Source organism: Caretta caretta, chromosome 2 (assembly GCF_965140235.1).
Source record: "Caretta caretta isolate rCarCar2 chromosome 2, rCarCar1.hap1, whole genome shotgun sequence".
NCBI lineage: Eukaryota > Metazoa > Chordata > Testudines > Cheloniidae > Caretta > Caretta caretta.
Window position 1 is genome coordinate 83,897,226 of NC_134207.1, and position 288,358 is coordinate 84,185,583.

Below are 288,358 nucleotides of genomic sequence, written 5' to 3' on the forward strand. Positions count from 1 at the left end.
TTTATTAAAACTTGTATCCATTGTGGTACTTCATGTTTTTTAAGTGTATATCCTTCCTTGATCATCTGAATTGTATACTCTTTTAAATTATATATATATATATATAATCCCTGCTGATCTTTTGCTAATATTTAAATAGCAATGGCTTTTAAAATCTCTATTAGTGATGAGTAAAGAAGTTCAGAAAAGATAAGAACTGCCCCACGTCTCAACTCTTTCCTCTGACATAAATCCTTTTATGGTTCAGACTGCTTGAACTAAGTACTTCCTTTTTCTTCCCCACAGAACACTCTCCCAACTCCTAATCAGACCCCTGGATTGTGGAAAGTTATAACCACAGACCTTGTTAACGCTAACATTTATGAATCCCATTGAAAGACAACTGTTTGGACTTGTGGATGTTCCATGGAGACTCGGGGACCCTAGTCAGTGGACATAGTGTATTTTTAAATTTGTTTCAGGGAGGCTTAACTCTGGCTTCCTTGGCTGAAAGGATTATTGATATAGAAGTGTGTATATTCTAATAAAAAGATCCTTTTAATCAAAAACAGTTTGATTAGAAAGACAGGCATCAGGAGCAGACTAAAACACTGTGATAATATACTGTAGAAATGCTGGCTTTTGGTGGGGTGACAATATCCCCCACAAAAGTGACGCTGGTGTGCCCCAGCATCTTGCATTTCTCCCATCTTCATCTGACAATAATGAGAAATGGGGGTATGGCACAACCATCTAGAGCAGCATCTCAGACCTCAGGTTGTATTTCCCTTTCCTGTTGTCCAGGGATTATGGAACTCTGTACCATCCAGCTGTTGAACCAGGAGCTAACACAGTATGCAGTAATAAGGGTACATTACCATTCCCAGAATGTTCTAGGCAGTTACTGAGCTGTCTGTCTTTGTAGCTTCTGAGTCTTGTTTAAGGGTATTGTGCAATTTGCTAAACATGACTACAGCTGTTTCCTTATAAAACTTCCTTTTAAATCTCCTTATAAAACTGTTCATGTTTTCAGAAAATATTTTCTCAAACATGCTTTTATTTTATTTTAGGAAAGTGCAGGTACCTAGGTTGCCTATCGTAGAGTCATATCTGATTTAACAGAAATATTTCATTTTAGAGATTTTGTTTTTGTTCTAGTTCAATAGATGATTTAGAGACCCACTTTTTCATCAGATAGAGTCATAGAGAACCACAAAATACTGGTAGACGGACAACCTGCTATTACACTGCACGGTCATAAAATGTCATGAACCAACATCACGCTATGGCCAAATGTACAGGGGATGGCCAAATGTAGAGGTGGTGTAAATTACACTCCCTTAGACTTATACCCATTTACTGTTGCTTGAGCATTAGGGTATCTAAATTTGTGCAGTTTACACATCAAGTTGAGGAAGTTGCTGGACTCAATTCAAAATGTTCATTGAAAACAAAAGTTGAGTATTATAATGCATTTTGGAGATACATCTTCTTTCTCCAACAATTTCCTATTGTAGTTAATGACCTTCTTGGAGCTGTGCCCAAAGCAAAGATATTATCCTTGGATCTGGGTAATGAGTTTGTAAATGATCCTGAGCAAATGATGAAGTTATTTACTAATCATTTTGTAAAGTCTACAGATGATCTTTTCCTTAATCTGGATCATGTAGTCTCTTCTGTTTATCATCAGAATTTGGAAGTATTTAATTATTTGGACTTGTCCTGTACAGGTGAATTTGTTTTTAGCCACCCTGCACCACTCTTTTTCATTCTCTGAACATTTGAAGTACAGACAGGCAAGTTCAGAAAGCAGTGAGCCAGCAGGTTAGCTCTGAGTAGCTCAAGTTAGTCATGGATGTAGATTTCCATTTCATATGTTATTCCCTCTAAATTTGAATGGTGACGCTGCTAAGACCCACATCCCAGTGGCAGCTTGTCAGGCTTTCCTTGCTGTGAGCTCCTCCTTTTGGAGACTGTACTTTGTGGAATTTCAACATTTCAAATCCTCAAAGCCTAAGATACAGAGATAGATTGGATGCTCCTATTACACTGGATTTAAATAAAAACAAAATGCTTGAATGGAATTAAAACTACAATCATTATAATTAGCTGCAGATGACATTTGGAAACCACTAATTCATATTTTTAGTATTTGATGAAGCACTTCATTATATTTTTCATATTTGGAAGCAGGAATGAATTTTTCCTGTTCATAAAGTTTGGGGAATTTTTTCCTGGCAATTTATAAACCAATTTCCTTGCTTAATATGCCATCAAAATAATTGGAAATGATTGTATGTCTAGTTTATTGAATATCTTAACCAACAAAACATTTTGCATTCTCTGAAATCAGATTTCGTAGCAAGTAATTCCATAACTACTACATTGTTTACACTTATACCCAGGTCAAATAATTAGTACCATATTTTCAATTTTTCATAAAACATTCACCAAAATGGCTCTTTATCCATTAGTAATAAATTGGTTTTGATCATAAGCTCAGTTTGTTTCAACATACAACATGAAATAAAATAATTCAGACTTCCACCATGATGTATATTACATTTTGTCCAAGATGTAATAGATTATGCTCTTTAGTTGGATGGCAATCGATAATAATATCCAAAAATTGCCACCAGCTGTGACTTGATATGTGTTGGTGAAAAGAAACAAACAATAGAAGACAGATCCTATAATGTTGTGAGCATCTCAAAGTGTTGAGCACCTTCAAGACCCTTTTACATTCAATAGGCGCTGGGGATGCTGAGCCTCACTCAGAAGATGCTCAGCTCCTTGCAGGAGTGGCCTTTATATGTATATAGAAGTATGGCTACATCCAAAGATAGCAGATTGTGTTCTCTGCAACAGGAAGAGAATTTGAAATGTTCTGCCTACTCCAATCCTGTTTTGTAACTTCTTTTAGAGACTAGGCAAATTCAGATGGATGTCTATGTAAGCCTAACTAACATTAGAGAGCTGGTGTAATGTATAGCTTCTTCTGGCATCCTAGGGTGACCAGACATCCCATTTTTAAAGGGACAGTCCCGTATTTAAGCCCTCCTGCAGGTGTCCCAACTTTCTCTTAAGAACGGACAAATTGTCCCGTATTTTCTGTCTCACCCTCCCATCAGTACTGGTGGGTCCTGCTGCTGGCTGGATCCCTGCTCATCAGCCACCCTCCCACCAGCAATGATTGGGGGGTGGGGTGGATCCAGTGGCTAACGATGGGGGTGGGTGTGCAAGGCTTGTGGCAGGGCAAAGCTGCGACATGCAGGGCTGGCCACTCCCCCTGCTGGTTCATCAGCTCAGCCCCTCCTGTGTGCTGGCTCTCAGCCAACAGGGCCCCCGCCTCCCGCTTCCAGACGGCACTGGCTGTGAGGTGCGGTGGCTGGTGAGTACGGGCAGGTGCCAGGTGGTGGCCGGTTATATGTCATCTCTGCTTCCCACCCATCAGCCCTTTATGTGCTCCCCCTTTTGCTGTCCTCTCCCTGCTCTGCCCCTTCACCCCACCCCAACCCTGCTGCTCCTCCATGTCCCTCCCGTCAGGGCACATCCCGCTCCCAGTGCTGTGCAGAGAACCAGCCCCTGGTCGGAGCGCTCAGCTCACCAACAGAGTGCCCGGCAGGCTCCCTCGTTCCCCCACTGCTTCTGGCTTGTCCAGCACCCCAGGAAAGCCTAAGACCCTCCATCCCAGGACACTGGCCAGGAGGAGTTGAGCCCTGCATGTGCACAGCACTGGCACGGGGCAGCCTCTTCACCCCTCAGCTAAGCTCTGGAGTGGCAGGGGCAGGGGACTGATTTCCAGCTTGTTTGCGCTTCGACCCTGCAGGTTCCACAGCAGCCCCCAGGGTGGGGTCTGAGCACCCTCTTTACCCCCAGCCCCCTGCCCTATATCCTGCCCCCCCAAGGAGCGCAGGGCTGCTCTGTCCCCTGGGCACCCTTGCCCACTGGGCCACCTCTCTGGTGGGGTTCGCTGAAGCCCCTGCAGTTAAGTTCCCTGGGCCCTGGTGCATCCTTAGGTCTTAACCCCTTCCTGCCTGTGCTGTAGCTAGGGGACAGGAGGTGGTTGGGTTATGTTGGTGGCCAGCAGCAGCCTGGAGGTATTAGCTGCCTTTCGACACTGTGCGGGCAGGAAAGGTCAAGCTGCTTCCAGCCACAGGGGAGTGGGGGAGGGGGGGAGAGATGAGCTCTGCAAAGACACAGGCCAAGTCATCCCTTCTCCCCATCACCTGCAGCTGGAAGCAGCTCCTGTCCCTTCCCTGTCGCACTGTGCCAAACGGCTGCTGCTGGTGATATTCTGGTGTGAACCCTGGCAGGAATCTGGGGGGTGGGGGAGCATGTGATCCTGTGCCCCCCCACCCCCTTCCCTCCACACACACCCACATGTTGCCTCGGGAAGATGCGGCACCAGGTAACAGGAGAGGTTGGTCTGTCCTGGGTGCCCATCCAGGCATGGAGGGTGGAGAGTGCAGGGCAGGGAGGGTTGGGCTGGTCGGTCACCCCTGTTGTGTGAGAGGTGTACGGGCATATGTGTGTGTCACCTCTCCCTATATGAACCCTTCAGCCTTAAAGATAAGAAGGTAAATAAAAAGAATCCAGCTACGCAGTGTTTCTTTTTAACAGGGGCTCAGTCAACTTGATGTTAATTTGAATGTTTGTACTGCATAGTTCTGATTGAATGCTGTTGAACTCGCTTGAATATGAGTAATTTTACCAGGTGTTTCGTATTCAGCATAGGGAAATATGGTCACCCTAATCCTCAACATGTTGCTTACTTCTACTAGAATGTAGCTTAGTCCCTCTAGAATTCCATAGTTTTATTACCTTCCCTAGTTTTATTAATGCAGATGCACTTACAAATGTATACCTTTCACTCCCCCCTTACTCATCACCTCTGAATTTGGACCACAGAGCCTAACAGTCTAAGCTGGTATAACTCACATGCTGATTGGCCAGAAGAGAGAAGATTAGCAAGAAAAGTAACTAAACAGTGTACCCTCCCTACTCTCACTTAACCTTGTTATAACCTCAGTATGTAAGTTACACCTGTGTAGACTTACTGACACCCATTTACTGGTGTGTAAGTAGGTCTCAGATAGTGTTAAGTTACAACACTTCACCTCTGAATTTGGCCAGAAAGTATAAAAATAACTTTGAAAGTAATGAAACAACATGATTCTGACCATAAATTATTTTGCTTAGTATGCAGAACACATCTGTGATCTATGTAAATTACAGTTTATAGAAAACATTGAACCTTTGAAGTTTTGCTAGTTGAGGTGAAATGATAATAACCAATAGCTGCTTTAATAAGAATTTTAGTCTTATGTACTAGGTTTACATTGGTCTGGCTTTTCAGACTAAACAGATTTCAAAAGGAACAGACAGACTAAAAGATAAGTGGAGATAAATTGCCCCTTGTATATTGCTTTTGAGATCATATTATCAATAGTTGCCTCTGAAACAATATTTCTGTGTTCTTTCAGCTTGATTGCAAACTGCTAGTTATTCACTGGAAAAAATAATTAAAACTTTCAGAGGAGCATGTATCTTGTTTCCAGCATCAAACTTTATATGTATTACACACACAAAAAGATGAACTTTTACAAATGAGACCACAGGTTCTCAAGTCAAGCACCACAAAATGAGGAAGACATAGTTAGTGACCTTTTGTGAAAAGTTTGGTTTAAATGACTTGCCTAGCATCATATAGAAACAATGTGGCAGCATTCAACTGTCTTAACCATGAGACCATCCTTTCTCTTTCTGCAATCTCCTAACTCACTCACTACACACCTTCCAAATTCATAGAATTATAGAATCATAGAATAACAGAGTTGGAAGGGACCTCTGGAGGCCATCTAGTCCAACCCCCTGCCCAGAGCAGGACCAATCCCAACTAAATCATCCCAGTCAGGGCTTTGTCAAGCCTGACCTTAAAAACTTCTAAGGAAGGGGATTCCACCACCTCCCTAGGTAACGCATTCCAGTGTTTCACCACCCTCCTAGTGAAAAAGTTTTTCCTAATATCCAACCTAAACCTCCCCCACTGCAACTTGAGACCATTACTCCTTGTCCTGTCATCTGCTATCACTGAGAATAGTCTAGATCCATCCTCTTTGGATCCACCTTTCAGGTAGTTAAAAGCAGCTATCAAATCCCCCCTCATTCTTCTCTTCCGTAGACTGAACAATCCCGGTTCCCTCAGCCTCTCCTCATAACTCATGTGTTCCAGTCCTCTAATCATTTTTGTTGCCCTTCGCTGGACTCTCTCCAATTTATCCACATCCTTCTTGTAGTGTGGGGCCCAAAACTGGACACAGTACTCCACTTGAGGCCTCACCAATGTCGAATAGAGGAGAACGATCACGTCCCTCGATCTGCTGGCAATGCCCCTACTTATACACCCCAAAATGCCATTGGACTTCTTGGCAACAAGGGCACACTGTTGACTCATATCCAGCTTCTCGTCCACTGTCACCCCTATGTCCTTCTCTGCAGAACTGCTACCTAGCCATTCGGTCCTTAGTCTGTAGCGGTGCATTGGATTCTTCCGTCCTAAGTGCAGGACTCTGCACTTGTCCTTGTTGAACCTCATCAGATTTCTTTTGGCCCAATCCTCCAATTTGTCTAGGTCCCTCTGTATCCTACCTCTACCCTCCAGCGTATCTACCACTCCTCCCAGTTTAGTGTCATCCACAAACTTGCTGAGGGTGTAATCCACACCATCCTCCAGATCATTTATGAAGATATTGAACAAAACCGGCCCCAGGACCGACCCTTGGGGCACTCCGCTAGATACCGGCTGCCAACTAGACATGGAGCCATTGGTCACTACCCGTTGAGCCCGACAATCTAGCCAACTTTCTACCCACCTTGTAGTGCATCTATCCAGCCCATACTTCTTTAACTTGCTGACAAGAATACTGTGGGAGACCGTGTCAAAAGCTTTGCTAAAGTCGAGGAATAACATGTCCACTGCTTTCCCTTCATCCACAGAACCAGTTATCTCATCATAGAAGGCAATTAGATTAGTCAGGCATGACTTTCCCTTGGTGAATCCATGCTGACTGTTCCTGATCACTTTCCTCTCGTCAAAGTGCTTCAGAATTGATTCCTTGAGGACATGCTCCATGATTTTTCCGGGGGCTGAGGTGAGGCTGACCGGCCTGTAGTTCCCAGGATCATCCTTCTTCCCTTTTTTAAAGATGGGCACTACATTAGCCTTTTTCCAATCTTCGGGGACTTCCCCCGATCGCCATGAGTTTTCAAAGATAATGGCCAATGGCTCTGCAATCACATCCGCCAATTCCTTTAGCACTCTCGGATGCAATGCATCCGGCCCCATGGACTTGTGCATGTCCAGTTTTTCTAAATAGTCCCAAACCACTTCTTTCTCCACAGAGGGCTGGTCACCTCCTCCCTATGCTGTGCTGCCCAGTGCAGTAGTCTGGGAGCTGACCTTGTTCGTGAAGACAGAGGCAAAAAAAGCATTGAGTACATTAGCTTTTTCCACATCCTCTGTCACTAGGTTGCCTCCCTCATTCAGTAAGGGGCCAACACTTTCCTTGGCTTTCTTCTTATTGCCAACATAACCCTTCTTGTTACTCTTAACATCCCTCGCTAGCTGCAACTCCAGGTGTGATTTAGCCTTCCTGATTCCATTCCTACATGCCCGAGCAATATTTATATACTCATCCCTGATCATTTGTCCAATCTTCCACTTCTTGTAAGCCTCTTTTTCTGTGTTTAAGATCAGCAAGGATTTCACTGTTAAGCCAAGCTGGTCGCCTGCCATATTTACTATTCTTTCTACACATCGGGATGGTTTGTCCCTGTAACCTCAATAAGGATTCTTTAAAATACAGCCAGCTCTCCTGGACTCCTTTCCCCTCATGTTATTCTCCCAGGGGATCTTGCCCATCAGTTCCCTGAGGGAGTCAAAGTCTGCTTTTCTGAAGTCCAGGGTCCGTATTCTGCTGCTCTCCTTTCTTCCTTGTGTCAGGATCCTGAACTCGACCATCTCATGGTCACTGCGTCCCAGGTTCCCATCCACTTTTGCTTCCCTTACTAATTCTTCCCGGTTTGTGAGCAGCAGGTCAAGAAGAGCTCTGCCCCTAGTTGGTTCCTCCAGCACTTGCACCAGGAAATTGTCCCCTACACTTTCCAAAAACTTCCTGGATTCCACAATAAATGAAGCGGGGTCTTAGTCTCCTTTATTACAAAACACTGATTTCATCCCCAGATCGTGTGCGCTGAATGAGGCAGGAGTCCTGTGGAAAGATAGTATGTGATCATGTAATTAAATACAGTATTATAATGCATATGCACAAGGAGGGGCAAACTAACCACTTTGTCTGTTCTCCAGCCACCACACTTAAAACTCACTTAAAATCACTACCAGTATCTCAAAGCAATCAGCTGTGCACAGATCCTGCCGACTACGCCACTGTGACGGGTTGGATCACAGAAACCCCCTTGGGACTGCCACCTGATGTGCCAAGACTACTTCTGCTTCTGCTTTCCTGCCCTGTCAGCTTAGGATGTCAGTGCCCTGCCTGGTTTTCAGCCAGACCCACTAGCCTGTTTGCTTATTTTCTGTCTGCTTATTTCGAGTAAGGGAAGTAGGGACAGAAAAAGAAGCAAAATAAGTAAGAGTGAAGATCAGAACAAGCTAAAGTTGCACAGGTTGCAAATTACCCAGAAAGGCTGAACACTGGGCCCTGGGAAAGTCTCTGTTAACTAAGAATCCCCTGAGCTGAGTGCATCCCAGTTTCAGTGAACTACAGAGGGGGCATGGCCCAGCACAAGAAAGCAGGAAAATGACTACTAGTGAAGCAGCTAACAAACTAGAGCTGGCTAGACTGGAAGCAAAAGAGAAAGACAGAATTAAGACAATTAGAAATTAATGCAGAGGAGGCTGCCCACAAGAGAGAGCTGCGGAGGCAGAAACAGCCAGGGAGGAAGCAGCCCACAAGAGAGCTGTGGAGGCAGAAACAGTTAGGGTGGAGGTAGAAGAGGCTGCCCACAAGAGAGCTAGGGAGGCCCAGAAGCATGAACTGGCTGTTATGGAGTTGAAGAGACAAAACCCTTCAGCTGCTGGGTCCACTTCCCCAAAAATCCACAAATGGGAGCGACTATGTCCCCAGTATGATGAATCCAGCAATATTGCTGAATATTTCATCACCTTTGAGAGACTGTGCACCCTCTATGCGATCTCTGAAGACCAAAAGATGACCACATTGATAACAAAATTGACTGGCAGAGCTCTGAACATATTCAATAAGATGCCTATTAATGATGATTCAAACTATGGTAAATTTAAGGAAGTGGTTCTGAAATAGTTTCAGGTTACACCTGAAACCTACAGGATTAAATTCAGAAGTCTTAAGAGGGGATCTGGATTGAATAATGTGGCTTATGTAAATGAAATGAAAGATTTGGTAGATAGGTGAGTGAGGGGGAAAGGCATTACAAGCTTTAAAGGAATGTGAGATTTGGTTACTCAGGAACAATTCCTGAATATGTGCAGTGATAATGTAAAACAGTATTTGTGGGACAAAAAGGTGGATGCAGTGGGTAAATTAGCTGAGTTTGCAGACTCTTATGAGCAAGCACAGGCTGCAATTAAACATAAACCACTGGCAGAGGGGTACAGGGTTGGGGGAAAGCAGAACCACCATTTTACCCCAGGGAAGAAGGAGGCTGGGCGTTCACCTCCCCATTCCCCTGTTATTCGTCCCAAATTTCCTGTACAAGCAGAGGAGCCCAAGAGGTGCTATCATTGTAAGTCCACTGAGCACCTGAGGAATAAGTGTCCCTTGCAGAGTGGAAGCAGGCAGCAAGCAACACATGAAGCTGCTACTTCTCAGAGCCAGGCTGCGGCCTCTTTCCACACAGGATTTGTAAAGCTTGCTTCCACACAACCAAGCAATGAGCATATGCATGCTGTTAAAATCAATGGTGAATTGCTTCTGGGATTGAGGGACACAGGTGCTGAGATTTCTGTGGTCAGAAGGGACCTGATCCAGGAGAAGGATTTGTTGCCAGGTAAAATGACGGAAACCTACTGACCGCTATTCCTACCTGCATGCCTCCAGCTTTCACCCTGACCACACCACACGATCCATCGTCTACAGCCAAGCTCTGCGATACAACCGCATTTGCTCCAACCCCTCAGACAGAGACAAACACCTACAAGATCTCTGTCAAGCTTTCTTACAACTACAATACCCACCTGCGGAAGTAAAGAAACAGATTGATAGAGCCAGAAGAGTTCCCAGAAGTTACCTACTACAGGACAGGCCTAACAAAGAAAATAACAGAACGCCACTAGCCGTCACCTTCAGCCCCCAACTAAAACCCCTCCAACACATTATTAAGGATCTACAACCTATCCTAAAGGATGACCCAACACTCTCACAAATCTTGGGAGACAGGCCAGTCCTTGCCTTCAGACAGCCCCGCAACCTGAAGCAAATACTCACCAACAACCACATACCACACAACAGAACCACTAACCCAGGAACTTATCCTTGCAACAAAGCCCGTTGCCAACTGTGCCCACATATCTATTCAGGGGACACCATCACAGGGCCTAATAACATCAGCCACACTATCAGAGGCTCGTTCACCTGCACATCCACCAATGTGATATATGCCATCATGTGCCAGCAATGCCCCTCTGCCATTTACATTGGTCAAACTGGACAGTCTCTACGTAAAAGAATAAATGGACACAAATCAGATGTCAAGAATTATAACATTCATAAACCAGTCGGAGAACACTTCAATCTCTCTGGTCACGCAATCACAGACATGAAGGTCGCTATCTTAAAACAAAAAAACTTCAAATCCAGACTCCAGCGAGAAACTGCTGAATTGGAATTCATTTGCAAATTGGATACTATTAATTTAGGCTTAAATAGAGACTGGGAGTGGCTAAGTCATTATGCAAGGTAGCCTATTTCCCCTTGTCTTTTCCTACCCCCCCCCCCCCCCGGATGTTCTGGTTTAACTTGGATTTAAACTTTGAGAGTGGTCAGTTTGGATGAGCTATTGCCAGCAGGAAAGTGAGTTTGTGTGTGTATGGAGGTGGGGGGGGGGGTTGAGAAGGCCTGGATTTGTGCTGGGGGTGGCCCACCTTGATTATCATGCGCATTGTGGGGAGAGTGGTCACTTTGGATGAGCTATTGCCAGCGGGATAGTGAGTTTGTGTGTGTGGTTTTTGGGAGGGGAGTGGGGGGGTGAGAGAACCTGGATTTGTGCAGGAAATGGCCCAACTTGATTGTCATCCACATTGTGTGGAGAGTTGTCACTTTGGATGGGCTATCACCAGCAGGAAAGTGAATTTGTGTGGGGGGGTGGAGGGCGAGAAAACCTGGATTTGTGCTGGAAATGGCCCAACTTGATGATCACTTTAGATAAGCTATTACCAGCAGGACAGTGGGGTGGGAGGAGGTATTGTTTCATATTTTCTGTGTGTATATAAAGTCTGCTGCAGTTTCCACGGTATGCATCCGATGAAGTGAGCTGTAGCTCACGAAAGCTCATGCTCAAATAAATTGGTTAGTCTCTAAGGTGCCACAAGTACTCCTTTTCTTTTTGCGAATACAGACTAACATGGCTGTTACTCTGAAACCTAGAATTAGAACTGGTGGAGGGTTACAAAGTCCTTGCACCTTTAGCAAAAATGCACATGCAAACTAAGGATTTACAGGCTGAACTGACTGTTGCCACGATGGCACACAATTTTGCACCATTTCTACTGGGGAATGATTTATTTAATGTGGCAGAATCTGTTCCAGGGTTGCGTAGCAGTGAGAAGGAATCTTGTGCTAAAAACACTGGTGTGGGGGTAAAGTCACATGGACTACTGTGGGAATAGGAGGGTGTCTCTTAAATTCCTCTGTAGCAGTAAAGAATGCAGCTTTGGGGGCAGGGATAGTTGTAGCCAGTTCCTGTAGCCCCAGGGCTCCAGGCAAGTTCCAGTGGGAGGGACTGGACGAAGCTAGCTCCTGTCACGCAATCATTTCCCCGGGAGAGGGGAATGTATCACCTTTTTACAGGGGGGCCACCCCAGCCACTGACTGCCAGGAAGTTGCAGGTCTGCAGGGGGCAGGGCCTGTCCTGGGGTGCACAGAGACATGTGTCCTGAAGGTGGAATTTGGGGGACACAGGGGTGTCTCACCCAGAGGGGAGCCCGGGGGGAGGAAGCCCAGATGGAAGGTGAGGTGGGGGCCGGAGAGTCCACCCACCTTTTGTAGGGAGGATCTTTCCCAGGAGGAGGGTGAAAAGTCTGCATTTAAAATTCCAGACCCCTCTCCTGTGGATCAGGTTTTAAGGGTAAACTGGGGGTCAGATCTCTGGGCGGGGGGAGTCCGTCCAGCTAACCTTTTGGAACAGAAAGTGGGGTGTCCAAAGGGGTTTTACCAATCCAAGGCACTCCACTGAAAGATGTTCTTGCTATGCTTGTAAGGGATAAACCTGTCTCTCCAAGACAGGAAGGGAAAAATCTCTGCATGGGTGAAACTTTACAAGGAAGTGGGGTCCAGCCCAGAGAAATTCCAGAGGGAGGGGCCGAGGGCAGGCATGGTTGCAGTACACCTTTTCCTTGCCAAAGCCTGAAACACATGCCTGAATTGAAAGTCTTCTCCAAAGAGGCGGAAGAATCTGCATCAGAGTGCCTATCAGGGTGCACAAAGAAATGGGAAAATGCAGTAGACACTAAACAAGCTAAATCATGTGAATGAAGCCTGTCCACCATAGATTTGCTGTTAATCTTTTGTCTTTTGCTAATTCATCTATGGGTTAAAACAAAGGAATTAATACTAGTGGTAAACCCTTTAAAGATGTGGGACATACCTGATTTGTGGAAGAAACTGTTGTACATGCTAGGGATGGTGACAAGACAGCTCCACAAGCATGTTACTTTTCAGCTTATACCTGTAAACAGACTGGAAGCTTGGCACAGCAGCAAAAGCATAATAGGTCCATGCTGCTGTGCAGAAGGGGAAACTGAGGCACACTGCCTCATGGCATTGGTGGCTAAATGCCAAGATGCCTACACTTTAACAGATATTGCTGTCTGCATTCTGTTAGCAATACTACACCCCAACCTGTTTTCAGGCATCCGGGGACCAAGAACCCCAAAACTGGCTAGAACACTTATTAATGACATCATATGATTTAATGGTACTAAAAAGAGTGTGACCAAAGACAAATAGGGATTTTACATGTACTGCCTCCACCATGGACAATGTCCAAGTCTCTGGCAGTAAGTTCAGGAGGAGGGTGTGACGGTGCCTCCCATAAGTCTTTATTGAAATATACTTATGAATGTGTGTATATATATATATATATGACATAACTGGAATATGTTTTATGCTACATATGCCATGTAACATATCTCTGTAGAGGTTATGATCCACTGAATCTACTAATCCTATTCGTATGCATGTATCATTTTTGTATTCGAAGTTATGAATATTGGCTGTATATTTGTCTGATTCTAAGTAGGTTTTAGTGAAGCAGTTGGTCTGTTTTCTGAGAAAAAACTATTCTCAGTAAGTGCCCAATCAAGAAGCCCTTAAGCCAGCAATGAACTTGGAGACGCCAATCCATATCTGAGTTTCCCCAGGAATGTGGCTTGGCTGGTAAGGAACTCAGTCATGCATGGACATGTGACTTGCCCAGGTGACTCCAAAACTCCATTTTGTAGCTGGATTTTACATAGAAGAGAGGAGGGGGTCTCCACCCACAAGAAAAAGTCTATTTAAACCACTGGGAGACCCCTCAATTTGTCTTCAGCTGGCTAAAGAAAGAGCCTATCCACCTCCAAGGATACCTGAAAGAAACTGAAACAAAGGACAGTAACTACAGGGGGTGTGAGTTATTTCTGGACCCAGACTAGAAGGAGACTAGTCTGTAAAAGAAAGTTTACTGGAACTGATTCAGTTTGATTAGACATAGACTTGTGTGTTTTATTTTATTTTGCTTGGTAATTCACTTTGTTCTGTCTGTTACTACTTGGAACCACTTAAATCCTACTTTCTGTATTTAATAAAATCACTTTTTACTTATGAATTAACCCAGAGTATGTATTAATACTTGAGGGGCAAAACAACTGTGCATATCTCTCTATCAGTGTTATACAGGCCGAACAATTTATGAGTATAAACTTTATACAGGGTAAAATGGATTTATTTAGGATTTGGACCCCATTGGAAGTTGGGCATCTGAGTGTTAAAGGCAGGAACACTTCTTAAGTTGCTTTCAATTAAGCCTACAGCTGTTAGGGGATGTGGTTCAGACCTGGGTCTGGGTTTGCAGCAGGCTAGCGGGTCTGGCTCAAACGAGGCAGGGCACTGAAGTCCTAAGCTGACAGGGCAGGAAAGCAGAAGCAGTCTTGGCACATCAGGTGGCAGTCCCAAGGGGGTTTCTGTGATCCAATCCGTCACAGTACATTCTGTCTCCAGCAGTCATGAGCCTCCACCTACTGTTTGGCAATTGCATTGCTCTAGTAGAATGTAGCTATTGTGGGAGTTTATGATTATGGTGGAAGAGGTATTCTCTGAGGTAGCTGTGTAAGTCTTTGACTATCAGAACAGAGACCTTGAATAGGTCTGAGAGTGTAGAACTGGGATGATGTGTTTCATAGATTCATAAACTCTAAGGCCAGAAGGGACTGTTGTGATCATCTAAGGTGATCTCCTGTATAGCACAAGCCAATAAAACTTCCCCAAAATAATTTCTAGAACATATTTTTTAGAAAAACATCCAATCTTGATTTATAAATTGTCAGCGATGGAGAATCCACCACAACCCTTGGTAAATTGCTCCAGTGATTAAGTACTCTCACCATTAAAAGTTTACACCTTGTTTCCAGTCTGAATTTGTCTAGCTTCAAGTTCCAACCATTGGCTTGTGTTATACCTGTGTCTGCTAGATTGCAGAGCCCATTATTAAATATTTGTTTCTCCTTTTGGTACTTATGCACTGTTATAAAGTCACCCCTTAGGTAACAGAATATACCCCAGTTTTCACACCCTACACACTTTTGTAATAACCTATGTACAAAGTATGCCTTGTAAAGTATCATTTGAAAACTTATAATTTGCTGATCAGCATCCTCCTGAAAAAAATATATGTGGCAACATTGTATGTGAAGTTATAAGATTCCACTGTTTGGTGCTATTAACACATGTTCCAGGCTGAGGTTGGCAAACAGGTCTGTCTCAAACAAAGGAATGTGCTCTCTGCTTAATGTGCATTTAAGCAGTAAGCAGAATCATCAAGCAGTAAAGAAAATGTAGCTGAACTAGGTGAGAAAAAAGCAGAAGGGAACATCTTTCCCCATAGAACTTTTGTCTCCTGGTATCCAGCTGGAAATGTTTTTCAAGAAGGGGACTGAAACTACAAAAATGAGGGACAAGCACCCTAAGGCTACTCCCCCACCCATAGATTCACTGCACCTGAAGGGATAAAGGACGCAGCTGTTGGACTGGAGAAGGAATCTTTACATAAAAAGTTTAGTCATGAAAGCATGTGGTGAATTTAACATAGTAAGTTAGGCACCAGTAGCATTTTATCTTTATTTTTCTTGTAACCATTTCTGGCTTTTATGTCTCATTACTTGTACTCACTTAAAATCTATCTCTTTGTAATTAAAATTTTGTTTTATTGTTTTGTCTAATCCAGTGTGAAGTTTCTGGGAAACTCTATTTGGGGTGGCGAGTTGTGTGCATATTATTTCCATTAGAGAAATAATGGACGTTATATAACTTGTATTGTCCAGGAGAATGTTGGGCAGGCTGTACAAGTCATACATTTCTATGGGAAAATCAAAGACTAGGGGTGTGTTGAGGTCATTTTGCAGTATAACCAAGGGTGTTGAGAGCCAGAGTGTAATGCAAGCATGGCTGGCAGGCTGCAGATACACACTCTCAGAGTGAGGCTTGCATGCTGGAGGACTGTTTGTGAGCAGCCCAAGTGGGAGCTACTTCAGCAAAACATTGTAAGGCACCCCAGATTTCAGGGCAGGGGTTACATAGTTGCTCATTAGTTTGGATTGTACCCAGGTGTGTTGTCTTTTTGTTAAGCTAAATAGATTGAGTTCCTTGAGTCTACCACTATGTGTCATGTTTTTTAATCCTTTAGTCATTCTTGTGGCTCTTCTCTGAACCCTCTCCAATTTATCAACATTCTTTTTGAATTGTGGGGACCAAAAGTGGACACAGCATTCCAGAAGCAGTTGCACCAATGCCAAATATAGAGGTAAAATAACCTCTCTATTCCTACTTGAGATTCCCCTGTTTATGTATCCCAGGTTTGCATTAGTTCTTGAGGCCACAGCATCATACTAGGAGTTCATGTTCAATCGATTTTCCATCATGACCCCCAAATCTTTTTCAGAGCCATTGTTTCCCAGGATAGAGTCCCTCATCCTGTAAGTACAGCCTACATTCAGTGTTCTAGGTCATGTGTTGCTAAGCAAACGGGCTGCTGCATTTTGTACCAATGGAAGTTTTTCAGGATGTATAGCTTCATTCCTAAATATGATGAGTTACCATTATCAAGTGTAGAGGTCACAAATGCATCTTCTGTGTCTTGTTCAGCACTATATTGGCAATTAATTTGTAATCATAAAATAGTAAGTGTGATGTATCATTTTGTGACAGATTAAAATGCATTCTAAAGTCTCTGGCACAGATCCTTGGCTGTGCTGGGGCTGCTTTGTGCTGGCAGTGCAAATTGGCCTTAAAGCCAGCTTAAACAGCTGTGTGAGAATCATCACCCCAGTGTATGTCCTGGTGGCACAGAATCAGCAAAACCACTCCTATGCCACTCTCTCTTCCTGATTTTGTGATAAAAGATGTGGCCAGGGCTTCTCTATGAGTTGGTTATCACTGGCTGCTGTAATAGGCTTTTGGCAATCAGTGTCTGATGTAAGTTACACCAGAGGACCAGACCAACATGGAGCCAGCCCAGACTGGACAGCACAAAGGTGGCTTCAAGCCATCTTTTCACCCCCTTTCCTGAGCTGCACTATGCATTACTCTAGCACAACTGAAGATTGTGGCCTGTAGTCTTATGTGGCAAACTTTCACTTAAGAATTAGTTGGTCATGCAGCCAGTATTGTGTTAAGATTTTCCTTGGCAAGAGTGAATTGAAATAGCTTTGTATAATTACACAATTTTACTTTGACTCGTATTTCCTGATTATATTGATGGGCAGGAGTCTTGGCTATTAAGAAACATATGTAAATTTACACTGCGTACAGCAATACTGCATGAATTGATATTGGAACAATGTCTAGAATTCTTTCCCAGCCTATTAACAGCATTCTGAGTGCAAACAGTTTTGATTGAACACCTGCTCATGTACACACCATTGTACAGTCTAGTAGTGCTTCTTGGAAAGATGCATTTTCTTCTTACATTAGCTGCACGTGTAAATACTACTCTGAGACAGGATGACAGTGTATTAAAACTCAAATTGCAAGGACTAATAGAAATGATCCAGGCCTCTAGCTAAAACGCTACATGCTATTGTTCCTCGGGGCAGATCTAACACCCATTAAAGCCAATGGAAAAATTCTCACTGACTTTAAATGGGATCTGGATCAGTCCCTTATACCATTAGGACTTCTTTAGTCTTCTCTTTCTTTTATGGTTCATTAGCATTAGAACCCCTAAGTGAAATATTGGCCCCATTGAAGTCAATGGGAGTATTGCCATGGATTTCACTGCATCAGGATTTCACCCCACATTGAGAGGTTTACCATTTTTGGTTTTTACTAGCAGAAAGGAAAGCTGTGCAGCTCCTATAGAGTTAAATTAACATGCAAGCCATTTGGATGAATAGCTCCACATTGGAGGCAAATTGTGCTGAAATGTATCCTACATTCACTAGAAATATGAACTAATTACTAATTCATAACAAAATCCCAAACTGTTCAAAATCCAGAGTTTTCTATACTTTGATGAAAAAATCAATACTGGGCTGATTTGGTGTGAAATTCCTTAAAAGCATGTAGATTTTCAAGCGAGTTCTGTGAAAGTGGACAATTTTTTGAGCAAATGTGGGCCCATTTTAACTCATTTTTACTTTGAAATGGCCTCATTTTTAATGAAAATATTAATTTTGCAGTGAAAATAATCTATTCAACTAGCCATTTTGTCAAAATTGCAAAATTTCATGGAACAATTATTATTATTACTTATGTTAAAATAGCACATAGAGGCCCCAATATTAAACATTTCCATGAATTTCCATTAAACAACAATTATGAATGGCACTCAGTTTAACTGTTCACCCACATTACAATTATTTGCATTGCAGCGGTAGTGCCTGGAGACCTGAAACAGATCAGGGCCTCCACATGGTAAGCACTGTATAGACTGCAGTGAGGCAGCATGGCCTCCCTGCAAGACTAAGGGGGAGAAACCACTCTCCACACCTGGTGGGTGGAGCCAGGCAACCCCAGGAGACAGAGGTACACTCGGATGGGGTAATAGGAAGTACCCCAGAGGAACCAGACCAGACATTAGTCCAGTTGTGTTGCCAGAGTCTAGGTCAGCGTCTTTTGATGGGATCCCTGTTGACCCAGTGGGGAACCCTCTGCCACTGTCAGGCTCTGGCCTGGGACCTGGTGGAGTAGGGTGGGCGCAGTTCCCCCAGCCCCTGCTGCCAGCCTCGCCTCTGGGGGCAGCCTACCCTTCTTAGGCCAGATGACCTGCATTGGCTTATTGCTCTGCCGTGCCCATTGCTAATTGCTAATTCCCCTGTGGAGCATTGTACATCTAGGCACAGTAGTGTGGGGGCATGGCCTCCCTCTGACACTGATGAGGAGAGACAGCCACAGATCACTACACAGACATAGTGCAAAAGACAGTCCTGCCCCAAAGATTGTGAAAGAATCGTGTGCTTTTTAAAACATGATGGTACCAGAAGTCAGGGGTATGTTTTAAATTTACTGCAAGAAATGTAACAGAGATTTTGCTTTTTGTGAAATATTGCTTGTGGTGGACTGTGTAACTAGACCAAATTAGAAACATAAAGTGCAAAGCCTTCTTTTGCAGGAATGAGGGTAGGCATTAAAATCAAAATCTCCCTATCACGCCATAAGTAAGACCTTGCTTTAGCTGATTCTAAACACATTTTTGTAATTAGGATCGGTAAGCTTTTCAGCATTTTTTGAAAGTTTTGTCATACTGTTATTCATATTAAGTCACTGATTCCCACTTGGTGGTGAACTAATAGCAAGAAAGACTTCTGTCACCACACTTGAGGAAAAGAGAAATTTTGAGCCACAGGCATAGAGGATTTCAAACCTCAAGTGGGTCCTTTACCCTATTTAGCCATTTAACTATACACGTTTTTTGTGCCCCCTCCCGAGACACCTGCTCTCCCCAGTCATGAGCGCAGAAGAGAGGACAGAATTTCAGGAAACCACAGTAGTGGGGAAAGGAGAAGGAAAGCTCAACTGAGATAATTTATTTACTTTTTTTAGATAGTTGGGCTGATTTAGATAGACCGTTTTGCAATAAATGAGTCAAAACTGCAGATGGTCTTTAAGAAAGAAGAAGCAAAGTTGTTGATAGTAAAGTCAAAGCTGTCTCCTGTAGAGGATATGAGCGGGTGTTTGTGATTGAGTGACATCAGAGGTGTTAAGTATAAAAACTTGGGCCCCGATCCAAAGCCCATGGAAAGCTTTGGGAGTCTGATCATGGGTGTTTGTTCAGCTGTTTGGAGATCAGAATTCTTGCATTTTTTTCTCTCTTCTTTTTATAAATAATGAGACCAAAATGTGATATCTTTTTTTTCAATTTACATACCAAGCTTTTCATATACAGTAGCTCAAATTATGCTTTTCAGGCGGTGTTTCATTAAGAAGGTGCCTTATATCATTTGGAAGATTGGTCCATGTACCCTGTGGATTAACCCTGATTGTATGCATGGGTAGCACGTAATGGAAGCTGGAGGAGGCTAAACCTCCCCAGACTTCGTGCCGCTGGGGCGGGGGGGCTGGGGAAGTAGTGGTGGATTACCGCATGCTGTGCCCAGGGTCATAGCCAATTTGGGGTTCTGGGAAAAATCTCCCCCTATCACGGCCCCAGGGCTCCCACAGCCTGGTCTCGGGGCCGCAGTGAGGGGTGGGGGCCAGAAAGGAGTGAGCGTGAGGCAGGGCCTCAGGGGAAGAGGCAGAGTGGGGGCGGAACAGGAGTGGGGCTGTGGGCAGAATGGGGGAGGGGCTTTAGGGGAAGGGGAGGAATGGGGTGGGGTCATGGGTGGGGCTGAGGGCGGAAGGGGAGAATCAGGGGAGGGTTCTGGGCTTGGGGCTCTGGCCAGGGCCAAGAGCTCTGTGGCTGTCCCTGCCAGGGCCGAACTCTCAGTCCTCGTCCATGGCCCCAGCTGAGCTCTCAGCCCCGGGGGGGGGGGGGGGGAGGTCTGAGAGAAGTGAGCAGGGGCCTGGCCTCAACCGGAAGAGGCGGGGTAGGAGACTAGCCTTCCCAAGGGAAAGCTTCACCTGCCATTTATGATTGTACATGTTCTATTTCTTTATTTATTTCTAAACTGCAGTAACTGGAAGACCAAGACTCACTTAAATAACAAGAGTTGAAAACTGACCTCTTTTCAGTCATCTTTTTCACAAGTAAAATCTAACTGCTAATGAATAGATGCTTTTTTACGATGGAACACCTTTGTCTTGCATGGTTTGCTTTGTCTGTGTGCTTGCAGGGGCACACACCCCTTACTACACCACAGAAATGGAACAAGATCACCAAAACACATGCAACAAATCATATAGTGCCTTGGAAAAAGCTATATACTTTATTTAAAAAATATGTATATGTGTTCTGCATATGAGTGTGCTCTGGAAATATTTTTTCATATTTCTCTTCTAGATGTGGGCCATTTGTTAATAGTGTTATAAGAGCAGAAAACCAGATGGCTTAATTTTGAATTGTTATAAGGCATTCTTTTTCCACAGTGACTAATAAAAACTCATTTATGAAGCAAAAGAAAAAACAGATTACATTATGTAGCTATTAGTTCATCACTGAACAAAAGCTATTTGCAATTCCATGGAAATATTATTGGACCAATGAAGAAAATATCTGGCTTAAAACAAACATTGGATTAACTGACGGCTATTATAGTGGCACCTTGTTGGCCAGGACACATATTCATGGGAAGAGTGACTTACGTTGAGTGCACAGCATCTGTGCTTTCTGAGGGGAAAAACTTCACAGCTTTTCAAAGGCAACTGGAGCATCTAGAAAATTCATAATGCAGCCACTACATAAGAACTCTGGATGTTAGGAACATGAGGGCATTTTTTACTGGGTTTCCTTAACTTCTACTGCATATAGACAGGTTTCAAGAGTAGCAGCCATGTTAGTCTGTATCCGCAAAAAGAACAGGAGTACTTGTGGCACCTTAGATACTAACAAATTTATTAGAGCATAAGCTTTTGTGGGCTACAGCCCATTTCATCGGATGCATAGAATGGAACATACAGTAAGCAGATATATATATATATATACATACAGAGAAGGTGGAAGTTGCCGTACAAGCTGTAAGAGGCTCCTGTATCAGCAGGAGAAAAAAACCTTTTGTCGTGATAATCAAGATGGCCCATTTAGATAGTTGACAAGAAGGTGTGGGGATACTTAACTTAGGGAAATAGATTCAATATGTGTAATGACCCAGCCACTCCCAGTCTCTATTCAAACCCAAGTTAATAGTATCTAGTTTCCATATTAATTCAAGCTCAGCAGTTTCTCACTGGAGTCTGTTTTTGAAGCTTTTCTGTTGCAAAATTGCCACCCTTAAGTCTTTTACTGAGTGGCCAGAGAGGTTGAAGTCTTCTCCTACCGGTTTTTGACTGTTATGATTCCTGATGTCAGATTTGTATCCATTTATTCTTTTGCATAGAGAGTGTCCGGTTTGGCCAATGTACATGGCAGAGGCTTATATTCTAATAAATTTGTTAGTCTCTAAGGTGCAACAAGTACTCCTGTTCTTTTACTGCATATAGGATTCACTACAGCCCAGAATCCTCATGTCACTGAACTCTATATGCCTGTTTCCTCCTGGCCCCAGACCTGTCTAGGCTCATGGCTGCTACTCTGAAACCTGTCATTCCCTAGACTGTGATTGGAGACACGCAGCATAAGAACATTTACATAGGCTCCACACTGCTCCTACACTGCAGAAATTCTACCTCAGCCAGCTGCAGCTTCTTTAATGCCCCTAATATGCCAGTGGAACAGCACAGAGTGGAGGCCAGAACTTGGCTTCATTATGGCTAGGGATGGAGGGTGGTACCAACCTTCCCAGATTTTCTAAGCAGCAACAAACTCTTCCAAGCTATACTTGGAAGTGTTTAATACTAAGGAGGTTTCTGAAGGTGGTCTTTTTTTCTGGTCTTTTCAGGTCTGAGCACCATAATCCAGAGCAAAGTAATAGAACTATTGCAACTTGTGTTTCACAAAAAGCTTCTCCAAAGTAACTATCAGGGCACTTGGGTTCTAATAGCCATTTAAGTCAGTGAGAATTTTTCCATTGACTTCAATGTATCAGACCCTTGAAAAGTACACTTTTTATGCTGTTACATAGATGTGGAAACTGAGGCATGAGAGGGTTAAATGACATGACCAAGGGAACAGTAAACAAGTAACAGAGCCAGAACTAGATTGCAGGTTTCCTGGCTGCATGCTTGAACAAGTAATGATTTTTCTATTTTAATCAAGGAACTTTATCTAAAGGGCTATCTCCACTACAAATCATGACACTTTCTCTTCAGACACTTCTATATAACCTTTCATCTGGGATTTTGCAAACATTAATTAGTTAGACTGTAAGCCAGTGGTTCTCAACTAGGGGTATGTGTACCCCTAGGGTTACAGAGAGGTCTTGCAGGGGGTACATCAGCTCATCTGGATATTTGCTTAGTTTTACAACAGGCTACATAAAAAGCACTAGTGAAGTCAGTACAAACTAAAATTTCATACAGACAGTGACTTGCTTATACTGCTCTATATACTATACACTGAAATGCAAGTACAATATTTATATTATTTTTAATTATATGGTAAAAATTAGAAAGTAAGCACATTATCAGTAATAGTGTGATTCTGTAAGCAAGTAGTTTTTAAGTGAGGTGAAACCTGGGAGTATGCAAGACAGGTCAAACTCCTGAAAGGGGTACAGTAGTCTGGAAAGGTTGAAAGCCACTGCTCTAAGCTGTCCAGAATTGGAACGGCCTTTTCCTGTGTGTTTGTATAGCACAGAGCAAAATGGGGTCATGATGGGGCTCAGCCTTCGGGCACTATGCAATAATACTGTAATAATAATAATAAATTATAATTATTCTGGTAACACCCTTATGAGGTATGTAAGTAGCATTATTCTCATTTTATAAATGGAGAAAATGAGGCACAGAGGAGTTAAGTGTCACATAGCGTGACACAGGCAGAGCCAAGAATAGAAACCAGACCTCCCGACTCCCAGTCCCATGATCTCACCACTAGACTGCTCTCTCCTTTCCTTTGAAAATGTTGATTGTTTACTGGAGAGGAAAATCTACAAACCTTACACATTCCACTGTCAAAAAAAAAGTCTTTGTTACTTGATATAGGAGGTCTTTTAATTACTGTGGTAACTTCTCAGCATGAGGTCACAAAGGGCAAATTTGTTAGCAGCATTTATTAGCAATCTCTCCATGGGTTGCTCACATGTACAAGATAAATCCAAAGAATTGGTTTGACACATTAGAGTTTATAATCATGAGACACTCTAGCTCAAGAAAAATAAAACTCCAATAACAGGTAAAGTAATATACTGGGGATAGGCGAACTGATGCCAATACAATGAGAACTGACCTGATCCTTCATCTTCTACAGTTTAAAGAACACCCAAATCCTTTCCCATCTCTTCTTTCTTTAGTTTCTGACTTCAGATGGAATGAGAAACAGAGGAACCTAAAGAGAGACCCTGATCTTGCAAAATTTTCAGAATCAAGAGTTTCAGATATGCATTGTGCATTTACATCACACTGACTGTACTTCAGTAGTTTGTTTGAACTCTGTACTAAATGCATGGTTATTTGCATAAATGTTTACCTTGCATTTATAGAACTGAATAGGATATTTGGGTAGTTGCTTTAATTTCTTGTGATCATTTTAATTAGTGGTGTTTTCATTTTTCATGAATGTTTCTATTCACTTTTATACCTTGTATGGATTAAACAACTTTTACTACTTTTATATAGAAAAAATAAGAAAAATCAAATCTAGAACATTTCACTTGCAAATCAATAGTGTATATTAAAATGGTCTAGAAGAAAAGAAAAAAGGACCTCGTTACAGAAAAAGATGTAATATTTACAAAAATCTGAGTCCTGATGTGTCTCCATCTGAAGTCATTGGAAAAGTTCCATTGCTTTTAGTGAAGTTCTGCCCACTTACAATAGCAGTGAATTTGGTTCAATGGGAGCAGGATTTGGACCAAAAGTTGGGAGAACCTGGGGATCCACTGAGTGGTAAAAACTGATAAAATACAGAAGCCCAGAACTAGCAGTGTCCTTAGAGCCACATGACACTCATATCTCCGAAGTTTTGAGCTCTGCTTATAAGGCCCAATCCCGCCAACCCTGATATGTCTATCTTCAATTCATGTGAGTGGGCCCACTGGTTTCAAATGAACTACTTACTTGAGTAATTCTGCTCACTTATATCACTGTTTGCATCACCGGGGCCTACATGAAGTGCCTACTACATTAATATGGGTCATAAATTTAGCAAATGCAGGTCTTTTTTTTTTAAAAAAAAAAAGGTTTATGTTAGAAAAGGGTTTGTCATCTAAATAGTCATGTCAAACAAGATCTATAATAATTATTGGTAATGTCCATAATAATATTTCCTATCTATATATCTCAAAGTGCTTTACAAAGATGGGTAAGGATAATTGTTATCATTTGACTGAAGAGAAAACCGGGAAACAAAACTGACAAGTTGAAAAGTCAAAAATTTGTCTCTGTTTTGATTTTGATCGCTTCCCCCATTTAATTTTTTAAAAAATAAAAGGTAATTTTGAAATGAAAAAACTTATAAAAAGTTGAAAAATCTCATTTCGAAAATGTCAAAACAAAATGTTTTGACTTTTTCTGAAAAAAATATTTTTTGTTAGTTTTTTTTTTCCAGCTGAAACAATTCACTGAAATCAACATGAATTTCTGAAACGTTTCAGTCAAACCAAGTCTGCATTTTTTGCTGAAAAAGTTTGGTGGAAAAATTTCACCCAGCTCTATACTCCCATGCTTCAACTTAGGCACATGCTTAAACGATCTCACTCATTTGAGGACCTACTGTCCTTTTCCTGCAACGTGATACACATGATTGGGACCCCCATGATCATATGGATTCCCACTGATGTTAATGGGGCTCCACAGCAGATTGTGGGGAGTGCGTGTGTATGTGTCAGTCTAAAATAGCTAACCTTTCTAGTTGTTTGTATAAATATCATACTGCATGTATCTTCATGTAAAAGGTGTTTTTATCTACCTTTACCATACTGAACATGTGAAATGTTTTGGGTCACAAGGTCAAGTATTTTAATTTATGGAGGGTCACAGTTGCTACTTCCCCTAAACACCAGTGGAATTTTTCAATATCCTTGGAGTAAATCCCCTTTCCAAAGCAGTAAACATTAGTATGACAAGATGTCAAGCATGGATTTGATTGAAGATTATTTACTTACAATTAGACAACTGTGCTGGTCTCAGAGAGAGAAGTCAGCAAAATCAACATTATTTGAAATAGCAGGGGGACTAGCTAGAGTTTTAGAATCCATGGAATGTGGTTTTCCTAAATTCCTCAGGCTTATGAGATGCTACCAGACAACTAACTTGTTCTATAAAGAGTTGTTCTGGACTATTTTATGTGTGTTTCCATTTTAAAAGGTTTCTATTTTAAGAGGGAATTGTGAATAATTATGTCTCAATTTTCACACTTATAAGATAACCGTTTTTCCATTATGACCAAACTAATCTTTCCCTTCTTTTTCCTCTTCTTTAAAAATTGGAGGGAGGGAGAAAAACAAACACCACCACCACACACACATACAAACCCATATCAGTATTGTAGAGCCTGCTGGGGAAGAATTAAATTCTCAAATGTAAAAGACAGCCAGTTTGACATACTGATTCCCTTTAGTGCCACTATTAGTGATTTTCAGTATTGTCATTTTGATTGTGCTTTGAGAATGCAATAAGCTGCTACTCTTTAATAAGCATTCCTTGTAAATCCTTGCAATATGATTAGATCTTTTGAAGGCTTTAAAGGCAGAGGAAAGTGTTCCCATGCCTATATTTGTGCAAGTAAATAGTGTGACAAAGTTCCTCCTCTACCTTGGTAGGTCTTGTGCTTATTGGCAGATTTTCTCACCTTGGAGCTTCACGGCAGCCCTTAGTTTGGCCGTTTTTCTGAACCCACAGTCCAGGTCGACTCCTCCTGTGTCTGACCAGGAGTTGGGAGGTTTGGGGGAACCCAGGGCCACCCTCTACTCCGGGTTCCAGCCCAGGGCCCTGTGGAATGCAGCTGTCTAGAGTGCCTCCTGGAACAGCTGTGTGACAGCTACAACTCCCTGGGCTACTTCCCCATGGCCTCCTCCCAACACCTTCTTTATTCTCACCATAGGACCTTCCTCCTGGTGTCTGATAATGCTTGTGCTCCTCAGTCCTCCAACAGTCCGCGTTCTCACTCTCAGCTCCTAGCGCCTCTTGCTCCCAGCTCCTTACACGCACACCACAAACTGAAGTGAGCTCCTTTTTAAACCCAAGTGCCCTGATTAACCTGTCTTAATTGATTCTAGCAGCTTCTTGATTGGCTGCAGGTGTTCTAATCCGCCTGTCTGTCTTAATTGTCTCCAGAAGGTTCCTGATTGTTCTGGAACCTTCCCTGTTACCTTACCCAGGGAAAAGGGACCTACTTAACCTGGGGCTAATATATCTGCCTTCTATTACTCTTCTGTAGCCATTTGGCCCGACCCTGTCACAATAGCTTAATATTTTCCTTCTTGTCAAATCTTATTTTTTTAAATAAGATCTTAATTATTTCTTTCTATTGAGGATAATAGATGAATTTCTTTTGCAAATACACTGTAATAATACAACAGATTTTTTTAAGGCCTGGCAGACCTGAAAAATAAACTGTAAAGCTTGTGTTGTGTTAAAAATGTGCAATCATATAATTATACACACAATAGACCAGGTCCTCAGTTGAGGTAAACTGGCATAGGTCCATTGACTTCAATGCAACTATGTCCATCTATACTGACTCATCACCTGGCATAATATCTCTACATTGTAAAACAAAATGTTAACTAGGCTGTAAAAGCAATTGAGTTCAGACTGAAGATGGCAGAACCATTGAGCTCAATAAGGGATGTGGAGGATCCTTCAGGGAAGAAAGTTACTATAAAGCTGGACCTCCATCAAAGAATGATTTCCTTTCTTAATGTCTTATGTGACATATGGCACGACTAATAGTACAAAAATCACTTGTACTGCACTGCACTGTCAGAACTCTGGATTAGCCCAGATTCTGTGTGGGATATGAACATATTCATTTCTACTGCATAAAAGTCTGCAAAGTAATCATTATTTTGGAGTTTTTAATTATGTCTCAATTAAGCCAAAAAGCTTACCTGTTATTTCTGAAGTCTGTTCACAATATGCTAATGGGTACTCTTAACTTTCTCTTTTCAGAATTTGCCTGTGGTGCAGCATTACACTTTAACCATGTTCTACTGCTAAGTGGAATCAAATCCTACAATAGCATTGATTAAGCATTGTGCATAAAAGCTTGTTGCGGGCAGAGAGTCAGATTCATCAGTCTAATTTTGATTTTTCTAAAATGATCAGAAAATAATCTGGCATTCTTTCAGTATTTCTGCTTGACTGTTTAGGCCTCAGATCTGTGAGGTGCTGCATGCCCTCAATGTCCATCCACTTAATGGGTGTTGCAATGCCTCTGCACCTACTAGGATTGGGCTCTATGTGACCCAGAGCGGATGAAGTTTGAATAAAATGTCAGCTACAGATTACAGAAGAGAGTGTAAGAAAAGGCATAGAATGGACAGAAAATATCATACAAATGCTATAAGAAATTGTTGAAACCCACAAAAGAAAACAGGAGTCAGATGTAGACCGCAATACATTTACTTGATAAGCTAGATAAAATATTAAAGAAATATTTTTACTCAACATTTGCATAATGATGGAGAAACGGATGCCAGAAACAGTCTCAAGGGAGGAAAAAGAAACACTGAACCAGGAAACGAGGCTTATGTTAGAGCAGATAATTAGAACATCTCAGGAGTGACAAAATCCCAGTGCCAAACAGCTTCCTAAGGATGTAACCAGAAACAAATGTAACAAATACCGCAGGAAGCATACTTTAAAATTCAAGTTGCCTTTGTCTAGCTCACTGCTCTGCTGAATTCTGGTTACAAAGAACCAGAGGTCACAACTATTCTGTGTTTCCTCTTTTTTCAACACCTCGATATTCACCTTCATAATTGTAGTGTCTTTACCCTCAGACTCTTGCATGAAGGCTTTATCTATCACAGGAATTTACCTCAATTCCAGTACAGTATATGATGGCCAGTCACTATTGTAGCTGCACAAGTGCAAACCCCATTTGTAGATGAGGAAAGACACAATTAGAACCGTTCTTGAAACCAATCCACTGCTGCAAATTTGTTATTTTTGCATCAAGGAACCTGAAACTGTTTGCAAGTAATGCACAGAAAATTCCCCTGTGGGAACTTCCTACTGGTGCAGATATGGTGGCTCCAGTCCTGGTTCCTGGCATCAGGGAAGAGACAGGGTGGGGGCAGAAGCAGGCAAGTTTGGGTGCAGTCCTGCACTGTCCATTAGTTGTGCAATTTAAAACTACCTGTCAGCAACTTTATTTGTGGCAAGGCTGGGGCTGGTCCTGATAATCAGGACGCTGAATCTGACTCCCTCATCCTTTTCCCACCCACCCCGTTATGTTTTCCATTTTATGAATCCTAGGCCTGCCCTCAGATATACTTGCAGAACTCCAGCTGAACATAGTGGGACACAGTGCACAAGTGTATCTGATGGCAGAACTGGGCACACTGCATGAAATTCTGTATACTGCTTTGTTCGCAGGATATCAGAGATGGACAAGTGACAGGAGAGGGAAACCAGATGATGCAGGAACTGAAACTTCTTAGTTAGTCAAAAAGATTAAAGGAATTGGGCCTGTGAACTTTCAAAAAGAAAAGATTCAAAGGAATCTAAATGATGTATACAAAAATAAGAAGGGACAAGACAGATAGTAACAGCAGCTATGAGTTTGTGCCAAATACAAGAATAAGGGCATAGATTTAATCTATGGAATGACCAGACACAAAAGGAATTCAGATGGAATTTTTTCTGCCTGGAGAGTGGTCGATAGAGTATGTAGAAAAAACTATTAGGCGCTAAGAGCACAAGTAGTTTGAAAAAAGCATGGTATGCAAGTGTTGGATAAAAACAAATTATTGTGGAGTTTAACTATAAACATCAAGGGGGGCATAATAGACTTAACTATAAGGGATTTCTAATTTTCTTGTATCTAAAATGTCTCGTTTGCTATTTAGCAGCTCAATAGGGTGTATGAGATACAATTACTACTTTGAAGAAGAAATTTCAAACCTTCACCCTAAGAGATTAAACTTGTCACTCAGAGCCTAGGACTGCAACCCTTACTCAGCAGTCCTACGTTTCTTTGGATGACTTAGTTGTGAGTGTTCAGAGTTTAAAGTCAATAAGTTGTTACTTATACAAGAGAATGCTGTAACATAACCCTCATTTACAAGCAATTCTCCGGAAGTGGTGTGCAACATAAGGCTGAGCAGAGCTTATATTTTTCCCCACGAGTTCATTTACTTCACAAAATACTTGGATGAGGAAAATGATATTTCTTATGAATTTCCCACCTTTCCTAATACAACCATCATTTCTGATTTAATTCCCTATTCACAGCTCTGAACAGAGGAAACAACGCAAATGATCCTATTCTGTAGCTATGTCAACATTTCTGATACTTCTCTGCAGACTAAATACTGCCCTGACTTACACCCTATGCAACATGACTGCAGTGTGTGAAATGGAACTAAATAGTTATGCTCTTCAATAAGTAATAAACAGAGATGCCAAGGTAATGTACATCAAAGGTATTTACAATGAGATCTTTAAATTAAAAGAGACCATCACTTTCCTTTATTTAAATAAAGAAAATGGAAAAACTAACAAAGTTTAATGTTTCAGCCACTTTGCCTTTCTTAGGAAACTCTGCTGAGTAAGATATTGAAATGTTAAAATTTGTTTCTCTTTCTATGGGGCTGCTCAAGGAATTACTTACATTACAATCAAATGTCAGTTGGGAAAGAAATACCATTTAAAACCTTTTCTAAAAGTCACTTTGATTCTTTTTAGATATGCAGGAGATTCAATATCTCTTTCTACAGATTGTGGCTACCATAGGGGGGAACTAAACCTATATTACAATAGGAAAAGGAGAGTTACCTATTGCTGTGGATATGAATAAGACTTAAAGCTAATAGATACAACTACTCTGATATGGCTTCTGTGGCTAACGAGGTACTAACACATCTCACAGACTTCTCCAAAATAGACTGAAAAAGGAAGCAAAGCTGCCCAGAAATAACATGCTTTAATTTGTGATGCAAACCAAAGAGCTAAATGTCAGAAGCAGATCTGTATTTCCAACCTTAATGATGAGGCCATTTCTGGGGGGGTCAAAATAGCCTAAAATGTAAATCCTGCAAGTCAAATTCCGCCTTGAGATCTGAAGGTGGGACTTCCTTTGTTTCCTCCAACTAGGAACCTGAGATCCTCCCAAAGGTGGAATTTGGCTCTCTGTGGCACAGAATTAATCATTTATGATTTTAAACGATGCTTGGGTCTAATAATTCTTCCCCCATATGGGAAGTTGTGGTTTTTCTGCTAACCAGTGAGTCATTCTTCTGTAAACCATGATCTCTCTCTCTTTTTTTTTTTTGGGGGGGGGGGGGGGCTGAATGCAAGTGGCTCTACATGGTTTCCACAGACACCTCCCAGTTGTGGATTCCCAGGCAACAGGAGGATAATACTGTTTTCTTACCTTATCAAAACATAGACTAGAGTTTGAAAAGCATGATTTTTCTCCCGGCAGATACTTGCCTCTATACTGCCAGAGAATTTAGGCCTGGTGTCCCCTGCAAACAACATGAAAGCAAGTGGCCTCCTCCTGAGTTCACTGTAGTTTAAGAAGACTAACGGCTATAGAAGGCAAAGCAGGTTTTACTCTTTGGAGAAGAGTTTTAAAACATATATGGACAAAATACTTAGTCCTGCCTTGAGTGCTTCTCAAGGTCCCTTCCAGTCCTATGATTCTATGAAAATGTATTACTTGGAGGACAAAATGGATGCTATGGAGGCACATTTAGGAGAGTATGATGAAGACAACAGTTAAACGGGTAGTCACAACAGACTATAAATTAGGGGCATTGGAAAATGTGACAAGGGACAGAAGTATCCTCATTCTGGGGGTATCAGATGATGTAAATACCTCTGTCCTGACTGACCTGGTGGAAAATGAAAAGTTAAACTTGGCTACATTGTCAAAGAGAAAGCGGCTTTCTACCTTTAAGGATATCTTAATTAATTATTATTCATGGACTACGTTGTTTTGGTTTTCGCTCAGTTTTTACTTCAACGAGAGCTCTGCTTGCATAAGGGTAGAATAAAAACTGAGTAAGGACTTCATGATTTAGTTCATTGTGTCTCTCAGAAGCCCCAAAATGCTTTATAGAATTACAAACTAAATACCATAAAGGAATTACATCTCTTCATTCACCACCAAAATACAGTCACTACCATGGTGCTAGCATTACGACACAAAAATATAGGAACAGGAAGTGGAGAAAAATACCTTGTCCAATTAAATAAATGACTACTTAGGCAGGTGCAATTTGTTTACCCATTTAATGGAATTTGTCCAGGACACTAGAACAAACACCCATACTCTTGTGAAAATAACATGCTTCTGAATTATTGGGAATGCATTATTATACCTTGTCCTAAAGATGCTGCCCCTGGCAGCTTGGTGCCCTTTAGTATCATGCAGAGTCTTTGACTTAATTTGCACTCAGAAAAGGGTGTTACCTACTAATTAACCAAAACCATTTCCCACAACACTGGGATTTTTCCATGGAAGTCTCCCATGCTATGCAAGTACTAAACAGGCTCAGTCTTGCTTCCTTTAGCTTGTGAGATTTCACCACAGACTCACTGATGAGTGAATAACCCTGACAATTCTCCACCAGTGAAACTGAAAGTGATTTATAAAGACAACTTTCCGGGATAATGTTTAAAGGGCCCAGGCTTCAACTATAGCTTGCAAATCTGCATTTGCAAATAACTGATTGCTTAACTACCCAGATTTTCATCTGCCATGTGGCTTTCATAGACCCACAAAATAGAGACTCTTTGTAAATTTAGACCTTTCATTTTAACATCAATTTCTTGACTAATCGAAAAAAAAAATGAATAAATGGAAGACCAAGACCCTAGAGGACTCAGCTGTTGAGTGATAAATTGACAGATTATGTGCTAAAGACATACACTTGATATTTCTGGCAAAAGTCCACACCGAAGACGACATGGGGCGGTACATATGATATGCATAAGTGCTGGATATTGTTGGCAACATTTAATTTTATAGTTTCTTCAGTGGTTTGTAAAATCCCTTTCTCTATTTTTGGAAGAAGATTAAGCCCTAAGCTTAACAGCAGATGCTGTTTAAAAGTAAGCAAACATTAGAAACAAAACCCGGATAACGTTTTATGGAAAAAAATTGTTTTAAGTATAGTGCTGCTTCCCTAAGCATAAATTCGACTGAAGAATGTTGATATAAATTTCGTCTTGATATTAAACACTGTTAAAATAAGTAGTTTTAAGATTACGGATGCTTACTCTCTGAACTGTTTCCTGCTATGATAGAGGTGATTATAAGCACTTGAGATCTGCCAAGAATCTGATAATGAAACTGCTAATTTGGTCACAGATGATGTGTAAAGAAGCAGGACACCCGGTCAATGAATCCATAGGAGGTTCAAAATGCCAATCCGAAACTGGGCCCTCATGTCTTTGGACAGGAAGTAAAGGAGCTTTTTCCTCTTTGGAAGAGAGGTTCATGGTCACAGTATTCACATCAGATTCTTTTAGTAAAAGGAATCAGTGTCTGCTGAGGAAGAAGGAAGCTAAGACTTAGGGTATATCTACACTACAATACTCTCATAGCTTTGTTGGCAAAGCTATGCTGGCATGTAGCCCCGTACTATAGATGCAGCCTACACCAACAGAAGAGATTTTTCTTTTGGTGTAGGAAAACCACCTACCCAAATAACATCAGCTATGTCTACAGAAGACCCCTTCTATTGACATAGCTGCATCGACACTGGGGGGTTATGTTGGCGTACCTATGTGGGTCAGGGGCATAGGTGCTGGAACTAGGGTGCAGGGGGTGCTGCAGCACCCCTACCTTGAAGCGGTTTCCATAATATACAGAGTTTACAGTTTGGTTCAATGGCTCTCAGCACCCCCACTATACCAATTGTTCCAGCACCTCTGGTCAGGGGTGTGTTTTTTTCACACTCCTGGCTGATGTGGCTGTGCTGATATAACTTTTCAGTGTAGACCAGGTCTTAGTGAACTATCTTGCTTAGCTCAAGGGAGTGGAGGGCAGACACATCCACATGCTTTTTAATGAAGCAGCATATAAACAGAGCAGTCTATAGAGGGGAGCCTACCCTTCAGTTCCTAGAGCGGGGGAGGGGGATGTGACTAAGCTAACCCTTCACATTTTTGTGTATACACTGTTATGAGCTGGGAGAAATCTTATTATGAGTTGAGTTAAAGCCTCGTTCAAAGTGATGTGAATGCACTTGTCATGTAAGATAGTCGTAAGAGAGTTAAGGGACCACATTTAACACAAGGTCTAATAGAGTCTGCCCAGAAACTAGCACCATATAGATGTGGGGGTTCCACTGGATGTTGTAATCAGGTGGATGTGTGAGCAAACACACAGGAACTGAGAAAAGACAAGAACAGAGAGGGAGGCAGAGGCCAGAAAGCTAGATAGCTAGAAAGCCAAGCAGTAGCCTGTGAGTGCAGTGTACCCTAGAAAAAGCTAGAGAGAGTTTTTGGGTCTGAGGGCTAAGGAGGTTTTGGGCTGAAAGCTAAGAAACTGCTCCTTTTGTTCTTGGTTCCTCTTACGTTCAGAGAAGCAGGACTTTATACGTTCCTTGTAAATAAGCAAGATTCCATCAAAGAAAATATCAGATTCCATCAATTTCTATTTCCAGCTGGAACCTCCACAGGCCCCAAAATGTGACCAGTTGTTTGGGTCGAAAATGGGCGATAATACTTTTGAAGCCTCTTATTTGTGTTTTCATTGTGATTGTTTTGAATAAGCATCTCAGAGGCACTGAGAATTCTGGATTGCGCTGGCCCTGTAAACAAAAAAGGTCCCTTCAAAAAAAAAAGGGTTCTTTTCTTTCACTTCAAAACTACCTCTGTTCTATGAGAAGGAATCTGGACCTGGGCCTTGAACACGCACACTGTTATTAAAATAATTAATAATTTCTGATGTCGTATCTGCTGCGGGGTACTAGTTTAGAATTTCTTCAGCTATCATGCAATTACTTTCTGGATTTCCTGTGAATGTATATTTTTCTTCTGTGATCAAAAGCTCCTGAATCTGCTCCCTTGGTGTCTGTGTATGTTCTGAAAACAGTTTAGAACAACAGCCTGCACTGGGTAATGTCATATTGAGGAGCAGGGAGCATACAGAAGCACATGATGGTTCAACAAGGGTAAGTGCTTTGTTATCACTTCCAGTTTGTCACTCATACAGAGAGTTGGCCCTACTTCTGGCTGCACTGAGACTTCGTGGGGCCATGGACAGGGTGTGCATAAAACAAGAGGTGTGGGAAACGGTGCAGCCAGGACCTTAGGAGAAGATTCTGGAGGAGCCAGAAAAGGGGCTGTAACCTGGTGCACTCAAGATAAATGTGCACCAGAGCCTCCCTCATGACACAGAAAAGGCAATTGTTGGGAATAGGGGTGAACCACACCAAGTGCATGCCTGTGCTCACAGCTCCATGAAAGAGCCGCCAGCTGATATCCCCGGCGGGCCTTGGAACCAAGGTGGAATACAGGCTGGCCCACAGGGGTTCCTCACCCTCTGCGGATGGCAGAAGGTCCCACCTCTGGTTGACAGTATTCAAGTGCAACTGATCTGTTTATGTTGGAGCTCTGATAACAGAAATGTATCTCTGAATTGTGATCTTTGCTACTAATCCCGCTGCAGATAATTACAGGAACTATGCACACTTTGTAACTAAAAATAAGGTTTAGCTCTCTGTTGGGGCCATAAACATTCTGAAGGGTTAGAGTTGCAGCAGAATCTGTCTCCCAAAGAAAGCTAAGTACAAATGGATATCAGGAGGTATGAACAGTGACTTTATTCTTTACTAAGCTCTATTGTGTCATGCATTATTAGATTAAGGAACTCATGTTACTAATAAAGGAAATGGTGAACAGTGAAAACTACAAATGAATGCGGTGATTAAGGTATGTACAGATGTGATTTTTAAAATGCCCACAAGTTTTATTTTGTTCCTTCAAAAGATTGACTGAAAGCCAGAGCATGTATTTCCATTATTATCTCGACTTCATCAGATTACATCCATGCCCCTTATATGAAATGGAAACACATTTATATTACCTCCAAAAGAACTATGGCTCGCTTCAATTTAATTATTGTGGAACAAAAAGACAATTTTCCTGTACAAAGCAGAACATGGAAACTTTTTGAAAATGTCTCCATCTGGTGGTGTTCAATTGTTTCTACTTGACGGTAATCCCAAAGTTACCTTTCAAAGCAAGCCCAATGGCTGTGTATCAGAAGTGATCAACCATGTTCTGCTTTGTTCAGCCAGCCACAATAAAGTAGTAACACATACAGACACCCCTTTAACATAAGAAATATAAAAAATTGCAGATACTGTATTTGCATTTTAGAAATGTTCATCTGGATTAATCTTTTTCTGTATGGAAAGATACAGTATTTACTCCAAATATTTCAGCTAAAGACTAATGCAATAATGATGCTGCCTTCACTATTATTAGAAGTAGTTCAGGCTGATTAGTCAAGCTTAACCTACTTGTTTTGACAAGATCTTCAAGTTTACTTCTGTTTAAACAAAAGTGTAAAGCTCTCCACTGATGTTTATGTAGTTTGAAAACACATTTTCCTTTAGGTGCAGTAAAAGAAATGACTGGTTCAAAGGTTCCAAGCAAACACTTTAAGAATAAAGTTCAGAATAAGCGACATTTATCTAGTTTCCCAAAAATCAACAAATATATCCAGTCAATGACAATGCAATGTCAGGAAGAGAGTCAAGATCCGATGAATTGGTTTGTGCATTTCTTGGTAAAAGATTAGATACTGTTATCTAATAAAGAATGGGATAAAGACAACACAATGAAAGGATAGAGGAAAGAAAGTGATAGGAAAGTATAAGTTGGAATGCTGTATAATAAACATTTCTTAAACTTTGCTTGACCTTGAAGAATTTGAAAGGAAATCTAAATTCTGAATGTTATTCTGGGCTTCACAAATGCAGACTGAAGCTTCAGTGATTTTCAAATCTTTGTATCAAACAAACTGAATTTACTGTCAAAGACATTTTCTTTGCCTTCTAACTTCCTGGGCCTTGAACAGATTTTCTGGGACCCCCTCTCCACAACTCATGCCCCTTTAGGCAGTACTAGTTAATGAGACAATTAAATCCAGGGAGGCATCTGACTTATGCAAGTCAGGACAGGAGGTCTTGTATTTGATAATGCAGAACAGTGGCTAGCAGGGGGCTAGATCACCCTGGAGTTATGGTCCTGACACTAAAAAGGTGGATGAGGCATTGAGTTCCTGTGCTGTTTTCGACAGATGTTTTCCATCTTCCTTGGGCTCCCCTTTTAATTAGAGTTAGTTTTGCTGCAGATGTCACCACCTGAAAAATCATGCCATATCTCTCTGTGTGCTTTAGTTTCCTCATCTGGAAATGGGGACAGTAGTATTTACTAACCTTCACAGAGACATAACTCCAGGGTGATTTAACCAGTCGCTAGCCACTGTCAATCAAAAGGCCTCCTGTCCAGACTTGAATAAGCAAGACGCCTTCCTGAGATAATTGTCTTCAGTGGGAGATGTGGGGGCTCAGGACCTCTGAAAATGAGGCCATAAGTGATTTGCCCAAAATCTCACTGGAAGGATGAGGCTTTGCTATGTACAGGACCCAGATCTCCCTTCTCCTTGTCAGCGCCTTAAGCATCCTTTCTGGGTGCCTTGTTTTTCTGGGATGGTTTATAATGGACTATGTTAGTAAAGCAGCCTCATGTAGTCCACATGTGGAAGTTATTAGCATCTGACTAATTCTGTTTCCGTAGTCACAGATTCATAGTTGTCCATCTCTCTGCCAATACTGGATTATTCCCTACAAAACATTTTCCAGGGTTTTGTCAAGTCTAATTTTAAGTGTCCCAAGGAATAGGAATTACAAGAATTCCCTGGGAAGATTATTCCACATCTTAATAAATCTCTGTGTCAAGATGTTTTCTCTGATCGGCTAATTTTTCTCTTTAATCCCTTTGGTTCTTGCAATACTTTATATAATTCCTCTTTCTATTTGGCCATTACCCTACACCTTGTTAATGCATTCCCTCACAGACAAACTATACATATTTAACTTTTTAAATTTCTTTTTGCAAGTCTGAACTTCCAGTCCTGTCATATATATATTTTTTTACTGAATGGTCTCCAGTGTGTCTGTTTTTCCAGTAAAGCGAGAAATGCAATCATATTTTTTAATGGGTGGGGAAGCAAGGAAGGTGGAACAGAGTTAAAGGGAGGGTTCTGGGGGTACTCCCTTATAACAGTTTGAAATAATCAGGGCAATTTCCTGCATTTTGAAAGATGTTAAGACATATTTTATGTACCAAAAGTAAGCCTTCTTCTCTAGAATTCTCTCCCCGGATAACTTGCCAATGGTAACTTATATTTTATTAAAGCCAAACAAGCATCACTTCTAATGGTCTCCAAACACACTCGCTTATTTCCCACCAGACCCACATGAAAACCGATTTTAAAGCTTGCACATTAAGGGTTTTTTAAGGCCAATGTAACCACTGGAGGGGAAAACCCTGAAAGCCAACCAAACAAAAACCAAACACAAACAAACCTCTCTCCCCTTCACCAAGTGAAGTCGATTTTCCTCTTCTCCATAGGTAAGAACATTAGCCTTTTAAAATCATCCCACATCTCTTATAGACTCATGCCCCTGATAGCTGATAAACTTCAATATTTATATGTTCATATGTACATGTTCACTGTTTTCTGTCTGACACAGTTCAGCTTATAAGGTAGATCAAAGTGCCACTTATGTAACATTCTCTAGTGGCTGGAGCAGGAGGCTGAGGCAGGACCCCTGGGTTCTATATTCTACTGTGTGATCAACTCCCCTAGCAACATTAGGGAAGTCATTTAGGTAAGTTGCGCCCATCATTTGTTTGCATCAGTATCAAGGGTAACCAGCTGAGAGCCAAGGAGACCTGGATAGTAGGGAAGTCAATAGGAGACGTGGGTGCTCAATACTTCTGAAAATCAGGACAGTCATTCATGCATTTAGATATGGATTCAGGTGCCTAACTTTAGTCACCCAAACTGAAAAAAGTTGGCCCTCATTCTTTTTAATGTGTTGTAGGTTTTCTGGCTGGCAAAGGAAGAGAAGATGTTGGTCTATCTAAGCCTTTACGTCTTATAAAGTCATAAGAATTTATGTACTCACTATGAGAAGAGCAGGAGACAAATAGGTTTTGTGCTCAAAAAGACACAAAACAGTTGTATGTAAATATCATTGCCTCAGACTATACCTAAAGATGATCATGCCAACAAAAAGCAAGTAGACTGAACTGTTGTATATAGCTGCTGTAACAAACTGGTTTATTCCTCATTCCTCAACATTTTTCAGCATCTAACCATCCTCCATTTAATTATTTAAACAGTTCGGAAATAGCAGAAATGCTACATAAACTCCTACCTAATCATGATAATGGCGTACATGTATAAAGTGCTTGTCTTCCGGTAGACTCTGACAGCACTTTATAAAGTGGATATGATAAACCTCAGTTACCCACATGGAATGGGGACCTGAAACTAGTTCAGACACACTCAAGCATAGGTTTCTAGATAATCTAGATCAGATAAGTGAAGTTTCACAGTGCTGCTGTCACCTGCTGGCATGCAGGCACCTCAAGGATGAAGTATGGTGACAACTATTTAATGGCATGCTGCAACTCTACCTAGGAAATAAAGAAAACTGTCCCCAACTGAAACTATAATGAGAATTATTTTTAGGTAGAAACAACTAAGTAGGATATGGTTTATTCATTTCCTGATCATGTGTTTAACATTTGATCTCTTTTGTACAGCTTAAATATTAATTCATAAAGAAGTTATATTTTGCAAACTGGATTGATATTTAAACCTGGATCAGCTCAGCAGTATTAAAAACAGGTGTTTCTGCAACTGTGATACACTGAGAAAATCTGCACTATTAATTGCTCTCAAAGTAATTTATATGTAGGGTCTAATGCTGACAATGGGCTGTGATAAGGAAGCATGTAGCACACTAGCTTATTATACTGCTGAAAAATGTTAACACTGTGGATGGGATCCTCACATTTCTACCAGCTAAGGATCTGGCTCTTTTCATGGTTCTTTCCCCCCTTTTCCTCATTTAAAATCTTGCTGACATGTATGTAACCCTGTCACAGAGTCATGCTGATCTGAATTTTGTTCTGGGTAATGAACACGCAATTTGCTGAAGTAGGAAGGAAGACAACTACCATGTAGGCAGTATAGCATGTTTAAAAGCACAGTTTCTGAATTTTGGGGCATCTAGCCACTGATAATCTTTCTGTTTAGTCTTGAAGACGTTCACGAGCCAAGGGGGGAAGTGTGAGTGTAACTGATTCATTTTAAGAATATTGCAACATTATTGCACCACTGAAAGTACTACAATGGAAGTAAGAGAGAATGAGGCCTGGGCTACCCTATGAAGTTAGGTAAACATGAGCCGCCTTGCATTGACCTAGTTGTGCATGTGTCTACACTTAAATTTGTCTCCCACTGATGTAAGCTCTCCATGATGCTGTCATAGTAACACCACCTCCCCAAGTGGCATTGAGCCATGGTTGGTGTATGAGGTTAATGCAGTGCAAGTTTAGACACTGTGTTACCTATGTCAACCCTAAGAATCCTCCAGCAGCTGTCCCACAATGCCTGACACTGACCACTCTGGTCACAGTTGTGAACTCCACTGCCCAGGGGTCACAGAGAGCATGTAAAGCCGACCCCCACTTTGAAGCCCTGTGAATTTTTGAAATGCCTTTTCCTGGTTATCCAGCTTGGCAAGCACACCTAGCAGGTCTCCATTGTTATGTGCAACTGCCCAGCTGTCCACTTCCCACACACTCTCCGGCTTGGAGTAGACAGGAGATATTGGATCTCTAGGATCTGTGGGGAGAAAAGGCTGTGCAGGCACAACTACGGACCTGCCAAAGAAACGTAGACATCTGTGAGCAGATTTCACAGGGATGCAGGAGAAGGGATATGACAAGGACCCGCAGCAGTGCTGTGTGAAAGCAAAGGAACTGTGGCAGGCATAGCAGAAGGCCTGGGAGACCCAACAGTCGATCCGGTGCTAAGCCGCAGACCTGCTGCTTTTACAAAGAGCTGCATGCCATACTTGGTGAAGACCCCACCGCCACCCCATTCATCATTGTGGTTACCTCTGAGAAGCCCTAGTCACAGGGAGGATGAGGATGAGGTAGAAGAGGAAAGGAGGGGACTGGGGCATATGCAACCATAGAGTGTTGGGGGTGGGGGTGGGGAAGGATCCAGCTATGCCACAAGCCAAGACCTATTTGAGACTCCATTGCTGTCCAGTCAGGCCTGCCAGTTGAGCATAGGTGAGTCTGATGAAGGGGAAGGAAACTTGGGTATGTGAGTCAATTTATTTCCCTATTACAGGGATGGTGCTCCCAATGTAGCAGGACACAGCTACTGACTTTTCATTAATTTACTCATACTAGAAGAGGTATTGTTACAATGAAGAGAGGTAGAGTGATCTGTTTTTCATTTCCCTGTACAGTTAGGCAGGGGCATGCGGTGCAGTTTGCTTATGTACAAAGGGATGTCCCTTGAATCCTCCTGAGTGATCTCAATAAAGCTTTCAGGGAGGTGCTCTGCAATCCTCTGCCGAAGGCTTTTATGGATGGCAGCCATATTTCTTCCTTCCCTATAGGACACTTTCCCATGTCAGTTGGCAATAGCTTTGGTAGGAACCATTGCAGTACACAGGCTAGCAGCATACGGGCCTAGGTGATTTCAGGATGCCAGCAGCAGCTGTGCTCTCTGTGCTTTTGTTACCCTCAGGAGTGAGATATCTGCTGAAATCACCACTGCCTGTGGAAAATGGTGCCAATTTTCAGTGCCATTGCCCATCACTCATAGTTTCATGCAACTGAGCAATCCCTTCTTCATTTCCCTCACCCTTGGCAGGCCGTACACACCATGGCTGGAGCTGAGAGTGGTATTGTGCACAAGCTCTCTGAAGCAAAAGTGTCAGTAAGCATGTATTGCTTAAAACTTTCGGGGAGCAAGGGAAGGGAGTTCTGAATTTTAACTTTGCTTTCCATTGTGAGTATACTGACAATGGTACCTCTGTTTAGTCTGTAGCTGCTGCCATTGCAGCCTTGAGGCTGCTGCCATTGTGGCCCCTGCACACCCGTGGAATACCCAAGCCAGATAAGTAGGAGTAAGAAGAAGATTCGGGATGACAGGAGATGACGGCCCAGAAGTCAGAGAGGGAGCTGCACCAGGACGTAATGGAGCTTCTCTGGCAACAAACACAGATGCAGCAGGCACTCTTGTGGATCTAAAGGTTCAACAATCCTGGGTTTGCCTCCCTTTGCAGTCCATGGAGAACTGCAGTTTAGCACCTCTCTATGCCACATGGAATGTTGAGGGGTGGGAATCAAGGGCCCCATGCTTATGCCTACCACTCCCCACTGGGGGCCATTAAGGACAACCACAGCTTCAGATGCACTGACCTGTGACAGGCACGGTTGATGTCTATATTGCTAAAATGGACATGAATGTTCCTTCCCTTTTATTAAGCTCTGTTCCATAAATTTATTACGGTTTTAATGTATTTGCTTTTAACGTGCACAGAATTTTTTGGAAGTGTTTTTGTTACTTGTTCAGAAAATAACTCATGTTCATTAGTTCCCAGCAAATGCTGCAGAATGGCCGGTGATGCTGACAGCACCCACCTTCTCGTGATTGTATGCTTTGACACAGCTCATAAGATCAGTGACAAACCGTGCAATAATCATAAATGTACAGCAAGCCCCACGAAATGAGTAGGTGCGTTGTCAGTGTCACATTCATAGATGTGCACCAAGCACCACGGAATTCCTAGCAGCCCCCAGACTGCAGGGTCAGGTAGAGCACAGCACACCACAGTGCATTACTGTGGCTCACTATTCAAGTGCTCTTTCAAAGCCTCCCTGCACCGGATAGCTCCACATTAAGCTCTTTTGATAGCCCTTGTGTCTGACTGTTCAAACACATCAGACAGTCGTTCTAGCTTTGTCCTCCATCTGGGTAGCAAATTTCCCACCCTTTGCTTCACAGATATTTTGCAGGGAAAAGCAGGTGGCTATAATCATTGGGATATTTTTCTCACTGAAATCCAATCCTGTGAATAAACAATGCCAGCGCCCCTTCAATCTACCAAAAGCACATTCAACTGTCATTCTGCATCTGCTGAGCCAGAAGTTGAATCTTTCCTTGGTGCTGTCGAGGTGGCCAGTGTACGTCTTCATGAGCCAGGGAAACAAAAGTTAGGCTGGGTCCCCCCAGGATCACTACTTGCATTTCAACATCACCAAGGTTAATCTGCCAGTCAGGAAAGAAAGTCGCTGCTTTCTTAAAGATACACACGTCATGCAAGTTCCCCGACCACCACACATTGATGTCAGTGAAGCATCCCCAGGGATGCACCAGAACTTGCATAGCCATAGAAAAGTAGTCCTTTCAGTTGATGTAGTCTGTGGCAAGGTAGTGCAGTGCCAAAATAGGAATACATGTGCCATCTATCACTCACCACAGTTTGGGAATACCATTGCTGAAAATCCATCCATTATTTCCTGTCCATTGCCTAGCATGACAGTTCTGTGTAGCAGGAGATGACTAATGGCACTGTACACTTGCATGACAATGGCCCCCACTGTGGATTTTCAAACTCCAAAATGATTTACCATTGACCAGTAGCAATCCAAGGCAGCAAGTTTTCACAGTGCGATCACTACTTGCTTCTTCACTGTCAGTGCAGCTCTCACTCTAGTGTCCTTGCCCTGGAGGGCTGGGGCGAGCTCAGCATGCAAATCCAGGAACATGGCCTTGCACATCCAAAAGTTCTTCAGCCGCTGCTCATCATCCCAGTCCTGAATTGTCATCCCACCCATCAGTGCTCTTTTCTCAGTCCCAGAAGCAGCGCTCCACTGTTTGCAGCAGCTCCACGAACACCACCAACAATCTTGAATTAGTTCTTGCTATGTCCCACAGCAACCTGACCACCAGGAAGTTGTCATGTTCCCCGCGGCTCTTTTTGCGGCTCTGCAAATACTGGAAGATAGTGAGTCCAGTGCTTGCAATGCTCATGATGATAGTGAAGAGCTGTGCAGGCTCTGTACTTCTGTCAGAGATGGCAGACAGCAACAAGTCCCGCACAGGTTTGTGGGATTTTTGAAATAGGCATAAAATTATGAGCTAGAGATGGCATTGTGGGCTGGAGAAAGCTGCATGCTGGGAACTTGATCCCACAGTCCCAGTCACCCCCGCACAACTCATTTCTGCCTCACCATGCACTGCCAAAACTTCCCAAAAGACAATGTGAGGGATGGTGGCGAGTTGCACCCAGGGACATTTACTCCTGGTAAACAAGCATTCCTGGTGAATATGTGCAGTGCTGGTGCAAGGAGCCAGGGATGCATGTGCACAAGCAATATACTAACTGTACCGGCTTCATGACGATGTAACTTGTGTCAGCAGAAGTTTGTAATGTAGACGTGCCCTAAGGGAAGAAGCACCAGATTACTTCAGTATTCACTACAGAAAGATAAGGTGGATCAGAGGCAAAATGGAAAAAGTAATATTTCACCAACTATAAGCCACATCCTTCTCACGTGTAACTAACTTTAGTTTTCCCCATTAACTTTAATGGGACTATAAAGATGAAAGGTTATGCCCTATGGATATGTTTATCTACTCAAGTGTTTGCAGATTTAAATTTCATGAAGAAGCTATTACTAGTCTTTTGTGAGTAGCTTTGTTTGTTGTCATAAATATATGGGTCTATTTACTCCAACTCACCGACACTGTCATCATACTCTCACTGATTCTGACAGAAGTTTTATATAACTTACAGTCTGATCCAATCCCCATTACAATCAAAGGGAATCTTTCTGTTTACTTCAATGGGCTTTGTAACAGGCTCATAGATAGGAAAACAGACTCTCTCTTCCTCCCTGCTTTTGTACTGTATTCAGCACAGTTAATAGCCATATATGTTCATTTTTAAGCCCTGATCCAGCAAAGCATCTAAGACCATTGATTTCAATGAAATTACTCTCCTGCTTATTATTAATTACTTTGCTTAAATAGGGTCTATTATTTTTAATGTTCTCATTTACTTTTTCCCCTTGTTGATAATACTTGGTCTCTACAAAGTGTTAGAAGCACACTATTCAAATTAAACAGTCCAGCGTGGGGGTCATGTGGTTTGCAGCCGTGATTTTCATGACAACTGTGTTCAAAGCAAAAGGAATTCTGACTGATGGATACCACTGGCTTTTTGGATGATATTTCCTTTGAGGAAGTACTGTTTTTCATTATTGTTAATTCCATTTACTGCCCAGTTATTTGTTTAGCAGTGCCCCAAACTGCTTGGCACTGTGTCTGATTTCCTAAATCTAGACATGGAGAAATGTGTATGTGTATGCACATTGGTCTTTAGTTGGTCTAGATCAATATCGCTTCACTGAAATCAATAACTTATGCTAGTTTACACTGGCTAAGGATCTGGCTCATTGTCTATCCCAGTGTTTCTCAAATGCGGCCACCATGGCTGCATGCAGCCACCATGGGGTTTTCCTGCAGTCATGGCAGCCTCTTGGGTCGTGGTGATACCCCAAAATTTGGACCCAAGGCTTCCAATACTGGCTTGCCTATAATCATAAATTGATAACCCCCCTGGTAAAACCCTTATTACCCATTTGGCCAGAATAAATTGATTATCTCCAACTCACAGAGGACTTCCAGAGCTGGCTAATCCTACCAACCCTTGGGAGGACACAGATCCAGCCCTCCACTCAAAGGATTGACATTCAAGCAGTAATTCTTCAAAAATAAAGTATCATTTATTAAAGGAAGTGAGCACTTACAACGCATTAAATAAAGCAAGAGGGAATACATTATAATACATAAGATAGTAAAACACTATGAATTCTTATTTAGAGATTATACATTAAAGCAGCGCAATAAAATAAAGACACAAACTAAACAGAACACATAGCACACACAAATCATATAATGGTTACAATGTGATACTTAAGGCACACAGAGACCCTGCATATATATGTATACAAGCCCTACTACAATGCTGATACATAATACTGCACTTATTAGAATGTAGCAGATGGAGACTCACCCCACACACACACACTATACATATATGTGAAAACATTACAAGTTTGTATATGGAAAAGACGACACAATTTAACATTACAATTCTGTGAGCGGTGATCAACCGGTCACAGAATGGGGTGGGGTGGATCTCACTCAGAAGCAGGCATCCAGCTTTATTTATAAGCACCCCAGTCAGTCTTTTTAAATAGACAGAAAATCAGACTTACACTCCCTCTGAACCATCTAGGGTCCTTCTGCCCTATCCAAATAAACTGTGGTTGCTGTCTCAGATCTCAGAATAACAGCCGTGTCAGGCTGTATTCGCAAAAAGAAAAGGAGTACTTGTGGCACCTTAGAGACTAATCAATTTATTTGAGCATAAGCTTTCGTGAGTTACAGCTCACTTCTCAGATCTGCTGCTGTTTCTTCAACTGCTGTTGCTTTCTTCTCGAATCTTCTGCTTCTTCCTTCTCCTCCACTCACACCCAAACATCAGCCTGCTGGTTGTCAGCCTTATATTCAGTCCCTAGCCTTCTCTGATTGGTTGTTCTCCAAGCTCAGAAATCAGCATAGATCCTCCCTGCCTAATTATACCAGCTCAGCCAATCAACTTGAATTCATTAGCATAGACTCTAATCCTCTCTTGATCCTCCTTCTAGCTATGGGAATAAATCCTCCTCCTAGCTCCACTCTTCAGGCATTTTGGAGAGGAAGCTGAGTCATGCCTGTTGAACTCTATTTCACCCCTATCTCTTATCTGCTAGTAGTCAATTTAGTCTGTGTCCTTCATTTTGATGTTTTCTAATAGAGAATCATTGCAGTGACCATTTTGGATTTTTCACTATAAATCATCATTAATTATTACTTATCTAAAGCCATAATTCTAAAATTAACCAGTGTTTTATGCAAGCTAAAGCATTATGATACTGTCACCACCATTGTTATGCAAATTTCGAGAGATGATTTTCACAATGTTTTTAAATCCCTCACTAGTTTCCCCCCACCCCCACATATCTCTGTCCTAGGTCCTGCAAGGTTTTTCAGAACAGCTAAAAGCAAAATCTCTTGTATCAGTGGTGGGGGAGTGGGTGCTCAGCAAAGCATTGGTCTCTCCAGCTCCCTCCCTGTTGCTCTTGGAGGTGCAGCCCTGCACCACCCCTGGAGACAGATGGGGCACAATGCTGCAGGAGCAAGGTGAATTCTCTTCTCTACCTATGGAGATGGGGAAGTGGGGCTTCAGCCCTGGAGTGGTTGAGAGGAGGGCTCCAGCAGCAGAACTTAGGGAGCCTGGCTGTGCAGACCAGGCTCCAGCCATGGGGCTTTGGGTGCCAACACCCGTCTCCGGCTGCAGCATTTCAGGCACTGACCTGCAGCTCTGGCCATGTGGCTTCATTCACTGGGCTTCTATTCAGGTTCCAACCCCTGGCTGCACAGCAGCAGGCTCCAATCCCTGACTCTGGCCACATGGTGCCAACCCCGGCCCTGGGCTCTGACCCCCAACCCTGGCACTTGGCCCAGGCACCAATCCTTGGATGTGTGATCCAACACCCAGCCCTGGCCACTGATCCTAGCTAGATGGAAGGCTGTGAAAAGTGATACTTGTATGTTTGTTAATATAACTTATCACCAGCTACTAAGTGTCCCCTGAACAGTGTTTGATATTAAAAACATACAAATATCGCTTTTCACAGTAATATTTTTATTAATGAATATGCAAAAAACCCTACATAAATTACAATAATGTAGATCTGTATATGCGCATATTTATCTGTTTTTCCTAAAGTTAATCAAGTATTTTAGGGAAAAGTGTCAATGCAGTCACTAGCAAGAGTTGGTGGCTGCACCCTGAGGCAACCAAAAAATTTGATGTGAGAACCCCTGTCTGTATACATAAATGTGTACCTGAATATACTCTGTTGAAGTGTCCCTAGGCTCTGTTTGCCAGATGCTAGGAATGAGCAAGGGGGTGGATCACTTGATTACCTGTTCTGTTCATTCCCTCTGGGGCACCTGGCATTGGCCACTGTCAGAAGACAGGATACTGGGCTAGATGGACCGTTGGTCTGACCCAGTATGGCCGTTCTTATGTTCTTAAAATAAATGCCTTGATTCCACAACAAGCACAGTTCAAATTAGCTACATCAATGTTTCCTAAAGTGTGGGGTGAATGCAACAGGAAGGGGTCGGTGACAGAGTCTGAAGGACTAAATAGGAGACAGGTGCAGACAGAACTCTCAATTGTTCTTCAGAGTCTCAGCTTTCATATTTCAAAGTTAGCCTCTAGTGTAATGGTTGTGAAGAAAACCTTCAAAATGTGGCCTACAGTGAAACCAGTGGGGTGGTGTCTGCCTGACTTTGCAGAGAGCCTGAAACAATAGCTCTGAAGCGTGCACTGTACCATTTATTTCAAAGAGTGCTGTCGATGTTAACTATGCCAACAGAATTCCTCTTCTATAGGTATAGCTATGTCTACACTGGGGGTTTTGTTGGCTTAGCTATGTCACTGGGGGGGGGGGGAGAGTTTTCACACCCCTGACTGACATAGCTATGCCAGTATAAGTTTTAAGTGTAGACCAAGTCCAGTGTTCAATTATAATGATACACTCAGAGGAAGGAAGAGGTGATGGGGCCACCAGTACTAAGGCTTTGTCTACACTAGGCTTTTTGTCAGTAAAACTTTTGTCGGTCAGGGATGTGAAAAAAACACTCCCCTGATCTATATAAGTTTCACCAACAAAAAGCACCAGTGTGGACAGCGCTATATCAGCAGGAGAGCATCTCCCGCCAACATAGCTACCATTGCTTGTTGGCAGTGGTTTAATTATGCCGATGGGAAAGCTCTCTCCCATTGGCACAGAGCGGGTACACGGGAGACCTTACAGGGGTGCAGCTGCAGCGGTACAGCTGTGCCCCTGTAAGGTCTGTAGTGTAGACATAGCCTTTGCAATCCAACAGCCGTCTTTCCAGTCGCAGCTGAATCAGACAAACGAGAGACACTGGCAGAGTTACAACAATATTCTCATTGCTGGCAAAACATTGCAGAAGCTCGCTTTTGAGCATTTGTGAGAAATCAAGTTATTTTGCAGCCATACGCCGTTTTCACTGTGATGCTGGCAAACTTCTTTCTATGGAAAATTTAGAAAAGTCTGAGTAGGATTTTACAATTTCCCAGCCTTATGGGGGAAGGGAGGAAGCTGTGGTCCATAGCAAAGATGGGCTACTGACTGGGGTAGAACTTGAAAATACTCATGAATAGATGTGAATTGTATTATTATTTGTATTACAGCAGCACCCAGAAATTCCAAGAGCCTCATCATACCAGTTGCTGTACAAATACATACTAAGGCTATGTCTACACCAGCACTTTTGTCCGTAAAACTTTTGTTGATCAGGGTGTGAAACCCCCCTCCCCCGATCAACAAAAGGTTCACTGACATAGCCATTGTCACTTGCTGGGGGTAGTTTTGAGTGGCTACACGGGAGACCTGACAGCAGTACAGCTGTGCCACTGTACGGTCCGTAGTGCAGACATAACCTAAGTCACATGGGGGAAACTTATCTCTGCAGTCTGGCCCTTTTGAACACGTTTACCAGTAGAACAAAGCTGCTGCAGGACAATCTAATCTGTATGCAAGTGGCCATCTACAGGAGGCAGAGAGGTAGCTCTTCTGGCTCTGCATTACTGCTCCTACAAGAGGCCCCTGCAAGGGCATGAGTGGCCAGGGCAATCTCACATGGTGATGATTCTGCATTCATGCAAAGACTAGGGACACAAGCTAGAGCAGCCCTGAAGAATGCCCTAACATCCGCCAGGCAGGACCAGAATATGGGAGATACAACCTTCCTCCTCTCTGCCCCTGCAGTTGCCTTTGTGTCAGTCCAGGGGTGAATCTAGCTCATAGTTCTTGCCCTGAAGAGTTTGACCTAGTTTATGATTCAATACTACAAGTGGGTGCAACAAACAAAGGGGAATAGGGGGAGGGGAGGAACTAGAGCGACAATATATGAACATACAGTTATGCAGACTAGCTGTGTTCACCGATGGCTGGATGTGAATCATTCAGCAGGGTTTTTTTCTTTGTCATAAGTTATGTGAATAAAACAAAAGAAAAAATAATATTGATATCTGTAATCCCTACTGGCCATTGGCTACCTGCCTAGAACTAAAAATGTCTAATGTTGCACTAGACACCAGTTTATGTAGCTGTCCCAAAATTCTGACTGTAACTTAATACCAAAGAACAACTAAACCAGATTTTAAAAAAAGTGTTCAAGTCTAATTTTAAAATTACAATATTCTATTAATTTCTGCTTCACACAAGAGTTTTCTTTTACATTTTATGAATGCAACACATTGATCCAAGTTTTCATCAGGCTTCTGATTTACATGTGACAGTTGCTATCTTAGTTGACTCTGGAAATTGAACAAGGGATCTCTAGAGCAATAAGCATTCATTTCTACAGCTTGAGCTAAACAGCCAGACTATAGCTAGGGGCTGTAACTGTCTCACATCCTATATGGATCAGAGACAGCAAGGGACATGTAAAACACACTGATTTGTGACCTAACTTGTGCTTCAGTTTGTATATTCAGAACCTTCCTGTACCGTAAACTAGAATTTTTGCATGCACAGATCTGGTAGTTGGCTTGGCAGATTAGTGCAGGCCAAAACAGGGTTGTGCAGCCTCTGTGGCTGAGATTTATAATTATTATTTTTTATTTTACAGTGTCCAAAAGTGAGCTGGACATTTTAGAACACAAACAAACGCCAAAGTCTTTGTCCTAAAAAATTTACTATCTGACTAAAGATGTGACCCAAGAAATGAAGATAGATGGGGAAGATGGATGAGGAACTGCAAGGTTTTTATGCACATATTGATCAATAATTTTCAATTTTTTGTTGTTTGGATGAATTATTTATTTGTAGGTGACGTGGCAATGCACTGTACATTGTATAACTGCATAGCCTGTTCTTCCTTAAGAATGTTTTCCTTTAAATTCTGGTGCTTTGTGGACTCCACCTCCCTCCCCCTCATTTCCCTTTGTTGCTTCTTTTGTCTCTTTCTATCTATCTTCCTTTGTGTTTCTTTTTCTCCCTCTTGCTTAGGGGATTCATCTCCCCCACCCCCTCCTGATCACTCAAACCAATATTTCTATCATAGAACCTCTTAAAGTATTTAAAAAAAAAAAAAAAAAGAACAGGAGTACTTGTGGTACCTGAGAGACTAACAAATTTATTAGAGCATAAGCTTTCATGGGCTACAGCCCACTTCATCGGATGCATAGAATGGAACATATAGTAAGAGGATATATATATATATATATATATATATATATATACATACATATATATATACATACATACACACACACACATACAGAGAAGGTGGAAGTTGCCATACAAACAGTAAAAGGCTAATTAATTAAGAAAGTATTTTAGTATTATGAAGCAGATGTTATGGGTAGCATAGCATGTACATAAGAGACAGCTGTAAAAACACACAAGATGGTAATTGGACAAGAACTTCTAGAAGCATAAAATCATTAATTCCAATTTTCAGTTAAACTCTTTTTAGAAACTTTAGCTAACATTTTAATGAATAGGGGGAAAGTTCAGCTTCGGGCTGCATTCCAGCTCTGCTTCCTGAAACAACTCCATTTCCTTTTCACAACAAAGTATGGAGCTGTGATTGTCTTCTTATTGGACATATTGAGGAAGCTTTCTCTTTACACATCCCTCTTTGTGCAGCCTCTCCCTCAGGCCCTAGAACAGGTTCCACTCTGAGTTCAACAGAAGCAAGTGCCCAAGATTCCAGCCAAAGAAATTTCCAGTGGTCTTCACTGATTGTTATTAAGGCCTGATCCTACAAAGTACTGAGTGCTCTCAACTACATCTAAAGCAGCTGAGTGCAAGTAGCAGCACCTCTCAGGAAGTGCTCAGTACCTCACAGGATCAGGCACTAATTCACTCATCTTCAGCTCATTAAACACCAGGGTTGTTTCCAATAAGCAGCAATTCCAGGAGTAGCTGATACTGAGCTGAATGCAGAATAGATGTGTAAGTGAAGCAGATGAGCATGCAATATGGTATCATTCTAACCTGCCCCTTTCAGTATCAGCCCCAAAGCTGATATATTACATGACTGCATGTAATAAAACGTGTTTGTTTTAACTATCCTAAGGAAGCTTGAAACTAAACCCTCACAAAACATCTGGTTGAAAACTTTAGCATTTTCATATTAAATACTTCCTGAAATCTATTTGTATAACTGCTCCATGCAGACTTGCCTCAAGATTTGGAATAAATAGTTCCTAACTCATTTTGTTATCCTTGCACTGGCTTTGATCTCTCCTGCTGATAACATAACATTAGTAATGGTATTTTTCCAAGTTCAACAGTTAGCTGATATTCCAGACACAATTTCTGAAGACACCATAGTATACTTTTAGATTTCACCTTCATATTGTATCACTTTTCAGGTGTTTATAATAACCCTTTAATATTTTAAAACTCTTTTACCTAATACATTTGTCTTTCTCCATTCAATAAACATAATGCAGCATTTTGCTAATGCTTTAGGAGACAATGGCTCCCTTTTTCTATGTAACAGCTTTGTGGAAGATGCTAAAAGGAGATTTACATACCTCTGTGAATAGCATTTATTGCTGGGACTGGTATTTAGAGTATTACACCAAAACCCTGGGTGGCTTAAAAAAAAAAAGAATTCATCAGGGGAGTGATAGATTCCTGCCCCCGCCACCTTAGATATTTGGAATCTAGAGGATGTCTCCTAACAGACTGTTAGTTCCAAGGTAAGAAACTTTTATCTTAAATTTGAATTATATTTATACTCCTATTTATATATCAATTTCCAGTCTGAATGGCTACAAAGCACTTTACCTAATATAAATCTGTCACAATGAAATACAGCAACCAACTTGTATACATCACTGTACATGTTAGTGTGTGAAGGAGAAATTTTAGCCAGAGACCCTGGCAAAACCTGTTGTGTCCTTTGCTCTTTACACATTATACCTAGTGTGAGGGAACCCTCTGGGCACAGTGGGGTCCAAATAACCATGTTTACTAAACATATATAACATTCAGAGCCTAGCAAAACATATATGCTGCTCCTCTTGCAGGTGGCTTCTGAAACACAGAAGACAGAGAGGGCCACTAGAGGGCTCACAAACTATTTGAAAGGTTCCTACTCAATTCTTATACACAAACAACCCATTAAGGCTCCAACCCTACAAAAACATCCACATGTTCTTAACCTTAATTACGTGAGTATGCCCCTTGACATCCCATTGGATTTTGCTTCAATTCAAGTCACATGCTTAAGGTTACACTTGTATATGTAAGTTTTTGCAGGATCAGGATCTATTTCTTAAAAGAACCTTGGGATCTTTGATGTCATTATAAAGCACTTAATTTATTGATCCTGAAAGACGAGGTTGACACTGCCTAGTTAAGAGAGTATAGGTATTCCAAACTTGATGTTTAGACCATTAGGCTATCCCAAGTAGGAGTCTGAAGATGCCTGGTATGAAAGCAACTCTTCTATATTATGAACAAATTATGTTCATACAATATAAATGAAAGAAACTTACAATGACTCCAATGACTCCATACTGCAGGAAATTCCTATATTTCAACATCTGTTTTTGTCCTGAGTCAAGGCAAAAAGTTGAAATAATCTTAATGGATTTAGATTATTAAATCTAATGGATCAATAACGGGGATAAACTGTGGTGCACAATGGGAGTTGTTATCTGGCTGGGGAGCAGGGCCCATAATGCAGAATGAGGGCACAAGGAACTCAGAACTAAACTTCCAAGAAGCACTATGGTAGCTCAGGCTTACGGAGATTAATGCCTACCAAACCCGAAGTGAAACATTTCATTTGAACTTTCTGAACATAAAATTCCCCCCAAATCAATCCTCTCTTGTGGAAAACTTCAATTTAGCTGAAACCCCAATTTCCAAAAGGAAAATGGTTCATTTGAAATTTTTTGACCAGCCCTAATTATAACGTATGTATTTTGATAAAACCTAGCATTCGTGGTATTTCAGATTAAGAAAAACAGCCCAACCCTGCAACCCTTTACTCATACAAATAGTCCCAATGGGACTAGAGCATGAATAAGTGTTACAGATTCATTCAATAATTAATAGTAGCAGAAATGTGGGCTGAATTTTAGGATGTTACAGGAATTTTCTTGTTGCAGATGTAGTGCATTCAATGCAATGTAAAAACTGAACAGGGTAGTATAATAGCGTGGTAAAAAATGACATCTTGTGGATGAATATATTGTCCAAAGTCAAGACAACAGTATTACAAAAAAGACCACTGCAAACTGTTGGCAATACATAGAAGATTTGTCAGCGCAAATTTGGAAAAGTTTTAAATTTCCAAAATAGGTCAGGGCAGATAGAACCTGAAGAGTTAAAAAAGTAAAGTTAAGTTGTTCCGAATATGAAACTTGCTGATAAAATTTGTGTAAAGTTTGTTAAAGTTAAAACTCAAGAGTGCTGCTTTGAGGTTAGTAGGACTGCACATTAATAACAGGACTTTCTCAAGTGTGAAATGATGAGTCCTTTGGAGTCTCCTCAATCCAAAAGTTAGTTCTTTAAATCAGTGGTTCTCAATCAGAGGTCCGTGGCCCCCTGGGGGCTGAGAGCTTGTTCCAGGGGACTACGGGGCCCCACGGTAGAAGGCTGGTGCCCCCATGGAGCTGAAACTGGGAATGGACTCTCCGGGAGCCCCAAGCCCCAGAACTCCCCCAGGGGCTAAAGTCCCGAACTGGCACCCCCCATGGGGCTGAAGCCAGAGCTGCAGGGCTGAAGCCCAGAGCCCTGACACCCCAGCAGGGCTGAACTTGGGACCGGAGCCATGGGGCTGAAGCCCAGAGCCCTGGCACCTCCATGGTCTAAAGCGCAGGACCCCAATGCCGCCACGGGGCTGAAGCCCTGAGTTTCCCCCCCAAACCCCAGCACCCCACAGGGCTGAAACCCTGAGTTCCCCCCCCCCCAGCCCTGGCACCCCATGGGGCAAAAGCCCTGAGGGCCTCCTCTGCCAAGTGGCTGAAGTCCGGAGCCTCGAGTCCCCCATGTTGTGGCTGAAGCCCCAAGGACTCCTCCACCCAGCGGGGCTCTGTGGGGGGGGGGGGCCTCCAAAAGAAAAAGGGACCCCTGCTTTAGATTAACTCTGATAAAATATTTGATTTTTCCAAATGATCTATATTGACCCTTGTCCTCATCCATGCCAATATTTCTTTATTTCCTGTTTCATCTTAACTTGGCATCCTATACTTTGCTAAATTAACTGATTTTTTTCTTTTCCCAGTCAGTTGAATTTCTCTATAGAGATCCCTTGGCTGCTTAGACCATCAATTTGTCATTATATATTTGTAAATAATAAAAAGCCAAAGGCCAGGTTTTATTTTCCTCATAGAAAATGAAAAACATGAAACTAATTCCCATTTCTGTTTAGACCACATAATGGGTTAGGAAAACATAAACATTTCTCCGTAAAATCAGTGTAATTTCTAAGGAGATGTAACATCCAGGGTACTATAATGTATGATGTTGACTCTTTGAAGGAAGGCATGCACAAGGAATGCTGCGCCAGGCAAGGGTCTCAGCACCATAAGAGTCCTGTGACAGATATCCTTGTGGGTCCATAACTCTGAATGGCTCAGAGGAGTGTTTGGCACCAGCCCTAAATAGGGCATTTGCCAAGAAGTTCTATTGTGAATGAGCAATTGGTGGACCCAGTGTCCCCCGAGGTCTATGTGTAGGCTCAGAAGAAGGTGGCACTGCAGCTTTTTACTCACCCTGCAATGTGGGGGTGGATTCCTTCCTCCCCACTTGCCATGGTTTCCCCACACAAAGCTTGTAACTACTGACCGTTTTTGACTGAATGGGATATGTTTCTCTGTAGATAGACTCCATTGGCTTTTGACTGGCCAGCACTAGACTCGCCATATGAACAAACTGAAAATAAAATAGTGAAAAAGAGAGGGGATATAGTTATTTTTAAAATGAAAAAAATGTAAAAGGAGAGAAAAATCTTCCCTGATTAGGATCCTGTTCGGAGTGTCGGCCCAATAATGTACAATTCAACATCTTCACTAAAGAGTCCAGACTCTCTGCCTATGTGAGCATAGCTTCTACAGACACTGAAGGGAAGAGATACAGTGAGTGCCAAATCCTGACACCAGCACTTGATCCAAGCAGACAGGGTGGCTGTGGGCTCTTACCCAGCACTCTCACAAGAGGCAGGGTTACAGGATATGTGTAGTAGCGAATCCTGTGGCATTTGGTTCATTCCCTCAAGTTCTCTGTGATATGCCAGGCACCACGCCACCAAGAACACAGAAGTCCTGGACCTCTGGAAAAGCATGTTTCCTGACTGATAGCAGAATACCAGATGATCAACAATTCACCAGGGATGCTGCTGTCAGTGAGTCAACATTTAACGTATACGAAGGCCAGAATTTTCAGACTAGACCAGCGATTCAGGGAGTTTTAATATTTGGTTGTCCAACTTAAAACACTTGCTTTTCAGAGTAGTTGAACACCTGCAGTTCCCACAGACTTTGATAGCAGTCACAGGTGCTCAATACTTCTGAAAATCAGGCTAATGTGTCTCAAGTGGGGCATCCAAAAAATAGAAAAAGGAGGACTTGTGGCACGTTAGAGACTAACACATTTATTTGAGCATAAGCTTTCGTGAGTTACAGCTCACTTCATCAAATAGAGGCACCTAAAATCTCTAGAAACTTTTGAAACTTTTGGCCCAGATGGCTAAGGTTTGCAATGTAGATCTGGAGGCAGATTCCAATATGTGTTTAAAAACAAAAAAACAAACAAACAAACAAAAAAACACCTCCCTAAATAGTGTGGATTATGTTTGATCTTGACCTTCATTCACAACATTTAGTTATTATGGCCTCTGAGGTAAAAACATATTCAGGACATTTTAAAATGTGATTACAATACTGAACTTTTTACATTTTGTGTACTTTAATGGATTCCCACTTCTCTCCTCCACTTTGACTTCAGTGGGGAATGGCACTTCCACATCACAATGTGGAATATAGATTGACAGTAACACATCATATAGATGCTATTAACTTAAATATTTGATTTCAATATTTAGCAACATATGTACGTAAGATTCTGCAAATTTTTCACACGTTAATTTGTATAGTAATTAAAAATCATGCAAGTATAAACATGGAGATGTAACAATGTACAAAATGATAAGATTGCTTATGTCCTATCAGACCGTTCTCATATATACACCTGTATTTGGATTAGGAGTTCTTTTGATTCCTGAATCTTATTTGCCTTTTTTTGTTGTTGTCTTACTGGACATTTTTCTAGCATATGAAAATGAAGTTATTTTAAAATAATTAAAGGTAGAAATCATTTTTAGCTAAAGTAATTTTAATAAATTCACTAAGATACCCTCTACCACAAACTGTAAGTTTTAATATTTAATATTTAATATTTTAAGTCAGATCTTTCTGACTTAAAAAGGAAATAATTTAAGAAGCCACTGGTCAAAAATACTAGGGTCACTAGATAAGGGGAAATAGCAAATCCATATTATGTCCAACACTCCCCCTAGTGTTGTTTTTGCTTGTAAGCATGGGCAAGTCTTAAATCTGAAACAGAGGGAAATCCTATAGCCTAATCACAAAATGTCTCATTAATAGGATTAAGTACCTTGTCATCAGATAAGTAGAACATGGCAAAATCCCTGACACACATGAAAATTAGATCAGAACACAGTCTGATTCCTTCTTGATGCTGGGAACAATTTTTACAAAGGAGATATTTCAGTATTAGTGGTAAATATATGCTATTTTCTAGATTAATTTGGTTAACTAGTTTGTACTTCTTTGCAAAGTTATTGTTCATCTGCTATTGATGGAAATATAAAAGTGAATCCTTGCTATAAATTTATATATAAACTTGTAACTGATACCATTACTCTTGCTTTAGAAAGGGTGTATTGTCTAAAAAAAGGAGAGTAAGTATTGTCTTTCATTTGATGAAATGAGAACTTGTAACTACAAAATAAACCCCTTTATGCTATGGCTGTGTATGAAGGGGAACTAAAGTAAATGGCATTCGTATTCCTTAACTTACTGTACAGAAATATGTTTCAGTTCATTGTTGTATTTTTAATTCATATAATTAATTCATTTCCCTATTTCTTACCACATCTATTTTTTACTTTTAACACATTTAGCATTATTCTGCATGACAGTGGCAAATACAATTAAGATGCAAAAGAACCACCTTTTTGGAGTTGAAGAAGGAAATAATATCATAGAAGATTTTCTTTCCTAATATGGCATGTGTATATAGTAGAGATACGTTTATATTCCTGAACTAGTAACTAAAATGAGTAAAATTGCTACATTGTGGTGTCAGTATTTATGATTTTTTGTGACTTGGAAGAAAGTAAGAGTGAGCGAGTAAAATTTACAATACTCTATAATAAACTAATATAAAAAACAAGGGACCTGAGTCTGATTTCAGTTACACCACTTGACACAATGGATTTACACTACTGCAAATGCAACGAGAGTCCAACCTGCTGTAGAAAGAGACCCTTACTAATGTGTTTTAATTAATCATAACATTCAGATGTGTATTATATAAAAGAGGAAAAAATATTCAAGGCTTTGGACTTTTATTACATTTTTAACATTTTTTATTAGTTTGGAAATAGTGTTAGAATTTTCATAGACATTGCTGTTGCTTTTATTTTGGCATAATTCTGAGTACTCACTTGAAGTCTAGTATTGGTGCTGTACAAGATCTACAGCTATTTGTATTGAGTGAAAACAGGCCAGTCTTTGAGATGTCCCAGCAAGGAGCTTCAGAATGTTCATTCAGGTAAGTTCATGGAGCAAAAGGAGCAAAAAAGACATTTCACAGAAAGAAGGTTGCCTGAATTGGGCTCATTGACTTCAATTGAAAAATTCTCAGATTCCATGGGAGCAGGATCAGCCTCTTGTATTATAGTACTATTTATATTCTTATTTGATGATAAATGAGATCTGGAGTGGGAATCTTAGGAAGCACACTGACTAATATGAGTAGCCCCCCTGAAGCCAATGGAACTACTCATCATGGTAACAAGCACTACACTTGATAGTAAGCGTTTGCATGATGGGTCTCTAATGTTTTAGATTTAACTTCTACTAATTATTCTACTCCTTATGCAGAGAGAACATGAAGTCATGTTGGCTATTTCTGATATACCTGTTATGGCTGAGGGGCCATCAGTGTTCACCTATAAAGGAGGAGGAAATCAATCCATGGGAACACCTGAAAAGTATGTATGCTTTTATGATTAAGTATGGATTGAAAGCTCCTGGGCCCACTTCTGCAGTCAGATCTGCATGGGAGGACCTTTGCTCCCACACAGAGCCCCACTGAAGTCTATAGGGTTCGTTCTGCACAAAAGTCTGCCCATGCAGATCCAATTGCAAGTGTGGGGCCTTAAGATGTGTGACATTGATGGTTTCTAGTGATGCTGAAGTAAAGCACCCACAAAGCCTATTCATTATAAATTCCTATTTTAAGGGGGTCCATAAAAATTGAAACTAGTTATACAAGGGATCACTGAAGGGAGCTCATTTTTCCTTTTTATTTCTTATTTTCCAGGTATATTTTTTTTAAATAGTGTCCTTCTTAAATTACTGGAGTAAAATCTGAAAACTAAATTGAATTCAACAGGGTTTGGATTATTTTATTTTATTTGTTTAAACAACATTTTTCAAGTTTTCCAGAACAATATGCTCGACCCCTTTGCTGTTAAAAGTTACTAAAATGGTAAAAATACCTTGTTTTAAAAACATCTATAGTGTTTTGAAAGTGTTTTTATTTTGCCGTTTACTACGAAAAGGACCAGTTATGAACATATAAACCAGACTGAGGCAAAGAAACATACAAATATCAAACAAAAAGTGAGGGGGAGAAAAGAATGATGTATGAAAGTGCATTTTATAATTTCATATGCGACATATACTTCACTTGTTTTCTGTAGTTCCCATTGATGTTGATGGGATTTCTGTACAGGGAACAAATGCATATTATGTCTCAAGCATGATAGCATGATTTTTGTTTTCAAAACATGGGCCAAACTGAGTTGCCATTGAAGTCAATGGTCATTTTGCCATTGATGTTCAGCAGAAGCATGACAAAGCCCTATATTCTTATGGGAATTGAATTAAGATTCTTCTAAACTATATGTTTAAAAAAAAGTTAAGAGAAGTAGCTAGGATTAAAAATAAATATGTCAGCTAAGTAGAAACAGGTGGCTGAGGATTAACCTGAACTAGATCAAATTAAGCTACAATAGGAGCATATATCTGATCAACAGAAGGCTTTGGGCCAAATCCTTAGCTGGTGTAAGTCATCTTAGCTCCACTGACTTCAGCTTGCACCAGCTAAGGATATAGTCTTGTCTGCTTAGAAACGTAGAGCTGTTTAATTATCCCTTGCTATCAGAGTGCATTATAGCAATATAGCAATTAGGCCCCATTTTAAAATCAGGTTCGTTTTAAAATTTGGTCTGTTTTTTTTAGTTTTATCTGAAGTTGGTGAGAAATATGTAGACGAAGAGGTAAAGAAAGCTCTGATAGGCATTAAGCAGATGAAAGTTATGATGGAAAGAAATGAAGATAAACATGTACATCTGATGAAAACCTTGAAGAAGAGCAGTGGAGAAAAGCAGGTAACTGTAAATGGTAATTAAAATCTGAGGAATTGTATATGATCATTTTTACATTGTTACTTGTCCCAATCAGAGACATTATGGACTAGGTCTTCACTTTGTGATATAGCCCTGTAGCAAAGCGAGTCTCCTCAGTGAGGCGCCTCCTGCTGGTCTTCTGGGAATTAGCTCTTTTCCAGCGTACAGAGCACCCTCTGCAGGCCAGTGTTTCTCCTGCTGCTGGCCCCGTGTCCCTCCCGGACCCCAGTGCCTCTTTACCTCAAGGTTCTTCCCCCAGCAGTATCCCCTTACTCTGGGTTTCCCTGCCCAGGGGAACCCCCAACCCTCTAAACCCACCTTGCCTCAGTGGTTACTGCCAGTCATCATCTAGCCCCCAGTCGCTGGGGCAGACTGCAGTGTAATGGCCACTCGTCACTGGCAAGGGGTTAGGACCTGCTGCCTTTGCCTATCTCCAGGCTGCCCCTCTGAAGCCCCAGTACCTTTTTCCCTTAAACAAGGCCTGCAGCCTGGGGTTTTACCAGGCTGGAGTTCCCCAGCTCCGTTTGCCCTTCCCCAAGGTACCTTACCCCCAGGCAGCTAGCCCTTCCCACTCCAGGGCTAGAGTGAGAATCCTCCAGCTCCTGGCCCCCAGCCCTCTCATCAGCTGACTGAGCTAACCACAGCTGTGGCTGCTTCCCCAATCAGCCTAGCTTGGCTGCTTTTAACCCCTGTTCTCCAGGAGTGGGGCAGCCTCCCCACTACCAGCCTATAGTAAGAGGGCCACACTTTTATGCTCCCCATTGAGCAGCCCAGAAAAATCTGTGATTCAGGGAGTCAATCTCCCTCCTGGTTTCTCCACGCTTCCAGGAAGGATGTAAACTGTATGCCTGGTGCAGTGTATGCCTTCCGACATGGCAGCACAGCTACGCCACTGAGCACCTTCGGGAGATGGAGTCAAGGCTCTGCTCATTTCTGCCCCCTTCCACCGCTTCCCACCCACTTGCATGGGGGGATTGGGTCATAGCAGCTCTGCATAGCCTACTACTCCCAGAGCACTAGAAGGAGCAGTATGGCACACACTGCAAAGGGTGCCTTATGTCCCTTTACTCCCAGGTACTGGAACACAAGATGAGCCACACTCTGGCCCTATACAATTACATTTCAGTATTATTTAGAATACTAACTCTCATATTTGCCAATTTCTTTGGGAAGAAGACTAGGTGTTCCCATATGTATGTTTGCAAAATAGGGATCCAATTGTAATGGGGCCCTCTGGGTGCTAGAAAAATATAAATAGTAAATGATAATATTGTGCACATATCTGTTGGACAATTATAACATCTTTCAAGTTTTGTTGTATTATTAATTATTGGCATAAACTATCTGTGAACTTTCCCTTTGACTCATAGTATGGGATTTGTCATCCGCATCACATAATACTACATTTTGCTCACTGATTTGGGGACTGAAACATTTTAAAAAGTAGACCAACAAATGACATAAGTATTCTTGTTCATGTACCAATACCCTGATTTATGTGCATTCATAAGAACAATTATTCCAAAAAAATCTGTGCAATACAAAACCATTCACATGAATGGTTGTGAAGGGTAAATGAAATGTGGCACAACACTCCTGAGCCAAAGCTGGCACTGGGTTTGCAGTATTTGATCAGCTTTAGTTGTGGCCCTAATTTGTCTACAGATACCGTCCGCCAGCAGTGACTGGCTTGCTCAGATACTCAAGATGAGAAAGTCCAAACCATTATATAGTTTAGGATTCCTTAGTTCAAACCTGACAATTCAAAGCCCTGTTCCCAAACTGGATGAGCATCGTTTGCACTCAAAGTCCAGAAGCATTACTTCATTCAAGTCACATTCAAGAGTAATGAAAATATATAAGGATTAATAGAGCTTTCATGAAACAAAACATTTCATGAAGTTAGAAAAAGGGCAGGTCAGCAACAATAAAAAAGGTTAAATAGGCAAGTCATTATACAAGGCATAATTACACTGAAGTGGACTCCCTCCATGGGTTTATAAACCCACAGATAAGGAGCTCTGAATTGGAAGTGGGGTGTCATGAATTTACAATCTAAAAGGATGTAGTCTCTAAAGGGAGCCATTGCTTTACAATGTTATCTCCTCTCAGAGCTGATTGTGCATATCCAGGCTGTCCCTCAAGTAGCCTTGGGAAATGAGAGTCCTGCAGTAAATGCAGCCATTAGACTCTGCTGGTGGAACTGAAAGATACTATTGCAGAGAGAATGATCTGACTGTGTAACTGTGTGCTGTGCTGCATAAAGTATTCAACATACTGTTTATTCTGATGATCATGATTTTATTTACAAAGCAATCCTTCCCCACCAACCAAGGCTACGTTAAAATACAGCACGAACAAGGACACATAAAACAAATAATATAAATACAAGAGCTGTTAACCCCCCTTCCTCCCCCAGAATGTTTTACAGTGTATACAAGTTCTTTTTCAAGGACCTTGTCCCCATTGTAATGAGCCAACTGTCTCCTGCTGCCAGAATCCAGAAAGGAACAAGCCTGGCTAATAAATAAGTTAAAGGGAGCATGTGTACTTCTGAAGGACCTGGAGTTTTGTTTGGAAATATTAAGAAGTGCACTGCACTGGCAGAGAGAGGCCACCCACCTCTAACCCCTTTCTGGTGCTGAGAGCTTTCCCTTCTGTTCCAGTGTCAGCTTCATTTTGAAGTGCTTATCCTAATCAGTGCTTGGCTTTGTGCTCTAACACATGTAGAATGAAGCATAAATTAGAACAAACCCTATAGAAAGTACCATGCATCTGTGCAGTGCAGAAAGAGCTCCTAACATCTGGCAAATGGTAGGGGAAGAAATGCTGTCACTCCAGGCTTTTAATCAATAAAAGCCAATAGAGGGGAAATTCAATACTTCTCCATATTTCTTTATTAAAAAAGGAGTTTACAGACAGCAGGAGCTTAGATCACTGAAATATTTGGGCTAAAGGAATGCAGGATTAACAAATGGAACAAAAGGGAATATTAGCTAAATGGGAAAGTGCTCTGGAATACTATATGGGAAAATAAAGATTTGAGGTTATAGGCATGAGGGGCTGAACTGGGGCCCCTCCATAGCCTTGGCCTCAGCATACCCTCTGAGATAGAAATGGATCTCAGAGATCTACCGGGTTTCTTAGGCTCTGTCCGCTAAGGGAAAGACATCAGGGAAACTATGTAAGGGGAACTTTACAGAGTTTTCAGCCTCCTCCACATGCAATTCAGGCAGAGGGACTATCTGGCCCTTTGTTAGGGACAAAGGTTAAACCACAAATAACTACAGGGAACTTAATTACTGGTGGGCTGGGATGAGTGTTTCACTAATGTGAAAACTGGAATTAATTAAATGTAGTGAACAAATTGTGACCCTTTTTCTCAATTAGGAGGCTCTGCAGCTTATGGACGAAGTGAAAGAACAATTAGAGGAAGAAGAAAGACAATGTCAGGTGTCTCTGAGAAATCTCTGGGATGAATGTAAAACTTGCTTAGAAAGTAACTGCATGAGATTTTATACAACCTGCCAGCACAGTTTGTCAACATTTACAAGTAAGGTAAGAAGAAAGTCAGCCTCCGGCAAGCAATCTTCCTTTAGTTGCCTCTTAACCTAACCCTTTTAAGTGAGCATATCTTGTTTTCTCAAATGGGAAGATATGCCATTAGTATTGGATTATCAAAAACAATTTGATATTGGGATCTGGAACCATGGATTTGGGCGGAACAGATCTCATTTGGCTTCAGATCACTGCACATTGAGCCTGTTCTGTGACACTGGTGTAACTCTGAAGTGACTCCACTGAAATCAATGGAGTAGAATCATAGAATAACAGAGTTGGAAGGGACCTCTGGAGGCCATCTAGTCCAACCCCCTGCCCAGAGCAGGACCAATCCCAACTAAATCATCCCAGCCAGGGCTTTGTCAAGCCTGACCTTAAAAACTTCTAAGGAAGGGGATTCCACCACCTCCCTAGGTAACACATTCCAGTGTTTCACCACCCTCCTAGTGAAAAAGATTTTCCTAATATCCAACCTAAACCTCCCCCACTGCAACTTGAGACCATTACTCCTTGTCCTGTCATCTGCTATCACTGAGAATAGTCTAGATCCATCCTCTTGGATCCACCTTTCAGGTAGTTAAAAGCAGCTATCAAATCCCCCGTCATTCTTCTCTTCTGTAGACTAAACAATCCCAGTTCCCTCAGCCTCTCCTCATAACTCATGTGTTCCAGTCCCCTAATCATTTTTGTTGCCCTTCGCTGGACTCTCTCCAATTTCTCCACATCCTTCTTGTAGTGTGGGGCCCAAAACTGGACACTACTCCAGTTGAGGCCTCACCAATGTCGAATAGAGGGGAACAATCACGTCCCTCGATCTGCTGACAATGCCCCTACTTATACACCCCAAAATGCCATTGGCCTTGGCAACAAGGGCACACTGTTGACTCATATCCAGCTTCTTGTCCACTGTCACCCCTAGGTCCTTCTCCACTGAGTAATTTGCTTCAGTGGAGTTACTCCAGAATTATAATGATGCAACCCACAGTACAATTTGAGTTAAGATGTTCAGTAATTATTGGTACTATGTGTGAAAAATGCCACAATTTTTGTTTTTCTTCTGAGATACAGTACATCTTAAAACTGTGGTTATGATCAGTAAAGTGACCATTTAAAAAATTGACTCTTCCTACACAGCAGCTGTCCTTCATGTGTTTATTCCATGTCATATCTACTACTTTTGAAGCAAAGATACATTTTTTACTACTCTTAACTCCTGTTAGCAGTTCAGAGCCAACACACTTCTGAGAGAAAGGACAGATTCTTTCTTGGCGTGTTCATCATCAACAGAATTGTGATCTAAATTCTAATTGCAAAATCTTTATCTCAAAGCATACATTTTAATTACACCTTAACTTCACCGGAATACACCTCAATTGAGTCAAAGTTATTAATGATAATGCATGTCAAGGTTCCTTCCGCACTCTGAACTCTAGGGTACAGATGTGGGGACCTGCATGAAAGACCCCCTAAGCTTATTCTTACCAGCTTAGGTTAAAAACTTCCCCAAGGTACAAACTTTGCCTTGTCCTTGAGCCCTATGCTGCCACCACCAAGCGTGTTAAACAGGGAAAGAGCCCACTTGGAAATGTCTTCCCCCCCAAGCCCTACACCCCCTTTCCTGGGGAAGGCTTGATAAAAATCCTCACCAATTTGTACAGGTGAACACAGACCCAAACCCTTGGATGTTAAGAACAATGAAAAATCAATCAGGTTCTTAAAAGAAGAATATTGATTAAAGAAAAGGTAAGAGAATCACCTCTGTAAAATCAGGATGGTAAATACCTTACAGGGTAATCAGATTCAAAACATAGAGAATCCCTCTAGGCAAAACCTTAAGTTACAAAAAGACACAAAAACAGGAATATACATTCCATTCAGCACAGTGTATTTTATCAGCCATTAAACAAAAGGAAATCTAAGGCATTTCTAGCTAGGTTACTTACTAACTTTACAGAAGTTCTGAGTCTGCATTTCTGATCTGTTCCCAGCAAAAGCATCACACAGACAGACAGGCCCTTTGTCCCCCCCCCCCTCCCAATTTGAAAGTACCTTGTCTCCTCATTGGTCATTTTGGTCAGGTGCCAGCGAGGTTATCTTAGCTTCTTAACCCTTTACAGGTGAAAGGGTTTTGCCTCTGGCCAGGAGGGATTTTATAGCACTGTATACAGAAAGGTGGTTACCCTTCCCTTTATTTTTATGACAATGCACAACTCAGAAAGAATACAGTTTGCCTTTCAACTCTGAGGGCAAGTTTGCTATTTATTTTTTACTGGTTAAAAGATCACAGTTGCTCTGAAAGGCACTGAGAGACAATAAACTTGAAACCCCATCATGCCATTTTTACAAAGTAATTTTTTTAGAGTCATATCATACTTTAAATACACACATGCTGTAGCATCATGCTGTCTTTGGCATTATTTTGGTAATCTCCACAGTGAACTCCATGGGTTCTATGAAGCCCTCACATTGATAGTTGTAATGACAAACTTATATTTAAACTTATAAATTTAAAAACAAGGAAGAAGTGTATTTGAGGCCAAATTCCGAAGACTTTACTTAGTTCTTTCTTGGACCAACCATCCACTGATTTCAAAGGTTGTAGCTTGAGTAAGAACTTGAGGGTTTGGGCCTTGGTGAGAGAATTGTTGATGTCTGAATAGCAGAGAAAGAACAATTGCCTTCTGTTCAACATGTATTTACTACATTACTATAATGCAGCTCACAAAGGTGTTTCCCAGATGAAGACCAAAGTATTTGTTAGGTGATGCCCAAATTTAATTTTGCGGCCGTGTCGCAACTATTAACAAGAACCTAATGGCTCAGTAGATTAGAGGCCAACTGGTTCAAAGACTGGCATCCTCTTTAGTGGGGATTTAGTGTAAATATTAACACCATGTAGACTAATTTCGCAATAGTCTTTAGAATATAGGCTATAATTTGGAAAATGGACCAGATATCAGGGATGCATCCCCTTCATCTCTATGAGCATTTGAAGAAATTCTTTATAGCTGCTGCCCTGAGACGATGAAGGTCTGATAACTTGTCTGACAGCCAATATATTTCTGCATATACAGGTTGAAGATTTTTTCAGGAAAATGTCTCCTTTGACTTTTACTTTTCATGAGGATCAAGGAAAAGACCTTCAGTTAAATGAAAAGCCCGAGAAGGAAGATGCCCAGTTAGTACAAATGGAAGATTTATTTAGCCAGCTGTTATCGGATGTGAGCACAATATTTGATAAAAGCTTTGCTTTTTTCAAACAGATACAAAAAGAATTTGATCAATCTTTTCAAATATATTTCATGTCTGATCTGGACTTAACTGAGCCCTACTATACGCCTGCTTTCCCTGAGGAGCCTATGAGAAATAGTGGTTTTCAGAAAGACTGGGGTATGCCAGGCTTCCTTCAGATATTTTTTGACTTCAGCAAGACTCTGTTTGAAGGTGTCAGTGAGGTGATTACTGAAGCATTTGATGAATACACAGACAGTACAAGAGATTTGCCAGAACAAGCCAAAGGCAAGTGTGAGAAGAAGTTAAAACAGACCTTGGTACCAATAACATCAAACTTTCACAAGTGTTAGCAATAGTTATTAAATGGTTAGCAATTCAGTTTGAGGATATAAATAGCATAACACATGTTGTGTGAAGGTCTGAAAGCCCTCTTGGATAGGGTGACCAGATGTCCTGTTTTTAAAGGGACAGTCCTGTATTTAAGCCCTCCTGCAGCTGTCCCAACTTTTTCTTTAAAATGGGCAAATTGTCCCATATTTTCTGTATCCCCCTCTCATCAGTACTGGTGGGTCCTGCTGCTGGCCAGATCCCTGCTCACCAGCCATCCGCCCACCAGTGATGAGTGGGGGTGTCCAGTGGCCAACAATGGGGGTGTGTGTGCAAGGCTGGTGGCAGGGCAAAGCTGCAGCGTGCAGGGCCGGCCACTCCCCCTGCTGGTCCATCAGCTCAGCCTCCGCTGTGTGCTGGCTCTCAGCCAGCAGGGCCCCCCACCGTCCTGTTTCTGGACGGCACTGGCTGCGAGCTGCGGTGGCTGGTGAGTATGGGCAGGCGCCAGGCGGCAGCTGGTTACATGTCACCTCTGCTGCCCACCCATTAGCCCTTTGGGTGCTCCCCCTCTTGCTGTCCTCTCCCTGCTTTGCCCCTTCACCTCCCCCGCCCCCCCAACCCCACTGCTCCTCCATTTTCTCCGGTGGGGTGCATCCCACTCCCAGTGCTGTGCGGAGAACCAGCCCCTGGTCAGATCACTCAACTCACCAAGAGCCTGGCCGGCAGGCTCCTTCCTTCCCCCTCTGCCTCTGGCTGGGCCAGGAACCTGGAAAAGCCCAAGACCCTCCATCCCAGGACGCTGGCCATAAGGAGCCAAGCCCTGCATGTGCCAAAGCCCCACACAGCGCTGGCACGGGGAAGCCTCTTCACCCCTCAGCTAAGCTCTGGAGTGGCGAGGGGGAAAGGGGTTTCGGGGCGGGAAGCGATTTCCAGCCTGTTTGCGCCCCGACCCTGCAGGCTCCACAGCAGCCCACCAGGCAGGGGCTTAGCACCCTCTTCACCCCCCCAACCCCCTGCCCCAGGTCCTGCACCCCAGGGAGTGTAGGGCTGCTTCGTCGCCTAGGCACCCTCGCCTGCTGAGCCACCTCTCTGGTGGGGTTCGCTGAATCCCCTGCAGTCAGTTTCCCTGGGCCCTGGTGCACAATGCATCCTTAGGGCTTAACCCCTTCCTGCCCATGCTATAGCCAGGCGACAGGAGGCAGCTGGGTTATGTCGGTGGCCAGCAGCAGCCTGGAGGTATTAGCTGCCTTTTGACACTGTGCGGGCAGGGAAGGACAAGCTGCTTCCAGCCACAGGGGAGTGGGGGAGGGGGAGAGAGATGAGCTCTGCAAAGACACAGGCCAAGTCATCCCTTCCCCACTTTCCCTGTCGTTGGAAGGAGCTCCCATCCCTTCCCTCCCGCAAAGTGCCAAAAGGCTGCTGCTGGCCACATTCTGGTGTGAACCCTGGCAGAAATTGGCGGTGGGGGTGGAGGGTATGTGACCCTGTGTTCCCCCCACTTGTTGCCTTGGGAAGATGTGGTGCCAGGTACCAGGAGAGGAGGGTCTGTCCCGGGGGCCCAGCCAGGCGTGGAGGGCGGAGAGCACCAGGCAGGGAGGGTCAGGTAGGTCGGTCACCCCCACTTTGTGTGAGAGAGGTGTATGGGCGTGTGTGTGTGTCACCTCTCCCTGTGTGAACCCTACAGCCTTAAAGATAAGAAAGCAAATAAAAAGAATCCAGCTACGCAGTATTTCTTTTTAACAGGGGCTCAGTCAACTTGATGTTAAATTGAATGTTTGTACTGCATAGTTCTGACTGATTGCCGTTGAACTCACTTGAATATGAGTAATTTTACCAAGTGTCCCATATTCAGAATAGGGAAATATGGTCACCCTACTCTTGGATAAGCAGATATGGGTCAAACATAACTTTATTGGCCAAATTAAAATTTGGAATAATAAAATAAAAAGACAGAATTCCACATCTCCATGTCCATAGAATGCTAGTTTAGAGCTTATGCTACTGTCTCCACAGAGCCTGATTCCTATAATAATTCTCAAAGCATTTGCAGGACTTCCTGGGTGTTCAGTGCAGATATGGATTTTCATGTGGCTGACTGACAAATCTGATCTTAACATTAGTCAGCAAGAACCGCATATTGTGCTGATGTGCTTCATTTGCTCCTAAAAGGTTAAGACATGTCACCAGCCACAAAAAGTCAGGAAACAGATGCGTCAGTCAGCTGTGAGACCAGCTTGTAGCTGTAATAGGCACCTAATGTGCCAACAAGACACAAAGACATGAAGTGCTCCAGCAAATGGGAAGAATTCCATTTAGGACAGCTAAGGTTGTTTTTGAGGGGATGACAATGGTTTTCAAGGGTGGGGGGTGGAGGAGAGCATCATAAGACAGGCTGTTGACACCACCTGCACTCCATTTATAACCATGCAGAGGAGATAATCCAACTTTCAGCAGCAGGTTTCAGAGTAGCAGCCATGTTAGTCTGTATCTGCAAAAAGAACAGGAGTACTTGTGGCACCTTAGAGACTAACGAATTTATTAGAGCATAAGCTTTTGTGGGCTACAGCCCATTTCATCGGATGCATAGAATGGAACATATAGTAAGAAGATATATATATAGAGAGAGAGAGAGAGAGAGAGAGAGAGAAGGTGGAAGTTGCCATACAAACTGCAAGAAGCTAATTAGTTAAGATGAGCTATTATCAGCAGGAGAAAAAAAACTTTTGTAATGATAATCAAGATGGCCCATTTAGACAGTAGACAAGAAGGTGTGAGGATACTTAACTTAGGGAAATAGATTCAACATGTGTAATGAGTCTGGGAGTGGCTGAGTCATTACACATATTGAATCCCTTATTTTGAATAACACATATTGAATATCCTTTATTCAGAGCAAACAACTATGGAAGATATTAGTTTTTGAAAGGAAATTTCAAATGAAAGTACATAACTCAGAAAAGTATCAGTGCATGGACTCTCTTTTGCAGCCTATGAATATGAATAGGTTGAACTCCCTGACAGCTTTTTTCTTTAAATAGACAAGAAAGGGAAAAATATTCCAGATATACTTCTACAAGGAAAACTAAGCTCTCTAAAAAGAAAAAGGAGCTTTAATTTTAATTGACACTATCTTGAGTCCAAAATATGAAAGAATTTCAAGAGTACATATAAAAATATTCTTTATATTTTAATAATGTTAAGGGAGAAACAATCATTATTTAAACTAAATATATGCTAGTACTTGTCTAAAAAGAAAATCCCTTATTTTAAAAAAAAAGCTAGATTATGCTACAGCAGTGGTTCTCAATCTTTCCATATCATGACCGCATATTATCACAGAAATCAGTTTTGTGAACCCACTCTCATCTAGCAGTATATAAAGGCACAGTGGTTGCAACCCCTCTTGACCAGTTAATTACATCCTTGGAAGTCGCAACCTGCAGATTGAGAACCATGTTCTACAGTAATAGTCCAAAACACTATAGGTAGTGTTTTGGACTCTTCATGCAGAATAATTTGGTATATTTTTATAAGGGATCATATGATAGTGACACATACTGTTTCAAGGGGAGCATGCTTTGGTTACTATTGTTCTGTTCTTATGCTCACTCATTTTGAATTCAGGCCTGGAAGTTTTATTTTTTTTTAAAAAATGGAGTAGGAAACAGCAATAAGAAGATATCAACAGGCCCCTAACTTCAGTTGGCTCACTTTATACTGTATATTCACTCTAGATTCTGACAAAAGTGGCATGTTTTCAAAGATCATACCAGGACACAAGAGAGCTCTGTGTAAAGAGCTCCGTCAGAATTCATCAGGATGCCCACAGTTTCATGAGAGATGCCAGAAATGTCAGGATAACCTGATGAGAGGTAAATAGTTATTTTCTAGTTTGTTTCTATAATACCTTGTCCATGATAAAGCAGTGACCTTTCCTTTTGTTTTTTTTTTTTTTTTTTTCAGATATTGGTGCTATAATTTTCTATTGTCCTATTTACATATTTTTGGAATTAAGTTTCAGCTTCTGCAGATTTACTATTAATGTGAATTCAAAAGCAACAGAGTTGATGCAAATGATTTAATTTACCCTTCCCCAATGTCTCCACACAGTGTCAGTATAACTCAGTTGTTAACACTCTTGCCTCATTTCCAAAGTGATGTTCCACAGCAAGATAGTATGTATTTTATTGGTAAAGATACCAGCCTCCAGAGAAAACAAGGGGCCAGATTGTGATTGGCCCTGCCTGGGTGCAAAATTGCAGAGGGGGTACAAGGTGATTCTAAACCGCCCCATGCTCCATGTACTCTGGCACAGAGCCAGATGTAATTTTACTTGGGATTCATTTCACCAAAGGGAAAGTGAGGGCTGAATGAGCCATGACTACACCTTGTTTTCTTCACCAGCCAGCAGAGCTGAGCTGGTGAGTGGAAATGAGGAGGGCACATTGTACCAAGTAAAAGGGTGGCAGAGCTCTGGCACACTCTTCAAGAAACTTTAGAGGAATTCTGGCTGAATCAGCCAGAATTGCTATGCAGACTCCTGCTGCTGGGTGGTAAGTCTGTAGCCACCCCACCCCATCTTCTCCCAAACTAGTGATGCCTTAAAAACCACAGTGATGCCTTATAAGCACCCCCCTCTGTAATTAAAAATACAGCAATCCAAAATACTGAATGAGAAACAAGAAATACAAATGTGACTGATCAGTTTGAGAGACTTCACTGGGATGTTTTAATGATGCTAGAATTGGGCCAATTTTATTTACTAGCACAGAAGTTAAAATGATAGTCACAAAGAGTTCTCTGAAGGGGTTTTTAATGGTACATTGTGGGCCAAATTCTAATTTCATGTGCAATGAGCATAGCTGTTTACAGAACCTAAAAAGCTACCATTATGCTTACATCTACAAGTTCAGTAACAGATTAATCTAGTTACATACTAATGTTTGGTTTCAGAGTAACAGCCGTGTTAGTCTGTATTTGCAAAAAGAAAAGGAGTACTTGTGGCACCTTGGAGGCTAACCAATTTATTTGAGCATAAGCTTTCATGAGCTACAGCTCACTTCATCGGATGCATACTGTGGAAAATACAGAAGATGTTTTTATACACACAAACCATGAAAAAATGGGTGTTTATCACTACAAAAGGTTTTCTCTCCCCCACCCCACTCTCCTGCTGGTAATAGCTTATCTAAAGTGATCACTCTCCTTACAATGTGTATGATAATCAAGGTGGGCCATTTCCAGCACAAATCCAGGGTTTAACAAGAAGGTCTGAGGAATGGAGGGGTGGGGGGGTTGGTAGGAAAAAACAAGGGGAAATAGATTACCTTGCATAATGACTTAGCCACTCCCAGTCTCTATTCAAGCCTAACTTAATTGTATCCAATTTGCAAATGAATTCCAATTCAGCAGTCTCTCGCTGGAGTCTGGTTTTGAAGTTTTTCTGTTGTAATATCTCAACTTTCATGTCTGTAATTGCGTGACCAGAGAGATTAAAGTGTTCTCCGACTGGTTTATGAATGTTATAATTCTTGACATCTGATTGGTGTCCATTTATTCTTTTACGTAGAGACTGTCCAGTTTGACCAATGTACATGGCAGAGGGGCATTGCTGGCACATGATGGCATATATCATATTGGTAGATGTGCAGGTGAACGAGCCTCTGATAGTGTGGCTGATGTTATTAGGGCCTGTGATGGTGTCCCTGAATAGATATGTGGGCACAGTTGGCAACAGGCTTTGTTGCAAGGATAGGTTCCTGGGTTAGTGGTTCTGTTGTGTGGTATGTGGTTGCTGGTGAGTATTTGCTTCAGGTTGGGGGGCTGTCTGTAGGCAAGGACTGGCCTGTCTCCCAAGATTTGTGAGAGTGTTGGGTCATCCTTCAGGATAGGTTGTAGATCCCTGATAATGCGTTGGAGGGGTTTTAGTTGGGGGCTGAAGGTGACGGCTAGTGGCGTTCTGTTATTTTCTTTGTTAGGCCTGTCCTGTAGTAGGTGACTTCTGGGAAATCTTGGGAGACTGGCCCGTCCTTGCCTACAGAGCTTATGCTCAAATAAATTGGTTAGTCTCTAAGGTGCCACAAGTACTCCTTTTCTTTATACTAATGTTTATTGCTCCTCTGAAATAAAATTAGGCCTTAAAATTCAACAGTAATAAAAGCTAACAGCATGTATTATAGGCTCACTGGCAATGAACAGATAAAGAGCTACAGGCAATTAAAGGAAATGATAGCCAATTTATACACTAACATAAATCTCTGTATGTAGTAATGGTAAGGTTTTTATTTAGCATACTACTGTGTCCACTTACCATAAAGGATAAGTGACTCTAGGTGTCATGTATCTAACCCAAACTCATTGAAATATTTCAGCAAAAATTACCTTGGATTTTTTTTTTTAAAACCCACACTAGAAATAAAACCTATATATGTACTTTTATACACATACATAAGTGTAAAAAATGAATGCTTTCCAATAAAGTTTGATGTCTGTTTTTTAACCAGACTGTCCAAACGTTCCTGAACTACACATAAAGTTTGATGAAGCCTTTAAGCTCGTTAATGTCTCGGGTGAACAGTATGAGCAGATCCTCCAGGTGATTCAGCGTCACACAGAAGACACTTCCTACTTGTTGGGCAAAATGAAAGAAAGGTTCGGGTGGGTGTCAGAACTATCCAACTTGACCATCGGATCAGAAAACATTTTCAATATAGTAAAGGTAAAGAAAGGCTAGTTATTAAAAGGGAAGTAACTATTGGACCGTGATGTCTGTGCTCTATATTTCACTCACACTTAGCTTCAGGACAAGTTGGGAGGATAGTGTGTGTTTTGTGTGTTATTTTTGGTCTTTAAAACATCAAGCTCTTACTAAGGTTGATTTTAAGTATACTTGATAATCCCTTGATGATCTGAAACTCCAGAGATTAGAAACTATTCTACTCTAAATCCTTTTAGTATGATGGATAACTGACAGGGCCAACCTATATCACTGCCTGACAAAAGTAAATTGGCACTAACAGGTTTGGTTGCCCCCAGATTACCTTTCCAGAAGAAGAGAGGCTCTTCCAAGGGGTAGCACAGAACACATACATCTTTATTAGATCGGTATAACAAAATTAGAGCTCCAAGTATCGAAAATGTAAAGAATTTTATTACAACATAGGTTGTATGGCACACAAAAATAATCCAGTAAATACCTTATAAATAACCAGAGATCTTTACACAGTGATAAAACAAGAATAAATAATGCTAACTTGTACTGGTATAGGGACAAATCCTTCTCTCTTTTTGCAAAGCACTGCTGTCAGCCTGCTGTTATCTCAACATTGATTCTATGTAGAATCATTGGCTATGCCACTACCACTGCACAGAGAGAACATACTCTTTCCTCCATAGCATCTCTCAGGACTAGGCTCATATTTTTCCCAGTATTATATGGTTTCATCATGTAAAAAAAATGTGACTGTATTCCAGTTTCTGAAGGCTTTAGTCCTGAGATAACCCCTCACACTGGTAGACTCAATATAGTACAGTTGCCTTTTGTTTAAGAAAAATGGAAAAACAGGAACACAGAGGACAAACAATACTTCTGAATACTTACAATTTTTTCAGCCTGACTTCAAATTGTCTGCTTTGGGAAATACAGAGGCAAAACTCGAATGTGATTCTGTAAACATGCCAGCACGAGTAACTAATCACATGAATCATAGAATCATAGAATATCAGGGTTGGAAGGGACCTCAGGAGGTCATCTAGTCCAACCCCTGCTCAAAGCAGGACCAATCCCCAACTAAATCATCCCAGCCAGGGCTTTGTCAAGCCTGACCTTAAAAACTTCTAAGGAAGGAGATTCTATCACCTCCCTAGGTAACGCATTCCAGTGTTTCACCACCCTCCTAGTGAAAAAGTTTTTCCTAATATCCAACCTAAACCTCCCCCACTGCAACTTGAGACCATTACTCCTTGTCCTGTCCTCTTCTACCACTGAGAATAGTCTAGAACCATCCTCTTTGGAACCCCCTTTCAGATAGTTGAAAGCAGCTATCAAATCCCCCCTCATTCTTCTCTTCCGCAAACTAAACAATCCCAGTTCCCTCAGCCTCTCCTCATAAGTCATGTGTTCCAGACCCCTAATCATTTTTGTTGCCCATCCATTGAATCATCCATTGAAATTAATGAGATGACTCCTGTACACCTATATGTTTGCAATTTGGGGCCCTCATTGTCATGAGTCTAAGAAATAACAGGACAATACTTAGCATCAATAAAGCACTGTACAAACACTAATGTGCACATCTCCACCATGGTGGTGCAGTGCATTACTGCCACACCTGCTTCCCCCCACCCCCCACCCGGCCAAAATATATATTGACATGAACCTAAAAAGCTACTGCTCACTTCAGAAGAAAGCCAATGGATGGAAACACCCATGTTTTAAAAGGCCCTCACTTTTCATTTTTCATTCTAAAAGTGAGAGGATGCAAAACAGGTATTAACAAATTGACAAAGTGTACTGGGTTACAGTAACTAAACTAGGTTGTTCTATTTCAGGTGTCACCAAGTATCCAAGGAGCAGATTCTTCCAGTCTGAATGAAACAGTGGTAGATGTGAATATTCTGACTTCACCTACTTTCACAATTAAGGTTCCTCATGATTTAGTTATAGGGAGCTCTGAGTTCATTGAATATGTAGCTGCGAAAGCTTTGCAACTTTACAAGCAGACTTTTTAAGGACGGTATGTTGTTTCTCTTTGTATGGTGAACTTAAAAAGTAGTAGCATCCATCTATTCTTTTCTGCATTGCAACGGCTTTAAACTGGAATAGGATTAGGTCCATGATACAGTCTATGCCTGTCTCTCCATTTGATAGATGGAAGATAAAAGTGGTATGAAAAATAAAACCAAATGCTCAGTGTTTTGGTCTTTAAAATTCAGACCTGTCATGCTAATATCCATAGACCACACTTATTTATAAATTAGATCCTCAAGCTCTAAGTAATATCTAGGACAAGATAATACTGAGGCAAGTGTTCTGTCCAAAGATAACTGTGTCACAACTACAGAACAGCATGCTAGGGCTCTGGCATTAGATACCATGCCTTCACGTCCATTAATCAAAGATAAAAGACTGCTAATTAGTCTGATCATAGTTTAGGTCATCTTGCTGTGCTTGACACTTGTTAAACATAGAGAGGACAAATTCAGAACAGATGTAGTGACTTGTAACAGCTCATTATAATATTGTGCCATACAATCTTGGGATAAATACTGCTCTCTAACTAATGGGCATATTTTAGATTCACATGCAAAGGGGAAGCTTCACATGTTTCCTCCCACCATCTGTGTGGAAGGAAGCTTGGCCGTCCTCCCTCCTCTGGGTCTCACAGAGGCTACACTGCAGGTTTAGGGATGTCCAGGAGGGAAGGGCAGGCTGGAAAGATGCATAATGTTCTCTAACCCCAAGGAGAACATCCGGAAAAGATACCTATTACTTCTTCCGTGGAGCCCAACCATCCTCTGCATCCACGGATGTTCCTGCACAGTTCCAATGAAGTCACACTGAGAGACGGACCTGCTCAGGGCCAGATCCTCTGTGAAGGCACAGGCCTCTATGCAAATGAACCTGGCATCCCATGGATCCACTAAGAAAGCATTAGCCTGGGGCAGGTTCTGTGACCTTTGGCTAGGAATGAGGTGGGAGCGGAGGGCAAACCCTATCCTTGACAAGGCAATGTGGGGGGAAATCTTTGTGAGGGGATTCTCTCAGAGATTGCCAGTGTTGCCAGCTCATAATTTTAATCACCAGTGCAATATTGGGTGTTTTTCTTAAAGCCCCAGCTCTTGGAGTTTATGATTATTTGAGAATCTCACCTTGTTATTTAAAAAAAATGTGTGTTTCAGATCCGTAGAGGAAAAGTTGGAAAACAGGGCCTGAGCTCATTAGAAAGGCTCAAAAGCCAGCAAGAAAATAAAAAGAACACAGCATCTAGTATACTTTAAAAATCACATGATGTTAAATGCAATCTCATGATTTTCTGGGGCCTGACTCATGATTTTTGAACACTTGGGATTGGCAATACTGGATTTCATCCCCAGAGTCCCTTGCTGCAGAAGAGGAGGCACTGGGTCTTTGAATTTATGCATAACATAATAAAAACAAGACTACCATCCACGTTGGTTTGGCTATGTTGGTGCACCTAAATGCACATTACATCAGAAATTGACCTAGAAGTGAGTCTTTTGACAGGAAAATAAGACAACTCATTTCACCATGATTGTTTCTTCATAGCTATTATCCCTATTAGATCTAGCTATTAGCAATATTCACTCTTTTTTCACCTCACCCAAACCTAAATTTGGGAACACTAAGGGCTAGAAGTCTAATAATAATAATCTTAACTCCCATAAGGAAGGTCTGAGTTCTTGTTCCATTACCGAATCCTCCTGTGCAATGAACATTTGTGGTCATTCTTATACCTGAGTGAAATGAGTGAAAAGATGGTATAAACGGCTACCAAATCATAATGGTAGCATTTTACACCTACTTTGCACAGGTGAACATGACTACAACAGGCCTTTTTATGGCATGAGAGAAAATAACAAGTGGGGAATCCCAGAAGATCCTTTGTATAAAAGGAAAAAAAGAACGACTACACACTTCAGTATGTAACCAACTGACTTTTTTTGTATGTTCACTAGTAGGAAGATGTATCCACTATCATCTGTTATTCATATATGTAACACCCTTCTTTAGTCCAAAAATAGAAAAAAAGACAGTTTTTTTCAAAAACACACCATGGTCACTGATGCACTGCACAATGCAAACCTTATTTTTTTCCCCTCTAGACAAGAAGATCTGTGGAATATCATCTACTTCAAATCCAGCATCCTCTCCTTACAGTGAAGTACTCCAAAGTTCAGTGTACAGAGAACTGTTCTATGAATAGGGTTTTAAAATGTTTGCTTACAAACAATATATTGTTTAATAAATATTGTGACATCAGGTATTCAATATTTACAGTAATTTTTTTGCATGGCAAATTAAAATCCATGTCAATTTGTATTCCTTTTAAATGAAAACTTATATGCATGTTTGGAACTTTATGTGATTGTTGGTTATCACTTATGATCCCAGTTTTACAGAGACTTAAGCACATGCTCAGCTTCAACCATGTAAGTTGTCCCCGTTGCCCTAAATGCTATTACTTGCATGCTTAAAATTAAGCACATGCTTTAGACTTTGCAGGACTAGGGCCTAAATCCTTTGTACACCCAGCTAAGAATTAATCAACCGAGGCTGAATGTATATGTAATACATTAATGCATGTATTCTATTTCTTCTTCCAGTTGCTTTTACATTATAATGTACATTAAATGGCTTTTTTCATAATTTGTGATGAACAAATTCTTCAGCTTTTTGCATAGTTTACTTGTAGTTTGCAACTAAAGTAATTTTTTAACAGGGCAATAAATATTTTCATTGGAAAAAAGTTTGTTTTGTCCATTTTACATGTTTGCTTGAACTTCATGTGTAAAATAAAATAAAAACTAAGATCCTTATGCTATAATACCCTCAGTCCTAGGCAGAGCTCCAAGTGATTTCAGTTTAATTTGCTGTGCACACCAAGAGTGGTACACATCCCAAAGAACATTTCCCCATTCTCAGCTGTATTTTTTCCTAACTCACTTTTCTTTATTTCTAAGTGCACAAAGTATTAGTTTCCAATATAATAAACTGCAGCTTTTTGTTTATACCATATTCTGCTTGTTCACTCCTACTTACCTAAAAATACTTAACGATTTTAACCAACAGAAAGGCCAGGCGTTTCAAGAGTCCTCTTTATTTCCTTTATTTGGCAAAATACATTGTTGGGGCAGGTGAAGTTCTCTCCAGTGCAAGGCCCTATGCACCACTGAAAGGAGGTTAAGTCTTAAACATTGCTAGTACCAATGGGGGCCTAACCCTGAGAAGTGAAGAGCAGCCACAACTCCCATGTGAATTGGCATATCTCAGGACTGGGCTCTAAATAACTAATAATGAAGTTTCTAAATATTTACCCTCAAATGACTTTGTAAGGCATCACATATTAAAGTAGAAGTATTTGGGGAATATTCAACTGATCATGGCTTCCTATTAACTCCTCCACACCTCCGCAATCCAGACCATATCAGCCAACCTAGTATCAACTTGGAACAATGTGTTAGTTGCTGTAATTCTGTTCCCCCATTCCTTTTTAGACATCTGTCCAGTACAGCCAGGAATTGAAAAGCTTATAATAAAGTGCTGAAAACAAAGGATATAAAGTTATTAAAATTCAAGGTACATTATTCCTTTAACAAATTATACAAGGGTTGCCAAAGTGTGTAGTAAAGGGTTATACAAAGTAAATTGTTAACCAATGGCTTTTTCAACCCTGAGGCTGACTGAAAAGACCAGCTCCCTGTTCTGAATTTGCTATCCATCAATTCATCTCCAAAAAAAGAGTAAAAAAAGCACATACTGACAAGAAAGTGAACACTTTTAATACCAACTAACAGTACTTAAGATATATCAAACCAATTATTTTTATAAGTATTTTTGTAAGAAAGCATGATGTGCAATGAGTGCAACAAGCTTAGCTTCCAAGAAAGGTGAAGAATAGAGGGAACAGCATTGGATTGTGGATGAGAATATTCTCACAGAGATTTGTTTAACGTAATAAACAAAAGAACAGAAGAATGGCTATACTGGGTTAGACCAATGGTCCATCTAGGCCAGTACCCTGTCTTCCAACAGTGCCTGGTGCCAGATGTTTCAGAGGGAATGAACACAACAGGGCAATTTATCGAGTGATCCATCCTCTGTTGTCCAGTTCCAGTTTCTGGCAATCAGAGGATTAGGGACACCCAGAGCATAGAGAACAGAGTTATACTTTTGGCCCTCACAACATCCTCTGGCAAAGAGTTCCACAGGCTGCCTATACACTGTATGAAGAAGTACGCCCTTAGTTTGTTTTAAACTTGCTGTCTATTAATTTCATTGGGTGACCCCTGGTTCTTGTGTTATCTGAGGGGGTAAATAACACTTCCTTAGTCATTTTCTCCACACCATTCATGATTTTACAGACCTCTATCATATTCCCCCTTATTTGTCTCTTTTCTAAGATGAACAGGCCCAGTCTTTTAAATCTCTCCTCATATGGAACCTGTTCCATACCCCTAATCATTTTTATTGCCCTTCTCTGTACTTTTCACAATTCTAATATATATTTTTTGACATGGGGTGACCAGAAGTCACGCAGCATTCAAGGTGTGGGTGTACCATGAATTTAAATAGTGGCGTTATATTTGCTGTCTTATTATCTATCCCTTTTCTAATGGCTCCTAATTTTCTGCTAGCTTCTTTGACTGCCGCTGCATATTGAGCAGATGTTTTCAGAGATCTATCTATGACTCCAAGAGCTTTTTCATTGGAGGCACATAATGGAGGCCGGAGGAGGCTAAGCCTCCCCAAACCTCCACTAATGCTCTCCGCCATGGTCCTGGGGCGGAGCCGTGTAGGGGCTTAGAGCTCCTCCAGGAGGCCAGGGCTCGGATCGGCTCAGGCAGACGGGCCAGAAGCAGCTCGGGCGGGTGGACTGGCGCTCAGGGCAGCTCCGGCCAGCCAGCTGGGGCTCCTCTGGCCATGATGGGGGGCTTGGGGCTTCTCTAGCCATGGTGGGTGACAGTGAGGGGGCAGGGCAGGGACAGAAGGGGCAGGGCCGGAGGCTAGCCTCCTAGAATAGGGGGTTCACACGCTGCCCATGATCTCTTTCTTGAGTGGTAACAGCTAATTTATACCCCATCATTTTGTATGTATAGTTGGGATTATGCTTTCCGACATGCATTACTTTGCAATACAGAGGGAGGCATCTATTTTCCTCTTTTCTTCATCTGTTTTCAATGCCCCTGTAAGACTTTCTACTTCCCTGGCTGTCTTGTATGCTAGCATTGTCTTCCTGTGAGTTTTAAGAGAAGGGAACCTTATGTCCCGTCTCTGCACTTATTTCTAGGCTTGACAGAAATTCTCCCTTTTCACGCCTCTAGATAAACCCAGTCTACTGATTACTGTACATAAGAAAGTGTCAGATGCTACATACATATAGAAAGGTTTCAGAGTAGCAGCCGTGTTAGTCTGTATTCGCAAAAAGAAAAGGAGTACTTGTGGCACCTTAGAGACTAACCAATTTACTTGGTTAGTCTCTAAGGTGCCACAAGTACTCCTTTTCTTTATACATATAGAAAGGGGACTTCAAGTGCATGACAACACTGAAATTTCCAGAGACCTGAAAAGATTCTTGTAACAAAAGATATGTTTGTAAGGGAACAACAACAATGTATAACGATTGCCTCTCTAAACAGGGAGGATGTAGTTGTCCTAAACACTGTAAACAAAAGCTTACGCTCAATAAATTTGTTAGTCTCCAAGGTGCCTAAAGTACTCCTCCTAACACACAGTCGATCAGGAAGGCACTTTGGCAGTCACTTCCTAACCAGTAGAGAGGAACCACCCCTATGAAAATGTTTTATGCTGAAGATTTTAGCAAAAGTGGTAAAAACATAAATCTAATAATTTTATTGAAATAAATAATGGTCATGGGCTACTGTAGATATACCTTGTTGAGCATCAATCTGAATTAATGGAAAATCCCAGGGGGAATAATCAGCACCATCAAACTACGAAAAAAGGCATACTAGTGGATGCATCCGATGAAGTGAGCAGTAGCTCACAAAAGCTTATGCTCAAATAAATTGGTTAGTCCCTAAGGTGCCACTAGTCCTCCTTTTCTTTTTGCGAATACAGACTAACAGGGCTGTTACTCTGAAACCTATCAAACTACCTAGGCCATTATCAGCTCCAGAGCTACAGGAAGAATTGAATCTAAATAGGCTTCTTTTTGTTTCACAAAGTAGTTACAGAGAAAGAGAGGGGGGACACCCCACCCCAGCGCTGAGTCCAAGAAGAAACCCACTCCTGGAGTCTCCCCTTTTCCTGGGCTGTTTGGTTGCCCTGGGCCCGGCACAATCACAGATTTTGAAGTGGGGAAGGCCCATGGTGATGGTCGGCTCTGACCCCCCGAGCAGAGCAGAGGCCAAAGAGAGCCTCCCTGCCTGAATTCCCCGGCCCGCCGCCAGGGAGCGGGGCGCCTCGTGAGACACGCGGCGGCTGCAGCCTGGGGTCTGCGCCAGCAGGGGGCCCTGGGTACCGGGCTATTCAGCTCGGTGCTGCGGCCCGGCAGCCAAGCCCCTTTCCTCACGGCCTGGTGGGGGGATGGGGTGTCCCGGCCCTGCCCACGCTGGGTCACGGGGAAGGAAGCGGCGCCGCCCAAGGCGCCTCCCGCGCGCGCGCCCGGCCCTACGATTGGCTGGCGCCTGGCGGGCCGGGGGTGGCGCCAGTTCGAAGCGCGGGCCCGCCGCGCCAGCTCGCCCCGGCCAGCCCCGCCATGTCCGCCGCGCGCGAGCCGCAGAGCCCGGCGCCCCCGCCGCACGGGGAGCTGCAGTACCTGGGGCAGGTCCAGCACATCCTGCAGCGCGGCCACCGGAAGGAGGATCGGACCGGGACCGGCACCATCTCCGCGTTCGGGCTGCAGGCGCGGTACAGCCTGAGAGGTGACTGCCAGAGTCACTGGCGTGGCGGGGACCTCTCGGCCCGCTCCCCGCAGCCTCCCCCTCCCCATGGGCTCACTCTCCCCACAGACCTCTCCATCCCACGGGCTCCCCCTCCCCAGACCCCCTCCACCCCATGTGCCCCTCCAGTCCCTCACCGCATCCCACCAGCTGCCCCCCGGTCTGGTGCCTGGCAGACCTGTCAAGCGCTTCACATCGCCCCCCCCGCCCCCCCCGAGCTGGCTGCCAGCATCCATCTCCTCTTGCCCCAGACCCACACCCCCATTGCTGTTTGCCCCACTCTTGGCTGCACCTGCCCCTCCAACTTGTCATGGGCGTCTGAGGAAGTGCTGCTCAACCCCCTCCTGTTGTCTTCTGGGTGACAGCCTCTATCACCTTTCTTGCAGGGGAGGGGAGGCCATTGTGCCACATCTTAGAGGGCAGCGCTGTCTATGGGCACTGGCCCTTGCTGCTGCTGCTGCTGAACTCTGCTCTAGTCCAGACCCCATCTTTTATAGGCAGGGATTGGGTGGGGGTAATCCAGATATGGGCAGGTGTAACTCCCACCTACAGGGAAGAGCCTCCGGTTGCCCTACCTCCTTACACATAAGGTCCCTAAACCCATCTGCTCCTCTCCTTTTTTTTTTTTTTTATTGCCCTAGGTGCGGGGTGGCTGAGTCCCCTTGCATCTGTCCCCCATCGTTGCCTTATGGAGAAAAAACAAGAGACTGGTCCAGGTTAACCTCCTGAGACAGTTTTACCACCACCCTGTCTAGCAGGTATCCTAGGTCTGATTCACCTCCATGTTAGTAAAGTAGACTTGACCAGAACTTTATCATGAGCCTCTGAATTCAACTGCATGTATGCATATTTTACCTTGCCATAGGCTCTTAACTGCACCCCATGGTTGAGTTTTATGAATGATACATTTCTAATTAAAATCTCTGTCTTTATCTGGCAATGTACTTGGCTCCAAAGACCATTTTTTAGGAATAAGGTTAGATGCCTGTTTTCCTTGCCCCAGCAAAGCAGTAGTAGAATTTACACTCATCATTGCATGCTTTCCTGACTGTTACAGTGCTAAGTTCTAAATGAGTGCTCCAATAAACTAGGCTCTTATTGTGATAGTATATAATGCACATGCACCACAGATCAGTGTCTAAGCTTTAACACTTTTAGTATTTATAAGTGAAAAGCAATCCATGGTATTTGATGAGTGAGAATTGACTTTGCTGCTTTGACCTTTTTCAGATCAGTTTCCTTTGCTGACGACAAAACGAGTGTTCTGGAAGGGAGTGCTGGAAGAGCTGCTATGGTTTATCAAGGTATGATGCATGGTTGTTATGTGCATTGTCTATAGAGTATATCCCACTATGGACTAGTGTATTTGAAACACTTACAGATGTTTCCATTCATACAGGGAACAAACAAGTTATGACATTCTAGTATTTTTCCAACTTAATAATAAGTCTAATAGCTTCAAAACATTTTGTTAATTTTGGTTAAGGTGCTAGTACAATCTGGAGGGAATGCTGGTTAAATCTTACCTTGCTTCTTTTTAGTGAAATATTCTGAAGTGTTGAAGGACTTGTGTACACTAGAAAGTTTTGCTCCTTAAACTATACTGCTGTAGTTAAAACAGGAAAACTCTATGTGAATGCTTTTATACTGGTATAGCTTATTCCTGTTCTGTCACCAAAATGAGATACTCCAGGATAAGGCACTCTTATACTGGTATAACTGCATCGATCCTAGGCTTTTTACCAATACAACTCTTTGCAAAATAAATAAATAAATAAATAAATTACACTTCTAATAGACGATCACACCTCTAAGGGTATGTCTGCACTACGAAATTAAGTCGATTTTATAGAAGTCAATTTTTAGAAACCGATTTTATACAGTCGATTGCGTATATCCGCATTAAGTTGGTGGAGTGCGTTCTCACTACTGTGGCTATCATCTACTTACAGAGCGGTGCACTGTGGGTAGCTATCCCACAGTTCCCACAGTCTCCGCTGCCCACTGGAATTCTGGGTTAAGCTCCCAAGGCCGGATAGGGCAAAAACATTGTCGTGGGTGGTTTTGGGTACATATCGTCAGGCCCCCCTCCGTTGCTCCCTCCATGAAAGCAACGGCAGACAATCGTTTTGTGCCTTTTTTCCTGGGTTACCTGTGTAGACGCCATACCTCGGCAAGCATGGAGCCCTCTCAGCTCACCGTCACCGTACGTCTCCTGGGTGCTACACAGCAGCAGCTACCGTACATCTCCGGGGTGCTACACAGCAGCAGCTCCTTGCCTTTGCGGCAGAGAGTGCAGTAGGACTGATCACTGTCGTACATCTCCTGGGAGCTCCTGGCAGACCTCGGTGAGGTCGATCGGGGTGCCTGGACAGACATGGCTAGTCTCCTCTTAAAGCACCGAATGGGAGACAGAGACTCCAGGTCATTCTCTTCTTTAAGTTTTTCGTCTCATGGAGATTCAGTCCTGCCTAGAATATCATGTGAGCTGGAGGCTTCTGCCTCAGGCTGCTCTGCCCCCGGCAGCACCATGCGGTCGCACCTACCCCAGCCTACTATAGGCTGAGCAAGTGCAGAATGGTGGTAGAATGTGTCTTTGGACGTTTAAAAGCTCGCTGGCGCTGTTTGCTGACTAGGTCAGACCTCAGAGCAACCAACATTCCCATTGTTATTGCTGCTTGCTGTGTGCTCCATAATATCTGTGAGAGTAAGGGAGAGACATTTATGGCAGGTGGGAGGTTGAGGCGAATCGCTTGGCATCTGATTTTCAGCAGCCAGACACCAGGGCGATTAGAAGAGCACAACAAGGCATGCTGCACATCAGAGAGGCTTTGAAAACCAGTTACACTGAAGCCTGGCCAGTCAGGAAACAGTTGTGTGTGTTTCTTCTTGATGCAAACCCACCCTCTTTGTTGATTTTAATTCCCTGTAAGCCAGCCACCCTTCCCCCCCCTTCGAAATAAAGTAACTATTGTTTTGAAACCATACATTTTCTTTATTAATTTTAAAAAAAAGAGAGATAACGGACGAGGTAGCCTGGGTGGGGTGGGGTGGGGGAGGAGGGAGGGACAAGGTCACAGGGCTTATTGTAGCCACACTAAAAATCAAACTGTTTGAGTGACAGCCTTCTGTTTCTTGGGCCATCCTCTGGAGTGAAGTGGCTGGGTGCCCAGAGCGCCGCCCCCCCCCCCCCCCCCCCCCGTGTTCTTGGGTGTCTGGGTGAGGAGGCTATGGAACATGGGGAGGAGGGTATCATAGAATATCAGAAAGAAAAGGAGTACTTGTGGCACCTTAGAGACTAACCGATTTATTTGAGCATAAGCTTTCGTGAGCTACAGCTCACTTCATCGGATGCATACTGTGGAAACTGCAGAAGACATTATATACACAGAGACCATGAAACAATACCTCCTCCCATCCCACTCTCCTGCTGGTAATAGCTTATCTAAAGTGATCACTCTCCTTACAATGTGTATGAAAATCAAGGTGGGCCATTTCCAGCACAAATCCAGGTTTTCTCACCCCACCCCCCCCAAAAAACAAAACAAAACAAAAAACACACGCACACACAAACTCACTCTCCTGCTGGTAATAGCTTATCCACAGTGACCACTCTCCCTACAATGTGCATGATAATCAAGGTGGGCCATCACACCATCACAGGGCCTAATAACATCAGCCACACTATCAGAGGCTCGTTCACCTGCACATCCACCAATGTGATATATGCCATCATGTGCCAGCAATGCCCCTCTGCCATGTACATTGGTCAAACTGGACAGTCTCTACGTAAAAGAATAAATGGACACAAATCAGATGTCAAGAATTATAACATTCATAAACCAGTCGGAGAACACTTCAATCTCTCTGGTCACGCAATTACAGACATGAAGGTCGCTATCTTAAAACAAAAAAACTTCAAATCCAGACTCCAGCGAGAAACTGCTGAATTGGAATTCATTTGCAAATTGGATACTATTAATTTAGGCTTAAATAGAGACTGGGAGTGGCTAAATCATTATGCAAGGTAGCCTATTTCCCCTTGTTTTTTCCTACCCCTACCCCCCCTCCCCCCCAACGTTCTGGTTAAACTTGGATTTATGCTAGAAATGGCCCACCTTGATTATCATACACATTGTAAGGAGAGTGATCAGTTTGGATGAGCTGTTACCAGCAGGAGAGCGAGTTTGTGTGTGTATGGGGGTAGGGGGTGAGAAAACCTGGATTTGTGCTGGAAATGGCCCACCTTGATTTTCATGCACATTGTAGGGAGAGTGGTCACTTTGGATGGGCTATTACCAGCAGGAGAGTGAGTTTGTGTGGGGGGGGGAAGGCGGAGGGTGAGAAAACCTGGATTTGTACTGGAAATGGCCCAACTTGATTATCATACACATTGTAAGGAGAGTGATCACTTTAGATAAGCTATTACCAGCAGGAGAGTGGGGTGGGAGGAGGTATTGTTTCATGGTCTCTGTGTATATAATGTCTTCTGCAGTTTCCACAGTATACATCCGATGAAGTGAGCTGTAGCTCATGAAAGCTTATGCTCAAATAAATTGGTTAGTCTCTAAGGTGCCACAAGTACTCCTTTTCTTTTTGCGAATACAGACTAACACGGCTGTTACTCTGAAACCTATAGAATATCAGGGTTGGAAGGGACCTCAGGAGATCATCTAGTCCAACCCCCTGCTCAAAGCAGGACCAATCCCCAATTTTTGCCCCAGATCCCTAAATTGCCCCCTCAGGGATTGAACTCACAACCCTGGGTTTAAGCTGGCCAATGTCAAACCACTGAGCTGTCCCTCCCACGGTTATACAGTGGATGCAGCAGGGGTCTGTGCTCTTGTTGGCTATCCTGCAGCTCCAACAGACACTTCATCATGTCCATTTGCTCCCCCATTAGCCTCAGCATCGCGTCCTGCCTCTGCTATTCGCACTCACTCAATTCTTTCCTGGCCTCTGCCACTGAATGCCTCCATGCATTAAACTGTGCCCTATCAGTGCAGGAGGACTGCATGAGCTCGGAAAACATGTCATCGTGAGCGGTTTTTTTCGCCTTCTAATCTGCGATAACTTCAGGGACAAAGATGATAAGGGGAGTGTAGAAACATTCTACGATTCTGGGGAGACTGCATGGTCACCTGTGCTGCTGAGTTCGCCACACTGACCAAACAGGAAACGAAATTCAAAAGTTCCCGGGGTTTTTCCTGTGTACCTGGCTAGTGCATTGGAGTTCAAAGTGCTGTTCAGAGCAGTCATAATGGAGCACTCTGGGATAGCTCCTGGAGGCCAATACCATCAATTTGCATCCGCACTATCCCAAATTCGACCCAGCAAGGTCGATTTTAGCACTACTCCCCTCGTCGGGGAGGAGTACAGAAGTCAATTTTAAGAGCCCTTTAGGTTGACGGAATGGGGTTGGTTGTGTGGATGCAGTCATTTTTAAATCGACCTAACGCGGCTAAATTCGACCTAATCCAATAGTGGAGACCAGGGCTACCAAGCATAGTTTATGCTGGTAAAACTTGTGTAGACAAGTGCTAAGATGTTGTGTTGCCCTATCGATGTTCCCTGATGCGATTCTGAGTAGCATTTGATTAAATGCTGGTACATCGGGACTTGAAAAATCAACTTATCCAGATATCAGTTTTTTGAAGAACTTAATGCTTTTTTAAAAAGGAAGCCTTATCCTTTCAATTGTAAGGGCTAGAACCTTTCAGATGTCAACCAGCACAGTGCTGTACTCTGAGACTGTAGACGTGTTTTGATAGCAGATAATATTTAAGTCTCTATTCGCTTTCAGTGCTATTTTAAACTCAGAGGATTTGTTTTCTTATTCTCATCTCTAGGTTTTATACAAAGTGGCAGAGTAGAATATGGGAGCCTACCATCTGCTCAGTGACTAAACAGAACTTCCAACTATTTCTAGTTGGCATCTCTCAAGAGCATGTAATTTAAGCTTCAAGAAAACAGAAAAAACATGCAAAAGAGAAGGGACTGCATAAACTTTTCCCCCCACAATGACTTGTAAGACAGTTCACGAAGGCTGACAGCAGGTGCATCATGAGTAACAGAATTATACAGACATGGAACAAGTTTTTTCTTGTTTCATCAAGCAAAAAGTAAAACCTTGTTTGCTGAAGGGCCTGTGTACAAGCAACTGTAGGCAATCGCATTTATCCTTGAACCTCCATTGGCCTACAGTATACAAAGCAAGAGATGAATTAAAGATGACTAGAGCAGTATAATTCAATTCTCAGTAACATATTGTTTATAACAGTTTTATTGTGTGTAGGGTTCAACAAATGCTAAAGAGCTCTCTGCAAAAGGAGTGAAGATTTGGGATGCCAATGGATCACGTGAATTCTTGGATAAACAAGGTTTCCCTAGCAGAACAGAAGGGGATTTGGGACCAGTGTATGGTTTCCAGTGGAGACACTTTGGAGCTGAATATAAAGATATGAATACAGGTGAGGAAAGTAGATAACTTCAACAGGGGGAAACTAGAGATTTTATCTTCAGTGCTTAGTGAGACTGACAGGATTACTGTGGTACCTCACTTTCAGGAGGTTATGGAGGCATGAAAAGATAACGAGGACATTTATAATGGTAACTGAGAACCAGAATAAGTAGGTCTTTTTGGGAGGTTATATTGAGCTTCTAGGAAAGCCTACCATTATGAAATATGCAGTATTGCAGGCAGTAGCCTATTTATAGAATGGGTGAATCATAGGCAGTACACTGTTCTGCTAATGTGCTGGTATATCACCTGTAGGTGGGAGGATATTTTGGTTTCCATGCCCATTTAGTTCTTTGCCTCTCTGCTGAGGCTGCCAGCAGAGGTGCCAATTGTAACAGGACACTTTTTTTTTAAACTACACTAAAATCACTCATTTCAGAGAGCTGCTATTATTAATTTGTATAATTAGCACATTAATTTGTGCTGTTTACAGGAAAGTATCATTGGAAAATCATGACTCTCCCACGCTTAGCTTTCATAATGATGTTGGGGGTGGTGAACTAATGTCTTATTCAACCATCAAAAAGTATTTTCTCCATCTAAAAAGGCAAGTAAAAATGTAAAGAAGAATTCCAGTACTTCACACTATATCAACCTGGGCATAATTTCTTTTTTAAAGAGAGCACTTTTATACCAGAACAATCTCCACATATTCATATGTTGGTATAGGACAAAGAAAAGGCAGGTAGTCAGTCTATTGGATAGCAGGCCAGTAAAAATGATCAGCACCAAGTAACCAAAATTGTTTTATGGCCCCCTGGCCTCGTATTTCACTTGTTCTTCAAATTTCTCTTGGATTAAGGTACCTTTGATTTCCCATGTAAAGGATAAGCCTTTGTTTAAAATGATGATATAGAAATTTATTATTTTAATTGAGGCGGTTTAACAGTTGTCATGATATGAACTAATAGTTTGTAGCATCTTGTTACCCATTGAAATCTGGCTTTTGTGCATTCTCAAACACAGGACTTAAGGGTGATAAAAATAGCATGTTAGTTCCACTCTATTTAAACTCTGTAGGCTCTAAGACCCACTGTCAGACATACAGACAGACCTCTCAATTATTCTCCAAGGTCTCAGGTTTCATTTAAAGTTTTTAGCTGTTGTGCTAGAGAAGAAAATGTTCAATCATGGGCTGTGTCTACACTATGGACACTATAGCAACAGTGCTGTAGCTATGCCACTGTAACCGCAAAGTGTGGCTGCAGACTACAGCAATGGAAGGGGTTTTTTCCATTGCTGTAGGGACTCCATCTCCCCAAGCAATGGTAGCTAGGTCAACAGAAGCATTCTTTCATCAATCTAACTGTGCCTACTCTGGGGGTTAGGTTTGCATAGCTACAGCACTCAGGAGTGTGGATTTTTCACACCTCTAAGTGCCGTAGCTATCTTCATGTACGTTTTAAATGTAGACCTGGCCTTGGGGTGTAAGGATGCAGACACTTATGTGAGTTTGCAGAGAGAGTGAAAGAATAGCTCTGGGGTGTGTATGACCCCATTTCAGGAGGTACTAACCCCAGTGCTAGTGATGATGCTTTAAGTGTCAACAATAACTATTTCACTTCTCAAAGCATGCAAGAAAAGAGGGGAAGGGGACACCACCTTTTCCCAAAGCTTGGAGCACTCATCTGGGGCTCCCAAAGGACTACCCAGAAGAGAGAGAGGGAAGGCTCAGAAGATGTATTAAGGTGTAAACCTTTAACAATCCCAGGTGGGATCAGAAGAGGGCACAATTAATGTAATTTTTCTGAAGGGTGTGGGCTTGGCTTCCAAAAGGATTTTTTGGGGCAGCTCTAAGCTATTGTTAAAACAACCTTAGGCTGTCTGACTTATTTAAACCTTGTCTGGTAACTTTCTTCAGATTACTCTGACCAAGGAGTGGACCAGCTGCAGAATGTAATTGACACAATCAAAAACAATCCAGATGACAGAAGAATCATCATGTGTGCTTGGAATCCCAAAGGTACAGAAGTGTGTGTGTGTGAAGTGAATGTAGTTGCACCTTACCAAGTTGCATGCTAAGCTATATCATTGGTGCTCAGTTAGTCCTGAAAGTTTGTATAATTACCAGATCCTGTGTCTACAGCCGGCTCTGGTGGTGGTGGTGGTTACATTTTTCTGCAAGAAAAGGTGAGCTTACACAACTGATATGTGATTTCATGTTCTATAAATGGTTGGGTGAATTATAACCTGAATTCTCCTGTTTCTCATGATTCTCACTGATGTGAGAGGATATTCAGGCCCCAAAACATCCTATATGATTTCAAACCTTTTCTGTCTTAGTACAAATGGAAATACATGATTATCACTGCCCTCTACATAGTCACTATTCAAAGACGCTTTGCATATAATAAAAAAACATTTAACTTGTTTTTTAAGGAAACTCATAATTGAAAAATATAATCAAGCAGCTGTTTGTTTTTTACTGTGTATTAAATTATAGGATTATACTCAAAATTTGGGGAGAAGAGAACAAAGCTTAAAAAAAAAAAATTACAATGCTCTTTTTCGTAGTTGTTAGAATCTTTTCTGAAGAAAGGAGCCTGTTTAAGAACTTTAGGAATTAAAGGTACTCAACAGCTAGAAGAGCGGGAGATGCCAACAAGCAGCAGCCAGTTACAAAATTGTCGTTTTAGCTGTTTTCCCTGCTATAGTTAGAGCCAGTTTCCAAAAAGGCATGCTGGGGAAAGGTTCCCATTAAATGGCAACTGTACAGTAGGTGGAGGGTTAATAGGGATCAGGCAGGTCAAAGGAGTGTGATACCTTGGATGTCCAGCTGTCAGTTTAAAATCAACAAAGCCAAAACTGGGTTCTTAATCTTCCCCACCAAGTCTTCCCCCTTTTCTCAGTCACAGTGGACACCATTATCTTCTCTGTCACTTGGCATCTTTAACTTGACCATTTCTCTAGATTCTAACATTTGGGCTGTGTCTAAATCATGGTTTCCCTAACTGTGGTGTATCATATATTCCATCAGTTCACTTCACAGCCATTTCTTTTTTTCTTTTTCTTTTTTTTTTTAAGAACGTGGTACATGAACCAGTAAGTTTAGGGTCTGCTGGTCTAAATCTCGTTGATCCTTCCTGCCTAACATCTCTATACTTCTTCCTTCTCTGTCCACACAGTTCACTCATCTAGTCTCCCATCATTTCGACTCCTGCAACATTCTGTTGTTTGACCTTGACAAATACAGTCTCACCCAGCTTATATCCATTCAAAATGCTTCCGCAAAGATCATTGTCCTAGTTTGTTTGATCATGTCACCCGCTTTTGCATCCATTCTTTCTCCATCGCCTCAAATGTAATCTACTTGCCTTTACCGTCAGGGCCCTTCACAGCCTATCCTCATGCTACCTATCGTCTCTCATATCCTGCCAAGATGTTGACTCCCACTTCCACCTTGCCAGTGACATCAACCTTTATCACCCACTTGTTCAGTTTCCAAAAAAATACCTTCATGCTTTCTTCCATTCTGTCTCTCATGCATAGGAAGAGCTGCACATAAACATCTACTAAACCACTTAACTGTCATTTAAATTCCTCCTTAAAACTCCCCTTTGCCATGATATCTACAAAAATGTGACTGAAGTAGGCATATTATACTAATTTAGATGGAATAAATGGACCCCAAGAGCAAGTGGTGTTAACATGACCCTGAAACTGTCCAACCTTAAACTTAAAGAGGTTTGGTATACAGAGACTGCAGCTTGCTTGTATCAAGGCAAACACACCATTAAAAATCTTTTAAACCTGTTTTATTAAAGATACAGAAAAGAAGGAAAAATAGTTAAAGCACTTGAAATGTAAAGTAGTAAATAAGGCTTCCATTTTAACAACATCCCTTGTTCCCTGTCCATTTAGCAGGAGAGAGCTGTTAGAAGGAAAACCCTTGTGCTTGACAGCCTTTTTGATGGTGATAACTGTCCTTTTTTGGGGAAAAGAGAAGAAGTTAGTTGAGATGGGCTGGAGCTGGTATCACTGTTGTTGGTAAAGTCCGATCCTGTTTCCTAGAAAGCAAAACAAGACAAACTCTCAAGAGGGAAGAGAAAAGAACAACAAGGATAGAAAATGCAGCTTCTGTCTCTGGTGTTGACTTTTACTTGCTACTTCGCTGCTGGAGAAACAGGCACTGCACATGGTTTTATCAGCCATTCCAAGACCTGGCAAACTTATTCCAGCATCAAGCTGTTTAGGTGATTGCTTTTAGCTGCCTCTCTGGTCACAAGCTTACAGCAGTGTTGCAAAATATGCAGTTTTGGCCATTGAAACCAAACTCCTTATTAGACATAAGAAAAAAAGGAAGGGGCTAAGGAAAGGAAAGAAATACATTGGAGAAGGAAAGTGTGTGTGTCTGTCTGTCTCTCTCGCACGCACGCACGCATGTATGTCTGAGTCTGTGGAGGTGGTGATGTCCTCTGGCCCCCACTCTCCTGTGTGGTCTGGTCAGGACACTTCTGAGGATCAGAATAACGAAGGCCCAATGGTGTTACAGTAAATACCAGGTCCCAAAGCGACAACGGGGGTGGTGGACATGATCATTAAATTTGCTCCTTTCTTCTTCCATCTTTCAGTCAGCCATCATTTTGGATTTTTCCTAAGTCATAGTCATCCCCTTGTTCTTTTATTATTATTATTTTCATTTTATTATTTTCCTAAGGACCCCAAAAGGGGAGTGATGGGTGGAATAGCCCATCCCCTCATTATTTTGTCCAACAGTTGGGATTGATTTCCAACACAAAAATTTTGACCCATTGATTTCCAGTCCCACACTCTTCTTGTTTACCAGGCATGATGTAAACACAGTCCTTGAGTTATATCAGTAGGCCTTTTTATTTGGACTAATTGTCTTTCTGTCTTCCTTTTGCATCTTTTCCCATCAACATTTGTTGTAATAGGTTATTATAACATTTTTATGAACTTGCTCTTTTCACATGCAAGCTCACAATTAGGGTAATTGGGCCGATAAATTTACAGCAGGTGGCAGGAGTGCTCTGACTGCTGCTTATCATCCTGACCAGTATTCTCATTGTTCCCATGTGCTCCCTCATTTGTCTCTGTCCACCTGTTACTTTTTGTCTTGTACTCCCTGAGGCGGAGTATGTCCTCCTCCCCCCCACCCCCGGTGTCTGTAGTGCAATACAAATAATAAAAATTAGAGGCAGGAGCTTGTTTAAGGAGGAAAACATAGGCTGAATGACTAAAGCCCTTGACACATGCTTAATTTTACTCATGAGACTAATCTCATAAAATCAATAGGACTAATTATGTGAGTAAAATTAAGCATGTGCATAAGCGTTTGCATTATCAGGGCCTAAAACCTTTCTTCAGGGGAATTTGTACTCTGTCCATCCAGTTACTGTTAACAATAGCAGTTACATAATTAAGCAAGCAATATCTGGTAGTGGTAATAGCAGGATTTAAAAAGTCTTAATAGTAAAAGCAATAGAACTATAATATGTGGTTCAATATTGCTATTTGATGTATTTATGCATATTTATTTCTATATACATATGTATATTTTTTTTGCTCTTTCATGCTGTCTTAATACTGTTTTTTTCCCCCTCCCCCTCTTCCTGTTTTGCATCTCCTTAGATATTTCACTAATGGCTTTGCCTCCATGCCACGCTCTGTGCCAGTTTTATGTTCTAAATGGTGAACTGTCATGCCAGTTGTATCAGAGATCTGGAGACATGGGACTCGGGGTGCCTTTCAATATTGCCAGTTACTCACTTCTCACGTATATGATTGCCCATGTCACAGGCCTGAAGGTATAGTATCCTTTTGCTTAGATATTTATAGTTTGAACAGAGGACTAAAACATTAAATAGACTAACATTTATGTAGGAAGAATTGGAATGAACACAGCATTCAAAAGTTTAGATATGTACAGGAACAGGCTCTGTAGATTAATTATGTTTAATGTATGTGTTAGTGGGGTGGCCTGCACTATAAGTACTCTATAAATCTCGTTGTGGTCACTTATATCAAAGAATCTCCAAATCTTGTGGAAAAAAACTTGTCAAAATGAAGATGTATCCTGGCTTATTCCACCAGTTTATCTCCCAAAAATCTGAGTTGAGTACTTTTCCTTCTGGTGACAATGAAAAATGCCATGGGGTGTCTCTTTGTGCTACTGAAACAGCTGTCTTCAAGGTACTACCAACTTCAAGCCATTAGAAATGTCAGTGTTGTTCTGGTGGTTTTTTTGGACTAGACAGAGCATTAATTCTGTGGTTGCTGTCAGATTCCAATTTGCATATTGTGATCTGCCTACCTAAATTCCTACCATGGTTTCAATTGGATATTTTTCTCTTCTGACTGTAAATGGGTTGTATAGTACTGCTCTTTTCTGTTAGCCACCTGTTATCTTTCACCAAAGATAGCTGCGTTCTTGTGACTTGGTAGAGCAGAGATTTGTTTAATTTAAATACATTACAGTCTTTCTACTAAAATCTGACTTCCTCACTTCTTAAACATTTAATAGGGATAGTGTGATTTTTGATTCCTGGTGCTATCATCAGGAGTTGCTGCTTCCATTTTTAGCACTGAGGAGATAAAATGGGTGAGTGGAGAAAATCATGCTTTATAATAAGTAAGGACTTAGTGTAAGTTTTATATCAAAGGCAATTAAAGTAAATGAAGTTTGATGTCTCCTCCACAATGTCATTTAACTATTACATCTCCTCTTAAAGCAAAACACTTTTTGTGGGAGAGATCTGCAGTAAAGAACAACTCATAGAAGACTTGTGAATTTTTGCATAACATTAAATACTGCAATAACACTGCAGACAAATGTAGTAAATAGCTCTGCTTTTACAATCCAGTATTTCATTACATGCTATGGCTAAGAATACTGAAGCAAAATAGTGCAGATACTTTCAGGAGCAGTAAACTCTTAAGCACTAGACCTAAATCAATGATGGTAAATTGTCAGGCAATGCTTAAGTCACACAAAATGCTTATCCAGGGCGTTAGGTGCCCCTGCTGTAAGTGAAAGAAACGTTAATGCAGACAAACCAACCTGTCAACTTTCCCAGTTAGAAAAAGTACCAGCCCTTTCCCAAATGTGAGGATAGCTGCGATTTGTAGCATGTCATGAAGGCCAACAGATGTGGGCTATTTCTGATCAAGAGGCTGGGAAGAGAATTCCAAAGTTCAGGGCTCATTACGGAAAACATCCTGCTAGGCGCTCCGATTTAAACCAAGAAGACTGGCTTTCAAGTGCTTCTGCATACCATAACTATGGCAATAGTGAGGCATGTTTCTCAGCTAGGCAGGTTCAAAGCCATTTTGGATATGTCTACATTGCAGCTGGGAACATGCCTCCCAGCGTGGGCAGACAGACTTATGCTATCTCTGCTCAATCTAGTGCACTAAAAATAGCATTGTAGTGTGTGGGTGGTGGCTTCGGCTAGCTGCCAGAGTCCAAGCCCATCTTAGCTCAGGTGGCTAGCTGGAACCACTGTCTTTTCCACAATAATCATTCTGCTAGTTTTAGCATGCTAGTGTGAGTCTGTCTACCAGGGCTGAGAGGCAGACTCACAGTTGCAGTGTAGACATAACCTTAGGGCTTTGTCAGGATAGATCATGGTGCATTGGTTTCATATGATCCTGCAAGGAACTCCTTTTAATGAGTTGCTTCGGTTTCCTAAAAGAATTAAGTGCCACAGTAGTCTAATCTTGAGGTAGAAGCATGGCTCACTGTAGCACTGTTAATATCTAAGAAATATTTGCAACCTATCACTTTTGAGGTAGATGGAGAAAGCTATATTTCTCACTACCCCCATCTCCTTTCACTTGTGTTAACAGATAAATATGAGTGCTCAGTTGCTATATCTGTTGCAAAATCTTTGTTGTAGAACTTCATACTCTGCTTAGAGTAGCTTAAAATAATCGGTTACTTTAGGGAAGGACAATATTTGAACTTGTAAGGCAATGGCTTATCAAGACAATCTGGTGCAGGAGCTACACTTCAGCAACAGAGGTGCTGGGAACCTCTAGCACAAGCATTGCAATGTCATAAAGTCCTGAAATGTGCTACCTTGTTTGTCTGAACACTTTTCCCTCTTTTTCTTCAGCCTGGTGAATTCATACACACATTAGGAGATGCTCATATATATCTGAATCATGTTGAACCTTTGAAAATTCAAGTAAGTATCCATGGTGACTGGAGCCTGGCTGTCTTTTTGATATACATCTACCACAACTGGTTACTAATGGCATTTTGGGCTGTGTAAGTAGGAGCATTGCCAGCAGATCGAGGGACATGATCATTCCCCTCTATTTGACATTGGTCAGGCCTCATCTGGAGTACTGTGTCCAATTTTGGGCCCCACTCTCAAGAAAGATGTGGAAAAATTGAAAAGATTCCAGCAGAGGGCAACAAAAATATTAGAAGACTGGAACACATGACTTATGAGGAGAGGCTGAGGGAACTGGGATTGTTTAGTCTGCAGAAGAGAAGAATGAGGGGGGATTTGATAGCTGCTTTCAACTACCTGAAAGGGGGTTCCAAAGAGGATGGATCTAGACTGTTCTCAGTGGTACCAGCTGACAGAACAAGAAGTAATGGTCTCAAGTTGCAGTGGGAGAGGTTTAGATTGGATGTTAGGGAACTTTTTCACTAGGAGGGTGGTGAAGCACTGGAATGGGTTACCTAGGGAGGTGGTGGAATCTCCCTCCTTAGAGGTTTTTAAGGTCAGGCTTGATAAATTTAGTTGGGGATTGGTCCCGCTTTGAGCAGGGGGTTGGACTAGATGACCTCCTGAGGTCCCTTCCAATCCTGGTATTCTATTAACTCATAGTAATCCTGCGTTTTTAGATCTGGTACTGTGGAGACCTTTCATTGTAAATACTATCTTAATTTGCATGGCTGATCCTCTGATTTCTTCTCCAATACTCCCCTTTACCTGGGGTCAACTCTGGTTACAAGTGAAAACACTAGAATTTTGACTGAATTGTACATTAATTTGGACCAAAAGAGTGGTTATCACTCTGCAAGTCAAAGATACAAGAATTTGTACTCTAATCTTTATCATTGTTACAAAATATTAGTGTCCTTATACTTGTCTTATCAACATAACTGTAACTAACTGACTAAATGAATAAAGTGCACTTTGATGCATTATCCTTACTTACGTATATATAGTCAGTTTGCAAACCAGTAATTTTTAGTGGGTATTCTGCTGAATAAGGCTCTACAGTACTTTTTTTGGGTCTCTGACAGACTTGTTCACTTCATATCAATCTTTCCACCTTCGTCACACAAATATCTACATACTATGACGACTGAGAATGTTATGGCAGGTGAGGTCTACCTAACCAAAAGAGCTGTCTAAGTATTTGGTTTTCACTATGCACTGTTCTTTACATTTTGTACAAGATTAGCACTCAAAAGTAAGTCAAACTCTCTTTAATTTCAGCTTCAGAGGGAACTACGTCCTTTCCCAAAACTCAAGATTCTTCGTAAAATTGAAAACATCAGTGACTTCAAAGCAGATGACTTTCAGCTTGAAGACTATAACCCACATCCAGCTATTAAAATGGAGATGGCTATTTAATGCACTTAACTTTTTAAACATGATATGAGTCTGTTTCATAAGTATGTTACCTTGTCAATACTTAAGCTCAATGTGATGCTCTTAAATGTTGCTAAAACAGTTACATCACTTTGAAAGGGGTCCTGACCTAAAAGATGGACTGTTCATAGCTGTTAACCTGCTTCTGAAGTATCTAATGAAAAATGTATGTTAATGAAAGTGGCTTGCCTTTGTGCAGGTGGTCTCATTGAACCAAATCTTGGTGTAAAAGAAAAAATTAGCACCGTTTACTAGCCAGTGTTTGAGTACAGAGGTCTCCGTTGGAAGGTGACTCTGGGTTGTACATTTCTACTGTCTATAAATCATTCATGAATTGGCTGGAGCCCCCCTAAGTTGTTACTGGGTTTAAGTTAATATTTCAAGCTTTTCCTTGCTCTACACTGTAGCCTGAGTAGTGACTAGTGAGAAGTATTAGCCTTGTTCTGAATTAGTTACTTACCCTTATGCATTAGTAAGTATTTAAACAAAACAGGTGTTATAGCAGTGGATTTTTTTTAAGCTGGAGAAGAATGTTTAATAAACTTTTGTATAAATATTTTCAATGGTGTTTGGAAAGTGTATTGTATCTAAGGCCTGGTACTGAATTTGTGCTTGTAACACTAATATCAAGAAGATCAAAGTAACTTTCAGAGGATTTTGAGATTTCAAAGTTTTGGCTTCGCTCAATTTCAGAACAAAAAACCAAAACATGAACTCTCCTAATTGGAATGGGGGCTGTAGTACTTGGAGTATACTGAAGCTGTGGCCTGTAGGCTCCCAAGTGCTCTACTCTCCCTCAGTAGGCTGCTAAGGCAGTGGGCAGGTAAGCAAGTTGTCAAGAAGCCAGGCAGGCTTCCTACAGAAGTTTGTTGGACACTGATTTCAAAACATTTCAATTTTGATGAATCAGCAAATGTCTAGTCACAAGTCTTGCTACAACTAAAGCATAACACCTAGTTTTATCAACTCTACCCCTGCTGCAGGATACTGGTGACATCAGTACCAGTTCTGGTCCTTTCATAATGCTGCCCATCTTACCAAGCCATGGTAGTTTATGTACACAGAGGGTGGTTGAGTAAGTTTGGGCTTTAAAGAAAATATGAAAGTTTTTAAACACCCAATCAATGGAACAACTCTGAATAGCTCTATGCCTAACATGCATACCTGAAGAAGTGGTTTTTTATCCATGAAAGCTTATACCCAAATAAATTGGTTAGTCTTTAAGATGCCACTGGACTTGTTTCTATACCTAACTGTACACTCAACAGCTTTTAGTTCCACAACATAACCAGTATGAAGTTTTGTATAGGATTAAGACAAGAGCAGACAGTAAAGAATTTTATTTTAAATCTCCAAATTCAAATACTTTAGTATATTGTGAGAAAATCCACTGGAACAATTTACCAAGGGTCATGTTGGATGCTCCAACGCTGGCTATTTTTAAAAGAAGAGTGGATGTGTGTGATAGTTCAAAAAATTATTTTGGGGAAATTTTAATGCTTGTCATGCAGGAGGTCAGATTAGGTGATTACAGTGGTCCCTTTTGCCCTTGGAATCTATGAAAACAGATACTGCAGAGTTACTGAGTTCTAGACTAGTTTTAGAAATGAAGTTCATTGCCTATCCATTAGTTACACTAAAGTATAACAACTTTGCTGGATTATAGGCCTCAGTCATTTCTTTAAACAGCCTGGACTATGTGTTATGTTAATTCCTGAAGGTTTTTGCCTGGTGACACAAAAGCATTTACTGGCAGCTGAAATCTTGTATCATCACCTAACAATAGGGCATGAACAGCTTGGGAAATTTAATCTTCTGCCTGAAAACTGTCAGGGTTAGACTTAATGCAGTAGTACTTTATGGCTTAGAAAGGAGCTTCTGCCAAATTTCTCCCTGAGGAAACTGGAATTTCCTTACAGAATCTTCTTTCATTTCAGTGGAATATCCAGCATCCTACAAGATTAAAAAAAAGTTGCCATTTAGAAAGTGATACTAGATCTAGTCCCCTCTTCATTCAAGTAACTTAACTGCTGTCATGCAACTGGAGAATAATAATTGTAATCTCTGTGCTGCTGGGGATCATGCCAGGCTAATTTGTAATACAGAAGGTATCAGCTGTAACTAGTGTTCATCTCCTAACACCTGATGCAAATGTTAAATGGAAAACTAGAGTTCTAAAGTCTGGGCTGAACAGAATTGTAGTTAAGCAATCTTTAGTTTTGGAATACGAGTTTCAGTGAAAAACTGAGAATGTTTTAAAGTGTCTCCAGTGAATTATTCTCCCTCATGCCCTCTTCTCCAGCTGAACAGAGAAGTTTAAGTATTAATACTTTTACCTAAGTTGGTTAGCCCAGCAATGCGGATATATTAAACATCGGTAACTAAAGAATTGCTTTGGGTTGAGGTTTTAGGCCAGGGTCACACCACTTCCTGAAGCATGTGTGCTGGAATGTATACCTTTCATTTCAACAGTTCTGAACTGCCAAACCTATGCTATCGTTTAGTCTAATAGCACCTCTCCAACTTTTTTTCATTCTGCAGATGACTGTAAAAGGAGTCTTTCACAAGCAATCTTTGTTTTAAACTGCTTGTAATTAAAATGCTTTCTTTACAAGGCCACTTAAGTACAGTGGATACTCTCATAGCATACCTGAGGTGGTACATAGGAAGCTTTCTGGATTACAACAGGATATTTGAAGTGTTCATGCAAATGATCTACATACTCGCACATCCTGCAAGAAAGAGGAGGGATGGTTTTCAGTTTTACCTAATCGTGTACTTATTTATGGCTATTATCCCTGACAAAGAAACAAGGCTGGGGTAAAAGTTAGACGGATATTTGTATCCCAATTATCAAAATTAGGAGGCTTCGTTTTAGAAGCAGAAACTACTGCTAGACAGTGTTCCATATTGATCAACTAGAATCTGTTTGGCATTTTAGCTTAGTGAGGACTGGTGGTCTCAATAAAACAAGCCAGATCAAGAACACAGGGCAGAAGATGGGCCCTTTGGGCAGTATGTAGGGTTAGGAGAGCAAGATTCAAACTTCCTTTTTCAATACAGACAGAGATTAGTAAACTTATATAGAAGAGCTTATACAGAAGAGCTTTGTTTACTGATTGGAAAATCCACAAAGTACCACAAAAGCTTGTGCTATGCTAGCCAATGTGGATACAGAATGTATGCATCTAACATGGGTATTTAAAGGGTATAAACAAGACTATTTTCTGCAGCAAGGGAAATCACTAACGAGGGCAGCTGAAGGGCTGGGTCTGCTCCTCAGTTTATGAATTACCAAGAACACTTCTGTGGCTGTAGACCAGCAAAATTTACCAAACAAGGTCTATATATTAAAGGCAATTTTAAATATACTGCTCCAGAGACAAGGAAGATCAAAACAAGAGGAATGGTTTATGATTCAGCTGATTTTAAATGTGAGCAAAAGATGAAGCTACAATATTTGACTTTAATATTTACAAAACAACTAGTGCAAAGAACAGGAATATACAGCCAACAGGAGAGTTTCAGGAAATTTGTTTGCAATAATGTGAAAAAATTGTTCATTGCATTCAAAGAAGGCTAATACAATCCGAAGCTGATATTAAACAAGACAAGGGAAGTTGTTAGATCCTTTTGGGAAGCTATACGTAGAACGCTATTCAACTTAGAGCAGGGAGTTAATCCTTTGGTCACGAATGTGTTGGCCAGGGGTTGTAGGTGTGAGAGAGAGGTGCCAAAATATAGTTCCAAGAGTATAAAACAGTGTTTGTCAAAAATATTCCTGGCTCTTTGCCAGGCAATTGCCAGAGTGAAGTTCACACACTTCTGACTGGTTTAAAATTCTCTGGGAGAGCCACAGGGAGGTGAGTGGGTGGGTGTTGTTTTTGTTTACTGGTTCTTATTGCATGTCAACAGCCTTTTGGAAAAATAAGCCATCACCACTATTGAATATTACAGTAGCATTTCACATTACTAACCTGTTTTCAAGGCTTCCAGATACTGAAATATAGTCAAATATTATCAAGTGCTGTACCAACTCACAGAGCCCAACACCCCCAGCGTGAGGGCACACAGGAACTGAAATGAAAACAGAACAATCCCTTTAAACCAATCTGAAGAATAAAGGCAAACGACTAGATTATTCAGAAAGCTTGTGTACCAACTCTGCTGGTGTTTAACTACAGCTTCAATAGCACCCCCGGCAGCCCTAGGGAAACTCGGCTTCCAGTAATAAGGGACCAAAGGCATTTTGAATTCGTACTAAAGTATGAGAGAAAACAAATGACTGAACCACACACAAGCGCATGCTCATGAGTTAGCAACATGACAGCTGAAGAAGTTGCATGGCAAACTGGCTTAGAACAAAAGAGGTTTTAGTGCTACTGACACACTTCCAAGAGCCTTACTTTGAAACTTTTTGGCCATCAGCAACACAGACAAGTTTTCATTCACACTTCCCAGCCTGCAGCTGTCAATCTGGAGATAGCTCAGGGCCTTAGCCTGTAGGAGCTGCTTAAATATCACTCTATTGTGGCACTGCGGGGGGGGGGGGGGGGGGAAGAGGGGGAGAGAAAAAAAAGTTAAGCCCCAGAATCTAAGGAATTGGCAGGATATTACAAGAACTGTGGCAATGCAAGTCAAAACAATTGTACAATGTTCCCACTATGTTTCCCATTAAAACCAAAAAGAAAAGGAGTACTTGTGGCACCTTAGAGACTAACCAATTTATTTGAGCATGAGCTTTCGTGAGCTACAGCTCACTTCATCAGATGCATACCGTGGAAACTGCAGCAGACTTTATATACACACAGAGAATATGAAACAATACCTCCTCCCACCCCACTGTCCTGCTGGTAATAGCTTATCTAAAGTGATCAACAGGTGGGCCATTTCCAGCACAAATCCAGGTTTTCTCACCCTCCACCCCCCACACAAATTCACTCTCCTGCTGGTGCTAGCCCATCCAAAGTGACAACTCTTTACATAATCAAGTAGGGCTATTTCCTGCATAGATCAAGGTTTTCTCACATCCCCCCCACCCCCATACACACACAAACTCACTCTCCTGCTGGTAATAGCTCATCTAAACTGACCACTCTCCAAGTTTAAATCCAAGTTAAACTAGAACATCTGGGGGGGGGGGGGGTAGGAAAAAACAAGAAGAAACAGGCTACCTTGCATAATGACTTAGCCACTCCCAGTCTCTATTTAAGCCTAAATTAATAGTATCCAATTTGCAAATGAATTCCAATTCAGCAGTTTCTCGCTGGAGTCTGGATTTGAAGTTTTTTTGTTTTAAGATAGCGACCTTCATGTCTGTGATTGCGTGACCAGAGAGATTGAAGTGTTCTCCGACTGGTTTATGAATGTTATAATTCTTGACATCTGATTTGTGTCCATTTATTCTTTTACGTAGAGACTGTCCAGTTTGACCAATGTACATGGCAGAGGGGCATTGCTGGCACATGATGGCATATATCACATTGGTGGATGTGCAGGTGAACGAGCCTCTGATAGTGTGGCTGATGTTATTAGGCCCTGTGATGGTGTCCCCTGAATAGATATGTGGGCACAATTGGCAACGGGCTTTGTTGCAAGGATAAGTTCCTGGGTTAGTGGTTCTGTTGTGTGGTATGTGGTTGTTGGTGAGTATTTGCTTCAGGTTGCGGGGCTGTCTGTAGGCAAGGACTGGCCTGTCTCCCAAGACTTGTGAGAGTGTTGGGTCATCCTTTAGGATAGGTTGTAGATCCTTAATAATGCGTTGGAGGGGTTTTAGTTGGGGGCTGAAGGTGACCGCTAGTGGCGTTCTGTTGTTTTCTTTGTTAGGCCTGTCCTGTAGTAGGTAACTTCTGGGAACTCTTCTGGCTCTATCAATCTGTTTCTTTACTTCTGCAGGTGGGTATTGTAGTTGTAAGAAAGCTTGACAGAGATCTTGTAGGTGTTTGTCTCTGTCTGAGGGGTTGGAGCAAATGCGGTTGTATCGCAGAGCTTGGCTGTAGACGATGGATCGTGTGGTGTGGTCAGGGTGAAAGCTGGAGGCATGCAGGTAGGAATAGCGGTCAGTAGGTTTCCGGTATAGGGTGGTGTTTATGTGGCCATTGTTTATTAGCACTGTAGTGTCCAGGAAGTGGATCTCTTGTGTGGACTGGACCAGGCTGAGGTTGGTGGTGGGATGGAAATTGTTGAAATCGTGGTGGAATTCCTCAAGGGCTTCTTTTCCATGGGTCCAGATGATGAAGATGTCATCAATATAGCGCAAGTAGAGTAGGGGCTTTAGGGGACGAGAGCTGAGGAAGCGTTGTTCTAAATCAGCCATAAAAATGTTGGCATACTGTGGGGCCATGCGGGTACCCATAGCAGTGCCGCTGATCTGAAGGTATACATTGTCCCCAAATGTGAAATAGTTATGGGTAAGGACAAAGTCACAAAGTTCAGCCACCAGGTTAGCCGTGACATTATCGGGGATAGTGTTCCTGACGGCCTGTAGTCCATCTTTGTGTGGAATGTTGGTGTAGAGGGCTTCTACATCCATAGTGGCCAGGATGGTGTTATCAGGAAGATCACCGATGGATTGAAGTTTCCTCAGGAAGTCAGTGGTGTCTCCAAGGTAGCTGGGAGTGCTGGTAGCGTAGGGCCTGAGGAGGGAGTCTACATAGCCAGACAATCCTGCTGTCAGGGTGCCAATGCCTGAGATGATGGGGCGCCCAGGATTTCCAGGTTTATGGATCTTGGGTAGTAGATAGAATATCCCAGGTCGGGGTTCCAGGGGTGTGTCTGTGCGGATTTGATCTTGTGCTTTTTCAGGAAGTTTCTTGAGCAAATGCTGTAGTTGCTTTTGGTAACTCTCAGTGGGATCATAGGGTAATGGCTTGTAGAAACTCGTGTTGGAGAGCTGCCGAGCAGCCTCTTGTTCATATTCCGACCTATTCATGATGACAACAGCACCTCCTTTGTCAGCCTTTTTGATTATGATGTCAGAGTTGTTTCTGAGGCTGTGGATGGCATTGCGTTCCGCATGGCTGAGGTTATGGGGCAAGTGATGCTGCTTTTCCACAATTTCAGCCCGTGCACGTCGGCGGAAGCACTCTATGTAGAAGTCCAGTCTGCTGTCTCGACCTTCAGGAGGAGTCCATCTAGAATCCCTCTTTCTGTAGTGTTGGCAGGGAGACCTCTGTGGATTAGTATGTTGTTCAGAGGTATTTTGGAAATATTCCTTGAGACGGAGACGTCGAAAATAGGATTCTAGGTCACCACAGAACTGTATCATGTTCGTGGGGGTGGAGGGGCAGAAGGAGAGGCCCCGAGATAGAACAGCTGCTTCTGCTGGGCTGAGAGCATAGTTGGATAGGTTAACAATATTGCTAGGTGGGGTGAGGGAACCATTGCTGTGGCCCCTTGTAGCATGTAGTCGCTATCTTAAAACAAAAAAACTTCAAATCCAGACTCCAGCGAGAAACTGCTGAATTGGAATTCATTTGCAAATTGGATACTATTAATTTAGGCTTAAATAGAGACTGGGAGTGGCTAAGTCATTATGCAAGGTAGCCTGTTTCTTCTTGTTTTTTCCTACCCCCCCCCCCCAGATGTTCTAGTTTAACTTGGATTTAAACTTGGAGAGTGGTCAGTTTAGATGAGCTATTACCAGCAGGAGAGTGAGTTTGTGTGTGTATGGGGGTGGGGGGGATGTGAGAAAACCTTGATCTATGCAGGAAATAGCCCTACTTGATTATGTAAAGAGTTGTCACTTTGGATGGGCTAGCACCAGCAGGAGAGTGAATTTGTGTGGGGGGTGGAGGGTGAGAAAACCTGGATTTGTGCTGGAAATGGCCCACCTGTTGATCACTTTAGATAAGCTATTACCAGCAGGACAGTGGGGTGGGAGGAGGTATTGTTTCATATTCTCTGTGTGTATATAAAGTCTGCTGCAGTTTCCACGGTAAACATCTGATGAAGTGAGCTGTAGCTCACGAAAGCTCATGCTCAAATAAATTGGTTAGTCTCTAAGGTGCCACAAGTACTCCTTTTCTTTTTGCGAATACAGACTAACACGGCTGTTCCTCTGAAACCTGTCATTAAAACCAAGTTCTTTTTCCACTTAGCTGGAACAATGCACAGAAGTGCAGAGGGTTGCAAAGCATTTTACAAACATTAAAGAATCACAGTACAGTTGTAAAGTAGAGGCATAGTAGAATTACATCTATTTTACAGCTCTCTGAACGGAGGCACACAGAAATGTCACTATTTGCCTAAGTTCACACAGCAATTCAGTGGCAAAGCTGGGATCAGAACTGAGTCCTAATTCCATGTTTTGTTTTAATTGCCAGGCAAAACTCCTGCTCTTAATTGCATGTTACCCCTCATGTGAATGACTGGGCTACTGCAGCACTCAGACAGCAGTAGTGAATACACAGTGGTTCTGTCGGCTGTGGAAGACTATTTCTTCTCATGGACTCCTGCAGACCAGTCCAATGAGATGATTAGGGCCCTACCAAATTCACAGCCATGAGAAATGTGTCACAGACTGTGAAATCTTTTGTGTACTTTTACTCTACTATACAGATTTCATGGGGAGACCAGCATTTCTCAAACTGGAAAGCCTGACCCAAAAAGGTGTCACAGGGGCAAGGGGTTTCACAAGGTTATTGTGGGGGCAGGGGAGGTGTCACAGTATTGCCACCCTTACTTCTACACTGCTCTGAAGGCAGCACCCTGCCATGCCACCCTTACTTCTGCACTGTTGCCTTCAGAGCTGGGCGGCTGGAGAGTGCATACAGAAGTAAGGGTGGCAATATCGCTCCCTCCCCAAATAACCATGCAACCTCTCCACAGCTGAATAGCTGTGTCAAATATAAAGGGAAGAGTAAACCCCTTTAAAATCCCTCCTGGCCAGAGGAAAAATCCTCTCCCCTGTAAAGGGTTAAGAAGCTAAAGGTAACCTCGCTGGCACCTGACCAAAATGACCAATGAGGAGACAAGATACTTTCAAAAGCTGGGAGGAGGGAGAAAAACAAAGGGTCTGTGTCTGTCTGTATGATGCTTTTGCCGGGGACAGAATAGGAATGGAGTCTTAGAACTTTTAGTAAGTAATCTAGCTAGGTATGTGTTAGATTATGATTTCTTTAAATGGCTGAGAAAAGAACTGTGCTGAATAGAATGACTATTCCTGTCTGTGTGTCTTTTTTGTAACTTAAGGTTTTGCCTAGAGGGATTCTCTCTGTTTTTAATCTAATTACCCTGTAAGGTATCTACCATCCTGATTTTACAGAGGTGATTCCCTTACTTCTATTAAAAGTCTTCTTGTAAGAAAACTGAATGCTTTTTCATTGTTCTAAGATCCAAGGGTTTGGGTCTGTGGTCACCTATGCAAATTGGTGAGGATTTTTACCAAACCTTCCCCAGGAGTGGGGTGCATGGGTTGGAAGGATTTTGGGGGGAAAGACGTGTCCAAACTACGTTTCCCAGTAAACCCAGATAAAGTTTGGTGGTGGCAGTGGAAATCCAAGGGCAAAGGGTAAAATTAATTTGTACCTTGGGGAAGTTTTAACCTAAGCTGGTAAAAGTAAGCTTAGGAGGTTTTCATGCAGGTCCCCACATCTGTACCCTAGAGTTCAGAGTGGGGAAGGAACCTTGACAAGCTGAAATCATGAAATTTACTATTTTTAAAATCCTATGACTGTGAAATTGACCAAAATGGACTGTGAATTTGGTAGGGCCCTAGAGATGATGGATGATCTTAGTCAAGTGTCTTAACTATTAAACTCAGGATTCCATTTCTACCTCTGCCACGGACTTCTTACGTAGATGTTGGCCAAGTCACTTGATCTTTGTGCTTCACTTTCCAATCTGTAAAATGGGGATAATAGTACTCCCCTACCTAACAGGGGAAGTAAGATAAATACATTCATGTTTATGTGATGCTCAGATATTATGGTATGGAAAAACCTCTACGTACAATATATAAAGCCTATTACTCAGGAATTGGCCTTTAGTCTGCCAGGCAGGTCTGTGCTAATAGTTCATTCAAACCCATTCTCCTTAATAGATGTCATTATTCACACCAAAAATTAAATGTTCTATCTGCTGGCAAACAACAGCTGGAGGTCAGCATCACAATGAAATACGGCGAAAGCAGGGCTTTGCATGAGAAACTGGCAACAGAGTAAACCTATGCTAATGCAGGGTTTCTCATTGCTCACTGGCAGCTGGAGAGAATTTGCTAAATTATGTTGCTTTGCTCTGTAGATTTAGTAGAAGAGTTTGGCAGGAAGAGGTATGTCATTCATGAGCACAATAAAAAACAATTCAATTTGGTGCTGAAGCTGGTTTTCTTAAAGGGACCAGTCATTTTATTGATAGCTAACAATTTGTACATTACATCCAGAGAGGAGCTCAGGAAATGAGGTCTTTGGACTGCTAAGATACTTTTACATGCTGCTGATGTCTAGGGTGACCAGACATCCAGTTTTTAAAGGGACAGTCCCATATTTAAGACCTGCTGCAGGGATCTTTCTTAAAAACAGGCAAATTGTCCCATATTTTCTGTCTCCCTCCCATCAGTACTGGTGGGTCCTCCTGCTGGCCGGATCCCTGCTCACCAGCTGCCTGCCCATCAGCAGTGAGTGGGGGTCCAGTGGCCAACAATGGGGGTAGGTGTGCAAGGCTTGTGGCAGGGCAAAGCTACAGCACGCAGGGCTGGCCACTCCCCCTGCTGGTCCATCAGCTCTGCCCCCACTGTGTGTTGGCTCTCAGCCAGCAGGCCCTGCACCCCGTTTCCGGCCAGCATTGGCTGCGCACTGCGAGCTGCAGCGGCTGACGAGTGCAGGTAGGTGCCAGGTGGCAGCCGGTTACATGTCACCTCTGGTGCTCACCCATTGGCCCTTTACTTGCTCCTCCTCTTGCTGTCCTCTCCCTGCTTTGCCTGTTCACCGCCCCCAGCTCCCCCATATCCCCCGCAAGGAGGCCACGTCCCACTCCCAGTGCTGTGCGGAGAACCAGCCCCTGGTCAGATCACTCAACTCACCAACAGCCTGGCCGGCAGGCTCCTTCCTTCCCCCTCTGCCTCTGGCTGGGCCAGGAACCTGGAAAAGCCCAAGACCCTCCATCCCAGGACGCTGGCCATAAGGAGCCAAGCCCTGCATGTGCCAAAGCCCCACACAGCGCTGGCACGGGGAAGCCTCTTCACCCCTCAGCTAAGCTCTGGAGTGGCGAGGGGGAAAGGGGTTTCGGGGCGGGAAGCGATTTCCAGCCTGTTTGCGCCCTGACCCTGCAGGCTCCACAGCAGCCCCCCAGGCAGGGGCTTAGCACCCTCTTCACCCCCCCAACCCCCTACCCCAGGTCCTGCACCCCAGGGAGTGTAGGGCTGCTTCGTCGCCTAGGCACCCTCGCCTGCTGAGCCACCTCTCTGGTGGGGTTCGCTGAATCCCCTGCAGTCAGTTTCCCTGGGCCCTGATGCACAATGCATCCTTAGGGCTTAACCCCTTCCTGCCCACGCTATAGCCAGGGCACAGGAGGCGGCTGGGTTATGTCGGTGGCCAGCAGCAGCCCGAAGGCATTAGCTGACTTTCAACACTGTGCAGGCAGGGAAGGACAAGCTGCTTCCAGCCACAGGGGAGTGGGGGAGGGGGGAAAGAGATAAGCTCTGCAAAGACACAGGCCAAGTCATCCCTTCCCCACCCATCGCTGTAAGCAGCTCCTGTCCCTTCCCTCCCATAAAGGCTACTGCTGGCCACATTCTGGTGTGAACCTGGGCAGAAATCTGGGGAGGGGGGGCATGTGACCCTGTGTGCCCTCCCATGTTTCCTCAAGACGATGCAGCGCCAGGTATCAGGAGAGGTGGGTCCATCCTGGGGACCCAGCCAGGCACGGAGGGTGGAGAGCACCAGGCAGGGAGGGTTGGGTAGGTCCGTCACCCACACTGTGTGAGAGAAGTGTATGGGAGTGTGAGCTGTAGCTCACGAAAGCTTATGCTCAAATAAATTGGTTAGTCTCTAAGGTGCCACAAGTACTCCTGTTCTTTTTGCGAATACAGACTAACACGGCTGCTACTCTGAAACCTCTCCTTGTGTGAGCCCTACAGCTTTAAAGGTAAGAAGGTAACTAAAAAGAATCCAACTACGCAATATTTCTTTTTAACAGGGGCTCAGTCAACTTGATGTTAATGTGAATGTTTGTACTGCATAGTACTGATTGAATGTCGTTGAACTCGCTTGAATACAAGTAAGTTTACCACGCGTCCCATATTCAGCATAGCGAAATATGGTCATCCTACTTCTGTCAGTGCCTCTTGGAACTAGTGCTAGCAAGAAGCTAAGGGTGGGATCTATAAAAGTATTTAGGTGCCAACTTTAGGCCCAACTAGGGTCCGCAAAGCTCCGGCCCGGCTGCTGCTAAACCCTGTAGGCACCTAAATTCACTCAGTGCCTGAGTTTTTACACTAAAGAGTTCCCTAGTCACCTATGTTTTTGCCTCTCTGCATGTTCACTGTTGCCCGCAGGGCCTGATACCTAACAGATCAGATCCGCAGCATGTGACTTATGCGGCTGAATGCTTATCTTCCCCCGTCTGTGAATTGCTCTATGGCTCAGCTGGGAGATAGGCACCTGAGTGCCTCAAGTGAAGCAAGTTCACACAAAAACAACAAGAGGGCAAAGGAGGCTAATCAGCCTTTAGCACAGTGATTGGGTACTCACTCAAAATGTAGGAGACCCAGGTTCAAGTCTCCCCTCCACCTGCAGAGGAGAAGGAATTTGAATGGTCATCTGCGACCTCTCACCCCAAGGCTAGAGAGTCATTCTAACTCCTTCTCTGGCTCAAGTACTTAATTAAAGCAGGGAACTTCAACAGCGAACATTGAGGGAACCCTCTATCAGGATGTTTCATAGGCCAACGGTTAGGGCACTCAGCTGAGAAGTGGTAGATCCCTGTTCAAACCTTCATAATAAATTCATCACAACAAAATCTTCCCAGATTGTCCAGACAAATGGGGGTGGGGGAGAGAATACCTATCAAAGTTGGTCTTAAATTTTGTGAAATAAATCCAAGGCTGTTTTCAGTCATGTTATTTAATTCCCAAGTGAGAAATCAAAGTGAACTTTGGCACAAATTCTCAAAAGTCACGAAGCTACATTAAATAAATGACTGAATAAAAAACAATTAATTAGACACCCACTTACTTGTTCTCCTGTTGCCACACCAATTCCTAATGGCGCCAAGGCCTACAAAAATAAATAATAAATAAACAAAAAACAAAGGACTTGCTTCTAATCTGTAATTCCCAAATACTGGTCCTCACCAGAATGAGGAGACAGAGAGAGAAGAACAGCTAACAAAGTGCAATGTTTACTTGCTATGCATCTGGAAGAAACTAAGCGTTGTGTAATTTTTTGTTAGTGCATTTTATGCTGCTTTTTTGCTACCCCAATAATATGTGAAGAATTATGTAAGAGGGTGTGTGCTGCCATAAGGGGATATACATCTGCGGCTCAAGCATTACTATTAGCTATATCACATTATGAGCACATATCCTGGGCTAGCATTACTCTAACTTTACTGAAACACCAATCCACACATATTAAAAGAAAAAGACACATACACGTTTCCGGGCAAATCCTGGTTGCTTTTCTTGTGCAAGCATGATAGTCTCATGGCCTTTGATATAATCTTTGGACCATGCTTTTCGTTTAAGTGTAATGGAATACAAATACAGGATGTGCCCAGGATTTTGTAGCAAACATATTTAATGACTTTTGACAGCTGGTTTCAGCCTGAACTTTGAACATTCCAAACAGCAGCGTCAATAAATGAATCACTACTGCTCTCTGGTGTGTAGTCACTAAGTCATTACTGAAATGAAAAACAAACCTTAGAAATGGCTGCATGTCCAAGAATATCATCGGGAGAAGTTGGCTCCTCAATCCATAATGGTTTAAATTCAGCTAATTTAGTGACCCACTCTATTGCTTCCTTCACTTCCCATCGTTGGTTAGCATCCAGCATCTGAGAGTAATTACAAAACAAATTCACTTATATGACTCCACTGAATTTTTATATATGAAATTGTCAAAAAAACCCAACCCCATAATGTTGCTATAAATTAATGAAAAAAGGAAATTCAGACAGTGTAGATCACTGCTGTTTTCTGATCTTTAACACATCATATGATATGTTATGATGTAGAACATGTTCTACAATTCCTAGACTCAATAAAGGTAATGATAAAATAATAGCCTAAAAGATGAACTTCAGGTGGAAATCCAAAATTATGTTTTGCTGGAAATGCTGCTTTGAGATGACACATTAAATCAAAGGCCCTGGTGTACTGTAATTGTTAAAAGACCCCAGGAAACTTCTTACAAAAGTGAAGGTCATGGATTTGGTCTCAAATCCTTATTCCAACTGTGGTAGTTGTATTTTGCTTTTCTGAATTTCTCCACCAGGTTTCAAATGAATATGATATTGTCAACTTCTCTCCCAAATGTCTGTGTAGTGTTCTTGTACACCATTAAAGAGGTGACACCCTGAACTCCAGAAGTGACTGTTTCAGTAGCAGGCAAAACAATTTCTATATAGTAAGTGAGTGAAGCACTCTGGAACAGGGATGGTTGAAATTTTTCAACAGAACTGGGTTGGGTTTTTTTGGCTGGGGGTAGGAGGGGGAAAAAGCACTGGTGGTCAGAAAACTGGGTTAGATTTCAATGGGAGTTTTGGCACAAGAAATATTGGTACAGGGTGAGATCAATCATGTATCTACATGAAGAGACAGCCATTTTATATTTAAAATTATTTAATAGTGTAGTCATAAAAAAAAAATATTCACCAGTGTCTTGTCAGGGCCAATCATTTCTCTAATAAGTCTGCATCTACGAATGTCATCCTGCAGATCGGCACCAACCTTTACTTTAAACCTAGACACAACATTTATAATAAAATGTAGTCATTTCACCACGATTAATGTAGTGATAACTTTCCTCTACGAGAAACTCTAAACTCAAATTTACAAAAACACCAGAGTCAGTGTTTTATGGTCAATATTTCCTTATCACATCTGTCCCTTTTCCAGCACACTTCATCCTTGTTTAACAAAAAAGAAAAAAGACAGCAAATACCTTTCCATGAATCAACAGGAAAGCAATTACCTTTGTTAGCTACTAGCCTACAGTTTGCCCGGAGGAGAGCTCATTTTGCCATACATTTACTTAGATACCTACTGTAATGGTATGTTATGGAATAGCAGAAAGGGAAAATATTTTTTAAAAATATCAGAAGCAAAGACATCTCTTCTCAGAATGTAGAGATTGAAAAGACCTATAGGGTCATCCATCTAGTCTGTCTCGGTGCCAAATCAGGACTGATCTCGATAGTATATTTCTATTTGCTACTAATCATTAAACAGAAAAGTTCAGCAAATGAGATAATTGTTTACTATACCTTGTCCAACCATCCTTCAATGCATCTGTGCATAGCTGCAGAGAAAAATTACATCTATTATACCTCCAAGTAGCTGCACTACTCAATATGTAGACCAGTATTTATTTACAGGCTGTCTAACCCAGGGTGAACTTTCTATCCATTTCTTTATTGACAAAAGTGTAGTGCAGACAGTAATTGAGAGCAGAGGTATGAATAACGTCCAACTGAATTGTAGGATCCAAATTCCTCAATATATGTAAAGAAATACTTTATGCATTTCTTTATTTTCATGTACTATGCATGACAGTCCTATGACACAGAAAGCTGAACTTTTCCAAAAAACTAAACCAGATGATAAACATGTATTGTACTAACCAGACCTCAGATCCCAGAGCTGTGAAGAGCCTTCATGATATTTCACTTTGAAGGCAGATTTAGTTACAGCAAACTAAGGCCACTTTACTTCTGAAGGAGAGTTTCCACACAGGGGTTTAATGCGCTTTAACTTCACACCTTTTGTTAATTCATCTTCACTTTCCTGAGCATCCCCATGTAGACAAAGCCCATTGTCTGCACCAATGTAGCTGCACAAGTGCAATCCTCTAGTTATACACAATACATCAGTGTAAACTGGCTTGCAATGGTCCATGCTTATCCCCAACAGCTACAGCTAAAACCCCAAGGTAGACAAGGCTATAAAACCCTTCCCACTGTGGCTAGCACAAAAGCCAATGAACAACTAGGCCCACAGAACAGGGCCACCTTTCACACATACCCCTCCCACATATGCAATGCTTAACGGTTTCGCTTTGCATCTGAGCCAAAACTAAGCAACCCCTGAGTGCTGAATCGTCACCTTGGCATTCCTCACTGGATAGAAATGTTTAAAATCTTACTTCTGTAATCTAATGTCAAAGAATCAAACCTGTTTTAACTGCTGGTCCGGGTAGCCCAGCCAGGCACAAGACGTGGTATAAGCAGGGTATCCATGCTTTAACACTTGCTCTTCTAAAAAACCAAAGAATGTCACCAATGAACAGATGATTAGTTTGTATTCTAGTTTTAGATAAGTCGTTACTCATGGAAATGAAAGGAGTTTAAAAATCAATCTCATTTTAATCAGGGCAGATGAAATTTGCTGAGAAAAATCCTCCCTATCCTCCCCTTCTTTCCAAAATGTGGGAGAGCTTCAGCTCAGAAAAATACCTTTAGGGTGTAACCAGCACGATCACTATGCCATCGTGACTGACACAAACATTCACTGAGGGGTTCCCAAGCAAATGGCCACCAAGACAGCACAAGCCCCCTCTATAGGTACACCTCCCCAATGACTCATAAGGAGGAGATAACACACAATGCATTCAGCCTCATACGAGAGCGTCAATTGTCACATTCCACTTCCCAGTGACTAGGACCCTCCAGGATGCAGAGTGCCACATCAATCATGCAATGTGTTCAGTCCTTTATTCTCCTACAAGACAGCAAAAGTAAACTTGGTTTAAACTTACCTCTTTCCGTCTTCCCAAGACGACCATTTTGGAGTATTTCTGCATGAGGGCAGGGGAGAAAAAGAGGGGAAGATTATTGCATTAACCAAAGTTCAATTCCTCCACATCCTACCACCACACTCTGCTGTTTTCATAAAACAAGATTCTGATCTGTTTACTTACAAAGAGTAATGCCCTACTGCTCGAGTAGTCCCACTGAAATCAAAAACAGCTCAAGGAGTAAGGGGATCTGTCTTGACAGAAGGACAACTTACCATGAGCTTCTTCTTCTGTTAGTGCATCAGTAATATACCTGAAATCTATGCAGGATAACAACTGCTTTGGGTCCTGTTAACAAAATATTTAATGTAAATCAAACAGCAAAGAATAATAAAATCACATGATTACAAAAAGGCAATACTAACGTAACATATACATCTGCCGTGTGAGCCCTCTATCAGCCTTTTCCCTGTCACAGACAGTACTGAGAATGGATTCACCGACTCTAAAATCAAACTGATTAACTGACTCTGGCAAACTTTAAAGTTCTAATCCAACAAATATTTAGGCATGTGCTTAAAGTTAAGCATGTGAATAACTCCATTTAACTCAATGGTGCCACTCACACGCTTAATGTTAAGCATGTACAAAAATATTTGCACAGGGTGTAATTGATTAACAAACATTAAAAAAATTACTAATCCATTTGGAATGCTTTAGGTGTGCAAATCTGTACATACTATAATCTTCACACAGAAACGACAGCGCACTCAGCATCAGAGGCTGCTTTTGACTCCTTTGAAAATCTGTCTCAAGAGAGTATTTATCAAAAGAGGATTGAAAGCAATTTATTGAAATAGTTTGAGAAAAACCCAATTCAATACATTTTAAACTGAGAAGGGATTCAATATTAACAGGTTGCAGAAAAGAGACTGAAAACATGAGCTACTTTAGGCATATTAAAAAAAATGAAGATTTCATTTAAAAAAAAACCAAAAACAAACAAACCATACTCAATCCCCAATCCTGCAACGATTTATGTACACGCTTAATATCCGAATATAAAATCTGCTACTAATGAATCAAGAGATTGGACTTTTACTTTCTGTAAATACATCAACCTTTATTACTGTATACAGAGGCCTGTATTTTCAAAAGTGACTAGTGATTCTGGGTACTTGCTTTAGGTGTCCTATGTTGAGACCCCTTATTAGGGTCTGATTTCCAGAAGGATAGTGCTAACTATATTGTCAATGTACCTCAAAGTCGAGCACCCAAAAACAGAAGCATCCAAAATGACCTGTCACTTTTGAAAGTGCAGGCCAACGAGATCTGAATATTTGCTAAAAGTCAGATGATGAAATATTTACTTATTTCCCCGCAAAAAAAAAATATAAATATATAATATATAATATAAAAACCAACCAAACCCCAATAATCGAATCCCTACATTTGTCTTGGCAAAAAAACACAGCTCCTCAGCCTAATCATAAGGGTTAAGGTCAACTTTTAGGTTTGCACTTTAAAAACATAATTTACTGGTATCAGTACAGATGGGTTCCAGTTGCCATATATAGTATCGTAGCTGGACAGCACAGAGTGTGTATCAGTGCTCCCATTAAAGGGGCCGATTTGCACAGCTGTGTAGTGCCAGAAAGAGACATCCTGGAAGAAGAAGAGCCCTCCAGAGCAAAATGTCACATCCACAGCTTGTAGAACCCTTTGGTTTCTACAGCCTTGGAATGAGCTACATGGCCAGAGAGGTAATTATAGCCTAGATACTGCCTGAAATTTTTACTCTTCTACTGCATCAAAAACATCAGTGTGGAACAGTGGTAACATTAGCTCACATATAATAAGATTTTCTTACCATGTCAACTAGTAACTTCCACAGAGGCTAAAAAACAAAGCAATTAAATTATATGAAATGGATGGAGAGCACATAAAAGCAGCATACAGGTGATATTTTATCTTGGAGTGACAAAAAGTAAGTGTGGAAAACATTTACATTTGACGCCAAATGCATCTGGCTGATGTGGTTCCCAAATCAAGACAGGAGATTCAAGATGTCAAGCCCCAGGCTAAATTACTTTAACAGGAACATCTCTGTCTGTGCCGCCTCGTTATGGCCAGGACACTGATCCTGGACCCACAAATAGCTGGTGTTAACTCACTTTTATTATGTTAAATTAGTCAGACTTGAAATGCTGACGGGACACTATTACTGGAAATGGTTATTTATGCTGAAGAAATTGATCCTTTCTACTTTTAAGATTTCTGCGGCACTACTTCTTATGCGCCTTACGTTGGACTGAGCTCCTGGATACTGACAAGTTTAGAGGTGCCCATTACCCTTTCCTAGGAAAGGGAAAGTATCACAATAACTCTATAAGACAATGGTTTGCAGCGTTGTCCTAGCTGTCTTGGTCCCAGGATAATTAGAGAAACAAGGTGGGTGAGGTAATATCTTTTATTGGACCAACTTAAGACAGTAGCGATGATTTACTACTACAGTACTATTATTATTTACTACTTCTATTGTGGTGGTATCTAAGAGTCCTAGTCACAGACCAAGACCCCCATTGTGCTAGGTGCTGTACAAACACAACAAAGTGATACTCCCTGCCCTAGTTATTTTTTTTTTACAGTGTCTAACACCATGCTACGTGCCCCAGATAGAAATATATGAGCCTTGCTCCAAACAGCTTACAAGGCCATACTAGAAAGTAGTTACAAGGAATTCGTAATTTTATGAACAGTCTGCAAAGGAAGAAGAAGAAAAGAGAAATCAAGAAAAAATTAGTTGTTAAGTAGAGCTGGTCAAAAAAGGTTTTGTAAAGATGTCATTGTTAGTCAAAATTTAAACAAAAAATGTTGCTGAATTTTCTTCCCAGCCAGCTCTACTGGTAAGTGGTGTATAAGTGTCAGCTACTAAAGCCTCAGTCCCACAAAATGAATAGCCCCAATGAACTCAGTGGTGGGCATCCATGAAATTAGGACCAGGATCTAAATCTGCAAAAAGCATATCAGGATTCGGACTCGCTAATTTAACAAATAAAGGGACATTTTTTGGCCATGTGCTCTAAGTACATCACCTTTCCCTCCTGCTTAGCCCACAAATCCCACACGGCATTCAGAACAGCAGCTGTAGCCAAATGCACAGCACCTTTCTCTGGACCAATCTGTTGAAAAGAAACAAACAAACAACCATACAGTTACCTATAATGGTTTAGCATACTTTGGGGTCTTCATTTCTAGTTAATGACCATTAGCAAACTTATACATCTGGACAACACAACAAAGGAAAAACCACTGGAATTAAAAAGATAAACCTCTGTTCATCAGAAACTGAGAAAAATCTGAAGTTGGTGTGTATTAAGTGCATTGTGAGATTACTACAATGGCTATATTGATATCTAGTTCATCTTAATACCAGCTGAGTTTTCAATTTCCAAGAATACTAGACACTGTATAGAAATAATATTTCGTGAACACTTGCAAGTTGGAAAAAAGAACAGATAAAGACACAGCATTTGGGCTCTAAACACAGGGAAACAAAGAATCTGGACCCCAGGCCCCACTTCTGCTATTGGATCTATGTGGGTGGATACTTTCATTTGTCTAAAGCTCCCTTGAAAACAACAGGGCTCTGGATGCGTGTATGGGTTCTGCCCGTGTAGATCCTATTGCAATGTTAGAGTCCTGGTTGTGAAACAGAAATTTCGCCCCCCCCCCATACCTGCACAGAAATCCTTATCTAAAAATACTTTTATATGTGTCCTTACAGAGTTCATAACACAAATTCATGTTTGTTGCCATCCACTTCACAACACTCCATAAGATACCCCTTACCCATCGGAGCTGTCCGTCACTGGTGAGCTGCCTGTAGAATCCTCTAAAATCGCTGACAATTTCTTCTAGGTCTTTATTAACCACGTGAATGGAGAGAGCGTTAACTGCACAAACAACTGCAAAACACACCAGAATTTGTTGCTTTAATACCACACAGTGACTAGAACAAAATTACTAGAACACTAGTTCTATTGTTCAACCACTGTTTTAGAATTTCACCTTTTCTGCATAGGTGCTGGACCTAGGGGTGCTGCCATACCCCCTGGCTTGGAGTGGTTTCCATCATACACAGGGTTTGTAGTTTGGTTCAATGGATCTCAGCACCCCCACTATGCGAATTGTTCCAGCCCCACTACGTTTCTGAGAGGGGCTTGGTCTAGCAGATTGAATATGTAACTGGGAGCCAGGAACACTTGACACGTAACATTGGCTCTGCCAATGATTCAGTTTGTGCGGCCTTAGATAAGCTACATAACTGCTCTGCATCTCACGTTTCCCTATTTATCCCCTGGTAAAGATAATACCTACCACCAAGAGAGGTTGTAAGGCTCAATTAGTTAATAACGGAAGGGTGTTTGAAGATGAAAAGTCACTTGCATGTCACCTTTTTCCCCAGAGAAAGATCTTGCTGCCAATGTAATCCTCAGGCACGCACACCACAGTAGCGTTCAGAGGGGGCAGCGTTATGCTATTGTGAGCACAAGGAACTACAGAAGTTTCCCTAAAATGCTGGGAGAAGACTGTTTCTTTGGATTTGATAGACCTCACCCACAGGACCTGTTGCATCTCATGCAGTATATATGGTACTTGCAGCCATGTTAAATTTCTCAATTCCTCATAAGGGATTTTGTTTCTGGTTATTGTATAATAATTGTGATCCAGTTGTTTTAACTCCCCCAAAAATCTACCCCATCTCATTTCAACACAAGCTCCAGCAGAGAATTTTGTTAGAGCAAAACACTAGCAAATCAAGAAAGTATCTTATACATCCATTGTTATCTAGCAGGCTGGACAGGGTGGAGGCAATCACAGAAAGGAGTGGACATGTCAGGAATTTTAGCACCATTCAACCATCATTTTCTGACACAGATAAGAAGAAATAAGAGAGAGAACAGCAAACTGCACAGGAAAGCTTGGGCCCAATCCTGTTAGGTATGCCTATTTAAGGCATTAGCTTGAGATTTGGGATGGGTGGGTTCAAGTCCCTCCTCCATCCCAAGCTTTGATGACCTTAGGCAAGTCTCAGTCTTTCTGTGCCTCAGTTGTCCTCCTGTAAAATGGGGAAATAATATTTCCCTTTCTCACAGGGGTATTGTGAGGATAAAGACTGGGAGGTGCTCAGCTACTATAGTGATGGGGGCCAGATAGGTAGCAACAAACACTCTCAAACTCTCATGAACTTCGGGAGAGTGGAGGGTGGTCAGTGCTCAGCACCTTGCCATACCAGGTCCAAAGTTCGCAAAAAGGACTGTATCTTCATTGAAGGTCTTATTGAAGGCCATAGTGAGACTCTTGAACCAGGAACAGATCCCTTTATCATGGCAAGTATGATTGTGTACAGTACACTGGAATATTTAGAGATTATTTTGCCATTATATGGACAAAAAACCCTGCTGTTTTTGATGGAGGAGACCAACAGTTGTGAATACTTGATAGTTGTGTCTTCTTTATGCACCCAATGATACTTTTTTCCTTTTAAAGAGTAAATGGACTAATTTTGAAAATGTTTTACAAATATAGCTATAAAAAGGGAAAGACAACATATAATCTGATGTAGGATATCACCTCCATGGAGGATGATTCTTTAGAGTTCGTAACATATTTAGTATTGTCCCTATACTTGAGTGGCAAGGTTTTAATGGACTATGATTTTGTGACTGTCACATTGTGATCCGAGAATGCCAGAATGACGTTAGCTGAAAGGTTTCCAGGCAATAAAGCACTTATGAAGAGTTGCTTAGAGACCTACTTAGCAATTTTCTAAGAAAAAGTGGTGTGCAATGGATACATTGCTACTTCGTAAAGGCACAAATCTTACAATTGTTCAGAATGACCCTGGAAAGACAAAGGTTTGGTCCTGGATTGTAAACTTCCTCCCCCAAATCATCAGGCAGTATGTAATGATTAACATATTACAGGCTTTGCATGCACAATGCTTACAAACTGATGCTAGCTTCTGACCAGATAGGGGATACGTGCAGTGCAGATGTGCCCCTGGAGATGTAGAGCAAAGCTGAGAACCTGGGTCCTATCTGTTTAAGAGCTTGAGCATTCAATTATCTATGGACATGTGTAGCTAGGTGTATCTTGAATATACAGAAGAGCAGGAGCCGATTTTGCAAAGATAAATGTGTAAATAAATACACACAGATCGAGCCCTAAGAATCTATTTAAACCTATCTTTCCTTCCCTTTTCTTGCCAATACTAATGGCATCTATGTTTTCTTTCTCCAAATATTTTCTCCCTACTACCATAATAATAATATAAACTGATAGGCAGAAGACTGAGCCACACAGTTCAGATAATTTCACTTAGAGCAGCAGTTTTCAACCTTTTTTCATTTGCAGACTCCTAAAAAATTTCAAATGGAGGTGCAGACCACTTTGGCAGTCTTAGTCTATGGACCCCCAGGGGTCATGGACCACAGGTTAAAAAGCACTAACATAGAGCAAGCCCACAGCCTTCCTTAACCTTTCACGATTTCATTCCACCCTTATAAAGAGAGTGTTATGGCTGCAACGGAACATTCTCTGTGAGCAAGAGAAGGCAAAGCTGCTATTGGAGTGAAGCAAGCATCACTGTGCGAGAAACCAGCCATTTGTGTTGGCTAGGCCTCACCACCTCAAGGATGTCTAGAATGTGATCTCAGCTGTGCCTTGCTGCAATACGTCTTCTATATAAAAGAGAAACCGCTTAGGCCTGAAACCTGGTGAACACTTAGGGGACATGGATTTTCATACTGTGCTCACTGCACTGCGTGAAAATGCTATTGATTTCCAAGCATATGGACTTGTTCTTGAAAGGTGCTGAGCACTCTGGCCCCGATCCAGCCAAGCACTTAAGCACGTGCTTAACTTTAAGTGAGTGGGTCCCTCAACTTCAATGGGGCTACTCGGGTGCTCACGTGCATTGCTGGAGTGGAACCAGAGTGCTTGCAAGATGAAGCCCTTATGTAATTCATAAGGACACAGACATGTCTCTAAGGGTCACCCATCAAACATCTAAGACAATGGAGAGGTATTGGAGACTAACATTTAAACTTTAAATTACTAGGATGGACAAAGAGCCTAAGCCCCTGTCTATAGCAGGGAAATTTTCTAAAACTTTCTCACTGTTCGCAGTGGTAGCAGCCTTAGCGTAGACAGTCTCCCAGCACTTTATACATCAGATCAATGAGACCTACTCCTAGAGGGATTACGTGACACAGTGATAAAAGGCTGACAGCCCATCTATACTACACTAGTAGTGTAAAAAGTTTGTCTCGCTCACCAACAGGAGCTGGTCCAATATTACCTCACCCACCTTTTCTCTCTAATACCTGGGCCCAACATGGCTACAACGATGCTGCAGACATTTAAGCGCAAGAAGCATTTGTCACTCCTCTTATTGAGGATTAAAAATAAATAACTTAAATCATGCCAACGACTATATCAGATACACATACAAAGATTTCACAGTTAATTTGTGCAATAACTTTTCAAATCAAGTAATCTGGAGGTTCATATCTGCAAACGTCCATGGACATTTATACACAGCAGAGACACCCCAAATCCAGCCATTATTATTTTGACAATTTATGCAATGCACCCAAAAAGCGTATAGGTGTTTTACAGATTAAAAAAGAGGCATGCTCCATGCCTTTACCATCTAAGGCCCTGATTCTGCAAAGAGAGCTGAACAGATGGACAAATGGGTCCGGGGGCTAAGTCAATGGCGCTCGGTGGGTGCAGGGATTTGTTCACACAGTTCTCTACAGGATCAGGGCCTAATTTTCAGAAAGAAAATGCGATACAAAATGTAAATCACTGATACTATTCTCAAGTAAGTCTATGTGGCTAATGAGGGACTTAGCAGTATGAGAGGTTATTTGAACTGGCACAAATACTGAGGAGGGGAGAGGGCAGAGGGAAAACATATTCCCCCCCCCCCAACTTTTTACTATTCTGTGAATGTTCTCACTGATGCCCTCTCACTGTTCACATTTTCCTCAATCGCCTCAAAATGTTTGTTGTTACACCAATGACCAGAAAGAGCTGTAACCCATGGTAACAAAATTGCCTGGCAAGGGCAATTTCAAAAGTCAGTTCTGTTTTCTGTGTGGGGGTGGGGGAAAAGAGAGGAAGAAAGCAAGCAAGGACTGTTAAAAGCTTAAAGCATTTACAAGACATCAGCAAGTTTAGAATCAGGCAACCTGCAAGTCTGACAACTGCAGCCAGGATTAAAACTTTTTTATAACAAACTCTTTTAGGGGAGATTATAAAGAGATTTTGCAGAACAGCTACTCCAGTAAGTGATTTATTGGAACAAAAATCAAGAAAAGTGCTAAATTGCAACCTCTACAACCCTATAAGCTGCCCCAAGACCTATGGCTTTTTTTTTTTAAATTCAGCAATGGTAAAATAATAAATTTGTTAATCTGTAAGGTGCCACAAGTACTCCTTTTCTTTTTGTGGATACAGACGAACCCAGCTGCTACTCTGAAACCTAAAATGGTCCTGTATTTCATTTTCAAAAAAGGAGAAACTGCATTAGTCATTGAACCCAATGCTTTCAGTGTGACTTGGGGCCCATTTGTGTTTAGGGACTGGATAATAACTTACCAACTTCTGTGCCTTTACCCAAAGTAAATGTTAATCCATAGCCTTTGACTCCATCACGGGCATCAGTTTCTATTACAACATAGGCAGCAGAATAGTCAGGGTCCGGGTGCTAAATTAAAGACCAAAAACACCACCCAATATTGGAGCAAGAAACTTACAAAGGAGGACTGACACGGATTCACCCGCCATAGGTCACATACCTCTTAGAGCAACAAAAAGCACCACAAAGCACTGGCAAAGAGGGCAGCAATCCAGGTAATTTAAGATTTGTGGCAAAATAAATATAGAAGTCTAGATCTGGGGGCCTAAGGCAAGTCATCGCTCACTGAACAGTGCAAGTCCTTACAGGGGGAAGCGGATAGATTTTATCACCAGCATTTGATCTGAGCGAACAGAAAAGATTTACAGGCAAGAGGCTCATGGCCCAGGGGCTGCAGCCTCTGGCTCTAGCTCCAAATCCCCTTGCCCTGTTTAATGCAGTATCCCCATATCAGAGACCTTGGCTGCGCGCAGTCCGGCGCTGCGGCAGACCAGCCCGTGGAGACTCGCTGGGGCTGCGGAGGGGCTGGGGCAGCGGCTGCTCAGCGGCCCTGTGGCTACTGCAGCGCCGGAGAGCGGGAGGCGGCGGCAGCACTTACCATAGCATCGGAGCCATGGTGCCCCAGGGAGGTGGGGAAGCGGACGTCGCTCACCGCGAGCCCAGTGATCCTGCCCCGCACCATGGCCCGAGCCCAGCCCGGCCTCCTCCCGCCTCGAGACCACGGCGGCCGCGCGAGGAACTCACCCACCAGCGTGCGCTCCTCCCACCGCCCCCCGGAGGCCACTCTCAGCGCTGATTGGTGCGCGGCCCCTCGGCCACGGGAGGTGTGATTGGCCGCTCGGGGCGTTCTAGAACGTGGGGGCCGGGCGTTCTGCCGGGCCGGGGGATATAAGGGACGGGAGAAAGAAAGGAAGCGGCTGGGGCTAGCGGAGGGTCAGGCGGGGGTTGGCAGGAAGGATGTAGCTGCTCCCCCCCCTCGCCTGCTCAACGGATATTGGTACATTACAAAGTTGTGGTCAGAATCTAAACGGTCACAAAACTGGGACCCAGAGCTTTGGTTTGGCTTGGTGTGGGAACTGTGGCTAGCGGGGGTATTTAGCCCAGAGCCAGCCCCAAATAAAATCCTAGGTGTTTGTATCCCGAGATTTGGTCTGGGGCCCTTGCCCCAAATTGCACAGCAGAGCAAAACTACTTTATTGTAGCAAATTTTACAAATGTTAACAGAAAGCATTGGTTGTTACGTGTCATTTTTTAAAAAAAACAATGTACATGTTGCCAACCCTTGGAATTGTATTGTGTGACATTGATAGGCCTAGTCTACACTGCATGGTTAGACTGATGTAAGCTGCCTTGGATCGACCTAGCTGTGCATGGGGCTTGTCTACACTACCTGCCGGATCGGCCGGCAGCAGTCGATCCAGCAGAGGTCTATTTATCGCATCTAATAGAGACAAGATAAATAGACTGCAGAGCTCTCTTCCGTTGACTCCTTGTTCTGGTGGAGTACCGAAGCGCAAGTGGAGTCGACGGGAGAGCATCAGCTGTTGACTTACCGCGGGGTCTTCGCTGCGGTAAGTAGATCTAAGTATGTCAACTTCAGCTACTCTATTCACGTAGCTGAAGTTGCGTATCTTAGATCGACCCCATGCAGTAGAATAGACAAGCCCTGAGCGTCTTCGATTAAATTTGGCTTCCACCATTGTAAATACCTCTCTGTGCTGGTTTAGTAACACTACCTCCCCAAACAGCATAGAGTCACAGTCAATGTAATTAGAACAACACAGTGTCAGCGTAGATACAGTGTTGCTTACCTGAACTGTAACTGGTCTCCTGGTGCTGTCCCATAAAGCCTCACACTGACACTACAATCAATACAAGCAGTCCTGGTGGAGCGTGCACCACTGACACCAGGAACCAAGTGTGCATGTGCACAAATGAATTAATAACTATGGCAGCTGTATGCTGACATAATTTAAGTCAACATAATTTTATAGTGTAGACCAGGGATCGGCAACCTTTGGCATGCGGCCCATCAGGGAAAGCCGCTGGTGGGCCAGGCCGGTTTGTTTACCGTCAGCGTCCGCAGGTTCGGCTGATCCCAGCTCCCACTGGCTGCGGTTCACTGTTCCAGGCCAATGGGGGCTGTTGGAAGTGGCATGGGCCGAGGGATGTGCTGGCCACTGCTTCCAGCAGCCCGTGGGAGCTGCGATCGGCCGAACCTTCGGATGCTGCAGGTAAAAAAACCGGCCCGCCAGCGACTTTCCCTGACGGGTCGCTTGCCAAAGGTTGCCAGTTCCTGGTGTAGACATTGCTTTCTTGTTTTTCTTAATGCCCCTGCTGCTAGAGTCATAGGAGGACATGAGAATCTTGGCTTTCACTTAAAAGTAAGTTTCTAGCCTTTGTGATTGTGGAGAAAAGTTAAAAAAAAATGTGACCTAAGTGTGCCCTAAAGGTTAGACAACCAGAAAGCAAATCTGGTTTGTGGGGAGGGGGCTGACTCATTATTTTTGAATGCTTGGGGTTGGCAATATAAGGACTAGCAGTTTATGGGACTGTTTCCCAAGGAACCAAATTAAAATAATTACAATAAATGGCAAAATTCTGACGTGGTTTCTTGCCCTTCCTCTGAACCCCCTGGTTCTGGTCACCGTTAGAGGCAGGATACATAACCACTGGTCTGAATTCATAGAATCATAGGTCTAGAAGGGACCTCGATAAGTCATATAGTCCAGCCCCCTGCACTCATGGCAGTGCTAAGTATTATTTAGACCATCCCTGACAGGTGTTTGTCTAACCTGCTCTTAAAAATCTCCAATGATGGAGATTCCACAACCTCCCTTGGCAATTTATTCCAGTGCTTAACTACCCTGACAGGACATTTTTCCTAATGTCCAACCTAAACCATCTTTGCTGCAATTTAAGCCCACTGCTTCTTGTCCTATCCTCAGAGGCTAAGGAGAATATTTTTTCTCCCTCCTTCTTCATAGAATCATAGAAGGTTAGGGTTAGAAGAGACCTCAGGAGGTCATCTAGTCCAGCCCCCTGCTCAACCTTTGTAACAACCTTTTTTATATTTGAAAACTGTTGTCCCCTCTCAGTCTTCTCTTCTCCAGACTAAACAAACCCATTTTTTCAGTCTTCCCTCATAGGTCATGCTTTCTAGACCTTTAATAATTTTTGACATTTGACAATCATTCCAGACATTTAATCATCTTGTCTGGACTTTACTCACCAATTTTCTGAAATGGATTTGTCAAACCTTGCTGTGGAGAGAGGGGAGATCACCCTTTGCTACTAATCCTGATGTTAGATTACACCCAAAGGAAATATCTGTTTATAAGTACCACATGCACATGGTATCCATATTACTTAATTCAATAACAGCCTGAAAAGGCTTTGAGTGCTGAGGCTATTTTAATGACAATGGCTCTGCAGGATATGTTATGCTTTCTAATAATCTACTCATTTGTACGTTAACCCCAGCTAAGCAGTCAATCAGGCTTTGCCTTCATAAATCACTCTCTACAAATAGCTGTCTTTGTGACAAATGTGTTGAGAAGATTAAATGTAATGTTTTCACCACAGTGTTTCTGGTAATTATGGCACTTGTGTGACTGTACTAAACGTTTAAAGGCCCGTCCATAAATTACATAATACTTTTTTATGGATCTGCAAGACCAACCCACCACTTTGTAATATTAAAACAAACTCACACAATTAAGAGCCCATACATTCCTTAATGATTATCTAATTTATGGACAGCAATGAAGTACTTCAGTGTTGAACATTCCCTCCCGATTGTTGTGTGTACAGGAAATAATGAGGCACCCAAGAAAGCCATCATGGAATCCCCATAAATTGTTCAAGAGGACAAGAAATAGTATCTCCAATAAAATGTCTATTTTTGATTTAAATCCAGGCCCTTGAATACTAAATTAAAATGGAAATGCAGAAGAAAACCTCCATTTATTGCACTTGAAACTCTTTATTACAGAAGAATGAAGATACATAGAAGTAATAAAACATTAAAATGAAAAATTATATAATCATACTAAAAGTGAAAAGAAGTAGAGGTGTAATACAGACTCAACTTGGATAAAACAAAAACACACGATTACTTTGCTGACAGCAATAGAGGGCTGACCTTGCTCCCTCTTAACTTCAGTGCTAACAGGAATGGCCCCCAGATCTGGAATGTAAAAGTTTTCAGTATGCCATTTGTTTAATTGTAGCCCAGCCCTGAGGTGTGACTGCCTTCTCCCTTTCCTCCTCAGGGTTATGGGTCCTTGTTTCACCTATATGGGTGCCTGGTGCCTCCACCCAAGCAAACCCCTTAATGCAGAGAACACAGAGGGCTTGTCTCCTGGCAAAATATTTCATATAATCTCATACAGAGGGGGTGTCAGAGCACACAAAACTAAACTAGCTATCACAATTCCCACAGTAATAAAACAGTAACTGGGTCTTTATTAGGTATGGGGAGCTCAGGATAAGGGTCAGTGGAACAGGAGATTAGGATAAAGAGACAAAACAACAATATTTAACACTAGCCCTCCCAATATTTACAGCCAGTACAAACCTCCCAGCACCTGGATAGGCAAATAGTGATCTTAAGCTCAGTCTTTCACAGAATCATAGAAGACTGGGGTTGGAAGAGACCTCAGGAGGTCATCTAATCCAACCTCCTGCTCAAAGCAGGATCAACCCCAACACCCCTCTTTGATGGGTGGTGCAGCGCTGATGTCCATGGTGGGCTCAAAACAAAATAAAAAAAATTAACAAACCAGGGTATTCTCTCAAAGTATGTGCACCAAGGATGGTAAGATCTTCCTTGGTGCTCTGGTCTGGATTCCAATGTGCAGTTAGGCTGGCTCTCCTTAGTCTTCAGAGTTTCTGGTCTCTGCTGTTTAGTGACCCAGAAATCCCAAAAGGACTCAAAATCTTTCCTTGGGTAGAAATGTGGAGGGGTAATGCAAAAGGACCTTTCTGGCAGAGATGCGTCTCTCCCTGCTATACTTCCAACACAGCTAAAACCAAAAGTAAAACCAAACCCTTTGTCTCTGAGTTCTGGCTTATGATTTGTTCAGGTAATGTTGCTCACTAGTTCTATCTTCACGCTGAACCCTAAGCAATCTGAGAAACAGAATCCTGAATCTTTTCCACCATTGCTGCTGTAATCCAGGGCGAGTCCCCTAAATGCTCAGTGCAGTATTTCAGCAGCAGCATCTCCAGGGTGTTACATCATAACTGCTCTAAAACAGCATATTTCTGTGCTCAGTGCATGTGCAGGACATTAAAGGCAAGTCAATTAACTATATATTTACCACTTTTCACATTCTAATTTAAAAGGATAGCTGTGGTGGAGTTTAATCTGGAGCCTTTAAATTTTTGGTGTTGTTCTCAGATTTGCATATTTGTGCCCATACACTATGTAACCACATTCAGGAGCAGAGAATCCACTGAAGTGAAAGAAAAGTTGTCTCAAGGAGAATGTAAACCTCACTCGTGATCAGTTTCCACTTTTAGAAAGTTTAGTTAGCACAAATTTGACTATTGCTATTCCTAGGAAGGGCTCCCCCCGCCTTTACATTCCTTTTGATTTGTTTACTTTACACAGGATGCTCAACATTCAACCTCACACTGAGAGTCCACATCAGCACGTATTCTAGCAATTTCAGATATTCTGATGCATGATCTCTTTAGGATTGCTGCAGTGCCTCTGTGGTTACAAGGCAGCTGCATAGCTTTTGATGTCAGGGAGCTGTTGACATGCACACAAGTTTTCCAAGGTCATTTACTTTTGAGGCTGTGTGCATGTCTAATCTTTACAGCAGGAGACTAGGAGGGGAGATGTGTGAATCAAACACTAAATTTGCTGAATAGATAAATATCATATTGGCAGTATTTAGCTCATCAGAATTTACCCCTCCCAGTTTGTTGCTAACAGCCATAAGTAACTCCAAGCTTGGAGTTTATGCTAGCATCATCCCTGCATCATCACATGGAGAGCAAAAAGAAAAACTGCAGCACTGCACCTCTCCGTCTGAGAGAAATAGAAGAATTTTAGGTGAGCTGGAAGTGAAGATCCTGGCTAGCCCCACTCTTTCCTGGACCTTGCTGGTGATGGTTGCAGAGAAGATAGGACACAAGAGAATGAAAACTGCTGGGTAATTACCACACCCCCTTGATTTCAGATAGCAGAAGAAGTGCGCACACATCTGTGTGGCTTCCTAACAATCACGCCAGGCTAACTCCGTCTGTGTAGATCTTGCTAGCCTCTTTAGGATTATGAACTTCCTGGCAGATAACCCTCTTTTGCTGATATAAAGAACCCAGAAATGTAAAACAGAGCCTCAGCTTTCATTTAAATAAAAGGCAAACATTTTTAAACTTGAGTTAGGCTAACTTGGAAAAATAGGGATTTAAATCCACACTTTAGGTATCTAATGTTTGTTTGAGAGATGCTGAGCACCCCCATCTCCCACTGACTGCAGATGCTCTGCACCACTGGGAAACACGTTTGGCCACTTATTTCAGTGCCGGATTTAGCTTTCTAGGTTGAAGCATCGGAGTTTAAAAATGTTGTCTTAGCTTTCCCTTTTACTTGTCCAAAGAGCCCTGAAAATAGAGTTGTCAACGAACCAAGAGGGTTGAGAGCTTGTCACTGATTTCCCTAAAGATTACAGATTATTCACTACCCCCCCCCCCCACGGATGTCCAGGGGTAGGCCGTGATCCTGATTTTTGGAGGACTCCAGATGCATTTGGAATTACATTACTGCTGATAGCACTAGGGCTACGACAAGTTTCCTCCTGCCAGCTAGTTGCTCACAGCTAGGCTTGCACATTTGCTGAACACACAATGTGACAGACAACAAACATGGAAAGCTCAATAGTATGTTAGACAGTAGGAGCTAGTGGGCTATATGTTGGCAGAGAACAAAGAATGCTGGTATTTAACATCTCCCTCCCTTTCCATTCTTTTATACAAAATAAATTTTGTGTTTGGATGTTAAATAACCCTCCCACACCAATCACATTAGTCCTGGACAGTGGGGTGTTCATGGTAGTCAAGTCAGTTTGGTGCAGTAGAAAGAGAGAGGCATGGGCCTGGTGCAAGGCGTGAGACCTGAACCAAAGTCAGCAAAAGTTATGCTCTGAGCAACAGTCAGGCCCTGTCAAAAGCAGGTGCTTGCCTGCAAATTAGTGTCCGGTACACGAACTTGGCACCCATATTGCTAGCATTGCTAAAACACACTCTGAATATGTAAACACAGTCCAGCAGGCCAGCACAGGAACACCCCAACCTAGCACATGATAAAATGGTTTGACAAATGTGAATAGTGAAAATTTGCCTGAAACAGCAGGAGTAAAAGTACAAAGACAGGTGTTGAATAGGAATGTTTTGTCTGAAACATCAGGATAAAAGTACAAGAGGCGGTAACAAACATGTCATGAAACATGTAAAGGTGATATGTAAGTTGTTGATCCCATACTGTTTGTTTCCATCTATAAATGTTGGGATACATCACCGTAACCCTTTGTCTGGCCTAGGGGACAGTGGAAAGTCCTGCCGCTGACTGAGCTGGTCCCTTGTCACAGGCATAAGTGTGTTAGTGTACCTGTAACCATTGAGCCGGGCTACTAAACCAAGTCTTGGGGTCTTCTTATTGGTCGATTCCGTCAGAGCTTGCTGTATGGGCTATCTGGCCAGAGCCAGTACAGCACGCAAAAAGAAAACACACATGCAGCTGAACATCTGACAACATTAGGTTTCTGAAGTGATGAAGAAACACTATTTGGAAGATCCACCCAAAGCCAGCAAGGTCAGCTCTGGCCACAAACCTCGTGCTCCTTATCAACTTATCATACATGCAGTCAGCTGTTGAGCCCGCAGTTGCCTGAATCCATTCTGATGTCTTCAAGGTTGGTCTCATTTTTGAGAAAGCCAAGTGATAGGTAAGTTCTCTTCCCAATTTGTGGCATTATCAGGGTGGTGAAGTTACCTTTTTTGAGGTGGGGGGCTTAGTTCAGCAAAATCAGGACACATTTGTCCAGCTCCTATACCACTGGCACTTTCAAACTGTAGAGCAGAGAGAAGTCCCAACATGCACATGACTATTAGAAAATGAATGAGAGCGAGAGAGAGCGAGTCGCAGAACCTGGCACTAATTCAAATCCAGCTGAGGGCAAGGAAAAATAAAAGTTATTACCATTTAATGGATATTCAGGGCCTCATACAAAATGCACTGACACATCCACATCAGAGTTAGTGCACACTTGTTGACGGTTTCTAGTGGAAGCCCAGGAATGAAAAATAAAAAAAAACCTATTGACAGGGCAGAAGGAACACTCTCAGTTCTCCTTGTAGCTATCCTATGGATAAAGAAAAGACTGTCTTCACAGCTGTCAAGTTGGCATCTGTTGTTTGTAGCATTGCTGAAGCCATGTTTGTCCCAGAATATGAGAGAGACAAGGTGAGTGAGGTCATATCTTTTATTGGACCAACTTCTGTTGGTGAAAGAGACAAGCTTTCAAGTTACACAGATCTCTTCAGGCATCTATCCCTCTATTCACAGATGAAGTTTTTATTCAGCTCCTCCTTCGTAAATTCTGATTTCGCCCCAGGCCCCACTGTACACAGTCTAAAACTGGCCCTTAATTTTTTAAAAAGAAAAATGGCATTTAGGGACAGCATGTTTTTTCTCTCATTAAAATAAGTGAGAAACTCAGAAGAAAGTGGCAGTGTTCAGCAACTGTAGAGCAGAGTGCAAATGATCTGAAATTTTTATACTATCGAGTTTATTCTCATTTAACACAATATGACTGAAATTTTTTTCTGAAAATTATACAACAGAAATAAGTTTGTACACACAACCAGCTAAAGAAAATTTAATTCCTCACTGTTTTGTGATAAACTTAATCACTAACAATATTTTGATTCATTTCAAGAAGAACTCCCAGTGTATTCTGCAGCAAAGCCCTTGCATTTTGTGGCAGGCTGGTGGAAATGCTAAGTTCTACAGCACCTTTAGATAAAATATTTAAAACAGAAATTTTATTGGGTTAAGCATGAAAACGAACAATTCCTTCACTATAACTGAGGTACTTATTTTGATATTAAATTTAGTTATTTTTAAGTTTTGTCCACTTTTCCAGTTTTTAATTTGCCACAGATCACCACTTTTAGGGTTATCATCATCTTAGATGAAAGGGGAAGATTGCAGAACTCTGAATTGTTGCAGACTGTCTGCAAGTTCATGAAGACAACACTGCATTGGTTTATGTTTTGTTTACCTTTTCAAGGTCCTCTTCACAACCCATGAGAGCTAGAAACAAGAAAAAAAAAACCTATGGCACAATACTATATGGAGGGTACAATTCCATAGCTGCAAGACCCAGGAATATATAAGGCCCTTTTTATAACTATGCTAAAGTAGCTACTTATTTTCTCTAAAGAGTAGGCACATACACAATGTTTGTACTTTTGGAACTTTAATTACTCAAAAGTAATATAAAAATATTTTAAAAATACTAAAGCTTGAGAACACTGCATGATAGAAACAGTTTGAAAGTCTTCCACAACAAATGTATATGACAAAACTGATGAACAATTATTTGAGTACAATTTTTACCAGAAATATTACATAAAATGTTCCCATTTAAAATCAATAATAAAAAATAAACATTGATTACACTACAGGAAATACTAAAAATATGGTAAACTTCGCAGTTTATAACTTGTGTAGAAAGAATCTTTTGTTTTGTAATTTTATATTAGAATTGTTTGATGTAGCTTAGAAAACATTTTAACAAGTAGTACAGTCTTAATATACAGTGGCCCTCCTCTACAGTTGAGAATTTGGGATTGGCTGTAAGTGCCCATTGAATGATAGTGGTCATAGTGACAGCTGATGTTTCTTAACTTTAGCAACAAGTTATGTCTATCACAAGAGTGGATTTATGACTTCCCAGAACAATTACACAGAAATCAGTAATAGCTGTTGACAACAGATAAGGTACAAGAGAGCAAATAAATGCTTGTCTGTAGTAAGGTGATGCCCAACTAGAGGATTTTGTTTATTTTGGAATTTCTCTTATGGGAATTCACATAATGCCGGTTCCTTGTAAGAGTTGTAAGATTAGATAGGATTTGTTCTAAATGATCACTACTAAGGAGTTCTGGAGTGCTCTAGAAAATCTTCACTTTCACAATAGATTTCACAATTCAAATGTCTGAAAAAGTATATTAAAAATAGCTTAAACAGAAAAAAAAAATCAAAACTCCGTTCTCTGCAGCTTCAAAAAATTTTCCTCCAAAAAGCAGCTAGCACATGAAGTAGTTTTGAAACCTTGAAACCAAACAATTTTATCTTTTTTAAAGTAAATCAGATGCAATGAGGGAGACATTTATTTTAAACCAATTCTGCAAAAGAATTCCACAGTGCCATACTTTATAAAAATAATTACATAATTAAACTTATTACTATTACATAAAAAGCGTAAATGTGAACTTTGAAATTTTTGTTAGGGTAAGATCCATATCAATGTCTTGAGGTGAAGGACGGTTAAAAATAAAAATTTCATATACATACAGAAACTCTTTCTGGAGAAGTTCTATAATACACAACCATTTACAATGAACGAACTCATTAAGTTAGTGTTTTATTTCTTTACTATACAAATGTTATTACAAGGAATTATTCCATTCAGTCATTAAAATCCAATTAATGCCAGCAACATTTTCAGGCATTTTTACTGTAACTGTATTAATACATAAACTTGCACGATTGTGTTACCCATTTTAAAATATTCAGAAAAAATTACAATTCCATAGTGTTCTTGGTTTTTTACATAAAGCCCTTTTAAAATTTGATAATCACGCGTATATAGAAGATAAGGGAAAATGCAAAATGATGGCACTGTTCTTACAAAGTTTCATTTAGTGGAGAGATTCAGTATGAAGAATGTAGTGTAAACATGTGAAAAACAATTTTTAGTACCAGAACTACATTGCCCACTTGCATGAAATTCATTTGTCAGATAGTGTTACACTGCTAATATGATCATCATCATGATACCAGAGAAAACCGTTTAGTTTCATAATTAAAGTATGTTAGCTTAATTTGAAAATTCCAAACTTCATGTCACCAGATGAACAGAGGACATGAAGTTATTGCTAGATATGTCAGTAGTTGAAGAAAATATCATAGATTTAGTGTGAGCTGAATGCCAGCAAAGGTTTGTCATCACTGTATTATGTCAATATTAAATATACTTTATCCGTCTAATTTTTAAGCCTTCACATTTTCTTCTCCTATTTATTCTCACTTAAATAATTCTGTGTGTAAGAGTCTTTATAGTCACGAAAAGCAAAAGTGCAATCAAATCCCTGAACTAGTGTAATTTTACATTTGTGGCACCCATCACTGTTAATACATACTAGCCACATCCCACAGTACCAAATCTGTGTTTTAATGTGTACTGTCTAAAGGTGGCCATTTACCAGCTAAGGTCTTGATCTTGCAATGAGCTTTGTTTAGGTAGTCTTCCCACACAGAGCTCATTGTAGGATTGGAGCTTAAAAGTTTACAGAATTTTAACCTCTGATTGTACTGTATGGTTTCAAGTTCAAACTTTATCATATTTTATCAACACAACGTTATAAAATATTACCTCATTTTCTTGTTATCTTCATTATTCTTAACTATGCAGAAAAAAATAAAAATGAAAAATCTCACGCTACTTTCCAGTTACATTAATACAAATATGAACACAGTGCATTATGCTCTCCAATTCCACTACTGAGGTCTAGCATTTAATCAAGTTTGTCATACACTGTTTAAATTTCTGTTTTAACCTTGTCTATCCTAATTAAGTCCATGCAAGAGGAAGCTTAAACTGAAGATTACTATCAATATCTCAGATATGGTGGTATCATCTTTAAGAAAAAGTCCATCTAATTCTGAACACAGGAAATTTTATAGACCTGGAATGGAATTGTTTGGTCCCATAAAGTTCCTTTGTTTAAATTTTTTTTTTTTTTTAGGGGTTTTTCTTGCTAGTAATTGTCATGCTGACACTCACTTTACCACTGAGCAACTTCAGCAAGCTCCTTTTGGACCCTGAAATCAGTTTGGGGGGGTAGAGGGGGGAGAGATAAAGGGGCGAAATCACATCATAGGTAAGTTAGGGTATAACAGTTTAAAAGTGGTTTTGTGCAACTGTATTATGGAATTCCAGTTTGCCATTAAATGCATGCAGAGTGAAGATTTTCTTTCCTTGGATTCCTTTAAAGAAGCGAGGAACTCTTTGAAAGTCCTTTACATTTGGCAGATTTGTGCATGTTATGTAGGTTGCTGGCTTATAAATTGTCTCCAGGCTGGTACTGTGGTTCTGTAGCAGTGAAGTAGTCTTCCAAGAAAGACTGAATATATTCAAATGTTGGTCTTTCATCAGGGTCCTTCTTCCAGCACAGTTTCATTAACTCATGGAGAGACTCTGGACAGCCCTGTGGGCAAGGCATCCTATACCCACGTTCTACTTGTTCCAGAACTTCACGATTCACCATCCCTACAATAAAGAATTTTAGGTGTTAATGACATTACACAAAGAACAGTTTACAAAAATCCCTCAGCTTTTTTCTGGCATCAGACCACCTGAGAGTTAAATATAACTGTACTGTCACAAGGGACTCTTAACTATAGACACAGTCTGTTGGATTAATTTTGTAAATTTTAAAATAAGTATATTTTCTGAAATATTCAGTTACACCCATGTTTCTCAAATAGTTAGTACTGGCCCATCCTCATGCTTCTCCAAAAACTTTTGCTAAAGAACATTTCCTCTTTACTTGGAGAAAATTCCTGCAAAGGACATCCCCACAAAAAGACCCTTACTCCTGTCTGGAGTTCTGTTCATTGGCCACTTGATCTGAACAGAATACTAAAAGAGATTCTGTATACTAAAGTTCAGTTGATAACTTGCCCAGAACAAAAGTGATATATAAACTCAAATCAACACAACAAAATATTTCATATTATTTACATTTATTGATCTAAAACCTGTGGAACCCGTCCATAAGGCAGCCATTTTCAACACATACTGTATAGACTCTGGCTGCAGACAGCATCAGGTTGCTGTAAGTCAGGGAAGCCCCAAATCTGAAATTTCAGAAGCGAGCAGGTAGAAAGCAAGTTTAATATTCTCCTGTACTCAGTACTCTTAAACCTTATCAGTGGGATTTAAGATACTATGGGGTTCTAAAGCATTTTACATTTAACCATGCAATAATTAAATTGCAAGGCAAAAAACTACATAATTGTAATTAGAATAAAAATTATAAAATACATTTTACATTTCAAAAAGAGTAAGAGCAGGATTTTCCAAAACAGGAGCTTAAAGTTAGGCTCCTAACTCTATATTTATCTGCCTTAATGAATAATGAAGTTTTTTTTAAAAAAAATACTCAGTACCACCCAGCTCCCACATTTTTCTGTTTTTGAAAATGTTGGCTTTTGAAGGATTCATTTATGAAAATCATCAAAATATTTCCCTAAACACAAACAGTTCAGAATTTCAGAATATACTTTGTTAGGTAAATAGCAGTCCTAGTTCAGGAAAGAGGTATTTGCTGAGATTTTCAAGACAGCCTACAAGAGCATGGTTTTGGGTGCCTAACTCACTCTCAGGCTTCTTTGAAAATCTCAGCCATAATGGTTAAGTGATACTGCTTAAGCAATGCACTTTGCTTTCTTCTCTACAGCCATGGAGGTCCACAGCTGTCCAAATGGTGTTCTGCATAGGAGTCTGTGGTCGGCAGATTTTAGAGACCTGGGGAGTAGATGCCTGCATGCTGTGGAGCCTTACTTTTTAGGGGCTCCCTGCACTTTGTCATTATGACTGGTGGAAGGGCAGAGGCAGTTCACCAAAAAAACAGAGTTAGGGTAGGGTAGGGTTACCAGATAGCAACTGTGAAAAAACAGGACAGGGGTGGGGGGTAATAGGTGCCTATATAAGAAAAAGTCCCCAAAAAAGGGACTGTCCCTTTAAAAACAGGACATCTGGTCACTCTAGGCTAGGGGATCTTCCCCTCCATGATCCAGCTGCCACTGTTTCCTGCACCAAGTTGGTGCAATAGCAGTATTTGCTACTGCAGTCTCAAGGCTGTAGCAGCAGCTGCCAGAGTGGTTCCATTGCTTGGGGGTACTATATACTGCATGTAAGTTTCACCTCCAGTCTCTATAAAACCACTAGTGTTAAATCCTGCTGCTTGGGCTTGGCCCAGATAAAAGGATTTGGTCCTAAAGAAGCGGGACTAATTATGACACTCAAGTGTGGGTTAAAATATTTTAGCTTAGGACTTGTCAGCTTGTCATCATAGTGTTTATTCGTACTGGATCACTGAAATAGTTTTTTGGAAATTAATGGTATGAGTCACAACAGCATTAAAATCCTGAGGTATCAAAATTATGCTAAAAGCGAGTGTTCTGGACTTGCCTACATTCTGAGAGAAGACTCTTAATTGCAAATCTTACCCTTCTGACACTCAAAATATTATGCCTTCTTTAGGAATAAATGTTGCACTCATGTCTTTTTGGTTGGTTATAGCCTGGTAAGTATTACAAATTGGTGTGGTTCTGATGCACAGGGATGCAGAATGTGTTATGATGCAGGAACTCCTCTAGTAGGTTCTATACCCTCACATATTAGAATGTTATACTTTGCAGAGCCCATCCATAGCAGCACGCAGGGAAGATTTTGAGGACGTAGCATGGCCAATGCATCCTCAATTATGCAGGTCCGCTGATCTCCTCTTCCAGCAGGTGGCAGTAGCAGCCACAGAACACTAACCTATGGTGTAAAAATACTTTACCCTCGAAACTCATAGCACTCACCCATGTACAGGGAAGAGGATTTGGCATGTAGCAATGTAACGTAACGAGTATTATGCTTTTTACAGCACTGGCAAAAACACAAGAACCAACAAACAAAACCCCCACAAAACCAACAAAAATCCAAACAGAGCAAAACCACAAATCAAACCCAAACATTTAAAAGTAATGGATATCAATCAACTACACTGATTAAACATCCTTAGCCCCTGAGTCAAGACAACTTTCTGTGACGGAAGAAAAATTTCCCAGTTTCTCAATTTATTTATTAATAAGGCCCAAGCTGCATGTAGTGTTATAGAAACAGGGCTTGACATTTCTCTTTTTGCAACTTTATATAATGGAGCACTATACACCATTGCTTTCCTCCTGGAAAATCATTTTACTCCTCTAATATTCTGTTAAAGGGTAGCTTTGCTTTCTCCAATAATATTGGAAGTAGAGTATGTTAAAATGGCTAACAGTCTAATCTATTAGGAGAAAGATAAGTTTCTTCTGTTAGACTTATTTTTGGAAAGAGGACATAGAAGCCATTCATATTTCCAGTATTCATTATTCTACCTCTGATTTAGACATAGGAGAAGTAGAAAAGAAAGGAGCAGGAGGAAGATTTCAAAGAGCTTTATTTAAGATTATACTGTAAACTGGAATAAGATCCAAATGAGCAGTTTGAGAAATTAGGACTAAAAGGAGTATCTTTTTTGAGTTTCATTACCTTAACAGGTTTCAGAGTAACAGCCGTGTTAGTCTGTATTCGCAAAAAGAAAAGGAGTATTTGTGGCACCTTAGAGACTAACCAATTTATTTGAGCATAAGCTTTCGTGAGCTACAGCTCACTTCATCGGATGCATACTGTGGAAAGTGTAGAAGATCTTTTTATACACACAGAGCATGAAAAAATACCTCCCCCCACCCTACTGTCCTGCTGGTAATAGCTTATCTAAGGTGATCACTCTCCTTACAATGTGTATGATAATCAAGTTGGGCCATTTCCAGCACAAATCTAGGGTTTAACAAGAACGTCTGGGAGTGGCTAACTCATTATGCAAGGTAACCTATTTCCCCTTGTTTTTTCCTACGCACTCCCCCCCCTCAGACGTTCTTGTTAAACCCTAGATTTGTGCTGGAAATGGCCCACCTTAAATTATCATACACATTGTAAGGAGAGTGATCACTTTAGATAAGCTATTACCAGCAGGAGAGTGGGGTGGGGGGAGGTATTTTTTCATGCTCTGTGTGTATAAAAAGATCTTCTACACTTTCCACAGTATTACCTTAACACCATAGCTCACGAAAGTTCATGCTCAAATAAATTGGTTAGTCTCTAAGGTGCCACAAGTACTCCTTTTCTTTTTGCGAATACAGACTAACACGGCTGTTCCTCTGAAATCCCATTATGATCATCATAACATACTGGTGTTATATTTTCTAATAAAGCCTTGTTTAATGCTTTCTTACCTGGATATGGCACTCTACCCTTTGTTACCAGTTCTGTCAGCAAAATTCCAAATGACCACACATCAGATTTGATTGTAAACCGACCATATAATGCTGCCTCAGGAGCTGTCCATTTAATTGGAAATTTGGCTCCTAAGACAGTGGAGAAAAACAGACACTTTTTTCCTAGATCCAGTTTGCTCACACTGAAGTATGTATGTGTTTTTGTATATACAGTAAAAGCTGTGTTATCTGGCCCCCTACCAACTGGAAAGCTCTATAAATCGGCATTTCTAATCTTCCTAGAAAGTCTGGTTTATAGTCCGGTTGGCATGGGGCCGGCAAACTCCCTACCTGGCTCCATGTGGCTCCCCGGAAGCAACGATGTTTCTCTGCTGCTCCTAGGCAGAGGCGTGGCAGGCGACTCTGTGCACTGCTGCTGCCCCTGCCACGCCTCCACCTAGGAGCAGAGGGACACATCGCCACTTGCGGGGGAGCTGCCAAGGTGAACACCCTCCGGATCCGGCACCCTACACCCCCTCCTTCACCCCAAGCCCCTACCCTGACCCTCCTCCAGCAACCAAACTCCCCCCCAGAGCCCGCCCCCTGTCCTGCGCTCCAATCCCCAGCCCCGTACCACCTTCTGCATCCAAACTCCCTCCCTCTTAGTCAAACAGCATTTTTCACTTATCAGCGCTCCGCATTCCTCCAACATGCCGGTTTAAAAAAACCACAAAACTTTTACTGTATATAATTTGAAATAAATATTGGACTACCAAGAATTTAAATTTTGCTTTGCTAGTTCAATTAGTTGGATGGCTTAATATCATTTAGTATAAAGGGATTTTTCAGACTGGAAAACATTACAGCAATTAAGATTTTCAAAAGTGACTTGTGATTTTGGTGCCCGGCTTGAGTAACTTATTTTCAGCAAGTGCTGAGCACTCTCCCACTGAAATTCAGGCCTATACAATGTGCCTCAGAGGATGGGAACCCAAAATCACCAAATAATTTTCAAAGTTTACTTGTTAGTGAAAGCTGCAGCAATTAAAGTAGTGGGAGTTGGGACCAAACATATATGCCTTCAAGGGTATGATTATTTTATATATATATATATGCATAAACCTGTACATAGATTTATTTATACAGTAAATAAATCTGTCTTACCTTGTCTGGCAGTGTACTCATTGTCTTCTATTAACCTTGCTAAACCGAAATCTGCAATTTTACACACAAGATTGTCTCCTACAAGAATATTAGCTGCCCGAAGGTCTCTGTGGATGTAGTTCATTCTTTCAATGTACGCCATGCCATCAGCAATCTGAAAAAGAAAGGTTTTATTTAAAAGCTATATTTGGTGACCAGACTCATTTCTCCAAAAACAAACATGTAACAAGCCAGTCTTTTTGGTGCCAGTTCTGCTATATATCTGCATAAAATACGTCATCACAGCTGGCCATTATAGCTTGCTGATCATTAATAAAGTGTATTTTACTCCAGGACATCTAATAAAGAGATATTTCTTGTAGCAAATTATAAAACTTCAACAGAAGCTGTACAGCAGGGGCGGGCAAAGTTTTTGGCCTCAGAGCTACATCGGGTTTCCAAAATTGTATGGAGTGCTGGTTAGGGGATGCTGTGCCTCCCCAAACAGCCAGGTGTGGCCCGGGCTCCGAACCCTATCCAACCCCCCTTGCTTCTCACCCCCTAACGGCCCCCCCCAGGACTCCTGCCCCATCCACCACCCCCTGCCCCCCCTCCCAGATCCCCCAACCTGACTGCCCCTCCCAGGACCACTGCCCCATCCAACCCCCCCTGTTCCCTGTCCCCTGATGCCCACCCCCAGGACCCCTGCCCCATCCATCCCTCCCTCCCTGTCCCCCGATTGTTCCCCCGCCGCCCTTTCCAATCCCTCCTCATTCCTGACTGCCCCCCCCCGGACCCCACCCCATCCAACCACCCCTTCTCCCTGTCCCCTGACCGCCACTGGAACCCCTGCCCCTGACTTCCCCATACAACCCCCCCTCTCCTTCCTGACTGCCCCTCCTGGGACCCCATTCAACCCCCGTTCTCCGCCCCCTGACCACCCCGACTCCTATCTACAACCCTGCTCCCTGACAACCCCCTCGATCTTCCCTGCCCTCTATCCCCCCCCCCCCCCTTACCCCTTACCGTGCTGCCTTGAGCATCAGTGGCTGGCGGCGCTACAGCCGTGCTGCCTGGCTGGAGCCAGCCACGACACTGCGCAGCACAGAGCACTGGGTCAGGCAGGGCTCTGCAGCTGTGCTGCCCTGGGAGCTCACAACCCCGCCGCCCAGAGCATTGCGCCAGCACTGCAGTGAGCTGAGGCTGCAGGGGAGGGGCCGGGGGCTAGCCTCCCAGGCCAGGAGCTCAAGGGTCGGACAGGAGGGTTCCACGGGCCGAATGTGGCCCGTGGGCTGTAGTTTGCGTACCTCTGTTGTAAAGAGTAAAAGCATATAGAACATTCAGCTGTGATGTTCGTTGGTATATCTGTTTCACATTTTTAACATGTTTTCTATGTGGAAAATACTCATTTGTTGACTTATACAAAGTACCTGAGCAGCCATGTCAACTAACTGTGGAAGTTTTAAGCATTTCCCTTCTCCTTCTTTAAGGAAGTCTAGTAAGCTACCTGTAAAAAGAAGATAAACATAAATTAGGAAAACACAGACGCAATCATTAAGGTCTAGCTGAAAGCCTCTAAGAGGGAGTTTTTCAAAGACACAGATGGGATTTAGGTACTCAACTCCCATTGACTTTCAAAGTCCCAGTGCCTTTGAAAATCTCCCCCTAAATATTTCCTTCTCCAAAATGTAATACTGGGTTTGCACAATCTAATAGTGTTCCTTTAACTGCACACATGGGAAAATTACTAACAGCAAGTTTCATCCAATTCTGCATGCTCCTCTGTTTAAAATACAAGAATTGGTCATAAGAATGTCTCTCTTCCTTCCATATCTCGGTTACTTCACCACACTCCAGAAACAAGTGCTCACAAGGTCAATATGAAGAAAGCAGACATTAGGAATAAAATGCTGCTATGTTACCTACTGGTACAATGCCTTGGATGCTCATGGGAATCCTTAAAAGGTTTAGCCTAAACTTTAATTAATCTATACAAAATCTTGTCATTAATAGCAAAAAGAAAAGGAGGACTTGTGGCACCTTAGAGACTAACCAATTTATTTGAGCATAAGCTTTCGTGAGCTACAGCTCACTTTATCGGATGCATTGATGTAGCTCACGAAAGCTCATGCTCAAATAAATTGGTTAGTCTCTAAGGTACCACAGGTCCTCCTTTTCTTTTTGTGGATACAGACTAACACGGCTGCTATTCTGAAACTTGACATTAGTAGAACGTTATGGTTGCGTGAGGAAGCACTTACAAGCCAGAAACTGCCCAAGATAACTTTGCACATGCCACCTTAACAGCGCTCTTTATTCACGTGCTTCATAGTCGATCTGTAACATGGGGATCATAATATTGACCTCCTTTGTAAAACACTGAGCTCTACTGATGAAAATTTATTTGTAAGAACTAGGTATTATTTCTCAAATAATACATTATATAACCTTAAATACATATGCAGAATCTTGCAATCCTGTATGCCACTGTATATAGCAAGTCGTCTATGCAAGTAATTTATTGAGAACACAATATTTAAATATAAATGAGGTATTTCATAAAAAACGTACATCAAAAGAACGTTAAGACTGCAAAACCAAGCACTCTAAAGTTTAGAAACGTGACTTAACTCAGCGACCGTATGCACATGCATTACAATACAGTCTTTAATTACATGATCCCAGTATTTTTTCTACTGGGCCATCCATCTCTTCCCAGTTCTCATCCCTCTGTCGTTGAACAAGCCAGGCTAAATGGGAGACAGCAGGGGGAGCACTGAGAGCAAAGAAAGTGTTTCATTGCCCTCAGATCTGGTAACTGGTGCCAGAGTGGCCACCAGCAGCAAGGAGAAACAACTGCAGGAAAAGGCTTGCTCAGCCCCTGCAGCACTGGGATGGCGCAAGATCAGTCTGGTAGGCACACAGAAACTGTGTCAGGATGGAACATGTTTAGTACAGACAGAATCTTTGAAGAATAATGCTGCCAGTCAATAGCAAACATGTTATTGGGCATGTGCAAACTGAAAAGATCAGAAATGTATAATTTGGCTAAATTTGGGTGGATTTTCCCACAGGGACAGCAAGAGATACATTGCTGACACGAGCTTGACACCTTTGCCAAACTTCAGGTCCCCGACTCTAAATCATGGATACAGGACAGCTTTTCAACAAAATGGTTGTAATTAACATGGACAAAAATAACATTTTCCTATAACCTCATTCAAGGAAACAACAAAACCATTTTGCTGAAACGTAATATATATTTTTTCCCCAGCCAGAGGTAGACACTGTCAATGGAAAATTTCCGCTGGAATTGTTGAAGTTTGCCAAACTAATGAGGAACTGAAAATAGGGTAGAATAATGGAAAGCATCAGGCAACCTTAACTATATAGATGTCTCTATCAGAGCTATATATTCAACAGTATAAAAGTGAAATGTGCTGGCATATATAAAGGGATTAAAATTACGACATTAATTCTTTCAATGACTATATCACTATCATCAGTGCTTCATTAATACATCTGACCATAAATGCACTATTAAATTAAATATTTAGCACCTGCAAACTGGAGCACCGTCATTTTTAGTTACATAGTACCCTTTGCTTTCATCAACTTAATTTAAAAGCATATATGTATATGTACAGAAAACATTACATTTGGTACCAAAGTGAAAATTTATCCAACCAGCGTACCAACAGTATTGTCTATGGTCTGGAAGCAGCTGGATTAAATGAAACAGACATTAGAAGGCTGGAAGCAGTAGAGATGAGAGATCTTCAAAAGATGGCAGGAGTAAAGTGGAATGATTTTAAGACAAATGAAGAAGTTAGGAGACTAGAATGTAAAAATCAGAATATGGGATTGGCTACAATCAAAAAGATTATGATGGTGGGGACACTGCAGAAAACAAACACATGATAGGATGCCAGAAAAATAATATAAACACAACCAAGGTCAGACCTAGAGGCTGAAAAGTAACCAGATGGCAGGGACACGACATCATACACAGGGACACGACCAGGCTAGGCTTAACGGAGGAAGAAGGCATAGACAGGAATGAATGGCAATGCTGTACTACTCCCTGTGCCTGCAAAGGTGCTCCAGGATTAGAAGAAGATAGGAAACACTCTATCTGCCACTGAAATGCAATAGCTCCTTACGTGAAATATCATGGCTATTTGTAAACGTAAATAATATTTCAAATGAGGACAGTAAAAGTAATAGGGCACACACATCCTATATTGACTATGTTAAATAATACCCTTTGCACTAGCTAAATGGACTGCTACTGGACAACTGGAAGCTAATAAATTCTTAGGTCAGGAAGCATCCTTACATCATTGATGCTCCTTGTCAGCTACCTACACCATTTAACAAAAACAGAGACATTTTATATAATGTATAATGCTTTGTTTGCAGCCTCTTTCACAGTGAAGAAGAAATAAATTATTTACTGCATAACTAAATACATTCAGGTGTGTTTAGAGTATAAATTTTTTTTTTTTAATTTTTGGATGTGAATTAAGTTTCCCTAAAATACATTAAGGAAGTTATTCTGCCACTCAACCTCAATTATATATTAGGGAAATTGTAACGTTACACAGTTGCAGTTTTTGCTTTGAACGTATCAAAAACAGCAATGTTGTTTGTTGTACTTTCTTTTTGATTCCAAAATCCATCTCCCCTCCTCTAAGATACATATTTTAATAGTCTTTCCTCAACTACATATCACATTTATACAAAGAACACTAAAACATTAGTACTGCTTGAAAGGAGTTGCAGTGATTTAATAACTGACCATAATTTGTACTCCTTAAAAGGCAGCAATCTTAAATCTTGGTCTCTGATATAGAAGCTTGCCCACCTGTAAGCATACTATAGGTATTCAAGAAAATGTTCTCTTTAGTATGAAAATATGTTAAAATTCTAGAAACTGGAGTAATTTAAGAAAGTCACACCTTCCAAAATGGTAAAGACAAAAATGGAATGAAAAATGTTAAAAATAAACAAGTCATAGACTTTTCAGAGCAATCTCATCATTGTAACTGCCACAAGTTTAAATACATATGATATATTTATAATCGCTTGCTACAATTTTCTGTTTAAAGGAACAGCGATGGGCCAAACCAGGATCTCTGTGGTTGATGTTCTGCACTAAATTCATGAGACACGAGATTTCCATACCCTGTTTCTTGGGGAAGGAGTATTGTGGAGGAGCAAAGACCTTACTCCAACTTCTAGTAATCTGCCTGACCAGGAACAACACTGTTGGGCTCTGTCGTGCTTCCATGCAGCTCTCTTTTCCTTGAAGAAGACTGTTTTAATGCTGGGGTCTCTGAGGCTAGCTAAATTAACCCTGAGAGGTAGCACTGGCAATTCTCTTGGGGTGGGGTGGGAAAAGCAGTGCAAATAATGAAAAATAATTACAAAAAACCCAAACAAAACACACCAAAACCCAACCCCAACAACCTGATTTGATTAAAATGCCACAACCTTCTTGTTTCAATGGCTTTGTGCTACTGGGGGTAAATATTAACAAAACAGTTTATGCACTAGTATAAAATTGATTCCCTCCCCCCTCCACTGGCTTTTTACATTTTCAGAAAAATAATGAACAATTTGTCTAAGATTAAAATGGAAACTAGAGTTTTACATTTGTAATATCGAAAACTGCACAGTTGATTTTTGAAATACTTTAGTAAGCCTACTTTGTTTTGGCAATGTTCCAATTCAAGTTTTAATTTTTGCTTTGTACCATCCCATCTCAAGTAAGTAAATAAATACATAAATGGCTTATTCTAAACAGTGAAACCTGATTTCACAAGGCTGTTTTAAGATCTGCCATCAGAGAGACTGCTTCATTTCATTCATTTCCATTTTGTTTTTATTTTTAAAGTTTGAAATCTTCAGTTCCTCTCCACCCTATCTGGCCTGATCCAAAACTTTAAAAATATTTCATATGCTATATGCGCTTTGATATAATTTGTAAATTTTATAATTTCAGTTTCTGACTTCAATCTGATTTCTATCCTCCTAACATTGCCACAACTCTCTCCAAGATAAGCACAAGAGATCAAATTCTTCAAAAATTAAAGTACTTGATTTGGGACCTGTTCTTTTTAAAGATTGTTTAATGCTGGAAGTAAACATTTAAAGCCTATTACACACATCCTGAACCCTTAAACTTCTCTCTTTTTGGGGCGAAGGGTAGCTTGGGGAAAAAAGATGAGGAAAGAGCACAGCAAACAATTTTAGTTTACTGTTTAGTTTGCAGAACTATTGCAAGTAGATCAAACTTTTGCCCTACTAGCCTCAACAGTGCTTCTTTTAATTTCAAAAAGTTTTATTGATTCAATGGGATAATTACAAAGACTTCTGCCACTAACAGGCATCTCTGCCACATAGATCCTAGCAACTAAAAATCTGGATCTTTTGTAAAACTCATCTGGTTTAGTTCAGTAAAGAAACAGGTTATAGCAGATTTGAACAAATCATGATAGCACAAAATTAAGAAAAAAAAATCAGATCCAACAAAGATGATTTCAGAACCTATCATATGTTAAAATCTAATCACAAATTCACATGCTGGGCTAGGTTTACACATATCAGTATTCAACATGAATCAAAATATACCTTTTTTGGTTACTGGGACTTTTATTAACTTTTAAACTTAGTGCCTTCCAGTTAATATCACATACCTTTTGTCATAAATTCAGTGACTATGAAGATTGGCTCCTCAGAAACAACAGCATATAGTGGAACAAGTTTATCATGTCGTAATTTCTTCATGATCTGAGCCTCCTGCAGGAAAGCTTCTGGCATCATTGTACCAGGTTTTAGTGTTTTGATTGCTACTTTTGTGGTTCCATTCCACGTTCCTAAAGAAAAAAGTACATTTTACTGCCTCAGCTATGCTTCTAAAAGGTTTTCAACTGAAACTGCTTTTATTCTTTGTTTCAATTTTTTTTTTTTAAGGGGATAAAGCAGTAAGAACTATACTGAAAATTAGCTTTGAATTTTACTATATATAAATATACAGAAGTACCAAATACATGTAATGAGGGCATAATTTAATTATGGAGATCTAGTAAATTACAAAACAAAATTCTTTGTGTAGTCATGTGAACAACTGAGATGGAATTATTAAAGCTCAGTTTTCAAATGAGCTTTATTCTGATTCCCCTCATGCTTGTTGGGGTCGTCTCCTCCATTTATTACTTCTTGTTGCCACCTTTTCTCCTCCTAGCATACCCGTGATTGCCATTACCTCCTCACTCTTCCTTTATGGTGGCTGGACTGCTTCATACCTGCTAATCCCAGAGTCCTTGCTACTGGCTAAAGCTCATCATTCATGGTGTGAATTCATATCCAAAAATTACAGGAAATTTTGCATTGAAAGCACTTTCCTTGACACATATCACTGCTATTAGTAATTTTGCCTTCAATTCTTCATCAGATTATCTTTCCAGACTATGATATTTTAGGTAAAAATAAATAATTGCAACAGGATAGATGCAAATATCATACTCTTACCCATCCATACTTCCCCAAAGCATCCTTGGCCCAGCTTAACTTCTAGCCGCAAAGACTCTCTAGGAATTTCCCAGGCATCTTTTGATAGTCCCTGGGTCTGGGGTTTCACAGTTGGACACACAGTTGTTAGTTTATGACACAGGCCATCAGCATGCTCTGGATAATTGGAAAATGAAATCATTTAAGTTAAATAATATGCGAAAGACTATGATAAAAGAAAATAAAATACAAAGAGTGTCTAACAAAGTTATCTGTTGCATTTTTTTTGCCATTGCTAAAAAGAGCTTTATTAATAATAACAACAACAAAAAAAAAAATCAACACACTTTCCAAAAATATCACCAGCCACATAGGGTATGTCTACATTGCAATTTTACGCCCAGGGTTGGTGGGACTTGAATCAGCTGAGCCATGTTAGAGAACTCTGGGCTTCAGCATACACACTGATTCTTAATCCGTTAAAAGAAAAGGAGGACTTGTGGCACCTTAGAGACTAACCAATTTATTTGAGCATAAGCTTTCATGAGCTACGGCTCATCCGATGAAGTGAGCTGTAGCTCACGAAAGCTTATGCTCAAATAAATTTGTTAGTCTCTAAGGTGTCACAAGTCCTCCTTTCCTTTTTGTGAATATACACTAACATGGCTGCTACTGTGAAACCTGTCATTAATCCGTTAAGACTCTTTGCTGCAGCGTGCAAACCCAAATCAAACTGGCCATACCCCAGAGTCCCTAGCACCCTCACAAAACGTGGCTGCTCTAGCACTGTGGGAAAACTTTATTGCCCACCCTGCATGTTCCAGGAAGTTTGAACAGCCCAACACCACAGGCTACTGAGCAGACTGTCTATGCACTCCCAGCTACCAAAGCCAGCAACATGGAGGTGGCACCTTTTGAAGAACTTCTCTGGCTTGCACTTTCACTCCTGTGTCAGGAAACAGGTAGAGCATCCATGAGGCTCTGGTGGACATTTTGGGTGTTTTCGGAACCACCAAAGGCACCTGACAGGGCTTAGGATAGAGCAGGTGGAGGTCTACCCAGGCATTGTGGACTTGCGCTGGCTGATGCTGCTCAGTACACTCGGTATAGCCATTGATGCCCCCTATACAAACCGACGCTTCTTGTGCAGAGCCATAAGCACAGACAGGTGGGATCACATCATCATGCAGACCTGGGATGACCAGCTGTGGGTCCCAAACTTTCTCATGAAGAAGGCTACATTTCTGGAGTTCATAAGGAGCTTGTCCTGACCCTCCAGCGTAAAGACAGGTCTGTTGCCAACCAGTTTGGTGTCGGAAAGTCGATTGTGGTTGAAGTGGTAGTGGAAGTTTCTGAGGCATTCAGACGTGTGGTTTACCCCATGTGGGCATAAAAGATAATCCTGAGGTAACTGCTGACTTTGAGAGAATGGGGTTTCCAAAGTGCACCAGAACCACTGAAGGGACTTATAGTTTGCCCTCCTCAAAAAACAGGAGTACATAAACCGCAAAGGGTTCTACTCCTTTGTTATGCATGCCCTCATGGACCACAGAAGATGATTTATGGAATGTCAACAAGAGTTGCATTGGGAAGATCATGATGCCAGGGTTTTTCGCCCATCAAGTCTGTATTTATGGACAGGCTGGGACACTCTTCCCATCAAATGACATGATCATAAATTGACTTATTGTCCCTACCATTATTCTGGGGAATCCTGCCATGCCCCCCCACCCCCTTTTGCTTTGACTTATGAAACCATACTCTGATTTCAGAGGCGCTGGCAAAAGACGGTCAGCAGGTGTACAACAGTTGTGGAATGTTCATTTGAAAATCCCGTGGAGATGTCTGTCTACCGACCCATTTGGATGTCAGGGTCATCAGTATTGTCCAAATTATTGTGATGTGCTCTTCACAATCTTTGTGAAACCAGAGGTGAGCCATTTTCCCCTAAATGGACTATGACAGTAAGAGGCCACTGAATTGGCACTCAGCCAGAAAGTGCACCTACCACAGCTGGAGCTTGATGCACCCAGGCTACAGAATTTGGGGATGGTTTGTGCTCTCACATTATGAACTTACATGACACAATGGAAGAGGGGGAACAGTACCTTTCTGAATGTGCTTGTGGATGGGTGGGGATGCGGGTCATTGATTCTGAGGGATTTCAGTGCTTGGGGAGTGGTGGGGATTTGATTGCCATGCAGTGTATTTATGAATGATGTGACCATTTATGAAATGGGGGCCAGGGGCTGATTCACAGTATGGACTGATGCAGGGAAGTGGTTGAAATATAGATTTATGTAGATAATCACATTGAGGAATGGTGTTTGCTCCGATCATGTGTTTAACTTTATTATTTTAAATACACATTGTATGATGTGATGCAGTGATAGCAACACACTTTCTTGATTAAATAAAAGCTTTATTTATAAACATGTATTAGAAAAGTACAACATTTGCCCATTGCCAGGCAGCCAACTGCCATTACCAAGCCAAACATCAATAACAGAACCTTTAAGAAAAAGCAAAACACAGAGTGCATGAACAAGTGCAAAGAGTGAAACCATCTACAAGACAGAAGCCCCTTACTGTTGCATGTTCCCTGCCCCCCCATTCTCCTTTCCTTGTTTGTCGTGCACTTGGCAGTAGGGGTGGAGGCATCCATATGGGAGGGGGTCCAATATGGAGGACTGCATGGGGTAAAATAACCCTGCCTAGCCACTGTTCATGGGGCTCAACTGCATGGGGCACCCAGCCATGGAGTTTTCCAAGCTGTTTCTGGACTGCATCACAGGGGGACTGAGGCTGTGGCGTTGGTGATGCAGCAGGAGCCACTACTCGTGACCATTAGTGATATCAGCTGCTCAAACAATTATTTCTGCTGAGGTCTGTCCTCCATCCTTATCTGCCATTCCTGTTCCAGGAACTGCGAGGCAAGCGCCTGCTCTCTCACTGAAACCCTGCCCTCAAGCTATACAGCCAGCCATTTCCTCTCACCGTGTCTCTCCTCTAGCCATAAGTTCCTCTCTGTTTATAGTACTGGACCTGCTTGTTGGCCCTGTCCAGAACTTCAACAACAAATTCATCACGGAAATGCTTCCTCTTGGAATGGTCCATGACGACACTGACCCGGGCGTCTGCTGCAGTGTGGGTGAGCTGTGGAGGTACCAGAGCCAGTAGAGGTCAAGGGGCCTGGAATAGGACAAGACACAGAGGGCTATTGTCTCAATAGCTCACTGCAGGAGCATAGAAATTGTGGAAATTCAAAGGACAAAACTTTACTTTTCCAAACTGAACTTTAATATATTGTAAGAGGAATGCTTCAGACCACAGAAGTTCCCTGGACACTGCCTCGTTAATCTCAGCTAAAGAAGTGCAGAGGCAATGATAAGTTAAAAATTCAAAGCTGTTTTTGTTTTCTAAAAATTGCAGAACTACTTGGGTTGGGGTGGGGGGTGCCATCAACAGCCATGCTACAAAAGCTTTTTCTATTATTTCAGGACTTCCACATTTTGGAAGATAACAGTTGCTGTGGTGCCCAATTGGCAAAGGAGATTTTATTTCAAGCTACTGTTGGGACACCTGCAGTGTATGCACCTAAGTATTCAAATGTGTGGTGAGTGAACAGCTCATCTATGAATGAAGTGCACTGGTCAGCTACTAGGGTGGCCGTGGAAAATATGCCCTTCCCCAAAATGCGACTGCCTATCTGGAGTTCCTGCTTCAGGACAAGTTTGCAGCTATCAGCATCTGGGATTGGGTCAGAATTCATAAAGGGGACTCAACAGGATGATGTATTAGCTTTCATATGGCTTAGCCTGTATGGAAATACACAGAACTCCACAGCCAGTCTCCTTGTCTCTCCCCCCACCCCCATTTCTGGACAAAATTTCAAACCCCACTTGAATTTGGAGCAAATGAATTTTTTCAAAAATGGACTGCATGGACCTATGGACCTTTAATTGAAATGGACTAGATTTGTAAATGGAACACATTCACTCCCTTTCACCCCGGCCCCATCCACCCATCCAGATCACTGTTTTCAGGCGACTCGTTACACTGTTGAGCGGTTACAGAGCCACATACTTATAGGCCTGGCAATGTAAGGTTACTTTTAAGAAATAGAAATGCCCTAGTAAAAATTCACTTTCAAGATGTTTTTATTGTTTGCATGCCATTTTGAACTCCACATAGTGGAAGGTAGGAAAGGGTGCAGCCAAGCCACTGGTGACATAAAATCTGCCATTAGCGGATATACACTACTAGCTGGGTCCTTTAATAACTATTGCACTGGTTCATAGGATGGAAATCCCTCCTATCCCTATAGTAATATAACATTAAAATGGAGCCAGAAACTTACCAGGCCCAGGGGCAGCTTCTGTCCCTTCCGTGTCGGCTGCAGGCTCCGCAGTGGGCTGTGCCTCGGCGGGGGGACACGGGGGGGGGGGGGGGCGGGCGGCGAGAAGAGAAGAAATCAAACTGCTCCTTTGAGTATGGCCCCAGGATGTGCTGCTGCTTCTCCTACTGCAAAACCTCCTCTGGGACAGTTTCAGTAAGAGTCACTTCACTGTCCTCACTCGGCACCTGCTGCTGGCTCCTATCAGTCCTAATGTTGGATTCTGGGGCTAGAAGGGCGCCATTCTGGCTGACTACATCATGATGCGCTACTGTTGGCTCCATGTTCAGTGCAGTGCCCAGCATCCAGTCAAACTCCATATAAAACAGGCATGATGCTGGCAAGTTGTCCAAGGTACAGTTCTGGTTCCTGTTTTCATGTACTCAGTCTTGAGCCACTTAACCCGCTCTGGTTAATTTGCAATGCTGCCAGCTTCTTTGTTATTTGCTGGTATCTGTAGTCATTCCTGGTACCCTTACTAAAATCCACTCTTTTGCTCGCCTCGCTCTAGAGATGCACCAAAATCTGGCTGTACACCCATGACCATGAAGCAGTGCACTTTGCAAAAGACTTGTTCTGATCTGTCTCCACTGCGAACACAGAAGGCTCTCTGATGGTATGTCTGCAGCTCAGTGTTCAGAAGACAACAGACAGGTTAAACGCTGACTCATGGAGCTGCTGCACTACACCATTTCCCTGGAGTCAACAGGAGATTTTTGGGATAGAAAGGACAATGGAAGTTGTTCCATGGGATACTTTTGTCAGACTCCCAGGGTCCCGAGGTGATGTGTGTGTGTGCACGCGCGCGCTGTGTCTACATTGCAAAGTAATAGGGCTAACCTTTGGTCCCTGCTTGATTCCTAGGTCCGAGCCTGAGAGATGAGTGTGTAGACAAAAGGGGAGTTTGGGCTCAAGCCTGAGTGAGCCCATTGCAATGTAAACATACCCACGTACCATTTATTCAAATTTCTTTTCTTGTAAAAACCATTAAACTAGTATTGGACTGTAGGGACTTGAGCCTACCTGTATAGTGTTTAACCAACTTCTGTAGAGACTCAAATTGTGCTCTGGTTGTGATATAGTATCCACCACTGTCAAGTTTTCTGATTTTGTAGTGTTTCACATTATCGCCTCTGACCTCATCCCAGTCACGTATAGAAAGAGAATAAGCACCTAGAAAAAACAGTTAAAATGTTGTTTCTTACCAAAAAAAAAAAAAAAAAAAAAAAAAAAAAGTGTACACATATGAAACAATTAAATGAAACAATTAACTCTTTTGCCATAGAGAGGAAGTAAGCTTAAAAAAATACCTTTAGTGGTTTCACTCTCTCGTACTAAGAAAATACCACGTTGGTTCCCAGGATTTAAAAGTAATCTCTCTGCATCTTTCCTGCCCATCTTACCAAAATACCATCTAGAAGAAGTTAAAGAAAATATTTGATAAGGTTAGTGAAGATACTGTGGTAATAATCTGCATAAAATAGCACTATAAATTCTGCTTGTATAAGTTTCACTTAATTTTTTTTCAAATCTTAGGGGCCTTTCATATAGGCCCTTACACCTAAATAGGCAGCAAGGTCTTGAGATACAGATGCAATGCTGCTTCATCATCATTACTCACATGGTGATTTATAACAGAAGGCCAAACACTAAAGCGTTTCTGCTCATAATGCAAACTCCCAAACACTGATATTCATCTAAATATAGTTCACATAAATCTATACCACTACTAACTGTTGGACTACTGATAAGGAACAGCAGGGATTAAAGTATCTGACTTCACCCTGAACAGCAAAATCTCTGGACTGAGCTTCCATTCACTGGAAAGAAATTCTGACTTCTAAATTAACAGGCACTGTGCTAGCATATTTTACAGGTTATATTTTTCTATTCATTTCATTGAATCATAGAAATACAGGGGCTGAAAGGGACCTTGAGAAATCATCAAGTCCAGCCCCCTGCACTGAGGCAGGACCAAGTAAACCTACACCATCCCTGACAGGTGTTTGTCCCACCTATTCTTAAAAACCTCCAGTGATGAAGGTTTCACAGTGTCCCTTGGGTGCCTATTCCAGATCTTATCGACCTTATAGTTTGAAAGTTTTTTCTAATATCTAACTTAAAACTCTCTTGCTTCAGATTAAGTTCATTACTTTTTGTCCTGTTTTCAGTGGACAGGGAGAACAACTGGTCAGGTTTCCTAAAGCTTAATCATTTTTGGTGCTCTCCACTGGATTCTCTCCAGTTTATTCACATTTTTCCTGAAGTGTGGCACTCAGAACTGGACACAGTACTTCAGCTGAGGCCTCACCAGTGCGGAGTAGAGAGGGATGGATAATTACCATATATACTCGTTCATAAGCCAAATATTTTTTGGTAAAAAAGTGATGCATCAAAGAGCAGAGGTCGGCTTATAAATGGGTCTACACCAAAATTTGATTTTAAACTCTATGAAATCATTGAATTGAATATCTAATACATTGTCGTTTTGTTTACCTGGAGCATCTGCAGGCATGGAGCACATCAGTTCCTTGTGGCCGCGCACTTCCCGCAGCTCCCATTGGCTGGGAATGGCGAACCGTGGCCACAAGGAACTGAGGGGCTCCATGCCTAGACACTCCAGGTAAACAAAACGTCCCGACCTGCCAGCGGCTTACCCTGATGGGCTGGGAGCCATAAAGTTTGCCAACCCATGAAATATAGGGTCGACTTATGAAAGGGTCATACAGTTTTTACTATTTTTACCTATCCATTTTGGGGGGTAGGCTTATAAATGAATGGGCTAATGAACGAGTATATATGGTAACTCCTGTGTCTTACATATGACAGTCCTGTTAATATACCTCAGAATAATATTAGCTTTTTTCACAAATGTATCACATTGTTGACTCATTCAATTTGTGATCAACTATAATGCATTATATCCTTATCAGCATTACTACCTCCCTAGCCACTTATTCCCCTTTTTGTAGTTGTGCATTTGATTTTGCCGTCTAAGTGAAATACTTTGCACTTGTCTTTATTGAAGCTCATCTTGTTGCTTTCCGACCAACTCCAATTTGTCAAGGTCATTTTGAATTCTAATCCTATCCTCCAAAATGCTTGCAACCCCTCCCGGCTTGGCGTGATCCGCAAATTTTAGAAGTATGTTCTCCACAAGTCACTAATGAAAATATGAATAGCACTGGACCCAGGACTGACCCCTGCAGGACCCCACTAGATACACCCTCCCAGTTTGACAGTGAACCATTAATAATTACTCTTTTCATACGGTCTTTCAACCAGCTCTGTACCTACCTTATAGTAATTTCATCTAGACCACATCACTAGTTTGCTTATTAGAAATGTAATGTGGAACCGTGACAAAAACCTTATTAAAATCAAGACATAGCACATCTAGTGCTTCCCCCTATCCACTAGGTCAGTAACCCGTCTAAGAAGGAAATTAAGTTGGTTTGGCATGATTTATTCTTGACAAATCCATGGCTGGCTCTTCCTTACAACCCTATTATCCTACAGGTGCTCACAAATTGATTAAATAATTTGTCCCATAATTTGTATATATTAATATAGAAAAAGAAGCCTCCCTCTGTAAGCTGTAGGTTCCTCTGATGTGTTAACAGAACATAACAAAACCCAGGATCAAACCTAACACCTTCCTCTTACCTTCCTCAGAGACTGGGCAAGGAGGTCAGAGTTAAGGCTCCTTTACACTGCCAGAGTGGTGTAAAGGAGCCTTATTGTGAAGGACATTTTTACACCTGTTTTATACTGTTTTATACCTGGGGGAATTCACTATGAACAATGGAAACAATTCACTAAGCAGGCAGGCTGCTACATTCTACTCTGCCTGAGGGGACAGAGCCTTCCCCAAACCTACCTCCTCAGAAACACCCTAAAGCCTTGCCCCTCCACACTGAACATGCTGCAACAGTGAGCAAGAAGGACAGAGTGTATCTCTAACTACCCAGCCCCATTGCCCTGGCAGTTATTTACATCTCTGCTGGCTGTTCTGGGCACTCAAACTGATCTTCCTGAACTGCTGGAGAAGGGCATGTGACCACTCTTGCAGCTTCCCTTTGCTTCCCCATCAGAAATAATTTTTCTGCGGGGAAGCAAAGGGAAGCTGCAAGAGCGGGGAATAATTTTTCTGCGGGGAAGCAAAGAAATCTACGGGGGCCAGGAATTCTGTGCATGCCCAGTGATGCAGAGTTCCCCCAAGAGTAACTCTTTGGGCAACATCTCACTTCTAGAAACAATCCCCAAAACTTGGATATATCAGCACTAGCATCTCCATTGATGCTACTGCTTTGCCATCACAGGTGCAGCACTGCAGCCGTAGTAATTCAATTAGGAATTTTAAATATTACTTTTTTGGTTATATAGAGCAGCATTTTGTAAGCAGCTGAAAGATTTAATTTTTAAGAACAAATGCTTGTCTCTCTCTGATGCAGCTGCTATTCAATATTAAAGGGCCAGGTAGTGGCAGCAGAAGCAGTAGTGATATACTGAAGTCTCAGACTGAGATTCAGGAAGCAAGCTGGGAATTGGGCTTCTTTCCCAGAAGTGCAGTGAGATGTGTGAAGAAAAGGACTGGAAGAGTCCTGACCACATAACAGGGCAATGAAAGCTGGGAAACACTCCCACTGCTAGCATTGTGGAGGCAAAGGCAGCAGAGCTCTGTAAGTCTTAACGCAATAATTAGGTACCCACTACCTAGCAAACAAGCACTACCTGAGACATCTCAGAATCCCTAAAGAAACTTCAGGTGATTCCTTAACTACTACATTAAAGATTATGGGCTGTGTCTGTCCTCAATTGTAAGAAGTGCTGGCAGTAAAAATGGTAATGTTGCCTCAATTCTCACTGATCTTTGGGGATGCTGAGCAATTTTCTGTCCCCTCACACAGATCTGTCCCAGAGATTTGGAGGAATCAATGGCTTTAAACCCTGAACAGCTTTGGAATGCCATCCATGTAAAATGTTTGCTTAGAACTTTGAGTTCACTCACTATCAGGGTGATGGAGCCTGTTGGGTTTGCCCACCTAGTTAACAAACAACATTTTATCAACTGCATTCCAAAGTGTGCATATCTTGATTGAGAAACAGATGGCTGTTAGATGTAAGCAATAACACATTGAAGGGTATGTATACCAATTCAGTTATCTTCACACTCAGACATACTCAGGTTTTTAAACACAAACACACACATATAAACAATCTCATACGTATTAATGCATTCCATTAAAAAGTCACATATCTATACTTGTTACTATTTAAGTAGTATTCCCATCCATTAATTAGTGAGAAGTATCATATTCATACTTTCCCGAATTAAATGTTATCTTGCTACTCTGAAACCTGCTACTTATATGGCACTGTAGTAAATTAGTTCCTACGTATAATTCTTTGGTAGTAAATTATGGGCAAAAGTGACTGACAAAAGACTGAATAATGCCTTACTCTTCTGCCTGAATGGAGTCTGCAGGAGCTACATAATTGCTCGGGATGTAGCCAGTCTTTCCTGTAGCAATGGATCTTGCTTCCCACCAGTCTCCTTCCCTGAAATGCAATAGCAATTATCTCTAAATTGCATAAACTCTTACAAAGTGATGTATTATCATCCACAAATATTCAACTCAGATCAAATTTTAGCCAATGCAAAATTAAATTTAGAGGACAATCATCCCAACTAGAATGCAGTACCTGCCAGTAAATTTTTTACTTCATCATAAGCTGCATGTGTACATCTTAATTTCATTTCATATTTTAAAACAGAAATATGTACAAGAGAAAGGCATTTACTGACATATAAGGTGTAGAGTAATAGACTGCTTTGTTATATGATTATTAAGCAAAGATATTGCCGTTCCAGTTATATATTGCAAAGTTAAATTTTTAGGAAGGTTTTTTTTTAGAAGTGCCTTCTAATCACTTTCATACATTTCAGACAAATATTTGCCACTGTTGACAATCTGGAAAAAATGGCACCTCGTGATGAACAGGATTAAAAAAACGCTAAAAGAAAAAAAAAACCTGATGAATGCATTTATAATGTTGCAGAAAACTGTCAACTATAGATACGCAAATTAAGAGATGTTCCAGTGCTAGCACACTTTATGGCAATTTAGACATCTCAGAGTGCTTTCTCCATCCTTTAATTCCCAGTTTTTAGACAAGGAACAAAATCCCAATTACTCAAGACAATAGCAAAAGCTCCCCGTTGACTTGTGTGAGGACAGGACTTCACCCAAAGAGTTTAAGTGATTTGTCCAAGGTCACAAACCAAATCTGTGACTGCGTAGGGAATGGAACCCAATTCTCTAGTCCTTTTCTGTTGAATCCAGATCTTTAAGTACTGTTATGTAGCTACCACAGCAGGCTGCCTTTATGTACACACTGAGCTACAAGGGAGGGACAAAGTAAATAAATACAATCCTGTGTACAAATTTTAGATCAGAGAATTATATGAATTCAGCATATTGTCACATGTAGTTCTAGGATTGCCAACCCTCCAGGATTGTCTTGGAGTCTCCAGGAATTAAAGATTAATCTTTAATTGAATATTATGTCATGTAATAAAACCTGCAGGAATACGTCCAACCAAGATTGGCAACCCTGTGATTCAAAGGAGGGATCTGAATCCATATCTCCCAGGCGAGTGCCTTAATCACCAGGCTACAAATTTTCCCCCTTCTTTGGCCCAATGAATATTTAAGTATTACACAAGTGGAACAACTTCAACTGAAGTGGTTGAGAGCAGCCCACCCCAGAAAATCCTATAGCCCATTGGCTAGGATGCTCACCTGGGAGGGGGAGATCGGAATCCTTGCTCCAGAGTTGAGATTCAAACTTGGGTCTCCCACTTCCAGGCAAGTGCCGCAAACACTGAACTAAAAAGGTCAGAACGCCTCCCCCCCCCCATTTGTGGATGACACAAATTGGGCTTTTCCAGTTTGCTGACAAATTCAAATTATTTTCAGAATTAAACCAAGTATTTTTCTCTGAATTTTGGTTTGCTGGCCAAATTGGAAAAAAAAAATTAAATTTACCCAGCTCTAATTAGTATGTTAATGTAGTCCTCTTAAGCCCATATTTATGGAGCTTTGTAAATCAGGTGAAAACCTGTCTACTCTTTGTTGAAAAATCTTAAAGGTATCTTGAAGGTATTTATTTCCAAAGTAACACTAATTATAGAAGTCTCTGACAGAAAATACTTACGTGTTGTTTATTATCTGGAACCGTTCACCCTTCTTAAACGAAAGATCATCTGTAGTTCTAGCTTCATAATCATATAAGGCCACAAAAACAGTTACACCACCTTATGAAAAGAAAAAGGCATATCATATAGCAATACCACTAAGATTAATTTTTTTAAAAAGCAGTCTATGACAGCAGCTAATCAATTTTGCTTTGAAAACAAACAAAATGTTCTCTGCATACTAGATCCTGTCAAGCTGCAAAAGCTGACTTATCAATAGACTGGCTAACTTCTTTTCATTAAGAGGGAATTTACATAAAGAGAATCCTCAGATAAGGTGAGTTGAGTTATAAAAAGAAAATACAAACAAGATTACAGCAGTTCACTAGAGAATCAAGAGTGGTACTTCCAGTCAGACCATATACAGGGCTTACTATACACAAGACATCAAGAATGATAAAACTCAAAAGAGTTGCTTTTTAAAAATATATTTTAAAGAAGGAACATAAAATAGATTCAAAAGCCATCCTCATATTTAAGTTTTTAACTTACATTTTTATAAATTAAACTAGTTTTATGGCAGAGCATCTCCAGACATTACACCATGGATTCTCCACTTTTCTGGAACTAAATATCAAGATCTGTGCATGGGATTAACCGGACAAGAGGCCAATTCCAGAGGGGACAAAACATTTTCATTCTATTATGCTTTAAAAAAAGGTCCTCACTATAGCATAATTCCACATAGTAGTAAAACATACATGTTATCTCCCAGCCATAAAAAGCAGGAAGGGAGACTGGTGTTGAGGATGACGCACAGCTGCATCACCCTTGGGAGAATGCTGAATAAGATTTTTCATAAGAGAAGTGAGCTTACTGCATCAATCCATTTGAAATTTGCTCCTCCAAGCCTTTCTAGCCAGTTATTCCAAGCATGGGGACTGTTAACGCGTCTGTCCTTTGAGTGAGGTGTGAGAAGTGGTAAGACAACACTCTGTCTTACCCTAAAAGATACCCTATGTCACTTGGCTAAACAATGACACAGGAGGGATGTGATAAGAGTCTACAAATATTTGAAAGGTGTAAAACACCAAGGAGGAATAGGAATAGAAGCAGAAGCAATTGGATGAAATTGAGAATGGAAAATTTCAGATGGACTATCAGTAAAGATCTTTCTCAGATCTATTACTGAGGAACAGTCTCGAGGGAGTTCTAAGCGCCACTGTTTTGCACATTTAAAACTAAGTACAAACATTTTGTAGGATGAGAGGCTATATGACCCAAAACGTCTTTTTCATCTCAAATTTCTACTATTGGTATGTCCTGGAGGCAGAGATCAAAGTTGCTAGGAGGCATTCAGCTAAATTCGTGGAAGACCTCTTGTTAGATCATTCATGAAATCAAATCAAGTCAACATTATGAGAAAGAAGCAAAACTGAAAATTAAATTTACAGTCATGAAAGGATTTAAAAAGAACTACAACAACCTAGACTACAAAGAATTTAGCCTCTTATGAATAGAGAATTGGCCACGGCTTGCCCAAGAAATAGAGCACGCTGTCTGAATTTTTCCAGAAGTTGAAGGATGGTGCATAAAACAAATGACATCAACATGATTTTCATCAGTTTTGCCTGGTAACCACTCGCTTAGTCTGAAGTCAAGGTGATGCACCAAATAATGAAAATGGCAAGAATGCACACTTTAAACACATTCACACAAATATACAACTGATGCTCAAACATAAGGAAACAAGCTGTATCTGATTATATTTTAAGCTTCAACATCTGACAAAAGTGAATACTCTAGAGTTCCATTATGACAGATGCGTTGATTGCTTACCAGCCAGCCAACACGTTTCATGATCAACTGTACAATTTATCGCAACTAGGAAGTTATTAATTCAGTTAAACTACACAATACTAACCAAAATAACAGAATAATGCATGCAAATGCAAACCACACAGCAAAAGAAGTTATTTACCAATGCTGTTCTTTGACTGTTGCCCTGGCAGTGAATACATGGAAACCTCTTTCAGAAGGCATCTCTGCTGGGTAGGTGCATGAGCAACCAAACATTGAATCATACATCAGATACCCAGATCTATATAAAGGAATGTGCTCCTCCACAACCGCCTCAGTTCCTTCTCCTGAACTGTTAAATTCTCATGACATGTATGTCTACATAGTATTTTGGAGCCTGTGGGAGCAAGACTCCGAGCCTCAGTTGATGGACTCAGGCCGGTGGGAAAATAGCTCGATAGACAGCACTTTGAAGTTGTGGCTCAGGATGGAGCTTGGACTCTGAAGCCTATACAGCCTTCTGAGGGGGATCTTATGCCTGCAAGAATTGGCAGTCTAGCTAAGATGCCACATAGTTCTGTGCACCTCATATTCTACTGAGGAAGACCCTATTTAGATCTAAGTTTTCCCGGACTAGAGCTGGTCACAAAATGGACTTCCCCATCCTGTGAAAAATTGAGACTTTGGAAAAAAAAATTCATTCTGAATTAGGATAAAAAGCCAAAATTTAAACATTTTTACATACATGAAATCAAGAAAAAAGTTTTGGTTCAATCAGAATGTTTCCTTCAATAAATCTGAAACATTTCATTCATAATTCATTCATTCACAATTTTTTTTATAGAAAATAAATTTTGAAGTAAAAAAAATTGAAACGTTTTCTTCTGAAAATGTCAAAATAGAACACTGACATTTAGAGAGAAAAAATATCAAAATTTCCCCCCAAACGGAACGTTCATATATGATTTTGTGAAAAATTTCAATTTTGTCAATATGGCATTTTTCTGATGGAAAAACTATTTCACTGAAGATTTTCTGACTTTCTCCCAGACATCTTTCCCATAAGCGACAAAGAGCCTGTCTTCTCTAAATAGAAAAACATTCTTTTATCATCTGAATTGTGCAAATTACCTGCCTAGGATGGGAATAGGTCTGGGAAAGACAGGGAGGGGCATATACCAGCTAAGGTGGAAATCCAATACCACTTTAGGAATAACACTTGGGTGGGGTATCATGATCACTTTTTCTCTGTGGATCACAATAGAAAGTGGCATAGTTATTAAGGTCTGTAGTTGACTTATTTTCCAAGAAGAGGCTATGGCAATTAGAAAAGCAGCCTTTACAAGACTCACTCTAGGGAAATTTCCCTGAGAGGTTCGAAGGAAAGGCATATATTGGTTTCATAAAGTTCCTTGGTAGAGGCTGAATGCATTGATCAGGACTTAAAAAATAAAAATAAAAAATCCAGCAACAGTGGATTGAAAAATGTAAGTCTGCTTCAACACATTGATAGTAAGCAGAGGGGATGTTAGGTGTGCTTCGAGAGGCTACACACAGGTCTAAGCACTTTATACAGAAGACAGGCCAGAATTACAGCAAATTTTAGACTAAGATGGAATCAAATCTTTATTAGGCAACATTTTCAATCTTGGATGTGATTTTTGCCTTGATTGGGTTAGAACTGTCTGCATTTTGTCATCAGGAGTGGTCAGTAGTGGATGGGATATTATCCTCTGTGTTGCAAGCTGCCCATTTTAAGGCTGATAATCTTGAGGGAGAGGCAATAAGGATCAGCTCTAGGAAACAGTAACAATGTTGGTGCGGATTTAGGGGGGCTACAAGGCTATGTCTACACTACCACAGTAAGTCGACCCAAGTTACACGACTCCAGTTACTTGAATAATATAGCTGGAGTCGACGTAGCTTAGGTCAACTTACTGCAGTGTCTACACCGTGTTGGGTTGATGGGATAGTGTCTCTCGTTGACTTACCTTACTCTTCTCGTTCGGCGTGGAGTACTGGGGTCAACTGGAGAGCAATCTGTGGTTGATTTGGTGGGTCTTCACCAGACCCACTAAATCGATTCCTGGTGCATCTATCTCCAGAGCATCGATACAGCGGTAGTGTAGACACAGACAAAGCAAATCTCATCCTTGGGCTATCTGATCTTCCAAGACGACTCTGAGAAACAGATATTTTGAAGGAAGGCACACAAGAGCTATGAACACCATCTCATTAGGAACGTGTCTGATAGGGATTTCTAGACTCTTCCAGCTCTGGTACAATACAAGAGGTATTTTGTGTTTGCTCTGGAAGTGAAGAGGTTGATATCTGGGTGGTCCCATTCTGGAAGAGGACATTGGTTAGTTTGTTTTAGAGACCACTCTTGCCAGATTTATGTCTGTCTGCTTAGCAAGTCTCCGCCTATGTGTTTTCTTCTCTTGCTAGGTGGAGAACTGAATAGATATGATGTTTTATGTATCACAGCTACAGCTTCCTCACCTCCAAGGAGAGGCTCAGTGATTGCACACTTCTGTTTACATTGCCTGTCAGGACGTGTAATACTTTGATGTTGCAGTGATGGGACGAAAGACCTTCAGGGCACAGCATACGGCCCTGAGTTATCGGATGTTTACACAGAGCGTCAACTGCCATGTGTTTCAGTGGCCAAGTACTTTGAGTTTTTGGTAATGTGCACCCCAGCCTAGACTAGACTAGACCAGCCTAGACTAGACTCATTAGTGATCCCTCAGAGTTTGAGGATGATTATTAACCTTAAGATTCTGTCATGGGTATTTTTAGTAAAAGACAGGTACAGGTCATGGGTAATAAACAAAAATTCACAGAAGCCTGCAACCCATCCCTGTCTTTTACTAAAAATACTCTGGGGGACAAGGGGGAAACAAAGAGTTCTGCCCGGGTTTGCACCTGCTCCAGCCCCATCACTGCTCCAGCCCTAGCGGGGGCTGACCCAACTCAGGCTAGCTGCCACTCCGCTGACAGCTTCAGCAGCCCAGGGGACTGAAAGTTGCTCCAGTCCTGCCTGAGAAGTCCCAGAAAGTCACGGAATCTGTGACCCCATGACAGAATTGTATCCTTAACGACTGCCTTCCATAAATGATAGCCAGTTATCACTGGTGGATTCACAGGTGGCTAATGAGATGGACCTAGGATCCACAGATCCTGTAACAATTGGGGCAGACATTTCCCAATGGATGGGGCAGATCTGGACTGTGGAGTCGGGCTGCAGTGCATTCTTTCCTCCTTTCCCATTTCCTGTTGTCTTTGATGGATCTCAAAATACTGGGGTCCTTGTCACAAGGTCCTTTTCCATATTGGTCGGTCTAGGGCTTGGGTTTTCCGTGAGTTTATGTCAATACTGCACTTCTTCATGTTGGCTCTGAGGACACCTTTGCTTTTTTTGCCCACCCCTCGTCTGTTGGCGATGGTCCAATTATGAGAACATGACCTGCTTTGGGAGATGATTTTCCGGCATTCAAAGAACATGACCAGCCCAATGGAGTTGGTGGTAGGTGATCATAGATTCAATGCTGGAGGTTTTGGCTTGGGAAAGAACACTAATGTTGGTGCATTGGTCATCCCACTTGATTCAGAAGTTCTTCTGGAGGCACCATTGATAGTATTGTTGAAGAATCTTGAAGTGTCTACTGTACGTGACCCAGGTTTCGGCACCATATGGTGCATTGTAGGTGGTGTTGAATTTCCTCACCAATGTCAGCTCTCTGTAACAGTTAGCTACCAAGGTAAAGGAAGTGATTGACATTATTCCTGGGGGAATTCTGTGCCATTGTGCGCATGCAGAATTCATATGCTCTGCTGATTTTTTTTTCTCCACAGAAAATACATTTTGTCAGAAAGGCGCTGCAGTTATGTCTTTTGCCCACCAGGGGCTGCTGTGGCACCAGAACAGCAGCCGCTGGCTCACCACTCACTGGCCACAGCAGTTAGCAGCCAGTAGGGAGGAGGAGGAGAGGTTGTGTTCCTCAAAGCTCCCTGCCTGGGGGGCCAGATGAGGAGGCAAGAGAATATGGGGGCACAGACTGAGCGGGACACACGGGGCTACTCGGGGGTCCACCCAAACGGAATGGGGTTCAGAAGGGCTCGTGGCAGGACAGACTGGAGCAGGGGATGAATGGGAGTCGGGGTGCAGGGCCACATGGGGATGGGGGCTGGAGGGGCAGGGCCACACAGGGACAGGGAGGACGCATGGCTGAATGGGGGCGCAGCGCCACATGGGAACAGGGACAGATGTGTTTGACTGGTTGGGAGAGGCTAGGCTCAGCCAGGGTCTGATGGGAAGGCTCCCCAACTCCCTAACAATCCCTTTTCCCCTCATCCCCATTCACACAAAAAAATTGTTCCATGCTTCTCCCATCCACACCCAATGCCTCTTCAGGTTCACTCTCAAGGCTCCTTCCCCAGCAATTACTTCCCTCTTTCTCAGCTCCTCCATTATCCAGCTCCCCTAAGCCTTTGCACTGCTCCTGAGGAGTGCAGGAAATACATTTCTATATTGTAGGTTAAATAAATTATTACTCAAAGTTCTGTATTAATATGCCTCGTAAGAAATCTTTTGTCAAAAAACACTTCCTGAATCTTTTTTGTTGTCTGTATTATTACATTTTGAATCATTCCCCCAAATTTCAAGGTCATTATTCCATACATGTATCTTTGATGTCTCAGACTCACGAATACAGTCTTACTTGCTCCTGTTACTGCCTTGGATTTCCATTGATGTTCTCTTTGCTGTACTCTTTGGAATGATATCCACTGAATTACCACGTGAATGGGAAAGACCTTGAAAAGCCGAAGCCCTTAGAAAAGTGTTCTGTTTTGGCCATGTAAGTTTTCCTGTGTTGTATGGCACTATAACATTTACTAGACGAGACTGTCACAAGATAAAAATTAAATTATTTTACATAAATCTCACCTGTTAAACTATTAGGATACGGACTTGGCACAGCTGAAAACGAGGAAGAGGCTCCTCCAAAGGGTGTCATCCCTGAAGGTCCTCCAAATGGAGTCATGGAATGACTGTTAAAGTTAACTGATGGTCCCTTTATCGCAGGCGACTGTGTTGCTTGAGAATCTGATCCATAATGGCTGATGTGGGAACTAACAAGTTCTGGAGGGTTATCAGTTCTATATTTCATAGCTGGACCTTTGTCCTCTTTGCTTTTAATGCACCCCATAGTTGCTTCTGTAGAGGGAAAAAAATCATCTCACCGTTGATATACAGTTAATGTAGAAAACATGATAAAGGCTTATTATAAATACTGATTAAGTACTGCTTAAAAATTAAAAAGAAGGTGGTAGTTGGTTTTACAGCCACAAAAACTGCTGAAATTTCAATAGATAAAGGCTGGAGAAAATAGTTAAGTTAGCTTGCTAGCATACCTGGATTACAAATACTAATGAAAAAAGTTTTCTGGATGGAAATCTGTAGAATTCATAGAATTGACAGAAACGTATTTTTCCCCCGAAGTACTACAGTACTTTTCCCCCTGACAGCCCTTAACAAGAACAGTATTTGGATATTCATCATTATGATTCCTCCCTGGGCTGTAAATTCTAAGGAGACAGAAAAAGTAGGAAGATGGGTAATGGAAAGATTAGAGCAGCGGGAAGACTTTTATATGAGAAGAGACTGAACTTAAACCTCCATTCCGGAGGTGTTCATAACTTCTGGAGGTTCTACTGTGTGCTAGCTGGAGCACTGATCTGACATGACAATTCCAGAGATAAGAATTCTGTCTTAACTTCAGAAGTGGAAGTCTCCTTTAACATGAAATAATTAGCAGTCCACATCACTGAGAAATTTAGAGAAAATGACTGAAACCAGTAACAAATTGGAAGCATTTAATAAAAAAAAATAGTCTCTTTTAATTGACATCTATGGTTAATATTGCATGAATCTTTCTTCCATAGCTGGTCAAATAAGTATGAACACTGGAGTTCTTCCTTCAAGTAATTAATTGTCCACATTTTTTCTTTGCAATCATCACTGATCTCTTCAATCATTAGATATTTGCATCTGGAACAAACTTAAGTTCTAATCATTGCCCCAATACATCTACTTTCAAATATTTTTTTTCAGGTTGTGTGTCTTATTTCTCTTTTCATCTGGTCATTAAAATATTAAAGACACTTTTCATTTTCTTAAAAATGAACTCTCAGGCCCTGAAATGGACCATGAACACATGGCAGAGGAAGCACACAAAACTATGTTCTCATTTCAATGCACATAATTCCTATACATCAATATAAGAATATTCACCATATCACTTGGTCTCTAACATCTGTGGTACTGTACTAGCTAAGAGAAAGAAAGATCCAAACTAGCTGAATTGTTGCAGCCTGCAAGTATCGTTTAAAAATTCTGCAGGGATGAACAAAACAAAAATATCATGGAAATGCCAGAATTTGTCCAAGGAGGTTTTTTTTTTTAATTAATTATAGTTAACCCATATCTGTTGGGAATGTCTAAATGTTATTAGAACAACCAAGTAAAGGATCACATAAATGCATGATTTCAAGAGAAGTTAATGGAGTTTAGCTGTTTAAAAACACCTTACAAAAGAAATCCTGTAATATAGATCTGGAAGGCTCCTAATAGGTAACTCCTAATTAAGTTTAATCCAACGATAAACACCTATTTATAACCTCTCTACTACATCTGGAAAATTGAATCCAGTAGGATATGAACCACCATATTTTGTCTGTCTGGATTCTCAGTGTGGTTTGTTGCCTAATCCTGAGGCCTACCCCTTTTAGTAGACAATTTCCATTGCAAATTTTTTTTAAAGTGTACAGTATGAACCGTACTGCCTTTGTGAAAGTGTGTTTTCCTAGCAGTACTTAATAAAATGATGTATTATCTGGCTTGTAGTTATAAAGTCATACAAAGTCAGAGCTTCAAGAAGACAAATACATGAGCATTATTTATTAAAACAAAAATAATGTGGATTAAATAAAGACGGCAGAAGGAAAAGCTGCTGCATCCTCAAAACATACTGTGCCACTAAATATCTGTCAGAGATATTCTGTCAAGTTTTGTACTCTATCTTTAACATCTGTCTAACAAGCTAATGAGACTTCAGGATTTAAAAAAAAAAAAAAGTCTGCTTGACCTAGTAAAACCTGCTGGATTCTCTCCAGAGCACTTGTACATTTGGCCGAATGTACAGTGTAAATGTTAATGTATGTTGTAGTGATTATAAATAGTTTCTGTGACAAGCCTCATTAATTAAAATAGTGGCTAGTAGTGAAAAGTACCATCATGTTATATTTGAACAGACTGCAGAAAGATACTTATTGAGGATTTGAATTCATATTCAAGGAATGCAGTAGATCCCCCTGCCTTTTGGTTCACTGTTAAGGTAATCTTCTTTCTGAGGTTTAAGAGATTAACAATAGATATTCAATTGGCACTTCAAGGAAAAGCCACATTCAGACACAAACAGCCAAAGAAAATCCAAGAGCTCTACTTTAAAAATCACATACTCCCCCCTTTAAAAACACAAAACAGAAAATGACAAAAGCCCATGTTTTAAAAAAATAAAAACATACATGAAGACTTTCTATAACGTATTGTGGGGGGAAGGAGGGTTAGGGAAGTTGGAGAGAGAAACAATAGGCTTTTTTGAGTGTTTAGCTTTGTAATGCATTACTAGAGAAAGGAAAAATCCTAAACAGCTGGTCTGTAATGTGGGGATTGGTTATTATAGTACAGTATGTGTTACTAAAAATGTATATAACCAGAGCAGCTTCCAACAAGTATTTAACACTTCTTTTCCGCTGGTGTTACCAGAGACAATACAAAATAGTTATACGAACGATGTGTTTCCCAGTTAATTTATGCCACCCCTTCCAGGGGCAATAAGACCAAGGTAATTTTACAGACGAGATAAACAGACATGTAGAAGGAGGAACAAGATCTTTTGAAGATCTTTATAACTGTATAAATAAAAACTTGGCCCAAGTTATGTTTATACGCGAAACCAACATCGTTCACTAGGCTTCACAGAAATCTAACTAAGGATAAAGGCTTGACAGACTCCCAACACTTGGCTCCTTGGAGATAAGAGATGAATACCTGCGATCCCATGGTACTGAATTGGGAATCAAGTGCCAGTTTTCCAGGAAACTATGTTCTGAAGGAAATGGACTAAAAACGTAGATGTCCAATTCTGCTCTCTAACTGGAAAGGGGCCCCAATTAGAATGTTGTCCAAAAAAAAAAAAAAAAAGAAACTGGCTGTGGGGAGGAAAGAGATTTTCAGGTAAGCCTCCCTGAGGGCCAACAGAAGAAAAACTGTTCTAGGAGACAGTTGACAAATGAGATTTTTGAGTTTCCATATTGAATTTTGCCCTTTTGACTGATCCGTCCAAATGGTTCAGGTCAAAGATAGTTTTGATGCTTTGCAAATACTTGGGAACTTGACGGTGGAAGATGGAGTATCCCTCGGTCTCTGTCCAAAGTGGAGTAGTTTGAGAGGCTAAAAATATAAAGGCTATTTCTCCATCTTCTATTTTCTGACTTCTGCTTTGTTAGATTACAAAACGTTGGGCCAGGGGAAAACCAATTTATCTGTAAGTCTGAGTGATTGATGCTATTGCATAGACCTTGCTGATTATCTCTGTCACCTACCTGTTCAAAGAAGGTGTGATTTCCTAGTTTGAAGAACTGATGAGAGCCACCATATCTCCAGGAATGCACTGGGACAAGAAGCACTCCAAGTTTTTGTGACAGAACGTCTGTACAACTAGTCTGTTTTTCCCATTTCAAATTTTCTGTGTGGTCTGAGTCTTGTCTACAGAATCTAGCAGGGAAGGAGTCACAAAAGGAATGCCTGCTTTTTTATTGTTTTTCATTCCTTCTTCCAATAGTAGAATCTTCCTGAAAATATCTTTTGTTTCAAGAACTGCTTTTCCATTGGTTTGATAAAACACTTGGCTCCCAGAGTGCTTCAAAAGAGGCCATATTTGATTTAAGGCTTGTACCAAAAGTATCTTGGGAAGGGCTCATTTTTACATCTTTAGGACTGATGGATAAAACTTCTGACTGAATCATTTAAGGCCAATATGGCCAGAGCAAAGCAGGCTGAAAAGCCCTCAGAACAGCTGTTTCAATTTTTCCATAAGGTGGATTCTACCCTGCAGTCTGTGAGGTTTTTTGGGCAAAAAGTCATCTTTGGTTTCCAAGGCTTCAGAGAATTACTGAGCATTCAGTGGGCTGGCAACTGCTGTATGCATGTTGGAAAGAGTAATGAAAGCAGATTTTTTTTTTCAATTAATGTGGGTGCCACACTGAATTTTTATAATGTGAGAACCTCTTAAGTTTGGTTCACTTGTGCCTGCTCTGATTTGATAACATTCTTCTCCTTAGGATCAAGGAGAATGCAGAGTTCCCTCTTAGAAGCCATACCAAAAAAGAATTTTGTTGTTGAATTTCTTACTTTCCTCCTGATTCATCATACACTCGGATATCTCTTATGGAGTGTGATTCTGAAGCGGTCCAGAGGGAAGCCTTTTTTTGGGTCTCTTTCTTTCCTCTTTCTTTGTTACAGTCTGAGCACTTACCATTCTCTGATGACAAGTGTGAAGAGAACTTTCGTTTATACATTTCTCTTTTTCAGAGTGCCTAGAACTCCTCTCTCCCCATCTTAATAACAGACTGGCTCTATGGAGTCAATACTTAATTCTCTCTCTTTTTTATGGACACGAAGTTCCAAATTAGTGTTAAAGGAAAAAGTCTTGCTATTAAAATTCTGTGTGATTATAAAAATAGAATATTTTTTACAATTCAAAATGTCACTAATATTCTGCAGGTTAGTTCAGTGGATTTTCAACCTTTAAGCTTGAAGCTTCTGATTGTTTAAGTAAACAAGTAACCTGAATGTGTCTGAGTGGAGACTCCTTGCTTACTGTACTGGGCAAACACAGTGGAACAAAAGGTGGTTTCAGATGGTAGTAGTTAAAACTGATTTAATAAGGTAGGAGGGTGGTGCAGATTAAAAGAATGAGGGAAATCAAAGATCCCCGCTAAGAATGGCTAAAAACCTATGCTCCTAATCCTGGTTAAAAGGAAGAAATGCTCTATAATTCCATCTAAAGGGTATGTGTTTGGATATGAAAGGTATTGCCTTTGCTATAAAACGTGAAGAACATGCACATAAGAAATGCATACTTCAAAGGATAAACTAATTGTTTCTAGTCTTCACAAAACTGGCATAATCTTTTGTCTTTACTTGAATTACATCACATGTATTATTTAATACAATTTATCTAAAACTGGCAAATCATGAAATTTTCTAATTTCACTGTGACCAACCCATGAAATTTTAGACCATTCATTTACAGGGTATCTTCATCAAAATTAATTATAACAACATTAGCATAATGCAACAACCACTTTAAATCTCCAATCTATTGTTATCCAGCTGAGAATGTCATTGGTTGTAAATAATGACTTGGTGAGAGGGAAGGAGTGAAGACAGTGAGACAGGAGCATAAAAGAAGCCAGTGAAACAATGGACAGAATTTAACTACCAGAAGGTCTGTGATTAGTACAACTAGTACTAAAGAGTGGTTCTATAATGAAAAGTTACTGGAAAAACAGCACTGTTGGCTCCGTTGTTTTGTGTCACTCAGATCAAAATCTGTTTAGTTTAACAGCAATACATATTTTCCCCCTTCCTTACTGATAGCACTGTAAAACCAACCAGTAAGAGGTTCCACATGCCAAATACTGTCCTCAACAGGGTTGCACAAGTAATTAAGGTCAGAATTTGGTGCTGCAGTTGGAATTTAGTTGATTTCACTGACTATACAGACACTAGAATAAAACCCAGCAGTCTCCCATTGCACTGCAGCAACTGAAGAGAAGCACAAATACAGAACTCTGAAAAGATAAAGGGAATAAACCAGTTATGTAAGAAGAAAGTGCCTTTTATATTAACGGTATATTTTTAAAAAGTTTTTTGATGGGAAAGTTGTCTGCAAAGATTGATATAGTTATAAATTGTGTTTCTTAATTGCTCAGATGCCATCACTTCTATTAAAGTTAGCTTTCTGTATAAAACAATTTTCAGTAAAGATTTGTAAACTGGTTAAACCTTCCTAAATAAATAGTTTTAAAAAGTTAAGCAGATGAACATATTATACCTGTCCTCAACCAGCTTGCAGTTCCTTCAGAAATTAGATTTCATGTTTCTGCCAAAGATGGTTCTTGAGGGTGACTGATTTTCTCAATAAAGAGCCAGTTTCTTGACTAACAAGGACCTTTTGAGGGTGCAGGGTCCAGTCCAATCCTGAATATCTACACAGAAATTTTTAGTCCCACAGCCCAAGCCCCGTGAGCCCAAGTCAACTGACCTGGGCCAGCTGCGGCCATGCCACAGGTCTTTTATCCCTGTATAGATGTACCCTAAAAGATACTTGCCACACAAGGTAAGCCCTACTACCTGACCCCAAGGTCCTATGGGATTGTAGTTTCAAGGAGCAGAGGGAGAAAAAGGTCTATTTTCACACCAAAAAGAAGCGGAACTAGGGAATGACAAGAGCTGGGTGAAGCAGAGATCGGTAGGGAGGACTGGGAGTCCCTCTTCAGACTGCACTCTCCTCTTTTTGCCTGGTGCCTGACCTACAGGATCCACTACTTGCTCACTGCTTACCTTGGGAGGTGAACGGTTTCTGGACGGGTCTTCCTTCATTTCAGGGGAAGGCAAAGGTCCCAAGCAGTACACTGAAGAAAATGACCCAATCACAGATGGCTTCATGGAAGCTACAGCGTCTGGTGCTCCTCCTAAAGTTACTGTCTATTTATATTGTGGTTGTGCCTAGATGCCCCAACCACAATCAGGGCCCCACTGTGCTAGGTGCCATACATACGTATAGCAAGAAATAGCCCCTGCCTTGGAGTTTACAAATCTAAAATGGACAAGTCAGACAAACGGTGAGACAAAGGAAGTATTATCCCCATTTTACAGATGGAAAATGGAGGCATAGATAGATTAGGGACTTGTTTGTATACATGGGAAAATTATATCAGTATGAGTTAATGCATGAATTTGAACCAATAGTGAAATTGTTATAACCTTACTGTGTAGACACATTTTTTCTGGTATGAGTGCCTTGGACAGAACACTGGACTGGAACTCAGGAGACCTTGACCACTGGCCTGCTGGGTGACGTGGGTAAATTACTGCACCTGCCTGTGCTTCAGTTTCCCTATCTGTAAAATGGAGATAATGATGCTGACCTCCTTTGTAAAGCTCTTTGAGATAGTGCTTTTCATTAGTAGATAAGAGCTAGATATCACTGTTTTTATTTTACTCAGTTTATCTGATACCATTTAGGAAGGGGTTTAAGCTACTAGAATAAGTGCCTCCATAAAGGGAAAGGAGGAATGGCTATACTGATTAATCATATGGGTAAAACTGGCAAAACTTTCCCATGTAGACAAGCTCTTAGTGACTTATCCAGAGTCACACAGGAAGTCTTTTGCAGAATCAAGAATTGAACCCAGATCTCCTAAGTCCCACTCACTTCACTAGAAAGACAAGCCTCCCTTTCTGCACTCCTGTTGCTGCCATTAGTGTACTCCACTTCAGTCAGGAGCTGCCTATCCAGTGTGAGGTAACTGAAGACTGGGGGAGAAAGCACAGGTTTCCAAGAGGAGGGGATGCAGTAGATACAAAACTGCTCATCAGCTAGGATTGAGTTGCCTGAACTGGAGCCAAAAATCTAGGCAGAAAAAAATTCAAGTAACTTTAGGGGTTACTTGCAACAACAGATACAAAGTTTTCAAATTAGATTTTCATCGTTAAGTTGTTGGTGTCCCTTTCAAGGTTCTCTAGAAGTCAGCATATTGTTTATATTCAAGAAGTGAAAAAAATATATATTAACTATGCTCTTGGGTACATCCTAAAAAACCCCCACCCAAACCACATGAAATTGTACTTGATGCTGATGATTCATTTTCCTTACTCCCACAGCCAAGAATCCAAGAGATTTTTTGCTAAAACTACAGTTTGCAAAAAGAAATTTTCTGTACAGCAGACATGTGAACCAGAGTATGAAGGAATAATTTTTAAAATAAAAATGTAAATTCATGTCTCAGGAGTGAGATGTATTTTGTGGTGCAGCATACCGTCATCACATGAAATCTTCTAAGATACTACAAACACACCACCACAATACATGAACCATAAACCATTGCTATTGCTCCACAAAAAGTCTAGTCAGTACATTCTTTTCCTTAAATGTACAGAGTCAAACAATCAATGCAACAAATACAAGTAGGAAGGGAAGAATTCCAATGCTTTTTTGATGCACGTAAAAGCAGTTTAGTCTCATGGATGTTTAGTTGAATGGGTAAAGAACATTTTAACAGATTTAAGAGCCTTGCATGTGTGAAAAAGCAGGCCAAAAGTTAGTTTCAAATTAACATAAAATATATGTTATAACTTGTCTAAACCACCTAGTCTACTTCAGACTGACTTGATGAACTACTGCCAGTAACAAAATATATCTTGTATCTCTGAAACCTATTTGCACTAGGGCAGCTGGGTAAATCTTGTTCATTTCACAGATTATATTTAAGCAACTCATTGTTTTCCAAACTTTCTATATTCAATACATTTGTTCTCAAAGAAAGATGCATCTGACAACTTTTTAAAAAGCCATTTTATAAAACCACTACTGTACTCTATGGAGCTCACAGTAGGGAGAACAACTTTAAGTCTGCTTCTATCACACACAATTCAAATCTGGAGTGACCTAAAAATAAAAACAAAATAAAACAAAAAACTCACATTATTCATAAATTTAAACCATCAGAAAAAGTGAGATGAGGCATCAATGCATTAACCACTTTGGACACTTTTGTCAAAGCACCCTCCAATAAGTGTTTGGAACACAATACACTTAACTGGTTGTTTGATTACATATAAAAACTTTTTTACACCAACCACAATCAAGTTTAGATTTTCTTTCCAATGGGTATGGAAATAAACCACTACACTAACAAAATTTAAAAATAAAAAGCTCAACATTACTACTATTCAGAAAAAGCACTGTAAAAGAAAAACTAATATACAACTATTTTTCAAAGATGTAATAAAAACAAAAAATAGATTTTTCCCTGCTAAAACTATTGCAAATAGACACAATTTAACAGTCATGCTTAAATATGTTCCTAATACACATCATTTGCTTGAATTTATTTCAAAACTAGATTAATTGCAGATTTCTCACCATGAAGACACTTATTTTTTCAGACTTCTACACTTATTTAGCATCATTCCTATTGACACTAAACAAGATTTTGCAAGCCCACAATATTTAAAGTTCCAAGCATGCAGTTTGCCCACAATAACTCTAATTTTACCTACAGAGATAATCCTCTTAGTGTATGGCAAGTTTTATCTTAGTTTTGTCCTGTCTGAAAGGACAGTGCCTAGGACCGCCTAGTGTGGCAACTACATTTTATAGTTAGAGAAATATAGACTAATATAAAAGAACAGTGGAGAAGAGTTCAAAGTCTGCAAAGTTTACATCAATGAAAGCTTTATTTACAGTCTCCATTAACCAACTTAAAAGAGCTATTAATGGATAAAAGTCAGTCATAGAATCTATATCAAAAGGCATATTTTTAAAGGCTCTACTGTCTTTACGGTTCCCCCATCTACTTCAAACATATTTCCCTAATGGTTTTCCTGTAATGTATGTCACACAGACATTCAAGAAATAATCTTCCCTTTTCAGTGCATTTAGTCTTGATTAAAGTAGTTTAGTGTGTTTTGACATCAAAATTATGTGCCAAATTTAATGTTACAAGTGTTTGCCTCATGCGGTGTATCTTCAGATAAGTAGTCTTCTCACTTGGCCTGAAGTTTAAGTTGCCTGTACTAGAATGCCTTTGTTTTTGAGTAAATCCTGTTTTTAAGAAAAGAACCTCAGAATGTTACGGGAAGATTGTACAAAATAATCTGTCTTCCCTGCCTGTTAAAGAAGAGTTCACGAATAAATGGGAAAGAGCTCTGATGCCAGAGGTTTGAGATTTCATAGTGTCTTTTGTGTTTGTTCCATTTCAAAATATGTGTAAGAGTTAAAATATAATACAGCATAAAATATAATAACACATTGTACCAGATACCAGTAAATATGAACAAGATGGCAAATCACTTCTCTGACAAACATTGGAGGCATTGTGATCAACATGTTTTCCTATTTCAAGTTCAGTGGTCCTGTTCATAATTACCTTCTTATTGATCACTTGTTCTCCATCACACTCAACAAAATTCTCTGGCTTTTTGGTGCCCAGCATTCCAGACTCTTGTATGTTGGGGAATTTGAACTTTGAAAAATATGAGCGAGATAAATGGAAGCGGATTCAAATTTTACTTATGGTTGCTCCATTGCTTATATGTAGATGATGGAAGAGTCAGGGATTTTCTACCATACTGGAATAGGTTCAAGTCTGGAACTTTGTGTTTCTGCACATTTGTCTAGTTATACTTTGAGAAGGTACACAAGCCTGTGCACATTCTTCTGCAAATTACTTTAAACAAAAGATCATATAAACAGGAACAGGGTACTTTAGTAGTAAATGAGGGAGACGTTAAAGCTACCCCTTTCCTCTCACTCTATATTTTCCTTTTTCTGTCTTCTTTCTCATATCCTTTGTTACATATTTAAAATGTGTTATATTAATTTTAATTCTTATCTCACTATTTGAAAAATACAGAAGCCTCTTGCAATGTTTTCATTGGTTTTATTTATGCTTGGAAGGATTAGATTTTTATTAGTAAATGTAGGTACCTGATTTCACTGAACACACAAACACATGAAAAAAATATTTCCATCAACAGAAATTTACTGATAAGCAAAGAAAGAAAAATGCTGCTTGAGAACTTTAGAATCTGATTTTTTATGTTTTATATTGTATGTTTTGACATGCGATGTTAACAATTGGTGTTTTAACAGTTGCAAAGCTTTAGTGTTTTGAATCTCAATGTCTACTGTCATTAAAGAGAAAAATTTAAAAGAATCAATTTTATCCTCAAAATTATATTAAAAAAGTCAAATTCTGCCAAACCTAATTTTATTCATAAAGACAAAACACTAATGTATTATATTTCTAATGATCCTATATTATTTAATCTATGATTTTTACCATTTTACAGAATTAAGAATTTAAAAAAATAATGTCTCTTACTTCATATATCAAAAACTAATTAGAAAGATATGGACATACTTTATATGCTAACTACGAATAATAGATAGAGGGGATTGAGTTTGCCTAATATGAGCACTTCATTATTTATATAGTAACTGATAAAATAAGAGATTATAGAGATGAATGCAATTTACATTGAATGATGCATAAATATATGTATCAGGAACAGCAGAAGCGTCAATGATTTGGGTCAGCAGGGAAGGAAGAGGTAGCAATCCAGAGTTATTAGAATACGGTCTTTAGTTTACACTCGTTTCCAATAAAAGAAAAGTGTGTAAACATACACATACACAAATCTTTTGTAAATTGCTATTTTTGATTCCAATCCTGCAGACAATTATGCATTATTGGGACTACTCACAAATATAAAGGTTAAGTATGAGCAGAAGTAGCTGCAAGATGAGACCTTTACAGTAACTCCTCGCTTAACACTGTAGTTATGTTCCCGAAAAATGCGACTTTAAGTGAAACGATGTTAAGCGAATTCAATTTGCCCATAAGAATTAATGTAAATGGCGGGTGGGGGTTAGGTTCCAGGGAATTTTTTTTCCCTGGAAAAGACTATATTATATAACACACACACACACGTACGTTTTAAACAATTTAATACTGGTACGCAGCGATGATGGTTGTGAAGCTTGGTTGAGATGGTGAAGTCAGAGGGTGGGATATTTCCCATGGAATGCCTTACTGCTAAATGATGAACTAGCACTTGGCTAAGCCCTCAAGGGTTAACTCATTGTTGCAGGAATGGAAGGAGGGGAGACACACACCCCGTGTGTGAGAGAAAGAAAGAGAGAGGCACATCGCTCCTTTAAGTATGCTGATCCCGCTCTGAGTACACTGACTTGTCAAGTTAATCAGCAAGCTGAGATGGCAGCTGCTGCCAGGAAGCTCCCTCCATCCTGAGCCCTGTGGTTTGTTGCCCCTGCTCTATGGAAGATGGGGTAAGTGGGGTGCAGGAGCAGGGGGACACCCTGACAATAGCACCCCTCTTCCCCCGCCCAGCAAGCAAGAGGCTCTGGGGAGCAGCTCCTAGGCAAAAGGCAAGAGCAGCACGTAGCAGTGAGGGGATGGACAGCTGAACTGCTGGCAATTGACAGCCTGCTGGGCGGCTGCTGCACAGGGAACTTGGGGGAACGGGGAGCTGATAGGGAGGCTGCCAGTCCACCCTGGTTCCAAGCTCTCACCAGCTAGCTGCAATAGGCTGCTCTTCCTGCAAGCAGCAGACAAAGCAGGTGGCTGCCAAATGACATTATAAAGGGAGCATTGCGCAACTTTAAATGAGCATGTTCCCTAACTGATCAGCAACGTAACAACGAGTTAGGAGTTACTGTATTTATATTATTTTAAAAAACCTTAAAGATGATTTTTAAAAGATATTACAAAAAGAACATTGATTCCACATATAAAATTCATGAGACCTCCCAGCCTCTACTAATTTTGAAAAGGCAAATTATTACAACAGTAGACAGAATAAAAATAGTGTGACCATTTTAATTACTTCCTTAGTTGATAATCACTAGCATATTAACAAAAGCAGTGCTTAAAGTGTCTAAACCCAATTACTGGTAAAAAGTGGCAGCTCTAATTTATTCAAAGGCCACATACCCAGGTCTCATTAGTCAATAAGTTCTCTGCTGAACAGTAGTCAGGAAGGCCAGCTGGAAAAAGTCAACCTTTTCACGAATACAAAAAGTTAATATATATCTATAAACAAGTACAGCCACTCCGGTATGTTTAATGCTACAAAAGGTTGTTTTATTTTGTGCATAAAAAGGAAAAATGTAATTAAGTAAAAAAATTCAAAATTAAACACAAAAAGTAACACTCCCCCACAACTCCATACTAAACAGCTTTATTGAAAGAGAAGTTATACTAAATTTTACCTAAAACAAGGTGTATTGTTGCCAACTGCTATCATTACTGCTGTTATATTGCCTATATTGTATTACTTCATATATTGACAGATACAGCACTATTATACTGGAGAAATTTCATGTTGGTAGAATCTAAGTCTGACAAACATTTTTTCTTATTGTTTTGTTAAATCCTGGAGTTTTGTTATTAAGCAAATACTGGGAAAGACCACAATGCCCGAATACCCAAATAAAAGAGCAGACTGGTAAAGGAAATGTGACCAACCTGCAGTAGTAGCTAGCACTGAACCAATCCACACCAGAAAATGCAAACCACAAGGATGAACAGATGTGGTCCTCTGCTTCCCTACCCACAGAGTTCAGGGCCAATGGACCCACTCTCTGCAGGACCACATGAGCAATGGAGTGGTGCAGATGTGCCTATTAAACAATTTCTCCTCCATGCTCGGATACCAGGCTCTGCAAAGTGCAGTGCCCTTCTACAAATGCTCTTGGCTCTCCAGCGTAGACATGATATTTTTGCTGTGTTACAGTCCTGGACAAAATAGAGGAAATACATCTACTCTCCTCTTGTCTTTGGAAAGTGAAACTTGGCTATTCTTGGGTTGTTGCTATTACAAAGGTATTAAGAGATGTCTTCAGTCCTGGTTAATTCCAACAGCTGAAGGGAGGGAGTTACACAACTGTGGGCCAGCCACTGGGAAAGCCTAGTCCTTGGTCCCATGAATCTCACAAGGCAATATTAATTCCCGCTGACTCAGAGGCCTGATGAATCAAAGTGTTCAGCTCTTTCCAATTCAGAACAAGCAATTTCAGCAGAATATATTGTGTATATTAAGTCTGCAATGCTTAATGGTAACAGGAAACCACATACTGTGCATTTCCCATTCCTTGTCTGTTTCCCTTTGGACAAATCTTAAAATGCAGGTGGAAAAACAAACAGGAATTGCTGCAACTGTTTTAGGCAAAGGCCAAAGACTTTTCAGGAAAGACATTATAGAAGGTGGAGGAAACAGTGTTGAATGACATCACTCTTTCAGGTAGAAGCACCACTAAAAGTTTTTGAAGTAAGAACCAACCATCCATTTCATATTCACAAGGAGCGCTAAAGTAAAGTAAGTAAAAAGAACACGTTAAAAAATGAATCTCTTAAGGATATGCCAGCTACCTCTCTTTTAGGGATATGTAACAGAGGGTGCTGCACTTGCTCAACAGTCTCTCCTTGTAACTTGGCATTCTGCAGCTCAGACACCACTGTGCTATCCATATTGCAGACAGTAAAGTTAAACTATCCAGAGCACACATAAAGCCCTGTAAGTCACTGTGCTCCACAGTTTGCAAAGTGAAGCCTACCAACATTTTAGCAACTGCCACTTTCCAGTCCATTCCATCATACAGAGCAAACCAATGGATTAACCCTGTAGGAAATAAAAGAAAACGGGGGGGGGGGGCAGCGCAGAGAGGAATGATTACAAAATGGGAGGTGGGAAAGGCCAGGTGTGACACAGGGCCAGCAAGCGTTACACACTAGCAGGCTAATTGACCCAGATTCAACTTTTAGACACATACTAGTAGGGCCCTACCAAAGTCATGGTCCATTTTGGTCAATTTCACGGTCATAAGATTTATTAAAATAAATAAATAAATAAATTTCAAGATTTCAGCTATTTAAATCTGAAATTTCACGGTGTGGTAATTGTCAGGGTCCTGACCCAAAAAGGATTTGGGGAGGGGGGGTTGTAAGGTTACTGTGAGGGGCGGGGTTGTGGTACTGCTACCCTTACTTATGCGCTCTGCTGGGGAAAGCGGTGCTGCCTTTAGAGCTGGGCAGCTGGAGAGCGGCAGCTGTTGGCCGGGAGCCCAGCTCTGAAGGCAGCACCGCCGCCAGCGGCGGCACAAAAGTAAGGATGGTATGGTATGGTATTGCCACCATTACTTCTGCGCTGCTCCTGGCAGGGCGCTGGCTTCAGAGTTGGGCCCTCGGCTAGCAGCCGCTGCTCTCCAGCCGCCCAGCTCTAAAGGCAGCAGTGCAGAAATAAGGGTGGCAATACAGTGACCCACCACCCTAAAATAACCTTGTGACCCCCCCCCCAAAACTCCCTTTTGGATCAGAACCCCCAATTTGAGAAACGCTGGTCTCCTCCATGAAAACTGGTCTTTTTTGTGCTTTTATCCTATACTATACAGATTTCACAGGGGGCGGGGATGAGATTTCACAGTCCCTGATGCATTTTTCATGGCTGTGAATTTGGTAGGACCCTACATATTAGTAGATAATGTGTGTGTTGTGTGTGTTTACATATATATTGTTAGAGGTTGATAATGTAACCAAACAGTTTCTGTCTATCCCGGTGTTCTGTTAATTCATTTAAATGAACTGTGCATGTAGTGATATCACCATCTTAATTTCTCTTGGAAGTATGTAGCAAACTACCTGTAAATGGCGGGAGACAGGCAATTGTCTTATGTTAATCCATTTAGCTAATTATCAGCGATGCTTAGGAAAGAGGAGGTCTACTTCAAATGCTAGGATAAATGTCTATTGTTCACCCAAAGACCGCATGCTGTCAAGAGGCTGCCCAGGGACCGTATATATTTAAAAACAACAAAAAAAAAACATCCACCTCTTGGGCCCTTATCCTTTTCATCTCAGATCTGCTTAAGCTTCATCAGGGGAAGCATGAGCCGAAAGACTGAAGTCTACACTTGCATCTTGGTCACCCTGATATTGGACATTAGTCTTTAGGTTCAGTCCAATTCTGAAAGAACTCTTTGCAACTCTAAAGCTCACCATCTCTACTATGAAACTGACCTAAGAATTCTATTCTTACCTCTGTGTATAATGATCTTTTAACCAATACTCACTCTCTCTCCTTAATAAATTTTAGTTTTGTTAATCAGAATTGGCTGTAAGCATGTACTTGGGTAAGATGTGAAATATTCATTGACCTGGGTGGTAATGTGTCCAATCATTTGGAATTTGTAGAACTTTTTATATGTTGAACAAGATTTTCAGTAATCCTCATCATATTTGACTTGGCTGTCTGGAAGGAAGGCTTTAAGGGAACTGTTTTTGGCTTCTGGGTAACGCGTAAGGTATTGCAGAAGCTGTTTTGTTGCTGGCTTGGTGAATCTAAGTATTAGAACAACCACCAGTTTTGGGGACTGTCTGCCCCATTCTTTGGGGTTTGCCCTAGTTGAGCAATCTCAGCATGATACTCCTAGGACCCCGGTCACACTGAGAACATGGAATATCAAAAGGAGCAAGCCCTGTGGAAAAATCAGTTCTCTTTTTATAAACCAAGGAGAAGAGCCAGAAATAATCAATATCAGTTTACCAAGAAAAAGAAAAATGATTCTCTTTTTAGGTGAACATTTTACTTGATGTATTGGCAACCAGCTTTCCAGGTTTAGACTTAGTTTTCCTTCTTCCATTCCCACCCATATCTATATCTATAAAAATATAAAGAAATCAGCCATTGCAAATTATCAGGCATTATGCCACCTTGTTTCAGGTGTATGTAACTCGTGTTTAAAGATTTACTTAAGGCTAAACAAACAAATTCAGCCCAGTAGTAAGTTTTCTTTTTCTTCTAAACTGGAAAATGGAGCTTTAGGAAGAACTGTTTTAGCTACTAGAGTATCATCAAAAAAGAAGAAAGGATGTTTTACTACTTTAAAAAAAAAGTTTATAGGTTTTAAAAAAGGCTGAGATTTGGCAAAAGTAAGTTTGGCAAGTTCATAGTTTATTCCCAAGAGTTTATGGCGTGTTGAAAGCTGGACGACAAAAATATTTAAATTATGAGTAATAACAATGGAGATAGTAAATGAACAACTTTTAAAAGACATTTAATAATGCATTAAACAGATACATTGTGAAGGCAAAACACTGCATGTATTAATACACTGCATGTAATACTTGAGGCATGTATTAAGAGGGCTGAAACATACCCCGTAGCGATGCTGTTATAAGATAGCTGTAATGCAAAGCTGTTTTAAAAATACGTCTAATTTACAAAGCATTTAAAAAAAAAAAACAATTTTATCATGGAAAAAGTTGTTCACAAGGAAATCCTAAAACAAAAAAGACAAAAGTACTGTGTGTATGTGTGTGTGTGTGTGTGTATTTAAAATAGCATTTCTGAATTAACTTTTGTAACATCCTAAAACTTCTTCTCTAATTCCAGTGTCCCAATTCATATTGGGCTGATTTTTTCTAGGTTCACAGGAACCCCCTACATGCAGGTTTCTTACTCTCTCGTGAGAAGATAAAACCGGGATCTATTTAATACAAGACATGAAAAAGACACTTGGCTGCCTGAAAGTGGAGAATGAGAAATATTCCCTAGTGGATGGAGGAGGGGTTGCTAAGCCATGAATTTCTGCAGAATTCAAACTTTCAATTTACAAAGAAATAACTTTTAATTCTTATGGTTGCAAACGTCATCTTCCAAGTAAGTGAGAATATGGTGCTGTCTTCCCTTAGGGTCAACCTAGGCCAGCCTGCATGTTTTTTTTTAAACATCACTGTTTTTGTCTACACTATTTGCTAAATGCAGTGAAACAGTCAAGAAGCACATCAACTTAATTCTTTTAATGTTTTACCAATATATTAACAGCAGCAGATCTGGGCTCTGCAGCTATTCACAAAGGACAAGGACCCAAAAATACTGAGATTGGGAAGAAGCAGCAGAGAACCCAATATAGACACCTGTAGCCACCAAGAGATGGTGGTGATGCAGTACTGATCCATTTGTGGTTGTGGAGAGAAAGACAGCATGAGAGTAGAAAAGAGACCCTTAAAGGGGAAGCATAGTAGTTAAGGCACAATGAGAAATGTATATGATTTTTCCAAGTTTCAACTCAATGTGAAAAGAAACACAAATTAAGTGTCCAATTGTGTGATGTGCTGAACTTCTTCAAATATTATTGACCTGAAAGTGAGTGTTGGGATAGATACCTCAATCCCTAAGAACAAATTCATAAGAGAAAAGCAGAGATCCTTCACTAAACTGGCATAACAGTCAGTTGGGCAAGTACTTTTATTAAAAAATTCAATTTTCTCACACCCTCCTTAAAATAAAGCCTCATGATCTAATTCTCAGAGGTATCAAGCTCCTACTGGCTTCAATGGGAATTATGGATGTTTTGCAGCTCAGAAAACTGGGCATAGTTATGAAGGCTATTACTGAATGTAAATGATGTAACAGTTTAACCCTAGTCCTCTCATGTCATCCCCCACACACAGCCTATTAAATGAAATATTTCTAATTTCCCTGTGAGTTTGTAAACTCAACAGGTTGCTTAGAAATGTCAATGGTTTCTGAATGACCAAAGCAAACATATTCCACAATGAAACATCCTTAAATCAAGAAACTAGAGTTAGAGAAAACCAAACAGTTCCCAAACTCCACTAATGCAGTATTTTGAAGTAAGCACACATCAAACAAGAATTTATGCCACACAGCTGAAGTACATGTTGTACAATGATGCTGGCCTCCAGTGTTAGTAATAAGAAAAAGGAGTACTTGTGGCACGTTAGAGACTAACAAATTTATTTGAGCATAAGCTTTCGTGAGCTACAGCTCACTTCATCGGATGCATGCAGTGGAAAATACTGTAGGGAGATTTTATATACATAGAGAACATGAAACAATGGCTGTTACCATACACACTGTAATGAGAGTGATCAGGTAAGGTGAGCTAGTACCAGCAGGAGAGAAAAAAACCTTTTGCAGTGATAATCAAGGTGGGCCATTTCCAGCAGTTGACAAGAATGTGTGAGGAACAGTAAAGGGGGGAGGGGGAAGAACAATCACGGGGAAATAGTTTTACTTTGTGTAATGACACATCCACTCCCAGTCTTTATTCAAGCCTAATGTAATGGTGTCCAGTTTGCAAATTAATTCCAATTCAGCAGTCTCTCGTTGGAGTCTGTTTGACGTTTTTTTGTTGAAGAATTGCTACTTTTAGGTCTGCAATCGAGTGACCAGAGAGATTGAAGTGTTCTCCGACTGGTTTTTGAATGTTATAATTCCTGACGTCTGATTTGTGTCCATTTATTCTTTTGCGTAGAGACTGTCTGGTTTGACCAATGTACATGGCAGAGGGGCATTGCTGGCGTATGATGTTATATATCACATTGGTAGATGTGCAGGTGAACGAGCCTCTGATAGTGTGGCTGATGTGATTAGGCCCTATGATGGGGTCCCCTGAATGGATATGTGGACACAGTTGGCAAGAGGCTTTGATGCAAGAATAGGTTCCTGGGTTAGTGTTTTTGTTGTGTGGTTGCTGGTGAGTATTTGCTTCAGGTTGGGGGGCTGTCTGTAAGCAAGGACTGGCCTGTCTCCCAAGATCTGTGAGAGTGATGGGTCATCCTTCAGGATAGGTTGTAGATCCTTGATGATGCGCTGGAGAGGTTTTAGTTGGGGGTTGAAGGTGATGGCTAGTGGCGTTCTGTTATTTTCTTTGTTGGGCCTGTCCTGTAGCAGGTAACTTCCGGGTACTCTTCTGGCTCTGTCAATCTGTTTCTTCACTTGAACAGGTGAGTACTGTAGTTGTAAGAATGCTTGATAGAGATCTTGTAGGTGTTTGCCTATATCTGAGGGGTTGGAGCAAATGCAGCTGTATCGTAGAGCTTGGCTGTAGACAATGGATTACGTGGTGTGGTCTGGATGAAAGCTAGAGGCATGTAGGTAAGTATACTGGTCTGTAGGTTTCCGGTATAGGGTGGTGTTTATGTGACCATTTCTTATTAGCACCGTAGTGTCCAGGAAGTGGATCTCTTGTGTGGACTGGTCCAGGCTGAGGTTGATGATGGGATGGAAATTGTTGAGATCATGGTAGAGTTCCTCAAGGGCTTCTTTTCCATGGGTCCAGATGAAGATGTCATCAATGTAGCGCATGTAGAGTAGGGGCATTAGGGGATGACAGCTGAGGAAGCATTGTTCTAAGTCAGCCATAAAAATGTTGGCATACTGTGGGGCCATGCGGGTACCCATAGCAGTGCTGCTAACTTGAAGGTATACATTGTCCCCAAATGTGAAATAGTTATGGGTGAGGACAAAGTCACAAAGTTCAGCCACCAGGTTTGCCGTGACATTATCGGGGATACTGTTCCTGACGGCTTGTAGTCCATCTTTGTGTGGAATGTTGGTGTAGAGGGCTTCTACACCTATAGTGGCTAGGATGGTGTTAATAATGTTATTTGAATGATAATCATGTGAGTTTACAATAGTTGCGATCTGAGTAAGAATCCATTTCAGAAGGTTGTGCGACCACTTTGCCAATTAAACTTTTTAAAAAATTCTCTTATTTACAAGACACCCTAAATTTGTATCTGGAATGGTTTATATTATGCTTAGTTAAAAATTAGCAGGCACTGCTATTTTCCCCCACACACAGTGGTCAGAGCTCTGCCCATAGGAAAAAAAATGAGCAAATCTTTCAATAAAAACTCCAAACATTTGACATCTTCATGAGAATGATAATACATACTAAACATCAAGAAGTTTTATTTTAAAATAATACAACCATATACAGAAAATCATATGTAAAATTTGTAAGATGGTTTCTGAAAGAATCTCTCTCAAACAAAATTGTATATATAGCTGGATGAAAATATATGAATGGCTGTGATTTGCAATCTTTTAATCATCCTCACAATAAAAAAATTGTGCTTCTGAAGAAAATTAGGACTCTGAGGGAATCAAATGCAAGAAGCAAACACACTGGGGAAGGGAAAGAGAAAGTGGTGTAAACTTTAAAAAAGTACACCAACTCCAGAAATTTTATTTTTCCATTCTTCTTTATATATAATCAATTATGAGAAAATAAAATGGTTAAATCAGCTAGGATTTTTACAAGTGTGATCTGGTATAAGGAAAATGAAGGCAGTCACATTAAATAGCAATACTATCACTGTAGCAAATAGGTCATATTTTTCAAAAAATCAGCGCTCCCATTCTACACAAATTGTTTGAAAAAAAAATTTTTAAGGCATCTTCTCCCCAATTAGCAGTTATAGGGATCTCTTGGTTATTTCCATGATCAGAATTCTATTTTTCTATGACGTATTCAGTCAGATTTTGCACAGCCCTATTTGTGGGAAGGGAGGACAGGACGAAGGTATCCTTTGGTTTCTATCCAACCCACTTGCCTCCCACCCAACTACTTTTCCACTGAGACCTGGCACAATTTTAGTCCATGCTCTTCTGAGTCCAGGAACTGATCTTTTCCAAAGTTAGTGAGTTGGGAGGGACAAGACAAATAGAATAGTTTCCAGAATTACTTTAAAAAAAATTCTAAGGAAACATACTATGTGTCTGTTTGGAATGTAAAAACAACTGTAAGAACCTGCAAGTAAAACAGACTTAATTTTCATTATGCAAGCTTACAAGGCAGACACATTCTTTTTGGTTTATGGTTATACAGCGCCTAGCACAACTGGGTCCTGGTCTATGACTAGGGCTCCTGTGCATTATGGTAATACAAGTAATAAATACTTAATTGAAAATATTATTACTTTTAATCATCTTAGGTGTTATTAGCAACATAAATATCATATTCTAAACATCTACTTTATTTAAGTCCAAAGTGTACTTTTATAATACAAAAGTTAAGAACTATGTAACTCCTGAACTTTTCAGTAACAATTAATATTTTTTGATTCTTACAAAATGTGAAATCAAGTGTATATACACTATATGTAAATATCTTCTTAAGCCAAATATAACAATGACTTAAGAAAATTATTACTACATACACCACCACTTTGGGATTTTTGGTTGACATAGCACAAAATTAGTCTGGGATAGATAGCCTAAATGATTCTGGGAAATGGCTCACAAGGGAACAAGTGAGTGGTTTTAAAGTTGCAAACAAAAGGTGACCACAAACACCTTGAATGTATATCCTAATTGGCATTTCCCATCTCTACTGCTGTTCTAACATCCCTGGATTTGTTTTTTTTTTCAAATTACAGAAATTATGCATTTTCTGATTTTCAAACAGAAATCAGAAATCCAACCCCCCCACCACTCCCTTTAAAAATATCAAATCTATTGTATGGTTTTCTGGCATTTAGAAGATGTAAACATTCCAAGAAAAAAAATGCAAATTTCTAAGCAGTCTCTTTGTTAAGATCCATAACATGAAATTTTACTTCAAGTGGACCACTGCAATTCTTTGGCCACATTTACTGAAGAAAAATTCTCTCTGCCCCACCCATTCAATCTAAAGAATATGATTCGATGAATGTACACTCACAAAAGGATGAGCCATTGTAGCAGTTCAATCATCTTAACAGTTTGCTTTGTCTTTTATGGTAGGAAACCCCTCCTCCCCCCCACACAAATTGGCAGGTGAAGGGTGAATTATTTCGTAAATGAGATTCTCTAGTAGCCTGTACATAAAGAAATATTGCTTTTTAAACATTTTTAATTAAAAAGTACAAAAATTCAGAACTCTTGCAGAAATCGCCACCACCCATTTGGTAGCTTCATACACTAAAGAAAATATGAAAGTTACCAAAGCATCCGATGTTTGACATACATTAGACTGTATATATTCAGCAGTTATATGAAACTGCAGTTTTTTCACAGAAGCTTTCAGATGAAACCTGAATCTCAAAGCCAAACTCACCAAGATTTTCTCAGTATCTATACAAACACACTGAATTTTGCCTTATTGTCCATTCAAAACCAAAGACCCCTTCCCAAGATTTGAAAATAAACCCAGCCTTACCAAGTGCTGTCAAGCCTTTCAGTAAACCAGGCCAAATAGAATTTCAGGTTTCATGATGACATTTTTGCTAGTTTCTAATTAGATTATATTTCTTTAAAATAACACAATGTACTTCAGTCTTTCCCTATCCCAGTCTACAATTTTGACATACAAAATGTATCAGACTAATGAAAATATAATTCACTATTAATAATGCTATAAAACAATATTCTTGAAATTTAACATCTTCGTCTAGGGCTTGGGGGAGGGGGAGGGAAGTCTACCCACCCATTCACTATGGGCAAGAAGATTACCTTGGCAAGTGAGGGGCTTATACCATCAATTTCTGCAGAAATTTACACTTTTCAAAAGAAAAAAGAAAAAAAAAAGTTTTAACACTGTGGTCGCAAAAATCAGCATTCCATATATAAAAGAATGAATGGCCAGGATGTCTTCTCAACTCAGACCCTCTGATGCTGTTTGCTTTTTCAGACAGCAGTGAAATTAACAGAACTCATATCATTTTCACTGGTGCTAGGGAGAACCACATGGCAGCTATGAAAGTGACAAGGTTACGTAAATTCCACTGTGCTGTTGTTTGGGGGCAAAAATGCACAGAGGAACACACTGGTATATTCACAGGGATGAAATGAAGTGGAAAAAGCTGAGAGAAGAGCAGAGTTGCAGGGAACCACCCCCAGGAGGCTGTCGGTAGGAAATGGTAAGACAAAAAGCAAAAACAAAAAGATCATTCTCTCTTTCAGAAGCCAGATGGAAATAGCTTTGTCTCATCCTCACCCTAGTTCCTTCTGTCGCCCTATATCCTGCTCCTAATCTCTGCAACTTAAAAAAAGAAAGAGAGTATTTAAGTCTTAATTTATAAAATACGTTATTCCATTAGCAGCTTAGCTGCCTTTACAACAATTACAATTGACAATCTCATGTCATTCATAGACTGCTCATGCCATCATAGGTAGCTAAACAGCTATCCCCCCCCAAACTTCTATAAATTAGTCATTTTATTCCCTCCCGGGGGTTCTGTTATTTAATTTCCATCTTTCCTTACACCTCCTGACTAACATCTCCTTGCCCCAGACCTCATGGCTCCTCTGGGTGACACTACAAGTCTCCTACATCCTGTGTCTTCCCCCTGGATTTTCTCCTCTCTCTTTTCCCATGTCTTCTCTCCAGGCTATAGTGTAGATGAAGACATGTGTGTTAGACCTCAACTGCAGTAAGATAGCTCTCTGGCTCACACCACTTGAAGAGGAGGAAGGAGCACTGCACCAGGATTCAGTGCTATGTTTTCTTTCTACCTTGCAGCCAGCCATATAGCAGGAAAGCAGCCAGAAACTTCTACCTACCCTCTCCATACACAATTTATCAAAGGGGTTTGGGAAGGCAAGAGGAATAAGGATGGTGATGTTTAGGTCAGGTGTATTAATAGGGCTGCATTTACCAAGGTCAGCTTCTTAAATTAAAGTTTTCCCACCAGTTACAGGTATTTCTAAGATACTGCATGCTCAAATAGTAGTTTGGTTAAATAATATTTCAGTTTTTAACACTTATCTGTTAAAGTACACATGGAAGTTACAGTCATGTAGACTACAATTCTGCTTTTATACTATACCACACATCTGACAGTGTTTCAAGCACATATTTTCTTGTTAAACAATAGTGGAGGAGCAGATTACAACATGAATCCTCTATTCCCTCCACCAATTTAGTGGTGCACGTCCCAAAAATGTCTATTTTAAGTCACATTGCACATTTGATCAGAACATTGCAGCTCTGCTTGACCAAGGAACATTGTCTACCTAGTTTCTTGGACTTTAACTCTCACTGCAAAGGAATAGTGGATAACATATTACACACATAAATTTGGACATAATCCCTATCAGATTACTACAATTTTCAGGCAATTGAAATTTTGGACCAACGTTGGTAGACAGTATCCATTTAAAAACTTTCACACTTGTGCAAAGTTAAATCAACTTGGCACTCTCTCTGGTAGCCAATTGTATCCTTTAAGTAGAAACTCTATTCATTCAATTGAATTGCTGCATTAAGGGGGACAGTTGGTTGGCATGGAGAGGATTGGGTTGATTGACAATGTCCTTTAGTCACAAAGAAATTGCAGCAAGAATTTTTTTAAAAAAATCACAGTGGGTCTCTCAATAGATTAAGCTAGTTGAAGATGATACAAGTACAGAATGTTTCCAGGGAGAAGCTGAAGATTCAGTGCATTTCATCAGTCCAAAAGTTACTTTTGTGTCTTATTTGTAAATTTGGTAGCTCAAATGTAAAAGAACTCCTGCTTTGACTTTTAACTCAGCACAAGTTACAATATCAGCTCAACTAGAGTATCCCTAGAGTATGGTTTGTGGAATTTCTACAGAACTGCAGATGCTTGACTGGGAATTTTGTGGATCTTCATTCTTACATTTTATGGTATTTCATTATGCACATAAAATTTTGATAAAAAGGTACTCAAATTTAGCTCTAAGTATTTTTTAAAAGTCAAATTTTCAAATGATTACAATCATCTTTTTTGTCCTCCACAAGTAAAATCATATAGTGCTTACTGAAAGAAATCAGAGTGATCAGTTATTAAATGAATGCTTCCAATAGATGGAATCACTAAAAAACAGGGTATTTCAACACGCATAAATACAATAAGACAAACGAGTAAGACACTACTGCATATACAGGCACTGTATTCAAATTGTTAACATTTTTGGATACTTTAGCTTTCGATAACCTTCATATTTACAATTTGGATATCACTGTATAAAATCTAGTAACTATATAGAAGGCCATAATATGTCTTCACCCACTGAAGTTAAAGGTGTTATTCTGGATGAACACTGGAACAGAGGAAGGCAGAAATTTGGTCCAGTTTTTTTACTTTATTTTGTTTTCTTTAAACACACTTAATTTTCCTTCGCACATGGGAAGATTATATAGACTTCTCCACTAATGAAACACTTGGAACAAACACCACTATGATTATATAACAAGAAAAAAGTGGCGTAACTCCCAACATACAGTATATTGTTTGTTAAAACAAATTGGAATAGTCATGTCGGCATAGTTGTGCTGGCATAGCCCCTTACTGTAGTTGCAGCGTATAGAGACGGGAGGAGTTCTTCTGCTGGTGTAGGAACACTATCTCCCAAATGACATTAAAGTTGGCCTACACTTGCAAGTTACATCAGCATAGCTATGCTGGTCAGGGTGTGACTGACATACCTACTCTGACAAAACCCCCAGTGTAAATGCAGCTATGTTGACAGAAATGTGCTTCTGTGGATGCAGCTAATATTTGTGAAGGTGGTGCTCCTATACTGACAGGAAAACAATTCCATCCACATTGGCTGTGTCTATGCTAGGGGCTGGTCTACACTAGAAAGTTAGGTCAACACAGCCATGTCGCTCAGGGGTATGAAAAATTCACACCCTGAGAGATATAGCTAAGCTGACCTAAGCCCCAACATAGACAGTATTACGTCAACGGAAGAACTCTTTGATCAACTTAGCTACCATCTCTTGATGAGGAGGGTTTACTATAGTGACAAAACCACCCTTTCCATGACCTGTAGCAAGTTTCTACGCTACAACAGCACAGCTGCAGCTGTGCCACTGTAACGGTTCTAGTGTAGACATAGCTTAGGGGGCTATGCCAGCATACACTCTGTAGCTGACATAGCCTGAGCCAGCAGGAGCACTCTTCTGTGTTATATCTAGAGCTACGCTGACAAAAAATTTGCTTTGTTGCTAAGGCGCGTGCTTTTCTCATACCTCTGAGTGACATAGTTATGCCAGTATAAATTTGAAGCGTAGACTGGGCTTTAGAAAATACGGCCAATTTCACTGCTAGGGTAAGCAGATAAAAGTTTTCTTCATTTTATACTTCAGTGAAGTTGACTTCAATACAGTTGCCTCCACTTATGCCATCAGAGAATCTGGAGCTATTGTGTAAAAGCCTAATCCAGCTCTCCCTGAAGAGGAACTTTGCAAGTGACTTCCATGTCAACAGGATCAAGCCCTAAAATAAGTAGGCTAAAATCTCAAAGCAAATCACACTAGAAACTGACATTTTTCTTTGCCTAATTAGTTAACAAAATTATATAGTTAAATTGGTATATTGCGCAATTTGAAGGGTTATTGTTATTTTGATTTTGACTGAAATCACGTAACTTGCAAATCAGAAGCCAGTGTCAGATCAAGGACTTTAAAAAAAGTTCACCGCATTCAAAATATTTAAATAGTGAAGGATTTACCATTAAATTTGTCTGCCCTGTCTTTTCAGATTAAAAGGACTAGAGGCTGAAATCAATGATATTTGCAAATCTCAGTCAAGCATCATAAAAATAACTTCTGAATTAAACTGTCACATTACTTCTAGCCTTAAAATGGCTCAAAAAAAAAAAAAAAAAAACTTAAACCATTCACTTGTGTGGATACTGCACATACTATATGAAAATGAGATACTGTACACATTTCAAAATATAATTCATAAAATAGTAGTGGCAGAAAATACAATAGAACTGTATAGTCTAACTTCATTGTACTGACTACGTGTTAGGTTAGCCACCATTTCACCCTGCACACACCAAATCAAAATAGCATTCAGAAGTCCTACAGCAGCTCAGACTTCTCAGGGGTTTAAAAGAAAAGAAGAAAGATACCTAGATTTAACAGCTACAGTATACTACTTCTACCAATAGAAAATATAGCTACAACCAAAAATGTTCTTTGCACTAGTCAGACCTACCCAGAGAAGACAGATAGTTTATGAAAACAATTTTATCACTTGTCTCGGGATCTATGGATAAATTGTTAGTTCAGCCAGAACCATAATTAAACAACACTACTTAGGTTTTTATACATTTAGAGCAAATAAATACATCCCAGAGTTTACAAATGAAAATTGATTTCTTTAAAATTGATAATACACAATTAGTCGGATAGTTTTTTTTTTTCAATTAAAAAACAGGGGACTTCAAACTCTGCCATTTATAAATCATGCTTTTTTTAAAAAAAAATATTTAAAAATGCAGTTATATTATTGGAATGTTACATGAACATCACTGTAGCTAAGAATCAGTCACCATTGCACTTGATGTAGCTGCATTTTTAGATTTTTCATTTATATTTTGCCTATTGACCTGAAATACAATCCCATAACACTTTAAGAAAACAGTCCGAAAACAAAGACTTTATCATTTCCATAGAGAATACCTATGGGAAGAAGTGTGCAATGCCAGTCAGTCAGTCTTTCAAACTTGTCGAGCTTTTTGGATATTAGAGACCAGAATTGAGCCTTACACTCAAGGTAATCACATTGCTCACTCCTAGTTTGATACTGCATATATGTATTCTGGCGATGAATAAACTATATGAACTACAACTGAAGGGACAGAAGCAGGAGAACTGAAAACAGGTGCCTGAATGCAGGGGCTACTGGGCCAAACCTTAGTGGTGTTGGACCATGGGAGTGCAGGACAGGCAAAGGGAGTGAGCAGAGATGGGCAGCCAGGATCAGAAGGAGCTACCCTAGCTTCAGATGGGAGTGGAGTTCTGAGTCAGGAAGTGTGGTGTGGTGGGTGAGGGGCTGGGCTATTGGCTAAGCAGGGTGTGTTGGGGGATGACGAAGTTAGGGGCTGGGATGTTGGGGACTGCAGCCAGTGGGGCTGCAGTGAGTTGGATGTATGTCAGGGCTGCTGGGATGTGTGGGGTTTGTCAGAATAAGTGGGGGCTGGTGGAAGGTACTGGGTGGAGAGAGGGGAATTCTGGGAGCTGTGTGGTGTGGGGAGTATATTGGGCAGGAGTGCTTTAAGGAAGGTGAATCCCCTCCCCAATTTCCATAGTGTACAGGGGTCCAAAATTCTTCAATCTGGGCCTGGCAATGGCAGACCTCAAATATGTATATTTACATTGTACATGCACAGATGCAAGAAGGGCCACTATGTTATTAGACCACCAGGAGAAATACCAGTTTAACTGATAGTTCTAGATTAATTCCTTAATGGAATGTACTTTAACCAATAACACAATGTAACGTAAAGGAAATGCTCCTTTTTCTACTCTTAGCAGTAATACAAATACTAATATGTTATCTATGTCATATAGATACGTTGCATGCATTCATCGAAGCGAGGTAAGGTTTTTTGAGATTTTTCATTCAGAGGTGGTGAAAGTGTGTACTGCATAATCTTTAAATTTCCTTTAAAGCTTATATGGAAAGAGGAAGCAGTGACCCAGCCCTAATTCTGAATTCCTTTTCTTGTGTATTTAAGTCAAATTCTAACACTTGTGTTTATTGACTGAAAACACCTAAGAATACTTATTTTAGAAAGTTATTAATTGATTTTCTTTGGTAGGATGTCTACTCCTGATTGTGGATCAAAGAAATTCTAAAGATTGTGGTGGATAAAGGTTTAATATTGTTATTTAAGTACTCTTAAATACCACCCATCAACAACACTTGTTTGTTCTTACAATTAAAACTGTAAGCATATTAGACCGAGTTTTAAAAGTTTTAGCAGTTAGCCCAAGCACTGTACTTTTTCCTTCCCAAAGCTAAGTATTCCATAAACTTGGCTTAGCAGAAGCAACTAAGGGCTACAGCATGACGGCTTCGGCCATCTACCCCCACTCTCACATTCCTGTTAAAAAAACCCAGACATATATTGTAGTGCAGATGAGACCCTGACTATATTTGTACCATGAACTTCAGGGTATGATTAAAACATAGTTATGGCCTCATCTGTGTTATGAGATTGGGAAGAAACACGTGCACAGAAGAGAAAGTAACAATGGAGGACCTGGGCCTCTTCCAGCATGGTTGTTTCTATAGTAATATTAACCAGCCTTAAATATCAGATTGCTAACAACGAAATCTCCCACAAGTTTCCTCAGAAGTGAGCTATAGGCCTGATCTGCAAAGATTTACATACAAGTAACTTTGCTCATGTGAGCAACCACCTTGTCAATGGGGGTTGTCATGTAAGGTTATTTACGTGTTAGTCTGTAGGATCAGGCCAGGTAGGTAAATGCTATTAAAGTGTTCTTTACTCTTTTCCATCCTTCTCTAGTATCTAGTGTAAAGAACACCCAGTATTCAGTGGGCATGCAGATTTATCCACAGGAGATTTTGCCCTGAAGTACCAATCATTTGTGTGTGGAATCATTTTAAATGCAGCAGCAGCGTCAGTATTTAAAGTTTACATAGCTGAGCTGGTCAACAGTTTGCTCTCATATGAAACATTTTTGAGGCCATGTCTACACTAGCGAGCTCACAGCAGCACAGCCGTACCGATGCAGCTGTGCTGCTGTAAGATCACTCTATGCCCACGAGAGAGAGCTTTCCCGTCAACACAATAAAACCACCTCAACAAGCAGCGATAGCTATGTCAGCTAGAGAAACTCTCCCACCAACATAGCGCTGGGCACACTACCACTTATGCCGGCAAAATTTATGTCACTCTTGGGTGTGTGTTTTTTCCATACTGCTGAGCGACATAAATGGTAGCGTAGACGTGGTCTGAATATTTAACATATGTAGCACACATCTCTGAAGCACATTCAAGATCACAAGAAACCCAGCAAGTTGTCTCCACTCCCAAAATGCAAACAGAAAACAAAGCCACACTGGAAAAAAATTATCTAATTTCCTGTGTAGCCTCCTGGAGTATTCAAGAAATTGAAAAACAAATATCAGTCTGAGGTTTTAGTGGTCATTACTTCCTCTGCACTCTCTAACCATATCCTGTAACACTACATATTACTACTCCTGACAAGAAAAACAAATCTCCATCCCCATCCTCAGTCCCGACAGCTGAGATTAACCAAGGCACTCTCACTGTCAACCCCCACTGTGGTACATCAGGAGATTAGAGCTCTCAGAGAAAGGTCCTTGATTTTGGAATTAACTTCTCTTGTTGGCTGACAGACCATGAGGGTCTGTATACTCTTAAAAACACTGAGCAATGGAGGGGTATTCCTGTCACTGTAGTTAATCCACCTCCCCGAAAGGCAGTAGCTAGGTCGATAGAAGAATTCTTTTCTACACCAGGAATTAAGTCGGCATAGCTATGTGTCTCGAGGGTGTGGATTTTTAACACCCCTAAGGAGACACAGCTATACACTGAAAACTAAGTCTGTTGATCTCCAGCGCATGTGGCAAGGCCAATCCATTTACTCAAACTTTTGTCTGAAAGCAATATTTTAAACCAAAAACAATATTAACATAAACCCATTTATAAACAAGTTTATTTCTGTTACTAACATCTTAGCCCCTGATCTCGCAAATAGCTGTCACATGCTTAACTTTATCCATTGGCATAGTCTCACTGACTTCAATAGGACTACTAATGTGCTTATGCAAAAACTTACATTTGTTTGCTAGATGAGCACCTAGCAGAGTCCTTTACTTCAACAGAACCAAGATTTAGCTCTTCAAAACTAAAATCTAAATACTTGGCCAAGAAGACGACAACAACATCATTATCATAAAGTCTAAAATACACCTGGGCACTTTTCCAGATGTGTTTTCACAGAAGGTGACAACTAGTAACGCAACATGGGGCCTTTGAGATCTCAGTCACTGGTTTGAATCTTTCCTAGCATAGAAGCCACAGGAAGTGGTTACCATACCACAGCTGTGAAGTGGTTTATATAAAAAGAACTAGTGATTGCCACAACACAAAAGCCACCATCATAAATAGCACCCTTGTTGACATTCCCAGAGAGGCCAGAGATTTAAGTGAACATGAAGATTAGCCTACCTTCTCACTCAGAGATGGTGACTCCAGGAGAAGGATTAAATCATACTAGTAGGGTGGCGTAGGACACTTTGCATTTCCACTTCTGTGCTGAATCTGCTCTGTGTATAACACCTTTCACAAGAACTGTTCTCAGAGCATTTTCTTCTAGAATCTCTCAAACACAGCTAATGTTTGTTTGGGTTTTTGGGAGGATGGGAAGGGATGGGGGGGAAGCATGCTATTTGACAGAGTTGGTTTAGTCAAACCTAGTAGAATAATCTAGTGTTCTTGTGATAGTGTTTGTTTTGGCACGGACATTAATTTCTAAATTCTTAACATTAAATGGCTTGTTCAAACTGTGTCCAGATTATGGAAATAGTGTAGTCAGTCCAACAAACAATGAATAAAGATGAAACAGCATACTTTTCCCAGTAGTGGCATGAACATCTGGACTAGTCTACTGAAAACGTGTTGCTTAGGTTTTTCTTTTGTTCATAAGTAGCTTTTAAAACAGAAAATATAGAACATAAAGTCATGTTACCACTTAATTCATAAAGCAAGCTTTGGTTATATAAACTGACATTTGTCACAAAACAGATATTTACCAACACGTAACAACAACACACATTTACCACAGTGGAACAACAAACACAGTTCTGATTTATTCTCTTGGAGTTGCTGGAAGTATATTGCATATCAGAACAAGAAGGTAAAGCCTCCCATCTAACAAAAAAAAATTGCTTTCTAGAGCAGAAAATGTTCTTGTTTGTTATGTTATATGAATATTAGCTAAAAAAAAAAACCCTTGATGTTTTCGAAGAAGACATTCTGCTGTTCTGTTACTTTGGTATAATATAGGTCAAATTTAAAGTCTGAAGTTACATGCCAAAGTCACTGTTTCCCCGATACTCTACAACAGGTCAATTGCAATATTTTTCCCTAAAGGCTATCACTCTGTATCTGACCTATAAGTCCTCATCCTCAAAGGAAACCTGCACAACACTTTCAAAAGATGTCCCTGGAAGCTTAAATTCATAACTTTGCTAGACACTAAAAACCATGGACTGAATAGAAACACTGCATTTATGGCTTTTGTAATCTGCAACCCATGAACAATCCTGCACCCACAGCTGCTTAATTTCCCAGAGCTGAAGAAAACCTCTGCATATGCTCGAAAGCTTGTCCTTCTCACCAACAGAAGTTAGTCCAATAAAAGATATAACCTCATCCATCCTGTCTGCTTAAGAAAGTTTGGCAGTTTAAATATATTTTTAGATTTACAGTAGTTGTTTTTTTCTATAGAGCCAGAATACCAGGTTAGTTGCAGGCATAGATGGATTGAGGACAAAAAAATAAATAAAATAAAATCCACTTTATAACATAAAATACAAATGATATATACTTAGGGCCCAATCATGCTCCCATTGACATGGATCAACTTCAAACATTCAGGATTTGAATCCAAAGTAGTGAAAGACTTAAGAAAACCAAACAAAAGACCTGAGCAATCACTGTCAGTGTTTTACACTCAAGTTTTTGTCTTGTAAACTTAATTGCATGCACCGTACTGTTTTTTCTTGGAAACTTGATATAGTCCTTCTGACGTGTAAGCTTCATTTATGTCACAAACACTACCTTGTCCTGCGACTACAGATCAACTACCTGATTTTACAAAACTTGTGTGTATGTTTAGCTTTATGCACGTGAATTTAATGGAACCATTTGTAAATAAAGTTATGTACGTACTTAAGAGTAAGGCTCAGGCCCAAAGTTCTACTGTTCAGTAAAGGAGTCAATTTTGCAATTTATTAAGTCAGTAGAAACAGCTGTGTTAAAACTGTATTACAGAACTTTGGTAGTTACACTAACTATATTTGAAAGCAAATTCATTATCAATGTCTGTTTCACACTCTTATAATTTCTCAGAGAAAAAGTTATGGTTTACAGTGAAGTTTCACATCTTGGATTTGTGGCCGAAGGTTAATTCTGTGTGTGAAATGACAAAATTCCATTTAGTTTTATGAACCTGTCAGCATGTGAAAAAAGCAAACAACATCATTCCCCACCAATATTCTCTACATTACAAACTGTTTTCAGACAGGTTTGCTCTAGACTATCTTAAAAATAGTTAATTTTAACATGAACAAACATAAACTTAGTTTTAAATGAGGACAAAAATTCTTTGGTATGTTTGGGGAAATCTGTCCTGAGAATAAAGTTCTATAGTGTTATAATTGCACTCCGACAACGCAAAGTGCAGCACTCCATATCAGTGTGTGTACAGGTTGTATAGAGTTGCATACATTACAATAAGTGCAAGCAAGTGCATGTATCTCAATTAAGGCATAAGATGTATATATACACACACTATATGGCCCCTATCTTATGGGAACTCAGGTACATGCTTAACTTTATGTAGTGCAAATAGTCCCATTCAAGTCAATGTGTCTACTCACAGCACATAAAGTTAAGGACAAGCCTCTGCAGGACTGGAGGCCTAGGTATTCTCTATATATGCTTTTAATTATTTTATTTATAAATAAAGAAGACTTGGTGAAGTGTTGTGATTGAAAAATATATATAAAAGTCAGAAATTTAAAGTAACCATGCCTCAGCTAGACACACAGGTGTAATAATGCCCAACAATAAACAGAATATACAATACTACATAATAATTAGACAATGGTGCCAAGTTAGTTGATTTGGAAATCAATTTTCAATTTCCTGACTTTGCTGGTTTAGATTCTCAAGACATAGTGCTTCTTTAACATAGTGTGGGGGAGGGGGCGCTTGCACTGAACTGATAAAAGAAGCAATTCAGCCTTGGACCATGCTATACTGGATATGGCTCATTATGAGCCAAGGTGGTCAAAATTAAAGCCAAGAAACAAACGCTCTTCCATCAATACCAGTGTAAAACATATGCTGGTGTAACTACAAGGGAAAAGGGAAAAAACCTTGACCACACACCTCCCAGCATGCGCCCTGGTGGAGAAATGTCGAGGAAACTGAAAGGAGTGGTAAGTGAAAATGAAAAGCGGAGCCTCCAATAAACTTGTTTGCTCTTTCGCCCCCTCTCAAAACAATGAGACACGCTGTGGCTTTCAATCAAAGCAAGCCAGGGAAGGCAGAGACCCCTCTCCCCAGAGCAGTTGTTGCCAGGCTTCAAGCGGCCAACAGACAGCGGCCCCTGCCACCCTTGCAAGGAACGGGACTGACGGGCAGAGGGGAAGCCACCGACGGGATCCTCCTGCCCCCCCGCGCCTCAGAGATAGTCTCCTGGGGTGCGGCCACCCCCCAGCCTGGCCAGGCATACGGGCTCTGCTCCCCGCTGGGCGGGGAAAAGTTACCGGGAACTTTCTGTCAACCCAAGGGGGGCAGTGGAAGGGGGCGGGGCACCGCCCATCGTCCTGCCAGGGACACGGAGCCGGCCCGGGGGAAGGGGCTCGCCCAGGGCGGGGGAGGCGGCCGCGCTGACTGGGGGCTCCGGAGGGGGGAGGGACTGGGGCCTATCGCTCTCCGGGCGCCGCCGCAGCCTCTCCGGTGGTGAAGGCGCGGCCGGTTTCTCACCTGCTTCTCAAGCCGCTCCGGCAGGGAAGGACTCGAGCCCCCTGCTCCTCCCGGGGCCGCCGCCGGACCGGGCAGCGAAGGGGGGGAGGAGGGATCCGTACGCTCTGCGCGCGGAGACTCGCTGCGAGGAAGAGGAGGAGGAAGCTCCCCCGCCCGGCCGGCCTTCTGCCTCCTGCCTGCCTCCCCCGCCTTCACTGGCGCTGCGGCCGCCCCATGCGCCCGCGGAACCTCCCCCTCCCGGCCGACCGCCGCCCGACTCAGAGGCCGCGGGGCGGAGCCGGGCAGCGGGGGCGCTCCCCGCCTCCGGCGGCAGCTCCCGCCTCAGCGGAGCGCGAGTTCAGCGTCCCGACCTAACATGGCGGTTTCGGCGGCGGCTTCCCTTACGGCGGCGGTGGCCGAAGTGTTACCCCCGCCCCCCAGTCGGGCCCTCCCGAGCAGCCCCTGGCCGGGGGGGGGGCGCCCCCGAGGCCAGGGCAGCCCCGCTGTCTGTGTGTGGGAGCATGGAAGGGGTTATAGGGGGCGGCGCTGGATTTGGGGGGCACTAGGGTAGGTCACCCTCGGGTCGGGCAGCCGGAGCCACAACAGCGCGCGGGATGGCCGAGGTAGGTGGGGAGCTCCAAGTATTTGCGGAGTGGGATGAGGCGGGAGGTTTGGGGGAGGTGGTGCTGGAGCAGTTTGGAGGGCTTCGTAGGGATTCGTTAGTCCATGGGGGGACGGACACAGGTTTTGGGGGAAAGTTTTATGGATTTTTTTATTGGCAATTAGGAGTCAGTGGGGGAGCAGCCCTGGAAGGTGTTTTTTTTTGGGGGGGGGGGGGATTTGGAAGAGTAGCAATACGTTGGGGTTAGGAGGAAGGAGGAGGAAGAGAAGCCTCGGAGCTTTCCTAGGAGTATTAGGGAAGAACTAGCAGCCTCTTTTTAGAGGGGTGGAAGAGGTGCAGAGCTTTATTTTCTCATCTTCCTTTTCTCCACTGCACCTTGCATTAGGGCTGTGACTAATTCAATAAGTTTTTAAGTACAGATTTTAAATCTTTCAAACAACAAAATTCTTCAAGAGAAAGCGTCTTAAAAATTGCTTTAAATTATTCCCTAAGTCTGCAAACGAATAAGATTTGGAAGGCTTCCTGTATTTCATTCTCTACTTTTTTTAAAAAACTTATTCAAGTGAAACAGAAGAGCCTTTCTTCGTCTTTCAGAAGTGCTTCTATTACAGCTCCTGCTGAGGGGAAAGTTCACTGCTTGCAGACCAGAGTCCTTAACTAGGAGAAGTCAAAGTGACACAACAGAATACGTAAACGTTTGAAATAATGTGAGATTAGCTTTTACATCATCATTTCCTGCAACCTCAATTTCATGATTTAGCATTTCACATGTAAATAATCTAAAGTAATAACAAACAACAGTTTTTGTGAGGAGGAGGTAAACTTGAGTCTGCACAAGGGGAAGGGTCACAATCACAAAAGTGCAACAAGAAATGAACAAAAAGAAAGTCCTACAAACGAAAGCTATTGAACTTTACATGTATAAATCAGCAATTACCTCCTGCCTATTACTGGCCTTAATCTGTTGACAATTACTTTCATCATGATTTTTCCAGTACTGATAATAAGCTTATATCTAAGAACATAAGAATGGCCATAGTGGGTCAGACCAAAGGTCCATCTAGTCCGCTAGACTGTCTTCTGACAGTGGCCAATGCCAGGTGCCCGAGAGGGAATGAACAGAACAGGTAATCATCAAGTGATCCATTCCCTGTCGCCCATTCCCAACCGCTGGCAAACAGAGGTTAGGGACAACATCCCTGTCCATCCTGGCTAATAGCCATTGATGGACCTATCCTCCATGGACTTATCTAGGTCTTGGAATCATAGAATATCAGAGTTGGAAGGGACCTCAGGAGGTCATCTAGTCCAACCCCCTGCTCAAAGCAGGACCAATCCCCAATATTTGCCCCAGATCCCTAAATGGCCCCCTCAAGGTTTGAACTCACAACCCTGGGGTTAGCAGGCCAGTGCTCAAACCACAGAGCTATCCCTCCCTCCAGGGTTCTTTTTTGAACCTTGTTATAGTCTATAATTATTTGGCTCAGCATGATCTCTTTTCTTCAGGACTGGTACAACTATGGCCTTTAGTCAGCCATCTGATACCTCCTCTTGCTCCTGTACCTTAAACATTTTTCCTAATGCTCTGATAGCACTTGTCCCATAGGCTTTTAGCAGTTCAGCTGTAATATTCAGCTGTGTATTCATGCAGCTTTCCCAAATTGTTTTTAACTGAGACTTAAAGGAGTGGGTGAAGCGCAGCATGCAGGATTGGCTGCAGTCAGAAAGATTACAGTGCAGAAATTATAAAAGACAAACAGATGATAGGAGGCCAGAGAAAATAATGCAAATACAATCAATATCAGTCAGATGTAAAGGCTGACCACCTAAATGGTGGGACATTGTACATAAAAACAATGTCTTTAACCTCTTACTGATCCTTGAGAAGATCTTTCCACTTAACTGTCCCATGACTGCTTGCTTTGCTAAATAAATTTTACCAAATTCTCTTAAAGGTTTTCTGAAAGTGCACTATATCCACTGCATCACAGTTGGCCACATGCTTGTTAACACCCTCAAATAATTCTAGTAGTTTGGTGAGGCATGATTTCCTTTTACAAAAGCTGTGTTGACTCTTCCCCATCCTATTGTGTTTATCTCTTTGTCTAATAATTCTGTTCTTTACTATAGTTTTTACTAGTTTATCTGGTACTGAAGTTATGCTTACTGGCCTGTATTTATCAGGATCATTCCTGGAGCCTTCTTTAAAAATCAGCATTATATTAGCTATCCTCCAGTCATCTGGTACAGAGGCTGATTTAAGCAATATGTTACATACCACAGTTGTACAGTTAGTAGTTCTGCAATTTCATACTTGACTTCCTTTAGAACTTTTGGGTGAATAGCATCTGGTGCTGGTGACTTATTACTGTTTAATTTATCATTCTGTTCCAAAACCATCTCTATTGACACCTTAATCTGGGAAAACACCTCAGATTTGTCACCCAAAAGGAATGGCTCAGGTGTGGGAATTTCCCTCACATCCTCTGTAATGGTGATTAATACAAAGAATTAATTTAGCTTTTCCACAACAGCCTTGTCTTCCTTGAGTGCTCCTTTAGCACCTCCATCATCCAGTGGCCTCCCTGATTGTTTGGTAGGCTTCCTGCTTCTGATGTACTTAAAAGAAAAATTGCTGTTAGTTTTTGTGTCTTTTGTTGATCCTCTTGGATCAGATCCTGTGTGCCACTTAGGTCTAAATGAGGAATTCTCTCCCCTTGTAGGTTCCAGGACTAGCTGCTGCAAGAAGCAGTCATTAAGAGTTTCTAGAAATTTTCTCTCTGTATCTTGAGGTGACATGTTCCTAATCAATAGGGGACATTTGAAATCCCCCATTATTACTGGGTTTTCTGTAGCCGCTCTAATCGCCCTGCGCATTTCACAGTCACCATCACAGTCAGGTGGTCAGTAGCATATTCCTATGGCTATATTCTTATTATTCATGTATGGAATTTTATCCCTAGAGATTCTGTGGTACTGTCTGATTCATTTAAATTTTTTTACTATATTTTATTCTGTGTTTTCTTTCAGATGAAGTGCCACCGCACCTCCTGCCAGTGCAAACTACTGTCATTACTATATTTTTTGTACACTGGTTTTACTGTGTCCCATTGCTTATCCTTCTACCAATTTTCTGATTCTTATTATAGCAATATCATTTAATACCAAGCACTCACATTCACTTATCTTCATATTTAAACTTCTTGCATTTGTATTCAGGCATTTATAAAATTTGACATTTCATTTTCTGCCTTCATGTGATGTAGGAACATTACCTCCAGCCTGGTTATGGAGGAAAATGCCATGGTCAGGAGTGAATGATGCTGTTGTATTGCTCCCAGTGTTTGTAAAAGTGCTTTTGGGAGGAGGAGAATTACCACCTCTCACGAGTACCTTTACTTGTTTTCAACTGTTAGGTCACATTTGGATCTGGAGTTGCATCTGCTTACATCGTGTGTGAATTTGCCTCAAAGGATGGAGGTAAAACCTTCATAAAAATATTAAACAGCTGACAGTGATTTTAATACAAATATGTATTAAAAATGAGAAAATAATGTAATGGAGCTCAACATTTCTCTTAATTAGAGAATCTCATGGAGTACAGCGATTTGTAATGTTTGATTTAAAACAAATGAGTTAATAGTTTCATATTTGTATCAGGAAGCAGTTAACAAAAAATAAATAAATTGCAAAGCAAGTTAATGTTTTAGGATCTGAAATTTCATTACCATAAATCCCACTCACGTGATCTTGTTAAAACTAGTAAAGTCTATAAAATGTGATTTAGGTAATCAAATGATAGAATTGATATTTAATTTTCAAATTAAACACTGAGGTTTACAGATTCACATTAGCAAATGAATTACTTAAGCAAAGAGTATATACAGCATAGGACAATTCTGTTCTCACTAATACTGGTCAATGGAGTTCATTTGGATTTAAGGAACAGAATTTGGACTTTAGGGCTCACTTGTCTCTGTATATGAGCACACAACTATTTCTGCCTCTTGTATGCGTAGTTAGTTTTACTTAGTCAGGCTTCTACTCAGGGCACCCTCCTCTTTACCTCTTGACTGCTGTATTCCCTTAAAATCAGCATAAGGAGTGAGTGAATTTTGGTGCAGTTCCTATTGTCTGAACAGTTCAACGTAGCCTCACCATTTGTGGACATCAGTGAAGGTTTGTGTGCTAGTCATGTGTAAATAGTTGTTTATGCAAAGTATCATTCAATATTATTTGAAAATTTAGCTCTCAGCTGTTTATTATTTTAACTCCCATAAGGAATGGTCATTATTTATACAACTATAAAATAATTTTTATTTAATTAGTTAGCTAAAGGACTGGGGCTCCTATGCAACTCTAATACAACCATTACTAATAAAAAGGCAATGAAGTATGTGTGTGAGCAGGAGAATGAACAGAAAGAAAGAAGGGGGAGTGGAGACAAAAGATACAACTTGGCTTTCCTCCTTCCGTTGGGCATCTTTATGGATTCACTGATGGATGACCAAGGAAGAAAACAAAAAGAAACCCTTTGAGATTTCTGAAGATGAATGGGCTGAATTCCTGAAGAACTTTGACAGATGAATCTGATACATGAGGAAATTAAAGCATGTTACACTTTACAGCAAGTAACTGGAAACATTTAAGGAAAACTGATAACTTATTAAAATGAAGGAAGATTGTATTGTAGTGACAAAAAAGATACATTTGCAGGGGTCTGTACACTGCTCAGAGTTGGGTTTTTTTTTTCATTTTTAAAAAAATTATAAAGTGGCACTTAAAACTCAGGCCTTCAGTTGCTGGCTAAAAATTCAATTATTAAGTGTATGTACAAATGGCGTTGAAGAGCTAAGGGGATTTCATTATTACCTAAAAGTTCCAATTTGCATGTTGCATTAAAGAAATTCTGAATTCCATTTTTATCAGGATAAATTAGCAATAAACTGTGCTCATGGAAGTGTTTTATTTAATGGGGACTTTAAGTAGGTTTTTTTTATTATTATTATTATTCCCATGCTGTTTGCAAAGTAGTACAATACATTGCTCCGAAACACTGAATAGCAGAGTAAAACTGGAATAAGTCTACATCATACTCCTGAGAGTGGGCATCAAATATGGTCTTGGTTTCTAAAAGGATTGGGGTCAATCTTACAGCACCCTCTTCCTACTGGACCATGTTTTGCTCTTGCTGAGCAAGCTCACTCCCTGGAGTAATTCTGTGTGAGCTTTCTCAAGGAATCCAGGAAAGCAGTTTCCAGCAGTGTTAGCTGGCTTATTTTTAAGCATTCTTAACAAAACTTCACAGACTCTTCCCTCAAATGTCTGTGCAGGCCAAGCAGTTCTCCCTCACACCAGTAACTTCAGCAACCCAAAGTTTTCTAGCTCTTACCTCAGAGCCTAAGCAATAAAGGACTTCACACAGTCTCCCTTCTCTCCATTTGATTTCTGGACCAATTCCTTAGTTCAGTAGCAGTCCACTAGGAGCATAGCCCCTCAGCTCTGTGGGGAAATTGCAATCTCGCTCCTCTGTTTCCTGCTGTCTTCTTTTACAAGGGTCAGGTAATTAAGTTCTATCTCTCAGGTGCTGCAGGCAGAGCTAATCAGCCAGCCAGTTGCAGGCCTCTGACCCTAGAGGAATGGTATCTCTTAAACCTTCATAGAGTCATAGAAATCCTTTGCATGGATTCTATATTTCTCTGGGCGTGTGGCACATATGATTTTTTTTTTTTTTTACATTTTATACAATTTAAATACATAAATATAGGAACACTTATGCCCCAATTCCCCAATACAGCATTTCTCTGGGCAAAGTGAATGCAAAAGACAGTGGCTCAAATTCCTCTCCAGTGCAGCCACACTGAAGCAATGAATTTAGCACAACACCCGATTGTGCTAGGCACTGTGCATTCACTTAACAAAAAGATGATCCTTCCCCCAAAACCTTACAGTCTTATTGATTTCATTGGTACTACTCATGCACATGCATAACTGCAAAATTGGGGGCTTTTTATACAAAGATGTTTCTCTGAAATCTCTCAGTTTTTCTAAGTTGGGTAAATATGTCAGTTAACATGATAAAATAAGAACTAATTCCTTAGTATTGGGTCTCTTAATGAGTCCTTTTGTTTTTTTACAGTGAAACACTTTTAAAGCGAATCATGTAAGTTATGTATGAATCTGGTAATGCTGTAAGATGGTTGAGTGTGAGGATGCTAACTGATCAATTTGGTATTGTTTCTTTTTTTCTTTTTTTAATGGTTTCTTTTTTTAAAATAAACTTTTCAATTACACTGGTGTAAATCCAGAATAACACCATTGATTTTAATGGATTTATGCCATCATTACACTGGCGTAATTAAAATGCAGAGTTTTGCTCAAAGTCTAGCTTTTGTTTCTATGAAATTGGTACTTCATGTACATTTTGACCATTTAAAGTTTTCTTCTTTAGTTATTCGGGTAGGGGAGCTATTCGTATTTCACAGTCATTCTCTGAGTATCTAAAAGCATACAATAGTGTACAAAGAAAGATATAACCACTCACAAGTGCCCCTCCCCTTAAACACAGCCAGTACCTGGAAATGGCCAGAATTTTTGTATTTGCTACTCAAGAGGTCAAATCATACAATTCTTACTCAAGTAAGGTGTCCATTTTACCTTGCTGAACGTTTCTGTTTACTTTCTGCATATTATGTTTTTAGCATACACAACAGGATCTCCATTTTTATAAAAGATAACTTGAATTTTTTTAAAACAAAGTGATTCAGAGTTATTTATAAAGTTACACTTTAGTTTAAGAAACCTTCAGCACAGTTGTGTGTGTCACATCCAGTTATATCCGACATGCTGGATTACATTCTATAATGCAAGGCATATTGCTGTCGTCTAATCTTTATCTCTTAATATCCAATCTCCTTTGGCTTGCACATGAGTATCGCTTATGGTTACTTAAAATAACCACTTATTTTTGTTTCAAGGACAGTGGTATATCTGATGAGCACTCAACACTCTTCCTTATTCCGCCAGAAGTCACACATCCTGTATCCTTGATTCTTGTATAATTTAAATGAGAACTGCATTGATAGGGGTCTTTCATTTAAATTACACAAATCAAACATCTAAAGTGCATGAAGTCACACATGTCAGAACTCTAGTGCTTTCAGTTTGGCCAGCATGTCCTTCAAAGAGGCTGAGACTTGTCCTTCCCTTTGCCCCAAACCAGGGGTATATATATAGTTTCCCCCAGAAAGACATCCTGGAGAAAAGAAATACATGAGTTAAAACTAACCTTGGACAGCTTTAATTTGGACATTAATGCTGGATCCCATCATACCCTCAGAATACATTGGCTGCAGAATCAGATCAAATATGTGCTGACTTCAATTGGAAATGCACATGTATTCATTGCACACATCATATTGTCCTAATACTGAGTACTAAATGCCTAAGAAACTTCAATATAGGAAGCAATTCTATCACATGTCAAATGTATTACTACAACATCTAGGGTGATTAACATGCAACCTTACAGATTAACATGCGACCTTAATTCAGCCTCCTTGTGCTCCCTATTCAACTCTCTACTTCTATCCAACTCTGCCCTCCCTGCCCCCACCAATTCCTGTCCTCTTTCCCCTCTGCTATTCCTCATCCTCTGACTCCTGAAACCCCCTCTCCTCTGTCAGCATTCAAATCTCATGCTTCTGCCTTCTTCATGCTGCCTGTGAGGCAGCCGGGGGAACATTGAACATACAATCTCCCTGCTTTCAGGTCTTGTGCTTGTGACACAATGGCCCCCAGCAGATGGGAGGATCAATTACAGGAAAAGTCCTGCTCAACCTCTGCAGCCCTGAGATGCAGCATGCTCAGTAGCTTGGTGGGGATGGAACATGCCCAATCTGGTTGGCTTATAGGAGCTGAAAGGAGGTGATGCAGACAGAATCTTCAAAGAATTTAGCTGTTACGCTCTAGCAAGCCTCTACTGAGCATGTGAGAACTGAGATGTTCTGAGGCTCACAAGTTGGCCAAATGTGGATGGTTTTTCACAGGCATAGCAAAAGGCGCAGCCAGGCACCAGGGATACTCTCCCCTCATATTTCAAGTACCTGCTTCAAAGCATGGGAGCACTAATGCTTCTCAGCAAAAGTGTTGGGAGGTTTTCTTTGAACTCATGTCAAACATTTTCCCTTAATAGTCTCAGAATGAACAGTTTTAGCTGACACTTCAGGAAAACAAACAAACCAAACCAACTTCAGCTTGAGAGAGGCAGACGTGGTCCAAAAGATTCCAGCCCAAATGGTTGATGTTTGAGAAAATCATAAACTGAAAATAGGGTTTCATACAGGGAAATGTTGGAGAGCGGTAATTATAGGTGGTGCCACCAGCTCTACTTACAATAAGTCCTGGCTTCTTTCATCTTTTATTTCCTTCACATTTTTAAAGTTAGTTTTGCAAGGACTCATTTGCACATTATCTAAGTGTACATTAGCTCAGACACTTGGATCCACATTTATTCACATATTGGTCCAGATTCTCAGCCCTGATCCCTCTTTGTCTTCCCTGCCTCAGCAGCACAAATTGGGCAGAGAGCTGCCCTAGAGGAGCAGCAGAAGACTACTCCCCTCCATGAGTGGGGCAGGGAGATCCTGGAAAGGGGTGTACTGAATAGACGGTGCTTTGCTTGATTCCTGGCTGGCACAGGGGTCCCTGCACGGGGCTGTTGCAGCCAGGTTTTAATTTGTCAGCACCTAGCCTCAGGATCAGGTGAGCAGAACTACCTTCCTGTCACTTCTCAGCTTTATCATGGGCCCAGGCCATGGAGCACTTCGAAGATAAGTACTGAGACCTTGAACTTGATTTGATATTCTTCAAGAAGCTAGGAGAGGGACCAGGAAAGGTTCACTCAGAACTACCCCTGGAAGAAACAGCCAGCCCTTTTAACCCTTTATTGGTACAATGCCTTACAGATAAATCATTAAAAACAATAGGACATTCATTGTACATTCATACCAATAATCTTACCAGAATTAACCCCAACTCTAACTCAGATTCTGGCAGGCACAGGGCTTCCAACACTGTCCTAAGGATTGGGGTCCTCTGTGGAGCAGAGATCCTTTCTGTTTGCTGGATCAGGAAGAAGGTCATGAGTCAGTTTAATACCAGGCTATTTATCCAAAAATTCTTTCTTAGTCTGTTGGTCCCCAGAGAATCCAGATTGAACTAATACTTCTGGGTGGTTGGGGGTGGGGTGGGGGTAGTTCCTCTGGAGATGTTAGAAGTGAATTTGCCTAATCCCCCTCTGCTGTTCTCCTATTTACCCTTCCCATGGAAATATACAATTCCATAATTACATTTTTAATACAATGGCCCCCAAAGGTATTAACCTAATTCAGTAAACTTCATTCAGGATATTGCAAGAAATTGTCAGTCTGTCACACTCTGATCCTGCACTTACACGTGTGTGTCACATTCTTAAAGTTAAGGAAATACATAAGGCTATGTCTACACTGGCAAGTTTCTGCTCAGTAAAGCGGCTTTCTGTGCTGTAACTCCCGAGGTGTACACACTGCCAAGCCACTTACTGCACAGAAACTGCGCTGTTGTAGTGCTCTAAAATAACCCACCCCAATGAGAGGCGTAGACACCGTGGCGATTACAGTGCTGCGATTGGCCTCCAGGAGGTGTCCCACAATGCCTGTTCTCACCTCTGTGATCATCGGTTTGAACTCTACTGCCCTGCCCTCAGGTGACCAACCGTCACCCCCAACCCGTACATTCCTTTGCAAATTTGAAAGTCCCCTTCCTGTTTGCTCAGTGATGTGTGCAGTGGTCTCAGTGCATCTTTCCAGGTGATCATGCCTGCTCTTGCACCAGGCGATCCCTTGCTTGGAGCAATGCTGAGCTGCTGGACCTCATTAGCATTTGGGGAGAGGAGGTTGTCCAGTCCCAGCTGAGCTCCAGCCGTAGGAATTATGATACCTATGGACAGATTTCACGGTGCATGATAGAAAAGGGCCATGACTGAGACACATTGCAGTGTAAGGTAAAAGTGAAGGAGCTGCAGAATGCCTACCACAAGGCGTAGGAGGCAAACCGCCACTCTGGTGCTGTGCCCATGAGCTGCCGCTTCTACAAAGAGCTGGACGCGATACTCGGTGGTGACCTCACCTCCACAGCGAAGGCCCATGTGCATACTTCATTGGCTCACATGCCAGTCGAGAGTGGACCGAGTCAAGAGGAGGAAATCTTGGACGAAGAAGGGGAGGGGGACTCAGAGGCAGAGAATGGCTTAGAGGCCAGAGATGCATGCAGCAAGGAGCTCTTTTCTACCCCGGAGAAGCCTAGCCAGTCACAGCAGTCGGATCTTCCTGAAGCACAAACAGGAGAGGAGACTCCTAGTAAGTAGATCTAATTTTGGGAATTGCTGAAGTGAGTTGTTGGGGGCAGGAGGGTTGCAAAAAGCAGGCTTGTCTCCCACCGCATGCCGACTCTGAAGGGCAGAACAGGCTGTTGATAGACTCCCTCACTTCACAGGAATCTCCCTCAGAGATCTCCAGGAAACTCTCGTGGAGATACAGGGCAATCTGCTGCCGCAGGTTCCTCTGCAGAGCTGCTTTTGTTTCTTGCCCCGTTAACAGTAACTTTCCTGCGCCACTGTGCTGTCATGGGTGGGGGTGGGGGCGTAACGGGATTGTTGCTGCCCACAGGCGAGCTGCATAGGGGCCAGGGCAGAAGCCACAGGCTTGGAGAAGACCCTCCCTTGATTCCCTGCTCACCCTTAGCAGCAAGATATCTTTCATAATGATCACATCCTGTGGAAAGTGTGGGAACAGGAATGATTATCAAGCCCCCCCCCCCAACAGCACTAGCTCTCCCCAAGAGCCACCTGCTCAGTGTACAGCAGGGTCTGGGAAGAGTGAGTCACCCTGCCCCTGTGGCTCCTCACCATTTTGTGGGTCTTGTGGCTCATGTATGCTTGCCTGGGGTCAGCCAGTTAGTGACATGTGTGTGAGTACTGGCTGTGTTTTAAAGCACTGAATCAGTTTTGTCTGTGTTGCAAACAATAGTGCTTCTGTAAAATGTTGCATTTAAACTTCACAGAGATGACCTTGGGAGGCCAGCCTCCCTTATCGGCTGCAGAATGGCTGCGCAGAGTTAGAAAGCAGCCATGAAGAACTAAGGAGGACTTTCTCCGTGAGGTGATGATGCACTCCGATGCTGAGAAACAGGAATTGAAGGAGTGGTGGGACAGCGAGAAGAGGGACCAAAAGGGGAACGCAGCACACCAGAAAGAAGCCACAGAGCAGCTCTTAAATCTTATGGAGCGCCAAGTGGACACGCTCCAGGTGGCACTAGCTCTTCAAACCCAGCAGCTCCACGCCCGCCCTCCCTTGCAGCCTCCCCAAGCGGTCTGTCCTACTCATCACTGACAAGAGCACTACCTAGATAAGTTTTGAGGTGGTGTGGTGGAAGCCTGGAAGTTGATTTACAGTAGCAGTAGGTGTGGTCTTACTGTGATTAACTCTATGAATACCACTTTATTTTAAGACCTGAAGGGACCATTAAATCAAAGGGACCGCCAGTGTAACACAGGCCATTAAATTTCACCCCGTTGCCTCTGTACTGAGCCCAGTAACTTGCATTTGGCTAAAGCAGATTTTCCAGAAAGGCATCTGTGACAGAGGTTCCTTGGTAAAGAGTCCCCTTTACTTCACAAACAATTCTCACTCTAGACCTGACAAACTCACTACACCAAAACACATCTTACAGGATATTTATCCGTAAAGAGTAACATGTAAGGAATCTCCAGAAAGTTTGTAGCTTGTCAAGATTCATAATCATTCTGAGATATATGTCTGAGTAATATTTAAGGAATAATGTAAATATATTGAAAGTATGCTTTATGGACTTGGCATAAAAGCTAGTCACCAGAGGATAATATGTCTAGGTGACTGCCCATTCAGGAAGGAAGTTGTCATCCCACCCTGGTTAGCTGCTGATGTAATGTCAGGCTCCCTTGTCTAGCCTTGCTCCATCCCAAAACTTTCAATGGAAAACCATCAGAGACAACTCCAAACAGTCAAAACCACTTGGAGATAAAAAAGGAACATTATAGACACAGAATCACTCTGCCTATGAATAAAGACAAAAGATTGTTATACTGAAACAGAAGAGGTGGAAGGACCTTCTGGATCCTTTCACTGAGGAGACATCTGGGGAGCAGGGAGTGTTCTCACAAAAGAAAAAATGGATCCTGGTCCCTGTGAAACCAGCCAGCTCTGCAATGGACTGAACTTTGGAGGAGGGGAGGGGGATGGGGAAACCTACTTTTGTAGATGGGAAAGGTAACTAGGTTAATAAGTTTAGACCTAGGTTCATTTTTAAAAATTTTGTTTTGTATTGTAACGATTTGTTTCCATGAATCTCTCTTGTTTGTAGTTAACTCTCCATACTTTCTTAATGAAACCAACTTTTGTTTTATTTTAAGTGCTCAGACGTGCTTTGTGATTTTACAGGAGTGGTGATATCAGGTAAAACTAAGAAACTGGGGCACATGACACCTTTGGGGGTAGAGGATCTGGGATTTCTGTGATTAGTCATTGTCAGAGGCTGGATATCACAGGGGAATGCTTCAAAGGGACTTGGGAACTGCGGTGCACCTATTGTTAACCTGAAAGGCAAGGTGTAGCCCAGAGGAGAGCACCTGAGTGGCTGAAAGGCGGGTGTTATAAGGGAGCTGGCACATAGTCATGCACAGGCACAACTCCCTCATGTTGGAAGCGGAGGATAACAAGGTGACTCACAGTCCTGGGTGCCCTGAGAACGGTCACAGCATTCAGTCTTGATTGGATGACATCAAGCAATGGAAAATCTATCACTTCTGGTGAGAGTATCTGGCTGATGAATCTGTATCTGGCTGATGAATCTTGCCCATATGCTCAGGGTTTAGCTGATCGCCATATTTGGAGTCGGGAAGGAATTTTCCTCCAGGGCAGATTGGAAGAGGCCCTGGAGGTTTTTCACCTTCCTCTGTAGCATGGGGCATGGGTCACTTGCTGGAGGATTCTCTGCTCCTTGAAGTCTTTAAACTACAATTTGAGGACTTCAATAGCACAGATATAGGTGTGCGGTTTTTTGCAGGAGTGGTGGGTGAAATTCTGTGGCCTGCTTTGTGCAGGAGGTCAGACTAGATGATCATAATGGTCCCTTCTGACCTAAATATCTATGAATCTATGAGAGATCTTTAAAGATCTCTCTGCCAGAGAAAGAGGAAAGGGAAGATAATAGAGGAAAATCTACTCAGAACTCAGCATGACATTTGAAGGCAGTTGCCTGTCACAGCTTGATATACAGAACATCTGGTCAACTTTATTATATGATCATTCGTCAAGCTCTTTAGGGCAGGGATCATCTTTTTGTTCTGTGTTTGTTCGGGACATAGCACAATGGGGTCCTGGTCCATGACTGGGGGTCCTAGGCAGTTCCTTAATACAAATAATAAACAACTCTGCATGCTCAGACAGCTACAAAATATTCACAAATGCAGTAGGCCAGTTTTGGAGCTTAATTGCACCATTGTTAATTGAGAATAACTATTGAAGCCAGTGGAATTATTGCGGATTTACATTGTTGTGAGAAATCAGAAAATGCTCCCCCATCTTCAAATTCACTTTGTTTCTAAGGATATCAGTGGAGACCAATAAAGAGTTGTAGAATTAATTTCATAGCAGAGTGCCACCTTGGTTATTGCTTGTAACCTTTTTTCTTTGAATTAGTAACAAGTAGGTCCTTCTCAAAATGGTTTGAAAATGGTTTGGCTATTTTTAAAGTGTATTTTGTTCTTAATCAGGATCACCTCAGAAATAGAATAATAGAATAATTAACACATTCAGTGTGTTGCAAGATGTATTTATTTTCTTATTTTACTGCACTTGGTAAGGTGTTTCTTCTATATCTGTTTTGTCAGTCACTTCCAAGCCCAGCTACTACTGAAAACCATTCACTTCTCCACTGCACTTACAAATCTCAGTTGCCCCCTCTTGTGGTGGTTAGTAATTAGTTCATTTTGGTTTTTTAAATGTGCATTAGCTTTGATTTCTGAACAAATAAAATAAAGCCAAGTGACAAGAATGACATTAGAGACCATATAGCAATGCAGCTTCTCAGGTAACTGCACAAAACATGCGGCGGGGTAGAGAGAGAAGTTTAGAGTGGATGAACTCTGAGAGTTTTTGGAAACAAGTTTATGAGAGAGAGAGACTTTCAAAGGCATGTAGGGAAGCTAGGTACCCATTGACTAGCGGGGTTTCCATGGCACTATAGTCTTATAAATCTTGATTTTGCTGCGTGTATTTGAAATTTTCAGTTTAGAACGAAGCCTAAGGGCTAAGGGTTTTGACATTAATTCCTAATGTAGGCCTGCAAAATTGTATGTGTATCATTTGTATATGCAAAATCCCATGAATGCAATAAAATATTTGTGTATTTACACATGCTAATGTAAGTTTTGCATGTACTTCAAGGGTATACACATTTGAAGGCCTAGGTTAGTTGCTAACATTGAACATTTAAAGACTTTAAAGAACTGTAAGTCACATCTTGTAATTTTTTCTCCCACCACAAAAAATATTGCATTGAAAACTATCCAGGAATAGCCTTGATGTGGCTGTGTGGTGGTGGGGAAGGAGCAGGAACTCCTTCCTGAACTTCTGTAGCCCACATGCAGGTTAGCCTGAGTAACAGCAATGCATTTCAGTGGAGCAGAGATGAGCAACTGAGTGGAGAGGGGCTGGGAGAAGGTGGAGATGACATTGACTGCCCATACAGAGAAATGGGGGTTGGGTGGGTGGGAAGAGGGAGTACTTTTCACAGGGCTGTAGCAAATTACTCCCATTCCTGTAGTGCTCTAAGAGCTCTGGGAGGCATTGTGCTCAAAAGACAATGACTCCTGGTTTTCCCTTGGAGCAGTGCAGTTCTGTACCACTTTATGATGGGTACAATTTTACTTTAAGGGATCACTCCTGCACACACTGAAGTCAATGTGAGTTTTGTCATTGGCTTAAATTGTTGGACTGTTATATTGTTCTCTGGTTCATTACACATGGTTTATTGTGTGCGTATCAGACCCAATGATCAGTGATTTTAAGGACATTGTGGCAATCCAAGATGGAGTCTGAAAACTGTCTTCTTGTGACTCCATCTTGTGACCTCGGTACGCTGTTAGCTGGTCTGAATAGAACTGGACTGAATGAGAACTGAATCCCCAAAGTTCCATCACTTCGGACTGTTTCCCGCCTTTCTATGGATCGTACCATGTTTTCCCGCCATAGACTCTATAAAAGAACTGTGAACACAGGCTGATGAGGCAGTCCATCACAGCGACTTTGTGTTCGGTTTTGGGTCTTCGTGGCACTCGTGCATCAGCGAAGAACACCATTCGTTCCTGGAGTAAAAAGAAAAGAAGAAGACACATTACCATCCGACCTGTCCTGCACCTGGAAATGTCATCATCCAGAGGGTTCCTGGTCCGTTTCTTCTGTTCTGACATCCATCGAGGGACTCTCCAGTGTTCCTCCTCCAAGGGTTTCAATTACCTAAGGAGTAGAGGTCCTGGACTTCACCGCTGCCACTGAAGTGCTGGGAATTGAGTGAGAAAGCAGTTAGGGTTTCTAAGTTGGGGGCCATATTTCTTGAATGCCAGTGTGGGTTTAGTTTCATTCCTGGGCCTGAGCTTCATGCTTGCAGGGAAGAGCTGCTGTGTCACTGGGTTTGTTTGTTATATAGCTATTAGTAATTTACATTTATTCCTTCTCTATCTGTGTAATTCTATCCGCTAATACATTTACCTGTTTGTTTTGAACCTTATCTCTTGTCAGTTATATTTATTGTGCACCACCACACAAGGGGAGAGGGAAGGAGATCTGCACCAGTCCACCAGTGACAGATACGGCAGAAGGCGAATCTGTTCTTTTGAGAAAAAGGGGCTTGTTTCTATTCTGATACCTACACCACTTTACACATTCAGGGTTATCTTGGCTCCCCTTTGAGATAACAAAATGAATGCAAGCCTGGACCGTAATTCTATATATTTATAAATTATTGTATTGTGCTTATGTGCTTTGTTGAAGGAGCACTAGAAACAGACTACATTTATAAATAAAATTAATATGCAGCATTCTCCAACAACACTAGCAAAAATTCATATTTTGATAGGTTTGCCAAAAATCATAATATTTCTCTACATTTCTCTCATTTTTTGATGTAAAACTTTTTGAGGAAGAAAAACTTGACTTTTTCCTGTAAAAAGCTCCTTTTCACGGCCAGTATAATCACATCTTTGTAAAAATGGTGACTTTCTGCTTGGGATAAAATCATGGAAATCGAACAGTTTGAGAGGTTAATAATTTACTATTTGCACTGTGAGAAGGTATGTTCACTGGTGAGAAGAGTAAAAAAAATCCTTTGGAGCAAAATTTTCAAATAATTGTGAAGGTATTAGTTGTCACAGGCGAATTTTGATAAAACAGTTTAGAGTCTTGCACAGTTTAATACAGACTTTGCTAACTGGCTGCAGTTCATTTGGAGCAACTTTTAATAGCTGTAGGACCTACAGCTACTATTCTTTCTCAGAGCAAAGAGATAACTTGGCCTGCTTCTGCTAGCAGTTGCAGATCTGGTAGACTCTAGCCTACTCTGTGCAGGAGATTAATTTTTTTTTTAAATCATAGAATCATAGGACTGAAAGGGACCTCAAGCGATCTTCTATTCCAGTCCCCTGCACTCAAGTCAGGACTAAGTATTATCTAGACCTGACAGGTGTTTGTGTAACCTGCTTTTAAAAATCTTCAGTGACGGAGATTCCACAACCTCCCTAGGCAATTTATTCCAGTGCTTAACCACCCTGACAGGAATTTTTTCCTAATGTCCAACCTAAACCTTCCTTGCTGCAATTTAAGCCCGTTACTTCTTGTCCTGTCTTCAAAAGTTCAGAAGAACAATTGTTCTTCCTCCTGCTTGTAACAACCTTTTATTTAATGGAAAACTGTAATCATGTCCCCTATCAGTCTTCTCTTCTCCAGACTAAATAAACACATTTTTTTCAATCTTCCCTCAGTGCTCATGTTTTCTAGACCTTTATAAATTTTTATTGCTCTTCCCTGGACTTTCTCCAATTTGTCCACATCTTTCCTGAAATGTGGTGCCCAGAACTGGACACAAAACTACAGTTGAGGCCTAATCAGCATAGAGTAGAGCAGACGAATTACTTCTCATGTCTTGCTTACAGCACTCCTGCTAATACATCCCAGAATGATATTTGCTATTTTTGCAACAGTGTTATCTTGTTGACTCATATTTAGCTTTTGATCCACTATGATCCCCTGATCACTTTCTGCAGTACTCTTTCCTAGGCAGTCATTTCCTATTTTGTATGTATGTAACTGATTGTTCCTTCCTAAGTGGAGTACTTGGCATTTGTTCTTATTGAATTTCATCCTATTTACTTCAGACCATTTCTCCAGTTTGTCCAGATAATTTTGAATTTTAATCCTATCCTCCAAAGCACTTGCAACTCCTCCCATCTTGGTATCATCTGCAAATTTATTAAGTGTACTCTCTATGCCATTATCTAAATCACTGATGAAGATATTGAACAGAACTAGACCCAGAACTGATTCCTGTGGGATCCCACTTGATATGCCCTTCCAGCTTGTCTGTGAACCACTGATAACTACTTTCTGGGAATGGTTTTCCAACCAGTTATGCACCTACCTGGTAGCAGCTCCATCTAGTTTATTTCCCTAGTTTGTTTATGACAAGATCATGCAAGACAGTATCAAAAGCCTTACTAAAGTAGATATATTTCTACCACTTCCCCCTATCTACAAGCCTTGTTACCCTGTCAAAGAAAGCTATTAGGTTGGTTTGACATGATTTGTTCTTGACAAATCCATGCTGACTACTACTTGTCACCTTATTATTTTCTAGGTGTTTGCAAATTGAATGTTTAATTATTTGCTCCATTATCTTTCTGGGTACTGAAGTAAAGCTGAGTGGTCTGTAATTCCCTGGGTTGTCCTTATTCCCCTTTTCATAGGTCGCACTATATTTGCCCTTTTCCAGTCCTCAGGCATCTCTCCTGACTTCCATGACTTTTTGAAGATAATCTTTAACGGCTCAGATATCTCCTCTGTCAGCTCCTTGAGTATTCTAGGACAGTGGTTCTCAAAGCCGGTCCACCGCTTGTTCAGGGAAAGCCCCTGGCGGGCCGGACTGGTTTGTTTACCTGCTGCAACCGCAGGTTTGGCCGATCGTAGTTCCCACTGGCTGTCGTTTGCCGCTCCAGGCCAATGGGGGCTGCGGGAAGAGTGGCCAGCATATCACTTGGCCCACACCGCTTCCCGCAGCCCCCATTGGCCTGGAGCAGCGAACCGCGGCCAGTGGGAACCACGATCGGCTGAACCTGCGGATGCGGCAGGTAAACAAACTGGTCCGGCCCACCAGGGTCTTTCCCTGAACAAGCAGCAGACCGGCTTTGAGAACCACTGCTCTAGGATGTATTTCATCAGGCCCTGGTGATTTAAAGATATTCTAACTTGTCTAAGTAATTTTTAACTTATTCTTTCCAAATTTTAGCCTCTGATCCTACCTCATTTTCACTAGCATTCAGTAAGTTAGACGTCCAATTACTACTAACCTTTTTGGTGAAAACTGAAACAAAAAACGTCATTTAGCACATCTGCCATTTCCATGTTTTCTGTTATTGTTCCCCCACCCTTGAGTAACGGGCCTACTCTGTCCTTGGTCTTCCTATTGCTTCAAATGTATTTGTGGAATATTTTCTTGTTACCGTTTTTGTCTCCAGCTGGTTTAATCTCATTTTGTGCCTTGGCCTTTCTAATTTTATCCCTACATACTTGTGTTGTTTGTTTATATTCATCCTTTGTAATGTGACCTGGTTTCCACTTTTTGTAGAACTCTTTTTTAAGTTTCAGATCATTGAAGATCTCCTGGTTAAGCCATACTTCTTATCTTTCCTACGCAGTGAGATAGTTTGCTCTTGAGCCCTTAATAATGTCTCTTTGAAATACTGCCAGCTCTCTTGAACTGTTTTTCCTCTTAGACTTGCTTCCCATGGGATCTTACCTACCAGCTCCCTGAGTTTGCGAAAGTCTGCCTTCTTGAAATCCATTATTTTTATTGTGCTGATTTCCCTCCTACCATTCCTTAGAATCATGTAATGTAACAGTTATCAAGCAACTTGATCAACATCTGTAAGTAGAATTTAGTAAACAAGGCTGATTTATATTTCACAGTCTTATGTTATGCTAATGTATATTTATGGGAACTTGTTGCATTGGGCAATGGAATGCATTGTATTGATGCTTCTAGGCATGGTGTAGTATAGCTTATTTAGCAATCTAAAATGAGGATCCGTTTTTAAAAAATCATGGCCTATGTCTTTTATGTAATATCCTGGGCTAGATCCTCAGGTCCAGCTAAACTATGCTTGCTGCAGGAGCTAATTGGAGATGCAGGGAATGGTGCGAAGATAGCTTAAAAGCCACCTTTGTGCTCCCCACTTACTGGAGCTACTCTTGTAATATGAGGGATAAGTCAGACTCCAAGGTGCTCAGACTTTTCTGTCAGGTCCCAGCTATTCTGGCTAAAGATTTCAGGACAAGCCCCTCACACTTAGAATGCCTTGGGATATTTAATGCTCATGCAGCTCAAACAGCATCTACCTTTCTAGGATCCCACCAGTAGACCCACACACATATTAAACTGCACGTTGCTCAGTTAGTCTACCTCAGAAAAATGAAGGGTTGAATCAAGCTTGCCAGAATTAGAATGAGAGGTTCCAGGAACTTTAAATTCTCAACCACACGGCTACCTGTCTCCTTCAGCAAAAAACGGTGGTGATCAACCCACTAATGTTCTAATGAAGTACTGTAGTCATCACAGACTATTGTTAAATTTCCCATGATTTAATTAGAAATAAAATCACAGTCACCTATTATTCTGTCTAAGTATTCTCTCTGAGTCACAAATTTCCTTTAAGAAGTGACTAATGATCCATAATAGCTATTATAAATTAATAATGATATGTATCATGCATTGCACTGCAGAATGATGATGATGATCTGTATATTTACTGTACAGTATATGAGGTAACTATTTTGGTATAGTATTTACAGAAAATCCCAATTACTCTGGAAAATTATCAAAGCAATATTTCAGGCAGAGAATTTACAAAAGTGCCTAAAGTAATTCTTTTGTAATCTAATATGCAATTGTATACTTTGGATTTATATATAAAGTTTCACCTGAAAATCTTACACAGATATACATATTAAGCCTCAGAACATCCACTAATATTACTGCAGTATAGAACTCTTCAAATTGGTCTGTTGAAAAACCAAGTTTTCCTCAGCTGCCTTATTTTTATTACTGCATACATTGTAACAATCGGGCCCTACATCCTTACATATGTCATTTGTTTCATTGACTTCAACAACACTACTCACATGGGTAAAGGTTGTGAAGGACAGTATGTTCAACAGAGCAAGAAGTTGAACTCAGAAAGCAAGAAAAAAATACCTCATTCAGGGGCAAAGGGGTAGGATAGACATAAAGCCACATTCTGGCCTCAGATATATTATTGTTATTGTTGCCCCTTTTTCATTTGATTGACTGGTCACAGTTCAGGGCTCTGGAGATATTCCAGTTGGAAGTAGAAATTGATGGAGTCTGGTATTTTCTTTGATGTAATTTTGTTTACAATGAATGCACAAAGTCTGGTGTCTCTCAATGCAGAAGGAACCAAGAACAAAATGTGCAGATTCTTATCTTACAGCCTCCAAATCTCTTGCCAACACCAGACTCAAAAGCTCTCTCTCTAGCTTTTACCTGTGCATAAGGGCTCCCAGTTGGCTTTCTTACCTCTCCTTCTCACTCTGTTCTTGTCCATTCTCAGTTTCTATGAAAACTCTCTTCCCACCCACACATACCCCAAACTATACTCAGCCAGAAGCTCCTGGGTGGGTTCACACACACATTTTGTCTTAGGTGGAGACTTTTGCTTACAGTTATTTTAATTGAAAGGTGAGTCACACCTAATAATCTCAATGGAGTTTTAACTCAAACCATAAGAAGGTTTCACCCAGCTTATAACATTATTATTTGTATTACAGTAGCACCTGGAGTCCCAGTCATGGATTGGGGTCCTATTGTACAAAGCACCGTACAGATGCATAACAAAAGGACAGTCCCTGGCCCAAGAAACTTACAACCTAAGGTCTACTTTACAGACCCATGTTAGTATATCTATGTAGCTCAGGAGTATGAAAAATCCACCCCCCTGAATGATGTAGTTATACCGACCTTAACCCTTCAGGCAGACAGTACCATGTCGGCAGGAGAGCTTCTCCCATTAACATAGGTACCGCCTCTTGGGAAGGCTATGCCGACAGGAGAACTTTCTCCTGTCAGTGTAGGGGCATCTTCACTTAAGTGTTTAAATTGTAGACCTGCCCTTAGCAATACATGGGAGCAGCTCCGAAAGATTGAATTCAGGTGGCAGTGTAGACCAGTGGGGAGGACTCATGAGTAGCCTGGAATCTAGGGTTCTGTTTCTGATTCATTCTGTGATCTTGTGGAAGTCATGCTATTTCTCTGTACCTCAGTTTCCCCATCTATAACATTATTTACCCTCTTTGTAAGGAGCTTTGGGGTTTGTGGATTATTAGTGATAAATATTATTATTTTACTGGGTAGGTGAATATGTGTCTGGTGTAATTTCATCCTAACTTAGATAACAGCAACTGGGGAATATTTTCCATTTTGAGATGAGACATTTCAATTTGAGCTGGTCAGGAAATATTTCCCAAACTCAAAATGTCACCTGTCCAGATTAATTTTTTTGATTTTTTCATCAACCAAAAACTGTACATTTACAGTTTTTCATGTCACTTTCAATGACATTGAAATCTTCCGAAATTTTGCTACCATGAAAATTTTCTTAAACATTTCAAAAGAAAAATTTCCATCAGCTCTAATTTCAAAGCACAGATTTTCAGAGCAAATTGGGTGATGCAAATGTACTAAATTACAGTCTGTTTACAAAATGAGAGTCTAAACTGGATTTGTCTATCAAGCTGCATTAGTCAGTTCTTTAAAACCAGCATTAACATTTAATGAAAAAATGCATTAACTAAAACATTGACTATAAAATAAGGTCAAAAGCTGTTGTGTAATTTACAGAAATAATTCATGTGGGTCATGCATGCATCCATCCCAGTGTGAAGACAATAACAATCTCGCCTCTCTAACCATCCTGGGAAGTTTTCTAGTAAATACTTGTCAGGGTTTAAAATAATAATTCCTATAATAGAAAAATTAAGAGACAGCGCTTTATTGTCACTGATCAACTTCTCCTTGTCCTTCAGCACCATCACCCACCCCCAAAGAATTTATTGTGCAGTGCTGTTCTCCCTATTGTGCACCAATTGTTATTATTTACAATAGGTTCTCATCACTTGGTGGTTGTCAGCCTGTTATACTTTTACTGCATGCAATAGGTCTTTCTTATGGTCACTGTCAATGATCACAACTTCTTTCAATTAGTCCTTCCTGGCAAACTATCTATTTAGACAGACACTCCATGTTTCTCACACTGTGCCATTGCCCAAGCGAGATTAAACTATAATACACTCTATAGGACTGGAGATAGGAGTCTGCATTGGCGAATTCCATTTTCCGTCATGGTTCCCGATGTACTGTTTGATTCATGTGCAATACTTTCAGTGTGGAATTTCATTATTAGCCATTGTATTGGGGCTGAAATCTGCCCTTGCAGGAAAGCACCTGTGATTTACATTTAAAAATATCCTTATGTTCAGCAAAATCTTTGGACTGGTTTTCTTGTTGGAGTCAGTGGCGTTATACCAGGGATGAATCTGACCCTCTATTATTAACTTTCTGTGATATGCTGGTGTAATATAAAACCAATACACCCAGGTTATAAGTGGTGAATTTGTTCATGTTTCCCAAATGCTCCATTTGTATGAGTTATACGCTATTTGCATGGTTTACAAGAGTCATCTTGTGGTTGCAATAGGTAACTACAGCCTGCACAAAGACCAGCTCTTGCAATGGTCCTGCTATTTATTGCACATGCCAAACAGCATGGTATTCAGGATTTCATTGTCTCTTGCAAATGGCATTTTATTTCCACTGTTAGGAAGTGAGTGCTGTCCATTGGCCTGAAGAGTATTTTAGCTAGGGCTGTCTGTAAGAGTTGGGTATAAAAGATTTATAACCACCCCAAAGAGCGTATGGAATGTTGTCAGTTTTCTATCTTGGGCAGGCCTACGACATTTGCTGCAGCTGGTTTGAGATCAGGTATCTTTTAGTTAAGCTGGTAGCCTGAATAATCTCCTATTTGTTTTGCTTGTAGCATTTGTGCCCCACCGTGATTCATTTCTCACTTGTATAACTTGCTGCAGAGCATTGGGAATTAAGGTGAACTATAATGGGTTGGCAATGGTTAATATATGGTTTTGGAATGATATTCATGTTGGGTGAAGTTCACGGCTGTCCAGAGGGACATCATGCAGCCTGTGAACCACTTAAGTCGCACTTATGCTCTATTTTTGGGATTTGAATGATGCATAGAACTGATAATGGACCTCAGCAGAGGGTTGAATTTCACCTATTAAGAAATCCTTTTATTTAGGGAAATTTGGATCCAGAACAAATTACAGAAATATTAGGGGTAAAAGATAAACCATGATAGGCAGAGGAATGATGGTAGCAGTAGTACCACCGGGATAGACAGGGAGGAGAGGAAAAGGTGGGATTTTCATTTTATTATTATTATAGGTATGGGCATTTATCCTTTTTACTATATTGCAGTAGAGCCTAGAGACTAACCAGCCCAGGCCTTCATTGTGCTAGGTGCTGTACAGACACATAGAAAATGACTGTCTTTGCCTCTAAGAGCTTACAAACTAAAAGACCCGTCAAAACCAAACCAACTCCACCAAGTCATAACAAGTAATTGAAGTAAACAAGTGGGTCATCATGGGAGGTAGGGAACACAAGATAACAACAATAATAGGAGGCATTCAGTTCTTAACGTTTGACCATGCCATGCTGTGCTACTAGAGGACCTTATCAGATAGCAGAGGAGGCAATGACAGACCATCCTGGATGATTGGGAGCAACAGCAAAAAGGAAACACTAGAAGATGGGCAGCAATTAATTAGCAGATTGTTTCTGCTGAACTGCTGCCCCTAATCTCAGACCAATGAACCCGGCAGTGGTATACCGAATCAGTCATGTGATCTTCTAAGTGTGAATCTTACTTCTTGTGCAGATATACAAGCTGTGGACCAGTCAGGACGCCCAGCGTCCTGCCAATCAGGTTCCTGGACTGGAGTCCTCTGTTGGGGTTCAGCTTCTGCCGTAACAACTGTCAGCAGATGTAACAATGCTGCCTCTGACGGGACACAACTGAGAGTATCAATTCAGGACAAATTGCTTAGAGCAGGGCAGTCACAGCCCAAGGCTGGTTTTTCTTCACTATTAAGGCACACCAAACCAGCCAAACAAAGAGGACTTTGGTCTCACCCCACTGGCTAACCATAAGTCATACAAGCAATTTCCTTAGACACTCTAGTTTTCCAGTATCACTCATAATGGGGACAAATGGTTATGAAAACCAATACCCCAGTAAAAGAAAAAAGGTTCTCCTGATCCCAAAGGACCAAGCCCCAGATCCAGGTCAATATACAAGTCAGATCTTACCCACAAATCATGCTGTTGCCAGTCCTTTAGAATCTAAAGTCTAAAGGTTTATTCATAAAAAGAAAGAAATATAGATGAGAGCTAAAATTGGTTAAATGGAATCAATTACATACAGTAATGGCAAAGTTCTTCGTTCAGGTTTGTAGCAGTGATGGAATAAACTGCAGGTTCAAATCAAGTCTCTGGAGTACATCCACAGCTTGGATGGGTCATTCAGTCCTTTGTTCAGAGCTTCAGTTTGTAGCAAAGTTCCTCCAAACGTAAGAAGCAGGATTGAAGACAAAATGGAGGGGTTTCCAGGGCCTTTTATATTCTTTTTCTTGTGGGCGGAAACCCCTTTGTTCTCCTGTGCAAAATCACAGCAGCAAGATGGAATTTGGAGTCACATGGGTAAGCCACATGTCCATGCATGGCTCAGTTTGCAGGCGGAAGCCATTGCTCACATGCTACCTTGAACGTTCCCAGGAAGACTTCTCATGTGGATTGGAGTCTCCCAAGGTCCATTGTCAGTTAAGTGTTTCTTGATTGGGCACTTAATCTGAAAATAACCTGCTTTCTCAAGAAGATGACCAAATGCTTCACTGAGGCTACTTAGAATCAAACACATTGAGATACAAGTACGTAGCCAATATTCATAACTTCAAATACAAAAATGATACACACATACAGATAGCATAATTATAATCAGCAAATTGTAATCTTTTCATAGAGACCTCACATGTCAACCTTTGTACAATATTTGCTGCAACAGTGGTTGCAACAGTGATCTATATGGCCACAGTTTGTCAATAACGTCACAGCAGGTTGCTGGGTGGAGCTTACTAGCACCTAATGGTCCTGTGGACCTGGATTCCAGATCCCCTGGTCTGGCCTCTGGCTGTAACTGACTGCAGTGCACTGACGCAGGATGCCACTTTATCTCTGTACATATGCTGAGCTTGGCAAAAGGCTTGAGGTAGAGTTGCAAAGATGGCCTACTCTGTTCACGGGCTAGCTATGGCCCCTAGTGCAGATTAGAGTAGCCTAAAACCTAATTTACACCTTTGCTGCAACAACCCCTATGGATTGTTCCAGCAACCAGGAATAGCCAGAGTGTAAAAAAGCACTGGCCATACCTTTCCTTTTGCTACCACATCTCCTGTGCTGTGGGCTCCTGCAGGGGATGATGTAGGATGGGCTAAGGTCAGCTCTGTGGCCTGCCAGTGACTCCCACTATGTTGGGAAAAATTCCCCCTGAGGGTAATTAATGTAACTTTGCAGCTCTTGTATGTTGACAAGAAGACATGAAATGGCTACAATCTGGTCCAGAGCCCTGTCTCTGATGTGTAAAGTGAGGTGTATCTCTGCGTCTTTGCTAATCCTCCTCTACCATTCAAACCTGTACGTGTGCTAAGTACTGCTGTCAGCAGCAGTCTGAGATAGCTTCTCTCTGCTTTTTCCCACATCTGTGCTTGTACATAGGATATTACTATTCAGGGGTAATTATGTGTACTCTTTGGGGTTTTTTTTGTTAGCCCAGTAACAGTGAGATTTTCCTTCTTCTAGTCTTTTCCAGGATGCACTGAGAGGAGAGAAAACAAGATGCTAACAGCCAGCACTACTGTTGCAAAAATGACTAAAGGTCACTTAAAACAAAAATGTCAAGGGACGATACAGTACCATCTACTTTCAAGAAAAACTCTCCATTGGTTTTCAGTGGAAGATGATCTTGTAACTAAGGCACCAAACTGGAAGCTTGTCAACATTAGGGACTTCTGTACCAGAGTAGAGACACCAGTGAAAAGCTCCATTATAGATATTTACATGGGGAACAAATATTTGATAAGGAACTCTCCAATCTAGCAGAGAAAGGCATAATATGATCCAATGACTGGAAGCTGAAGCTAGACAAATTCAGACTCGAAATAAGACATACATTTTTAACGGTGAGAGTAATTGACCATTGGAACCATTTACCAAGATTAGATGTTTTTCTAAAAGATCTGCTCTAAGAATTATTTAGGGAAATTCTATGGCCTGTGTTATGCAGGAGATCACATTAGGTGATCACAGTGGTCCCTTCTGGTCTTAAAATCTATGAAGTCACTTAATCTCTCTGTACCTTATTCCCCCATACGTAAAATGTCGATGGATATTCAGATAATACTATGATGAAAGCCATATTATAGGCAGGACAATAATACCTCCCTCCACATACAGACGTGTTTTGAGGATTAATTTATTAATATCTTGTGAGTTCTTCAGTACCATAGATATCTACACAGATAGAATTCTGTTTGAAAACAAATATTGGTGGCGCAATATGGACCAAAAGTTCCCAACCTGATCAAAATAAGTTAGTGTGCTCTTAGACTTTATACAATGACTACATTTGGTCATTATTTCAGTAAATGATCTCTCTGCAAGGACAATTCTTCTGAATCTCTCAAAACAAAAAAATCAGTGATTCCCAGAAGTTGCCTTTTTTCAGTAATTAGCCTCTGAAGGGATGTTTATTATTGATTTAAAAAAGCCCATGTGAAAAGAAAAGTTCTATTTAACGTTTATTATAGGGAAAAAACTATGTTTATCCTTTCTTAATATTGGCTTTCTTATACATGTTAAATTTCTCATTTAAATTTTAAAGCCACTTCCTGGGCCAAATTCTGTGTAGTGTATAGGAGATGGGTAGTTTCCTTTAGTTTGTGAGCCCTCACTGTCTACCCTTTGTTTCAGAAACCACTAGAACTCTGCCAGAGTACCATTATGTATGTTACTCCTGGAGGAATTCTGCACCACTGCACACTGAAGAATTTTACAGACATTAACATTGTGCATGCAGAATTTCCTTTCCCCCACAGAAATGGGCTGCAGTGCTGCTGGCCGCCACTACGGGCTGCTGGACCCTGCAGAACCCAGCTCGCACATAGGAGACACTCCCCGTGGGGGAGAGGGAGGGAGCTAGAGGGTCCCTGGCATCTGCAGTTCCCAGCATGCCCTGAGGGAAGGAGAGGGTGGCGAACAGGAAACTCCATGCAAGCATGGGACCGAGCATCAAGCTGTTTCTCCCTCTGGATCTCTGGGCTCTGAGGTTGTGGGGTGGGTGTCTGGGCAAGAAGGGGCCATGGCTGGGCTCTGGTGGAGGGGGTGCAGGTGTATTGGCTGGGGTTGGGGGATGGTCCCGGGGCTGGGCTCTGGGGGAGGGAAGAGGGTGGGTATCTGGGCTGGGGGGGCCTCATGACTAGGCTCTGGGGTGACGCAATGTGAGTGTCTGGGCTAGGGGGGTCCTGTGGCTGGGCTCTGAGAGGGGCTGGGGGGTTGTATGTATTGGCTGGGGGGAGCCCCATGGCTGGGCTCTGGTGGGGGGAGGAGTTGTGGGTGTCTGGCCCCCCCAGTGGGGTAGTGGGAGGGAAGAGGACAGAGAAACAGGAACTGGGTTGTCATAGGAGTTTCTTTAACTTTCTACTCCTGGGAAATTTTTGTGTGTCTCTCTATTGTTACAGATAGGTTGTTCAGCTAAACAAGAAATCAGTTGGGAGTTAAAAAGGCAGGAAAACTTGTTTTCTTCTTTCAATCTAGGTGTGAGAGAATGAAATCCATTAGTTCCAAAATACTGAAGGACAAAGATAACCAGAAGCAGTTCAATTCACTATCTACGGCTAATATTTTGTTTAATGAATCAGTTATGTTTTGCATTTAAAACTGTTTTGATAAACTTTTTTCTTATGTACCCAGGACTGTTAAGGTAGTTTTATTTAACTAGTATAAAAAGAATTGTAAAATGCCTTTTTGTGCTTTTTAATTGAATTTGAATTTCCATTGAAAAAGAGCTTGACACAAATTACAAGTAAAAAATTATTCATCACCTAGTAAGAAAATGTACCAGTCACCATTTTCTAGCATAATAAAAAAGTAAAAATTAAGAATCTGCATAAATGTAAATTCAGCTATATAACTGCTTAAATACATGTGTATAGATGTAGTGTATTCCCCAGGTTAGCAAAAAAGAAGCACAAAATTTACTGTAAAAGCTATATTTAGTTACAAATCATATGTTTTAATGGTTACCAACCAGTGAGAATCAACCTTAGGATTAAGGAGATTGCTTGAGAATTTCAGTGAATAACATGGGTGAAATCCTGGCCCAGCAGAAGTGAAGGGGAGTTTTGCCATTGACATTGATGGAACTAGGATTTCAACCCATGCCTTTCTTATAAGACATGAGAATAGATTACTTACCAGAGAGATGTGCTGATGTTTGGGAACTGATTCCACTGAAAACTGGGGAATATCAAATTGAGTAGCATTGCCATAAATCATGCATTTGGTGGACTAACTACTTTTCTGTGACTCATTTCCTCATCCATTTTGTTAATGTTCGTGATTTTTCAAAATGAGTAACTAAACAGGCTACTTGCTCCTTTGTCATTTTTGGTTGAATATTACAGGAAATACGTGTTACTTCAGAAGACTGATCTTACGCTATTTTAGGACAGTCTGCCATCGTTATTCATGAGTAGTAATCATGAATACTCATGGAATAAAGTACAACTCAACATACTTAAGGTTACCAGAACTTAGCCTTATAATTACAGTGCATCTGCCTGTTATACCCAGATTTAAAATAAGATTACCTGTTTTACTATATAAAAAGCCTTGATTAAAAATAAAAGAAAAGATCCCATAAAAAACAAAGTTATGTGTCATAGACTTTGCATGTGGATTCAAAAACACAGTTAAAAGTTATGAGAATTTAAGAATTTCCTTTCAAGGAAATGTAAATGACTGGAAACAGCAAGATCTTGACTAAAATGTATTACTTTAGAAAATTCACATAAAAAGAGACTTGGTGGTGCGATGAGTTAATACCTTTGGCTTTTATCCCTGGAAAGATGGGTTCAAATGAGGACTATAGGCATGCCCCACAGTTTGGACTATAGGGGTGTGAATAGCAGAGTGTACCAAAGTGCTATGCTGTAACTCCCCTGTGTGGATGCTGCAGGCATGAGCTAAAAGATTTGTACTTCGCATTAAGGTAGACCTATTTGAAGAGGACTATGTCTATGTGAACTACGATCCTTTTAGTTTGCACCTGTACCATTCACAGGGGAGAGTTACAGCACAGAACTTTGGTGAGCACTGCTATTCCCTCCTCCATAGCCTGAACTGTGGGGCAGTGTAGACATGCCCTAGGTCACAAATAAGTACTGTAAGAAATCTGTGGCCAGCAAAGGCTTCACCTTTGTCACTGCTTCTCCCTGGGTCCATTCAGAACTTCCTGGAAACAGAATCTGTTTCTACATCTTCAAGGGCACTGGCCCCTATCTTGTGTGCTGTCTTTGGGCCCTGCTGTACAATCTTTGTTTTCATGGATGAACATTTATGCACATGAGTAATACTGTAGAAGTCACTTGTATGAGTAAGTGCTCACCCACATATGCACTGTACAGCTGGATTCTGTAGGGCAGCTGCATCAGCTTTGTGCCATGTTGCTGTGGAATCTGACAGCAAAGTCTGTGTATCTGGTCATGGGAGAGTCACCCCAGTGCAAGGAGGACCCCTGTTAGTGGTATAGGGTCTTATGCCCCATCATCCTGTGTATGGGGTGTGTTTGGAGTCAAGGAAATGTGACGAGGGCACTCTTATGTGGTGTTGATTCCCAGCTGCTATTTTGGCCCTTTGGGACAAAGGCTTAAATTAAACCAGCTTGGGGACCATGTTTTGCTCCAGGATTGGGAGTGCAAAGGGAGCTTTATACCACTTTTGCACCCACCAGCCTCAACTTGCACTGTGTACTTCTTGGCCGTATCTCAGGATCTGACCTATAGAGTCTATGTTACTCAGCTGAACAGTCTGACTCCACCCACAGGAGGAAGTGTTATATGGACACATGAGCCAATTTGTTACAACACATTTGGTAGTTTCGTTCTAGGGCATGGTTGCATATTCATCTAGATCACCAAAGCATCACACAGTTCAGCATAATAGGCACTCTTTTCCCAGGAGGCCAGTGGGTTGACCTGGATTTTATAGCTCAGGGTATAGTCTGGGAGCATAATGTAGTAAACTCCCATTCTGTGGGCAAATTAGTGATAGAAAGATAGGGGAGGTGTCATTTGATTTGTAAAAATCTACAGAATCAGAATTTCAGTGGTGACACCCTCTGCACTGTGGCAGGGAGACTCACTGCCCCCCTGGCTCCCAGCTCCAGGGCTTCTGGTTTGTGGAAATTTTGATAAGACAGTGTCCTCAGAAATGGGTGGAACAGGGTGTCATTCGAAAGCCCTTTCTGCCCTGAACACAATGGTACCAAACATGACAAATCTAGAACAATTAGGTCGATATATATTCAAGAAAATGTTTAAAAATAATTTTTAAAAATTATACTTTACCACAGGGCTGCATTGCTTACATGAAAAAAAGATACTGATCTTTGGTAACCCTAGAGAAGTTAGCTTTGATATGTAGGACTGAAAACATTTTTTCAGCAAAGTCATCGTCACGGTCATCTCTGTGAAGGGCACCATGGCTAGAAATGTCACACTGATCCTCGTCCATGCTGCACTCGCCCATCTCAGTACAAGGCAGGCTGCTGGCCAAACATTTGCAGGGTGGTGACCGCCTGGTCTTTGCACATGAACATTTGATTAGCTGAAGGATTGATTCAAGAGCGCATAGCATTTCACACATTTCTAGTGTGATCAGTCCATCTTCCCAAGACCCATCCATGACTGATAGGGGAGGGTAGTTCTGGATGTGCTTGGTCACCCCGAGCCATTCCATTGCTTGATAATTTGCCTTATTGATAGCAGATTGTTGCAGGGTAATATACCCAGTCAGTCCTTTAGGGTAGTATGGCCTCACGGGCCCAGTCACTAAGGTGGGTCTGGGCTTCAGGGCAGTAAGGTCTAGTAGCCAAAGTCTAAGTAGCAGCTCTTCTTACTAGGGTAATGTGACCCAATGGCCAGAGTCAATTGGGCTGTCCCAGGGTCCAGGACAGTAAGGCCCAGTGGCCAAAGTCTAAGTAGCCACCATTCTTCCCAGGGCAGTCTGGCCCAATCGCCAAAATCAGTAGGCTGTCCCAGGGTTCAGGGACAGTAAGGCCTAGTGATCCAATTCACCTCTCCACCCGTTGGCAGTGTCTACGGTGGGTCGGATGGGGTAGGGGGACAATAGGGAACCGATACCTTGCTGCTCAGTCTTGGTCATCTGTCACTAACATGTCATTCCCTGGGTCACTTCCTACCCCTTCTTCCAACATGGGGAGTGGGGAGAGGAGAGTCCTTGGGCAATTGCTGCCTCACCACTATTGGCCTCGGCAGTGGTCTGAGGTTCGAAAGAGGCACCAACCTGGCTGGTATTGGCATCTGGTGGCTCTGGCACTCCCCCTCAGGAGGCTGCAATACACATCTGCTCTCATCACTGGTCAGCCTAGACTGAGCTGAGCTGCTCCCTCTTATACTGTGGTTCCAGTTGAACCATGTTCAGCCAGGGTGAGCTGGTGGGCATGGTTTCCTTGGCCCACAGGATGGAGTTAACGCCCCTCCGGCCCAGTGCAGGGTGAGTATACCCAGTCACAAAGGTATAAATGCACCCTTGTTGGTGGCATCTTTTAGCCATTTGTTTGCTTCTTGGAAAACATCCAACCTAGCTCTTCAAGTGTAATGTTGGTCTTCAAATGGTAAACTCAGCATATGAATGACTCCATTGCATTTGTGACCTCATCAGTGACTGTCTCAGCCATTCTGAGCTCCTTCAGAGTGAGGAGAGAGCCTTTAAAGGCTAAATCAAATCACTTCCAATAAGATAATCTGGTCTTTCCAGTCAACCTTCCCATAGTGTCACATCCTGGAAAGACATGGAAACGTGGCAGTGTGGCAGCTTTTAATAATATGAGTGATAGGAACACGTCTCTGAGGGATGTACAGCAATTCAGCTCCCCAGCAGCAGGCATAAAACCAGAGCGTTGCAGAAGGTCTTGGGTAGCATCTCACAGAGAGCACTAGAACACCTGTATCTTGCGCAAACCTGGAGTTCAGTAGCACCTCTCTGTGGCATTGATGGCATGCAAGGAACTTGTAGTGTCAGCCTCTTCATGGGAACTGTGAAGAAACTCCACTGAACAGTGCAAGGCAGCGGCTTCGTTATGCCCTGCACTGACAAAATTAATTGATTAATTCTTTGCATGCCGGAAGCATTTCTCCTGCAAGGTATGCAGTTAACTCATCCTTTGTGCGAGTCTGAGATAGTAGCTTCTTCATTGTGACTTTGGAAATGTTTGTGGAGTCATTGATTTTGTATTGGACAGGTACAATACCACTGAGCATCTTCTTTCTGGTAATATTTTAATTGGTTCCTCTGCATATGTGTCAGACACGGACTTCATCATGGGTCCAGTGAATCATAGAATATCAGGGTTGGAAGGGACCTCAGGAGGTCATCTAGTCCAACCCCCCTGCTCAAAGCAGGACCAATCCCCAACTAAATCATCCCAGCCAGGGCTTTGTCAAGCCTGACCTTAAAAACCTCTAAGGAAGGAGATTCGACCACCTCCCTAGGTAACGCATTCCAGTGCTTCACCACCCTCCTAGTGAAAAAGTTTTCCCTAATATCCAACCTAAACCTCCCCCACTGCAACTTGAGACCATTACTCCTTGTTCTGTCAGTGGTTTCTCTGTAGCCTCATAATAAATCTCGGCAGGTGTTAACAGGTTCTGGTTTATCAAAAGCTTGACCTCAGACATACCATATATGATTGCTACACTGTAAGGCCTCTGCTGGCATAGGTACTGGCCTGGGACAGGGTATATCAGACCATCTGAGGCCCCCGCTAGAGGCCTCATGGCCCCACCACAGAAAAGGGCAGTGAGGGAGCTGCAGGACCTTGGATGAGGTAGTGCAGCCAGAAGCTGGGGGCAGTGAGAAGGAGCCCTGAGCTAGTTGTGGGGATTCCATCAGGACAAGGCCCTGAGGTAAGGGTGAAGATGGTGCAGGGCCGTGGGGAAGTGGACCAAGGAATTAGAGCAGCAGCGCGATTTAGATAAAGGGACACAGTGGACAGCTGCTATCTACAGGGTTCCTGGGCTGGGACCTGGAGTAGTGGGTGGGCCACCCAGCCCCTATTAACTACTGGGGGAAGTGGCCTGGGCATTGAGGCATCCCAGAGGGGGTAAACTGAACTGCAGCAGCCCAGCTGGAGAGCTGCGTCTGGAAAGGCCCTAAGAGGACAAGGACTTTGTCTCCAGGGAGGGAGCCCTGGGGCACTGCTCTATCCCAGAGCAGGGACAACTGGTGGGAGACATTACAGAGGGCACTGAGAAAGACCCCTGTTGGACTTGTACTCCTGGAAGGGGTTTTGCTTTGCTTTCATCACACAGACAGACTGTGTGTGACTTGGTTGGAGGGCTGAGTCTCCAAAGGCACACCACAGAGAGAGAGAGAGAGAGAGAGAGAGAGAGTGTTCAGGCACACACACTCGGCCCAAGAGGGCACTTGCAAGAGGTGAGTGCACCCTGTTACATGGCCTTGTGGTTAGTAGGTGCTGGTTTAGTAAGATCATGAACGACGTGCATTAATTTGCTTTTTGCCTGGCACATATGCATTGTTCCATTGCATTCAAACATTGATCATGGTACCATGGAGAACTCATACTTGTCCAAAGTCTCATGTAGATCAACATCATGCTGAGATCTAGATATAACCAGGAGATGAGAAAACAATGACCTGGACCTGTCTGTGGTTAACTCTGTAATAGTCTCTGCCACCTTCACTTTGACTTTCTTCTTTGCATTCAAACCCAGCTTAAGTCTATTCTTCTTGACTGGAGTCTATAGATTGACAGAGCTTTGGATAATTCTTTGTGTATTGAAGGCTTCATATAAGTCATGACCCAAAGTATCCATTGGACTGACATCTTTAGCTATCTCATCACTGAAGACTATTTTCATCATGATATTAATGATCTCCAGTCTGTCATACGAGAATGTGTTGGCAGTGTGAGCAAGCTCATCCTGTAGCTTTAAAATTACCCTGTCATTTAACAACATTTAATAAGTCTAGGTGGTGCTTGGTTACTTCTGAGAAAGTCATCCCAGCCATCCACCCACTTAACTTTACTTTCCATGCTAAGAGCGACTGCTTCATACAGTGTCTCACCTGTTGAAACGGTGCTTCGTGGAGGCCTTTGGGCTTCGAATTTACTGTAGAAGAATCAGATGTTTTTCTTAAACGCATGCCATAGGACTAAGTATAAGGCAAGTCTTACCCACAGCTGGCACTTGTCCTGACATTTTCAACTTTTTCCTAATGTTCAATGTAGCTCCTCTCCAACGTTGCCAAATTCAGTTTAGGGGTGCATTCTTACAGCATGTAAAGTGCCACTGAGCATTGTGTTGAAACAGGTCCTCCAAGGTGGTACTCTCCAAAGATTCAGCTACTAGACAGTACTTCTCATCTCCCCATTGATGCCTACAAATGATCAAGAGCCAAGTAAAACCAAGAATCATTATAATTTATTTTGGGATTGTAATTAATTATGTTATGTAATGCATGTTGTATAATTATGTGCGTACCATTTGCGGATGGATTTCAGTAATATCTGGCTGAATGCTGATGTCTTAACCAGGACCTCATTGCACCTCCTTTGGCATAATAAACAAAGCTGATGATCAGTACCACTGAACTGCTTTTTCTTTTGCTGATGATGGCAAATCAACTTGAAGCACTTCTTCCATTTGAAAAAATCTGTAACATTAAAAAAAATTAATCAGGTATCATGTTCTGAGTATTAGCTGATAACACAGTACTGTCAGTCAGGGACCCTAATTTAACTTTGTGAGGGTGTCAGGTTTGACACACCCATGTTAAAGTATAATTTTTTAAAAATTGATTTTTAAAGATTTTCTCAAATATATATCTACATAATTGTTGTAGGTTTGTCATGTCTGGTACCTCTGTGTTTGTGGGAGAAAAGGCTTTTGAATGATACTCAACTCAATCCATTTCTGATTACTTTATATTATCAACATTTCCACCAACCAGAGGACCTGGAACTGGGAGCAACGGATGGGGGAAGGGAGATGAATCCCTCCCTGCTATGCTGCGGAGGATGATACCTGTAGCTTTTATGATTCTGTAGCTTTTTATGAATCAAGTGACACCTCCCCCACCATTCTATCATGAATATGCCCACAGAATTACAAATGCTCCCAGACTGATAGACACATGGGCAGAGTGTGTGCGTAGCTTGCAGAGCACTGGCCTGCACTATTCCTGGCTCAAAGCAATTCTATGTGCCTCTCACCTTTGTTAACATTAGAACTCACCGACAGGTTTAAAAAAGAGGAAAGAAATGCCATGTGAAATCTGTCGAATATTAGCAATATAATATTATGTACAGACAGAAAAAACTAGTTGGTATTTCACTTTAAAAAGAGAGACTGCTGAGGGACTAATTTCTGGTAAAATCAAACATGGTTTAAATAGGTTTGACCGCCACAGATCAATTGCTGTTTTCAGGAACTGAATGCCACGTGATAGAGAAGCTTTCCCACAGGAAATCTATTTTTTCTACCCAAATGTCATTACCTAAATGTGGATAAGGATTTATTTGCATAGACATGGAGAAGAGTGGAATTGTTCAGCTATTACAATACCTCTGGGAGTAACAGCTTCTCTGCACATTTTTTTTAAAGAAAAATTACCCAGTTTCTTCTCAATTTTGTATTTTAGTAGTTGGAAAGCCCCAGATAACAAGATGTAGAAGCTTCTTTTTCTGCCCTTCACAAATGTCTTGAAATAAGAAGGGACCAACAATGAAAATTGTTCTTTTGGGGATGGGGAAGCACAAGCTGCTGGTTAAATATTGCCACAAGGAGCTTAGCTGCACTCATGAGTGTGTTTAGATTCTACATTAGTGTTATGGATAAGGTGCTATATTTATAGTTCTAAGGTGAAAGATTCTCCTAACAACAATATCTTGCTCTTGTTTGATTGACTAGTACATCAGGATTGTCCTCCTTCACCTCTCTAAATGTGACCTTCCTTTCTTGGACCCCAACAAGTCTAGAAATAAAGTTCATGAGCCATATTTTGCTTTCTGTTGACTGGGGCAATTCCACTGATTTCATGGGATTTGCTAAGATGTAAATGGAGGTAAAAGTTTGCTCAGAACTAGCAATGAGGACCTGAGTAAATTACTGGATGCTGCTGCTTCCTCCTGTTTTTTTGTGTTCTTGAAATTCCTCAGCAGTTATGTAATCAGCCATAGATGGTTTGGAAGTGTTTCAGGTAATAAATTAAACAAGCTCAAAATTTCCTCCATACAGTGGATAGTGACTTCTTACAGCGACTCATACAACAGGATTTCTCACTTACTCAGTTTCTCATTTCAGTGAAACTAGAAGGATGTACATTATCGAGAATAATGATTGCTGGATAGAAAAATATTGAACAAATTAAAGCATATACAATAGCAATTATGTGCTACCAAAATGTTATTGAAGGGCTTCCTCAAAAATGCGCACCTTAATCAGTGATATATGCCACATTCACTGCGTAGGATACTCCAACAAAAAAATCCAAACTCCTTTCCCCTTACCTATTCAATGCAATCTTCTCCCTCGCCTCCAAAGCCATCAGTTCTTCCACTCTCTCTCAGCACTTTCCCTAGCATGCATCTCAGTTGTTCCTCTACCCAAAAGCTGTTCCTCACTGCAGCAGCCATAGGGTAGTGGCAGATGCTGTCTCGCAACCTCTGTTGGCAGCAGTGATGGCTGGCAAATTGTCCTGTAGCCTTTGCTGGTGGGATGGTTAATCTAATATAAACCCGGTTCTCTCTGGTTACGGGTTGTGTAATTACTTGAAGAATAGATTTGATTTGGTTCTCAAAGGGGGCAGTTCTATGCCACTCCAAACAGGAGCCCCTGGTGCATGGGGCAGGCCAAGGGAGAAAGAGGTTTTGTTTGGGGTTTTCCTATGCCCAGGCTATTCTTGGCTGCTGCAACAATTTAGATCAGCAGGATGCATGATGGCGGGGGTGATGTGGTCCAAAGAGGATGAGTGACTTGCCCCAGGTCAAACAGAGCTCAAGCTGTTTAGTTTATCAGAAAGAAGATTGAGACGTGACTTGATTACATTGTATAAATTGTTTCACAGGGAAGAAATACTGTATACTAAAGGTCTCTTCTATCTAGTGGAGAAAGGCATAACATGAACCAATGGCTATAAGCTGAAGCCAGACAAATTCAAATTAGAAATAAGGCACACATTTTTGATAGTGAGGGACAAACTACCAGAAGTGGTGGATTCTCCATCTCTTGATGTCTTCATATCAAGACTGGGTGCCCTTCTGGAAATATGCTTTATCCAAAACACAAGTTAGGTTTTAATCAAACCCAGATCATTGGGCTCAATACAGGACTAATTGTGTGAAATTCAATGGCCTGTGTGATATAAAGAACGTCAGACAAGGTGATATAATGGGCCCTTTTGGCCTAAAACTCTCTGAATCTATGAATATAGAAAATCTGTGGGAGAGCCAGATACAGAAGCCCAATCTCCTCCTGCCAGCCCAATTATGTATGAATTATATGATTATCCTTCTTTCCCCACAACCGTGGGTGCAATGGCAAAACTGTCATTGGCTTCAACGTTGTAGGATCAAGACCTTACGAATCCAAAAGGGGCCCCTTTGAAAACTTTCCCCATAAAGTTCCAACAATATTTGTTAGTTTAGGCTACTGTCTGTGGCCTGCTGGGTTTGTCTGCTCTTTACCCTCACGTTTGGTTTTGTTAGTTGAAATGAACTAAGAATTGCCTAAACTCTAAATTTTTCTTCTTGTTCATGTATACTTACTTTGGAAGTAAATATCTTGCTTTTAGACGCTATTATATCTCAGCAGAGAAGAGATCTAGTTTTTATGATATCACAAAAGTAATTTACCCAAATAGATTTTTTTCCTGGAAGCTTGGTACTTAATCATCTCTAAGCAAATATGGGAAAGAACTGTCATATGTCATCTGCTTTGTAAAGAACCATTAAGTTTTGGACCTATTAGCTTGGGTTGGTGGTTTCATTTGTCGCTTTTCGTAGTTATATCATGAAATATTTATTAAAAATGGAGGAACCATTAATTTTTTTCTAGTTGTAAATAACCAAGTGTCGCCTTTACATGTGAAAATGGAGGACGGACTGATTTTCAATTAAACAATAGTGAATACATGATATTGTTGAACACATTTTACCTGATAAATGGAACATCTGTTCTGTCTCTCAGGTCTCCTCCAGGAATTACTCCTTTAAGCTATTGCAGTTTTACATCCTGCCACGGGTTTTATTTATCACCCTGACAGGTTCAAAATTGCTAACCCTAAGTCCATCCAAACTATACAAGTGTAACTATGGTATCTGGAGCTGGTTCTAAACATCTGTTCTCCCATAAATTCATGGGAAATGTACATAGCTAAATCTTTTGTGCCTCTCTTTGAAAACAGAACCTTAAGAATCACATTTGTTAAAAGATTCTGATTTCCTTATAGATATTATTTTCATTTTTTATTGTTCTTTTTTAACTTTTTTCCTCACTTGTGTTTTTTCCCCCTCACTGCATGCTAACTGACAACTGAGTTATTTTCTGCATGACTCTGTTTTGAGATTAATATAAAAATTGGTAGTTTGACGGTAATGCTAAATTCCTAACTGGTCAAATATTTGTGGCAAAGGGCGATATCTGAATGGATATTTTCTGTGCATGCATGCATATAACTAAAGTCGAACTAGCCCTCCAATAAAAGATGTTGCTATTATGAGCTGGGTTGAGTTTTATTGAGAATTTTAATGCATTGAGTTAAATCCTTCTTGAAAATCACATGTGAACATGTCCTTCATTTAAGATAGTAGTAGGAGATGGTTAAGGGGCCACACCTAAAACAAGGCATAATGGAGTCTGCCCAGAGACTAGTACCATGTGTGTGGAGTGTTCCATTGGGTATTGTTCTGACCACGTGGGTGGTGAGTCTGTGGGTGTGGAAAAAGTCTAATGGGACGGGGAAAAGGACCAAAAAGAAACTGAGGGAGATGCAGAGGCAGCAAAAAAGCCAAGTGGCAGCCTGTAAGCATGATATGACACGGGGAGAAGCCTAGAGGAAGGTTTTGGTTCCGAGCTGCTGGTTGAAAGAAGCATAAGCTATCAGCAAAGAGGCTATTCCCTGATTTTGGTTCCTCCTGTGTTCAGAGAAGCAGGATATTGTATATTTCTTGTAAATAAACAAGATTGCATAAAAGATAGTATCAGACTCCATCATCAATTTCTACTTGCAACTAGAACATCCCCAGAGGCCTGAACTTTGACTAGCTGCTTGGGTCAAAAAGGGCTACCATTGTCATATACATTTTCTGCAGTGCACTTTCTTACACAGCTTATTGAACATTCAGATTTTTAGAAGCTTTAAAAATAGGACATATATTTTACTCCTTAAGACCAAATGATGAAAAGAGTTCAGCTCCCATTGCTAGGGTATGTCTACACTGCAGTCGGAGGTGTGATTGCAGCTTGGGTAGACACACCCATGCTATCTTTACCCACACTAGCATGGCTAAAAATAGCAGTGTAGATGCAGTGGTTTGGGCTTCAAGAACCTAAATAAAAGCTAGATTTTCAAAAGATCTCAGCACCCAAATCTTATACTCTTGAAAAATCTACCTATTTTGATGCCTTAAATGGGAGCTGTGCTCTTTTGAAAATTGGCCCAAAAGGCCTTTCCATTGACTTCAGTGAGCTTTGGTCAGGCTCCTAAAGCAACGGATGTGATGTTTGATAATAAAAATATCATGTACAGTTTACAATAATTTACAACTGTTTAATTAATAATAAAAGGTCCCCGGATCCCACAAACATTAAGAACATTTTGTTCCAGTGCCCTGGAAGCATCAGAAACTCTGGCATTCTAAGTATATACTGTTGTCTGAGTGGCTCCTGAAAGAGAGATTAAAAGCACTGGCTTTCATCAGATGGGTAGGTATCAACTCTGCCAATACATCTCAGTCCTGACCTTTAATATCCCTGCTATTTCAGTTCTGGGCCTCTCTGAGGCTGACTGCCAATCATGTCTAATTCTCCTGGGGTTTTGTGAGGTGCAGCAAATGGAAGATAGCAGGAAACCATAAAACTCAGATTCACTTGGTGATCTATACCAAGATTTGAAGGAGTAAAAAAACCACTACTTTTAACTAAGACCCTGGTCCACTTTACTGGTGCAACAGGGACCATGATCTGCATAAGCCCTGCTAAACTAAATGGTGATCTAAGCTTTTTATAAACAAAAAAAAACCCAGGCTGCAGTTTTCCAGTTTAGCCTCTCAGAACTAGTTTTGAGCAAGTTAGGCTTGTTGCATTCATAGGCATAAGGGGTAGCTGAAAACAGAGTTTGAAAAACAATAGGGCAAAGGAAATCTCAGTGTAAAATTATATTCATTTGCTATACAGCCATTTACCAAGGTCTCTCTCATTTTATGTGATTGTGTCAAAAAAATGTAACCCTAGCAACCAGCGTGGATGGTTCATACCCTAAGCCTATTCTTGCAAAATTCAAAGGTTCAGATATGACATTTATTTCAATCCCAATTGTGAAAATACACTCAGATGATGCAGACCAGACAACACAGCAAAAGATGCTACAAGGCTAGGGCATTTATATACAAAACACTGCACTATAGCAGAGTACATTTGAATAGAAAACAAAACAAAACAAGACACAAAGTTCATGCTAGAACTCACCTTTAGCTGTCCTAGATGAAAATGCTGGCTAATGAATGGATGTGAGAGCTCTTGCTATTTGCCTGGCTTCCTAGATTAGCTGACACTTTTCACCTGCTCTGCGTGACTCGAAAGTTGTCTCAATGACCAAGAGAAGTTGGTCCAATAAAAGACCCACCCACCTCACGTCGCTCTAGACAAGAGACTTCTGATCACTGTAAGAAGGCATGGTACCATAGAATCATTCTCTCGGCAGCAAAAACATAACTCTGTTTCCTCTTGCTGTCAACTTTATTGCATTAACAGTTACATTTTTTTAATTAACATTCCTTGGGTACAAACTCTCTGTACACTAATAATCTGTAGGACGTCAACCAGATCAAAGTTTCTAGTTCCCATCACTCTATTTGGAACCTCTGATCAGGACTAATAGTAAGACATTAAAAACAATTGCCTGAATTTGAACAACGAGGGCTCCTCGTTTGCAAAGTACAAGGGGAAAAATACTAACACAATATTTGATTCTCATGCTACGCACAGAGAATTCTGCTTGCTTAACAGTTTACGTTTCTCTCTCCCAACATCTTTTACAACTGTGGGGAATGAAACTAACTGCAAGCTTAAATAAAATGTTTGCAAGCCTCTGAGTAACATACATAAACTGTAGCAGAAAAGAGTAATTTTGTGTGTGCACACTGTACTGCGAATCCTTCCTCTTCTCCTCCCCCAGGATGGTTAAAAACATTTGAAATCAAAGAGTTTCTTTGTTTGCAGTTTCTAAATGATCATTTTCTTGGTCGAATAAGAAATGGTGTCAAGGGCAACCTCACTCATTAGTCAAGCTATGTAAGTTAAACAGCATTTCTGTGAGCATTCTCATACATCAAACACATATGGAAATTGAAAAATAGCATAAAATACATATCAGCCTCATATCAGCCTTCATTTTCTGGTCCCTTTTTACTGCTTATGATGATATTTTATATTGCTTTTGGCTCTGTACCCAGACCCTGGCTCCAGAGACACCCCCATAAAAGGGAGGGGTGTTCAAAACACAAATCTGGATCCAGATTAAAATTTCATAGTTAACCCTATCTCTGGAATGAGCTTCCCAAATCTGAGCTTCAAGGAGTTGGAAAGAAGTTATGATCTGGAGTGGGATCCCTCCCAGTTTTGTGGCCCAGGGCCATCTGTTCTTACAAAAGACTCTATTGTGACTTTCAGAGTCCTGACAAATTAAATTGTTTATTCGTTTGTGGAATAATGCTACCATTTAAAGATAGCACAAAAATCTGACAGGGAAAGTCATTTGTGCTAAAGTCATGTATCCACAAGTATTTTCTTCCTAGCTTCACCTGAGCACAGCTGTGTGGTCTTCCTAATTAATGAATAGCCCTCAAGGTAGTGACCCAAATCTGATCTAATCTATCTCTGTCCAAAATGACTAAACCCTGTCCTGCATTAAAGATGTAAAAGGCCACAAATTACTTCCATAGTCTTTCCAGCCAGAAAATCACTGCTTAGTGAATGGCAATCTCTACATGTGGCATCCAGGAATTGATTTCATCACCCTGGGGCTCAGGCTTTCAAAGTGAGTGAGTGAGTGAAGAAAAACATTCAGGGCTAAAAGTTTCTAAGTTGTAACTTCCATTCCAGCAGAATAAACATATTTTACAATGTAGAGTTACATTTTGTGCCAATGTAATTATAAAAATAATTAATAAAAATTGTCAATTACATAGTACTTTTAATCTTCAAAGCACGTTGCCAACATTAACTAATTGAGCCGTCTTTTGGGATCTTTGCTCTTAAATTTTGTGTGCATCAGGATCTGGAATTAAGTTCAATGTACAAGTGGAGGAGTGTATATGTTTTTCTCTGAGCTCATAATAATGAGCAAATGGGATGTATATTGAAATATGAATAGGTGTGGTATATCTATCTATCTATATCTATAATATAATATATCTATATCTATAATAATGAATGCATCCGATGAAGTGAGCTGTAGCTCACGAAAGCTTATGCTCAAATAAATTTGTTAGTCTCTAAGGTGCCCCAAGTACTCCTTTTCTTTTTGCAAATACAGACTAACACGGCTGCTACTCTGAAATATATCTATAATGTGTGTGTGCTTTTTTAAAACTGCAGTGTGGTCATCTTAAACCACAGATTATCTAATCTAATCTAATCTAATCTAATCTATCTAATCTGTGGTTTTAGCTGACCACACTGCAATTTTAACAACAAATCCCTCCTAAGGGCCTAGACATAAACTTTATATGATGTTTCTGATAACTCACATTTCATCCTAAAGGATTCCAAAGTTCTTTCCAAGCTTATAAATAGGAATCACCTCATCTACTACTGAAATGCAGCCACTTCTGGTATGAAATGAAACAGCGCACAGCAACACTACCCAACAGTTTAGGATAGAAGGGAAGAATATTGTGTTGAATTCAAACTGCCAAGAGATTGTAGGCAGGCAGAAGATACAAAGTGCACATGGTGGTAGGTACAAATTCTGCCCCTTTTATAGGTCCAAATTATGACTACATTTCAATTGTGGGCACAAATTTGAGTAGTTAACACACTGAATGTACCCTGCAGTTCAATTTGCAGGCACAAGTTGTGCTAGTATAGAGACTAGGCCTCAACCTATCAGAGAGCATACCCTTAAATCGCAGCTGGACTTTGATCAGGAATACAAGGTTAAGACAAATTAGTGAAAAGAGGTAGTGCAAACCTTACAACAGTCGGTGGAGCACAGCACTGAGAGACTTGGAGTCTATTCCCAACTCTTCCACTGACTTGCTATATGACCATAGGCAAATCACTTTACCTCCCTGTGTCTCTATTTCCACACCCATGGTCTGTCTTTTCTATTTAGATTGAGAGCTCCTAGGGACAGGGATTGTTTCATGTATGCTTGTACAGTGTCATGGACAAAGGGGGCTCAAGTATCAGTTGGGGCCTTTAGGTGTTACCATATTACAAATTATGTAAGTGCTGACTGAAAGCAAGAGAGACATGCACGTCAGTCCTTCAACCACCAACGTAACAAGCTACTATTGGAAGAATATTTGCTGCTCTTTGTTGAGGAAATATTTTGGATTGCTATAAAATAGAGTGATATGAATTTGAGGTAAGCCTGAGACAAATTCATCACCTATTTTGTTCACTATGAATACAGTTTAAACACTTTCATTGCTTATAGAACAAACATTGCCAATGTTTTTTAAAAGAATCTTTGTTATGAAGATTAAAAAAAAATTATAAAAGGTTTTATCCAATCTCATACTTTAAAAAATAGATATGCTTTTATGCTATTGGAAATTTTAGACATATGGCAAAATACAAGGGTTTTATAAAAAATGCCAATATTTATAGAAATATGTATGTACACACCCCTATACCATTTACAATCCATAAGTGGCATACCATACTGCTACATCAAAGTAAAAGCATTCTTTATTCATTTGAGGGGTTGCCTCAGGGTTACAAATAAATCTGGCTTAAAAAGTAATTAGTGGCACTGATATTGGACAATGAAGTAATTCTGATTATATGGAAGGCTACCAATTTTCTTGCAGCAAAGATTTTGAAAAATATGACTGGCTTTTAGGATTGTTGTAAAACAAGTTTTCTATAAAGAAAGTTAGACCTAAGATAGACTCCAAAATTTGGGATAAAGCAATTGAGCATCTCATCAGATAACAAAAGAACGGACAGCGAGAATCAGCCTAGGTTTATTTTCCCAGGCCACTGGTTGGGGTAATGGATGGATGGATATTTTCCACTTTGTTTCCTTCAACAGTCATTAAGGAGCATGGATTAGTCATGCTTTTATTTCAGGCTTTTCCATGTGATCCAGAGTTTCTGCTGTTTCCAAGATGTTAAAACTCCCATATGGATCTTTTATGCTTCAAGGCAAAGTATGCTATTGTCCTTGTTAGGTTTTTAATGGGTTGTATTACACAAATATGAAGTACTGTTTGTCCTTGGAATCATAATTAAAAACCATTTAAAAAAAGAGTGCAGTTGAATATTGTGACTTGAGTTTTAAAGTAATTGACGTATTTGTAAAAAGGATGCATTTTCTCTCTCATTGCTCACTTCTAAGATTGTAGCATCAAGTCAAATGCCACGCACCCAGCTCAGCAGGTGGGGGGACTCATAGGAGCTGCCTGATGGTGGACAGTCTTGAAAGGAAAGGAGGGAAGAGACTGCATGCTGGAGAAAAGCAAGGCTGGACCTCTCATCTCCCATGGGTTCTCTGTCTCCCATTGACCAGCTTGAGGGAGATGAGAGCTCATTAGCACCTCACTAATTCAAACCCTTGCCTGGTTCTTTTGGACCCTCTTACCCCATTTTAGCTGCCCCAGCCTTGCTCCCTACAGTTGTAGTATAGGAGCTGGGGTTTTAGGCTGTTGCGGGTTTGGCCAAGTAGCTTTTTGGGTTTTGGGGGGGACGGGACGTCAGAAAGGAATTTTTCTCTTTGGGGGCCAAATTGGCAGAGGCCTAGTAGTTTTTTTTTGCCTTGCTCACATTGTGACGGAGGCACAGTTCAGTTAACTAGGCTTGGGACTTAGAAACCAGTAGTCATTTGTGTGAATGTTTTGTTTATCATTACCTACAGAAGGAGTCCTGTGTCGATAAAAGGCCAAAAGGGCCAGATCTCAGAAAAAAGAGACCTGGGATTTCGCTGTTGGACCTTAGGAAAAGGAGAGACTTTAGGTCTTCACAGGGCAAGGTCCCTCTTTGGCACCTTCTGTCCCCTTCATAGTGGAGAGGGTGAGAGGATTCAGCAGAGTGAGCTGAATCCTTGGGACAGGCTGAGGAGCCTCTACCCTGAGTTATGGGATATATGGTGGGAGCCTGGTAAACCCCCTCCCCCACTGGACCTACTTAGAGTGTCACTCCACCGTGTTAAATTAACAAATCCCTGCCAGCTGCTTAATCCTTCCTTGTGTCTGTCTCATTCAGCTGTGTGTCCCAACTATTATCCCTGGGGGGTCCAATATGTCATAACCTTAGAGTTTGATAGATGATCCCCTACAGGTGGTAAAATTGGTTGCCAATTCAAGCACTAGATAATTTTACAAGATAATTACCAACTGTAATAGAGTTACTAGACTCTAATTACTACACATCTGAATTTTCACTGGCTGCCTGACTAGGATGGTTTCCAGTCCATCCCTCCAAGACACATTGTTCTGATCTGCAGATTGCCCTCTTCTTAGACTTCAAAAACTCTACGAAGGATCCAATGACCCACAATTTTAACATTTGTCTGAATATGTACTTTAGGAAGCTGATTATTTCAGCACAGGTGACTAATTTGTAGCTATTGACATTACTGACTCTTCCAGCTGAATTAACTTGAAAATGTCCTTGGTATTACCAAATAATCAAATTCATAGTCAGTACCCTTCCAAAACAATCTGCTCTGACTTTAACAGTGGTTTCTTTTAGTCTGAAAACTGAGTGTAACACAAGATTCTTTGTCAGTTATGTTAACAATAAGGACTTCTAGTTCTTCCCCTCTTCTTTGCTGCAATCTGTTGCAAAGGCTGGAGTTTAAGGTAATCGCAAAACAGTGTAGGAGAGTTGATTTACAGTTATACAGTTATTTTGACTTGCAAAGTCCTCGGCAGATGTTAGCTGGTGTAGACCCTTACATTGTATAAAATAATCTGCATAAAACTAAAGGGGGAATTTTCAGAAGGCAGGTTGTAATTATGTAGGAATCCCTACTTTTAAGAAAAATGACATAGGTCTCTATTTACCATGATTTGTAAGAAACTAATTTTTATATATTATTTCAAAAACAGCAGTTCCAGCATCTTATTTGAAGTATATGAGATAGTATACATTGTTGTGCATCTGGACCAAGTGCAGGAGCAACTGTTTCTTTGTATGCGCAATAAGCAGAGAACAGTAATCTCTGCGCACCTTAAAAATTCCATATCAGCTCTGAGATAAAGTTCCTTTGATTTTCTGGGTATCTGAATATGCAATTTCCATAGGCATAACACCTTAATGTGAAGGATAAGCTATTGATTTAAACCCCCCCAATAATTTTAATAATCAAAACACATTTTTTGTTCATGCAGTTATTGATATAGTCCCCCCGAACACAGATGGCAGAATTGATCTGAAAGACTAACAAAAGTTTAAATAAGCAAATGTCTTTCAGAGTTTGGAGGTCTGAATATTTTTAAATGCAGCTACTGTCAGAATTTGCTTTTGTGTTGACAGAATCCTTTTAGAAGATCTTGTGGTGTGAAAAGCTTCTTTTAGGGGGTTTTCATAATGCACCATGAAAGAACATTTTTCTCACCGTGGCCAGCCATAGAGCTTACTTAGAACTTCATGTACTCAAAGTGAGACTAGATTTTAGTGCCTTCACACAGGCAAAGAGACAGGAGAGGGTACACTTGTGTGAGCCCCCAATTCGCCTGGGCAATCCAAACAGATGCTTATTTTGAGTACTCCAAAGCATGGTTAAGGCTCTATTGTATACAGCCATCTGCTCAGAGCACAGAATAGGGACTAGATTCACCCCTGTAAAAGCTGTGTGTCAAGGGGAAATCCATCCATTAGAGCACCCCCTAGCACCCAGACAGGATTACATTGAGTTTCTGCCTCTCAAGCACTCCCTCTGGATGTCCATGATCCCCTTACCCTTCTGGTGACTTGGACGTCCTGACTGGTCAGGGTTCACCCTTTCAGGGTATCAAAGTCCCCTGTCCAAAATAGATAAATCAACACCTACAGTCACACTAGTTTCAGGTTCTCCTTCTTCAGGTCTTCTGTTGGAGTCCCTGCAACATAAGTCATTCATCAATATTAATCCAAATATTTTCCACTCTGGTTCACTCTCTACTCAGGTCCTGTTCCAGTCCCTCAGGCCCAGATTCTCCAAGGTACTTAGGCTTCTAACATCCATTTTAGACCCTACCCTCCCCCCGCCAGTGAGTGTCTCTCAATTCCCTGCTGGATCTTTTTGGGGGCTCAGCTCCAGGTCTTTTTCCAGCCCTCTCTCAGGCTTTGTAGGCCTCCTAGCCCCCCATCTTATCCTCAGGCTCCTTCCCCCCAGGCCTCAGCCCTTCAAGCTCTGGCTCTCTCTACTTGGTAAGCCTCACTGCTTCAGGCATGGTACTCTCATTCTCTCAGTACTCTGACAGGCTTCCTTCTTGACAGGCCTGCCCTCACAGACACACCCCTTTCCCAGGTAGTTCCAAGTTGGCCTAATTAAGACCCTCCCAGTTTCATTAGCCCTTTCCAGAGTCCTGTTCCTTCCTCCCTAGACTCCCCTGGCAGCCGGTGGTGGTGATTTCCCTTTCAGGCATAGGGTCCTGAAACAGCCCTGTGACTCCCTGCAGCAGTGATGGTTGTTGCAACCAGGAGGCTTTTGCCTCTGAGGGAAAGCAGCTTTAATCACCACCCAGAGCTCTACTGGCTGAGGCTGCAGTGGTGGTGCAGTGAATAAGCACATCCCCCAATGTTCCCTCAGTGCTGTTCCCTTTTGGGGCTGCAATGGGAGGCTGTGCGCAACCTCAGAGGGGTGGGGGGAACAGGTTTGGAGACATCTTGTGTTGTTGCAGGCCTTCCCGGGGTAGATATTTCACCTCTGGGAGATCTGTGCCACTGTCTGTGTCATCAGAAACTGGTGGAGACCCTGAGTGAATCTGGCCCTAAGGTCTTAAAGGATCCATCACAGTGTTTCTTTAAAATGTGTTTATATCCAATGAGGGTTACTATGCTCTGTGAAATACTGCCTCTGCCAAATTGCTTCTTATGATATATTTTGAAGTGCTTTGTCCAATCTAGGTTTCAAAGTCTCTATCCTGGATAAGGCTTCCACTATTTCTCCTGGGAGATAATTGCACAGATCTCATCGTCAGCAAGTTTTCCTCGTATTCAGCTTAAATTTGCCACTTATAAGATAATCAGGGAGTGTAAGTTAATATAGTATTATCTGAAATCAATATTTCCATCCCCCTGCTGCTGTGTTTATCCCATTAATGGCATGATCCTGACAGGAGCTGAGCATTCACAACTCCCATTCATTGTATTTAGCGATTTAAATTTGTTTTGAAGTGCCTCCTCAGGACACTGGGCTTTTGTATGCACATTAGAGATATACCATGCCTTCCGTTGGAATTGCTGGTATGCAGTGTCTATGGGGATCAGGCCCTTACGGCTGAATTAAAGCAATGATTGTGAATATGACACTTTGATGCTAAACTCACAAGTCTCCGTAGTATTAGAAAGCCATATTTTAATTTGTTCTATTTGGTTAGTTTCACAAGTATTTGTACAGAGCAATCTCACCTTTTCCACACATTTTAGTAGTTCAGAAAACCTCAGCTTAAAATATCTGTGGCCCTTAAATTTTATATTGTCTAAGAAGAGTGGAGGGGATGTATATATTTTTAGGTGGCTTCCTTTTCACAGGAGTCTCACTTCCCTATTGAAGTCATTTTGCATTGGGCAGAATAATGTAAGCATTTGATCATGAGCAATGTTCCCTATACCAACAGTTCTTAAACCTTTTCACAGCATGGACCATATCTTGTCTTGGGGGACAATCTCTCTTCCAATCAGTGATCAAATAACATCCCTGTAGCAACTACAGAAACTGGAAAATTAACGTTAGGGAAGTATTTTATGGATATTTAGCTTCTTTTAATGCAATTTAGCAGATGCAAACAAGGCGAAGGAGCCAGCGCCATGAGACCATCCGGTTCTCTTCAGACTACCAGCAAGTTTTCCAAGGACTACTGTAGTCTATGGACCACAGTTTGGGAACTACTGCCCTATGCCATCAATAGCATGTGAACTTGTCAGTGCTCTCAGATGACTACGCTGTAACATGTCACTATGACTTAGAACAGAAATGCACACTTTTGTTCATTAAGAAAGAAAAATATTTAGAGGACCAGTGATTCAAAAGTCCTCCCCCGCCTTAAAATAATGGAAGGACACCAGTCCAACAAATAAATGCCTCATCAAGTGGGATGACTAACTCAGCGCCATTCATGGAATTAACATAGAAAGGGCGGGGAACAGAAATTTATTTGGAAGGACATCTTTTGTGCAGGTGCGAAATCTCCTTCAAGTATCCTATTCTCTGTGGATGAGTAATGTGGGTTTAATTATTTTTAGTTTAGTTCAAGGTTGTCAATGTACTCATTTTCAAACCAACTGCTGTCAAAAGTTTCATATAATTCATTATATATTTTCTTTTTGCATGTATAGTTTTCTTTGTCTTTCTAAGTGACACTGATTGCTATGAAGACCAGTGGAGGTCATGTGACTGAAACCAGACAATAAAGTCCAGAGTTCCTGTGTCAGAAGCTCCATGTGAGATGTGGGGGCCACTGGATCTGCACCAACTGGATTTGATCTAAGTGGAACCAAAGCAAAAACTCCTTTGGTGCCATGTACAGGGTGTGCAGACACCTGTGGCTCCCTTGTACACTCTCAGTATGAAGCTTAGTAGCATGGGGGGCATGAGCTGGCCCTCCACACCGTGGGTCAATTTCACCTTGACTGTGCTTGTATGTCTATTAACACTAGTAGGGTTATATGCATGTGTTTGGGGTCTGATCCAAAGCCTGTTGAAGTTACTGGCAAAGCTGCCATTGCCTTCCCAGGTGCAAGAGCAGACTCTAAATGCAAAAGATACCCCTACGACTGAAACTGTGTTCTTTCATCAGTCTGTTTGACTGTGGTGCAGCTCGGGCATTACAAAGGACTGAGGTCTATAAATGACAATGTTACATATAGTATCAACTTGAATCACGGAATCAGTGCCCAGAGCATTGGATAGGAAAATACAGAGACTTTTCTGAATCTAAATATATAATTTAATGTAATTAATAATCATTAGCAATACTCAGCCACAACATGGGAAATTAGGCCAGGTCTACACTACAGACCTACATCAGTATAACTACGTTACTCAGGGGTGTGGATTTCACACCCCTGAGCAATGTAGTTATACCGACCTAACCCCCAGGGTAGACAGCCATATGTCAGTGGGAGAGCTTCTCCCACTGACATAGCTACTGCCTCTTGAGGAATTGAATTACCTATGCCAATGGGAGAAGGTCTCCACTAGTGTCTTCAGTCGCGCCACAGCAGCGTAGCTGAACCGGTGAAGTTGTAGCACTGTATGTGAAGAGAGGTCCTTAGAAATGGAAGAGGCAATGTACTACCTCAGCTTTTGTTTATTTGTGTCATTAACTCTGACTTAAACCTTAAACACCTTCGACAAAAATCTAGGGGAAGCTATTCAAAGCCACAAATGGCAGTTATGTGATCCACTCCTGCTGCAAATCAGTTGTGGGTACCTAACTGCCACTTGTTCCTTTGAATAAACTGAGCACGCTAAGTTTATGGAAGGGATGGTATGATGAGGTTGCCTACAAAGGCATATGGCCCATCTGAGTGTGCTATTAGCAAGTGTCTCCAATGGCTGGTGATGGAATACCAGATGGGAGGGGCTCTAAGTTACCACAGAGAATTCTTTCCCAGGTGTCTGGCTGGTGGGTTTTGCCACATGCTCAGAGTCTAAATGATTGCTGTATTTGGTGTCAGGAAGGAATTTCCCCCCAGGTCAGACTGGCAGAGACTGTGGTTTCCCCCCCCCCCCCTTCCTCTGCAGCTTGGGGCATAGGTCACTTCCTGGTTTAAACTAGGATAAATGGTGGATTTTCTGTAACTTGAAGTCTTTAAATCAAGATTTGAGGACTTCAGTAACTTGGCCTGAGGTTATGGGCCTAATACAGGAGACCGGGGGTGAGGCTCTGTGGCCTGCAATGTGCAGGAGATCAGACTAGATGATCATGGTGTTCCCTTCTGGCCTTAAGTCTATGAATCTATCAGAATATCTCCCCTAGATGTTTTTTCACAGGTGTTTAAGTTAAATTTAAGTGCTTCAAATCTAGCCTGTCCCAGAGGGCCAGAGAGGATGATAATATTTTCCATTTATTGTTCCTTTCATCCCTAAGGATCTCTAAGTGCTTTAGACATCCTATGAATACAGCAGCACTGGAATAAAGCCACCATGGAGGTGGAAGGGCAACAGCTTACTGTCACACTAGTGTGGGAGGTGAAATTTTGGCTAAAGACACTGGAACAAATATCTGCTCTTATGAAAGTGCTATAAACCAGCCAGATTTTCAGAGATGGCAGTGCATCTAATTTATGTGCAATACTCTATTGCCATGCATTGAGAGAACAGTTGTGTGCACAAGTGACAATTATTCATCTAGCTGCTCATATGTGTATGCAAATACATACAAATTAAGTACAGACACGCAGTTGTATGGTTGTAACAATCCCCTTTGAAAATCTGGCCCCGTCACGCTCAGATAGAATCTTGTTTTGTAAAGTCTCATCCAAAAAAATCCTTTGCATGGTAAACTTCTTGGAGGACAATTTTTCAACACACAGGTGTCTGAACTGATCCTGCATGGCTTTGCACCAGTGTTTCAGACAAAGGGCTTAGACCACTTAGCATCCCTTCCCTTGGCAGAGGACATGCATATTAAATGGCAAAACAGAACTGAAACACTCACAAGATGCAGTTGTGATTTTGTATTTCTTGGGTTGTGCATGACCCATCTCAGTACATTTCATTACCCTTACTGGAAGTACTGAGTAGATTGGCTTTATGTCAGCCTGGGATTCTCCCAGGTTGGGAGTACCTTTAAAGCTCTGGCAGTGCAAATCAGCCACATCAGAAGCCAGAAGGCCTTTAACATTATCCTTCTATGTGACCTCATAAGAAATAATTAATGTTTAGCAATAGGAAATAAGAATTTTTGGAACAAGAAAATATAGATGATTTCTATTTTTTTCTTCTGAAGAGATAAACGATATTCTGATTAATTTAGTAATTTGTTCCAACTATATCTGGTCATTCTAAACTATAAACAACTTTAGATATGTGCCATTAAGTCAAAAACTCAGACGGCAAAGGATTTTTTCCCAAAAGGACACAGAAGCTCCATGGTTAAAAGTGTGTCTGAAATGCTATTACAAACCGGGTGTAGAGACTGGCACTTGGATTACAACTTGGTATGCAACTTCTTAGAACACGAGCCTACTTTGGCAATGATTTTTGTGAAAGGAGGAGCCAACAAATAATGCGTCATTTACAGCTGGTGCAAATTGATGCTGCTCCATTGACTTTGGCGGCATTATGCTGATTACCACCAGCCAATTGTCTGGCCCAGTGTCTTTAGGCCTGATGCTAAGTGCTGAAGTCACTGGGAGTTGTACTACTGGCTTTAATGAAAACAGGATGAGGTTCTTTCTTGCTGCCAGGTACTTTTTCTGCTCTGCTGACTGAGAACAGGGTCAATGATATTTTGTAGATTGCCACCGAATGTAAATGAGGCCATGGCAATATTAATCTAGAGAAAAGTGAATAGTTTAAGGGCCAGGTCATGCCCCAAAGAGCCGTATAGAAAGGAGATCCTCTGTGTGTAGATCTCCCCCTCTCACATGGAGGTCGGGCAGGGGTGGGCAAACTTTTTGGCCCGAGGGCCACATCGGGGTGCGAAACTATATGGAGGGCCAGGTAGGGAAGGCTGTGCCTCTCCAAACAGCCTGGCCCCCGCCCCCTATCCACCCCCTCTCACTTCCCACCCACTGACTGCCCCCCTCAGAACCTCCCACCCATCCAATCCCCCTGCTCCTTGTCCCCTGACCACCCCCTCCCGGGACCCCCGCCCCAACCACCCCCCTGGGACTCCACCCCCTATCTAACCCCCCGCTCCCCATCCTCTGACCGCCTCCCCCCCAAGAACCTCCACCCCATCCAAATGCCCCCTGTCTCCTGACTGCCCCCCAGAACCCCTGCCCCATATCCAACCCCCCGGCCTTGGCCCCCTTACCATGCCACTCAGAGCAGCATGTCTGGGAGCCGTGCAGCCTGGCCAGAGCCAGACACACTGCCGCACTGCCCTGCATGATCACGCAACCCCGCCACCCAGAGCACTGCCTGCACGGTGGTGTGGCTGCGGGGGTGGGGGAGCAGCAGGGGAGGGGCCAGGGGCTAGCCTCCTGGGCCAGGAGCTCATGGGCTGGGCAGGATGGTCTCGCGGGCCGTAGTTTGCCCACCTCTGAGGTGGGGGCTCACGTGCCTCCAGAGAAGCATTCCCCCTTTCAACCAGATCAGGGATCTGTGCAGGTAGGTGAAAGACAGTGGATGGGCTTGGCGAGGAGAGGAAAGCTGGGAAGTGGCTGGGGAGGTAAGATTCATTGCTCCCTGTCATAAATATAAAGGGAAGGGTAAACACCTTTAAAATCCCTCCTGGCCAGAGGAAAAACCCTTTCACCTGTAAAGGGTTAAGAAGCTAGGATAACCTCGCTGGCACCTGACCACAATGACCAATGAGGAGACAAGATACTTTCAAAAGCTGGAGAGGGGGAGAAACAAAGACATTTCCAAACGGGCTCTTTCCCAATTATATACCTGTTAGACGTTTGGTGGTGGCAGCGATAAAGTCCAAGGGCAAAAGGTAAAATAGTTTGTACCTTGGGGAAGTTTTAACCTAAGCTGGTAAAAGTAAGCTTAGGAGGTTTTCATGCAGGTCCCCCCATCTGTACCCTAGAGTTCAGAGCGGGGAAGGAACCTTGACACTCCCCCACCGTATGGTGGAAAAAGTACTATTTTCTCTGACAACCACCTCCTGTGGTGAGAATCCCCCTTTACATGGGATCCTGAAACAATTTTGGTGAGGGGAGTCTCTGGCCCTTTGGGAGAGCCACAGGGGAAATTCAATGACAGCTAAAGAAACTCAGTACTCTGTAGAGATGTTTAGCTACTCACGAATTTGGGCTTCAAAGAGGGTCCATATAAGCAGAGTGACTCTTTGGTATGAGTAGAAATCAACCCTGTGCAGAGAGTCATTACAAGAGTGATACATCACTGAAATCCCATATAAGTCTTATTTTTAGTGTTTGAATGGGACTTCAGAAGTGCATAGGTTGTGTACTGACCCTCTGCATATGACTGAATTTCACCCTGCAGGACAAATGGAAGTCCACTGAAAAGAAGTGACATGATTTAGTATTGCCAGACCTTGTTGTTATGGGCAGATTCTCCGTATTCTTACCTGATGTATGTTCTGAAGCTCTTGGAATGGAAATGCAGTTCAATAAAAGCTTTTCTCTGCCCATCTTTTGTCTTTCAGTATCCTTGCAGGTTATGGTTGATGACACTCAGCACTCCAAGGGAAGCGCTCAGCTCCCTATAGGATCAGGTCTAAGGTAACGGATCATTATTTAGGATCTATTTTAGGTCTGATAGCTGTTAGTGCACATTAAAGATAATTATTAAACTTCTCATTGCTCCACTCATCTGCAGGACCTCCATCAGTGTTGCCCTGGATGTCTTATACTGCTGGAAATTTCAGTCTTTGGCCTTTTGTTTGTACAAAACCTATAGAAACCTCTTACAAATACACATAACAAATGCCATAGGCACCAGCTTCCCCTCTTTCCTGTGTGTGCTTGACTCCCCCTCTGCCCCCGGCCCTGCCTCCACCCACCCCTTCCATGAGGCCCCACCCCTTCCTCAAAGTCCCTACCCCAACTCCGCCCCCTCCTGCCAATATTCCAACTCCTTCTCCAAATCCCCGCCCCCACCTCTTCCCCACCTCCTCCCCTGAATGTGCCACGTTCCCGCTCCTCCCCCCCATCCCAGAGCATGCGAATGCCTCCAAGCGGCTGTCTCCAAACAGCTGTTTGGCAGCGGCCAGGCGGGAAGTGCTGGGAGGTAGGCGGAGGAACGGGGACATGGCATGCTCAGGGGAGGAGAAGGTGGTGGGGCGGGGGGTGAGGGGAGCTTGGCTGCTGGTGGGTGCGGAGCCCCAGAGCGCCCACAGAGTCGGTGCCTATGACAAATACATATCATTACACATTATGTACATGAATAGTAGGAAAAGAAAGAGAAAAATCATCAGGTACCCAGATGGCTGCATTGACATATAAGCCCCACAATGGAGAGTAATCTTTCTAAAGATACTTAGGATAAGATAGAGAAAAGGATTAACACAGGAGAAAGGCACTGCCACAACTAAGGATGCCTTATTAGACCTGTGCATAGATTCTTTGTATTCTCAGCTCCATAGGAAATGGATATGGGCACTAATAGATTGTTAGCTGGGCAGCGTGTATCGAAGTTCATAATGTCCCATCTTAGGGATGAAGAAATGAGTTGTAAGTCTTTATGCATGAAACACCTTTGGATTGGCCTGAGATACTGCTGAATTAGATTTTCCATAATTTATTTTTTCTCTAAGTCTATTCCCCTCCTTCCAAATGTAAAAAATCAGACAAAGTTCAATTGTCAGAAAAATGTCAAGAAAAAAACCAAACCCTTCCCTCTCTTTTAGAATCATAGAATATTAGGGTTGGAAGAGACGTCAGGAGGTCATCTAGTCCAATCCCCTGCTCAAAGCAGGACCAACTAAATCATCCCAGCCAGGGCTTTGTCAAACTGGGCCTTAAAAACCTCTAATGATGGAGATTCCACCACCTCCCTAGGAAACCCATTCCAGTGCTTCACCACCTTAATATCCTAATATCCAACCTAAACCTCCCCCACTGCAACTTGAGACAATTACTCCTTGTTCTGTCATCTGCCACCACTCAGAACAGCCTAGCTTTATCCTCTTTGGAACCCCCTTTCAGGTAGTTGAAGGCTGCTATCAAATCCCCCCTCACTCTTCTCTTCTGCAGACTAAATAACCCCAGTTCCCTCAGCCTCTCCTTGTAAGTTATGTGTCCCAGCCCCCTAACCATTTTCGTTTCCCTCCGCTGGACTTTCTCCAATTTGTCCACATCCCTTCTGTAGTGGGGGACCAAAACTGGACGCAATACTCCAGGTGTGGCCCCATCAGTGCTGAATAGAGGGAAATAATCACTTCCCTTGATCTGCTGGCAATGCTCCTACTAATACAGCCCAATATGCCATTGGCCTTCTTGGCAACAAGGGCACACTGCTGACTCATATCCAGCTTCTTGTCCACTGAAGTCCTTTTCTGCAGAACTGCTACTTAACTAGTCAGTCCCCAGCCTGTAGCAGTACATGGGATTCTTCCTTCCTAAGTGCAGGACTCTGCACTTGTCCTTGTTGAATCTCAACAGATTTTTTTTGGCCCAATCTTCCAATTTGTCTAGGTCACTCTGGCCCCTATCCCTACTCTCCAGCATATCTACCACTCCCCCCAGCTTAGTGTCGTCTGCAAACTTGCTGAGGGTACAATTCATCCCATCATCCAGATTATTAATAAAGATGTTGAACAAAACTGGCCCCAGGACCGACCCCTGGGGCACTCCGCTTGATAATGGTTGCCAGCTAGACATCGAGCTGTTGATCACTACCTGTTGAGCCTGACAATCTAGCCAGCTCTCTATCCACCTTATAGTCCATTCATCCAATCCATACCTCTTTAACTTGCTGACAAGAATATTGTGGGAGACCGTATTAAAAGCTTTGCTAAAGTCAAGATATATCACATACACTGCTTTCCCCATATCCACAGAACCAGTTATCTCATCATAGAAGGCAATCAGGTTGGTCAGGCATGACTTGCCCGTGGTGAATCCATGTTTACTGTTCCTGATCATCTTCCTCTCCTCCAAGTGCTTCAAAATGGATTCCTCGAGGACCTGCTCCATGATTTTTCCGGGGACTGAAGTGAGGCTGACCAGCCTGTAGTTTCCCGGGTTCTCTTTCTTCCCTTTTTAAAATATGGGCACTATATTTTCCTTTTTCCAATCATCTGGGACTTCCTTTGTGGAATGTGAACCTACCTCTGGGCAGGAGGAGACTGAAGAGGAAAGAGAGACATAGAGTAGTTGTCTGAAGAAAAGATCTGTCCCATTGCCTTCAGTGCAATTACACCTATGTTTAATCCCGAATAACTAAGAGCAGCAGAAATGGGCTCACTGTACCAATGTTCCCTGTTATTTTTGATAGGCCGTGTGCACAAAAAATTTCTTCTGTGCAAATTTTTGAAACACAGTTCAAATTTGTGTGCCATGAGGCAAATGCGCCCAAGCGAGTAAAATGCTTATACATTTAAAAAGTTTTAATTTGAAATTTGTGTAAATTTATATGGGTTTTCAGATAGAGACATCATAAGTAAAAAAAGAAAAACAACAGTTTGTGTTTTAAATTTAAAATTTTCCTAAAAAAATCAATAACTGATTATCAGCCAAGAATAAGATATGTAATTACAAATGCATTTTAATTTCCTTATTGATCAAAATGTCAAAGACTGCTAAACTAACCTTACTGTTTTTCCCTGCTATCTTTTTCATATGCCCATTCAATATAAACTCTGTCCAGATCTATCAGGCCTCCATCCAGCTGGTAACTCTTAATACACATCAGCATGTCCAAATGATCTACTTGTAAACGATTCCATAGTTTGTTTTTTAGAGTGTTCATTAAGCTAAAACCATGCTCTCAGTCTGCACTTGATGCTAGGAATGTTCCTCCAATATCCATCAACTTTGCAAGATCCTGAAACTGTTCGTTCTGGTGAGCAAATGTCACCATATCCGGGAACTTAAAACGAATTGGCTTTTGATTCTTTCGGCTACTGCAAACTTGAAGTCATTGTACTGACTGACTATAACAATCTCTTCAACAAGAAAGTCTTTGTATTTTGAACATAGGGATTTGACCTGATGAATTCCAAAATTGAAATCACACCTAATTATTGCTGCACAATCAAAAGCAGACCACTCCTAGACTTCATTCTCTGGAAATCTGTCTGCAAAATGTGCACACAAGATGTTTATGAAAGTTATTATGGAACTGGTATCAATTTCATTATTTTCTTGAGAGCTCATATCTAAGAGAACCTTAACTTTGTCACTCCATAAGACTGAATCTCCAAGGTACTGTCTTCCGATCTTGTTCAGTTTACCTCAGGCAAGGTGAAATGCTTCAAGAGGTGTAAGGCCCCGTTTCTGGAGCAGCTTGGATAATGAAGCCAGCTCTGACAAAACATCATTCAAAACTTCTAATGTTATTCGGTATTCCATGGTATTCAGCTTTTTGTGGCAGTATTTAGAAACTGGATCAGTATCTTTGTCTTGCTCAAAATATTCCAGAAAGGATTATAGTTGCGAATAATTGCTCGAAGTGCAAAGTGCCTAGATAACCAGCGCACTTCATTGGCTGAAAGCCACTGACTCACATTCAGAAGCATCCACTAGTTCCTGAAATTTGCATTTGCTCGTGGATGACTGACAGAAGACCGTGTAGACAGTTCTCATTAAGGTTTCGATGTCTCTTATCAGCTTGACCTCTTTCCATGTATCGGAAATCCCCGAGTCTTCCCGGTGTGCAGCGCAATGTTGCTGGACTAAGTGTAGAATATCAAATTTCAGCTGAGCTGCCACACCGTTGAGTTTGCCCAACATCATGGAGACACCATCAGATGTGAACATCACCATTTTCATTTGATCAAGTTGGTGTTTTTTATAAAACTCTTTGATTGCAGACACTATTGAAAAAGCATCACATTCTTGCAATTGTAATAGTCTACCAGACAAAGTTTTATAGTCTGCAGAATTTATGGATCTATATTTAAAGTAGAGTATCAAGTATCTGTTAATGGATATATCAGTGCTTTCATCAACAGCTAAAGTATGAAACATTGCCGATGCTATTTCATGCGTGAGGTCATTTTGGACAATGTAGTTGATAATTTCAAGAAATTCAAAAGCATAATTTTTACTTCTCCAGCTTGCTGGTATGCGCATATACTTTTCCATATGTCATTAATATCCTGAACAGAAAGCATTGAGCTGTTCATTTTAATAGCCAAAAACACACTGTCAATAAGTACCTTGATTTCTTCTGGGTTTGACCATTTGTGTTCAAGATTAATTTGCCTCCTCTTCTTTTCAGCTGGACTTTCAAGAATCATGCTAAGCAATCCGCTCTATAAGGAAAGGTTTTTGTTTCTAAGTCTTGTTACACCATCTATATGAGACTTACTTGACGGATGACGCTTTAAGAAATCCAACTTCCATACATCATTCCACATTCTTCCTGTTGAAAATTCTCCTGAAGCTCTGGCATCTCAGCAATATACACAAACCACTCCGTTGTCCTCATCATATATGAATATTTCATGAAGTTTAATAAGCATTACGCTATGTGACTTCGGTGTAATCGTCTCTATAGTCTCATCCAGCCATCCAGATTTAAATGAAGACTTTGTTCTTTTATGCTTTAAACCTCTAGACAGTGACATTTGAGGATTGATTTTCTACCAGATTGGTTTATCTAAAATTAATACTTTTATTATATGGCTACTATTTCAATGAGCTTAACAGCGTGACTCAACAAAAGGGCAAATGGGAGATCATTCAGATCAGGATACTGGAAGTTTGTGCATAGCTCCGATCACGTCAATGCATCTGTGGCAAAAAAACATGGGAAAATGGTAAAACATCACGAGTAAATGAAGTACAATGCCTTTGAAAGATTTCAGTCATGAAAACAACACTTAACTTTGTTCATTTCTGGGATCTCTTTGCAGTTCCTTAGCAACTACAGCCAGGCATTTTGACTTATTCACATGTACTTGAGTTTGTACACAGCCAAATGAACAAACTACAAGGAGATGTGTGGGTCCCGACCGTCCCGATGTGATCAACGTTCCATGTTCAAAATGCTGGTGAGGAGGGGTACGATTCATTGCCCTCCTTTCCCTTTCCCCCCCTTCCAGCTAATAGAATCTGGCTGTGTTGATAGATGGCGGGGGAACAATGTCAAAAGTCACCTGTAAATGGGGTGACCAGATCGCAAGAGGGAAATTTCAGGACACATTGGACGAGTGGGGGGGGGGGGGAGAGAAGAGAGCCACATAGCTCCCCTGCCTTGCACCCCCTGATCCCACTATGCCCAGAGCCTCCCCACAACCTCCCCACATTTCCACCACAAATGCACAGTGCTGTGCACATCACTCCCCCACCCAGCGCCCCCCCACCCACAGCTCCACCCAGCACCCCACACAGAACCCCCCCACTCGCTAGTTTTCCAAAACACACAGATTTCTCTTCCCTCCCTCCCTTCCAGTGCCCTTCCCCACAGCCCCACCACCACAATTAAACAATGCCCCACAGAGACCCCCACTGCCCAGTGACCTGACACACACAGATCTCCCCCACTGTCGAGCACCCCCCAACAGGCCCCCACTGCCTAGCACCCCAAGACACACAAACCTCCCCCACTTCCCAGTGCCCTCCACACCCTCACAGCCCAGCACCCCACCACAGACCTCCCAGACACTCACTGCATCACGCCCTGCCCCCTTCCCTGGCTGCACTCACCAGCTCTGCTGGGAGATCTCTGGCTCCTAGGGTCAGAGTGGCAAGGGTGGGGGGGTCGCCAGACTCTCCAGGTGCTGCGCCCGCCACAAGTGCAAGCTCCATGGCTCCCATTGGCTGGGAAAAGCTCCAATAGGAGCTGCCAGAGCTGCGGAGTGGGGCTTGCAGGCGCTGGCAGCGCGCAGAGACCCTAAGAGCCAGCAGGTCCCTCTGGCTCCTAGGGTCGGGTCGGGTCAGGTCAGGGGGGGAGGGGCAGAGGGCTCTCTGCCCACTGCTGGCACCTGCAAGCCCCACCCCCGCAGCCCTGATTGGGCAGGAGGGAGCTGGTGCAGCACACTGAGACCCCCTCTGCTTCTGTGCCTAGGGGCCGCCCGCATTACAGGCTCCTGCTGGCAGGCGGGCACGCCGCCAGGAGCTGCCCCAGGAAGCATGGCCACGCCAGCCACTGGACTTTGGTGGTGATGGTGAGCAATCCCTGATATCAGGACAAAGGGCGTCCCTACCGATGTGCAGTCAGGACGCGGGACAAACGTGCATGTGGTGTTTCGCTGTGTGGGTGGGGTTTAGGATCTGTGTGTGCGTGCACACGCGCACAGCTTAGAGGGAACAGTGCACAGTACATATTTTTGTTAGTCCAGAAGGTGCTATTTTACCCTTTATTTGCTTGGGAGTTTTAGTAATAAAGTTTTATGCCTCGAATAACTCTTCTTTGGTTTGTCCTTTGTATGCTTGTCTGAATCATTTGGCCTGGTTCTCCTAAGGACAGTTAAGTAGGAGAGATGAAACCTTTTGTAGCAGATCAGATATTATGAACTTCAGTGCAAACTGTGCAAGAGGGTGCTAACTAGAATAGTGGAGACCTATTTCCCATGGAGTCCTGAAAAGGGGAATGGAGCTATGGTTAAAAGACTGAGATTTGTTCATGATGAGTTGGGGTGAGAGAGGAATTGTTGTGGTTTATCACTATGCAGATGAGATTCAAAACTGGAAGGAGGCGCTTTACTCAGAATGTACAGAATGCCTTTAAGCTACTTGTTTTGACATTGATACAATAGTGTGTGATGCATTAGGTTTGATAAAAGACATGGTATTGGATCAACCCTCCTGGAGAATTTGTGCTTTTGTCACAGGTGATTTTTTTTGTGAGGAAAGAATTAATTCTTTTGTATTTTAAGCTTACTGGTTGTATTTTATGGAGAAACCAGAGGCTCCTGCAACCAGAGGAAACTGTAGTCCAAGTTTATGTTGAAAACATAGCAAAGGGTAGGCTTGCTGAGAAAGGCTGGGGCTGCATATATGCATATGATTTCTTCCTGGCTTGTAGACTGATAACAAGGCTTGCTTCTGATGTTGTCATAAAGTCCTGTGCCTTTAGATCAAAAAAAAAAAAAGGGTTTGAAAAATTAATAGATTTTCCCTTCAAGCATCAGCCAACATATGTAGACAAGTATGAAATATGCATGCTTGAATGAAAATCTCTGACACCACCACAACCTTAGAGCCGTCCACCTCAGAGTGTTAGTACATTCATATTGTGTCAGGCTGGAGGATCTGTAACTCCACTAAAATATCTATGGAAATTTAAAAATATACTTTGTGAAATATTTTGAAAAAACAAAGGATGCATTCAGGTAAATTAAAATGACTAATTTCAGGTGATAGGAGGAAGGTGAAGAAAATTCTGCCACCAAAATCTTAGCTCACCTGTTTGTGTGCAGATGTTGCTTTATATGTGATACCTAAGATCAAGTATTGTGAATCTTAAACTCCTTTCAAATTACAGAGTTAGCTTGGAATTTACTTTCTTTAGCAGGCCAAAGTCAAACTTTATTGTTGTTTCAACCTAGACTGCTAATGTAACGTATGTACATTATGTGCATGCACATGCATGGAATGCATGATGGAGCAGTGTGCTATACAGGTATTTATTGGCATGAATTTGGGATCATTGGATTTCTCAGGAGTGGCAAAGACATTTGTGAGTTTTGCAGCTCACCTTAAATGAGTGTCCATAAACCTTTTTACCACAGCATGCTAAGGTTTATTCCGGATACACTATATAGATTACAGGGAAAAAATAAAATGTTCAAAAGTTTAATTTTTTTCATTTGGACTATTTCTTGTATCCCTCTCTCTGGATAGATAGATGCTTTAGTTACCCTGCTTACCACTGCAGAGTCAGAGGGAGGAAAAACAATTGAATATGTATCAATAGAAAATCACCTAAAATATCTTTAAAGTCTAATATAGTGGATTCTTGTCACTTTGGAACAGGGGAAATCTTCCTTTCCCAACCCTATAGAGCTCGTTGTTCTCTCTCTCAAGGATGAAAGATACCAGGCTTAAAGCCATGACATTCCTGTGCTAGAAAAGCTGTTATTAGCCCAAGCCTGGATCTTGCCATCCTCGACTTGGGGCCTGGGTAATTTTGGAGAAAAATTCCACATTTGAGGTGGGAGGGGATAATGAGGAAACATTTCCCTGGCAGGTTAATTTAATAATATGACATCTGTTCCAAGCTGCTGAGGGATCTGGAGGGAAAGAATAAATTAAAGGGAGTTTATGCATAAATATATTCGCTGTAAATCAAACCTCGAAGGCCCTCACTAGGCTTTTGTTCAGGCAAAACTCTTCTGGCCTCTGTGTTTTTTACCTGAATACGTACTGAGCAAGCCTGAACAAGAGCTTCAGGATTTGGCCCCAAATATTTTTTTTCTTTAATAGGTCATAAAGACAACAAAGTCCCCACAAGATGGCACCCTCTGCTTACACTGAGTGTCCTTTACCAGAGAGTCTTAGACGTATTCCGGTATTTCTCTATATCCAAACACAGTTTGGAATTCATTGGAGAAGCAAGATTAGAAGTTTTAATAGGTTCACCCCAACATTATCAAGGCAACCCCTAATCATCAGAATAAGTAGCTATTCTTTCCCCTTAGGAAAAAACACCCACCCATTGACTCTTATAGAATTATTTGGTCATTTAAGTTTTAGATTTTTTAATTATTTGCCGAATGCCAAAGGACTATTTCAGTATTTAACACAGTGTTTATAAAATAATTGTGTTTTCAAATGTTGTATCATATATTAAGCCTTTCCGTAATCGCACAGCTTATCATTTTTAAGGGAATACTTCATTCAAGTTATAGTTCCTGAACCCCCGGGGAAAAAAAAGAAATCTTTAATGATCATAATAGGATTGTAATTGTATGTTTTTGAGAAATCGATTTGAGCTCAAATAGCTCATTTAAACATGTTTCACCAAAACCATTGAAATAGGAAACAGGAGGACTAAATTATTGCTGCTTCCTGAATTCTCTGCTGATGAGCCAAATAATTAAAATGTACTGTAATGGCTCCTGCAGTCTGTATTTCTTTGGGTAATTCTCGGAAATGAATCTGAATTTCTACAGTAGAGGGGGAGCAAGAAGATCATCGAAATATCAAGAGGGTTGGAAGCCAGACGGTGGTCTTCCCACAGCGCTTCCATGCCTCCACGTCATTTTCAGTAAAATAATATCGGTGGATTGAGACCTCCCAACGGACGGATTCCCTTAAGAGTCCCTCAGCAAATGAACTTTTAATGGAAATCCTCTCTCTTTTCCAGTCTGCCTCTGCTGCTCTGCCAGGAGCTCAAATCGCAGACACAAGACAGGAAGGAAAAGGGACAGACAGTGAAAATTAGACCTGCAAAGTAACATGTACTGCGCTCCGTTCTTGTCAGTGAGAAGTGAATCAGGGCTTGCGAATTTTTAATCATTTCAGTCCTCTAATGGGGATGCTTGCGGCCGAAATTAATATGCGATATCATCAAACAAAGGACAGTCTCGGACCCTGTGGCGTGGTTTCGCAAATAGTAAGGGATGTTTTCCAATCCCGCGCATAGAAAAATATAATGACACGCGTAGAAGGGGCTATAGCTTGCTGTAAATATTTTGTTGCTACAGTGATTGTGAGATATCATGACGGTACAGGCTGAATTATGGCATTGCTAATGTTCCTCTACCCATCTGGGAGCGCTGTATAAAAAAACAAATGGTGAAAATGTTATTCCAAGTCAGTCTTTTGGTTGCCACATTTCCCAGGTTCAGCACCGCAGAGTTTGGACAGCTCCACACTGGGAGCCTTCAGCTAATCAGTCCACCCACCAGCCAGCAACTGTCAATTACAAACTCTAATTAGAAAATTACTGAGAAGCCTCCAAGACTTCAAACAGCCTTTATAACAATAACAACAACAGTAACAACAATAACGTATTTCTTTATTTAATTGCCCCGTTGAAGGGAACATATGCACCACATTAGAATCCTGGGCTTTGCCAAACGAATTTATGTAGAAGTTATCACATCAGAGCTCATCCTTTCAAACAGATCTGCTCTGTGGTTCGGCTGCTGAGACCACCCTTGAGGATGGGGTCTGTAAAAAGCCTAAAATTTCCTCAGCAGCTTCTTATCCCTCCCCACAACTTGAGTCAGAGAGAACTTGACAAGCATCAAATCTTCTAGACCTCTGTGTAAAAAAAAAAAAAAAAAAAGAAAAGAAAAGAAAAAAAAGTGTGAGTTAAAGTGTTTATGAGAAGCTTATGACTCTCGATCAGATCATCCGCGAGGACGACACAGAATTGTTATGTTCCTTGAGGAATTGGGGTGATGACGTCTTTTCTGATACCCGATTATTACGTGACTGAAAAAAAAAAACCTCATTTGATTCCTGAATAAAAATCCGAACGCCACAACAGTGCAACAAACAATACTGCCGCCCTTAAAGGTAACATGCAGACCGATGTTTACAAAGAGGGCTCTTGATAAAGCAGGGGGGTTGCAAAGATTTTGTTGCTAATTGCATTAAAAAATCGAGCTGCGGAAGGCTGGTCAACTTTGGAGGCACAGAGAAAGAAGAAGGAGAAAGCTGCAGCCGAAGCGAGAAGCATCTCAGTGAAGGAAAAGATCTGGGGAAGAGAACATCTCACTGCCAGCAGCTCCAGAACAGCCTGCTTCTGCTTCCCGTCTTCTCTCTCCCTCCCTGGCTTTCTCTTCCCCGGTCTTGTGTTCCCTTCTCTCTTTCTCCCTTCGGTCTCCTTCCCTTCCTCCCTCTTTCTTGCTCTCCCTTCCCTGACTGACTCCACTCCAGATCCGTGCTGCCTGCTACCTACAAACTTTTTGGAGCGGATCCCCTTAAGCCAGCAGACAAGTAACTGCCGCTCTTCTGCCTTCGGCTGCTTTGCTCGTCAGAGAGGCGATACCACCAGAGGTTTAACTATTTCGGCTGCAACTTGGGAGACAGTTTTTTGTTTTTGTTTTAAATCTACCCTTTAATTGCGCAGCCAAACGCTCTTAGTGCCGGGTGTTAAGAGTTTGATGGTAAGGAAAATGTATCTCAGGCATCTCAGCAGCTTTAACTGGAGAGATCGGGTTTCGTTAGCCCAGGCACTTTGTGTGTGTGTGCGCGCGCGCGCCTGTGTGCTGGGAAGTGGGGGTTGTGTCTGGTTGTAATTGAAGACGCGGCTCCACACAAATCGCGCACACGTTTTGTTGTTGTTACATCGAGCACACTTAAGACTTGATTTCTAACTGGTTAGATTTTGCTCGTGGCAAAGCTAGAGGGGAAAGGGAGCGTGAGGGAAGCATTTTGACAGCTGCTGTTTCTTTCTTCCCTGATACACAGAGTGGCAATGTGTAGCAAAGCGATCCTAGCGCTACTGGTCTATGGGATAATAATGCACTGCAGCGTCTACTGCTCACCTGCTGCTGGATTTCAATACCCTGCGCTAAGGTAGGTGCCTTCTTTATCCCTCCCTCTTCCCAGTCCCTGCAAGACTCGCATCCCTGGCTGTCCTCGTCAGTTATGTCCTTGCATCTTGGTAATAGAGAGCAGAGAGCACTGGCAGGTAGTTGTCTCCCAGACTCTGTGTGTGTCTGATAGCTTTTACTCTCCCTCTCTTGCGAACGGAGTAACGCTCTTCCGAGCAATGAAAAGCACCCAGAAAGAAAAACTAAAGAGCAAAACCCCGTCGCCTCCTATTTACCGACTCCATCTACCCTCTTGGAGAGCGGGGAAAAGAGACTGGGGACTGAGGCTGCTTGATTAAAAGTCCAATTTAGTTCCTGTGGCAGGGAAACTAGAATAGATTCTTATGTTCGCCAGGAGATGGAGGGTTTAATGGACTGGCCCCTTTCTTCCATCAGGGCTTCTTAGCCAGGAGGATCTTGCGCTGTATTATTTCCTACACACGCGTGCCTTACTCTTATCCCCTTTTCTCCTAAATAATAGGGAATAGCTCTGACTTTGGTCTTGGTGAAAGTATTCGATTTCTGTTAACTGGGGTCCTGAATGAAGCATGGTTCTCAGAAGCCAGCGTAAGCCTTATAGAAAAAAGCTGATTAGCCTTTTAGTGGATCCATTTTTCTATATGAACTACAGTGCAATAACAAATAATATATATATTTCCGGCCACCTCTGAGCCTAACTTGAGTGGCGATAACCTGCGAAAAAGGAGTTGACAGGTACTTCCAGAATAGACAGTACCTAGATGAAAGCATTTTGAAGCATACAGTTAGAAAAATATTTTAATGACACATTTCCGGCAGAAGGGTTTACCAGCTATTAAGGAATATGTGTAGATATAGATAAAACTTAGTTTTACAACACATATAATAGCTCTCTATATTCTCTCTCTAATATAGATCTAGATATGTTCCAGAATTAAGTTCCTGTATCATAGCAGGGTAGAATCTGTCCCCACCCTGTGATATTGGTTAAAGTACTTTAAGTACTATTTTCCAGCTCTTTTTTTAGAAGTTCGCTGGATGGGAGAGGGGGGCTACTGTAGTACTCAGGGCTGGGCAGAGTGTGATCCGGCTCACTCTTCCTGAGATCGGTTCAGGATTCCGTAAGACGCTCTCGCGCTCACCAGATTCGGAGCAGGATTGTTAAGACACCGGAGCAGAGCTGCCAGGATTTCAGAACTAGCTTCACCTATCGAGCCGAGTGTAGGGGCAGCCCCCAGGCCAAACCTATATAACAAAGGACGACTTCCCAGCACTTTATAGCAGGGAGTGAAGCTTTACACAGCGGCAATCAATCAACTTCTGGCTCTAGCCTGCTGTAAATCTGGCTTCCCTTAACGAGCAGCGCTTCTTACAACAGAAGAATGGGGGAGCTTTCCTATCCACCCATCTTAGCTCCCTCGGAAAATTATGCAGCTCTATTTATTCCGCCCATTAAGTCCCACAGGGGACACGCTCGTGGTTCAGCACTAATGTGCGTGCAACATCTGAACTGCGAAACTCACTCTGGAGCTCATGTGAACGGTCGGAGCTCGCCCTTGGGTGCGGGGCAGCACACGCTCCGGAATGGTCTTAAACGAAGCAAAGCGTTACCCGGGGCTTTGGGATTCAGGTCAGCCTCGCCGCAGGGCCCCCGGATGCCAGAGCCGGGGGGAGCCGTCCCCGTATAAATGGCCAGTCCTTCCAGAGGGCGTTAGGTGGGGTGAGAAGGGCCATTGGTTTGAGTGGACCGGGCTCGGTTCATTGAAACGCCTGAATTAGCAAGAGCGAAACACTTTACACGCATCTATTATTAATCTCCCTGCCAGAGCTCGGAGACAAAAATAGCTGCCTGAAACGCTCAGTGACCTACATCTTGCCGCAGAGAGAGAGAGGGGGAAAACAAAACTCAAGCGATCTTCAAGGACAGAGACACCATTCAACGAAAAACACAAACAAACACAAGCCCCACCCCGATCCCACTTGGTGTGAGAAAGGAGGAGCAGTCATTTGCTAACGGCAGAGTTTCTGATCTCTCGGGGGGCCTGGAGGCGGGGTGGGTGGGGGACTAGAGAAAGCTGGTGTCTTTCAATGGGAAGTGCTGTTTTTCTCTCGCTTAACTTATAGCCCCCCTCCCATGCGCCTGGGTATGTAGTTTGGAAAGCGATCAGGATTCGTGCTGGGAGAGGTGGGTAGTGATCAGCTGCTTACTTGGCAGCCCCTGGACTTGTTTCTGGCCCCAGCCTCGCAGCAGGTTGGTTTGCTTGTGTATTTCTCTCGCGCCTGGCCCTATACTGATGCGGAGGCGGGGGAATGAAGTGAAGGGGCGGGGGGTAGAGGGGTAGGTGTAATCTTGTCTGTGGGCTCCTCTAGCAGGGCCTTCAGTCCAGCCTCGGAAGTGCCCATGTTAAAACCCACTAGATCCCTGGCAGAGGAGTAGCCCTTAATAACAGTGATCAAATACTCCTATGTGTAGGATTTCTCAGGAGGCGTCTGAATTCTTGCCCTTTGCTTTCCGGGCTAGGCTGGAAGATGAAGTTTATGACGAGGATGGAAACACGCTGCAGGATTTCGCCTTTGACAACGACCCCCTTGGGATAGCGAACCCATCATCCATGATAGACGACATGTACACCCTGTACTACCCACCGGAAAAGAGGTGATTATGGGATGCCCTTGGTGGGGCGCATGACTTGAGCTGGAGCAAAACGATCCTTGTCCATCCCATTCAAAAGAGCCGCCCCAGATCTCTCCCTCCGTGCCCTGCCGCCCGAATAAAGGCTCGAGCAGCTTAAGAGCGTCCCTTACCTCCCGGCAGGCGGGGGAGGGGGAGGGAAGCAGGCTGCCCGCGGAAGGGCTAGGGATGGCACGCCGTGAAACACACCAGACGCGCCAGGCGAGCGCTGCGCTCAGGAGATGAGCCGGGTGGCTGGGAGGGCCCTGCTGTCCCTGGGGGTCCTCAGGCGGAGGCCGCCCTCTGCACCCAGGGTAAATATAAGCCACCTGCCAGCCAGGGGCTTCCTTCCGCCATCCCGCCTTGGAGTGAGGGGCTGCTGAGGTCCGGTCCCCAGGCTCGGACACTGATCTTTCTTTCTGTGTTTAATCTTTGTTTCCTACTTAGGCACGCCGATGGGATATTTAACAAAGCCTACAGGAGAGTTCTGGGTCAGCTATCCGCTAGGAAATACCTACATTCTTTGATGGCCAAACGGGTGGGGTAAGATTTGTATTCGTTGTTTATTTCACTTAAGGCGAAACCATCTTTCTATTAAACCACGTGTAATGTACCACCGGTGTATATTTGTTACGCTCGCTCTGTGGTTGGTGTTTCGCGCACTAAGCAACACACCCCTCTTGAAAATGTCAAAATCCACGAGGGTTTTTGCTCGATCTCATTCTCTGACTCCAAGTGAAAGGTGCAGTGAAAAACCCAGATGGCTAGTTGATGATCAAAATCTGGTCATTGTAAAGAAAGTCCAGTAGCCCAAAGATTCAGGCGATAGCCGGTGGGAAGAATCGCAACAAGAGATCCCTCGTAAGTGGAGATCTGGGTATTTTAAGAGAGCTCTCCATTGTAAAGAATAGAATTCACCACACCACAGTGTAGCGGGGCTTAAACAAAACGCGTTTAAAGTCAGACATCCTGGCACGCGGCAAACCCAGTGTAATGAAGATAATTTCGGCAGAAGGTAACATTTTAATAAAGCCCATGGGGAAATAGATTTCATTTTCACAATGAATAATTCATGGCATGAATATATTGTCTCCTGACTGTCGGCGTATATTATGATCAGATTTCAACCTCACCGCGTGTTTAGATAGATTCTTGTTTCGTTCTGCCTCTCTGATGTCTACATGTTGCTTTAGTTGCTTCATCCCCCTCCCCCCCGCCCGCCCCAAATCGAACAGCTTTGGAAAAATAAACAAAACGAATACAGCTTTCCCTAAGTGACAAATCATCATCAGAATCTGGAAAGGTTAAAGCAGCCCGGGGGCTACCAGAGCCAAAATGCAAAGCGGGGAAGGCCTCCAAAGTGCAGGCAGGACAGGGGAGTGGCTCCAGATGTTGCAACTGTCCTTTGCTTTGCAGCGGTGCCAGCGGCCTGGAGGACGACTCGGAACCGCTCTCCAAACGGCACTCGGATGGCATCTTCACAGACAGCTACAGCCGCTACCGGAAACAAATGGCTGTCAAGAAATACTTGGCAGCGGTCCTGGGGAAAAGGTATAAACAAAGAGTTAAAAACAAAGGACGCCGAGTAGCGTATTTGTAGCGCTGAGTAACCCACCACTCCTGTGTATACAGAGCCCCCCCAAAAAGAAAAACAAAAGTCATTTCCAAAGTGACTGAACAATCACCGCTCCTGTGTTATCTAAACATGTATTTATGTATGAAGTAAAGCCATTAAATGAATATTTTGATAATAATATTGTTTTTCTTTTTGTATAAAAGCACTAGAGAAACGCACAGATCTACTTTGTGGACCAATCATTAAGTTATATATAATATATAAATATATATATATAAATACGGCTGATAGAGAACAATTCTTCATATAAAGCCTGCACAAGAACAAAAAAATCGCCTGAGCTGTTTATGTTTTTATATAAAATAAATAGAAAAAAAGACAATCATTGTTTGAATATTGCTCCTATTTTTGTAAGTGAAATTTAAAGGAGAGTATTTTTATCCACGACAGGGTCGAAGACATTAATAGTCACCATTTGCTACTGTACATAGACACTGATGCCCTGCTACAAGGGGGTTATGGTGATAATGATTTGGAAGAATTGCTGAAGCAGATTCTTCTCCCCAAGGAGTCTCAAGACAGGCTCCTTTACCACTAGCCTATTTTAAGGGGGCAGTGCCCCCCTCCCCCGCGAAAGATTTCAATTTTTCTGCTTTCTTTGATTCCACTTTTATATGCATTTGTGTCTCTCAAACACTGAGCTTAGAAGATAATTCTCCTGTGGTGAAACAACAGCTCTGTCAAAATTGTGCACCTCTGACAATTGGAGGGGAAAAATATTTAGCCCCATTCATGGTTCTTCTAACTGATTGGGCATAGCTACATTACAAAGCCAACCGGAAATTAGAGCTATTGGAAACCATTTGAAATTTCGATACTGGAAGCGATAGCTAGAGCACAGATCAGAGAGGAGGTGCCCCTAATGAATGCGTGGTTTTAGGCTGCCAGAGGGTCTGGGGAACATGAGACAATTCCACTTTAGATCCACTACCCGACTGACCGTGGGTAGCTCGGTATTGGAACTTGATGCAAAGTATAATGTGTTACTCTCCAGTGCTGTCCATGCCTCTCATCATGTGAAATGACTAGGATTCTCTCCTTTGAATTTTTCAAGCGGAGTTGCTCCTTTCCTTTGTTGTTTTCTTGTGGACCCTTCCTCCTCCCAACCTGTCTTGCACTATTTAAGCACGGTTACCCATCTGAGTCACTTCTTCTTCTTTTCAATTTAAGGTTGTGAACGCCTCTCACTCTTTTGTTCTGTTTGATGCAAGCTCTTATTGTAAAAGTTTAGGAACCCCTGTTGTAGCTACCACTAAATAATTATGCACTACAACTAAAGTTTTGTTCTTGTTTATTGAGTTTGGAGGTAAAATGTATTTTTCTACATTATGGCTTATTGCTTAGTAAAATTTATTTCATAAAACAAACTTTTGTCATAATAGAATGTGTAGTGTTCACATGCGGGTGAGTTTCTAATAACCGATGAATCATTTCAACCTCAGCTTTATATGTACGGATTCATAGCTTACCTTCTGGGGGAAAGACAAACCAAACCAGCCCGAGGGAACTTTCCATTCCTTCTTGAAAGGTGACTAAAGAGGACATGTACGTATGTTTCCTTTCAGATCCCAAAACATATTCTAGAGGAAGCTTTTGAAGGCAAATAACCAGCCCTAAATTACTGTCTTCGGTTGCTTAAAAAGAAAAGCCACTTGTACAATTTAAAAGACTTTTCATTTTCCTTTACCAGTCTGATCCGCGTGAAGTAATAAATCAAAGGAAACAGAATTGAGTTTGGAATCCCAGGCGGGATGGCGAGTGCCAGCAGAGCTTATTGCAAACAGTGCTAGGACAGAGGCATTCGATCTATGCCTGAGAAGTGTGTATGAAATCAATCTTACTTTAATTTTGCATTCTCCTCAGGCAATGTGACGCAGGATGCAGTTTGCAGCTTTTCGTGCCTTTCTTCGCCTTTTAAATCGCCACGAATTCACAGATGGCTATTTAGTGGCCCTACAATGCTGCAACACATCAGCTTGCATTTTAGTCTTAATGATTTGTTCTTGGATAATCGGCAGACGTTGCTGTATTTGTGTCAGCTGTGGTATAATGAAATAGGGCTCTATTGACGTTTTATTTATGAACTATCATTTCCAGTTCAGTGGCTAGTTGCAAGCATTATGAAGTGATCACATAGGTTATCCTCTGTATAATTTTTAGAAAAACCAACAGCCTTACTAAAACGGAGCAGATTTGAGATACAGTGATAATTTAGGTAGATGTTAGTCTTGCAGATCTTATTTTGTGTGCAACTGAATATAAAAATAACTTAAAGTATTATTACACACATGATATATATAACTAGGACTTTGATAACTGTTATATAAAGTGTGTAAAGTTTGTATTAATAAATTTTTGTAAACAATGCAACTTTGTCTAATGTTTGGGGGAGAAATCTAGCAGTTAACAGCGAAAGCTGTATTTCATTTAAAATCTATTTAATTAGTTTAAATTTAAAGCAATATTTTCTAACATTTTTTATGTCTGGAATATCTTTTTTTTTTTATTAAGCCTTTACATATTTTCATCAGATGTCCTCTAATCTTTTATTGATGGGTTACTTCTATATTCAAGTAGACTAAAAAGTAATTACTGAAGTAGAAAAATCAAGCTTCATGCGCACTAGATAAATAAGCTTGCCTAAAATTTACAGACAAAAACCAGCCAATGTCCTAGAATAGCCTTTTCCCCCCAAAGTATTTAACAATTCCTATACTTAGGAATTGCTTATACTTGCCAAACAGGAAAAGCTTAATGGAACTTTCACCTAAACTCCTCCAATGAACATTCTGGTACACAAAAATATACTTTGTAATATTACTTGTCTTGGGGGAGGGCAACACCCTTGTACTGGGTTTAAATTATACCAAGTGAAAACTTGGCTGTACTAAAATAGGTATACTGTAGCACATGAAGAGTTAATTAGGTTTCTTAAATAGAAATGTATCTAGTAGCTATATATAAAAAAAGGGTATTTGCAGGCTGGTTTGTCAGTACAAAGTCCACTCAGAAAATTCTACAGGGAAATCTTCAGTTAAACGTTTCAAGAATATCTGGAAAATGCTGACATCACTTTGTGCATGCCTATGATCATTATTGCTATAGTAGCTCAGGGATCTATTGAGGTCCCTTCCAGTCCTATATTTCTATGACTCTCTGACTGTACTTAAATATTTTGGGAAAGGCCCAGCAATTTAGTTTAAATTTTTCTATCTGAGAACAAACAAATGTGCTGTTCAAACCTCAGAAGGGTCACTTAAATAAAAAGTTTAAGCCACAGGAATACATTACAAAGTCCCAGCAAAATTTTAAAAGGAATCTCCAAGATTTTTCATTTTTTTAACCATAAAGCCAGTGCCTATAAAAGATTTCTTAGATCCTCTGTGTCCAGTGTCAGTTTTACTCAGTTTACAGGTTAGTTTAGGCAACAACATGTCACTAATAAACAGGAAATACTGAGATAATGTAGACAAGATGGTAGTGTCAATATTTTAGCACGAGGAATGGCTACAAGTATGATTTTTTCAGATCTCAGTCATAGGTCAGGGACAGAAATGCAAAGTTTATGAAATTGGTTTCTCAAACTGATAGAGAAAGTGGATGAAACCACTGTTTCCCAAAGGAAGTCTCCACTGGAAAACAGTAATGAAGTTAAGATCTTTTAGGTATAGTGGCTTGGAAGGTGAAATTTGGGAAATTAAAAACCACCATCTCACTCAACATGGCATCAACCCTAGTTTAAGATGTGAAGAAAGCGATGGATAGTCTTAAATGATATGCATCCAAGGATGTCTGTCAAAACAAGGATTGCTACCTTAAGAAGCTCTACCCAATCATTTAAACATAAATATTAAAAATACTCTTCTATAATATTACACAATACTTACGAATGATGGGCTTTGTGCAAATTCTTTGTATTGTAAAAGATCGTTAAACTTTAGACACTTTAAAAGATATAGACATGGAGAAAAAAAGCAGGAATAATAAGTAGGATATAGTTCTGGGACCCTGGATTGTAAAGATTAAAGTGCACTATTGACGTTCCATGGCTTCCTCAAATTCCATTTAGCAGAGTGCTGAATACACTGGAACAAAATCATCCCTAGTATAACCCTATTACCTTCAGCAGAGTTACACTAGAGATGATTATGGCCCAATATATTTCTCACCAGAAAACTTCTATGGAGATCTGGCATACAACACGAAGTTTCTGATTGCAAATAACACTGTAAATACCTGCAAAGCTTAGGAGTTGAGTGCACCTGGAAGCACAGCTCAAACCGCTCAGTTGTTCCCCAGAGCTCAGACAACAGTATTATTTTAAATCAGCAGAACTTCTTCCTGACTTCGGAGAGCTATCAGATTAGGGCTTGCTTTTGAATGTGCTGAAATTTGTTCGGAAGCTGTTTCCATGTTTAGTCTTGAATATTCTCTAACATTCAAGTTTACCTGTAGAACTTACACATTTTTGTCTAAGGTTCAGGAAGAATTTGAAATCTGCAGCAACTATTCTTTGATGGCTAGCAGGCAACTTCAGAACGAAATTTCAGGAGGTAAATATTTTAAGCTTCATCATGCAGTCTTCTTCAGGCAAAACTCCCAGTGAAAATCCCAAGTGGAAGTTTCATCTGAGCAAGAACTGCAGGGTCCCTCCCCAAAAGTGCAAATACACCTCAGTAATTATTTTCATGATTTTAAGGCCAGAAGGGACTATTATCAATGAATGACAAAGGCCACAGACTTTCACCGACTGATTCCTGTATCAAGCCCTTAATTTCAGATTGAGCTATATCATGTCTTTTAGAAGGGTAGCCGGTTTTAATTTAAAGATTTTAAGTGATGGAGAATCTATTATATCTGTGGGTAAGTTGTTCCAACTGTTAAAAAATGGAGCCGTATTTCTAGTCTGAGTTTGTCTAGCATCAACTGCCAGGTATGGGATCTTGTTATGCTTTTGTCTGCTAGATTAAAGACCCTTTACAATCAGAAATCTTCATGTAGGTACTTGCAGATCACAATCAAATCACAGCTTAACTGCTGCTTTCTGATAAATAGATTGAGATTATTTAGCCTCTCACTGTAAGGCAGGCTGTCCAGACCTCAAATAATTCTTGTAGCTCTTTTCTGAACACTTGCAAACTTATCAACATCCTTTTCAAAGTGTGGACACCAGAACTGGACATACTATTCAGTAATGCTCTCACTAATGCCATATACAAAGGCAGTACCCAGCTACCTACTTGATAATCTCCTTCTTGTACGTTCAAGTATCACATTTGCTTTTTTTGGCTGGGTGTGAACACTATGCTGGGAGCTCATGTTCAATGGGTTATCAACCATGAGATGTAAATCCTTTTGAGTCACTGCTTTCAAAAATACAGGGCCCACCCTCCTATCAGTAGACCTACATTCTCGGTTTCTAGGTGTATGTCCTGCATTTAGCTGTATTAAAGCCTATGTTGTCCATGCAATCCAGACTGCACTATAGAATTGACTTGTCCAAGTCATTATTTACCGCTCCAATTTTTGTACCATCTACAAACGTTATTATTTAGTACCTGCTTCAATCATCCTTTCTCAGACCGATAGCTTCTTACTCTGTGAACAGTCCCACTGAAATCAATGGGAACAGTTGCTTATATGGTAGTAATCAGTGGGTTAGATTCCTCTCTGATATATCTCTACTGAAGTACACCAGGGATTGATTTGGCCCACTATACTTAAGAGTGTAACACTGAGCCCCTAGTGGGAATACTATGGCAGAGAGAAACAGGGGAGCAAGTGACACAGAAAATAAACTGACTTTCTTGGCATGTGCTTAAGTGTGGCCCACATCATCTTAATTTTACATGAGCAGTCCTCTTAGACTAAATTCGGCAAGGTACCACTCACACCGAAATAACATGTGAAGTCCGCTTGAATGGTGAATGCTTTTGCCAGGGTTGAGTTTGGCTCCTGGACATCAATGGGACTATTTACATGTAGATGGCAAACAGCACATGGCCCTATACAGGCAACCCACTGAAATGCTAAGTCACAAAGGTTATAAAATCTTTGGCAACAATTAGTTTTGTTGAGAGGTTTGTCTGGACCTAAAAAACAGATTTCATTTTGAACAAACAAATTTAAGAACCATAAAGATGCCAAATGAAAAGTTGGATAGTAATGAAGACTGGTGTCCTGTGTTTGAGGTTTATATAAACATTATTGTTACCTAATATGGTGTACAGGTACTCTTTCGATCGACAAGAAAGCATTATCTAAGATAGATATTTGTATCCATCTCTGTAACAGTATAATTTCTTTAAGTGAATCACAGACCTGGCTTGACTTCAGGTTATGAAACAAGTTACTTATTACTTCAGATAGCCCAATGCAATAGAACCTCATTCATTTCCATGTCACTAAGATGTACTCTCCATAATGTAGATACAACAACAGCCTAACTTTCTGCAACAATTTAATGGCAAAATGCTGTATTAAGGTCTCATGCTATTAAGACTTTATTACATCCATAAAATAAACCATGGAAGATTTCCTACTATTACATAGCTACACTACATAGGAAAGTGTCTATTCACCATGAATGCAGATCTCACAGCTGATATCTTCGAAATAGAAACATTAGCCAGGAAGAGAAAAGGGTCCTTTTGAGGGTGAAGATTCAGCAGCAAAGAGAGATGACTCCTCTCCTCCCCTTTTCCCACTGATACTATCAGACTATAGGGATCTGGGTCTTATCCTGACTCGCCTCCCCACTAGAGCCATCTGTGGGGAAAGATGGACCCAAGGTTTGCAAAGGGTCTTAAGGTGAAGGGAATTAATGAACATAAGTTCTCTATTTATCACTCCTGTCTGGGGCAGCTCTGAAGCTCCTGGTCCTTGACCATGGCCTGGGAACATATTACTTCTACCTCATGTCCCAAGGATTGGTCAACGTAATATGCTATCAATTTTTGTAGGGCTAGCATGCCCCTTCTGACTGCAAATTAGATTCAGGATTTTGCATGTGGAGAAGACAGATGGGAGAAATAGTTCTCTATGTTAAATGTATGTTTTCAAGACTTGACTAACAGATCTAACTATATTCAATGGTAAAAAGCTACATTAATGCAAAGTTATGGCTTGTTGTTGTTTGGTCTATGGTCCCCTCACAGAATGTTGAGTTGAGCAAAACTCAAACATATGAAAACCAGGATATGAACAATTAAGGATGCCCATGCAACCTTAACCCTCCCCTCTTTCAGCAATGCTCCAATACGCCCTGGTAATACGCATACCTTTACGCTGCCAACCCCACAGTTGCTGAAATGTACAAACTCTTCACTGTCTTTTACAGCCTATTCATTCTCATCCACTAGATTGCATCTAACACTATTAAATGTGTGTGTTGGGGGGGAGGTAGTTTCGCACGCCAACTTCTTCTTATCTTCTTCCAGAAATTCCTCACTATTCACATAGCACATACTCTCACAATGGCCCTTGGTACTATAAAATTTAGGGGGTTGCAAATTCTGGCATCCACTCATACACTTCGGCAGCTCCCCAGAAAGAATACCACACACATACAATGGAAGGACCACTTCACAGCCTTTACAACTGCATTATACTTACAGGGTATCATCTCACTTTAAAATCCTCTCATACTCCAGCTCACTGCTGACTTTATCCTTTATAATAAAAGGCCTATGCCTTGCTATTGACATAGCCTACACAATTCTGCATAGAAAGGATGCATACTCATACTGCATGCTGAAGATACACATGCACATCATCTCTTTCCTCACAGAAGTTAGGGTGTGAAACATAGATCTCCTCATCTCACAGTCACAGCTCTGCCACTCACGCCAAAGTAAACCCCCGATCTTGCAAATCCACCTCTACCAAGGAGAGCTAACTACTGCCTCCACCTGATACTGACCACACTCGCTTTACCTGGAGTGCATGCAGATAAATGCTTATGCTGCGCTCATATCCCAACTTGCTACTCCCCTATGCCCTGATAATTACACAGAGCACACAAGTCTGCATAGAAATGATGCATCCTGGATCCTGCAGCTCTTCCCTTTGCTCACACATGTTGGAGGGTGCAAAATAGCTCTTTCACACATCTCAAAGTAATCCCCACGTCCTCATGTCACAAACACACCTTTACCAAGCAGGCCCAACTAATGCCTCCACCATTTACTGTAGATACACCTAACACATTGACTTCACCTGGAGTGTATGCAAATATTTCCCATTGGCTACTGCCAGCTCCAGGGGGCCAGAAGGAAGGCATTGTGGGCAATTTTTTTCCTTTTTGTCCTTTAATAGTGTTAGATGGAATTCTTTTGGTAAGAGTGAATGGGTTGTAAACAGAGGTGAAAAGTTTGTATACTTCAGCAACTGTGGGGTTGGCAGAATAAAAAACTGCATGTTAATTGGGGATACTGGGACATTGTTGAAAAGAAGGCAGAGTTAAGGTTGCACGGGCAACCTTAACTATGCATTTCCTGGTTTTCAGACCTTTGAATTTTGCTCAAATCATCGTTCTGTGAGGGGATGGCATATCACCAACCAACCTTAATTCTGCATTAATGGAGTTTTTTGCCATTGAATTTCCTGGGTTTTTTTTTTAACAAGAGAAGACATGATGTTGTTAGGCGTTAGTAGTCATTTAGACAGTTGTTTATATCATGTCCCACAATTAGCAAACTAAGCCAGCAGTCCCTCCCACCCCCACATCAGCTGTGTCCGACCATCCTTGCTTCAGTATGCCTTCTGAGCCATGTCCTTGACCTATTCAGTGCATTTACTCCTCTAACCCAGCCCCCTCCCCATGACTGTACGTAGGCCTCCCCATGGCAAGCAGGGAACGCAACTCCCTGAAGTCTTCTCTCCCTAGTATACAAACATTTTTATTGCCGTTGCTTACTCCCTCCTATAACCTGACTCACATGCAGCACCTGGAGCAAAGGACAACTATGTTACAGTGGAATAGTGTTGGAGTGCAGGAAGGTTGGGGTACAGGGTGGCTGGGGTGCATTGGCAGAGCTGGGAGGTTGGGGTGCAGGTTGGCTGGGGATTGGGGAATACTAGCAGAGCTGAATGGTGGAGGCAGGTTGGGGGCAAGGTGTTCGAGGTGCACAGGGCAGATCTGGGGGGTGCCCTGCTTTCCTCACTGGAGCACAAAACCTCTTTCACCTCCCCTACCATCCCCCTTCTCATAGCACATCTCCCCTTGTTGCAGTCCCAAATCCTTTTCCTCCATTACTCCACTCATGTACTGCCTAATCTCCCCCCCTGGAAAAATTCACATGTGTAATTCCGCCCCCCCCCCAAATACTTTGATTACATTCTCCCTGCCACCTCTGACTCACAAATTGTAGCAACCTTCTGCCATTTTGTCTTAGGCAGGGGCTTATGATTAACTTATCTTTAGTTATGTTAATTGAAGGGTGACTTCACAGCAGTCCAGAGTTCTGTGATTCATCCATTCATTATACTCCCTCAGTTTAACAGTAGAAGGCAGCAGAAAGAAACCATTTTGGTGGGGGGGACTTTTAACTCAGGAACCCCTTGGTTAAATGATCCCAAATCTGGATCCCTAACTCTACCCTGCTCCCTCATGAGGCTCATCGAGTTTTAAAAGAATCCCATTAATGGTTCACATTTTAGAGGTCTTACAAGAGTTGAACTAGAAAGCATACACAGTAGCTGGAATGGAAACCTTCTAGCCCTATGTGTCTATTGGCGCACATGCAGAGTAAAACCATACATTTTCTTAAATGCTGTTCTCAGATTAGGTCCTTCAAAGATTTAGTGGGTACCATATACTACCTTGGGTACAACTGAAGAGACTGAGACCAGTTTGACCCACTTCACATTAATCGTTTGACATCACATTAATCTCCTTAACCAACCCACCCTCCTGGAAATTTTTACAAAAATAGCTGTTTTCCCCAGGCTCATATCTCGGGGAACCCTGGCTCAAATTACTCCAGATTTGGGTCATTAACCCTCCTGAGCCCCCCTGAGGCTCACTAAATTTCAAAGAAATCTGACTCTCCATGTCAATTTTAGAGGACTTGAACATGTTGACCTTTAAAGAGATATCTTGACTTAACCTTAACTATAGTGGTGCTCCCGTGGCACTCTGCTACCAGGTATGGACAGATTAGCCCGAAACTGTGACTGTGACATTCATCTTCCTGGTGAGAAGAGAGGTTATTTTTGTGTGGTGTAGCTCTGAGTGAGCTACATTATCTTTCCCTCAGGAGTGAAGATTAGTGCCATTAGAGATAACCGTTAGGTATGTTATATACATAAAACCATTCCCTCTACCCCCACCAATCCTCTGGACTGAAATATCACGGACAGAGAAAAAGTGCTTAGGTGGTGTAGGAATTAGGTGTCTCTAAAAAGGGCCAGACTTTTAATCAGTTGTGCATTATCTGACCAGCAAAATAACAATATATGGGAGTTAAACTACAAAAACAGTAAAAGGAAAGAAATTTATCTCTCTTTATATATATTCTATATATATATATATATATATATATTCTCTATATATATATATTCTAATTCTATATCTATATCTATCTATAATTAGACAAATGTTAGAAAGTGATATAAGTTAAAATATTTCTGTACTGGCCATAGCTAAACTTAGATACAACATCTAATTTACAGTGACGTCTTTCTTTAACAAGTTTTATAAGAGGGATGATTTAAGTCCAAGGAAGTCGGTGAGTCATCTGCATGGTGGGCCACTGACTGAGCTAAATTTAGAATCAAAGGGAAGTTAGGCTCTTTTGGTTCTAAGTTTTACCATTACATCTCATTCTCTCTCTCTTTTTTTAGTATTTTAGTATTCTCTTTGTATATTTAAGAAAAGTCTTGTCACATTTCCTTGTTCTTCTTGGTTGATTTCACACTTTCCTTTGTTTTTTTGTTTTTGTTTTTATTTGGTAAATTATGAACTTTTATTTAATACACTAATTTTGTTTTTTAAAAGGAAGTTACTTTGGTACTTTAAAGATGGTATTTTGAAGTGTCTCTGTTTTTCTAGAGCTATGATAAAAATGACAATGAAAAAGCTGAGAATTATCCTGTTGGTGTTGGCAGCAAAGGGACATTTTTGTGGGTAAAAAAAAAATCACATTGTCTGCCTAACAGAAAACGAAACAACAGCTCACTCTCAACCCTCCCCCCGGCCCAAGCCTTCCTGTGAGCAGATGATTTTTTTGCATGTTCTAAGAGAAAGTCTACATATGCTGTGTAAGGCAAAACTCTCTCCCTTTCTGGGATGTGCCTTCAACAAACAGATAAACAATAACTCAATAAAATACAGTCCAATCTTTCTTCCCAGGTTGGCTGCTCCTAGGGTTCCATTCTCAGATAAACCCTAGGTCTTCTCTGTCTCAGTCCAAAGATCCTTTTGTCAATATAGCCTGATTCTTAAACCTGCTTCCGCTCTGTATGTTCCTTCCAGAGAGTGAGGCCACCCTCTCATCTTGGTATTGCTGGCACGTGTTGCAGGACATGGCTAGCTTTAGCCTTTGTTTTCAAGGCAGATGATTATGTCCTGGTCCATTCTTGGGTTTGTCCAACCTTTCCTACTCTCCTAGGGCAATAAATAATCAAATGAACATGTAAACAATTCTATACAGTTTAAGAATATGTATGTTTAATCATCTTTGGTTTTATTAGCTGATGTGATGCACTTCTATATTTTGTATTGGGTTGTGGCAATCATAACCTAGATAAAAGGTTAGTAAGCCAGTGACTTTGTGATTTTTTTAAAAAAATTCCTTTTCTCATGGACAATAGTTTCCATTGAAAGGAAGCATTTGTCAGATCCCCTTTGATCTGGTTATGCTAAATTGTACTTACAGTTTATAACACAGTGACTGCAATTATACTGCAGTTACATTGCAATTACAGTGTAATTACACTATTGCTTAGGCTTTTTAATG

The 288,358-nt window shown here is 41.5% G+C and overlaps 5 protein-coding genes and 1 long non-coding RNA gene across 10 annotated transcripts; 4 read left to right on the forward strand and 2 right to left on the reverse strand.

Annotated features, from left to right (window-relative positions):
- Window positions 1-46,882: 46,882 nt before the first annotated feature.
- Window positions 46,883-79,303, forward strand: CLUL1 (clusterin like 1). Of its 2 annotated transcripts, XM_048837173.2 has the most exons (9): window positions 46,883-47,133; window positions 59,195-59,304; window positions 60,560-60,708; window positions 64,117-64,284; window positions 67,362-67,806; window positions 71,583-71,720; window positions 74,352-74,566; window positions 76,399-76,583; window positions 78,694-79,303. In XM_048837173.2, exons 1-8 carry the CDS (start codon window positions 46,883-46,885, stop codon window positions 76,576-76,578), a joined length of 1,656 nt encoding a protein of 551 aa, XP_048693130.1. In that variant the 3' UTR covers window positions 76,579-76,583; window positions 78,694-79,303. The 2 variants fall into 2 exon arrangements, with proteins under 2 accessions (XP_048693130.1, XP_074980862.1); XM_075124761.1 differs by lacking the exon at window positions 46,883-47,133 and having other exon boundaries at window positions 59,199-59,304.
- Window positions 79,304-83,169: 3,866 nt separating this feature from the next.
- TYMS (thymidylate synthetase) lies at window positions 83,170-100,154 on the forward strand. The gene is made up of 7 exons (XM_048840412.2): window positions 83,170-83,475; window positions 84,724-84,797; window positions 89,789-89,963; window positions 91,875-91,976; window positions 95,606-95,781; window positions 98,092-98,163; window positions 99,436-100,154. The coding sequence occupies exons 1-7, from the start codon at window positions 83,310-83,312 to the stop codon at window positions 99,571-99,573; spliced, it is 903 nt and encodes a 300-aa protein (XP_048696369.1). The 5' UTR covers window positions 83,170-83,309; the 3' UTR covers window positions 99,574-100,154.
- A 762-nt stretch (window positions 100,155-100,916) lies between these two features.
- On the reverse strand, window positions 100,917-125,937 carry ENOSF1 (enolase superfamily member 1). The gene is made up of 16 exons (XM_048840410.1): window positions 125,798-125,937; window positions 125,160-125,268; window positions 120,339-120,454; window positions 119,582-119,668; window positions 118,357-118,383; window positions 116,762-116,834; window positions 116,508-116,546; window positions 115,925-116,007; window positions 115,018-115,052; window positions 114,407-114,494; window positions 113,452-113,586; window positions 112,764-112,805; window positions 103,998-104,127; window positions 103,569-103,668; window positions 102,242-102,323; window positions 100,917-101,544 (listed from the first exon to the last, which is right to left on the reverse strand). Exons 1-16 carry the CDS (start codon window positions 125,879-125,881, stop codon window positions 101,449-101,451), a joined length of 1,326 nt encoding a protein of 441 aa, XP_048696367.1. The 5' UTR covers window positions 125,882-125,937; the 3' UTR covers window positions 100,917-101,448.
- A 9,910-nt stretch (window positions 125,938-135,847) lies between these two features.
- YES1 (YES proto-oncogene 1, Src family tyrosine kinase) lies at window positions 135,848-203,953 on the reverse strand. Its single transcript, XM_048840409.2, has 12 exons — window positions 203,798-203,953; window positions 168,539-168,808; window positions 161,808-161,907; window positions 160,050-160,148; window positions 155,897-156,000; window positions 155,610-155,759; window positions 150,212-150,367; window positions 149,377-149,556; window positions 144,106-144,182; window positions 142,697-142,850; window positions 141,551-141,682; window positions 135,848-137,771 (listed from the first exon to the last, which is right to left on the reverse strand). The coding sequence occupies exons 2-12, from the start codon at window positions 168,798-168,800 to the stop codon at window positions 137,563-137,565; spliced, it is 1,623 nt and encodes a 540-aa protein (XP_048696366.1). The 5' UTR covers window positions 168,801-168,808; window positions 203,798-203,953; the 3' UTR covers window positions 135,848-137,562.
- Window positions 203,954-204,089: 136 nt separating this feature from the next.
- LOC125632353 (uncharacterized) lies at window positions 204,090-209,371 on the forward strand. The gene is made up of 2 exons (XR_007355271.2): window positions 204,090-204,399; window positions 207,429-209,371. It is a non-coding gene; the product is annotated as an uncharacterized LOC125632353 (long non-coding RNA).
- A 61,492-nt stretch (window positions 209,372-270,863) lies between these two features.
- Window positions 270,864-277,765, forward strand: ADCYAP1 (adenylate cyclase activating polypeptide 1). Of its 4 annotated transcripts, none has more exons than XM_048840405.2 (5): window positions 270,864-271,090; window positions 271,988-272,095; window positions 274,565-274,747; window positions 275,210-275,305; window positions 276,179-277,765. In XM_048840405.2, the coding sequence occupies exons 2-5, from the start codon at window positions 271,995-271,997 to the stop codon at window positions 276,360-276,362; spliced, it is 564 nt and encodes a 187-aa protein (XP_048696362.1). In that variant the 5' UTR covers window positions 270,864-271,090; window positions 271,988-271,994; the 3' UTR covers window positions 276,363-277,765. The 4 variants fall into 4 exon arrangements, with proteins under 4 accessions (XP_048696362.1, XP_048696365.1, XP_048696361.1 ...); XM_048840408.2 differs by having other exon boundaries at window positions 270,887-271,090; window positions 274,613-274,747; XM_048840404.2 differs by lacking the exon at window positions 270,864-271,090 and adding an exon at window positions 271,097-271,683.
- The last annotated feature ends 10,593 nt before the right edge of the window (window positions 277,766-288,358 follow it).

What these genes read in the sequence shown, in the direction of transcription:
- CLUL1 (XM_048837173.2), top strand. Translation starts at nt 46,883, where the DNA reads ATGCAAATTTCGAGAGATGATTTTCACAATGTTTTTAAATCCCTCACT. An exon ending in CACAATGCTGCAGGAGCAAG is followed by an intron (nt 47,134 to 59,194) that starts GTGAATTCTCTT and finishes CTCCTTATGCAG; the next exon opens with AGAGAACATGAAGTCATGTT. An exon ending in TTTGCCAGAACAAGCCAAAG is followed by an intron (nt 67,807 to 71,582) that starts GCAAGTGTGAGA and finishes TATTCACTCTAG; the next exon opens with ATTCTGACAAAAGTGGCATG.
- TYMS (XM_048840412.2), top strand. Translation starts at nt 83,310, where the DNA reads ATGTCCGCCGCGCGCGAGCCGCAGAGCCCGGCGCCCCCGCCGCACGGG. An exon ending in ATATAAAGATATGAATACAG is followed by an intron (nt 89,964 to 91,874) that starts GTGAGGAAAGTA and finishes AACTTTCTTCAG; the next exon opens with ATTACTCTGACCAAGGAGTG. An exon ending in CCCATGTCACAGGCCTGAAG is followed by an intron (nt 95,782 to 98,091) that starts GTATAGTATCCT and finishes CTTTTTCTTCAG; the next exon opens with CCTGGTGAATTCATACACAC.
- ENOSF1 (XM_048840410.1), bottom strand. Translation starts at nt 125,881, where the DNA reads ATGGTGCGGGGCAGGATCACTGGGCTCGCGGTGAGCGACGTCCGCTTC. An exon ending in GACATGCAGCCATTTCTAAG is followed by an intron (nt 112,806 to 113,451) that starts GTTTGTTTTTCA and finishes TTATTTTTGTAG; the next exon opens with GCCTTGGCGCCATTAGGAAT. An exon ending in GATGGCCAAAAAGTTTCAAA is followed by an intron (nt 103,669 to 103,997) that starts GTAAGGCTCTTG and finishes TTTTCATTTCAG; the next exon opens with TTCCTGTGTGCCCTCACGCT.
- YES1 (XM_048840409.2), bottom strand. Translation starts at nt 168,800, where the DNA reads ATGGGGTGCATTAAAAGCAAAGAGGACAAAGGTCCAGCTATGAAATAT. An exon ending in AGAGAGTGAAACCACTAAAG is followed by an intron (nt 155,760 to 155,896) that starts GTATTTTTTTAA and finishes TGTTTTTTCTAG; the next exon opens with GTGCTTATTCTCTTTCTATA. An exon ending in GTTGGTTAAACACTATACAG is followed by an intron (nt 150,368 to 155,609) that starts GTAGGCTCAAGT and finishes CCAATTATCCAG; the next exon opens with AGCATGCTGATGGCCTGTGT.
- ADCYAP1 (XM_048840405.2), top strand. Translation starts at nt 271,995, where the DNA reads ATGTGTAGCAAAGCGATCCTAGCGCTACTGGTCTATGGGATAATAATG. An exon ending in TACTACCCACCGGAAAAGAG is followed by an intron (nt 274,748 to 275,209) that starts GTGATTATGGGA and finishes TTTCCTACTTAG; the next exon opens with GCACGCCGATGGGATATTTA. An exon ending in TTGATGGCCAAACGGGTGGG is followed by an intron (nt 275,306 to 276,178) that starts GTAAGATTTGTA and finishes TTTGCTTTGCAG; the next exon opens with CGGTGCCAGCGGCCTGGAGG.